Source organism: Callospermophilus lateralis, chromosome 5 (assembly GCF_048772815.1).
Source record: "Callospermophilus lateralis isolate mCalLat2 chromosome 5, mCalLat2.hap1, whole genome shotgun sequence".
NCBI lineage: Eukaryota > Metazoa > Chordata > Mammalia > Rodentia > Sciuridae > Callospermophilus > Callospermophilus lateralis.
This window is the reverse complement of record NC_135309.1, coordinates 147,826,722-148,115,079: the sequence shown is the minus strand read 5'-3', so window position 1 is coordinate 148,115,079 and position 288,358 is coordinate 147,826,722. Positions and strand designations below refer to the sequence as shown.

The 288,358-nt window shown below is 40.8% G+C and overlaps 2 protein-coding genes across 5 annotated transcripts; one reads left to right on the top strand and one right to left on the bottom strand.

Moving 5' to 3' along the window:
• Window positions 1–15,041: 15,041 nt before the first annotated feature.
• Window positions 15,042–88,951, top strand: Lifr (LIF receptor subunit alpha). Of its 3 annotated transcripts, XM_076857394.2 has the most exons (21): window positions 15,462–15,759; window positions 40,707–40,742; window positions 41,892–42,048; window positions 43,908–44,022; window positions 45,922–46,061; window positions 52,861–53,024; window positions 57,122–57,296; window positions 59,015–59,269; window positions 62,124–62,253; window positions 62,606–62,775; window positions 67,629–67,774; window positions 68,926–69,088; window positions 69,397–69,467; window positions 70,765–70,978; window positions 73,170–73,349; window positions 74,770–74,871; window positions 75,463–75,630; window positions 78,394–78,555; window positions 79,396–79,489; window positions 81,401–81,479; window positions 81,895–88,951. In XM_076857394.2, the coding sequence occupies exons 3-21, from the start codon at window positions 41,910–41,912 to the stop codon at window positions 82,516–82,518; spliced, it is 3,291 nt and encodes a 1,096-aa protein (XP_076713509.2). In that variant the 5' UTR covers window positions 15,462–15,759; window positions 40,707–40,742; window positions 41,892–41,909; the 3' UTR covers window positions 82,519–88,951. The 3 variants fall into 3 exon arrangements, with proteins under 3 accessions (XP_076965604.1, XP_076713509.2, XP_076713508.2); XM_077109489.1 differs by lacking the exons at window positions 15,462–15,759; window positions 40,707–40,742 and adding an exon at window positions 15,042–15,061; XM_076857393.2 differs by lacking the exon at window positions 40,707–40,742.
• Window positions 88,952–98,299: 9,348 nt separating this feature from the next.
• Window positions 98,300–272,136, bottom strand: Egflam (EGF like, fibronectin type III and laminin G domains). 2 transcript variants are annotated; one of them, XM_076857391.2, is made up of 24 exons: window positions 272,118–272,136; window positions 271,397–271,707; window positions 210,863–210,972; window positions 209,388–209,471; window positions 206,563–206,589; window positions 197,008–197,125; window positions 195,822–195,957; window positions 176,869–177,035; window positions 144,808–144,923; window positions 143,917–144,226; window positions 143,161–143,261; window positions 141,990–142,090; window positions 139,957–140,101; window positions 136,337–136,526; window positions 132,842–132,967; window positions 131,479–131,722; window positions 127,438–127,549; window positions 123,027–123,143; window positions 120,635–120,815; window positions 112,860–112,938; window positions 109,927–110,070; window positions 103,267–103,350; window positions 100,066–100,169; window positions 98,300–99,290 (listed from the first exon to the last, which is right to left on the bottom strand). In XM_076857391.2, the coding sequence occupies exons 2-24, from the start codon at window positions 271,491–271,493 to the stop codon at window positions 99,136–99,138; spliced, it is 3,048 nt and encodes a 1,015-aa protein (XP_076713506.2). In that variant the 5' UTR covers window positions 271,494–271,707; window positions 272,118–272,136; the 3' UTR covers window positions 98,300–99,135. The 2 variants fall into 2 exon arrangements, with proteins under 2 accessions (XP_076713506.2, XP_076713507.2); XM_076857392.2 differs by lacking the exon at window positions 206,563–206,589.
• Between the last annotated feature and the right edge of the window lie 16,222 nt (window positions 272,137–288,358).

Below are 288,358 nucleotides of genomic sequence, written 5' to 3'. Positions count from 1 at the left end.
GACAGGAACCACTATTTGACCCAGCTATCCCCTTCCTTGGTTTATATCCAAAGGTCTTAAAATATGCATACTACAGTGATGCAGCCACACACACAGTGATGCTGCCATAAAAAGTGAGCTGTTTATAGCAGCTCAATTCACAATAGCTAAACTATGGAACCAACCTAGGTGTCCTTTAACAGATTAATGGATAAAGAAAATGTGGTATATACACATAATGGAATATTTATTACTCAGTCTTAAAGAAGAATGAAATTATGGCATTTACTGGTAAGTGAATGGAGCTGGAGAATATCATGCTAAGAGAAATAAGCCAACCCCCCAAAAGCAAAGGCCAAATATTTTCTCTGATATGCAGATGCTAATTCACAATAAAGGGGGGAGGGCTAAGAAAGAATGGAGGTACTTTGGATTAGGGTTAGGGTTAGGAATGAAGGAAGGGGAAGGGGTATGATGGTAGGAAAAATAGTAGAATGAGTTGGACATTAATACCCTATGTGCATATATGACTACACAACTGATGTGATCCTCATCATGTACAATCAGAAGAATGAGAAGTTATACTCTTTTAATATATGATGTATCAAAATGCATTCTACTTTCATATAGAACTAATTACAAAAACAAAAAATTTACAAAAAAAGTTAGTAGAGAAATAATGTGGATCGATATGATAGGGAGATATATAGGCAGGTTCAAGAATCAAAGAGAAAGTCCAGAGCTCTGAATAGAAAAGACTGCAGCTATGAGGATACATAAAAAGAATGGCAGAAGCTAAGGAAAAGTATGATGTATACAGACAGAACTATGGCATGCAGCAGTGTGGCATAGAAAAAGGTGTTTGTTAAGAGTCAGAAAGACCTGATTTTGAATCTTGCTCTATTGTGAGTAGGGAGTGCTACAGGTCAAAGCCTTATCTTTCCATTGCAGAAAATAGAAAATGCTAAGCAGATGAAATTCATCTATTCAACAACTAAGGATTGGATTCCTACCTGTGTATAGAGCATTGGAGATTTGGTGGTGAACACGAAAGGAGGGCCTTGTTCTCCTTGATTTGACTGCAAAGGAGCACAGGAAACATTGATCACTTGATTACAATTATGGTAAGTGCAATGAAGGAGTCTAATCAATCTGGGGATCTGGGAGGCTTCTCTGAGGCCAAGTAGACAGGAGCCAGGCCAAGTGGGGGGGGAAGTGTTTGAGGAATTCAGGCAGATGTAACAAACAGCTGGAGGGAAGCCTGAGGGGAGAAGGAGCTTGGAATGTATGAGGAAAAGAAGCAGTGAGTGTGCCTAAAACAGTGTGCAAAGGGGAGCAAGAGGAGGGGTCAGATGGCAGCAGCAGGCCAGGCCTTTAAATAATGACCTTGGCTTTAATTGTTTTTTAAGCATTTTTAATTGGAGGTATGGAGAGTCTTGAGAATGAAGTGGGACTGGCGACAAAATCAGGTGAGTGCGGAAATAGAGGTTGTGCATTTGCATTTCAAAATTCATCCACACATTCTTTAACGTTCATGCATCATGGAAAAAGAGACTAGACTACCAAGTGAATCTGGTAACATCTGAAATCCATTTGGATGTCAATAACTATTGAATGGATGGAGGCATCCATAGTGACTTACAAGGTTAACACAACTGCAAAAAAAAATTCTGTTTAGCATTATTTGATTCTCCTGGCTCTATTAAGTTAGTTCTTTAAGTAGATTTCTATTCCAGGAATAGTAGCTAATATTTGTTGAGTGCTTATTATGCATTAAATTCTATTCTAAGCCATATGCAACAGGTATATTCTCTCATTAGATCTCATCACAACAATCCAGGAAGATCATCCAATATTACTGATGGGGAAATAGACACTAAGAAGCACAGATCCATTGGCCTAAGATCACCCAGTTAGTAAGCAGAGTCAGGATTTGCACTCAGGCACTGATTCCAGCTCAAAAGCTGTCAAATGACTATTTATAGCTTCCCAAAAGAAGCCACAGACAAGCAACACAAACATCCAGTTAATTTGATTACTCCACTTTTAAATTAATAAATTGGCATCATGCCTAACACATTAATCTTTTATGAGTTGATTTTATGACTCCATTGGGTTCCATTTCCCTCTAGTAAACCAATACAGCTGAGTTTCCAAACCTACAAGTCCAGATGTGGATGAAGACTTAGACTACAGAAGAGTGACAGGAGTAGAGATTAGGAGGGTAGCAGGGGCCAAATCTTGCTGGTCTTATGGACCAGGTGCGTATTTTTTTGTTTCTTAGTGCAGAGTGAAGGGATATGAATCCTTTCCAGACCTTCCTGGAGAGTGACGTTGAGGGTATTTTAATGATTTTCAAGTAAAGATATGATTCTTATCCAGATGACTGTGAGTCATTTTTCTCAATAACAATATAAAAAGATAAAATGAGCTTACACCATAGCAGGAAAAAAATGTATTAGAAAAAAGCAATACCTGTTTGATGGTGAACTTGACCTTGGGTCTGAAAGCCCTTGTGGGCAATGCCCTGCAAACCAAAGGGTCCACAAGCAAGTTAGTCTGACCTTGACCAAATGCTTTCTCTCTCTCTGAGATTCATGATATATATATTAGTGTATTAAAGGTTGAAGAAAGGAAGCTCAGTAAATCTCTTTAATTTTGTTTAACCCCATATTTTCTGAATTCATTTGACCACAATTTGTTTTTCCTCTAAGACTTATCAATTTCTCATGAAAACAATAAAACAAACTGCATTAAAACTGTGTGGTAATAACATGGTACTGTGTAAAAGTCGTTGTAATGGCATCATGTTTATTTAGTCCTAGAGTTTGTAGAACTCAATCTGTAGGCAAAAGAAAAGGGGACTAGAACATATTATTTGTTTATTTTTAGAGAACCATTCTCACATAATGGCAATTGGTTGCATATATGGTAACTTGGCTCTGAAGTGGATCACTGGCTTCGTGACTAACAATATTTTAGCTTTTTTAAATTGATTTTTTAAAAAAATAAATGACAGCAGAATGCATTACAATTCTTATTACACATATACAGCACAATATTTTAGCTTTTGAAGACCAATTCTTTGTCTAAGCCTATGGTCTGACTGGCTTGAACTTAGACTACCCAGTTGACACAGGGCACAGATGTGGGCCTGTCACAGAACACTAGGGTTTATTCATTTTAAGTTTCCAATGTTGAGGTCAGTTTTGGTAAAGGATACTTCACAAATATCTTTTGAGTAAATTAATGAATATACAACTGAATGAGTAATTATGATAATTATTTGTCCTCAAAAGGAAAGGTAATTAGGAGACCAGTAAGTATTGTGCAAAATCTAGGCTAGAATTTAAATGGAACAATAAGTCTTAGAAAGAAACAAGATTTCTTTTTTTGTTCTGTGGGGATTTAGCAAATTAGCTCTATTTTTGTCTGAGTTTTACATACTGAAGAAAATATCATCTTTTGGCAAAACTGGGCAATGTTGTTGAGTAATTTTGTCCCTTAAGATTTGAACAAGTTTGTGTGAATTAGGCAAATCACTTAATCTCTTTGTTTTCTTGTCTCCTGAACTAAGTAATCTCTAAGGTCGATTTTACTTTTTAAAATGGGGTCCATTCATTTACAAATATGATGCTTTGTGCTTTCTCTTTAATTTCTACATTGGAAAAGTGCATAATCTTCATTATAAAACCAGGTCTGAATCCAGATTGAAAGGGCCACAGGAAAGCACAGAATTCCAGAACATTTTGCAAGAATGTCCTCACTCATTAAAGGAATGCTCTTAAGAGGAAAACAAGATCTCTGTGTACAGATTTCCCTACAGAGCAGCTGTGAAAGGCCCCTTGATTGAGGATGTGAATCTCAGCAAGAGCAGCACTCTCCTCTGGGGTAGTTTTGGGCCACCACGTGGACTGGTGACACATGGGGGTCCTTTAATTATCTCTTGGCATCATCATGAGCCAACACTTAGCGTGTACTTACAAAGGAGCATTTAGAGCACTGTCGTAAACTCTCTTCTACTACTTCATTAAATCCAAACCATAGCCATATGAACTGTTTCTTCTTATCATCATCTTTCTAAAGATGGACGCATGGAAGCACAACATGTTCAATTTGCTCAGGGTCATGGACCCGTTAAATGCTGGATCCACATCAAAATCAAAGTGCTTGGGTCCAGAATCCTTCCTCTTAACCATTCTGCTATATTCTGCCACCTCAGAGTATCCATCTAGACAGTGACAAAAGCTGAGACAGGGCAAGGCACCCAGCATACTGTGAGGCTGCTATGACAAGGGTGATTATTGAGGGAGATAAAATAAAAAGGGGCTGATTGCTCTTCTTACCCAGATATCAAAACTGCAACTCAATGTAAGCAAAGTAAAATGAGTACTAGAATAGAGTGGTTCTGGGGAAAGAGGAAGATAGTATTTGGAGCAGCTTATAAGGCTAATATTTTAATAGATATAGTAGGAGGAAAGCATTTCCAGTTAAAGAAACAGTGTGAATTTTAAGGTATGCCAGATAAACTCATCGGCCCAGATTGTAAGACATGCTGTGGGTTGATGACATTTGGCTGTGAGAAAGTTCTGAAGGCCATACTAAGGAGTCTAATGTTATTCTGCAAGCAATAAGGAGCTATGTGAATTTACTTTGGAGTATGACTTTGGAGATAGCATCGTGGACTGGAGTCTAAGCAGGAAGAAGTAGAAATTCAACCAGGGTAATTTCAATGACAAATGTAAAAAGGAGTGGAGTGGTAGATGTTGTGATATGGTGCCCAGACCTCTCCTTCAGAAATCAAGTTCTTATTATTCTTATTATTCATAGTCACTGGGAACATTGTTAACAGAGAGCCCTCAGCTGTCAATCCCTTCACCTACAGGCACGCCCTCTTTCTGGGAGGGTGCCATACAATGATTGATCATTGTTGGGGTTTTGAAGGGCTCTACTCCTCACTACAGTTCAGGACAAATCATTCCAGCCCCCACATTGTAGTTGGGCTCTTTTCTCTGCCCAATCCTGCTTCCTTCCTTTCCTCTTATGGGCTGCTTTTTTTCAAGAGCACTCTCTAAGCAATCTCTTCCATACTAACTGCTTACAATCTGCATCCTGGGAAATTCAACCTGCCTTTGATGGTTATAAGATGCTCAGTGGAAGAAAAACACACAGGTGGACTTCTGGACAGAAATGTAGCAAGTGAAGGAAAAGAACACATCAAAGATGATACCTAACCAGGGTAGCTAGAAGGATGGTTGTCTAAGACAGCATCTCTTCCTTGGACAAGCTGTAGCAGATCCTTTAATGACTTACCTGCTTTTCTTCTTGATCCTTACAATCTATTCTACACATATAGGCCAGAAGGATTCATGTTTCAACCCACCACCCCATCACGAACAGAAGGAAATCAAAAGTTCTCATCACGCCTACAACATTCCACCTAATGCAGCCCCCATTCCTCTTCCAATTCCCCTTACTTTCTATGCTCCAGTCATCCTGTCCTCATTGAAATTCTAGAACTTGCTGACCATGTGCCTGTCGATCCCCCAGATATTCCCTTGGCTCCTTCTCTCCTTCCATTTGAGCAGCTCTCTCTGATCAAAAACACCTCAGGGAGGCCTTAACCAACTCTCCCATCCAGAATGGCAGTCCCCATCATTCTCAATTCCTTGAACCACGTATTTTTTCCCCCAAAGCTCTTATTTTAGGTTGACATTGACCTGTTATTTCTCTATGTGTTTATGTGTTGTCTGTTTCTCCTTCTAGAACGGAAACTTCCTGAGGACAAGAGCTCTGTCTTCACCCTTCTATATCTCTGATCAAACACAAAACACACAAGTTAATAAAAATCAGGAACAATGGAGTATGTCTTCAGCAGAATATATGTTTTCAATTTTGAGCCTATTGAGTCTGAACAACCTTTATAGCAGTCACAGGGGATTTTAGACAGTTACCAATTCATATTTCTTGGTAAAGACAGAAAAGAGGGTGTTCTTTTGAGTGTCTACTACCCATAGACTATATGGGGAGAATCAAGTGAACAGCAGTTCCCAGGTTGGTTTAGGAAAGATTAGTCTCCTGGAAAAAAGAGTAGAATGATCATATTTTTACAGTGAAACAAAAACCAATTCAAACAAGTTTAATAAATGAAAACTTAATAAATAATCAAAGAAATAAAGGATAAAAAGGGGTGAAAAGGGTTTGATTGGCCCATGTAATTGGAAAATCCAGAGGTTCAGCCTTGAACTAGGTATTCAAACTCTGATCCCAGAGTTTGTTCTTCATCTCTCAGCTCTGCTCTTCCTGTCTCTGAGGTGAGTGCATTCTTAGCCAGGATCTTTCCAAAGGGACTACATAGCAAGTAGGTCACCAGAAATTGGTTACAATTCCTTTTACTTAACAAACTCAGTGAAAGATAGTGCCTCTTCTTTTGGACACCATTCTTTTGGACCAAGGGACAAATGGGCCCAGAGGGATAAATGGTCTGATTTACTTCCTTTGGGTCATATCTGATGAGCTGGTGTACCAAAGTTTACAAGAAGCAGAATGTATCTCTTTTTCCAATTCCACATTCCAAGATTTTACCTCAGTGGCTTAAAAATAATCACAGTAGAATTTACACTACAGAAATTGGCAAATACTATATCAAGAATATTTTCCTTTGGAGAATTGTTAAACATCAGCACAATACCAGTCATAAGACCATTTCCAAAGAGAGGAAAGGAGAAACAGACCCATCAAAGTTTACCGACTAAGAATGGGGTAGGGGTGGCTCTCTAGAACAGTCAAGACATTGTTACTAAAATGAGGGATATTGACTGTTGAGAAGTGGCTTCCCATATATTATGTTATGCTATTCTTCTATAGCATCATATTATGTTATAATTGAAGCTCTATGGTGTGCTCAGGGTTCTAAAGTTATTTGGTTCATTTGATTCCATGTTACCTAATTTTCTTTAATAGTGAACCCTTTTTTAAAAATATATATTTTTTTAAGTTGTCAATGGATCTTTATTTATTTGTATGCAGTGCTGAGAATCGAATCCTGTGCTTCACATGCTCAACAAGCGCTCCACCACTGAGCTACAACCCCAGCCAGATTAATTTTCCATTGCCTTTGGAAAATAGTGAATAAAGTATAAGGATAAAAAAGAAGGAAACTGAGGACAAACTGTCATTGTACAGATCTATTGCTGAGTTAGTGGTTGGGGCAGTAGATTATTTAAGCACTCTGCTCCCTTGATTATTATAATATATATAATTATATACATTATTATAATATATCAAATCTACTGACACACTTCTGTAATCCCAGCAATTGGGGAGGCTGAGGCAGAAAGATCACAAGTTCAAGGTCAGCCTCAGAACTTAATGAGATCCTGTCTCAAAAATAAAAAATAAGAATTAAAATAGTTGGTGATATCTCTCAATAGTAGAGTGCCCTGAGTTCAGTCCCCAGTACCAAAACAAACAAACAAACAAAAACCAACTAAACTAAAAATACATAAAATGAAGAAAATACTGACTTTTCAAGCAACCTGATGAGTCTGAAAATTTTATTTTAACTTTGAGTCACTAAAAAAGGCTTAAAAATCAAAGGAACAATAAATTTCCTAAATCTTTTAGTATAAATATCATGCTAATTTCTAATATTTTTATGAGCTCTAATTAACCTTGGGTCATTGAGAAATCAAATATTTAGGGTTTAAGCATTTAGGTCTATAACTTCATCTAGTGCTAATAGAAACAAAAAAAAATGAAAGAAAGTGATGGGAAACATTAATTTTAAAGAAGCTTCTTACTTTTTTTTTTCCTGGAAACTCGGGGATAATAAGTATATTTGGATGATGTTTTAAGCATCTTATGATGTAACCTTTATGAGATCAGGAGCTTTGTCTGTCTTGCTCACTGTCATATCCTCAGCATTGGTATGTAGTCAGCATTAAGTTTGTTGAACACCAAATTAAATATATATATATATATATATATGTGTGTGTGTGTGTGTGTGTGTGTGTGTGTGTGTGTGTGTGTATAATAATGACAAAGGCACATTTTTATCCTAGATTCTGCTTCCTCATACTCATTTCTTGCCATTAGGGAGCATATAAAGGTAATGCCTGCTTGGTGGACCTTTCTTCATGTAGGAACTGAACTTCCCTTCACAGAAAGCCATTTGGGGCTGTCCATCCTTTTTATCTCTCTCCTTCCCTTTTTGTCTTAAGTTAGGATTACATTTCCACCACTTGAAGAAAAGGAATCATGGGACTGAGGCACTGGGTTTGATCCTTAGCATCACATAATATAAACAAATAAAATAAAGGCATTCTGTCCATCTATAACTACAAAAAACATTTATGAAAGAAAGAAAAGGAATCTTTATTGAATAATCCTCACTGATATTGACTATAGCAAAAACCATATCCTAATACTAACACTAACGTGATTTGTTCTTCAACAGAAAAAAAAAAAAAAAGAATGTATTCCCTGAAGATGAACAAAAAACATTGAATATTCAGGGCTTAATAACTGAAAATAATTCTAGTTTAATTCTAACAAACTCCTCTGCTACTCAAGTGCTCTGTGTGAGTGAAATAATGATGTCATAAGGCATAAAAAAAAAAAGGACAATCTCTACATCCAGTAGAAGTCACTGTGAATGCACCTGGCTGTTGGGGATTTGGAATACAAAGACACTTAAAAAAATTATAACTTTCTATTTTATTTGTTTATCCGTATGTGGTACTGAGGATCTAACCCAGTGCCTCACACATGCTAGACAAGCACTCTACTGCTGAGCCACAACCCCAGCCCATAGAGACACTTTTAAGGTGAAAAACGGAGAAGCCCACCAGAAGTGAATAGAGCTGTGAGAATTCATGGGGTTTAATGCAGAGGACAAAATGGGCCAGGGGAGGGAGTGCCCTAGAGAGAAACAACACTGAACTCAGATGTTTAAACACCATCAGGAACTACAGGTCATCCACCTAGGTGAGCAAGAAAATCTGACCCAGGAACAGAGAAGAGTTAGATTCATTCCAACAGAGACAAAGGAGAGGAGCAACTGGACTAAGGGTTATTAGAAAATAAGTCAGAGCACGTCCTTTGGGCTGGGAAGACCTTTGCTTGGCACAGTCAAAACCCAACTATGTCAAAGCCTCATCTGCAGAGGAAATCACATGTGGGTGAGAGTCTGGTGAAGCTCCTGAATGAGAAATGACAAGGGAGGGTTTAGTGGCCAGTGCTAACAATCAGGTGTTGGGAATGTCAGAGTCTGGGGGCCAGATGGTGGTGGAGGTACAAATGGCACTGTTGTTGCAGGCTGTATGGCCTCTAGCAAGTTACTTAACCCCCTGCCTACTTTGAAAATGGAGATGAGGACCCCTCCTAAACTCCCAGGATGGTGGGGGGTGTGGGATGAGTTGGAATATAGTACCTGGCATGCTGTAAATGCTTAATAAATGTGCATTGTTATTAATCTAGTGACTAAGTATTCTGAGCTGTACTTTTAGCCGATATCTTCTAAATTGTTTCAAATTATAATGATTTTTGAACTAGATTGGTATGTACCAAGCTTTGTTATCTTAAACTTCATTAATAAGAGAGACTAGACTTTATAACAAAAAGAAAGGGCGCAGCCCCAGAACTATTCCTGTTAAGAACCAATTAATATTTAATCTTCCAACCTGGGGGCCACCTGAACAACTATGTTTCTCTTTCCTGGAGTTAAGAATAAATCCAGTGAGGTTAGACTAATTGGTGTAGTCCAGGTTGGGCCTACTGAGGTGGGTAGGGAGGGATACTATGCTCAGTCAGGTTTTGATAGGATGGCACTTTGATTTAGGTCATGTCAACATCTTTATCAGGGATACAAGCATAAAGCTCTGTGATTGCATGTCACAGAAAAGAAATTCTGAGCTGCAGACTTTTCCTTTGAGAGTGGTGTCCTCAGTTACCTTAAGTTCCAGAGGGGAAACCAACAGCAGAATATCCCTGTTTACCAGAGCTGTCATAGTGATGGCCACTTTTGTTTTCCGATAGGAGACTCAGGTTGTGTACCAGATTAGTACTCAAAGCTAGCCCTGGGGACATTACTGTTATTTAAATTAATAATGCAACTCATTATTTTCAGCTATCCAATGTTTCAGAGGCCTTGAATCATGCCTTTTGGCTAATGTGTGACTGCTGAAAATTCTTCACAGTCAGAAATGGGAAAGAAAACCTCACTCTCTTTCCGTTTTGGGTTTTTTGGTTTTGTACAAAATATCGAAGGCTGTGGATTAAGTGCATTAGTTAGAATAATACATTCAAGGATTTAAGGAATTTGGGTCCGATTTCGAACCACTCCACTACCTCTCCCAGGACCTCAACTCAATCCCTTAATCTTTTGGCTTCTTGCTCCATCTGCACAAGATGCCTCTGGCAATGCACTGAGTGCAGTAGCTGTAGGAATAAATTAAATAATGGGCTTAATATTACCACAGAGAATGGAGCAAATGGCTCGTTTGTGGGATCCATTAGCTCAATGGAGAATATTAGCACAGAATTCTGGGTCTCGATGGATGTAAGAAACAAGGTAGCATCTGTTTTAATTCTATACTTTACCCTAAATGCCAAGACAGAAGAGAGTGCTTGGTAAGTCAAAAGGAGGAGGAAGGATGTAAAGGGTTGAAAGACTTCAGCTAGGAGGTGACTGTAGATGGAGACACAGGCAGAAAGACAGGGTAGGGGAGGCCAGCCAGGAAACCAGGTTAGGGAGTGGGAGGAACAGCTGAAATGCAGATTCCCATCAGACAACAGAGGACAGCAGGAGGTACAGAGCCAGGGAAGGGGGCGAAGTTCACTCCAGAAGGGTAGTTTGCTGAGGCTGTCCCTCCTTCCTCTCTCCAAGGAAGGGGATTTCTCCATGTTTCTGGTGTTCCCCATCTCTAACCTTATGACCCAGGGACTTAGCTTTAACAGCTTGAGGCATTTTTACCTCCCAGAAGTCTAAGGAAATTGAACATCATTCTTGAAGATGATAGTTCTCCAGACCCAGGGAGTTAATTGAATGTTAGTCTGTTGGGGGGAAAGTGCTCAGTGTTCCTCAAATCAAATGATTAAGTGAAGTCATAGAGGACTGGGTTGATGGCACATGATATTTTGCAGGTTCACCAGCAATGCCTATTCACTATTGATAACCCTTTAAGGACAACTACGAAATCGGACCCAAACTACAACCCCTGCTCCCAAATAGGCTCACACACTTGCTTCGAAAGATTTAGGAGCAGGAATAGATATCAACATAATATTTATGGTCTACCATGTGTCAGACACATGCATTTTTCCAGAAGGGGCTTGAGGTGTGGTCTACAACAAAAGACACTTCCAAGAAGGGAGAAAGAAAACTATAGCAGAATTGACACAGTGAAGTTGGCACTTTTAACATCTTTTTAGAGAAGGAAACTGGGGAAACCAAAATTTGATATTACATCCGCTGCTTTACTTCAAATGCTAGTATAAAGCAAAATTAACTGTCAAGAGTCTCACTATTCACTTTTGATAATACATTTCAAAGCTATTCACCAGAAGAAGAAAAAAATTAACTTCGCTTGTTGTCAAAAGAATACCCAACCTTTTATATAGAGTCCCTCTTAATTGAGACTTTGGGATATGACTCATATATTAAGGACCTTTATGACAAATTCTTCTTGGAGCCTAGGACAGGAAAGAATTTCTCCTAAATGAAACTGTCTGATTCCTTGACAATTCCCACTTGACAAGGGGATTTATGAAAATCTTCATTTCCCCTATTTCACTGCTATGAGGAAGTTTGGAGCTAAGTTTTGTCTCAAAAACTATTGTTTGTTTTAGCCAGTTTTTTCAACATTTTTAAAAAATTGTCTTTTATTATAAACCATCTTAAGTTCTTTTTGGAAGAAGGCACAGTAAAAACAAACAAAAGGCAAACAAAACGTGATCCTGCTGGGGCCATGCTTGAGATGTAATAAGTTATCAAAATATTTTACATAACACCCCTGAAATCATTTTATCTGAAAGAGAATATTCTAAACAAAAATCTGGGCAGATACTTTCTTTCATGGTGTTTATCACATTTCTTCATGTCCCTTAAATAGCTTCATTCCAAACCACTTTGAGTAAAGAACATCAAATCTAGAGAAAATTAGCTGATTGCTCTCATATGTCTTTTTGTTAGAGTGATCTAATTAAGGTTTTGAATCTTGTCCAAAACTGTGCTCTAAAATAAACCAATTTAAATTTACATTTATCAGCCAGGCTTAAGATGAAGAACAGTTTCACTCATTTCAACTATTCACTAGTGAATAACTATCCTTAATTTGTAGATTCTTACTGGTTCCAAAATTTCTTCCAGGAATACAACCTTGTCCAGTTGATTGACAAGCACTGTATATCTTAGATCATTCTTCATGAGAAGGCTGTTGAAGGGCCAGGATGTTGGTAATTTATTAACAAAATCTCTATGGCCTCAAGTTTGCAGCTTTTGTGGGTGACTGATCTTTGCAAAGAAAAAAAGTCTTTTATTTATTTCCAGAATTTTCACTATAGGTATGATTATGATTTCTGTCTCACACTATTTTAAATTTAGAAATTTCAAATAAAATCTTATTACAAAAGGAGGAGGAGGAGAAACAATGAACAAAACAGAAAAGTAGGGAAAATAGCCAATATCTGGGAAGAAGAGCACACATCTTGGATACAAAATAATTAGTTAAGAAGCCAATTCTGCTTATCCAGCAAGTACTTACAGTTCAACATTTTGCTGCTTCATTCCCTTTCAATTCTAGCCTGTTATATAACCTTCACTTTTACTTCTAATTATGTGATTTTTTTCTCTATTTCATTAATTTATTCGACAAACATTATGGAGACCTGCTGTCTCAGGCTCTTTGTATTCCACAATATAAGCATCAAACAGAACAAATGCTTATTCTGGTACTTATTCTGCAAACAGTAAATACTACATAAAACTTTTTTTTACAACTGCTCTATGACAATGTGAATTCAGAATGTGTCAATACATGGTATTTGAAATTGAGCTGAAATTCCCCTAAGAATCTATACTGGTTAATTTGCAATTTTATTCAATAGATAAGAAACATTTACCCTTGACAGGATAGACAACATAATCCTATCAAATGCCCTAACTGGTTTATGGTCTGGTCATAATTCAAATATTACTAAAATATATTTTAAAGCCTTTGCTTAATGGGAAATAAAATCCATTATTTTATGAAGATACAAGAGCCATTACTTCTCATGAAATAGTGCATATATCACAACTCTTCAAACCATTCCTCGGTTTGGATAGTATGGTGTTCCTAAGAAGCTGTGACCAATTTCTATGTTTCTTACCTGTAAAATGGGTATACACTGAAGAAAGGTTTTCTATGAAACTCATAAAAGATAAGTTTCCAGGCATCTTTTCTAGGCTTCTATCTAAATCTTGAGTAATATATTCATACGGTTGTGTGCTTTTGAACATTTTAACCACTAACTGCTGAGACTGAGGTTTCTCTCCAGTGGGACTTCCCCTCTGTCATTTTCTGTTGGTTGGTGCTGGAGCAGTTTAGCATGCTATTATTTGTTCTTTTTCTTTGAGAAGACCACCCAGAAGGCACAATTTTCAAGCCTCACAAAACCTGCATCAGCTCCTAGATGTGAAAACAGTACCTATTTCACAGGTATATTATTAAGATTAAAATAATAAATATATATATAGAGAGAGAACAAGGCCACAGAAGTCAGCATTTTGAGTAATGTGAAAAATCATGATGCAGGCCTGTTGCATGGGATGACTTTTTTTCCTTGGAAAGGGATTTTCCAACCCCAGGAAAAAGGGACTGCATCATTCTTTTCTTGGGCCCTAGACACATTTTGAGTCCTTTCCTCCATTAAAAAAAAACAAATTATATTTTAAGTTTGCATCTGTACAAGTATGTTAATATGTATTACATCACTTTCTTAAATCTAAATAACTTTTTCTTTTTATTTCAAAAGAGAATATTTTTGTGTGTTACTAAAAGGGCTATATACAGGCTTTAGGTACTATGTTTAATGGCAAAAAAAGTTATGAGGTTCTCCAATATGAATAATGGTAAATTTCCCAAACCATGAAAGACTCAAGAATTGGGGTAAATAAAAAGCAATGTTGTACAACTTAAATGGGATTTCAAATACACATTATTGAAAGCATGTTTTCCAAACAAGGTCTTAAGGATAACAGGAAGCATTTCACTTTAGACGTTCAAAATATGCACATGGGAAGAGTTGGCCTCTGAGACACCTGCAGAGATCATATTTTGCTGTGAAACATATTTTCATCTAGGGAGTCTACTCCTTCAATCAATGTATTTTCAGGTGTTTTGCTGCCCATTTTAGAATTACATTATCAACAAGGAAATTTATTTTAGGAAAAAAGCTTCATTTTTATAATTTACAAATTGCTTTGAAATTTCATCCAAAAACCTCTGAAAACCACGTTGGCTTTGGTGCTGGTGCATCAAATAACTCACAGATGAAACAAACAAGCCGCTTCCTACTGAAGGTGTGTCCGCACTGCGCCTCTGCGTGCCAGGGCTCTATCTGGCACATTTCTGAACTTTGCAAAATTAATTGTGTTGAAGAGAACACCATCAAACGCGTCCGGCGTAGAGCGTAAACATCTTCAAACCAAGATTCTGCGCCACCAAACGCGCTCCAGCTAATTTCATTTGGTGCATTACTCTGGAAGAACACCGAGGCCAAGTGAAACTGCGGAAATAGGAACAATGCATGGAGGAAAAATCTCACCCATTAAGAGATCCGTTTCTTCTCCGCACAAATAAATAAGCCCACCACGCCTTGGAGGCACGACTAAATGGCTCCAGGATATTCTCAGTGCCCCCACGGGCCCTCACGGCCTAAGGGAACCCGGCTCCAAGGAGAAGGTGACCTGAGCAGCTACTACTCGGCCTTGGGGGCAGTTTAGGTTACTTGTAAAATCTGTAATCTAAGCAGTAGTCCCTCTGCTGTACCCGCGCACGGGCGGCTAAAGTACGGCTCCACGGTTTTTCCTCAATACAAGGTTTGTAGTGCATGCCGACAGCGTTTTGGGGGCTGCTGTCTTTCCCGCAGGGCCGCCGCAGCTCTGCTGGCCTTTGGTCAGGATTTGCACCAGCTCTGCGGCTCTGCACTCCCCGGCTGTTCCGTGACCTTGCGAGGTTGGCCTCACGACCTGAGCCTCTGGAAAGGTACCACCCTCGGCGCCGAGGCCCTGCGCGCCCGCGCTGCTCCGACTCCGGGGGCACTCGCGGGCCAGCACCGGGCGCGCGCGTCACGGCCGGGGGATGGTGGCGGGGGCGCGCGGGCGGTTTCCGGCGGGGGCGCGGGCGGCGGGGAGGGGCCGGGGGCGGGGCCGGGGCCGCAGCGCCCCCAGCCGAGCGGCGTGCAGGCGCCGCCCCCGCGCGCCGCAGTCCGAGCTGAAGCCTCTCGGCCGTGGCGGTGGCGGTGGCAGTGGCGGTGGCTGTTACCGTTGCCTCCTGGAGGCTCTGGCTGCGGCGGCGGCTCCAGGATTCGAAGAGGGCGCGGGCCGCTTTCGCCCTTGGCTGCTTGGAGCAGCCCAGCTCTGAGATAGGGAGGCGAGACGGCGGCGGCGCTGGGTAGTGCCCGGCCCCCTCCTTCGCAGCTCCAGCCCCCGGGCGGCTGCGGACTCCGGGTTGCCCCGGGGCGGCGGCCGCGGAGCAGACGGCGGGGGATGGCGAGATAGCTGCGCGGGAGCGGCGGGTGAGTGCCGGGGCCGGGGGGCGTCGCGCGGGGCGCGGGAGTGGGAGCTGCGGAGCCAGAAGCCGATTCCCGTGGGCGCGTCGCCCGAGCGCCGGTCCCCGGGCTGGGTGGAGAGCCGTAGTCCAGGCGGCTCGGGTCCCGGGGTCTAGAACCGTCCAGGGCGAGTGACCTGCAGGAAGGCGCTGCGGGGCCCAGGGTCACACTCGAGTCCCTGCGGAGACCGGCTCCCCCGGCTCAAACTTCTGCCCCACCAAGGACAGTAAGTTCTGAGGCCAGAGGTTACCTGGGGGATGGGAAGGAGCTTTGATTTTTTTTTTTTTCTTTTGGGGATGTGATCTGCCAAATGATATTTAGTGCTCCTGTACCTCGACACCTCGTTAAAATAGTTTCTTCTCCTTTCTGTATTTATAGTGCATTCGACTTAACCTATTTTTTTTATGTGCTTATATCAGAAGTCTCAGTACTCATTAAATCCAAAGTTAAAGTGTTGACGTTCAAGTTGGGCTTAACGAAAGATGTCATTTCTGATGTGTCGTCAGAAGGCACAAAGCTGGAATCATGAATTCAGACCCACAGAAAACTGCACATCAGGGGTGGTCAACTTAGTCGAGGGCTTGAATAATGTGATTTTGGTTCCCACTTTCAGCTATCAAAAATATGAGGTCTTTAATTTGCAATCGGGTATCTTTGTGCTCCTTTTCTATGTGTGTTTAATACAGTTAGATATTGGTATAATGTGTATTGTTATTGAGTGAGGTAGATATGGAAATGACTTCTTTGCGTTTCTTTTTATGTAGTCTTTTAAGATAGTGTTTCAACAGAAGTTCCAGTTTAAAGTTTGCCTTCCAATTTGTCTTCAGTTTCTTATTTAATTCCAAAAAGTATTTGCTTAGAGTCAAATTAATGTGCTTAATTAATATCATCCAGTTGGAGATTCAAAATTGGTGCCAAAATTAAATTCAAAGCAAACTTCCCTTCCCCACAAGTGAAAAATAAAGCGTTTTTTGGGGGCAAATGATGCTTGCCCCTCCCCTTAAGTGATGATACTGCCACAAATCTGAAATCATATTTCGCTAATATCAGAAGGTTCCTTGTCTAAACCTGGCAGAGGAAAGGAAACCTAAGTATAGTCTATGCTTTTAAAAATCTGAGAATGTCCTCCTACTTGTTTCTTATGCTGACTTTCTGTTTTATAGACAGGTGGAAACTGTTTATTTGGAGGCTTCATTAGGTAATTACAAACCAATTTAAATATTATGTAAGTTTTCAAGGTGAACTGAGCAGCTATTTCCTCTCCAAGAATTGAATTGAGGTGTATTTGCTTTGTAATAGGTAAGATCACAAGTGCACCTCTAATTAGTGCAGACTGTCTTTTCTTCTGGGAAATGAGAATAGGCAGTGTGCTGTTGAAGGAGCAAAACTTTTGTGATTTTTGCAAACTTTTGCTTCTGAATGGTCATCCTGATGAATATGTTGGTAATAGTATAAATTGCTATATTAAAATTTATCATATTTGTTAAATAGACAATGCATGCACATTGGAGAAATTCAATAATCTTAAAATAATACAGAGTAAACAGTATACCTCTTTCCCACCATCTCCCGGTTGTCCTTCCCAGGAACCAGGGTTACTGGCTCCTTGGGTCTTTCTTTCCAGACACAGCCTAATGTTCTCATAAACATCTTGTATGTGTATTTATTTTTGTCTTTGTACAAATGAGGACACATTGAATATTCATTTCTGCACCAGCTCCTTTCCCCCTAGTGCTAAATCATGGCAGTCTCTATCAGTACCTAAGGGAGCCGTCTCATCCTTTCACAGCTGCTGAATAAGCCATTAAGTATGAACCATAATTTATTTACCCTCTTCTTTATTGACAAATATGTGTGTGTATATTGTTTCTAATATTCTGCTGTAAAGTTATTGTAAAGCATTAGTTTTTGAGGTTTTTAAGTGGATTTCCGTTACTCCCAAGACCCAAAGGCAGTAGTAACTTGCTTCTTTACATCACATACCAGGACATAAATGCTCTGTCTTTCCCCATTGTACACCATTTTTTAAAAAAAAGGTATAGATGGGCAGAATACCTTTATTTTATTTTATTTTTATGTGGTGCTGAGGATCCAACCTAGTGCCTTACATATGCTAGGCAAGTGCTCTGCCACTTAGTTACAGCCCCAACTCACACCATTTGTTTTTATACCTCTGAAGTGATCTGTAAGGATCTTTAGCATATTTGCTACGAAGCGTGAGCCATGATGGTCATTCCCCTAATAACAGCTTAGTTCTTTGAATAAAAGGAAGGAACAAATATATAATTTTAAGAACAAACTGTAAAGAAAAATTCTTACCAATTTAAATATTTTTGAACAGATAGAGAAGGCTCATAGTTCTGATTAAATTTAGAAGATGAGGACAGTTTTGTGTTTCATAGAGTTAGTTTGCCATTTGGCAATAAAAATCCCACCCTTCTGTAGATGATTACCAATATCCATATGTTAATGTTGTTAATAAAATGGTTACAAACTTTATAGTTTGGGGTGGGCTATTAGTAACTCCTGAGGAGAAGGATACTTTAAAAATATTTGGCTTTGTTCTTGTTCTTAAAATAAAAATCGAGGTCTCAGAGTGCTTTGAAAACAATGAATTGTAGAAGTAATGCTAATACTAAAAATTAGCCTAATGCATTATAAAGTTTGGCACTTGTCAATATGAGCTTTAGTATTTTCATTATGCATTTATTTATTTATGTTTTGAGGGTTATAAGCTATGATCTTTTGAAAAACTGATTTCTTTAAAAAACTGACCCAGTCTTTTAACATTTAAGGTGTTTTTTTCCTTTGTTATTTGGTTCCTGTCATTGTGCTTATGCTGTCTATATTTGTTCTTCTTAAGTAAATATTTATCAGACATCTGTTAATATTCCAGGCACCTTTCTAGGGACTAAGATATAGTGGTGTGTGGGGCAGACAGACCTGACTGTGAGGTCACATCTGAGTTGGGAAGATGGACAAAAGGCAAAGGAACAATAAAGGAGATAATGTCAGAAAGTGATAAGTACTGGGAAATTAATCAGATAGGGCTGCTGTGGTGGAGGGGCAGGGTGGAGACTGGTGGCTTAGATTCAGTGGTAGAGAATCTTCTTTAGGGTGGAAAGGTTCAAGCTGAAAATTGGTTGAGGAGGAAGAAGCTGGAAGAAGGGTGGCTCAGGCAAATGGAATAGCAATGGCAAGGGCCCTTCATGCTTGAGAGACAGAGGGTCACTGCTGTAGGGAAGCTTCCAGGAGTGTGCTGGGATGGGTGCGCCATGTATCGCGTAGGTCAAGAAATGTCTACACGAGTGGAAGAGAAATGAAGATGGTGGAGTTGCTCCATGGGCTAGGTACTCCAGAGGGGTTGGCACAGATCTGCAGTGTGAGGCACCACCTTATTCACAGAGTGGGCTGTGGCTGATAGTTAAAAAATAAATAATTGATCTAAGAAATAATCTTGCCTGATGTTGATCAAAGTACTTAGATTCCAGAGTCTTTTATGTGAGTTTTCCAGCATGGCCCTGGCCCTTAACTTTACTAAATCTGCTCCACTGTTAACATACTCATATTGTTGCTTTAAGTCAGTTGCATGCCATTGTTCTATAAAATTTAAGTATGAAACCTTTAAAACACACTTTTCCAATAAATTACAGTGATTCCTGAGAAATTTAGCATTTTATTTTTATTTCTGTGGAATAGCCATTTACTTAAGTGTAAAATTTTTAAAGATTCCTTTTTAGCATATTGAATGCTTCAGTTCTTTAGGACAGAGGACAGACTAATGAGTGAATAGAACATACATACTTATGCAGGTACTTTTGTTCTCACAGGAGGAATGTGTATGTGCTCTATTTTAGGAAATATCAGGAACTTATGGTATTTCCTCTTCCCAACTTCTGTTTGTTGTTCTAAATATATGTTCCTTTATATTAATTGAAAGCCTGGGAAATGAGTTTTATGCCAAGCAATTGTTGTAGGTGTCAAATAAGAATATCATGACTGACTGTGAGCTCCTGTGAATATTAGGAGTTTAAATTTGTTAATTTTAGAATAAGAGCTTATAAATGTGTTAATTTTGTATTCTACTCGGTTGATAGCTGCACATAGTAAGTTGTTTCCAGGTAGGATAATTTTATCTAATCATGTCTTCCAACTTTTTCTATCAGTTCTGTGAAAATTCTGTGTAAAGCATAGATTTTTTTTTAAACTCTTCAATCTTAAGCCAAGTAGCCTTTGTCCTTTGTCCTGACACTTGGAGTAAAAGCTCTTCAGGCGAACAGCCGAAGCACAGCACTGTTGTGTTGAATTTAGAGGCTTAGAAACATGAGTTAAAGTGCTTCTACCAACTCTTTTATATTTCCTCTTATGAATTGTAGAGATTCAGGAATTCCAAATTTGTTTTATATTGCCTAAAATGATACACACACATTCTTCTAGTAATATGTTGCTGCTGATGTTGTTCAAATGAGCAAAGCTCATTTTTATTAGCTACTGTTTTATGGTTTGATGTGGGAAGTGGAGGAAGAACTTCTGGTGGGTGATTTTTTCATGTACTTTGCACAGAGGTGATAAAATCTTAGCTGCTACTTATTCTTCTGGCTGATGAGGCACACACAGAGAGCACACACATGGAATTGACATGTGTGCCTAGATTTGAGAACTCTTAACATATTGTAAGTGGCAGTCTCCTGAAGGGCCACTAGGAGGCAATATCATTTCCTGAAGGTGTGTATGGCATGGGTGCTTTGAGATACGGAGACCCTTGCTATGCCTTTCTCTAACCACTCCCCAGAGCTGCTTCTCTAAGGAGTCCCTGAATCCCAGGACAATTGAAATGGTGGTAGCAGGAATGTCTGGTGGAAAATAACCTGTGGTGACAGAAGCAGTGCTTCCCATTTCTAATATTAGAAATGCCAACAGGGCTGTGACTTGTGGACATTCTGTGTGTGCTTGTTAAGTTGGGGGTGGGAGTAAGCTGGAGTGAGGTGAGAGTGGCCACCAGGACTTCAGTGCTACAGCCCCTGGAGGCAGCCACTGTAAACTGAGGCATAAGGACTGGGTGCTAGATGTTTGCATGCAGCAGGCTTGGAGATCATGGGCCTGCCATGCTTTATGTCTTTGTGTTTGTAGTACAGTACAAAATGAAGGAGGTGAGGGGCAGGGGCTGTGGCTAGTGGTAAAGCTCTTGCCTGGCATGTGTGAGGCACTGGGTTCAATTCTCAGCACCACATAGAAATAAATAAAATAAATGTCTATCAACAACTATAAAAAAAAAAAAAAAGAAAAGAAAAAAAATGAAGGAGGTGAGAATATTTGAGAAACCTCTCCAAAGAAACAAAGTTGGAAGCATCAGTTATCTAAACTGGACCTTTATTCTGTTTATTTCTTGAAGGTGCCTGGCTCATCAGAGTTCATGTAAAATTGTTTTTTGGGAGAACCTTATTCTGATTTTATGGAAGAAAACAAAACTCAGATAATAGAAAAGTTAAGCATTCAAATTAACCCAAGGAAAGTATAGAATATGAGAAGCCAGAGGAAGACAGAACATCTAGTTGACTTCTTAAGTTCACAGATAAAGAAACAGACCAAGAGGCATCAAATATGCCCGTAAACCTAGTAGTTGCTGACTAGCATCATAACCATGGTTTGCTGAATCTTAACTGCAGGGTTCTAAGTGCCCCTCTAGATCAACGCCATTGAGGGTTCACTACTATTTCCCTAGCATTTGGACAGTGCCCAACACACAGCAGGAACCAGATTTTGTTGAATAAATGAATATCTAAAATAATTTTGAGAATTTCAGGTTGTCACATTAACTGTGAGATAATGCTTGTAAAACTTGAAAGACTATAGAATTTCATGTTAAAAAAAAGTAGGGTGTGTTGCTATTAAAACCAAACCTTTTAAGCATAATATTAGCCAGGTAGGCAAACATAGGTTTCACTTATTAGCTTGGCACCTTTTGAAGTATCATTTCACTAGATTGTTCTAGTTAAGTCTGCTGGTGCCTTGTAATTAAATATTTATGTCCTCCATTTGAAAATGTATAAACTATAAAATCAAACCCTGGATGCCTGAATTGTTTGCTGTTTTCTTAGATGTGCTTTATCAATGGTTTCACTATTTTTAAAATTGATGTCCATATAGGGATGTGGTTGTTTAAAAACAAATCCAGCTGACCCTGGAGGGGGTATGGAAATTGTCACTTTCAAATGCTGCTGGTGGGTGTTTCAATTGTAACTTTCCAGGAGGGCAATTTTGTGTTACTCATCAAAAGCCTCAAAAATGTGCCCTGTCCCTTAGTCAGGCATTTCCACCACTAGGAATTTAAACTAAGGGGGGCGGGGGAACCATGTGTGCAGGGAACAGCATATCATGGTGGTTCTTGCCTGCATAGTGTGTATACAACATACTTCTAATGGGAGCTTTTTCTTTCCCACAGTGATTCTTAACTTGTGGGGATATATCAAAATCTAGAGGGATGCTCTTTAAGTTTGGAAAACACTTGCCTCCAGATGCTGGTGGCCTCCACAAAAATGCATATAACAAAATCCTCTCTGATTTGCAAAAATGATTTTTTGTAACTTTGTTATAATCTAGAAGCAACTAAATTGCTCCATAATAGGGAGATCCATTAAGTGAATTGTGGTGTACAAGGGTAATGGAATACTCTTTGTTCATTAATAGTGATGCAGGGAGTATTTAGTGATGTGGAAAGATACTCAGAGTTTGCAAACTGGAAAAGCAGATTGCAAATCAGCAAGTTAAGTTGATCTAACCTTTTTGTAGTTGTTTTTTACATATGATGTAGAAAAATTCCAGGAAAATTACATGCCAAATGTTTGGTGAGGTTATTTCTCTGTGTTAAAATTATAGCTGGCTGTTAATTCTTTGTACTTTCCTTAATGTCCAGTAGATCAAGCACACCATGAAGTAAAAGGACTAGGATCGGATCCCATTTCCCATTTGCTGTTTGAACTTGGGCAACTTCTCGGTTTCCTTCTCTGTAACATGGGAATGATGGTCCCAGCTCCCGGAATCTGTAAGGTAGTTAAGTGTTTGAAAAATGCTGCCTATTTTCACTGGCTTGATATGATAACTAAAACCTGTATTATATTCCTAGTAATATAGGATTTATAAGCAGAATGATTTTTTTTCAAGTTATATCAAACCATCATGAAAAGCATTTTAGGGCATTCTGGCAGAATATTTCATTGCTTCAGGCTACTTGGAACTATTTTGTTGTTATTTATTTTAAAAATGAAATGTTTTGGGGTTGCAGATATATTTGGTTGTGAGTTGAATATATTATTTTCTTCCTGAGTGGTCTTGAATAACCCTGTGTAAGTGCTTGAAGGTCGAAGTTCGATTTTCCTTTCCTTTTATGGGAACAACAGGTGATTTACTCAGTCACTATTGAATGTCTTTGCTTTTCCAGGCACTGGGTAGGCATGCCTCTGCCCTTTGAGTGACATATGGGAAATGACCAGTACAGTTCAGATCCAGGAGGCCCAGTCAATAAATGGTAGTTGCCACAGTTAACAACCAAGTAATCCTCATTTCCTCTCTTGAAATTGTAAACAAAATCTTGTTCTGATGTTACTTTTCAGTGAACACAAACACTGCCTCCTACTTATTGAACCAATCATATGAGCAACAGCTAGATTATTTCATCTTGTTGACATTTACGGATGATTTAGTGATGACTTACATTAAACATGTGTGAGAATGTCCTAGGTTAATAGTCTTAAAATTGCTACTATATCTTCTGTGAAGGACAGTCTTTCCTGACCTTAGGTAAGACTTCATGCCTTTTTTTAGATTATTTTATGTTAAATTAGTGAGAATGGGTTCCTCCTAATAAATCTGTGATGCATAGAATTCACAGATAGACTACTGAAGAAATCCCAGCACATGATCTTACTGAGAGACAAGGGCAGTAAAGCAGATATTAAAATTATGTTTGCATTTGCCAAGATATAAAACTACATTAGTTCTGCAATTCTATGTTCAGGCAAATTTTTTAAAGTTGGAAACAATTGTAAATGGCATATACTTTGTACATTTGTAATATGTACATATGCAACTTTAATGATTAAAAAGTAAAACCTTAATAATCATGAAAGATACGTTGTGGAACATTTGTGACAAATACACTTTGCACTTTAGTTCCTCATCCAGTAAATAAAAGAAGGTGGAAAAGTCATGGAAGGTTAAGTCCCACCATAGGTTGGGGCCACCAGCAAGGTCAACATTCGATTCTTTTTTTATGTCACATTTTCTGTCCATGTCATCACTTTCCATGGCCCATTTACTCCCCTTCCCCCGACTGGAACCAGCAGTTAGTTGTCTTTTGGGGGGGATGGGTCACTGTCATGAAGAAGCACTGTTTCTTCCCAGTGAGCTGCACTGAGTATGCCATGGTAGGTGAGAGCAGCTGTGAGACATGGCGACAGGGACCTGTGGGCTGCACAGGACTTAGCCAGCTCACCCTTTCCCCAAGGCCAGCCTCAGTCAAATTACAGATGACTCTGCTTTGGAATTTTTCAGCTCACTTAAGAGTAGTCAAAGCTGTGACTGCTGCTCTCATGCATGCCATGGGCTTGCTGCTGGGATGAAAAACTCAGATGCTTACAGGGGCAGAGGAGGTCATGTAAAGTGCTGAAGTGGGTCTGACCTGCCTTCTGTCTTATGCTTTTGACAGAAGCCATCAAAAATATTTCACTTTTTTTTTGGTAACTTTTCAACAAGATAGATAACAGATGCACTCTAGATGGTAAATGGAAATGGAAACTTATCTCTGTTTGGGGACTGCCATAGTTTGGAGGTTGAACGTCCCCCAAAGGCCCATGTGTGACAGGCTTAGTCACTAAGGTGGTAGAACCCTTAAGAGGGGCCTAGTGAGAGGTCTTTAGGTCACTGAGGATGTGCCTTGAAGGGGGCTGTGGGATCTGGAGCGCTCGTGCACTCGCGCCCGCCCGCCCGCCCTCCCTCCCTCTCTCTCTCTCTGTCTCTCTCTCTCTCTCTTTTCCTGGCCATGAGGTGAGTGGTTTTGCCTCTTTTTGTGGGCCCATGATAATTTGCTACCTTGCCACGGCCCAGAATAAAGGGGTAAAATGATGAGAGACTGGAACTTCCAAAACTGTGAGCCACCAGAAGACTTTTCTCTTTATAAGTTGGTTATCTCAAGGAATTTGTTATAGTAAATTGAAAGCTGACTAACACAAGGCCCAGTAAGGAAAGGTGAGAGAAGTGGACAGCTCTAGGGCAGTGCAATAATAGTTGGTTGCTGCCATGTGGGATGTGGGACAGATATTTGTAGAGCTTCTAGATTTTGAATTTTAACTCTTCAGTTTTGGAATAGGCAGATAATTCAACTTTTTTTTTTTGTTTTGTTTTTTTAAAACATGTTTCAAGTAGAACATATTTCAAGTGAAACATCTAAATGCATGGGTCTCAAAATTATGAGTTTTAAACTATGATAACATTTCCTTGCCCATATTCTCCCTCATATTTTTTTCATGGCCAAGGAAGGTCACACTGGATAATCAATTTTGTTCTCCATTTTGTCATTTAACATTTTATGAAATGTTTTCCCATTTCATAAAATGTTAAATGACAAAATTCTTTAGCATGTCTATGTAATATTGATGTGTATGTAATATTCCATTCATGAATGAACCATAATTTGATCATTTACATTGTTTTCAACTTTTTAAATTTGTAATTATAAAACCACAGTTTTTGGAAGTCTTTGGGCATAAAGCTCCCCCCCTTCGATATATTAGCTTTTCATCAGTATAATGAAATACCTGACACAGGCTACTTACGAAGAAGAGGTTTATTTAACTTACAGTTCTGAATGTTTGGGTTCATAGTGTTGGCACAGGCTCCGTTCTGGTGAGGTCCCCCTCTTTCTCTGTCATTTTCACACCTGGGGCCTCCATCCCTGGCTCTCCCCGTGGCAGTCCTACTTCTCATTGAGTCCGAGTGCGCACTCACTTCCTTAGAAAGGCCTCTCCCCATCACCCCAGGAAGGAGGACTGTCCCCTGCCCGCCTCCCCTGAGTCCCACAGTACCTCCCACACAGTCCTCACAAATTATAGTGGAGATGTGTGTATGTGGAAGAGCTTTTATCACCAAACAGGCTTGGAGAGACAGATTGGGATCCCACAGTTCCTTTAGAGGTCATGCTCCCAGTGACCCAGTGACCTTCCTGTAGGCAAACCTGATTGTTACAGGTTCCACCTACTGGTACCACCACCTTGGGGACCCAGTCTCCCCTCCCAGTGGACCTTTGGGAAGCACAAGTAAACCATATCCAAACTATAACATCCCAATAAGTTTCAGATTTTTACCTTAAAATTGGTTTCCTGAGTCATAAAATTAAATAGATAGTTTGTATCATTTTGTTCCATGTTTATTTGAGTAAGTGGAAACAAAATATTGGTTTGTTTTATTAGCTGTTATTTGTTGCTTTGTGAATTATTTGTTTTCATACTGGCTTATTATATTTTTAAAAGTAGAAATGTTGTTTTAAAAATTATAAAGGTAAAAATGCTAATTTTATAAAAATTAAGAGAGTTCATAGAATATTAGTAAAAATTTTTAAGAATTTAGTTTTAGCACTCAGGTAACTCCATATAACTTTTTTTTAAATTCTTTTAGATTATTTTTGTGCATATGTATATCTATCTGTAATATAAATACCTTTAAATATATGAAACCATAAGTTCAGTTACATACATAGTTTGTATAACATGATTTAAAACCATGAAGATGAGCATATTGTATGATACATAATTCTGCATTATATTCCATTTATAAATACATCCATTATTCAACTTATTCAACAAGTGTTTCCTGCACACTCTTTGTGTGCCAGGCAGGTTTTCTAATTGCTGGGGGCTACGGTGCCAACTGAGGAAGGGGGTCTTTGCTTACCTGCTGGCTGGGGAGGATGGATGGCACACAAGGAATCACATGCAGAGCTGCCTGCAGACACTAGGAGCGCCCTGAAGGGCGCTGTGGCAAAGGGTGAGGACTGTGTGGGAGGTACTGTGGGACTCAGGGGAGGCGGGCAGGGGACAGTCCTCCTTCCTGGAGTGATAGGGAGAGGCCTTTCTGAGGAAGTGAGTGCGCACTTGGACTCAATGAGAAGTAGGACTGCCATGGGGAGAGCCAGGGATGGAGGCCCCAGGTGTGAAAATGACAAGTACAGATGCCCTGGGGCCAGGGGGTGACCAGGCCTGGTGTGTGAGGAATGGAGGGGGCTGCAGTGGCCAGAAGGCTGGGAGGGAAGGAGAGAGGCCATGCAGAAAGGAAGGCAGGGCCTGCCTTGTTCAGGGAGAGGGTGGAGAACAGGTTCAGTGTACTGTAAATCAAGAATATGTTTGGGTATAATAAAGTGAGACTTGTGGTGAGATATTCTATGTACATCTGAGAGAAGGCTGGCAGAAAGTTGTATGTTCTCTCCATGTCTGGGGAGAATTTGGGATAAACTTCAATTTCAGTACCTGTAGATTTTATTTAAATTAACATGGTTGTTTGAGAAATTATCAAGAGTACAGGAAGATGTGGGCTAGAATGCATATGGAGGTATCATTTTCTCAAGCCCAAAGTGATAGACATGCAGGTTATTTCTTTTCATTTATGTTGAGGATTGTATTTCATGAACATCTTTGTGCTCTTGTCTGTTATCTCCTGAGAAATATTTCCTAGAAATGGCTTATAAATTGCATGTGAAATTCTTGGCTCTGAACCTAGCACATAGGGAGCTCGTTAAACGTTAGCAGTCTTGGTTATCATCATCATTATTGTTGTTACTGTGTCACAGACTTTTGATTAGCAAGACATCATAATGTAATGACTTAAGAATTTAGACCCTGGAGTCTCAATTGCAAGCCTGGGTGCAAATTCTATTTTTGCTTCTACCAGCCATGGACAAGTCACATAATTCCTGTTTCCTCATGTGTGATAGTGAAAGACAACAGTCCTCTTGAAGAGCAATCAGCCCCCCATGAAGCAGGTGGTGGTGTCACTTTACACAAATGCAGATTGGATTTCTGGACATCCACAGTCTCCTGAGCTTTGTTCTTATTACCCTTTTCCAGTTTGTAGTGGAAATAGGGTTTCCCATGGTTTTCATGGCCATTGCCCATTGATCTTTTTTAGTATGTGAATCGCATATTTTTATTTCTATTGAAGGTATCCATCTTGCTTTAGCACCTTTTTTTGCGGCGGGGGGGATTTGCTTATTTCTATGTACTAAGTACATTGACACTTTCTCTCAAGGGCAGAGATCTTCATTGTGCTCTCTTTGGTGAGAAAGATGGTTATGCATGGCATTTAACAGTAGAAGGATATACATCAGACTACAAGGATACTATAGCAAGTTGTTTCAGGAGGGATGCGCTAAGCTTTTTGTTTTTTTGTTTTTTTCCAGCAGTACAGATGGAATCCAGGGATGCTCTACCACATAACTTTGTTCCCAGCCCTTTTTATTTTCGGGACAGGGTCTTGTTAAGTTGCCGAGACTGACCTGGAATTTGCAGTACTCCTGCCTCAGCCTCCTGAGGGAGCTGAGATTATAGGTGAATCCCATTGTGCAAGGCTGTGAGTGAGCTTTGAAGAGCAAGTTAATATGTTGATATTTATGAAAGGGACAAAGAAGAATGAAATGGGAAGGACATAAGGGTAGAGGAATGACCTCAAGGTGACAGATCCTGGCTTGTAGGTGAGACTCAAACCCAGGGACAGTTGGGGGAGGTGGGAGGAGATGGGATGAGCATTTAGACTGGCATGAAACAGTGAAGAACTTTATGACATATTCAAGTTGGGACCTTTTTCTGAAGGCCAAGGAGAGTTGTGGAAGATTTTGGATGTGTGAATTTGACATTTTTGCGGTGGGAACGTTTGGCATCCCAAGTCCAACTGGGAGCATTGCAGTAAGTTCAGGCTGAGGTAAGAGGGCCAGCCAGGCTTGAGTCTGGAAGCTTGTCTTCTGTCCCTAGTAAAGTCCAGGCAGTGGCACAGACAGTGGCTATGACCAAAAGTGCCCTTCATGCTCATTTCACTGTCCTTTCTGTGAAGTTTTTTGATTAAATTTGAATAGTGGGAAAGCATTCAGTGTATTTAAAGCTCTCAAACACAGATTCATTGCCCTTATCTTCAAGTCACTAAAAGTTCAAATGGTCCTAAGTGTGGGTGGTGGTGTAAATAGGGAGTAGCTTGTCCTCTTGGAGAGATGGGATGAGAATACTTGGAGTAAGATTTATATTAAAGCAAGAATATATAAAGATCTGGGCCATAGTGAACCAACAGTGATGATTGTATTTCACATTCATCTTAATGTTAGATTATCTATTATTTTTTTCAGACTAAAAAACGAATCCTCCAATTTAATACACCTAGAAGACAGGATTTTAGATACTGTTTAATCTGATAAAGTGAGGAGACAAAATGAGTTGTCTCTCTTCTTATTTGGTGACCACGTGACAATTCTGGCCCATTTTATCAACCTCTTTTGATTATTTCCTACATGTTCCTGCTGTACTATCTCCTCCAGTCTGTATTTATCCATTTTCTGTTACCATTGTCATCATTTTATTTTGTCCCAGCCCTCTTATTTTGGACCCTATAATTACCTCTGCTAAATTTATTTTATTGAGTTAATTTATTGGATTAATTTGCTAAGGTTGTCGTTATTACATGTGGCATATTTGCTGTTTCGCACATTTACTTTTCATCCACAGATTTGATGAATATGAATTCTTTATCTTCATCTAGGACATTAATGAAAATGTTAAGAACAGCAGAGCTGTGTCACATCTATCTCTGTCACTTTTGTCCTGTTGATGTCATAATTCACACCGTCTTTGAGTAAGGTTGACCAGAGCAGCCCTTTCATTCTGTTTATACAACCTGAATTTCTTCATCTTGTTTATAAGCATCTTTCAAGTGTTAGAGAAGCTCTCATTCCAGCCAGGACACATGTCTGTTTCTGACCCTTGCTTCCCCAGCTCAGTACCTTGTCAAAGGAAGAGGAAAGTGGCTGACCAGGGCTGGCCTGTGGCCCTCTTCTGGGATCCCTTTCTTTCTTTCTTTCTTTTTTAATATCTTTATTTATTTTTATGTGGAGCTGAGGATCGAACCCAGTGCCTCACATGTGAGAGGCAGACGCTCTACCACTGAGCTATAGCCCCAGGATCCCTTTCTTAATACCTTCTATAATCTTATCCAGGCCTCTGGGCTGTAGAACCTGCTCTCTTCAAAGAATGCGCCTCTCTCAGATAGTTTTGACAAATATTGATAATTTCAGGTTCTCTTGTTTTTCCTTCTCTGTTCATTCTTATGAGGAAAACTCAGTTGAGCCAAAGGTGAGGTATGGTGCTGCCATGTGCTCAGAAGTTGTCGACCTTGGTCTGAAGTTAAGTGTGTTGTTTTCCTGCTGCTCCTGCTGCTCCCATTACTCCCCCTCTTCCCCTCCCCCCTTCTTTTTGAGAAGCTTTGGTAATCTAAAATAATGGTTAGTCCAAGGAGAGGAATAGCTGGGTCAAATGGTGGTTCCATTCCTAGTTTTCCAAGGAATCTCCATACTGCTTTCCATATTGGCTGTACCAGTTTGCAGTCCCACCAGCAATATGAGTGTACCTTTTTCCCCACATCCTCACCAACAGTTGTTGTTTGTCTTCATAACAGCTGCCATTCTGACTGGAGTGATATGATATCTTAGAGTAGTTTTTATTTGCATTTCTCTGATTGCTAGAGATGATGAGCATTTTTTCATATATTTATTGATTTATTGTTATCCTCTTCTGAGAAATGTCTATTCAGATCCTTGGCCCATTTGTTGATTGAGTTATTTGTTTTTTTGGTGTTTAGCTTTTTGAGTTCTTTATACCCTAGAGATTAGTGCTCTCTCTGATGTGGGAGGGGTAAAAATTTGTTCCCAGGATGTAGGCTCTCTGTTCACCTCACAGATTGTTTCTTTTGCTGAGAGAAAAACGGCATACTACAGGGGCACAGCCACATCAATGTTTATAGCAGCACAGTTCACAATAGCTAAACTGTGGAGTCAACCTAGATGCCCTTCAGTGGATGAATGGATTAAAAAAAATGTGGCGTATATACACAATGGAATTTTACTCAACTTTAAAAAAGAACAATATCATGGCATTTGCAGGTATATGGATGGCATTGGAGAAAATAATGCTAAGTGAAGTTAGCCAATCCCAAAAAACAAATGCCAAATGTGTTTTCTGATATAAGGAGGTTGTCTCATAGTGGATAGAAAGGAAGAGCATGGGAGGATTATATTAATTCTAGATAGGGAAGAGGGATGGGAGGGAAAGGGACAGGCCAGGGGATCAGCAAGGATGGTGGAATGTGATGGACATCATTATACAAAGTACATGTATGAAGACTGGAATTGGGTGTCAATGTACTTTATATACAGAGATATGAAAAATTGTGGTATATATGTGTATTAAGAATAGTAATGCAAAAAAGTACATGTATAAAGGCATAACTTTATATACAGAGATATGAAAAATTGTGCTGTAAATGTGTAATAAGAATTGTAATGCATTCCATTGCTGTCGTGTATTTAAAAAAAATAAAATCAATAAAAGATTAAAAAAATAAAATAATGGTTAGGATTTTGAGGTCTGGGATTAAATAATACCATAAAAAAAAAATCATTCTTTTGGGATGGGAAAGTTTTCAGATTTTGACCCCAAAGAATGTTAAAATGTTCAAGCATGTTTTGGTCAACATCTGTGCACTGAAATATAAATTTAAAACAATTTATATTTTAAGCAGCAATCTGAGTGTTTTGTTAATTCCAGTACATTTTGAGGCAGGTTGTTAACTGGCACCTTAAGAACTGTATTTGGCCTGCAGATGTGTTTTGTTTGGCTTGCTTAATTTTTTTTCTGTTGGAATTGGTTCCCAGCATTTAAAAATAAGGAGATTGTATATATAAAAAAGAAAAACAACAAAACCTTCCTTCTATATGGAGTCTTACTGGGAGGGGAAAAATTTTGGAAACATCCCCAGTGCCTGAAGGTGAGAGGGTTCCTACCAAGTGACAGAAACTCTGTCTCCCTATTCAATCTAGCTCTGTGTAGTCAGACTTAAAAAAAAAAAAAAAAAAAAAAAAAAGCAGCAGCCTAGGTTTTTTTAAGCATATGATAGCTCCATGACTACCTGACCCTGTTCCTGCATGGTGTAAAATAGACAGGGAGCTAGCTACAGGCTGCCTGTCATGTGGCCACTTGCACTTGCACTCACTTCATCTGGCTGGCTCTGGAGGATCTTTGAATTTGCACCTGCTGAGTTAAGAGCTTACCCCATTAAAAGCATGCTTAGAGTTGGAAGGAGAACAGTAAGACAGCAGTTATTTTTCATTTTGTTCCCTAAACATAGACCTCTGATCTTTGTCATGATTTGAGTGTTGGAAGTGCTTAATAAAGCTAGAGGTATGTCCCCTAGTAACATCACCCTTGGACAGGGTTGGGGAGAGCACATTTCTGATCATTCTATAGCTGCCAGTTCCTTGAGGTAACACACAAGGTGTCCTAAAAATAAAACTGCCATCAGTTTTTTCATGGCAATGGCATGTAAAGTAGGGAAAGCAGACCTTGGGGCGTAGTGGTGAAATTAAAGAGCCAGGACCTGAGATGTTAAGTGATTTATCTGACTGAGGTCCTGTACCTGCCGCCTCATCAGTGGTGGAATAGGTCCTGAAGCACAGAACTCCTGGCTGCGGTTCAGTGGGCTTTCTGTTCTGCCTTTGATAGTTTGGTGCTGTGGTTTAGAGCTGGGATTTGTAGGCAGAAGCAGGGAGATCTGACCCAGCGGGGTCACCTCTTTGTCCTTAGTTCATTATTTTAAAAAGAAAGCGAATAGCGATACTGACCTCATAATACTGTTATGGAAATTAAATCCAATATCACATTTAAAGAACTTAGAAAAGCACTGGCTAGGGGCACTCGCCCAGCACTGGGTTTGAGCCTCAGTACCGCATAAAAATAAATAAAATAAAGGTAGAAAAAAAAAAGAATAACACTGGCTGAGTGCTGGACCCAACCAGATGCGTTGATCACCACCCTGAGAGCCAAGAGGCAGAGATGCCCCCAGAAAGGAGGAGGGATACAGCGGAAGTTTGATTTTGGACAACTGTCTGAGCTATTGATCCAGCAACCTCCTGCTTTTTGGCCTGGAGCTTGATAAAAGATAAGGGTCAGAGATACAGATACTGTGTGAAGCCAAGCAGCTCACTGTGGAAGGTAGATATGTGCAGCCCTAGCGGGAGGTGTGGGGTGAATCAAGCACTAATTGGAGGTACTTATGCCAGAAATGATTTGGGACTCGAGACAGAGGAGTGGGAATGGGAATAGAACAGGGGAGAATCAGAGCATGTTTGGAAAGTGCCGTTGGCTAGTCGGTGGGCATGGTGAGAAAAGAGGCATCAAGGATGACCCAGGCCTTTGTGACCCAAAGACAGTACTGCCATGAGCCAAGTCTGGGGCACAGGAGAGCAGCTTTGGAGGGGAAAGTGAGTTTACTGTTGTATTGGAGTTTTTAAGAATTGGAAATATCCAAGTAGATACATATCATCAGAATATTTTGTCCTTCCTGAAGGGAACCTGCCTTGAATGGATTTGTGTAGATAGTAAGAACTTGCCCAGTAAGTGGTTAGTCGATAACTGGGGAGAAGCAATTCCAGGAGCACAGATTTGGAAGTCATTGAAGTCTGAGTGGTGGTTAAAGGCACCAGAGTAGGTCAAATTGTTCAGTGAGAGAATGAAGGGTGAAAAGAGCCGTGGGCTAGGGAGTCCCACTGAGCAGCTGGGAGGAAATGATAGCCTCCTGGCTTCTGGAATCAGGGAGGAAAGGGGTGGATTGTTTAATATATTTGGTTGAGATAAACCCTAACCATTTGGGAGAGGAGGGGAGAGCTGAGTTCCTGATTCATGCCACATGCTGAAATTCATTTTATGTGGATTAAAGCTTAAAATGCTAAAAGCCTTAAACGTAACATGGGTGACAGTTAAGTTTAAGACCTTTGGTCAGAAACTGTTGAGGACAAAATCGAGAAATCTGATTTAATGAAAAGTGGACAAAAGCCTTTTAGGAAAGTAGGAATGCAACTGGGAAATGGGTTTGTCAGATAAATAGTTAATATGCATATTATGATATTTCTTCCTTATCAAAAAGTAATGAAGAGTTAACGTCCAATTAGAAAAATAGGCAAAAGAGAGAATACACAGTTTTCAAATAAGGAATAGCAAGTTACAAATAAGCATGTGAAGTAAATAAAATGTAGTTCATAATAGCTAGTAGGGATTTTTTAGAAAAAGACAGTCCTTGGTGTTAGTGAGAGGGTAGAGAAACAAATACATGTTTAGCATCCCTAATAAAAACTCCAGAATGCTTAAAAACTTGAAACTTTTGGGGTGTTAACATAATGCCACAAGTGGAAAACTCCACACCTGACCTCTTGTGGTGATTTGCAGGTGCATAGAATTATCTTCATGCTATGCGTGTAAGGTGAATATGAAAACATAAGTGAATTTCACGTTTAGACCTAGGTTTCATCCCCAAGATATTTTATTATGTACATACAAATGTTTCAAAATGCAAAAAAATCCAAAATCTGAAACATGCATTGTTAGATAAGGAACATTCAGCTTGTCCTGAAAAACGGAGATGCTTCTGATTATTTTTGAAGATAACCTCCTTCCTTCCTTCCTTCCTTCCTTCCTTCCTTCCCTCCCTCCCTCCCTCCCTCCCTCCCTCCCACAGATTTATTTAGGAAAGCAGATACATATTCAGGGGAGAATGTGGACCATCTCCTCTGGTCCACATTCTCCCCTGAATATGTATCTGCTTTCTTGCATATTAAAGATCTCTTGGAGGAATGTTCTTCAAGTTGTTTAACAATAAAGTATTTCATTCTTGTAGTATAAGAAACAGGTTCATTCATTGGATAGACATGTATTAATATTTGTGAGGCCATTACCTGTTAGCCATGCTTACAGCCTGGTTGAGGTGAAAGATGAGTAAACAAATACTGCTTTTAAGAGTCATAGAGTATCCAGCAAGTCCTGAAGGTTATGAAAAACTGGAAGTGTGGGAGTCACTGCAGGGGACAGTCTGTAGGGACCATCTTTGGGGGGAGGCACGGAAACCTAAGGGAGTGTGGAGATGTGCTGTAGTATGGAGGAGGACTAAGGGGGCCATTTGAAGGTCTTTATGTACAACATGTGTTTTGATCAGTTTTTTCAGTGCTGTGATCAAAAGACCTGACAAGAACTGTTTTATTGGCTGAAAAGTTTATTTGCCACTCAAGGTTTTCAGGGGGCTTAGTCTACAAATGGCTGACTGTTACTCTGGGCCTGAGGTAAGGCAAAACATCATAGCAAAAGGGTCTAGAGCAGGAAGGTAGCTTAGGACATGGTAATCAGAAGAAAGCAGAGAGATAGATGAGCTCCCTCTGCTTACGAGATATGAAATATATACCCCAAAGGCATGCAGCCCCCCCAATGACCCACCCCCCTGTCTGTCTATAATTATCACCCAGTTAATCCATTCAAATGGATCAATACATTGACAAGGTTAAGGCTCATAACTCAATCATTTAACCTCTTAACTTTCTTGCATTGTCTCATACATGAGCTTTTGAGGGATATCACAGATCCAGACCATAATAACATGGAACTGGAGCTTCAGGTCAAAGCCTTGGGAAGCCTTCAAGGAATTTTGAGCACAGTGATGATGTATTCAGTATGTTTTGACACTCTGAGGTCCATGCTGGACAGGCTCTTTAATTAACATAGAAGTCCTTATTGCAATGAAGATTAGCAAAACTGACATGTAAAACAAAAATTCTGGAAGACTGCGTATGGAAAAAAGTTCCTAGGAAATGCAGAGATAATAAAAGAAAAAAAATTAATAAACACATTCAATTTGAATCATAGACCAAAAAGTTATTTTGAGGAATGGATATCCTGTAGTATCCATAGTGATAGATACATTTTCATGACATGGCAAGAGTTAAATTTCCATATTACTCTCCTGCTTGCAGAGTGCAGATTACAGTCTGATACAGTGGAGTGAATCCCTCAGCAGCTGAGCTGTCCTCCACCTCAGGCTCCCAAACATTCTCAGTGCATGTGCCACAGTGGTTCACAAACAAGTTTTTAAATTAATTAATCAGTCTATTTATTGATTTATTTATTTGTTTTTGATACTGGGGAATGAACCCAGAGGTGCTTAACCACTGGGCCACATCCCTCAGCCTTTTTAATATTTTATTTAGAGACAGGGTCTCACTAAGTTGCTGACTTTGAACTTGCGATCTTCCTGCCTCAATCTCCTGAGTCGTTGGGATTACAGGCTGTGCTACCTCATTAATAGTTTTCAGTGCCCCCAATCCAAAGAATTATTAACACCTCATCTTATGAAGCAGTTAGGTCTAAACAACTTAATATGTTTTTATGACCTAGTACTTTAGTAGTAATTTGAAAAGTAATGCAAATCAACTTAAATGGAAAAATAATATTTTTATTTTATTCTTTAAAAGCTTCAATTACTGGCAATGTGTGAACCTACTGAGTTCTGCATAGTTTCTTAAACTTTGGAAACAAATTGGACACCACCACTTCTTTTTCATTTCTATTTTGATTTTTAGGTGGTCCTTGTATTTTTTCCTGAGCAATCAACAACTTCTCTCCATTTTACCAAAGGTATATCATCTTTGTAAAGAATATAACATGACCAAATATTGAAACTGAATCTCCCTTGAGCCAAAGGTTCTCACAGTATTGGACACATGTTGCTTTGTTGCCTTCCAGAATTTAAAAATATCTTGTGATAGCCCTGTTAGTTTGCTTTGGCACCTGGAGGTGCCTCAATGCACAGTTTAGGAATCACAGATCTAACTTGTGTCCTGAGTATTGGCAACACCCGGATTACCGTGCAGCCTAACAATGAAAGTATACCACGTGGGTGATGATCATTTTGCCAGTGGGCCAGAGATGGTGCACACCCTGTGAAAGAGATGTGATTGTGGAAACAGAAGGGGCATCCCTCCTTCTGGGGATTCTTGGAGGTGATGATGAGCTCTTCATACCTCCTGGCTGGACAAGGGTACAGAAGGGGTGCAGAAAGAATTAGGCAGAGGGAAAACAGGAGCCAGCTGGGGAGTCATGGAGGGCCCAGCAGCTTGGAAAACTGTTCATTCTGCTGTGACCTGGAGGGAGATCCTGACTGGGTGCAGAGCCTCTTTCCCAGGTTCAAACTCTAGTTTCATGGCTACATTCTCATTCTCTCTCCTCTCTGTGGGTCTCCTTTCTTTCCTCTCTGTTTTCTACCTCAGTTGGATGAATCAAGTCCTCCAGAAACTTCCAGAGAAAAAGTACATGAAAGGCGTATCTTTGAAATCTGGCATGTCTTTGTAATGTGTTTTTTTCTTCTCAGTTAATAAAACTCAAGTATAGTATTCAAGCGTGAAAATAGTTTTCACTTGTATTAGGAATGTGTTCCTTTTTGCTTTCAGTGCTAAGAAGCCTGACATGCCCCCCCCACCCCCAGCCCCGAGAATATTTACAGAACACACACCCAGTGTTCCAGGCACCATGTCACAGTTGGCTCTGGAGATAGCGTTGTCACTCTCCCTGTGTTCGAGCGGAGGGTTTGTCCATGCTCACATGGCGAATCCAGAGTCCTGCTTCAGTGAACTATTCTGATACCGTTCTTATTGGGAGCCCTTTTGTATGACTCTCCCTCCCCAAAAATGTTTAAGATTTTCTTTTATACAGTTATTTTGACGCTCAGTAATGTACCTTGGTTTCACCTTTTCAGATTTGTTGTGCTGTGTAGGTAGTAGACTCTTTGAGGATTAGATTTTTACAGTTGACTATATATATATATATATATTGACAATTTGTATACCTCTTTGATTTCATAATGTCTCTTCATTAATCTTGAAACACCACTTCCTTCAAGCTTCCCTGTTTCTAAACAACCAGTTACGTCTCTTTGCAAAGCCTGATCTCAGTCCAGTGTTCCCAGGTGAACACCCCGACCATCAGAGTTCCTGAACACAGCTGTTGTGTTCCTGCAGAGCCACCTTCAAGGGGGTACCCCTAGGAGTTTAGGATCCTGTGGAGAGAAATGGGCTTAGGAGAATGTTGTGGGTCAGAGTTTTTAAAACAAATTTTCCTCACAGGAAACAAAAGCAAGGGGTGCTGAGAAGAATGTGAGAACAGTGTGGGTACTGTCTACCTGTAGTCATTCCCTAGCCCAAGTAGCTCTCAGCATCTCCTGCTTGGCTTTGTTTTGCCTTAGTGCGGGACAGAGGCTCTTTCTGGCGCTCCAGCTCTGTGTTCAGTGTCTTTTGTGCATTAGTGACAAGGACGTAATCTCACTGTGCTGTGAAAAGGATGAGGTGTGGAGATGGAAGACCTCTGGCTGAGCAGGTGCTTCCCAAGGCCCCTCACCCTAATCTCCTCCAGGGCAGGTGCATGCCATCAGGATGTGGGAACACAATCCGGCAGACTTCCTTCTCCCTCCACTGAACTGTCTGAGCCCCACCCCCACCAGAGAGAGAGACAGTGAGAGAGAGAGAAACCGAAATACAGAAATAGACTAAACAAAATATACTGGGGCTATAATTTCTGGCTTTAGTTTTACTTGTCTCTGCTCAATTTTCTTAATTTTCCTCAGGAGAAATGTCCAAAATCCAGGTGTACTGAAACGCGAGTGCTCGGAGCTAAGGGAAAAGCATGGTTGGGTATGTGATGCACACACCACCCTCATGGGAGGGACACGTAGCTGAGGGGTCACACGTTGACAGGATGGGACCTCTTCCCCCCGGGGCCAGCCTTGGGTTCTGCCGGGCTGTCCTGATGCCCCGAGGTGGAGGTCGGCTTGCATGTGAAGAAACAAAAACCCCCATGTCGCAGTTGTATAAGTGGGTTCTGCGTGATCACTTTCTTAAACAGAAGAGTTTACTGGCAATTTTTTTCATCCTTTGAAATAATCACATTCATAGGAAGCAATCTAGTGGCCCTCAGGCAGGCACAGTCTGAAGGTGTATTTTGTTGGCCTTTAGAAATGAATTGGCTGCTACATTTTAAGAATTTCAGCATTTTCTGGAAAGTCTCCGATCTTCTTGCAGTAAAAAATGAGAAGATTTGGCAGAATAAGGCCTGTGGTTACTGCCTTAGACTCAGGTAGGCTGAGGTCTGTCCTGCCTGTTTTGACCCTAGGCATTTGCGTTGACATCTGTTCGCTGTCAAAGGAAAGCTATCTTAATTTTGAAAGTTAGGATTCTGTACAGATTTGTTCTCTAAGGAATAAGGCATTAGTGGGAGTAAAAGTAAATTCTGATTGTGTTTCTATCAGAAGTAAGCTGTTTCACCAGCATTTTTTTAATTTATTTTTTAGATATTGGTGTACACAGTGTCTTTATTTTATTTCTGTGTGGTGCTGAGGATCGAACCCAATACCTAACGCATGCCAGGCGAGCACTCTACCTCTAAGCCACAACCCCAGCCCAAGCATAATTTTTCTTTTTCTTTTTTTCTCCCTGAAAGTACATTAGAAGATTTTGTTCATATATTGTTCTGACCCTCAAATAAGTCCATTTGCAAGTTTACCTTGGTAGGTAAGCCAGATCTATCATAAGCATAATACTATTTTCCCCCAATTACTTGCTCAAAATTTTGTAAGTCAATGTTCTCATAAAAGAAAGTCTTCTTTATTACCCTGCCTATTCTAAGTTGAGCAGATTTTGGTGACATTGCCATTGGTACCTCTGTTGCTGAGCACCCCATCCTAATGCTGCTCCCAGACTTCCTGGGAGGCTCCTTGTGGGTGGCCACTGCTGGCTAGCCAGTCGCCATTTGCAAGCTTGTAGCCTACCAGCGGGAGTGGAATATTACATCTTAACTTTGGGAAGTCTCCTATGTGGATCCTGAGTAGAGCTTGCCTCTGTGCCTCAGGCTCAGGCCCAGAGGGATTAAGTGATTTACCCTCAGTCATTCTGCTAATTAGTAATGGAGCCAAGATTAGAGTCCAAGCCTGGCAGCACCTGGTCCTGAGTGCTTCCTCACTGCCTCTCTCTGCCCCCTCATGCCACTTCTTCCTGGCATTGCAATAGGGCAGGCATCTCTTTCCAGAATAACTGTAAATTTGTAGTAAGGTTTTGTTTCATTTCAAGATAATGTTTAACCTGTCAGTGAGCATAGTTCATGATTACTTTAGTCAGGGTTTGAGTTTCAGGGGTTGTTTGTACTCCTTTAGTAAGTTATTCATGTACAGCCGTGTAGTTATATAACTTGAGCAAATTGGTGTTTTAGACATTCCATGAATATATTTTCATTCTAATAAGTAAGCTTGGTGGCACTGGACTTGACTAGGAAGATTTTCATTCACAGAAAATAACTAGACATTTTCAGAATGTGTGCTTGTATGTCATAATTACTTAAACTGTTTGGGATTCATTTCCTAGCTTTTTGATAGTACTTAACTATAGGCACAAAGGGAACATCCATTTACTTTCACTAAGGAGTATGTTTTTGAAGTTCTCTCATGGGGTTCCACTTATTTAGATGTTAGATCTGATTTCCTTTATCAAGTCTTTGTTTCTCATTTCCCTTCTCAAAATTTTTATTTATGTTCACCATTTTTTTCTTGACAATTTGTTCAGTAAAACATTTGTTTGATGTTTTTCATCTTGTATTTAAACTTTTTTGAATAAAAGCCAATGTATTTGAGAGTGATTTTTATGTCTGACTGTTCCTTTTTCATCACATGCTCTTCTTGTTTTTATGGCTATGCCATGTTTGCTCTGAGTGTACTGTTTAGAGGTTTTGTTCTCCTTGTTTTTCTTTTTCCCCCAGTACTGGAGATTGAACCCAGGGCTGCATAAGTGCTAGGTAAGTGCTTCACCACTGAACTACATCCTGAATACTTATTTATTTAATTTCAAGGTACTATCATGATAAATTGCTCAAGCTGCCCTCAAATTTGCAGTCCTCCTCTTTCAATCTCATGATTAATGGGTTACAGGAGCATGCTGCTACACCCAGCTTGATTTTCTTTATTCTTCTAAGTTTTCCTATTTTCTGCATTAACTCTCTTTCTTCTGGGAGTAATTTTTATTTTCCTTTTGGTTATTCTGTTTTTCCTGAGTTTCTTTTTAGTATTTTAGACTTTGCATCTATGTTTTGTCATCTTTGGTTTTCTGTGTTATGAGATTAAGCAATATTAGGTCAGACAGAAGTTTTCAGTACATTGGGAGTACTTGTGAGCAGACAGGTTTCACTCTAGAAAGGCGTGGGAACAGCTTTCCTCTGGGGAATTCCTAGATGTTCCATATGGAAAGCACCTAGTCTGTGTTCACTGTCCTGGGGGCTGGGGGAATTAAGTTTTTCGATTTCTGTAAACGGATCTTTGAATCTTTATGTTCCAACCTCATATCTCACTGCCCTCATCTTTATGCACCCAGGGCGGATTTAAATGGCACTATCCAGCTGACCCTTGTTGTTTAGCCACCAAATCTATTAGCCATCCTTGCTTTTTATCTTTTCTCTATGCCTCACACAATATGCAAAGTAACATACAACTCTGACCTTGTAAATGGCATGATTCCAAGTGTTCTACACATATTTAATTACTCAGTCCTCATAACAAACTTAGAAAATAGTTGTCATTCCCACTTTGCAAGTGAGGAAACTGAGGCATAGAGGTTAGCATCACACAATCAGTGAATCTGTGTATCATTTGAAATTGTCAAAACTTCAATTTTAAGAACTGCTTTTCTCCATTTTAAAACTGTTGGAGTTGAGAGTTGATATACATGTGCTGAGTTATAATCTTGAACAGGATGCGCATCATTTGGAAGTTGACCCTATGGTGTGTGCCTGAAGCAACAGCTGTATACCCAGCTGATGTTTCCTGGGGCCAGGGCAGCCCGAGTCTCCTCTGCTGTCAAGTGCAGTCAGTGCCATTTGCAGCTTGTATGTACTATGTGAGGTGTTTCGGAACAACCTGAACAACCTTTCGAAATCCCTCTCCTAATCCAGGGCTAGATTGCATGGACCATGGATATTTACTTCAGTTGGAGACATCTGTCCCAGGAGGTGGACAATAGAAGAATGAGGATGACTTCAAGTTTCCAATGGCTCTTATCAACATTTATTCTTTTATATCTAATGAATGAAGTAAATAGCCAGAAAAAGGGTAAGTAAACTAGACCTTTAGAGAATGAACAAACTGCATTTTTATTTAAATTTTGGCCATGAAGCAGTCTTGTTTCTTTGTCGATCCCTTAGGTTTTTAGTGGCTGAAATCCATTTTTTTTTTGTAATTTTTTCGATGTACTTTTAGTTTATTTTTAAAAAGGCCCTGAAGGATAAATCAAAATATTCTTTTTTCATTTAAAAAAATGACAATATAATTTAGATGCAATAATATTCATTCTTTTAGGACACAGTTCTTTGAGTTTTGACAGTGTGTGCAGTGATTACCTACTGGCTCCATCAAGACAGGCACAGGCCCAGCACCCAGGAACATCCCCGGGTGCCTCTGCTGTCAGCCCCTCCTGGTCCCACCCTGCCAACTCTGCTCTGTCTTCTCTCTCTAATTTTACTTTTTAAAGAATGTTATAAAATGAAATCTAAGTACATTTAATATGTTATTGGTATCCTATTGAAGTATATTAAAAGTGTTAATGTAGCTGGGCCTGGTGGCACATGCTTATAATCCCAGTAACTTAAGGGGTTGAGGCAGGAGGATCACATGTTCAAGGCCAGCCTCAGCACCTTGGGCCTAAGCAACTTAGTGAGACCCTTCTCAAAAAAAGAAGAAGAAGAAGAAGAAGAAGAAGAAGAAGAAGAAGAAGAAGAAGAAGAAGAAGAATGAAGAAGAAGAAGAAGAAGAAGAAGAAGAAGAAGAAGAAGAAGAAGAATGTTTATATAGGTATTACCCAGCATGTTTGTATGAAGAACATTATTATCCTACTGCCTCATAGCTTCATTTTTATATTATTCCCATAATTAAATAGAGGTCTTTTCCCTAAGGTCATTGATAGAATAACTGTATTATGATGATTACTGTGTATTTCTAAAGTGAGCACTTCTAATATGTTTTTTGTTTTATATAGCTTTATAATTTATTTTATAGTGACTGTCATGCCAAGTACATATAAAAACAAGAAAAAAAATTATGAGAGAACTCTGTAGTCAGGGGTGGAATACCATTTTTTACTGTGGAGTCCTCCCACACACACCCTTCCCCCTTCTTCCCTTTTCCTCTCTCTCTCTCTCTCTCATGTACCTTCTTCCTTTCTTTTCATTTTTCTATGGGGTGACCTTTATCATCATTTAATGTTCACGTATTCCATGATGTAATGTCATTGTATAGATGTGAGTAGGTGCTATTAGGATTGTAATCTTCTGAGTTATTTTTCAGTTGTTTAATTAAACCTGTACAAAAAAAGATTTTTCAGAGGCTCATATGAGTTCATTACTGTTTAAAATTAACATTCTTTCCCACCATCTGAAGATTGGTTATGGGGTTCCTGGAGAGGATGGCCATCTGGTACCAGTGAAGTAGCTGGGTCCGGGTGTTTAGGTGCTGCATCTGTGGACTTGGGAGCCACGTCGTTTTTACCAAGATTTTATTCTATTTTTTGCAGTGTGGTTTTTGGACATTGAAGGAGTACTAGAATGCCCCCAGTCCACCTCTTGGTCCCAGCATTGAATCTACACTGTATTCAGTTGCTTCCTCAATTTCTCATAGTTTCCTGGAAGTAGAATTTTTGATATTGATCTAACCCCCAAATTGTCTAGAAGTTGGTCCACTTGTATTATCTTTTAGCGCTCCCTTTTTTTTTTTTTTTTTTAACACCAAAGCTTCAAAAGAAACCTGAAACCTGTGCCCATCCACGTCTGCAGGGTTGTCCCTTACAGAGAACATGTGCCTTCTGCAAACCCATTTGCTTGAGTTTAAAATTGACAGTAACTCAGTATAGCTGCGTTATTAAGCATGTTCTGTGTTGTTTGTGCCCATGTGCATGTGTCGTTTTTCTCCTTCTCCAGGGCCACTTCGTGATTTGAAGTGTGTAACTAACGATTTGCAAGAGTGGGACTGTTCTTGGAAAGCACCCCTTGGAGCCGGACATGGTACTGTTTATGAAGTTTGTATTGAGGACAGGTAATGGAAATACTTAGATTGATTTATAAGTACAACTTACTGGTTCTTCATCTTTAATTTTAGAACATACAAGTTTCATTCTAGGTATTTTTAAATGATATTTAAATGAAGTTTCTTAAAAATTTTGAATCTGATGTTGATAAAGATAGAAACAAACCCTTTTAGCCAAAAGTTGTATTCTTTTCTTAACTCAATAGCAATTATGGAGCATATTTGCCGTGTGATGATCTGCTATGGGAAGTCTTACTAGTCTACCCCAAACCAGTGTCTAGCTATACAGGTTTAAGTTTGTGCCTAATAGAAAATGTCAGTCATAGTGGCTCAATACACTAGCAGTTACTGTTGTGAAAAATGCGTACAGTGTAGAACTGGCATAGTTGTTTGTGGCCATTGAAACTCAATCCCTCTTTGCTATGCCACTTTGCTGTCTGGTTTATGGAACTCACGGTTCAAGGTGATGCTTTAGGAGGAACCTGTGTCTTATTCCAAGAAGCATGCAAGAATAAGGAGCATATGTTCCTTGAAGAGACTTACAACAAGTCCCACAGAGTACCTCTGCCTACATCTCATTGGCCAGAACCCAGTCAGATGGCTAAGTTCTCCAGGAGGCTAGAAGGTAGCTCTCCTAGCTGAATGGCAGCATCCCAGTAAACACTGGGTATGGGTTACTAAGGAAAAGGGAGAGGTGGACCATGGGAAGTGGATGCAGGCTCTGTCATACCATATTACCCTCTTAAGTAATGTTAGAGTGGATGAGCTCTTGTGCTTGGAATGAGGCCCGTGGGGTACCCACACAATCCCAGCAGGATTCTGAGTTGTTAACAGTGCCAAAGGAGTTCCAACAAGCCTTCTCTAGACTCACTTTGCTAATGAGTGGTTCTCCTATAAATGGTTGTAAATGTGTATTTAAATACAATCAAGGTTTTCCCCCTTTTGTGTATATTTGTTGAGCATTATGCTAAGCTTTGGAGTAAGTCACCAATCAAAATGAGCTAAATTATGTTGCAGATACAACTTGCAATTCTTAATTCCTCAGGAAAATACAGAGTTATTATTTTCTGCTGTGTTTTATTTCTACTGGGTATGGGCTGGGATATCTACCCTGAGATTCTTTCTAAGGACCCCAGATTGGTGATGGGGGAGCAGAGGGGACAAGGCCTGACTTTTAAAGCTTTCTTCTAGAAATGACAGATATGAATCTCACCAGGCTTCTCTGGCCAAATAAAACCACATGGCCAAGCCTTACTGCAGAGAGCCAGAGAAGACAGTCCCGTGAGTCCAGGAGAGGGAGATCCTGAATAGTTTAGTAAATAGCATGCTGAGAGGTTCAGTTCTGGCTCCCTGTGAGCTCACAGTAAACAGATAGTGACTACTGTGTGGGTTCTGTGCCAACGGAAGTTACCTGAGGATGTGAAGGTCATGGAAGGGGGGACCAAGGAATATCGAGGGCACTGAAAGCATTTTGAAGGCAGCACTGATGAGGAAGTCTTGTTCAAAACAACCCAGAAGCCAGGCCTGAGGAGTGGGCAGCTGAGGTTGGGAGTTTTACTTCATTCGTTGACCTCTGTTGCGCTCAGTCTTCGAAGGTGGTACTGGCTGGTCTGGTCTCAAGGGCTAGGTGCTTAAGAGGGTAGAGCTTGCAGTAGGTGAGGCCACAGGGGGTGGGTCAGGGTGAGATTTGGAAGAAGTCATCTGTGCTTATTCACTGCACTTTCTGGTGCAGCCTGGTTATTTTTCCTGATAAAATTGCTATTAATCCCTCATTTTTCAGTATTAAAATGTGGCACAATCAAGTATATTTGAACACCAAAGAACATAAGGTGTTTTTCACTGTTTTTTTTTTTTTTTGAAAATGGAACTACTAATTAAATCTAATTAAAAATGTTTCTTTTATTGCAGGCCCCGTTCTTGTTATCGATTAGAGAAAACAAACATTAGAATCTCAGCTCTTTCACCTGGTGATCATGAAATAAAAATAAATTCTCTACATGATCTGCAAAGTTCTATGAGCAAATTCATATTAAATGAGAAAAATGTTTGTAAGTATTTGAAAAGGAAATTGATTTTAAAGTAGAATGGGACCCTTGTTGGTACTGTGGTGCTTTGTCATTGACAGACACTTTTCGGTTCTGTGAATTTCATTTCTTAGGCTAATACTTTGACTTGTGCAGCAACCTTGCTGAGAATCAGAGCACAGCTGGGATCAGGAAGAAAGCGTACTTATCCTCTAGTCCAGCAGAGTAGACCCCAGAACTGAAGGTCTTTCCCTCAGTGCAGTACCTTTTCCTTGGCTTCCTTTGCTCTCGATTCCTATACATCCCCTGGCATGTCTCAAACACCCCTTGCTCTAGACTCATCTTAGACCATCCCACAGGAGACTCCATTCCTTTCTTTGCATATCCTTGGGCAGGCTGTGCTTCTTTGTGGTGTTTTTCTCAGTTCAGTTAATATTCCATTGTGTAATTAGGTATTTACCATGTGTCTCCTCTGTAAGGAAATAGGGTCCATGAGGATAGGAACTTTGTCTTCTATACCAAGACTGCTGTCTGGAAGCAGGCATTTGTTACAAGCTTATTGATTTAGTGTCTAGGATGTATGCTACCAGCAGATTGGTACTAGGATCAGGAATGCTGGATTAAAGACATCCCCTTCTGCAAAATAAATTCAGGCTGAGAGAGATGGACAGTTTGCTGTGCAGCAGACTTTAAAATCCTGAGTATTCCTGTCTCTTAATGGGGGAAAGTGGGTTTGGCAGGTCCTGACCACTGTGGTGGAACAGCAGCATCATGAGCAGCATCATGATATTCCAAGGAGTCTTTTAATGGTACTGTGATGAGTCTTGTAAGGTTGACTGATGTTGAAGGGAGAAAGAAACAGTTTGGTGATTCGTCTAGTATTGTGGAATGGATGTATGTATGGAATGATCTATGTCAGAGAGTGCATAGGTTTTGAAAGAATAAGAACAAATATGCTGTCCAAGTATTTAAGAGTCTTTCCTGTTTTCTGGTTGAAGTGTTGTCCATGTAAAGTGCCATTTAAGCCATCCCTTAAGGTAAGAGAGATGAATCATGTATTATTTTCTTTCAACAGTTGGGAATATTTTCAGTAGGTCAGCCATGACCCCAATACCCAAAGAAACACTCTTAACACTTAAATACATTTTCTGTGCGTGTACATGTAACAGGTTTGTATTGATTTATAGTCTGCTTAACATAGACATGTAATAGAGTTCCAAGTTATTTCTGTAAACCCATGTTGTTGTTAATGCCTGCATAGTGTTCCATCAGATGGACATGCCATAATTACTTAAAGAGCTCTGTTATCAATATTGATTTTTGTTTCCGGTTTATTAGTGTTATTACTAATGTTTTTTTAAAATATTATTTTTAGTGATGAACACAACATCTTTGTTTATTTTTATATGGTGCTGAGGATTGAACCCAGTGCCTCACGCATACTAGTCGAGTGCTCTACCATGAGTTTCAGTGAACATCTTTTGTGTATGTTTGTGAATTTGTCTGATTTACTAGGATCAGGAATGCTGGATTAAAGATATCCCCTTTTGTAAGACTCTTGATAGTCTTTGTCAGATTGTTCCAAAAACATTATACCTCTTTGCATTCCCACAAACTTAGCAGTATGCCTGTTTCCCCACATCCTTAGCAGGACTGGGTAGTATTCACCTCATTTATTTTTGCCAATCTAATCTAATGACCCCAAATTATATCACTGTTGTTTCTTCGATTCTGTGATTAATTAAAAAAGAATTTGTCAATTATATTATTTTCTGAACTGTCAGTTACAACTTTTCCATAGCATTTGTCACCATTTTCCTCACTAGTTCACAGAGCTCTCTCTGTATTACTTGTTAATTGCCATATTTGCTGCAGATTTTTTTCTGATTTAAAAAATGTTTTAAATATGATGTTTTTCATACCACAAGTTTTCCTTTTTAATATGGTAGGATTGTTTGCTATTTGGGGGTTTTGGGTTTTGCTGACATGTTTGATTTAAATCTTTCATCCATCCGAAATTATTTTGTAGTCAAGTATGAGGAACCTGTCTACTCTAGATTTTTTAAAAATCCCTAGGATTTTAAACATTTAAATAATCCAGATTGTGGTTATTTCAGAAGTAACCAAAGTCCTCATCTTGGAAGCCTCTTGATGGTGGTAGTGGTAATTAGAAAAGGTTAAAAAAGTAAATCAAGACAGATTATAGGTGACATAGTCGATGGGTAGTTCATTGTTTCTTACATATCATGTAATTTATTAGTGGCATTTTAATAAATAATAATAATTTAATAAATAATAATAATAATAATGGGCCCAATGATAGTTAGAATAATGGTATTGGGATAAGAAAATTTAAAAGCAAATTAGACAAACATAAGCTGAAGAAGTAGATGCGTGTCTTGGTCTGTTTGGCCTGATGTAACAACATACCTTAGACCAGACAATGTGTGAACATCAGAAATTTCTTTATAGATCTGGCTTCTGGGATGTTCAAGATCAAGGTATTTGCAGATTTGGTGTCTGGTGAGGACATGTTCCTCATAGATGGCGTGGGAAGGGGTGAACAAGCTCCCTTGGCCTTTCTTATAAGGGTAGAGATCCTCTTTGCAAAGGCAGAGCCCTTGTGACTTTCACTTCCCAGAGGCCCCTCCTCATAGCACCTTTCCCCTTGGGGGTTAAGTTTCAAGAGTTTGGAGGGGAGTTCAGACCACAGCTGTGCATCAGCAAAGCATTGAGCACCTGTTGAATGTGAGAGAAACTCTGAAATGGTCATGTAGCTGGTCATTAGAGGATCTAGATTATTTGCTGCTAAATAAAAGCATGAGAAATTAAGTTTTCTCCAGGTGTGAAGATGGCTTCAAAAGTTTGCTTACTAAGCAAGCAAGGTTTTATGCACACTCATATACATAGAGTAAGTTTTGTATTTCCCATGGGAAAAGATAAAAAAGACTTTGTAAGACTTCTGGTGTCTCTTTTCTTAAAATAATCTGAAAATTTGGGTCACTCTGAGCAGGATAAATGTGGATCCTAAAAAAAAAAAAAAAAAAAAAAAAAATCTAGGAAGACTCTTGTCTCCTGATGTTCTAAGGAAGACAGACCATGTAAGTTGTAAGTAAGCTGTTCTAGCTTTTAACAATAAATAAGACTTTCATTGAATTTCTTTCTATATAAAAGTTCTGAGTTTCTGGAAAACAAGTTAAAATTGTCATCAAATGCCTATTTTAGCTCTACAGAAATGCAGATGACAATTCATTGTGAGCTTAGGGGAAACTTCCATGTCTGCTATGAAAAAAGGAAAGGAATAGTGGGATTTAAAATTCTTCCATTTGTAATCATAGCTGTTACCATTTTTAGCTTGAAATATTGGATATGACTTGTGTTTTGAAGCCTCCCTTACTCTACTAAAGTGTAAGTTATCTGGACTTTTTAGGGAGGGGAGCATTTTTTAAATAATTTTTTTTTAAGCTGTAGACAGACAAAATATCTTTATTTATTTATTTATTTATTTTTATGTGGTGCTGAGGATCAAACCCAATACCTCACACGTGAGGCAAGTGCTCTTTTACCACTAAGCTACAACCCCAGCCCGGAGGGAAGCATTTTAATGGATTAGCCTTGCCTCAGCTAAATAATAATCGCATGTTTCATACTATTTAAGTCACTGCATTGTGACGTCTCTAGCCTCTGGAAGAAGAGTTGCGCTCCTGCAAGCCTCTTGTTCTCTGGTCATGCTGGCACCTGAACTTTCCCTCATCTGGCACTAAGTTAAACTTCTTGCTTCTCCCTGTACACTTTTTCTTTTTCACAGACACCTTCCCACTTCAAGCTTCTCCTACAAAGCACCCCCTTTAGACTTTAAAGTCACATGTTGTAGGTCCTGTAGAGCCATACACATTTAATGCAGATCCAGTGTAGAGCACCCTGTAATGCAAAACTTAATAAACTTATTTTTAAGTTCCAGGACTGATTAATTTATAATGATTTGTATATTTAGTATTCACCACACTGAGCTACCCTAACCACGTACTCTCCTGCAGTTTGGCACTTGAAGTGACTATTTATTGGCCCTTGAACTTCACTAAAGTGAGGTAAGAAAGGACACACCTCTGGGTTTCTTCCAATGTACCTTCATCTTACTGTCGTTTAAGGAAGAAACGTGCAAGAGAACCTAAGACTCTCTGCTGCTCACATCTGACAGCCTGCATTTCATGGCACAGGACACACTCATATCTTGTTTTCCACTGATCCAGAAGTTTCCATAATTACGCATTCCTTAAGAGTAGGAAAATGTGAAGATTTTCCAGATGCATTACTCTTTCTACTATCTCTTTTCAGCACACGATGCACACCCCAGTTCCTGAGCACACTGTCTCTTTACCTTCTGCAATTGAGCAGAGAGCTTGTGGCTCTTTGCTCTGGTCCTCTAGTGTGAACTTTTATTTGTCCTACCTGTGTCTTTTCGGCTCAGTGATCCTGGATTTTCTCTGGTTTCCTTTGCTTCTAGATCATCTCCTCTGTGTTCTTGTGGGTGTGTCTGGTTCCTTGAAGGTATAATTGTCTATCGGCAGCCCCTATGTTGAGCTCTGGTTGTTACATGTTCTGTGTATTTGTGTTCTGAGTCTACTCTTCTCACCCCAGCGTTTGCAGAGCTCTCTGCCCATGCCTCTTCTTCCTAGACACTTTGTCAGCCATAGCTGTTCTTCTGTGTTTCTTCACAATAGTTTCTGATTCCTTTTTTCTTTCTTGGAACCTTGAGTGAAATCTTGATTATTTCTCTTTCTTATTAGAGCGAATCTTCATTTCTATGATCCAAGCATTTATTTGAAGTGCCCAACAGATTTTTTTCCTTTTGTTTCCATATTTGTCACTGTAACCAATAGATCTATTACTCTAGCCAGATTTCTCCAATGGCCTCCTCATGGACTACCATATCACTCTTGTCTCAGGCCCTGGCAGAATATGGCATATCATTGCTAAAGCACCAACCTTTCTTCTATTTGGCCAACCCACGCCCTGCGCTTCTGCACTGTAACCCATTGCCTGCTTATCTCAGTGCCTTGGTCATTGTGCCAGCCTTCCTGCTATTGAGTGATATCCATGACTGGGAATGGCTCATCAAATTCTGTGAGCATCCCCTACACGATGGACTCTGACCCTGGAAGATGAGTGAGAAGACAGCGAGAAAACACGCAGAGAGCTTTCTCAAAGTGAGCTCCGTATATTTTGTCTCTTCTTAGGCCCTATCTACTGCCATACAAAGGAAGGACTTTTTAAATATATATACTTTTTTATTTATTCCTTTTAGATATACATGTTAGTAGAGTATATTTTGACATATTATACATTCACAGAGTATAACTTATTCTAATTAGGATCCCATTCTTGTGGTTGTACATGATGTGGAGTTACACTGGTCATATTTTCATATAAAAACACAGGAAAGTTATGTCTGATTCATTTTCTGTCTTTCCTATTCCCATCTCTTCTCCCTTTCCTTCATTCCCCTTAGTCTAATCTAATGAACTCTTCTCTCCCTGTCCACCTTACATGTGTTAGTATCCACATATCAGAGAATATTCAGTCTTTGGTTTTGGGGGATTGGCATATTTCACTTAGCATGGTAGTCTCCAGTTTCATCCCTGATAAATGCCATCCTTTCTTTCTTCTTTAAGGCTGAGAAATATTCCATTGTGTATGTACATCACATTTCTTGATCTATTTATCTGTTGAAGGGCATCTAGGCTATTGTGAATTTAGCTGCCATAAACATTGGCTGCTTTACTGTAGTATGCTGATTTTAAGACCTTTGGGTATAAACTGAGGAGTGTGATAGCTGGGGTCAAATTGTGGTTCCATTCCAAGTTTCCTGAGGAGTCTCCATACTGCTTTCCAGAGTGGTTGCATTCCCATCAGCAATGTATGAGTGAACCTTTTCCCCACATCCTCACCGACATTTATTGTTGCTTGTATTCTTGATAATTGCCATTTTGACTGGAGTGAGATGGAATCTTTGTGTAGTTTTAATTTGCATTTCTCTAATTACTAGAGATGTGGAACATTTTCTCATACATCTTTTGACCATTTGTATTTCTTCTGTGAAGTGCCTGTTCTTTTGCCCCATTTGTTTATTGGGTTATTTGCTTTTTGTAAGGTGGGGAGGGAGAGAAGAGTTCATTAGATTAGACTAAGGGGAATGAAGGAAAGGGAGAAGATATGGGAATAGGAAAGACAGTAGATGAATCAGTCATAACTTTCCTGTGTTCTTATATGAAAATATGACCAGTGTAACTCCACAGTTTTTTGAGTTCTTTGTATATCTTAGAGGTTGATGCTTTAGCTGAAGTGCAAGTAGCAAAGTTTTTCTCCCATTTCATAGGCTCTGTCTTCACGTTCCTGATTGTTGACTTCTGTTGCCTACTTGTAGGTCCCAGACCAGATGGCATTGGAGTATTGGGGAAACCTGTTGCTGTCTGGATTAGAAAATATATTATGGATTTGAAACAACAGCTGATGTTTTTCTCAAGTTTGCCTGATTGATCATTGGCAGCTGCCTATACAAATGTATACATTTATCTGTTCCCTTTGTTGAGTAATAGATTTGAGAGTTTCATTCCTTTTTTTTTTTTTAAATGGTGCTGGACATGGAATCCAGAGTCTTCCTCATGAAAGACAGGCACTCTACCACTGACCTCCACAAATTTTTAATTCTTGATTACTTTTTATTTAGGAGAATATAATTAAAAATTGTTGATTAATTGAAGTATAATATTAAAAATCATTGGTTATTTATTCAGTTTTCTCTTCTGTTTCCCTTTTTTTAAAGCCTTAGTTCCAGACACTCCCGAGATCTTGAGTTTGTCTGCTGATTTTTCAACATCTACGTTACACCTCATGTGGAATGACAAGGGCTCTGTTTTTCCATATCACTCGAATGTCATCTGGGAAATTAAAATTCTACGTAAAGAGAGTATGGAGCTTGTAAAATTAGTAAGTTTAAACAAAAATAGTTTTTTTCTTATCATGTTAAGGAAATGGAATGATTTTTTAAAGCATTTTTAAGGTGGTATCAATTCATTGGTGGTACCAGTGGTTTTTTTACATTATTAAGGAAGTAGAGCAGATTTATTTCAGCATTTGTTAAAAACCATATTCTGTGATTCAGAAATCACTTGTATTACCAGTATAAAAAATTCAGGAAATTAAGGGAAGAATATTACCTTGATCAAGTATGATGCTTCCACTTGAACACAATAAACAGTATCTTCATGTGCTCCTTCCTGTCTAGCTGCTTTAATATACTGTCTTTATGTAATCAAAAGGATAGTATGCTTGTAATTCAGTCTATTTTTTATCTTTATGGAATAAAGATGAATGTTTTGAACATATCTGGCCATAATAATTGGTGAAAAATAAATCAATCTGAATTTACCAAAACTTGAAATTATATATTTAGGACATGCTTTTTTTCTATTTTTAATCCTGTTTATGAATGTTTTTTAATGATTTACAATTAATTGGCTCTTAACCTAAGAGGCAATAAGAATAGTTATGAAGAGTGTGACAGGTGGTATGTGGATACTTGAATAAGAGGGAAGCTCTTTGAAGTGTGAGTGAAATCAAACATAAATGAAGGAACTATTCTGTTCTAAATCGGTGCAACTCATTACCACAAGACACACAACAAGTTGGCCTTAATAAGGAAGCATAGTTTCCCTAATTTAGGGAGAAATGTTTGCATGAGAAAATAATAGCAAAGGCCAGAATATGAGGAAAGAAAAAATTAATTTAAAATAGTGAAGTAAAAGAGGAAAAATACCCAGGTAGTTCCATAGTAAATATGTGACATTTTTATTTATAATAATGTGTTACTGATATCATTATTTAAGTCAGAATTCTACCACAAAAAATAGCATCATAATGTGCCCCAAAATGAATGCTGTTATTTAAAAAAATATTTTTAATTACAAATGGATACAATACCTGTATTTTATTTATTATTATTATTTATTTTATGTGGTGCTGAGGATTGAACCCAGCACCTCACACATGCTAGGCAAGCGCTCTCTACCACTTAGCCACAACCACACTCCAAATGTTGTCATTTTGTAATAGTTTAAAAATCAAGAATCCTGGGCATTAGTGTTTCATTGAAGGCACTTAAACTACCTGTCGCCTCTGTGCACAGCCAGGAAGCCTGCCACAGAGGACCGGGACAGGCTGGAGGGATGCCTGACAGCCAGTAGAAACTATTTCTACTTTTTATTTAATTGGTTTTATTTTTTAAATACACGACAGCGTAATGCATTACAATTCTTATTACACATATAGAGCACAATTTTTCGTATCTTTGTATATAAAGTATGTTCACGCCAATTCATGTCTTTATACGTGTACTTTTTAAAATTTCTACTTTTTTAACTGATTCGTTTATTATTTTTCTCCAGGTAACATGCTTATGTTGATATTTCTTATTCTTTTTATTTATTTGTTGTTTTTGTTTTAGTATTGAGCAATGTTTTATTAACTCCCACAAGGAAGATGAGAATTCAGTCCTCTCACCTTCCACCTCAGTTACATTCTCACATTCTGTCTCTTCTCTGCCTCTCTCTCTTTATCTCCCTCCCCTCAGTTTGCCAACTTCTTCCAATATAGTTCTGTTGTAATTTTTGTTAGAATAATATTTATTTTGTTATGGTTATACAAACACAATTTGCAGTCTCTCTCTCTTTTTTTTTAAATAGAACTTGTCTTTTTTTTTTTTTTTAGTTGTGTTTCTTAGATTAATTAATTCAATCATCAATTCTCTCCAGGTTGTGTAAATCTTGAAACTTTTAAATATGCCAGGGATTTTTGTCAGTTTATGTTTGTGCATAAATCTGTCTGAGCATCTCTAACTGGATTTCCAGTGTTTTTCACCTAAGGGCTCACGTAGACACTGTTGATGTATAGCACAGAGTATAACTGAGGCTGGTGGCCAGAGGTGTCACAGGGCCTCCAGCAGCCTCAGCTCCTATAGGCAACACTAGGTCTGAAGTGATACCCGTAATGCATGGTATCTCTCAGCTCATTCGTTAGAAAGCTATGAGGCAAGGGTCTCCAACACCATCTGGATTGTTCTTCATACCTTTTTCTTGTTATGGATCCTCTTTTCCCTTCATTTCCTGTCTGTCTCTTATTTTTGCATATTGGTAAAAGCATATATTTTAGTATCTATTTGCTGTTGTAGATACTTCCTGTTGTCTGTAATAACTAGCTTGCAGATATAATTTATCTTCTTAATTTAGCTTTCAAAAAACTTAAAAAGTCTGTCCATTACTATTATTGAGAAGATGCAGGACAGTTAGAACTTTCATATATTACTATCAAGAGTTTAAAATGATACCAGATAGAAACATTGGTATTTCTGAAATGTGTTTAGTCTGCATTCATGTGTGATTGATAGTTTTTCTAAGTATAGAATTATAGGTTGAATAATTTTGTCAAGATTTTGGAGGCATTGTTCCCTTGTTTCTTCTTAAGGATGTGTCTTCATTAATTATGATTTACACTCCTTGGGCCCCTTTTAGTCTAATCTGTCAACTTGGGAGCTTTTCTTGTTTTATTGCTTTGATTTCTTTTTCTTTGGTTTCTCCTTTTTTATCTTGGAACTTACATTTTTAGAAATTGGACCTTCCAGGCTGACTTAATTGTCTTACTTTCCTGTTTTCCATCTGCCTTTTGCTTCATTTTCTGAAAAACTTTTCCTAAACTTTTTCTTGCAACACTGCTATTAAATTTCTAATAATGCATTTTTCATTTGTAAGAGATGGCTTTTGTCAAAGAATCTGATCTTCCTGCCCGCAGTGAATTCTGTTTTTATTTCATGGGTAGAGTATCTTTTCTTATCTCTGAGGATGTAAGTGATTTGATTTTTTCTTTGCCCATACTGTTTGTTCAGGTTACTATTTCTCTTTGTTTTGATTTTTAACTTTCATATTAGAATTGTTTGTATTTTGATAGGCACCCTGGTTGCTGCTCATATTTATGTGAAGACTCAAAAAACAAACCAAACCATTTGGGGGGGAGAGTCCTGGGAATTGAACCTAGAGGCACTTAACCACTGAGCCACATATCCAGCTCTTTTTATTTTTTGAGAAGGCATCTTGATAAGTTGCTTAGGGCCTCACAAAGTTGCTGAGGCTGGGCTTAAACTTGCAGTCCTCCTACATCAGCCTCCCAAATCACTAGGATTAAGGTGTGTGCTGCCACAACTGCTCAAAAAAAATTTTTGTTTGGAACTTTGCTTTGCTTAGAGCGGACTCACTGACAATTTGGGTAATAGGGTGAGCTATCTTGATGGCAAACTCCTACTATTATTTTAGCTATTTTATCTTAATCTGTTCATATACCCACACAGATTTGTTTAGACTTCTGCCTGGTGAGTCTTCATCTGGCTGTCAGTGTCCTGGGAACTGAATAGGGACAATGGGGCACAGTTTAGCAGTCCCATTTTTGGTATGGCATTCCCCAATCTCAAGTCTTCCAAGATCCCTCAGTCAAGAAGTATTCTATTCTACTTTTCCAGAACATAAATCTCTCTTCTGCTGCCAGAGTGAACAAAGGTAGTCCTCCTTGAGACTTAATATTTAGCTCTCTTAGGTCTTCTAAGTCAGTTGCCATTATCTATCTGCTTTCCAGCTTCCAAAATTTTAGGGTGTTACTACATTTTCTTTTCTTGTGTGTGTGTGTCTGTGTCATTGTACATCTATTGCTTTTTTAAAAAAAATCTGTTTTCTCTTATTTTAGAAATATTTCAAGTGGTAAAACAAAGGAAAATCTACTTTTAACTGGAATTCCTAATATTCTTCCAGTAGATCTTTAGTTAAATGAATAATGATTATTCATTAACAATAACAGTAACAATAATGATTATTGTTACTCATATTTTCCTTTTATGCCTTACAGAAAACTGAGAGTTTTATAAAAAGACCACTTACTTTCTTATTAGATGGTTATTATATACAATCGATGGTGTTGTTCTGATCCTAAGGAAAGCAGAACATATCAGTCCTTGGCAGTACAGTTTTGCTTGTATTTCTGTCCAGGTAACATACAACACAACTCTAAGTGGTAAAGATGTCATTCGTCACTGGAGCTGGACCTCGGACATGCCTTTGGAGTGTGCTACTCATCATGTGGGAATTAGATGCTACATTGACTATCCTCTTTTCTCTGGTCGCAAAGAATGGAGTGACTGGAGCCCAGTGAAGAACATCTCTTGTAAGTTCGTATTTGAAAATTTGTTTCAAATGCATTAGATTTCTCAAGGGTAAGGTTTAGTTTACGAATTCAGTTCTTTGAACCCCAGTGGCTTCAGGAGGTTCATTTGGGGAGCTTCCAATCCTGACATCCCAGGAGATCTGGATTGGAAAAGTCTGAGATAGATTCCATGAATCTACTTTAAAATTATTAGGAAATTCTTTTAAAGTGATCAGATAAATATTAATATTTGAAAGTCACCAACATAGGCATTAAAGAATAAAAATTGTATGTTGGTGGAAATGAGATCAAAGTCTATATTTTTAAGAAATGGTTCCCAATCTTTGGTCCATAGAACAGATGCATGCAGGCTGCTAGTTATTGTAGGGAACAAGGGAAACTGCAAGCATACCAAAAATCATCTGTACATCAAATTCATGCATAGGTTGAATGTCATTAAGATAGAACAGGGCCAGAAATTTTATTAACAGTAAAATAAAGTCCTGAAGAGAGGTGGTAATCATTGTGGGTAGACCATTCTAGTGACAATATGGAGAAATGAATCAGAGCCAGGAAAGTAAGTAAATAAGGAGAAATTGGGGCAGTTGAACAAAAGACAATGAAAATGTAATCTGGGACATTGGGGTTTAGAAAAGAAAAGGGGAAAAGGTGTGAAAACACTGAAGAGGCAAAATTAGTTTGGGGCAGCTGAAGGGCTCACGGTACCATTCACTGACACAGAAAATGTATAAACAAATTAGTTGGGAAAGAAAAATTTGTTTTTAATATGTTGAGCTTGAGGCACTGAAGCATCTGGGTATCAGGGCCTCGCAGGCAATTGGAAAGATAAGTTCAACATCCAGATGGGTTGGTGCAGCTGGGGAGGCCTGTTGGGGAATCATCAGCATATATGTGATGTGAAATTAAGATGATTTAGGGAAAGATAATGGAGACCAGGGACACATCCTTTAGAGTTCCTGTGTCTGGGACAGAGGAAGGCCAGTAGCCAGAGGATTAAGAAAAGCACAGTAGCCCAGAAAAGTACATTGTTAAGGAGCCTAAGAAGAGGGAATTTGAGAAGGAAAACTTTAGACAGCATACCAGGTACCCTGAAAGTTGAAGGAAAAAGATGACTGAGACCATTGGATTGAACAGTGAGGCCACTGAGCCATCTATTAGAACTGTGGGGTAGAAGCCAGACTATGTAGAGTGAGAAAGGAGAATAGACTGGCTACTTGAGGGAGTGGTATGGCTTTAACCTACAGAGCTGGAATTAAAGAAAAAATAATTTTAGGATGTGGAATACTTGATTATGTTCAGGCTGATGGAAAGGAAGAAATCTGCCCTAAATACAGAGTAATTTCAAAGGAATAGAGTTAGTGATTTGGGAGGGGGGTGTGCATTTATGGTGTATGTATATAAACCCAATGAATCTGAACTTTTAATTTAATTAAACATTAACCTGTGACTTAGACATTGGCCTTGGTCCACTTCGTCTGCAACCACTGTCCTTTCATAAGTGAAGAAAACCACAGTTTTATTCTATCCTTGTATCTGTCTTGCTCCTTTGAAACCTGCATGATAGAATTTATATTTTGGCCAGCATTATTCCAGAATACCTAACAAATATGATCTGCATATAGTGGGCTATTTAAAAAATCATCTTGGGAAAAATTTTAATATAGAGACTATATATAAAAAGTATATCTAAAATATTTAATTCCTTTTGTTTATTCTAGGGATTCCTGATTCTCAGACCAAGGTTTTCCCCCAAGACAAAGTGATACTTGTAGGCTCAGACATAACATTTTGTTGTGTCAGTCAAGAGAAAGTCTTATTAGCACAGATTGGTCATAAAAACTGTCCCCTTATCCGTCTCGATGGAGGAAATGTTGCAATTGAGATCCATAATATTTCTGCTTCTGCAAATAGTGGAACAAATGTGGTTTTCACGACAGAAGACAACATGTTTGGAACAGTTGTTTTTGCAGGATGTAAGTATATAGTATTAAAGAGAGACTTTCTATTAACTTGTTTTTGTCCTCTGGGAGGCCTTAATTCCTTTTGTACAAGATGATTCTGTTTTGCTCTTACTTCTTTGTTCTTTAATATTAACAATTAACAAAATCCCTAGAATTCTTGCCTGTTTTAAAGCATTTCCTAAGTTTGTTTCCTATAGAACTATTTATATATAACATGTAGGTTTTGCAATAAGATGTGAAATAACTAACTGCTAATGTTTAATTTCTTAGCAGCTTTGTTGATTCAGGGTTCCTCAGTATATAGTAGTTCTTAATCCTACATTGCTTAGGAATTATGTAAGTTAATTTTCCACCAATTCAAGTCTAACCCTTTTAAGTACATAAATTTTAAAACTAGGATTTGACACAAAATCTTATAATAACAGAACATATGTTCTCTTTTTATTTTTATTTATTTGGTATTTTTGCAAGCTGGGGATTAAATCCAATCCCTATTCATTGTTAGGAAAACACTTTACCACTGAGCTACATTCTCAATTCTTCTCTAATTTTTAAATAACATGTTTGAGGAGAACAGAGTGGCCATCGGATAGGATCGCCATGTTGTGTCCTGTCATTCAGAGGCACCGTTAGTGACATGCTTGCTCCTACAATCTAAAATTCTATATTTCTAGAAGTTGTGGTGGTGGACTATCCTACCTAAGTGGCTTGGGTTGTGTGTTCGGAATTTTTAGTTTTGACTTTAGGGATTTTTCTGCTTCCTCCCTGTGGCATCACCTCCAGAAGCAATTCCTTTTTTTTCCCTGCATTTGGAATAATCAGTCCTTGAGTTTCATGTAAGGTCTCATGAATAAAGTTGTGAAATGGATCGAACAGATTTTATGATGATTCTTTAGACTGCTTAGTGATATTTCTTTTACTCGTTTATGAATTTTGTGACAAATCACATTCGGATGCTGATGTAGAGTCCCAAGGGAACAGCAAGATTAGGTGCATTTTTCAATTCATGGTGAGCCTTACTCTCTTTTTATCTTCCCAGTAGTACATTTTGAAATTCCAGGGAAACTGAGGTTCTATCCAGTTATAATTTTTATAAAATTATGCTTTCTTTTCCAAGGGAACTTTAGGAATTACTTGCAACATTTCTCACAAATGATCTTGGTGTCTAGGATGAAAACCTTTGATAAATGCAGTGAAATTGCTTGATAAGAGATAACAAAAAGTGAGCCGTACACTTAGAAGTATGAATGAAAGGTTGAAACTTTAAAAAGATGAGAATATGTACTTTTTCCACTTTCCACTGGTGTTATTTCAGACAGTGTTTTAATCTTTTACCTTAATAAGCCCTTTTAGTTCATAATTTAACCTTCATTTATAACATCTGATGGTTGAAATATTGTTTGGTATTTGCCAGCTCAGAGCCAGTTGTAGCATTTCCCTCTGGGGTAGCCCTGCAAAACCTATCAGAACAGGTTTTGTTGTAAATTAGGGATCAAGATTTAGTTATTTTCTTTCCCCTATGGATTGCCTTTTAACCCAAATTTATTAAAAAGAATTTTATAATCATCTTGATAAAGTCCCCATGAACACACATAGACAATCAAAAACTGCTAGAATTTTTATTGGAATTACATTAAATATACAGATTAATTCAGGAGAATTTTAATTTTTACAACATTGAGTTTTCTAAATCATGAACATGGTATCTCTATATTTGTTGATTTATCTTAATGACATTAAATCCTATATCTTTTGCTAAATTTATTTCTATATGCTTGATGTATTCTACTAGAAGTAGCTTTGTTTTTAAGTTTTCATTTTATGTTTGCTGGTATATAAAAATACTTTTACCTAACTGCATTTGATTCTTTTATAAATTTACTCCTTCTGTCTTTCCTTCTGTTTCTTTTTAGTTACATTATTTGAATTTTTAGTATTTCAACTTAATATGTATACTAAATACTAGAATAGCATTTTAAATACATTCTAGATTTTTGGTGTGTGATTAAGTTGTTGAAAGTTTGACCTTACACTTAAAACAACTTTTGAATAGACGGTCAGTATTCAATTGTTAAACTTTCAATAAGCACTCATTAGTCCTCTTAATGTTAAAATGTCATCAAAGGACTTTATTCTTATCTCTATGAAAAATATGTAAATTTTTCTAATTTAGGTTAATAAACTAAAAAACTTTTAAAATTTTGTTTTTTAAAAAAATAAAATTATTTTACAGAATATTTTTAACAATAGGTAGTGTTTTTTAAAAACACTTTCACCTGAAGTGACAATAGGAAATATCAGTTTCTGTCTGTTTGGTGAAACACAATTATAGAAATATCCATTTCTGTAATACCTAATGTCAGACTATAGCATTTTTATTTATCACTGTAACATTCTCACAAAACAAACAAAACTGCCTTTTTTCCTTTTCTAGTCCTGCCCCAGCAAAACCAGGAGAACAATTTTTATAACATGACTTAGGGTGACTTTTAATGTACTTAGTACTTCTTTTCAGTTCACAATATACAGATGATAAATGATGATAATTTAATTTTTCCTAACTTGTTGGATACATATTTCTTTGAGAATTTTGGTAAGCTCTGAAATAGGATTTAAGGAAAAAAGTGATGATTTTGTTGAGAATTTCTGAATGAAGAGGCACTTTTTGGTTTACCTTAATCCATCACTTCTCATGTTACAGCAGGATGAAGATTCCTGTATTGTTCAGTTGTAAAATGAAAATAGTAAATTATTTATTTTTTAAGGAAATAGTGTGCACTATGTCATTAACATATTATAGAACATTACATTTTCATCAAAAAATATATGTAATTGTATGTAATACTTTTTTTCCTCTTTCTGTTAGATCCACCTGATAGTCCCCAAAATCTGAACTGTGAGACACATGATTTAAAAGAGATTATATGTAGCTGGAATCCAGGAAGACCGACAGCGTTGGTGGGCCCTCGAAATACCAGTTACACTTTATTTGAAAGGTAATGGTAGGATGTCATCTGGTGGATGTGACATAGGGAAGTGTTCTGTTTTATTCCTGTTGTGAGCAAGATATGAAACTGAATATGCCATATAAAATTGTATGTACTGTAAAAACTGTAGCATAACCACATATAGATTCAATGTCATGTCTCTTAAAGTCTAGATGGAAGGACCCCCAGATGTGATCAGTTTTTTCCTGGGTTATTTGGCCAATTATTTCCTATAATATACACAGCTTCTCTGAGTGTATAATATATCCTTAATTAGAAAAATAAACTTTATGTAAAGAATAATTATTAGAAACTTGCTTATTCATTTTTTCCTGCAATATTTATCTCTTTTAATTTATAGTTTTTCAGGAAAATATGTTAAATTTAAAAGAGTTGAAGCACTTACAAATGAAAACTATCAGTTACTCTTCCAAATGCTTCCAAATCAAGAAATATATAATTTTACTCTGAATGCTCGCAATCCTCTGGGGCGATCGGCATCTTCAATATTAGTTAACATAACTGAAAGAGGTAAGCTATGGCATCAACCAGTGTCTTAAAAATAATTAAGAAGTAGTGAAGTGCCTTGGTGTTAACAAAAATGCTTCTAGGGATTACCAATTATTTAGAGTTCCTCAATTTTACAATTTTATATTTTAAGAGCTTTAAAATTAATAATTTCTCACTTTACACGTAATTAACTTTAAATATAAATTTGAATTAGTCATTTTAAATAAAACCTAGTTTTGTCTAAGAGTTCTTGATTTATGAAAAGTTGTTTGCCCAATTTTTAAAAACTTTTATTTTAAAATAATTTTTGGCTCACAGGTTGTTGCAAAATTAATGAGTTAGAACCTTCCGAAACTTTCTCCTGACTTTCCCTAGTGGTGGCATATTACATAACCAGTACAATATCAAAATTAGGAATTCAACACAGGTATAATACTCTTACGTAGACCACCGAACTAGACTACTCACCTTGTGCAGTTTTTATGTTATTTATTTATCTGTGTGTGGGGGGGGTGGGGGAATCTGTGGCAGTTTATCCCTGTAAAGCTTCAGGTAACCACCATCCCAGTGAAGATTCAGAACTGCTCTGACACTACAAAGACCTTTCATGTACACACACAAACACTTGGCATCCCTGTCCTTTACAACAGCTGACTGTTCTTTATCTCAGTTTTGTCATTTTGAGAGTGTTATAAAAGTGAAATAATACAGAGTGTAACCTTTTGAAGTTGGCTTTTTTTTTTTTTTTACTAAGGATTAGAGTTAAATCCTGGAGATTCATCCACATAGTTTTGTTATCAATAGTGATGATTTCTGAATTTTTACCATCCCTATGAATAGATAGCTTAAAATAGACATAAATTATTGATGTTGGCATTCATTCCTGAGGTCACTCCATGTGCATTAGCTCCATGCCAGGTATATAATCTGCTGAGCAGGGCACAGAGACCTTCTTTTAGGGACTTACAGTCAGGGGAGAAAGGACTTCAATCAAGTGCATTATCAGATAGCTTGGATGGTGACGGGGACGATCCTGTTGCCTTATTTGCAAATATGAGTCAGATTTATTCATTATTTCTTCCTGTCACTTTTATTTCCTGATTCCTTCCATGATTGAAAGGCTACATTTTGGAGTTGAATGGTAGTGTTTGTATTTGTTTGCCTTTTGTCATTGCAACCTTATATCCCACATAATTCTTTCCCACCACTCTTGTTGGCCTATATGTGATCATCACCATGATGTGTGAGGTTCTCACTGTGCCTTCATTTCTGCCAAAACCCCATCCTGAAAGGTTTTCTACATCTCTTCTGCCGGTTTTACTCAAACACTCCATGTGAAGCTCACCTTATATCCTACCTTCTCTGTAAGACTTCTCCTTCTGTTGTACATTTAAATCCCTGTGGCTCCTGACTTTTGTACCATGCATCTAGGGCCTACCATTTTTGCTCTTGTCAGTTTTTGTTTGTTTGTTTGTTTATCATCCTCCCATGATGTACATTAGAAATTCCTTAAAGGTAGAGACTGACCTTACCAGCTTTTAGTATCCTCAACACCAGCTGAAGAACCTTGAGTGTGCTTGGTGATTAAAAAAACGTTGATAATAATGTCAGCAGCAGAAGTGAAATTTAAGCAGAAAAAGTGAAAATTATGCAGAAGTGAAATTTATTATAATTTCAAGCCATGAAATTGAAGATGCTGTCAAAAGCCTACCAAAAAAGAAAAGCTCACAGGACCAAATGGATTCTCAGCCAAGTGCTACCAGACCTTCAAAGAAGAATGAACACCAATCCTTTTCAAATTATTACAAGAAATAGAAAAGGAGGGAACCCTTCTAAACTCATTCTATGAAGTTAGTATCACCCTAACACCCAAACCAAAGACATAGCAAGGAAAGAAAACTTCAGACCAATATCCCTAATAAACATAGATGCAAAAATTCTTAAGAAAAATCTGGCAAACCACATACAAAAACATATTAAAAAGATAGTGTACCATGACCAAGTCGGTTTCATTCCGGGGGTGCAAAATTGGTTCAGCATATGGAAGTCAATAAATGTAATTCATCACGTCAATAGATTTAAAGACAAGAATCATGATTATCTCAATAGATGCAGAAAAAGCACCTGACAAAATACAACACTCCTTTATGTTCAAAACATCAAAAAACAAAACAACAGCAAAAAAACAGGGATAGTAGGAATATACCTCAACATTCTAAAAACTATATATGCTAAACTAAAGGCCTCTAAAAACTGGAACAAGTTAGGGATGCCCTCTTTCACCACTTCCATTCAACATAGTCCTTGAAATCCTTACCAGAACAATTGGGAGGGAAAAAAAGGATTCAAATGGGAAAAGAAGAACTCAAACTCTCCCTATTTGCTGGTGACATTAATCTATATATAGAAGACCTAAAAAAAACTCCACCAGAAAACTTCTAGAACTCATAAATGAATTTATCAATGTAGCAGAATACAAAATCAACACCCCATAAAACAGTAGCATTCCTATACGTCAATCATGAATCCACTGAAAGAAAAATTAGTAAAACTATTCCATTCACAACAGCCTTAAAAAAAATACTTGGGAATCAATCTAACAAAAGAGGTGAAAGACCTCTACAATGGAAACTACAGAACACTAAAGAAAGAAATTGAAGAAGACCTTAGAAGATGAAACCATCTCCCATGTTCTTGGTTAGGCAGAATTTATATAATCAAAATGGGTATACTACCAAAAGTGTTATACAGATTTAATAACAACTCCTATAAAAATTCCAATAACATTCTTCATAGAAATAGAAAAAGCAGTCATGAAATTCATTTGGAAAAACACAAGAGTTCTAGAATAGCCAAAGCAGTCCTTAGTGAGAAAAGGGAATTAGGAGGTATCACAGTACGTGACCTTAAATTATATTACAGAACTACATTAACAATGCAGCATGGTATTGGCACAAAAACAGACATGTAGAGCAGAGATTCAGAATAGAAGACACAGAGACAAACCCACATAAATACAGTTATCCTAAACAAACGATAAATAAGCAGGAGAAAAGATAGTCTTATCAACAGATGGTGCTGGGAAAACCGGAACTCATATGTAGCAGAATGAAATCGAACCCCTATCTCTCACCCTGTACAAAACTCAACTCAAGGTGAATCAAGGACCTAGGCCTTAGACCAGAGTCCTGTGCCTAATAGAAGAAAATGTAGGTCCAGCTCTCCATCATATCAGCTTAGAAACTGACTTCCTCAACAAGACTGCTAAAGCACAAGAAGGAAAATCAAGGATCAATAAATGGGATGGTATCAAACTCAAAAGCTTCTTCATAGCAAAGCAAACAATCAAGAAATTGAAGAGAGCCTTCAAAATGGGAGGAAATCTTTACCATCTGTAATCATATAGAGCATTGATCTCCAGGATATATAAAGAACTCACAAAAACTGAACACTAAAACAAACAAACAAACATAAAAACAAAATGTCCCAGTCAATGAATGGGCAAAAGAACTGAACAGACACTTCACAGAAAAAGAAATACAAATGGTCAAAAAATATATGAAAAAATGTTCCACGTCTGTAACAATTAGATAAATGCAAATTTAAACTATACCAAGATTCCATCTCACTCCAGTCAGAATGTCAATTACCAAAAACACAAGTAACAATAAATGTTGGTGAGGATGTGGGGAACAAAGTTTCACTCATACACTGTTGGTGGGAATACAAATTGGTGCAACCACTCTGGAAAGCAGTATGGAGATTCCTCAGGAAACTTTGAATGGAACCACTCCTTGACCCAGTTAGCACACTTCTCGGTTTATACCCAAAGGTTTTAAAATCAGCATACTATAGTGAAACTGCCACATCAGTGTTTATAGCAGCTCAATTCACAATAGCCTAGGTGCTCTTCAACAGATGAATAGATAAAGAAAATGTGGTGTATATACACAATGGAATATTTCTCAGCCTTAAAGAAGAATGAAATGATGGCATTTGTCAGTAAATGGATGGGACTAGAGACTACCATGCTAAGTGAAATATGCCAATCCCCAAAAACCAAAGGCCGAATGTTTTCTGATATGTGGATACTGACACATGTAAGGTGGGAAGGGAAAGAAGAATAGAAATTCATTAGATTAGACAGGGGAATGAAGGGAAGGGAAAAGAATAGGAGAGACAGTAGAATGAATCAGACATAACTTTCCAGTGTACATGTATGAATATATGACCAGTGAAACTCCTCATCATGTACAACTGCAAGAATGGGATCCTGATTAGAATAAGTTATACTCTGTGTATGTGTAATATGTCAGAATATGCTTTACTGTCATTTATGTATAAAAAGAACAAATTTTTAAAAATAAGGAAAATAATATGCACAATCAGGCTGATGTAAACACTACCATTTCTCCTTTCCAAATGTGTGCATTCTAGAAATGGTAAAATAAGTTACTGGACCTCAGGAATTTATTTCGTTGTAAATTGTATGGAACATATTATTTGGAATTTTTTTTTTTGCATGATTGTTTTCACTTTTATTCTATTTTCTTTTAAACTTACCCCCGTCCCCATACTGGGCTTTGATCTCTTAAACTTTTTAGATGATATGTGAGCTAACTCAAGTCAGACTTCTTTTGAGAAAAAAGAAAAAAACAAAAAATCCACTTTTTAAAAGCTAACATTTTTTTTTCTTCTTCAAAAAAGAAAGTTAGTTTGTGGATCCCACAGATGCCGCGTAGAATATTGTTCTTCAGCACTAATGATACCTCCTGGATTTTTGTTTTCTTTGGTTCTTGTTTGCATATTTGGAGATAGTGGTGATACTTTCTTTAAGCAAATGTTTAAGGGAGTATTAAAATTTCTGTTTACAGTTTCTCCCCATACTCCTACTTCATTCAAAGTGAAGGATATTAATTCAACAGCTGTTACACTTTTTTGGCATTTACCAGGCAACTTTGCAAAGATTAATCTGTTATGTGAAATTGAAATTAATAAAGCTAATTCAGCACAAGACTTGGTAAGTAAGATTTGTCTCCAAACATCCCTTTTGGTTATTCTGGGTAAAACACTTAGTATTTAAAGAAAAGTAAGTAAATTGATATGTGCAAGCACTCAGATTACAGTTATTTTCTAAGAACCAAGAAAGACATTACATATCAGTATATTATTAATACTCTATTTAGTTTACAAAAGCAATTATAATGCTGGGTATTATAGAATGGCAAGTTTAGCTTTACTACTCAGAATGCTCCCAGGTAGCACCTGCCATGTAGCTGGTGCTCAACGAGTTTGTGAGTGAATCAATAGTTTTTGTTGTAGACTTTAGTTTCGGTTAATGAACTAATTGGCACCAAGAATAAAAGTGATTTTTTTAAATTGAAAAGTGCAACAATGGGACCAAATCATAATTGGTAATTATAAGTCAAAACATGACTTTTCAGTACATGTTAAGTATTTAGGTTGACTTTTCTATCTTGTAATTTGGGTTAAATTTAAAATGACTAATGTTATACTTAAATATTCACTGGTTTCTAGAAATTCTGTCAAAAGGACAAAATGTATTCTGAAAATCTTCCTTGTAATTAGTGCAGAGGCTTTCTTGAGGCGTGCAGATTCCAAAATTTGTTTAGAACTACTTCATTTAAATTTTACTGGTTTAGTTTAAATAAGTTGTTGCAGGACTATTTATAGGATGGCTGGTGCCATAATAGAGGTCCTAAGTGACACAGAAACAGAGATGCATAAAAGTCAATGTCTGCTTCCAGGAAGCTTTCAAATACCTTCTGAATGATACTATTTAATCCTCAGGATCACCTCAGACTAGTGATTGCATGGTCACTAGTCATTGACTCATTATCACAACTTGCATCTGCTACACAACTTAATTAACCATTATAGCTTAGATCCAGTATTCAGATTTAAAAGACACCACAATATTTTATTGCTACAGTGTAGCATAATTTCATTGACTTGACATTTCATGAGAATTAATGCTATAGTAGATTAACTCTATTTGGTATTATAATTGCAAACTGTTATGGCCTTTTTGAGTCAATATAGGTTATAAATATAGGAGGTTTCTTACAAAAAAATCTGTGTATATGAGTACATAGATGCATTCATACACACATGGCATATACATGTACCTGTTTATTTGTTTTCAAAAAGCGGAATGTCACAATCAAAGGAGTAGAAAATTCAAGTTATCTGGTTGCTGTGGACAAATTAAATCCATATACTATATATACCTTTCGGATTCGTTGTTCTGCTGAAACTTTCTGGAAATGGAGCAAATGGAGCAATGAGAAAAAACATTTGACCACAGAAGCCAGTAAGTTAATGAAGAGGCTTGTGACTGCTTATGATTTGGGGGAGATGGGAAGATGTGAGAGAGGCACCCAGGGACCACTCACAGACAACCTTAAGGGTGATTTGAACCTCCGAGGCCTTGTGTTTTATAGAAGTTGAGAATTTAGGTCTTCTGTTTCTTTTTCTAAGTAGATGCTACTGAACTGCCTCACATTATATTGAAATTTCCAAATATCTTACAAAGAAATGCAAGCACCACCGCCTCAGTTATATCATCCACTGATGTACACAAGGCCTCTTCAAATACTAAATTTTAAATCTTCTTCCTAGTTCCTTCAAAGGGACCAGATACTTGGAGAGAATGGAGTTCTGATGGAAAAAACCTAATAATCTACTGGAAGGTAAATATCTAATTTAAATAGCCTTATTATGCTCGCATGTGTAACTTGCATATGATACTTTGGCTGTCAAGGGGCCAAGACTTCCAAGATTGGCTAAGTTGGCAGCATTGCTGAGATCTAACCTGGCTCCTGAGACTCCCGGGCTCCTCATTCACTCCTAATTCACCAGGATCCTTGTATTGAGGATCCTCTGTCTCCGTTCTGAGCTCTCTTGACTCTCATTTTATGAGGTCTGTAAAGAACCTAAGAATTTCTCCTTTGTTTTAGTCAGAAACTTATAGCCATAAACCATAGAGTCCCAAGTGTGGGTTACATTTTTGTTTTATGAGCAGTGGATCCCAAACAGTGCCATATAAATTTGTGCAGTTGTTTCAGAAGCAGTTTGAACAGTTGAAGTGAAGTTTGAAGTTCATTTCTTTTTTAAGTCAACTTTTGGGAATCCATGTTGAAGAATTAATGAAATATGAAAAAGGAAAAAAATATGGTACAAAGACATTCAATAAAATGTTATTTGTGAAAAAGTGGGAACAACTTAAATTCCATTTGTTTAAGAAATATTCAGATATTCTGGTGAAAATGTTACATGAAATATAAAGCCATTAAAATGTGTGTAATTATTAATATAGACAAGAAAAATGAAAAAAGTATAAAATTGTGTAGTATGATTAGAATCATATTTAAGGGAACTTCTTTTCAGTTCATATGGCAGACTTGAAATTAAGATAAGTTACACCATTTAATAACATCATCACAAGTCATGCTGGGGTCATTAATTAAAAAAATAACAATAAATAAAACTCTACACCTAGAAAAATACCTTAAAAGAGAGATTAAAATACAAGAGTATCCAAAAGGTGGGAATGTAGGAGATTTTTTTCTTTGCATTTTTTATGTATTTTCCAGTTTTCTGTAGTGAACATGAACTAGTTTAAAATGAGAAAACAGTGCATAATACCACAATTTTTAATGTTTTTTATAGAACAATGCCTCTGACACTTTAAAATTTTCCTTCTGAAATTGTGAAGATAAATACAGTTTTGTATTTACTCAATTTTTGAATTTCTGGGAGCTTGTAATACTTAGAGTAGGGATGGATGGCTTTTGCTTCAGTATCACTTTTTCTGATATAGCCGGCTCTTAGTGGACTGGAAACCTGTTTCATGGTCGTGACCACTTTGTCTTTTCTAATGTGACTCTGTTATGTGATCACATCATCCACTTTAGACTTGACGACCTTGCCTCATTGCAGCTGCTTTTTGCAAGTATTTACTAACAATTTATTTTTCTGTTTTCTTAGCCTTTACCCATTAATGAAGCTAATGGAAAAATACTTTCCTATAATGTATCATGTTCATCAAATGAAGAAACACAATCCCTTTCTGAGATCCCTGATCCTCAACACAAAGCAGAAATACAACTTGATAAAAATGACTACATCATCAGTGTGGTGGCAAAAAATTCAGTTGGTTCATCTCCACCTTCTAAAATCCCTAGTATGGAAATCCCAAATGGTAAGTACTTAAGACAACTTGGTAAACAGGAAAATAAAGTAAAAAATGTTTATGTTACTTGCTCCTATGTAATGTCAATAGTCTTCTCATATGCTTTGCTGCTTTGCTTTGCTGATATAATATATATACACACACACACATATATCATGTATGGAGGAACAAGCAGATTAATGTCTAATATTCATTGAGAGCAGTCATTAGTATTGACTTGAAGCATTGTACACTTATAAAATTATTACAGTTTCCACTTTATCACATAATGTTAAGAATTATGGTTATAGATAGTACTCTCATTAAGAAATAATTTTAACTTTGTATTCAAACACTGTTTTCAAATCTCTCTCCAAGATGACAGGAGCCTATTCTGTCAGCCAGGCTGTTTTACAAACTATCAGGCAGAAGAAGAATATTCGTTTTAATTGGTAATTTTGTTGATAAGAAAGTCTTCCTAAAGTCTAAATTAGATCTTTAATACAGGCTTTGGGGAAAGACAAAAAAAAAAAAAAAAAACCAACAACTGTAGTGAAATTTAAAAATTATAAGTGTCTTCCTTTAAATTTTACTGTACTCCTCCTTAGCTTCTACCTGGACAGCTTTTTGAGTCACGGTTTTAAATTACCATTCCACCTCTTTTTCCAGTGAACCTCTTCCAACTGATTTTCTGTCCCCCTTCTGCTGTGCTGCCCCATGTGGGAGCACCTTTTTCTAGTACCCACTCCTAGAGGAAGGACAGCAGGGTCCAGTCAGGGTCCGCCCAGTGTCGTTCCAACACTGGCTCCTTTCTTAGCCGGTAGGAGGAAGGAGGAAGGACTAGGGAAAGCACAGCACATTTCAGAGACATAAAACTGAGCTGGCCTGAGCTAACAGGACGGGCTGCAGAGGGTCTCAGGGAGTGGTGTGGCATATACCAGGAGGTTAGGTCAGGACAGGCTGGCTACTGCCTCGCCGCCCCCACAGGGGAGCTCTGTGAACCTGCCTGAGAAGATAACCTGCTGATTTTGATCTTTTGTCTCACCCTTACCACCAGAGGCCACAGCTGTGTTGTCCCGTAACTCAGAAGCTCTAATCCTACCTGTTCCATGTGTCTTTAGAAAGAGAGTTCACAGGGCTAACTGGTCTGGTCATCAGCCCCCAGAGAATGCCACAGCCCCTGAGCCCCCATTGCTCCCAAGGGCCCCTTCCAGACTCAGCCACCTCAGGGCAGGTTCAGTTGTGCCTTTGAATCACACTGGGCCAAAAACCTGGTGTCTGTCCAAAGCCGTCTATATTCTAAGCCAGTTTGTTGCCTTATGTTCAGCAGTGGCTCCTTTATGAATGTAAATACGTTCGAAGATTTTCTTTGTGTTTTTTTTTCCCCCCACTAAATCCTTAAATCAGTTCAGAAATCACTTTTTTTCTCCTGTTACTGTGGGAAACTTCCCTCTCCCTTCGATTACATTGCCCTGCACCCCCCTGTCCCATCCCTCATCTAGGCACAGATTTGGCAGAAGTCTAAACCAGGGCACCCACAGGGCCCCTAGTGCTATCCCTTGGGTCCCTGCCTCTGCCATGCATGCCTCAGTCTTCCAGGGGTCGCTGTGGAGGCTGGCCCACTGCCCAGCCACTGTCCCTTCCACATCTTCACCACACCAGTACATTCCTCCTCCCCACCCTGCTCCTGGTCAGCCAGAGTGCCCTCAGCCCAGCTCTGGGATCAAAGCTTCCTGGAAAGGAGGACGAGGGGCTTGGCCACCCACTCTTTTCATGATGGGTCCGTTCTGCATACTGTGCTGGGGCTGCTCTCTGGGAATCACATTGCATTCAGAGAGGTTGATTAGAATGGGGGTGCCCCCTGGTGTCCTTTACCAGCCTCCTGCCTCTCTTCCTCATCTTGAGTGGCCACGGCGCTTCCCCTCCAGTGCTCATCCCCATCAGCCCCCTTCTTCTGACTCTGGGTCTTCCCACCCCAATACATCCCTGCTTAATTGTTGGTGCTTTTTAACCTTTTCCAGCTGCAATACTAATCTTTGTGTACAGGTAAGTGCTGTAAATGTTAAATAAATAGAATGAAGCATCACTTCTAATCTTTATGCTTAACATTTATCTAGCGTGAGCACTGTTTTGTAATCTTGTGTACACTGAAGTTTATTTTCATGAGGTATGCTTTACAATCTTGTTTTTAATGCCAGTAAAATATCATTCTTTGTTGAAGATGATCTCAAAGTAGAGCAGGCTGTTGGAATAGGAAAGAAGATTCTCCTCACCTGGCATCATGACCCCAATATGACTTGTGACTATGTTATTAAATGGTGTAACTCATCTCGGTCAGATCCCTGCCTTATGGACTGGAAAAAGATTCCTTCAAACAGCACTGAGACCATAATAGAATCTGGTAAGATGAATTAGTGTCTCTCAAAGTTCTTAAAAATATTTTTCAATACAGAAGCAATACAGGAGACCAGGGCCAGTGCAGCCAGCATTTTCCTTTTACCAGTGGGAAGATGGGAACTGGTTTAGCTCTACTGGAATGTGGTTTGTGGCGATATGGATGGATGTGAGAGGATTCTAACTCTGTGATCTAGTAATTACTTGTCTTGGAATTTATTCTAAGAAATAATTAGAGAACAACTCATTTGTATCTAACAGTGTTCTCTACCACAGTATTTGTAATTATGAAAAATTGAAAACAACCCAAATAGCAGACAGTGTCTTTGGAGGTTGGTCCCCCTGCCCAGCCTCCGTAGGACATCAGGGGGACAGTTTAACCCCCACTCAGTAAATATTGGTGACCACAGGCTTAACCTGCCTTGTCCTTTGGAACTGGAGTCCCTTCCTCATGGTCACGCCTGAGTGGCTGGTGAGCAGTGTGGTACTTTCCCTGGGGATATGGAGCACGTAGCTTGTCACCAGTGATGCTCCCTGGCCATCCCCTCCCCTGGCTGTCCCTCGAATGTTGGCAGTGCACATGAGAGCAAGTGGTGTGCAGGTCACTTTTCTCCTGGGAGTGCATTCTGTGGCTTCAGGGTTCTCACTGTCAGCTGTATGGTTTTAGAGGTTGATCATCTCACTTTTGAGTCTGTAGACCACTGGTGTTCTGTGAGCACATGATTAAAGAATTAACTTATTAAGTATGTTAGAATAATTGTGTCCCGAACATTGAATGCAATTCTTACTCTACCATTTCTCCCCAAGCACTGTCTTCCCTAATGAGCCCTAATTGTTCCTCAAGACTCTGTTCAAACATCACTTCAGTGGCTTTTTCTGATCCTGGACTCCTTTGGTCTCTCACTTAAGGTCACACAGCATAGTATCTACAGTACAGAGCAACACACTTTATTATGGTTACCCTGTTCTGTGTCTTCCCACCACTACCACCTTCTCCCACCAGGGACTTTGTTTTGTCACTTTCATGCTGCTCACATTATGCACATTGCATTGGGATCCAGGCAGCATTTTAAATGTGATTTTAGGGTTGAAATTGAGATACCTCCCTGTATGTGTGTGGAGTTAACTCACCTGGGGACACTTAACGACAGTGTTGCAAAGAGGAACAGGCCTGGTTCCGTTTAACACCAAAGCTTCAAGGTAGAGTGGAGCTCATAGATTCTACTTCTTGGAGCACTGGTCGTCTTCAACCCAGAAATAACATCATGTAGGGAAAGGAGGGATTTATGGAAGGATGAGCACCTTGAGTGGGTTACTGACATGATCCTGGAATGAGTCTTAGGTTCTATGTTCTATATCTAAAATAGATATTCCTGGTAATTGTATGTGTGTATTTATGATACTTCACTAATCTGTTCATTCTATAGATCAGTTTCGACCTGGTATAAGATACAATTTTTTCCTGTATGGGTGCAGAAATCAAGGATATCAATTATTACGTTCTATAACTGGATACATAGAAGAATTGGGTAAGTGGGTAAGGATTTTTTTAGAGTTCAGGTAACATGAAAAATTACAACTCAGATGAGATTGAATTCCAAAAACAGATTGAATTAAGGTATTCAAGAAAGGAAAAATAATTCTTATGGTAAATTCAAAATTATTTATTTGGTTACTTGTTTTTTAATGTTTATATTTCACAATTTTATTATTGTCATTGAGAAAATTAAATGTTAGCTTGGATGTCAAAAATATTTTATTTCCATTTATATAAGTTTAAAAACTGTTAACTATCCAGGACTATCAATGAAGAAGGAAAATAAAATTTAATTATATTTGAGTATTCACTTAAATATTTTGTACAAATTGTTTCCCTAGGTATGTGTTTTGTGCAGAAGTTGCATTATAAGTTCTACCTTAGTTCCTATAAACCTAGTAGATAAATTTTGTGTTACTGTCACTGAAGGTTTATGGTTAAATAGAAAACACAGTTCTAATTTCCAAGTTTAGCTGGTTTTGAGGCCAGAAATCTCATGAACTATTACAGTCTTACTCCATATTGGCAAACTTTCCTTCAGCAACTGACTTCGTTGTTGTTTTTTTTTTTTTTTTTTTTACAGCTCCAATTGTTGCACCAAATTTTACAGTTGAAGATACATCTGCAGATTCCATATTAGTAAAATGGGAAGATATTCCTGTGGAAGAGCTTAGAGGCTTTTTAAGAGGGTATTTATTTTACTTTGAGAAAGGAGAAAGAGACACGTCTAAGAGGGGGAGTGTGGAATCAGGTAAGTAAATCCCTAGCATGACTGTAGTGTTTATCAGAAGTTGCCATTACCCACAAAGGAAAGAAAAGAAATGGGAAGAGAGAGCTACTTTGGTTTATCAAAACTGTCTGAAAAATAGGGAAATGAAAATGAAGTCATTTTATGGCTATGAGAGTTTCAAGACTTTAATATGCATAAATGGCATGTGTGGTCTTTTAGAAATCATTTAGGTCATTTACTCTGAAGTCTGTTAAAAGTCCCATAAGGACAGAGAGTTTATTAGCCTTGCATGATCCATAACATAGCATCTTATGAAACTTACTTAAGAGAAAAACCCAGGAATCCAGAGGCTTCAGAGCCCCACTGTAATCTGACAGGGAGCCATCAGCATGGTCAGCCTCATCCTTAGCCCAGCCATAATGTGCTAAGAAACTTAAAATTGGTTTGAGTGGAGTTGTGAGTAGCCTTTCAGTTTTAAAAAGTACCATCAGTCCTGGTCAGTTGGCAAGTGTCCAGCAAGAGTTCTCAAATTTATAAGTACTGAAATGTTTGTACAGATTGCTGGCTTTTTCCTGAGCTGTATTTCTATCGGGAGGCAGCCGTTTCTTATCCACCGATGCACAGCACAAGAGGATCGTCTTCTCAGTCTGAGAGCTTTTACTTCCATTAGGACCTCTCCTCAGAAGGAAACCCTTTTAATTATTTAAAGCCTGTCTGACAAGTAGAGAACAGCAGTGCTGCCCCAGGATGCTGACTGGCCATTGTCGGAGTCATTTCCGAGAGCTGCTGCAGTAATGTGCGCCCTCCCAGGTTGCTGACTTCTGCGATTCCTGACCCTTCAGGGTGCCCATGGACAAGGAAACCCTAACTAGGAGATTCTACAAATATCCAGAGCTGAATATAATTTTCCTCAAATGCTTATAAATTTTATACTTGACCAAGTTGAAACTAGCATCTGGATTTCCAGGTAGACATGGTGGGTTGTCACTTGAGTTAGAGAATAGAAGTCACAAAGCCAGAAGGAACAAGAGAATGCAGATGGCGAGACAACAGCCAAAAGGAGGATTCAGAAATGTTGGGGTGGGCACAGGCAGATGAATTAGATGAGCAGAGGATGCTAAATCTAAATTTAAATTAGTGGGCCACTATCATGGAGAAGCAATGCACTTGACCCTGCAGGACCAGGTGTTGGAAGCAAATAGGCCAAATCTGAGATGAATGGAAAGTTGATTGAAGGAAGTGTCCCAGAACTGCAGGACTGGGCTTATACACAAATAAAAGGGTATAACAAGTACATAGGAAGATAGCTAGGAATAGATGTATGCCAAGGTATATTGTAGTGAACCTCAGGTGCCTAATGCAGTCCTAAAAACAATCAGAGAAAATTGGGTTCCTTATAAGGGACCAGGGCTAAGACTCCAGAGTTCCCACACACAGATACTATGAGATTCCACAGTGGTGTCCTCAAAATATTGAGTGAAAATCATTTTCAATCATAGCTGTCTACTCTGCCAGTCTTCCCACCAATATGGGAGTAGATTGGGGACATTTCTGGACAAGAAATGCTGCAAGTGTGTACTTCCCCCATGCTACCTCACTCAGGAAACTGCTAAAAGAGTGTATTGCATTGGGAAGAGTGGGGAGTCCCAGGAAGCTGTAGAGGAGAGAAGGACAGGGAAGCCCAGAAGTCTTCAAGTCTAGAGCAGGAGCCAGGGAGGTGGCAGGGGAGATGTGAAACTAGAATTTTGTTAGACCACGTAGAAAATTGTATTGAGTATTCATTGGCGTACATGGGAAGAATTAGGAATTGGTACGTAGAAAATCAAACAAATTGAGGGGAGAAAGGCAGTAAGAAAGTAAGAAAACAGAAATGGAACTTTGTACCAAACGCTTTTTTATTTTTAGCAGTAACACATATTCATGAGATCATAATAATATCAACATTGAAATCACCAAATGTTGCAAAGTTTCTGTATGAATGATATGGTTGGGGAGATAGCAGTAGTTGAAAAGAGCTAAATCTTCATCTGTCTTTTTGGATGTGATATTGTCTAAAATTTAAAAGCTAGCAATCTAAGGTTATTTTAAAATATGAAGGTAAAAGAAACCCAAACATTTTGAAATGGTTATAGGTGGTGAGGGAAGGGGTCAGTAGGGAACTGACACATTTTGTTGTTAGCCATTTACTATTTAATTTTTTAAACTATCATCTTGCATTATTTTGGATGCTATTTTTAAAAATAGAATAAGTTTAAACAGTTATTCAAACTTCTTTTGAAATAATACAAAGACTTCCTCCTAGTCTCTTATTTTAAAATTCCCATAACACGGATCTTTTTTCAAAGTGGTTTGAAGTCATCTCAATTGATTTGCACTCCTTCCCTGTCCAGCCTCTGCTTCTGACTCACAGGCAGCATCAGCCCCGGTGGGTTTGGGTTGTGTGGTTTTCATAGTCTTAGTAATGGACAGGAAGTGACTTGTATTGATTGCCAGACGTACACCAGCCATTGTTCTAAAGGGTGTGTTTGAAACTTTACACAGTCCTGTGAGCAAGTCGTGATGTTCTGTTTTCAGAGTCAGAGACCCTCAAATTCAGAGTAGTTTGAACACAGTCCTGACTGGCAGAGGTGGAATTCGAATGTGGCTCGAGCTGGCTCCTGATCCTTGGCTGGGGGTAGCCAGCAGGCAGATTCACTTAAAGAGTGACTGGTGTGACTGGCATGTATAATCATGTATTAAAGATCGTGTAGAGATGAGTTAGAATGTTCTTCATTTTAAAAACAGGTCGTTCCGACATAAAGGTTAAGAATATTACTGACATATCCCAGAAGACACTGAGAATTGCTGATCTTCAGGGTAAAACAAGTTATCATCTGGTGTTGCGAGCCTATACAGATGGTGGCATGGGCCCAGAGAAGAGCATGTTTGTGGTGACAAAGGAAAATTGTAAGTCAAGTACTGACCTTGAAATGTCTTCCATGCTTCAGTGCATAGTGTTTCTAGCAATTTTTAGTCTGAAAAAAATTCTTTTCTCTCCTTTTAAAAAATAATTTTACTTTTTATTGCATTTTTACACTAGGATAAAAGGTTATAGGATAACCTCTCATTTATTCCTGTCAGTTATTTGAAGCTATTTCCAAATGGGTACCTAAGAAATTAATGAATTAGGGATACATCCAAAGTCTAAAAGTCCGAGTTCATATTGAATTTGTATAATTGTCAACCTGTTTAAATTTAACTGTCTGTAATTTTTAATACATCTAAGTGAAATAATAAGCTTTAAAAATGTTTGTACATCATATACCGTAGGCTTAGGCTCTACCTCTGAGAAGAGGATTAGAGTTCATGTTCAGCTCTTAAGTGAAGAGCTGTGAGGAGGCTGTGGTTCACCAAAGCGGTGCTTCTCAGCAGGGGGAGACTTTGCCCTGGAGGAGGCACTTCTTAGTGTCTGCGAGGTTTCTGATTGGAGACTTGCGGTGGGAGGGGTGTGATAAAGCTTCCTGCAGTACCCAGGACAGTCCTCACCACATCCCCCTCCAACCACAGGAATACCTGGCCCCCATCTTAGTAGTGTCAGGATTGAGAAGTTCTGTTCCAAAGAATTAAAAATTATAATAATACTTGGAAGATTTAAAGGTGATATTTTTAATAGTTTTTCAGAGTCCCTGGAGCCATTAAGTTTTTTTTTCTTTTCAAATAATTCTAACATAAGTATCTTCTAATCAAGTTTATTGTACACTTGATGCTAAAATGGTGATTTTTATTGTTTGCAACATTCTCTTTCAGCTGTGGGATTGATTATTGCCATTCTCATCCCTGTGGCAGTGGCTGTCCTTGTTGGTGTAGTAACAAGCATCCTTTGCTATCGGAAACGAGAATGGTAATGGCACCTGCTTTTACTCTGTTTTGTTTTTCGGGGATTGATTATTCATTTGTATTACAAAATAAGTACATCTTTATAGTTGTATGAGTTAGTAGTAGTGTATATTTTGTTTAGTCAGATTTAATGTGGACTTTAATTAATAAGCAAGAACATGACATTCTATTTAAAAGTTTTAAAGTTAATAGAGTAAAAGTATAAATTTTCCCCTATTCTTACTTATAATTTAAGGTAATGGCAATTGTGCTAGAATAAATTAAAATATATATGTACATATATATGTACACACAAATATATACATATATGTACACAAATATATATCAGACATAAGTATTACAACAGGCATCTTCAGGATAAAATGAGATTTAATGATTAAGGTCTCACTTGTCCTGGTAACCTATTTAGAAAATCTGGTCATCGTGGTCCCTCACTCCTTTGTGCACCAGGCATGGCTCCCCTTCCATGTGAAGGGGGAGATAGTGATGAGCAAAACAGACCTGGTCCTTACAGAGCTCTCCCGTAATGAGGAAAAGGGACAGTGAGCCACGAGTGTTCAGTGACCATGTGCTTGCAAAGTGTGGGTGGGTACTAGGAAGGGGGGGAACAGGGAGCCACAGGGAGACTGCTCCCAGGAGAGTCTGGGAGGTGAAAAGAACATTCCAGACAAAGAGAATGGCTTCTACGAATCCTGAAATTGTGAGTGAACTGACGAGAGCTGAGGTGAGGAGGGGTGAGGTGGGCAGAGGCTCAGAGGAGATATGGCACATACTTGGTTAACTGGCAGGAGCTGTCCTGGGTGTGGGTCAGATGGCTGTAAGCTGCATTCATACAGAGAAAAGTCCTCACTTTCTAAAACAATTATCAGTTCTGACGAAGAAGAGAATGTATTCTAGCAATTCTGGCTTCTAAATCAAAATAATTATAGTTATAGAACTGTAGCCCAATTTTGATAGCCATATTCTTGTTACCAAAAATCACATTTTAAAAATAGTTATTGTAACACTAAAAAATAAAAAAGAGACAAAGTAAGAAGGATGGTTAGAAGTTAGAACATTTCAGACTCACATTAACAGTTCTTTTTCTTGCAGGAATTTCAATAAAGTTCTTGTTAATTGCTTTAACTCTAAAATCTAATATGACACTGAGCAAATCTCTCTCTCTTTTTTCTTTTTTTTGCATTCAGTTTTTACCCACAACTAATAGGCTTTCTCTTTCTTGGCATGACAGTTGACGTACTTGGGACACATGGTTTTACCTGCCTGCTCCTGTTGTTAAGCACCATGGTAAAGCAGTAATGCAGCACCATAGTTGTGCCTGCATAGTCCTGTGGTGAGCAGGAGAGACCTGTGCAGACCTGTTCCCCAAGTGATCGATCCTGCTTAAGCCAGTTTGCAGTCTGAAAATTATGGTTGTATGGACAATGTCTGTATTTTACTTTGGATATAATGGCACAGTCACCATTTTAATAATTTGCTTTCCATTTTCATGATAAGATACTATAGTTCTAGGAATAAAATTATTATTTATACTTTTCAATTTGGAACCTGGTATAGAAAACTGTAGTGAATGATCACATGTTTTTATCTCAGGTTTTCATTAAAATATTGATATGAAATGTCAAAATAAGCCAAGCCAGGTGTGGCAGCACATGCTTGTAATCCCAGCTACTTGGGGGACTAATGCAAGAGGATCACAAGTTTGAGGCTGGCCTCAGCAACTTAGTGTGACCCTGTATCAAAAATAAAATACAGAGCTGGAGATGAAGCTCAGTAGTAGAGCTCTTGCCTAGTGTATACAAAGCCCTGGGTTCATTTTCCAGCATCACGAAAAATAAATAAGCCTTATGACTTATTTGTTATATGATTCATACTTTTTACTTATTAAATATATTTAATTATTCTTTATTTAAAGGATTAAAGAAACCTTCTACCCTGATATCCCAAACCCGGAAAATTGTAAAGCATTGCAATTTCAAAAGAGTGTCTGTGAGGTAATCTTTTATTTTCTTAAATTTGTCTTTGAAATATTGGCTTTCTTTCATCTTTTGTGAAAAGTTTGTAACCTGCAGATGTAAAAAGTATGGAGAAAATAGCATTTTTTAACGTGTGTTTCTAAAATTATTAGTCTCGTACTGTTTATACTGTGCCCTTTTTTTCCACTACTATTAATAGCAATGGGAAATACTAATGTGGACAAAACAGTGACTTTGCTCTGTTTGCGCACTACAGAGTATCAGAGGCAATGTTTATAAGCAGATGTGAAAAAATAAATATGCCCTTTTTGTAGGAGAAGCATTGCAGTAGCATTTAGAGCTGTTCTTTTTTTTTTTTTTAAGAGAGAGAGAGAATTTTTTTAATATTTATTTTAGAGCTGTTCTTAATCACTGTTTGAAAATTTATTTCTAGGGAAGCAGTGCTCTTAAAACATTGGAAATGAATCCTTGTACTCCAAATAATGTTGAGGTTCTGGAGACTCGATCAACAGTTCCTAAAATAGAAGATACAGAAATCATTTCTCCAGTAGCCGAGCGTCCTGATGATAGCTCTGATGTGGAACCTGAAAACCATGTGGTCGTGTCCTACTGTCCTCCCATCATCGAGGAGGAGCTGCCAAACCTGGCAGTGGATGAAGCTGGAGGGACCGCGCAAGTCGTTTACATTGACGTTCAGTCCATGTACCAGCCTCAGGCCAAACCAGAGGAGGAACAAGACACTGACCCTGTGGTGGGGGCAGGCTATAAGCCCCAAATGCGCCTCCCCATTAACTCTGCTGCAGAGGCCACAGCTGCAGGAGATGGGGTGGATAAGACTGCAGGCTATCGGCCTCAGGCAAATGTAAACACTTGGAACTTAGTCTCCCCAGACTCCCCTCGATCCACAGACAGTAACAGTGAAATCGTCTCTTTTGGAAGTCCATGCTCCATCAACTCCCGACAATTTTTGATTCCCCCTAAAGATGAAGACTCTCCTAAATCTAATGGAGGGGGGTGGTCCTTTACAAACTTTTTTCAGAACAAACCAAATGATTAGCAGTGTCACCCTGTCACTTCAGTCTGCCATCTCGATAAGCTCTTACTGCCTGCGTTGCCTCAGCAGCGCTGGGCGTTCTCGGAGGGACCTGTGAAGCATTGGAGCCAAGTGAACTTCACCACGTGCAGGTTATACTAGGAGTGTGCATGTGCTTTTGATGCCGTCCAAAAGCCAAAGTACGTGACTCAGAATCCTCAACCCACAACACTCAAGATTCAGAGCTATTGGTGTTTGAGCCAAAGAATTTCCCCTTTAAGAGGCATTTATTTCCAGGCAAATGCTATAAGCAGAACAAATCCCACAGCACCTGTTTTCTGTTGTTAATGGTTTTCTTGTATGTATGCTTGTGGAATTACAAGGGGGATTTGCAGGCATGGGAGAAAAATGTCATAGTCACATATTTGCCTGACATTTACTCCATTTTAGAGGGCAACCAAGCACAGAATTTTAAACTTTTAAGATGATTCTCCTCTATCCACAGCATTTACAAAAGTTAATATAATTTTTAAAGTAGCATCAGCTATTTAGTGTTCTGTTTGATAAAGAGTGCTGATTTCTGTGCCTACTGTATAATGGTTATCAAACAGTTGTCTCAGGGGTGCAAACTTGGAAAACAAGTGTGACACACTGACCAGCCTGAATCAGAATCACGTTTCCTTGCTTTGGTAGGTTTTTCAAACCTTTCCATTGTTTTTTTAGCTTTCATGCTAGCTTCCGTTACTGCAGTTGGTTACCCTGATATTTGAAACTTAAATTTCTAGGCCTATAGATCCAAGTGGGTTTTTTTTAAATCCATTTTATTTTGTGATACAGTGTCAGCTTTATATGAGTAAATTAAATATTATTCATAAGCATATAATTCCAATGATTTACTATGTGAGATGACTACTAAGCAATATCTAGCGGCATTACTGGCCATGTAGCTCTGATTGGCTTTGGTTCCCCCCTGAAAAGACCATGCCCTTGAGCCCAGTCATCAGGCAGTGGTGTTCTTTGGCGCTTCCCAGCAGGTTTTCCTCCCCCTCATCTGTCAGATCTCTCCCCCTGCTCATAAGCAGTTATCAGCCCAGACTATCAGATCTAGTCCTGAAGTGGTTAAGTTTAAAACTAAAATGAGAATGCTTCTTTCAGGAACAGTAAAGGGCTACGTCATGTGGAAGGTCATAAAGTCCATTTGAATCAGTGCACGTACCTACAGCACAGGTGCAGTGGTTGCTTGGAGAACCTTGCAGAGGTGCATCTTGAGCTCAGGTGTGCTCTGCCCATCCTGATTCCTTATCAGGGATGTTCTGGAGTGTGTGTGTTCCTAGCAAAGCAGAGTGCAAAACGAAAAAGCCCGTTGTGTGTTTTCCCTGTCCTCTGGTTGTCTATGTATTTTGTCATTTGATAGTTAATGCAGAAGTACTTGAAGATTTGAAACATCGAATTTAGTTAAGATAGGCTTGTTTTGTATCATCTGAAGTTCTGCAATGTATACCCAAATAATGGAGCAATTATTATTAGTTTTAGCTCTTACTGTATCTTTTTTGAAACCATGTTGTAGAGAAAGAACACAGGGTGACAAGGGACAAAATCTATTTAGGTACTCAGTTTATGAATCCTTCTTTTAACTTCTAGAATTAAACTAAATTCTGAGCTTCTTGATATGTGGAATGAAATATAATTATACACATGCCTAGTGTATTACAACTATATAATAGCTCATATAAATTTTTAATAATGAAAAATATACCAAACCAGAGCCATCCCTAAAGAGTTTCCTCGTCTTCCTCTGTATCCTCTTTAGCTCCTTCCTGTAACTCCTGCCTCTTCCAAGCCCCTTCAGAGCTTGGCATCACCCTGCTCCATTTGCCCTCAACTCGTGCTGGGTCCCTATGGAAACTTGCCAAGTCCTGTGTTCCATCTCTGTAGGACAAGACAAGGACTGGCTGAGGTGAAGGCTTGTCGGTCTCAACCACACTAACCTGAGAACACAAAAAGGTCAGGGGAGATGGGACCTGTCCTGAAGAGGTGTGCCTTCCATCTGCACCCTTTCTGATCTGTCTCGCCTCACTTGTGTGGCAGATGGCAAATACCATTAGGGCTCTTGAGTCCAGGACTTCACTGTATGAAGAAGGTTCAGAGTGCTGTTCGCCTCTCCCCGCCTTTGGAGTTCTATACCCTGGGATCCACAGGGTAAAGAGAAGCAGAGGAACGTGCTCGCAGCCTGGGCGGGCTGCCTGTAGCTTGCTCTGAGCTTGGCAGTTTGTTATTGCCCATTCTTGCCACAACTCTGGTGTGGGAGGAGCCTCAGCACTGGGGTGGGGGTTGGGAAGAAGACACCTACTGTCACCTATCCAGTGTTAGAGACACTGGTAAATCTGCACACACATATGTATTAAAACTATACAGTCAGTTCTGGGACCGTGTGTGTGTGCAGGGTGCTCTAATAGTGGTCCTGCTCTGTCTAGATTAGTTACTTCTCCCTTGGGGAGCAGATTAAGACCTAGTTAGGGGAAGGCTACATGTGGTTCTTCCAGCTCTTCCTAACTGGGGAAAAAGGCAGCAGGAAGGCCCTCTGTCCTAGCAAAAGCCCCATCATCTGTTAGAAAATTCTAAATATCTAAACTAAAATCATGTTCCATTACATCGGTGGACTAGAACTGCATATAGGGCACATTGTCAGCTGTTTTATAAGCCAACTTCAAGCATCCCTTGTGAGAGGTGGAGATTCTAGGGGTCATTATAACTCTTGTTTCTTTCATGAGTGGCCATTTGAAATAATATTTAATGTAAAAATATTCTTGGATACTAAACTAGGCCTTTGACCTGGATAGACTATTTGAGTGATATATTGTATGGAGTAGTTCACGTGTGCTGTCATCAGCTTGCTGCACCTGTACAGCCCTGGACCTGGGATCGGGGCCCCTGAATGTCTGCATACTTGAGTTGTGTGTTTCTGGGCTGTGTGATAGAGATGCTTTGTTCCTGCAGCTGGAAACAGAAGCAGCCATTCATTGAAAAGTTTAAGGGAGGAAATCTCAGCCTCATTTTCCACACCAGCATTACTTTCACGGCTCATGGATCTGAAGGATTGCATTTAGAACATGTAGTACTGTTGCCCTCGGAAACTGTGGCAAAAAGTCACATTCTCAAAACTTCATGCAAGTTGTATTCTTGTCGGAAATCAGTCCTGCAATTTCTTAATCGCCTTCACACTGTCCGTATTTAAAGCTACAGTCCTTTCTGTAAATGAATAATTAAGTGGAATTTGGTGAAGGAAACTAGAGACTTGTTTTCTTCCAAAGAGAATTGGAAATCAGTTTTATGGGTATTTTGAAATTAAAGTACCCTTTAACTTGTCATTATTCAAAAAGTGTTATCTCAAAAGTTTTCTACTGCTCAGGCACATATTCTGATAAAACCTTTTTGTTTGTTTACACTAAGATAATTTTTGCTGTTTTCCTGTTTTGGACTTTGTTAAAATTTGTATGCTTTTTATAACATGCCTTTTTAATTTCAGTTTTTAAAATTGGGCCTCTTAGGTGTAAAACATGGGAAGAATCATTAGCCACCAAGAATAGGCACACAGCAAAAATTCAGTGACTCACTTTTTGTTGACTGAACCCTATCCCTGAGTGTTGCAAATTCAACAGAGTTCTGCTAGAGTGGTATATATCAGAATTTAGCTGTGTGAATCTAAAACTGTTGGCTCAAAGATTTAATCTACTGTAAAAGCATGAGCATACTTTGAAAACTTTAAAAGACTCATGCATCATACATGTTACTAGATAGCTTATTCATAATTTTAGCTCTTCAAGGTTTGTTTTTATTTAAAGGGTACAGAGTTTGGGACATGTTTGTACCAACTCAGCATGTGTCCTGGCCAGCAACACTGTACATGAGAGCTTAGATGATTAATATATGAACTCATTTTCTTGATAAAATATTTCTTCAGAACATTTCTTTTAAACTAAGATTTTCTGCCAAAATAAAGTTTTGTAGTATCACACATATCTGATCTTTTGTATCTTGCAGAAAATTTTTTTACAGAGGAAAATGACTTGTGGCCAAACTTTCAGGATACTTGTCTTTTAGGCATAGCTTAAATTAATTGACAATCTCTTGGTTTGAATTTGGTTTATTTATATCTTCATGGATTGTATGTCAGCCCTGTTAATAATATTTAAGCCTCCTGTTTTGCCAAGGTGGTTAGATTTTTATTTCTTTCCAGTTAAGTTCTTTTGTCTTAACCATTACATGATTGTGTTCGTGCTAATTATTTTTAATGCCAGATTAGGTGATAAAGAACATTATTCAATTAATTGGCTTACATTTTCAGGGGGTATTGTATATGGTAGTTTCAAGGTATGTGATTTCGTCTAGAATATATCCACATGCTTATAATTATGGTTTCAGTTCATGACAGGATTCTCTTTTACCTCTGAGTAGTATTTGTTTCTCCCTGAATTGGGAATGTTAATATTTTGAATTATAAGTGTCCAAATTATGAACAGAATTTACCTAAGCCAGACAAATTCTCTGCTACATTTGTATAATTTAAAAAAATCTTTTATGAGGAAACCCTCTGAATGTTTTTATTCGTAAGTGTCTAGCTGAAAACCATGGAAACAGTAAATCAAAAAGCACTTATTTGTAAGTAAACCGGCAACTGCTGGAACATTAATCTGATATAAAGCAGTAATAACCTATATTACTTGTGAGTTTCTGGACCCGAATACCTTAAAAACCAAAAGATGTGAATGAGAAAATAAATGTCTAATTGATAAGGAAATTATTTTTATTCCATTTACATGTGTCTCCTAAGATGGTTTTCACAATAGCCAGTCAAACTTAAAAATAAACAAAAATTAACAACATAGATTTTTTTTTAATGCTACACTTAAGTCTAAAGTACTTTGTATATCTTATGGAATGGCTCACTTAAGTTTGCTGTGTTTCTTTATACATTTAAAATGTCCTTTTCTATAGAGTTCTTCCCATTTAAATGGATATCTTTCAACTTCTGAACTTTTTTTCCTGAGCATTCCAGTGGTGCATTTTAGAAGAACACAAACTTTCTAGGTGGAAATACAGTTTTCCTTAAATCACAAACAAGTTAGCTGTTAGGTTTAACATTATTTGTATTAGTGTTTTTGCAGTTGATCATAGAAAAGAGTTCTGAATAATGGTTTTTCTAAGATTTTTTTCAAATGTCTTCCTCAAGTTTGATCCAGTTACTTTCTCACATATTTTTAAACATATCATAAGCAATGGTTCCTTCAACTTATTTTTTTCTTCCAATATAATACTTAGGAAAAATATTAATTACATTTTAAATAGTAGAAGACACACAAAAAGAAATCCTTTTAAGTTCATTGTTGCCGAGGGTAGGTATTTTGTGGTTTCCTGGAATTTGTTATATCCTGTTGTTTTCTTCAAAAGGAGCATAACTTTTTCTTAAATACATTTCAATTCATAATTGCTTGGAAAAGATTGTCCTGTATAGAAAGATAGACATCCTAATTTGGAGACAGTACTACCTTAAATGCTTGCTCAAAGGTAAAAATAAGTCATTTAAAAATACTCCATGTACCTTGTAAGAATGTTTGTTTTACCATTTCTTCTCCCGTCAACTGGCCATAAGTCAACATCCTTATTTCACTAGGAAGTTACTTTACAACACTAGGAAATTTTTTACTTTCAAAACTGCATTATAGTGAATTACTGTTTACAAAATACACATACTGTGAACAGATACAAGTTATCTTTTATAAGGTTTGTAGAATGAGTGTTTTTTTTTTAAAGGTGGTGTTATGTTACATATTTTTAGTTTTTTATAAATACTAGTAACTGTTTACTAACTTCTGTTTGGTCAGGTGTGTGTAAATGTAGCTGAAGGAAGATAGAAACTGCATCTCCAAAACTGTTCCCTTTTTAATTTCTTAAACGTTACCATTAGGACATTTTTTTTTAAAACACAAATAATTAATTGTGATGTGCTGTACCTAAAATCATGTGTAATCATATAAGGAAACATTTAAATGTACGTATACAGGAAATAAACTATAGATCAAAGTATATCTGAATGATTCACTCGGAATGGGAATTCTTTAGTATGAAATAAAACAATTCCACTTAACAGAGATGACAGCTGAAGTATTCCTTGCCTTGTGGAAATGTGAATATTATGTTCTGATAGAATGGGAAATTTGGACATTTTGTATCATCATATAATTTCAGAATTTAGTTTCCATATCTTTTGGAAAACATGATTATAGTAAGAACTTAGAATATAAATGAACTATTACTAAGATGCCATAAATATAAAACTAGTACGCTCGGCTGTTAACTCTAAAGATGTTACTTATGTCTGTTTTTAAAACATGCATGTATTTAACAATTTTATCATAGTATTGTCATGGAAAAAATAAATATATTTTCTTACATCTTACCCTGACAGATTTGGATATTATTGGTTTGGGGTTTTTGTTTGTTTCCTCGTGTTTTAAGCACTTAGGAAAAGTGACCTTTGCTTTTTTGTATTTTTTGTGTTATGTCCCATAAGAATTAACAGTGGTTTTGAAGTAATCATGTAGAGCTACAGCTGTATTTTTTAATATTCAAAGCCACTGCTTTGGTATTGGTATGACCTTCCATCTGTTACCATTTAGTCAGTATTCTATTTACCAGAGAAGTTAGCATAACAATAACCAAGTACTGGTAACCCAGCATTAGCCAATATGTCATACATACAGGCCCTTAAAAGTATGATTTTTAATTTTTTTTCTCCAAAGATAGCCTAAACAATTGTGGAGATTCTGGGAAGAGGTCACAATTTCACTTCAACTTACTGAGTTTGGAAACACAGTAATTGATTTAGCAAAACCTCGGTAATTTTAAAATATAAAATGATCTTAAATGGAAGTTCATAAAGGGAGAAATGAAGCCCTTCTTCATTTGCAGCTCAGCCTTACCAAGACCAACAACTAAAACATGAATGAGCCTGAGTTTAACCTGCAGAAATGGCAGACAAGTTATAAATTAATTGTGAAACACATGGTAGTGTTTAAATGCCAGAAAAACTCCTACATGTGCTCTGTTCTATGGGGAGTTCTCGGTGTATAACTTGTTTTCCAGGTGGTGGATTTTTGAGCCAAAATGTATAGCACCGTCAACCCCAAGAACATTGAGAAGGCCAAAAAGAGAAGTATGATGTGATTATTAAGAAAAGAAAAAACAAATCGAATTTTTTTTTAAATATGCAGTATTCAGCATCACATTAAAATGTTAGCAATAGAAGAATTCATTCTGAAGGGCCTGTTAATTTACTCCATTCATCTTTCCCTAGAGTGGACAAGAGTAAAACTGATTTTTAAATATTTAGTCTCCAAGATCTAGGAAGTTTGAGGTAGCAAGAGATGTCTTGAACTGATTTGGGAGTAAGTTAGGATTAAATTTGGGATTAAATTTAATTTTTATCCCTGGATGATTAATCTCTTGATTATGGAGACAAGAAAAGCATTTCAATATTATGCTGCCAAGTGGAAATAATGTTAAATTGAGTGCAATCCCAAGTGGGCCTCTTATACTTATGTCTCTAAATACTTGAATGGTGAGAAAGAATGTCAAGTTCCAGCTCAAATTTAAATCACATCTCTCCTCTTGCCCTTGTGGGAGCCAGTTTCTCTCTTCCTATCTCCAGAGGCACTGGCACCCCTCACCCACGTCTTTTCTGAGTTGATGTATCCAGAGGAAGTAGTATGGAGAGCAGATGGGCCCCCTGGTCCCAAATCACTCATTTGACAGTGCAGAAAAAACATCCCCTTCAGAAACAACCTAGAGGCCAAGTTTTTCGGTATCCAAAGTTGCTTCCTCTGCTAACAGATGCCAGGTATCACATTCTTCCCGCTCCTGAAAGTCAGGTGGGTTCTGATTTCACCATCACATGGGCCACCTTGGGAGGGACTCTACCTGTTTCTCCGCCCTCATCTCTGGAACACTGTTCTTAGTGCCTACCTTTGCCAGAGAGTTGGCGGGGGGGGGGGGGGTGGATTACAGACAGTGCACAGTGCTCCCCACTGGACAGATACCTGATTGTGACATTTATGTCCATCCTGTGAAACCTCAGGAACACCACAGACCTTCAGATCAGCACCATAAAGGTGTAAATACCTGCAAACCAATTTAGACATACCTTAGATTCTATGGTTCCATTGCAAAGGAGTGGCATAGCACACAGCAAAAGGCCTATTAGGTGACCCCTGGCATCTGTCCCCACAGGGCTGAAGGCTGGAGTCTACATTCCTCACTTAGGTCTCAGCTGAGCATGGCTGGCTCAGAGAAGCCTTTTCCAGTGCCCTCATGGTCTCAGGCCTTTAGCAGCCTTCTATCTCCCCACAGCACCATGCACCATTCTGAAGCTTTATTTAGAAATTAGAATTGAAGGGTATCTGTCACAAACATTCATGGAGTTTGACACAATATCTGCCGTGTGTCAGGTGCTTAAAATTTTTTTTTAATGTGTTTTGAAAAAAGATAAGTGATCTAACATTTTCTGGTTATTAGAAAAATTGTAAGAAATACTCTCCAACTATGGAAAGATGGGGGCAGGGTAGGAAGAGTCCTCAATTAAACTTCTGTCCTTGGAACAGAGTGAAGGAGCCCTGTAGCAACTTAGGGCAGATCTGAGCCATTGTGTCTTGATAGCAGGTGTTCAAGTATGTACTGACAGTTACCTTTTCTCTTCTGAAGGAAATTTGCCTTCATCCTTTTATCTCTCAGACAACAGCCAATGGGGGAGACAATGCAATCAAAGAGTGACATCAGGTCGGAGCACATTTATATACTGTTCACAGTCGCAACCCTGTCCCATCTCCTCTTCAGCTGGAATTTACTTTCATTCTGTAAGGGTCAAGTTCTCTGTGTACTTCCAACTTAATGGGGACAACTTGCATGACCAAGTGATCCACCTCTGTCCCAGCCTCTCTTCTCTCAATTTTATAGCTGTTCCTCCTGGAGTCAGTCTTCAGAATGCCCCACATCTCCAACATCAGCTTTGTGGTTAGGTAAGCCCTGATTCTTTCCTTGAACACAACTGCTGTAGACTCCTGCTCCACCCAGAAGTAAAGCATATCTCTTCTCTATATAGAAAAACTCTTCCCTTGGCCCAAGGATCTGGGCCCATGGTGGGCCTCTCTAAACTTATAGTCAGACCTTACGAAGTTAGGAGAGAGCCCTCTGTGCCAGCTCCCAGTGAGGACTCTGCCTGGCCTGGCTGGTCACATGTCCATCCTTAGCCAATCCTGTGGCCAGGCTGAGGTCCTATTCCAAGGCTATTTTAATAAGAATTGGTGAAAGACCAGTCCCCCAAAAGAAAGGAGTGATATCCTGAGTGGATAAAATGAGGCATATTGTGCATATATATAAGAGAATAATAGTTGTATATTCTAATTTGGAACTTGATTCTTCAATATATTTTTTTTAATCTTTACATTATCAATGAATTATTTTTATGGCACTATTCTATGAACGTAAAAAATTCCAGAGCAACTGAATTACTTTAAGTCTGTATTCTGGACTTTTTTTTTTTTTTTTTTTTTCATATTGCTCAGATTTTTAACCAAACAGTAGATAACTTTGAAAATCGGGAAAAAGTGTTTGGCCAGAGTGTGGTCAGAATGAAGGAACCACCCCTTGAATTCCATTCTGGGTCCCTTTGGCACATTGTGATAGCTCTCAAGGCAACCTTCCTGTGCCATAAAATATGGTCTTTTGCAACTAACTAATGAAGATTTGGATAAAGAGCAGAATTTTGCATACTTGGTGTTTCCTCTAAGATGAGGTGACCAACAGGAGCTGGGAGCAAAGGTTGCCCAAGGTCCATGCTCAGTGGCCATTGGAAAAGGCAGCTGCCTGACTCAGTTTCCGCAGTCCCTAGGGCACCCCACCAGCAACTATATTCCTTCTTAGGTCCTTAGTCATTGTCAAAGGTCCTTGGACTCAAGGTAACTAAAATTTTCAGGAACTATAAATAGGAATTTTAAAATAGTTTTATGCTCTGTGAGTGTAGAATTCCCCTACCCTATAAGTCTTTGACTCATCAGTCAGGGAAGTAGCAGACTGCGGCACATCCTTTAGTTGGGATCGCATATAGACACAAGGTGAATTTCAGGAAAAATATTTGGTTGCCAGTGAAGAATTACTTGGAAGTGGGAGAGACTGAAAGGAGAACTGTTAAGAGTTGAGGCAGGCAGGATTCTAAGAAGGCCCCAGAAGTCTTGCTCACTGATGTGATGGGCTCTTGTGAGTACGGTGGGACATCCTCCCACAATTAGGTTACTCTCAGTGGATTCAGAGCTAACAAAAAGGGAGCCCATCGTGGGTCTGGCTGGCTGAATCAGGTGAGCTCTTACAAAAAGGATTGGATCCCTCCTAAAGCGAAAGTCTCCACCTGGTTTTAAAGGAGTGAGTGGCCAGTGAGCTTGAAGAGGGTGCTCAGCCTGACACCTTGATCGGAGGAACAGCCTTCTCCCTGCTTGATATTCCCACCAGCTCCTTGGCCAGGGGCTGCTTTGTGAATCACAGGTCCTCAGTAAATGTGAGGCAAATGTGGATGAGTGTCTGGGGAGGGGTAATGCAACGCTCCCGAGGACACAGACTCATTTTCCTCCCAAACAAACCCAAAGCCTTCAAGCACACACCATGGTACCAGTTTTTCAGGCCAGCTACAGTCAGTCATGTCACAGCAGATAAGACCCCTAGTTCTGGGCAAATGGCCTTATCGCCCCAGCCCCGTTGAGAAGCTGGAATGGACGATCACTCAGGCTGCTGCTTCTTTGAGGTCATGTGAGTGTGGCCGGGACAAGCAGCGGGCGTTATCCATGTTCCACTCTGACAGTGACCCCACTTCATACCTCCCTCCCTCAGCTACCCTTTGACCCCAAGTTCAGGCAGAACACGGAATGTCCACTGCTGTGGTGGTGGGTAGGGCTGAGGTCACCAGCGGGGCCTAGTGACCCCGCACTTTGCTCCCCCAGGGCTCTCTCCATCTGATAGTTCACTTTTTCTGCCTTCACTCTCCTTTGGCCAGTTTCCTAACAGAGCTTCCCTTAGCTCACCCCTTGGCCTGGCGCCTCTTAGTTTGGTTATTAAATGAGTTTAATTGGCAAATTCCTTGACTATCCCTGGCCTTCCTGCTCAGAGACATTCCAGTAGAAGTCCTCTCATGGCCAAGTCAAAGCCACAGCCCCCTCAGGACTAGGCTGTTGAAGGAAGCCATAGCCTTTGGTTGGGCCCCTGTTTAGAGGTGGACGGCAAGGACATGGGGGAAGGCCACAGCACATGTCGGGAAATTCCCATACCTTGGTACGCTATTTGGATCTTCAGCAAAGCACAGAGACAAGATCAACAAACGGTAAAGCAGAGAGTTCCTCCCGGATGCTAAGACGTGATGTTCTTCTCACATCTTTCCAGGAAAGGCCAAGTGGTCCTGGGAGCCACACACTTTCTAGGACCAAGCTGTCTCAGCAAGGACATGCAGGGAAACACGGAGAGTCAGGGGACGTTCCCCTGCTGCCTGCCCCACTCTTTTAGCTCCTGGTTTGGCCAGGCAGGAGTGGGCCCAGGGGAAGCACACTGCCATCCAGAAATAATTTGCTACAACTCCCCTGAGCTAAGGAGGTTGTTTGTGGAGATGAAGGAAATGCAGAAAAGGGAAAGGATTCGATCCAGGCCCAACCTCCTCTGGCGGGGCCTGAATCCCACTCTGATCCAATAGCTCTAGTATCTGCTTTCAGATTCGCTGAACTCGGGAGCCTTGGGAAGAAGTCTCTCTCGTTGAAGCTGTGTTAAGACACTGGCAAGCAGCTCCTGGGAACTGGCCTTTGCACGGATCCCCCTCACCCATGTGAACACACGGCCCAGGACTGCTAGTCTGAGGAAGCCCCCTCAATGCCAGTTAATAATCCTGGCATCCTGGAGCAGCTCACACCAGACTGAAGGGCAGGCAGGGTAAGGAGAGAAGAGTTCCCTAGTGCAGTATCATGGTTTCATCTTCACGGTGGATGAATGGGCAAGTCATCTAGTGCTTTTGGACAGCTTCTCTCTCCCCAAGTCAAACCGGCCCTGCCCATCTGCTTTGACCATCACAGAAGGAGGACTGTTAAAATCAAGTATGTGAACATTCTTTGAACGTGAGGTTGAGGTGCAATTAATTACTCAGAGGGCCTATCCCAGAAGCCAGTCAGACTGTGGAATCGGATTAGTCATTTTACTGGCCCCAATGGGGCCACCTGCGAGCTGGAACTTCCTAAGGACAGCCTGTTAACTTTCACAGAAGCCCACCAGCTAGATGCTTCCACAGACTTGGTACTTTGTGGCCTCCTGATGGCCGAGGCAGGCCCACTTTTATTTCCTTCTTTGTTCAGTGTGTGCTGTGTGCACCTGACTATGATGCAGGTGAACAAGCCACAGTCTCCATGCTGAGAAATAACTGTGGCTCAGTGGTAGAGCACTTTCCCCGCATGCAGGGAACCTTTACCTTCCTGAGGCAGCTACTGTGCTGAGTTCCTAGGCTGAGCAGAGGCTGGAAGAGGCAGAGAGGGACAGGAAGCAGCTGAGGCTTTGACAAGGCTGATGCCTTGCCTTTCTCTTGGCACTGGAATTTCAGTCTTAGTTGAGGTCCCTGCAGGCTGCCCTTGGGCGATTCCCCTCCTGGAAGAATGGCCTTCTAGGGTTGGGGGGCTAGTTGTCAGAGCCTTGTGAGGGGCTAGGGGCCCCTCCTCCTCCCTATTCTTTTTCCTTTGGGAACTTGCAGTGCTAAAAACAAGCTTTCTGAGAACCATATTTTTCTGGGTTAAAGGTGAAAAATGCCGCGTTTCCTCCAAGTGGAACGCACTCAGCCTGCCAGCTCTGGGCACATTTCCGAGATCCTTCCTCCCACTCAGGGAGGAGACAGCTCCCTGTGAGGCGGGAGGGGAGGCAGTGGGAGGCGGAGGAGAGGGGCAGAGGGATGTCGGAAGCAAAGTGCTAGTTATTGTGCAGCCCAGGCAGGGAGTGAGTGGAAAGCAGCAGGCCTGTTTGTGTTGGAGCAGGCCCGGAGCTTGGGACTGGACTGGGTCAGAAAAATAAAGGCAAATAAGACGGCCAGAGAGCAGGGCAGCCATTCAGAGAGGTGGTCCAGGGCCAGACAAGCTTCTGGGCAGTGTGGGGACCCAGAAGACCCCACGGAGCTTCCTGAGGGAGACCTCCCAGGGGTCCTGGAGGAGACAGATAGGATTGCGAAAGTCCATTTGTATAATAGGAAAAGCAAGATCACTACCTTCCCTTGTTCACCCCTAAGGCCTTGCTCAGAACCTGTGGGAAGTTCTGGGGAATTTCCTCAGATCCTGATTGTAGACAGAAGTTTTTCAGGAACCCATGTCTCACAATATCTTTCCTCTGCAGGACAGGGATAGAATGAAACTCCGAGCTCCCTGGAGGCTCCCCAAAAGAACCCAGCCAGCCTTCTCCAACCCGCCGCTCACCACAGCAGCCACCCAAAAGCCAAAGCAGAGATCCGGGGTCCCTGCTGGTCCCTCCTCAGGGCAACAGTCGACTGTCAAGTGTCAGCAACAGGTGGAGGACAGATGGATAAGGGAGACAGTCAAGTAGATAGGGTACGGGAGAGGCAAATGCATACTTCTATGAAACCTGCTCTGGCCAGTCACTGAATACTTCATAAACCTTGTCCCCAGCTCCAAAGGTCCCTGCAGAAGAGCTGAACTTGGGGTGGCCACTTCATGTCTACCATACCCCTCATTTCAACAGCATTGCTTGTTGTGGAGGACTGGCCCTGTTAATGGTCTGCATTTTTTCACCCCTCTTTGAACTCACTCAGTTTTCCAGGTGACTAAGTAGGTCCTCCCACTGTGGCGAGGTGTCACTGTGCCGCCACGGAGGTGGAGTCTATTTCTTCCATCTTTTGAACCTACAGACTTTGACCAATTGGATGTGGCGGAAGCATCACGTGGGCATGCTGCATTTACTGTAAAAGGCCTAAGGCCTTTACTCGGGCCCTCTGGTCCTCCTTCACCATCATGAGAAGGGGACACTCATGCTAACCCGCTGGTCACAGAAGGAGAATGAGAGACACATGGAACAGACTCAAGTTACCTTACCACCCCAGCGGGGGTCACCTTAAGTGAACAACCCCCACACATGGGATTGCATCCAGCTGAGACCAGGAGTCTGGGCTTAGTCAACCCAGAGCCACCAAGCGGCTCACTCAGGGTGAGTAGGCAATAAACACGTATTGCTGTATGCCACGGAGGTTTTGTGGTTGCTATGCACCATTACTGTGGCAAAAGACAACAGAGACGCTTAGAGAGCTGGGACATTCACAAGCCAAGCAGAATCCTTCCCAGCTCTCTTGCCCCCAGAACTGAGGGCCTACTTCAGTTTGAGGTTAAAATCTTTATCTTCACCGCCACCTCTGATATAAACTGATCCCACATTTTCTGGATTTGTCCACAGAGAGGATGGACAAGCCTTGTTTCAAGCTTGGGATACACTGTCTCTGACCCTGTATTCCTACCCTGGCCCCCTACTGTCTTCTTGGGTCCCTCTACTCTGATGCTCTCTCACCTACGGGATCCCTATTGCCTTAATCCTAAACCGTGTCAGCGCCTCCCCTCAGCTCCAGCTGCTTCCCACCCAGAGAGAAAGTGCTTCCTAGTCCTCTTCAGTTTCCACACACACCCCACACCTTCATCCCTGGGCCACTGCCTTTTACTCTGGATAACTCTTGCATGGAACAAGAGCTCATCTGCAAGGCAACCCTCTGACTTCAGCTCAGCTGGCTATTTTGCTAAAGATTTTTTTTTTTTTTTTCCCCTCCTGCTGGAGTCAATCCATTGAAAATGTGCTGTAAGGCAACTCCATTATATCCTGGGAAGCACTGGCCCCAGCATTCTCCAAGGAAAAAGTGCTGAGATGATGGTGATCGGAGGTGGCAGGGCATACTTCCCACCAGGTGCCTTATCTCCCCATCCTACTCACAAGGATAATCATTATTGTTACTGTTGTCATCATTTACCCATCGAAGGATAGGTAGGGATCCTGGTCTTGGAAGGTTCTCAAAGACAGGAGGCAGAAGGCGAAGTGCAAGGTGAACCTCTCTAGGGTATCTATTCATCTTTTAGGATTTTTCATGTGCCTAAAACTGTGCTTTTTGCACAAAGCTCAAACTTTTTGCTGAATGAATGCTGCACAAACAAGCGTGGGGTCATGCCTGGGACTAATTATAGGCTCTTGCATCAGATCTCCCTCCTCTTTGGGGATGCATTCATCTCACCTTTCCCTTAGCAAACTTTGCACGGGGATCTGCCAGTGAGCCAGCTGCACGTGGAGTCACATGTGTGCACAGCAGAGGGACACAGCTGACAGTGCAGAAAGAAGCTTCGTTTCTCTGGTTCTTGTCCAGAAGCTTGGCTCATGCTAAGGGCACATCCCCCACTCCCTGTACAGCTTGGAAGCACTGTCTGCCTTAATGTCCACTTGTGAATGTGACCTCTGTGAATCAGTACCATCTCCATGAATGAATGAATGAATGAATGAGTTCTGGTCTTCTTCATCCCCTTTATTCAAGTTTACTAAAGATATTCCCTTTTCTTGAAACAGAATGACAATGACCCACCTTGGTAACACATATTCCTTTTAATCTGCTTATTTTGGAAAGCTTCATATTCATCTCCTAGAACCAACATGTACCAAAAAAGAATGGTCAGCTCCCCACCCCCCCGACTTGCCCACCCAAGTCACCTCTCCCACTCCACTGATACCACAAATGACCCCAAGTCTCCTTTGGGAGAAAATTTTTAGGAAAGTGTGCAAGAATTAGGGTATACTACCAGTATCCCCTAAGGTATACCGAATAGACAGTCTGCAGCTATAAAAATAGACACATACAAAAGTACAGCTACAAAATCATGGAGCCCATTTTCTTAGATTGATATTATAAAAAGTAGGGATTTCACATTAAAGGTACACTTGGGGGGAGGGGCCGCATTATGACCAGGATTTCTATGTTTAATCTTCCCCACCCTTTATTTTCATGGAACAGCGAGAGCACTTTGGGCCAGCCACCAGGGAGTGGAAGGGATTAGGGCCAAGGTGGGAAATTCAAAGTTCAAGGTCACACAGTCATTCTGCTGTGAGTAAGTGTCATGAGCCAGGGAAGGACAAGTATTTTAATACTGCTCTGTGGGCTCATGGGAGCGCTCTCTCTCTCTCTCTCTCTCTCTCTCTCTCTCCCCTCTTCTAAGCACTATGAATCACAACACATTCGTTCAGTTACAGCAGACAGGCTCTGGAATTTGCACTGATGTGTGATCTCTGGCAGACTCCACACATTCAATGGACAAAGTCCGTTGCTTCCGACACACAGTGCTCCATTGGGTTTGGCCCACAGAGTGTCAGCGGGGTAGGCCACCCAGGGCCTCCTGTCTTGGTGCTCAGTTTCCCATCAGGGTGTACTTTCCCCTTGATGAGAGGAAACACACCTGGTCCCGGGCCTCTGTGTGTGGCATCGGGCAGGGTCTCAGGGCCCCTGGGACTCTCAAGATAGAGGCTCTGTCCCCTGGGCAAGGCCAGCTGGTGTTACTTGGCTCCACAAGTGTTGATGTTTTTCCCATCTGCAGCATCTTCCACGAGGGAAATGTGGTAATCGGTGGACAGCGTGAAATGAGAGATGCAGCCCACGAGGCCTCTCATGTACTGCCGGTTAGTGTGCAGAGCGATCTCCTTCATTCCACCTGCCAGGAAGCCACAAGGAAAAAAAGAGTATGTAAAAGAGGACAAGTCAGCTATGCAATTTGGGGCTTCCCTGTGGTGCACCTGAGGGTCCACTGACATCGCTTGGTTGATAGGAGAGACTGTCCAGTGTAGCACATCTATTTTATCATTGTCCTTGAAGGAACAGGCTCACTTGGATCAATTTCATACACAGCAAAAGGGTACAAATACACAACTCACAGTGTGATTTCTGGCTCAAATGAAACCAAATTAGTAGCTAGTGAATTTTGACATGTTGTATAATGTCGACAAAATGCTGTGTCATTGGAGGTGATAGCATCTTAAACCAAAACACTGACGTTGAATGCTTTCAATGAAGTTCACTTTGAAAATATTTAAAGATATCTTTTCCCTTTTGTGTGTTCTGTATTAGCGGATTATAAGCCATTTATAGATATGCTACTCATTCTATTTTGAGGTGGACCAGAAAGATCCTACTTCCTCAGAGAGAATTCCTAGAGCTATATTTAGCAGGTTCCTGTTCTATAAACAAGAAAAGCATGGTTTTCCTGGTGGATCTGTCCAAAGCACAGAGCATCTGAGTAAGTCCCTTCCTGTCCCCTAGGCCATGAGTCATAAGTTCAGAAAATGGAAGAATGGAATATCAGGACAGCTTCCTGATTTCCAGATATTTCACTGACCAATCCCTGGCACAACAAACAGAGAACTTGCAAAAAAAAAAAAAAAAAAAAAAAGCCCTGACCTGATCTAGATTTGGCCATGAAGGTCACTTACCCACATACAGAGGTCCGTTGATGTTGAGTTGTCTCATCATGCCAGGTGACTTGCCTGTTCTGGCTCCGTAGTCATCCACGGTAATCTTTCCTGATTGGCCATCCCTGCAAAGGAATGTAAAACAAAACAGAATGCTAGTTTTGGAGCTAATTCAATCATTTCAATATGAGGGTATCAAAGCACTACCACATGCCAGGGCTGCCAAAACCCAAAGTGGTGGCTTCTGCAGCACTAGGGGTGGGCACTAGCCCAGGCCCCCTTCTTGACAGCCACTCTTCTGGCACTGAATTGAGGGAGCTTTCCCCTGTGTGCCTGCTCTCTACAGACCATGCACGGATCCCCACTTTGGAAGTGCATTTCTGGACTCTCATATATACCTTCATGCTGTGATAGGCAATGTCCCCAGTGGCTTGCCTTGTCTGCTCTGCCTTTGAATTTTTTCATCATTCTAAAATATTGCATTTTTTTTTTTTTGCTTACTGTATTTCATTAATTCTAAGATTTTTTTCATTCTTCTATTTTTAAAATGAAGATAATGTCTCTTTCTATTACAGCCCTATCATTATACATAGTAGTTGGGTTCATTTTGACAAAATCTTATGTGCATGGAGCTTGATTCACTCCATTTCAGTCCCTGTTCCCCGACCGTCCCCTCTTCCCCTCCTTTTTTCCCTTCCCCTATTCTCCTTCCTCTACTCTACTGATCTTCCCTTTGCTCACTTATTTATTTTGGATTGGTACTTTCTGCACATAAGTAAAGGTGAAATTCCCTGTGGTGTATTTACATATGCACATCATGTGATTTGGTTACATTTATTCTGTGTTTTCTCCCTTTTCCTGCCCCTTTTGGTTTCCTTCTTCTACTCCACTGACCTTCCCTAAAGGTATTGTCTTCTAATCAGTGGCATGTTTGAAAAACAAGTGATCTTGCCTTCCAGTATCATATCCAATGTCCTTGTTCATGGTGTATGTTACGTATTGTCTGTTGCCTCCCAGTCGAATCCAAGACCAGGGCAAGGACATCAGTTTTACTCAGTGTTGTATTTCATGCGTCTTGAATGGTATATGGCTTGTAACAGTAGACGAATGCATAAATGAATTTATGGAGCTCCAACATCCTCATCTGAAATGGGAATAACCATGCTCATCTTCTAAAGCTCTTATGGGGATCAGATGTCGTGCATGACAAGTACAGAGCATGGTACCTGATACATATCTTGCTTTACAAAGGCTGGTAAAGGCATGTGTTGCTATTATCAACATCATCATCACATAATAATTCTTATCCATAAAGAGAAGACCATAGAATTTAGACTGCTATGAATATTAACTATGATAAAACATAGGGTGTAAAGTATCTGGCCACTGAAGATGTCTATTAATTGAGAAGTTTTCTCTCTTCTGCTGGGAGTAATGCTTGCCAGACCAGGATTACCCAGAGCAAGACAGTGTAAAAGTAGAGTCCCTCTTAGGGATCTCCTCTCTGTTGATTCTCCCATCTCTGACTTTGGAGCCTATAACAGAGAATTAAGATGTCCACCCACCCTTCTTGCCATGGTTTATATGCTTGGCTTTGAACCAGTTCCCACTTAGATCTGTTATACCATCTCTTCTCGGCTGTCTGATCATAACTCGTGATATCTGCTTGAATCCTCCCACCCATACAGTTCCTGGACTCAGCTCTTTTTGTTCCGTCCTCACTGCAACCTAAGACGCACTAGGAATGGTATCAAGACGCCAATAGGAAGTCCTACAGCTGCAGAGCCAGCCGCATGGTGCCTCTCTGCCACTCTGACATCTGAAGTTATCTGGAGGAACATTCCCCTGCCTGGTCCCTTCCAAGTCCGAAATCCTAGTTGTGGTAGGCTGCCTGATCTAGGCTCTGCCCACAGCAGCTGTATAGTCTTAGGAAAGTCACTTAACATCAGTTTCCCCAGATGATGTTAAAGAAGGACCTGGTGTCCCCGCCACTGTGTATCTTGATACACATAATCAAACCACAACAATTGTGAATGTTTTAATATCCTTCTGTAACATGTATTCTACCAACCATCTCTACCCAAGGAAATTGAGAGCAGGGTGCTTTGATCCCTGATGTCCCCAGAGAAGGAATTGTAGGGACTGAGGGCAGTTGGAGTTAAGAACTGACACATTTCAAATTCCTTTGGATGCCTCTGTGCAAGTCCTTATAAAGATGGTACCGAGAGAGAGAAATGAGGAACTCAGAAGGCACATGGTTTAGAGTACTTTGGAGTTAGATTTGACTTTGTGTATTTTGACTTCTATTCTAGAACAAATTTGAGATGCATTCCTGTTTGTATTCATCATGGGAAAACATTTATGTTTTCAACAAGACAGAGTTGGGGTTTCATCAACATCACTACACATCTATCTCGAGTGGTTTCTACTTGGCAGCAGGTAAGCACAGCTCTGATTCTGTATCCTCACACCTCTGCTATGGTATCAAAGTCAGGCACAGTGGTCAGAGCAAGGCTATTCCCATCCAGCCTATATGGAAGCTAAGCAGGAAATTGACCTTGCTGAGCCCTGTATTTCTCAGGCCTCACCTTTGACTTCACCCATAGACTTCCCCAGACAGGATTCATCTTCTGGGTCCTTCATCTAACACACAGTACTGACACTACCAGTACTGACCCACTATTTGGCTCCTGAAAATGTACTGTTAGGAATATGGAATGTAAGGAATAAAACTAAAACTGTAAAGAAAAGCAAAAGAATGGCTCACCTAAAGAAAATCAGAAGTTGGGATAATGACTCCTACATGGGGCCCTGTGAACCACATTGGATTATAAGGGTCTAATAACGTAAATCAAAGAGAACAGTAGGAATGCCAATAGGAAGGCCTACAGCTGCAGAGCCGGCCGCCTGGTGCCACTCTGCCACTCTGACCTATGTGATAAGATGGGGACCTTCTTTGAAGTCCTGGAATCTCATGGCACTATATTTTGAGGCCCTCCCCAGTTTAATCATCAGAGAGTTTTTTTTTTCTCCAGAAAGTCACCATTCCTTACCGAAGTGGGGTTTGACCTCTGGCCTGTCAGTGTCAGTGGGGGGCACAGCTGGGACTTGGTGGATGCCAGGCAAGGCTGGGGAACAGGACAGTGGGACTGAAGGAGAACTGGCCTCCACCTCCCAGTATGGCCCAGTCGAACTCTGCCTCTCACGGGGCCAGGTGCTCACCTGACAGCCTTGACCCGGTGCCACCGGCCATCACTGAAGGAGCCGTTCACCATGATGGACGCCACACCACTGCCCAGGTTGTAGCTAGGGTGTCGGAGAAGAGCAAGACAGAGAACAGAGTAAAACCCTGAAGCACAGACACACACCCATTCACAGAGGACTCTCCTTGCAAAGTGTTCTTGGGAAGGCAGAATGCAGTTTCCTTAACACAACACAAGGTGTTCGATTTTCAGGTCACCCATAAATGAATTCAGGGAGCCATGCATTTGGTTTTTAATTTCCAATTGTGATAAAATGCCTAGAACACAACATTTACTATCTTAACCAGTTTTTAGTATATAACTGAGTAACGTTACAGCTTTGTACAACTAATCTCCAGGACTCTTCTCATTTTACAAAATAAACACTGCACCTGTTAAATAATAACTCCCCCTTCTTCCCTCCCTCCAGCCCCTGACAGCTCCCCTCCTACTCTCTGTCTGGATTTGACTATTCTACATACCTCATGTAAGTGGACCATGACGTGCTTGTCTTTTGGGGCTGGCTTACTTTGCTTGGCCTAACATCCTCAAGGCTGTTTTTTTTTCTTTTCAAGCTCATGGGTTGGAAGCATCAGTACTGTAATTATATGCTCAGCATATACTATCGGGGATAATGAAAAGGACTTTTATCATTTGTAATATGATATACTAGATTGAATAGTGTTCCCCCCAAACTTTTAGGTTCTATTCAGATCCTCAGAACATGACCTTATTTGAAAACAGGGCAGAGACTGGAAAAACACAGACAGCTACAAGCTAAGTAACAGCAAGGATCGCCAGCACCCTCAGAACCTCAGGGCAGGGAACGGGTTCTTCCAGGCCCTCCAGGAAGAACCAGCCCTGGCAACACATTGCATTTTTAATCTGCAGAACGGTGAGGGGGGGATTTTTATTATTTTAAGCCACAAAACTTGTGGTAATTTGTTACATCAGCCCTAGGAAACTAACACAAGTGTTTCATTTGTTTTTGTTTTTTTGAAACAGAACATTGACAAGTAGCTGTGCCCTAAAGAGGTTAAGGGAATTTGCCTAAAATTGCAAAGCTAATGACGAGAACTTGAACTTGGTGTATTATCTGCCCCATTCCCCATTTTACTCTGATATCAGGTCTGCCTGGTACCTTCCAATTTTTTATTTCAGGTTCCAGATGCCTTGATACCCTAAAGGTATCAGAAGATGTGAACATGTTGTTTACCAGAGAGAAAAACCCCTCCTAATCCAATGTTCATTCAATTATTCTAATTTAATTCAATTCAACAAATATTTAGTGAGGTTTGGGCATTGGGCCAACGGCCTGGACCTCACTTGATAATATCATAAACCCTATGTGATCAGGCTTCTGATGTTCTCCCGGGGGCAGCTTGTCCCTCATCTCATGAGAGCAGGTGTCTCTCCTTCACCCCATACCCAAGAAACAGGACCGCGGGGAAGAAAACCAGGGCACTCACACCCTCATTCTGAGAGCCGTGCAAGAGCAGAGGGCTCTGGGCTTTCCCCAGAGAAAGTGCCACGTAGGTCATTCTTTCATAACAGAGGCTCAAAGAAGTCACACAGCCAGTTGGCATCTAACCAAGAATAGACCTCACAATGACTTGACCAACCATGGGACAAAGCTGCCACCCCGACCCTGACACACCCACTGTTTTCTAATGAAATTGCCCACATTGTGTCTCCTTGTACACAGCAGCCTGGGGGTGGATTTTTCAGATTTCATTAAGTGGAGGCCAAATGCTTATTGAAGAAATGTATGACTCTGAAGCCAATTTAGGAGCTGGTTGGCAGACATTTAGCTGGATACTACATGTGGCTCTTCTATCTGAGGTGGCCGAGCATGGACCCTGTGTTCCAATGACCTGCCTGCATCCCCAGACTTGCTATTTTATTTTTAGTCGGTGATCTTGGGCAATCTGCATCCTCTTTCTGAGTCTAAATTTCCTCATGTGTAAACTGCAGGTAAGAATACCTTCCCTGAAGGATTGCAGGGTATGTTAAGTAAGATAGCCTTATGGTTTGGATGCGAGATGTTCCCCAAAAGCTCACGGGTGAGACAAGGCAAGAAAGTTCAGGGGATAAATGATTGCACTGTGAAAGTCTTAACCCAATCAGTGAATGAATCCCTGATGGGACTAACTGAGGGGAAACTGGAGGCAGGTGGGATGTGGCTGGAGGACGTGGTTAACTGGGGGCGTGGCTGTGGGGTATATATTTTGTATCTGGAGCATGGAGTCTGCTCTCTCTACTTCTTGATCATCACGATGTGAGCTGTTTCCCTCTGCCACACACTCCACCGTGATGTTCAGCCTCATCTGGAGCCCCAAGAAACGGAGCCAGCCTTCTCTGGAGCAAGCCCTCTGAAACCATAAGCCCTCAAATAAACTTTTCTTCCTCTACAATTGTTCTGGTCAGATCTTTCAGTCACAGCAGTGAAAAAGTTGACTAAAACAGACAGTAGGAACAAACAGACAATCCGAGCACCCCCCAGACACCTGAAGCACTTAGTGTGCTTGAATATGGGGATCACAATGCACCTCGAGGAACCAGCGGGAAAGAGAAAGTTGCCACCAATAGTTAAATTCGTCAAGGTTCTGGAGGAGTGGCCATGTGTGAGTGAATCCCAGGCTATAAACACATTAGGAACAACCAGATCTCAGAATCCAGGGTCTGGTCTGGGGAGGCTGCACTGGAATGTGCTTATGGGCCAGTGAAAGACACCTTTGCAGTTGTATCAGGTCCCACCTGGACCAGGGTGGGCTTTTTCCCCTTCTCCAGCCGGATGGCTTTCCTGTTCATGCAGAGGACAGAATGTGCTTAAGGGGGGGAAGTCAAGGTGGAGCCCAACAGATGACTGCAGTCATGGGGGTAACTCTGTTGGCCTCTCCATGGCCTGACCTTCCAAGCCCCCACCCTGTGTGATTTCAGATCCTCTAAGTAACGCCTGCTTGCCCAGACACACATACCTACCTTGAAATAGTTTCCCCTTTTGTACAATGATAAATGGCTAAGAAAAGTGGTTACCTTGGCTGGAGGAGAGATGAGGAAACCTTTTTTTGGGTGGGAGAAGTGTTCTATATCTTCTTCTGGGTGGTGGGGAAACAGCATTCACGTATTTTAAAATTGACTCAGCTGTACATCTAACATGTGTGCCCTGCACGTGAGTTAGACCTTGGTACCAAAGGGGAACAATGAAACAATGCTTGTCTGATTGCTCTGCCAACGCCTTGTAAGGGGCTTCCAGGATGAGTGGTCCACTCGACACGAAGTTGCGGTAAAGGCTGCAGGGCTGGGCCCCAAGGTGGGCACCAGGAGGTGCCATCAGGGAGGCCATCTGGAAACCACTTGGCCACCTCCATGCTTTCAGGGGATGACATTGTTAACCATGTCCCTTTAAGCCGTGGCACAGGGCACCTGGCTAATGTCAGATCCCTCACCTTTCTCTGCTGCGTAAAAATGTTACAGGGTCAAAATTAGAGGGAAAGAATGTCAGGAAGCGTGACATTCAGAATGTCAGTCAAGTGACGTTCGTAAACCCTCCCAGGATGCTTTATGTTCCACATATAATCACAAAGCAAAATGAAACAAAGCAAAAATAAAACAGAAAACCACACTCATTTTAGCTAAAACCTTTGATTTCCTTTTTTTTATGTTCAACCTTGACCAAAACTACGAGTGATTTTTTTTTAGAGTTCCATCGTTCTTGTCTGTTCTCTGGCAGAAGGGCTTTGAGTCCTAAATTAGCAAAAGGAACCTGCATTTAGGTGAAGGAAGAAAGTCTAGAAAGTTAAGAGGCAATTTCATCATCTTCTTCTGTTTGCTCTGGACCTGGTTCAAACACTGAAACCTCAAGAATGGTTTGTCCACCCTGTAAAGAAGTTCACTCTCTGGGCTCCACTGATGTAAGGTCCTCAAGGCCAAGGCAGCTCTATTGTTAACAATAACTATAATAGTAATACTAACCAAATTTAATGAAGCAATTATATCAATGCTAACTTCCTTGCCCATGTTATCTTTCTGAGGCAGGGGGCTTCCAGAGCCCAGAAAACACTTAGCTAACCATAGTAATTATTAATTATCATTATCTCTAGTACCTAGTTGTTCTAGACCTCACATTAAGTCCTTTACAGGAATGAATTCGTTTAATCCTCCATCTAATCATGTACAGATGAGGGGACAGAAACTCAAGAGAGGTTAGGTAACTTGCATGAGATCACACAGCCATGGGTTTCGGGCATGTCTGATTCCAAAGTCACTTCAGGTCCTGCTTCTCAGGCTGTGGTACCTGGAGTCACTTGGAGTGCTTGTTTCCAGTGAGAACCCAGTGCCTATCCACACCTGTTTCATCAGAATCCCAGGAAGCTGGCACCGCAATCTATCTTTGAAACCAGCTGCTGAGTGCCCCTCTGCATGCTGGCATTTTCAAGCCACCAGCCTACACCATAATTGCTCTCTGACCCAGCCCAGCACTTCCATTGGTCTGTACTGAGTGGGAGAGTGGCTGGTAGCCGTCCAGAAGAAGGTGATTCAGTTGGGCAGCAATGGCGTGGCTGTGGGCCCAGCACTGATAGCGACCTCAACCCAGGCTCCCTGGTGTATCTTACAGAGGATACAATCAGGTCTCCGGGATTAAAGAAAAACATGGGGACCATTTTCAACAACCTGAGAAAGAAATGGTAACTTCAGAACCATGAGGATGGAGAGCAGCTTTTGGAAGGCCTGGGGGAGGGCCAGGGAGAGGGCCAGGGGAGGGTGAGAGGGAGGGGCAAGGGGGGGCATTTCCTTTCCAGGGCTGGGAAGGGAGCCCGTGGGACCTGGGGGGCGCCTCGGAGCTTCTCCAGTTTCCCTGTGGGGCTGGAGTGGGTGATGAATAGACTTTGGCTGGCAGTGCAGGGGGGGAACTGGGCTGTCCCACCCACAGCTCAGCTACTGTTTCGGTTCTCTTTTCTGGGCACAATCAAGTACTTGAGGCCTTGACGAGGTTAACCACAGGAAAACCACAAGAAAATGGCTTCAAGGCAGCCAGCCTGGATCCCGGGTGTGAAGAGCTTGGTTATCTGACCTCTGGGCCAACTAGGGGTGGGCTGGGAGGGGCAGTGGTGTGCTGGCAGCTGGAGACGGTGACAAGCTGCTCCTCACCTGCCCCTGCCAGACTCCAGCTTCAGCCACATGGGGCTACTGAAAGTCCCCACGATCATAGGACGGAATCCCCTCAGCATGCTCTGCTATTTAAGGGCAAGTGAGATGTTGGAGAAGTGACAATTCCTCTCAAATGCCTTTTCTTCAAATTGGAAAGATTTATGTTATCCTCCTCTGGCTCTCAGTAATCCCAGCACAGGGCAGACAAAAGCCCCAGCGTTAAATCTTCATTATCTCGGTGTTTGGCTCTCTTTCCTTTGTCTGTTTCAATTCCATTGCTTTCATACCATTTCGTGATCACTTGGGCTCATCACCTTGGGTGGAGGTGATTCAGGTAGGAAAAGCCCAAGAAATGTCTGTCCGTCGGGCAGAGGATCTAAAGAGAGCAGACACTGTCACACCTGGATGGCATCAGAATTACCTGGGGAGGTTACAACATGGCTCACGGGGCCCTGGGCCTAGAGTGCTTGGGCTTAGTACACCTATGATAGGGCCTGAGGACTTGCATTTCTAAGAAAGTTCCAGGTGATGCAGATGCTGCTGGCCCAGGGACTACACTTGGAAAACCACAGGTATAAATGAGCCATTTCTAACCTCAAGTAAGGAAGTATCATTACAATCTCCAGAGCAGCTTTTTCACATTTCACAAGACAAGCAGACCCTGTCCCACAGAAGCTTGGCTTCCATTCATTGTAGTAGGGAGATACTGTCCAAGGAATTCTTTATGGCATAAGTACCCATTTGACACATCTGAGAGCAATCTAAATTCACTAAAAATAGGTAAGAACTCTTGGGGCTGCCTTATGCGTATCAAGAAGTGCTTGCAAAGATGCCAGTGTTGAGTTCATCTACTGCAGCAGGAATCTGTGGTTCGTTCTTCTTGCAGCAGGAGACTGGAAAGCAGGAATTGTTCCCTTAGCTAAGGGGAAGCAGCATGGAACTTAAAGCCAGGACTCTTGGAGTTTAGATTTTCACATCTTCCTGAGCTGTTAAGTGTTAAGCTGAGGACTCACTACTATGCTTGGCAGTATCAAAATCCTCTTTTCACTCCTTCCTAATTTGCAAGTGGGGAGCCTACAGCAGTAACTCACTTAGAAGGGGTCACAGAATTGTCCTGCAGAGAGCCATATAGTAAATATTTTAGGCTGTACGATACCTTCCTACTGAAACTACTCAAATATGCCATCATCACACAAATATATACATATAAAATATGCATGCATATGTATGAAAGCATTCCAATAAAACTTTATTTTCAAAAATGAGTAGTGGGCCAAATTTGTCTGGCAAGTTATAATTTGCAGTCTACCACCTGAAAACATGGATGCTGAAAAGAAAAATCAGAGACCTCAAACAAACCTGGAGCTTTAGGCCACAGCCCATTGCAGCAGCCTGTATTTTAGCTCCCTTTGGAATTGTTGTAGGCATGATCCGTCCAGTCTGAGAAAGATCACAAGGTGCTGCTGAAGGCAGCCAGAGAGACGGTTACCTGAACACCAGGGCTCCATCCCGAAGGCCCAGGGAAATGAAGTCACTGTTGGGTCTCATGGGGCTGTCTCCCCTCCACATTAACAGGCCATCCTTGACAGTTGACTTAAACCTTATGAATGCATTGGATCTTGATCCTGACACCCTGAAGGAAGTACACAAACAAGTTCGTGAAATTAACCACCAAATGTGTTTCAGAGTGGTCCCAGTTTGTCCCGCCAGCCTGGAACAGCCAGGTGTGAGGACCATCTGGCATTGCTAGCCTGTACTTCCAGGAAATTAGAAAGAGCATCCCCCAGGAGTCACACCAGCAGGCAGCAGTGTCTCCCCCACAGGTTTGGGGGGCACTTGTGGAGCCACAGATTAGCAAGATAATGGCCAGCACCAAAGTCTCAGGCTGCACCCTGTACACACTTCAGTGTCCCCTTTCGCTGTCCTATTTCTCAAGGGCCCTTGGGAAACTGCTACCCTCTCCCTAACAGAAAGTTGCCAAGAGACTCAAGAGTCACCTGCTCTGGGCTTTGGTCACAGCTGTGGGAAGATTGTCTCTGGCAGTGAGTGTTCTTGGGTGCAGATCTGGACAGTGATTGGATGAAGGTAAGGTCTTAGACAGGGAAGGGGGCTTGATGGACTAATGGTCTGGAGGGGGTGTTGTTATAGTCCTGTGGAGAGGAACAGGAAGCTATGAGGACAGAATGGACTCCAGGCTCTATAGTCAGGGCTGGGAATTGGGTCACATGATTGTGTGCCGTTAGCAGAACTTTGGAAGAACTAACTCAGAAACTCATTTTGACTAAAGTGGTAAGAATAAGCCTGGGATCCTAGAATCAAAGTTGTTGAGACAGGAGTAATATTGAGACAGGATTTAATATTGCTATTAATATGTCATGGCACAACTGGAAAAGCTTTTTCTTTTACACCCACCCCTCTGTCTGACTCTGAAGCTGTGGGTGCTTTCAATAGTGAACAGTGGAAAGGACTTTTGTCGAGGCTTCCCAGAGCCTGGTCTGGACAGGAAGAGACCAGGTGTGCCTTCCCTATGGCCTCAGAGTGGTGATGGGGAAGTGTGGTCCACCAGGCCAGGTGCGAAACAGTACAACCAAAGCCCGTTCCCTAGGAATCTGCTACTCCACAATTTTTATTCAAGGTTCCTTCCCTCCCTGACTTGCTTTTGGAATACTGATATAATCAAATCCAGACATTCAAATTTATCTTGTCAGTGATTGGTTTTGGAGGAGGCATGTGACTTGCTATTGTCCAATAAAATAGAGAAAATTTTCCAGGAGGATTTTAAGAAAGAAACTTCTCTTTAATAAGAGTCACATGAGAATAAAGAAAGAAAATCTTTTTTACTTCCACTGGCTGTTGCCATATTTTATAACCATCTTATGGGCATCCTAGGGGTAGCTGGGGGATATGCTGAGGATAAGGAGGCAGGCAGATGATGAGATCTGAGTCTTAGATGATACAGTTGATCCTCTGAGTTAATCAACCCAGGATCCAAAGTCCAAACCCCTTGTTATATGAAATAATAAATACTTTTCATGTTGAAGACCTTGTAGGCTGAGTTTTCTGTTACTTGACATAAAAAGCATCTAACTGAGACAGACCCTGGACTTCTGCCTGCAGCCTCACACACCTGCACATGAACTTCCCCACACGTGTGCACACACCGTCAGAGTTGCTCTGGCATGGGGCCTCCCCGTCTCCTCCTCACCAAATCTCTACTTTCCCTGACTGCATGGTGGTCTCGCTCTAAGCACTGGAAGCTGAAGCTGTAGGCCCCTTTCACACTGTCTCTGGTTCCTGAGGACTGAGGACCTTTCTTTAGAAGAAGAGCGATGAAGAAGGAAGAGGATCTCTCTTGGCTGGGAATACATTTTACCTAAGTCCCCGTGCCAAGGCAACACAGATATACACAGGCTGGGATTAGAGAAAGGCAGCGATGTCTGTCTGGAGTGCACTGAGTTCCTGTGGACAGCCAATGTCCCAGAAAAATTTCTCTTCACTACTTTTGTTCCTTGAAAAGCCACCAAGCTCTGCCCTAAGAGCAAAGCTTAAAGATTTGCCTTTGTCTGCTAAGACGCAGTCAACCTGAGGAGAAAGGAAAATTCCAGAGTGATTGAGCTGGGGTGGTAAGGCAGATGGCACACTACACATGACCAAGGACCAGTGGAGGGAAAAGAGAGAGAAGGAGGAAACGGAAGGTGCCAAAGACAAGCTTGATGGACAGAGGGTTTGCTGGGTGCAGGCTGTGACCCTTGCCACAGCACAGACTGTTGCCATCCAAGAGCTATGGTAACTTCAGTACAGTGCCGGGGGCTCCTGCCACCGGAGATGACAAGCTGCAACAGTGACTGGGGCATCTCCTCATGCCATGCCATTGCGTCTACATGAAGACAGCAGAGGAGTCCCCACCGAACCAGTCAGAACCTGAAGAAGACATCAGACCTTTATGGATGAAGAGGCAGAGTAGGTGCTAACCTAGTGGGAACTGGGCTTTGCTGTGTGTGTGGTTGGGGGAGCAGTTGACCCCTTCTGCAGCTGGGCACAGAGAGAGCCTCAGATGTGGCCACACAACAGCACAGAGCCCAGGGCTCCGCCAGGGAATCACACTCAGAGCCTGGCTTCATGAGCACCACACTCTGCTTCTCAAACCAAAAGCACTGGAAACCCCGGGGGGGTTGCAGAGGGGAGAGGTCACATTATTCTTTCTAGACCCTTTGACCAGAAAAGGTTGGGATTGTGTAACTGTGTTGTTTGGAAGACCGATGTTCTCAAGTTTAGTTTGTTTCGTTCTAGTTTCCATGTTTATTTTATTTGTCTTTTTGCCCCAAGACCACGGCCTTCTTTGGGAATTATCTTCTAACATGAAAGATAAGGAAAAAATCTTGGGAAAGATATTGAGAAATCCATGCTATCAAAGCCTGTTACCTCTTGAGGATATCTTGATTGTCATATGTCAGGTAACTGCGGCCAATAAACTGCGGGATCTCGATGGCTTCTGTGATGGCTGGGACAGAACAGAAAACAAGTTATGTAGCATGCCTCTCTCACTCATACACGTGACAGGAACATACCAAGAAAGCCAGACCCTGAAATGTCACATTGAACAACTTCCTCCTGGCTGCACACACACTTGCATGTTTAGGGCAGACCAGTCGGAGCTGGCGTCTCCCCATTTTCTTCTCCCTGAAGGCTGGCAGTCACTGTCACTGGCCTCAGCACTACTGAGAAGGTCTTGCAATGTGCTGAAACTTGAAGTGCTCCCAGTGATTCTTGGAATCCAAAGAGTAGGGCTTGGGCCATGTGGGGAGCAGCTGGGGATAACCCCAGATCATCGCCAAGCGAGGCCAAGAAAACAATCCCCTAAACAAGGCCCACAAGGATTTATTTAATGTGAATCTATCTAAACCCCTTTAGCTATGACCTTGAGAGGTCGATGGGGGAAATGCAGTGTGAGACTTTGACTCTTAGTTTATATCACGTTCCAAGTGTGATATTGCAGCCTTCAACTTGATCTCACGAATGTGGGGGAAGGGCGGGCTGATTATTCCCATCTTACAGAAGAAGGAAACAAGACACGGAAAGCATCAGGGATTTGCCCAAGATCATCCAGTAATGCACCATGAATGGCTAGCTCCCCTTAATTCTGGTTCCTGGCCTCTCCTTCCTTTACAATCTTTTGAATTTCCTTCCTCCCAATTTCTCATCACTTTGTTTTCCTGAGGAATCTCCCTTTACACACACCAAAGGAGCAGGACAAGCCGCCATGTTGCTGTCACAAATTGGGATGAGGTGAGGGGATTTCTGCAAGAGAGATAACAGCAATATCTCTTTTCCTCTTTAGAAAGATACAGAAACAATATTTTAAAGAAATTAAAGTGCAATAAATCTCATATTTAAAAAATGTGCTTGCACTTGGACTCCATTTGTGCACCATGAATTGAAATGCATTCTGCTGTCTTGTACAACTAAGTAGAACAAATAAAAAAAGGAAAAAGAAAAAGAAAAAGAAAAAAAAATGTGCAAAATGAGAGACTAACCAGCTTACAAAACAATTACAGCTTCATAAAACAAAAGCATTTCACACAAAGTAGACACTGCCCTGAGGATTCCACCCCTGGGAGAGAAAGGTCTGAAGGTCTGATATTATGACTTTTTTGGAGATATGAATGATGGGAGAGTTTCAACTTAACTTTTAGAGAGAAAGAGAAAGAAACAAGGAGGGTGGGAGAGAGAGAGAAAAAAAAAAAAACAGGAGAAGAGAAATCTGCAGACATTGGGCCTTCAGGTATGAGTTCCTGTGTTGGCAGGTTACCATGACAAGTTCCCAAGATCTTTTCATAAAGGGGAAAAAAGTAAAGAATAAAAGGAAAGAAGGAAAAGGAAGAAAGGAAGAGGAGAGAAAACACAAAAAGAAAAGAAAGAGAAATAAAATTTTCAAAGAGAACCTGTGAGGTAACTACCCAAGCAATTTCTTGGGGAAGGAACTTAGCAGAAAAATGAGGGGGGAGCGTGGCCCCGAGGAGAAAGCCAGAGAAAAAGAAAATGCCAGGAAAGAGGAGGAAGAGGAGAGAAAGAAAGGAGACGCAGGTGGACAGGCCGCCACTAGGCAAGGAAAGGAGGGGAAGCCGAGAAAGAGGGAGGGAGCCCCAGGGACGCAGGAGAGGAGAAGATGGGAGGACAGGAAGGGGCTCCAGTGTGCACAGCTGGAGGAGGAGGGAGGGGGCTCTTGGCGGGTCAGCAGCCCCTCATCCCAGGGAACTGAGAAGGGAGGAGACAGCATCCAGGCTGATTGACAGAGAGTCCTTCACACTAAACATAACCAAGGAGCCCCACTGGGTTTGGCTCACCCCCAGGGCGAGAGATACAGCCAGGGTCCATCCTGCGGTTGTTGGCTGTGTCTGTGGGCCTGTGGCCAACAGTCGTCCTTCCCCTGGATTCTTTGAAATGGTCAGGACATGCTTGTCACACAGCAGTTCTGCATAGGGCCTCAGGAGGGGTCCGTCTATGGGAGCCAGGTCAGCTGCCTGCTAACTCAGGCGCTTGCTGAGGTCCAGCTGGGAGATAAGTGTGTTCCCAGGGTCTGCGCTCTTGCAGGGAAGATTCCCACCACCCTGGTTGGTGTGTCCAAGACCCCACCCCCGCCCTCCACACCATGCACCCAGGTTCCCCTCACACGTGGGTGGTTGGCCTACACTGTGCCACGCCTGGCCAGAGCCTGACCTGGCAGGGGCCCACAGCACTTACTGTACTTACTATTGAGGCAGTAATTCCCACACTCTGCCCAGTGTCAGCATGAAAAGAACAGGGAGAATCAGAGCACACATTTATTATATAAAATCTCGACTACACATTGCTCTCACAGAGGGCTGGAAACCAGCTTTGCTCCTTCCCCCACAAAGTCCTCCCAAGGGTCCAGAATGGAATGTGAATGCGGGCCCCAGCAGAAACTGTGGAAATTCTCTCCTGGGCATGATGGGTACCAGCACATCCACTTCCCTTCCTCCACTGCAGCTTAAATGGGGAGTGTGGGGCACCACACCAAGAAGTTTATGGCAAGCTGTCTGACACTTCTGGGGCTCCCTCATCTTCAACCAGCAATCTACTTTTCTTCTAGTAAGAAATAGCTCCTTATTAGAGCTTATTCCTTGCCGATGGCTTTTACTCTATTTGGCTCTAGGTTGCATGTGACAAAGGCATGATGAGCCAGTCTGCAGCCTCTTTTCTCCCCTAGTGGAAAACATTACCCTAACCCCCTCCGGTTCCCCTTTGCAAGATTCCAGAGACCTGTTTTTTTGTTTGTTTTGTTTTGGTGATTAAAAATGAGTAAAGTCATCCTGCAAAAATGACACCATTGAATGCAGCATTAAGTGCCACCAGGTTCACCAGTGTGCATGAAGAAACAATAATTCCATCCAAAAATGTCAAAGTGAGACGTGACCATCCAGCCCTTTCTGGCCCCTTGGGGTTTTTATATAGATTACTGTAAACATGATTACACTTTAATCTCACATCTTTACTTTTTTTGTTTTTTGCATTCTTTTCTTTGTGGCTATGGTCTTACTGATGTATTAGTCAAAAGGTGTTGCTGTTATGCCCTGGCATTTATTCCTTTAAGCATGTGCCATTTAGACACACACAAAAAAACCACGCCATTGAGTAGTGGCTTCCAAGCCAAAATTCCCACAGCTCAAACAAAGTAAATTCCCCATTTAAGGAACTTAGAATTCCCAGTATACTATATGGAGTTGAAGGGACAGCTGGCTCTGTTATACACCCACAGGCCCTAGGAGGAAAGGCCACTGCTGGTATCCTGGTCTAGCTTCCCCACATCCAGGATGACCCTCGGCAACATTCCTGGTGGACACATGGCCAACCTGATGCACACTTTCAGGATGGGCAGCTTACTAATCCATAGGGCAGCACACTCCCTTCTTGGACAGAATTCCTTATTAGGTTGAGCAACTCTAATCCAAAAATCTGTTCTAAAGTGCTGCAAAGCTTTGAAGTCTGACATGACACCACAAGCAGAAAATTCCACATCTGAGATCACCTGAGGGGCCACAATCAAAATGCAAGGGCACTAATAATACTGCATAAAATTGCCTTCAGCTTCTGAATATAAGGTGCATGTGAAACATAAATGAATTTCACACTTAGACTTGGGTTCCATCCCAAGGTATCTTTTCATATATATGCAAATATTCTAAAATCTGAAAAAAAAATCAAAAATTGGAAACACTTTGAGTCTCTGCTAATTTGGATAAGGGACAGTCCTTGTATTAAGTGGATTCTGTAGCCACAAAGTAAACAAAAAGACAAACTCTTTTCCTATATTATTAGCCCTTCAGTTAACTAAAGATCAGCATCTAGTCTCAACACACAAAATCTTCCATTGTTTAATGAAACACTATATGAAGAAAATAAATTCTTATACACTGGGACCAATAAAAGAGCTCAAAATCAGCCTCAGAAACATGATGTGAAACTAGTAAGTGTAGCATAAACTGTCCTAAACGTTGCATGAATGATACAGCAGCATCAATCAGGCAGGATCAGACTTTGAGGACTGTGCGTTCCTGAGGAATGTATGCCTGAAGCCAAGGCTTCACTTCTGCTCTTGCAGCTATAGTGGGCTGAGCAGCCCACCTGCTACAGAGAAACATCACCATCTAGTGGCCGGCAGGATACTGCACCATCTGAGTTGAAGCTGTCTCAGTAATAAAAGGAAGAAAGGAAGTACAGGGGCTCAGAAGTTCTTTCCAGGTGACCTGGATGCCTTGGGCAGGGCAAAACCCAGGAAGAATAGCTATGTCCTGTATCCCCCTTCTGGACATTCAGAACAGAGCAGAGGCTCTGAGAAGTACTGCAGTAGACAGAGCTCTTTGATTTTCTATCCAGATTACCCAAACTAATTTAACCACAGACCCCCTGCTCCCATTTTATGCATGTGAAAATATGTGTGTGAGAGGGTGTGGGTGTGAGCAGATATGTGGATGCACAAAACCGTCACTAATTCCTCAGAACTTAATTTCCTTTCCATGTACTTTGTGAAAATCTGTTTCAAGTTATTAGCAACTTACTTAGAAGATCTCTGAGGGACTGGGAACCAAGATGTATAATTTTTGATGAGATGAGAAAGGAGGAAAGAAGGGTTCAAGGATGGGAGTAGAGTTTGGGGGCGGGAATCCTTGCTGACACTCTTCTGTGAGATGAGAAGGAGGTCCAGGGATTGGGGTAGAGGCAGGGAGCTGAAGTTCAAGGTGGGAGATGATGCCTACAAGTGAGATTACCCCAAACGGAAAGTGGGGAGGGCTCCCAAGTCAAGCCTAGGGTTCTACTGGTACCTGACTCTAAGGCTAGGAGTTTGACTCCTTCTCTCCTGGTGAGTTCCAGAGTTGGGAAAGGTTGGATTTTGTGTAGTTGCTGATGCTGGAGAGAAACTAAGAGAGACTTCTGAGGAACTTCTCAGGAGCTGGGCAGGAGCTGATGCCCACCTCTTTGTTCTGCCCCGATCTGTCAGGAACACAGTGGGATCTCTGAATCATCATGGTGATCTGTGGGCTGCACCAACTCTGGAATTTGTTTGTTTGGTCCCATCCTTCTGTGCTGCCCAGAAGTGAGAACAAGTCGGATCTCCCACTACAGTTCTGATGAGTCCAGAGAGGACTAGCCTCGCTGAGAAGAAAGGAGCACCTTCCTCATGGAGAAACCTCCAACAGGGACTGGGTGAGGCCTGGCACTGGGAGCTGCTACAACTTTTTGCTCCACGTTTTTTTGTTTTTTGTTTTTGTTTTTTTTAAACTGGTTTGACTTCCAAGGAGAATACTAGGAATAGACTGTTGCTTTTAAAGCACGATTTGATTTCCAGGCAGAAAACCTCCCTCAGCTATTAAATGTATGAGGATCACTTTGCTGAACAAGACAGAATTCTAACAAATAAAGATGGCTTCTAACTGATCTTGGTCTTTTTCAAGCTATGAACACACTTTCAGCGTGTTCTCTTCTTCTTCTTTTCTTAACAAAGTTGAAATTCTATCAGTGTCAATGTTGATGAGAATTTTATTTCAGTCACATATTTGAGTGTAACTTCAAATACCTAATTCTCTATAAGATGTAGTTTTTTTTTTGTTGTTTGTTTGTTTTTTTGGAGGTGCTGGGGATTGAACCCAGGGTCTTGTGCATGTAAGACAAGCACTCTACCAACTGAGCTATATCCCAGCCCTTACTATCCCCTTACTTCTATTTCTATGGATCTCTCTTCCCTTTCTTTCCAATCCTTACAAGGGAGGAGATGCCAGTATTTCAGCAGTCTGCAGGATAACTGCCCATAGCTGTGTGCCTGCTGGGGCTTGGGAAGGCTGGCCCAGAGCCCCTTTAGTTCTCCCAAGTCATTATAATCAGGGAGGAAATTATGGGATTCTGGCCATACCTCCATCTATATGAGCCTTCCTGGTATTTGCATCATATTTGCCAGATACAGTATCTTGATTTCATAGCTGAAGGAAATATTGATACAAAATGCATGGCAGATGGGTTTGTTTGGATTTTAAGCTTGGTTCTAGCCTACATTGCAGGAAAAGAGGTCTGGATGCCCTCCAGTGTCCTCTGCCTCTGTTCACTCCCCCCAATTTTGCCAGGAGCCCAGGTCCTCATTGAGATCTATCCCATTGCTGTGGTGAGATCTGTTTGTTATTGGACTTGAACCCAGGTCCAGTGGGAGCACTTTGTATCTGTTATGGCCAACATTCTACAGCAGGAAACAAGCACTAACAAGATTGCAAATGATATCTTAATTCCCAAAGCTAAGTTTTCATTTACATCTAGACTTTATATTTTATCTGTCAGTATTAGAAGCAAGCTTGGAATGCCTATAGTAAGATTGAAGAATAAGGGAATTTAAACACTGAAGTGTGAAATCAAAACCCAGTTTTCTGAATGAATAGGCCACTCTGGAGCTAAATCTCCACAAGTGTAACCTATTAGCTTAGCAACGATTTGCTTGTTAGAATTGCAATTGGGATAATTCACAAGTGGATCATTTCCTCTTCTTTATTAAGAGATATATTGTATGATTTACTATGCAGATTTCAGAACTCATTTAAATATAAGACATTCACTAAGTCTTCTAATAGGCCTGTTATCTTTCATACTTTTCCAAGACTGCTGCAAAACAACTTCTCCTACCCTATTATATACCAAAACTTCTACCTGTAACTTAAAGTTTACCTCTAAGCACTAGTTTTGATCAAAACAGGGAGCCTGGAAACAAATAGGAAAGAGAGAAAGAACGCATTCCTTTAGAGGCCACAGCCTTCTTTCTTTCAGATCTCTTTGCCTTTTGTTTTTAAACTAGTTCCTGGGCAGGTGAGGCCATATTGACATTTAGAACAAGAGGGTCCACACAGCCCCACCTGATGGACATATGTGGGCAGGACTATTCTATACACAGGACCATGGCCTCTGCTTCCCTTAAGCAGGAACTCATGGCCTGTGACTCTACCTAGCTATCAGACAAGGGCAAGATGAAAACAGAATAGCTCACAGCACCTGCTGAAAGATTTTCTGCTTCTTACCTACAGTGATAATAATAATTGCTGGTGCTGGTTGAGAACTTAGCAAGCACTCTTTCAAATACTCTAAATGCATTTAGTGTACACAATGATCCTCAGTAAATACTATTGCTATGACCATTCCCATATTACAATTCAGAAAACTGAGGCACAGAGTGGTTTGGTAGCATGGAAAACAGCACTCTACAGAAGGACCTGCATACTTAGCAACTAATGTGGCATTAGGTATTTGGGCAAGATTTCTCTTCACAGCACTCACCTATAGGAGTCAAAATATTTAGTTAAAATATTTACCAGACCATAATGCATAGGTTCTGGGATTGGGTCAGATGCATGAGTCCTGAAACCCCTATTATATTGATTGTGAGACCATGAGGGGATTCTCAAAGAAGGACCGAGAGAGGTGGCTAGGGAAGCTATTTGCCTACTGTTACAGAAGTACTTCAGCATTTAATTCATATTACATAATTGTAGTAGTTTATACATGATTGGCCATTGATAACTTATTATAGCCACTGATCAAAAAAACCACTATGATTGTACCAACTTCTTTTAAGAATGGTGATTCCCAACATTCTGTCCGTGGCCTCCACTCCCTTCAGGCAGCTGTGCCTGAGACCCTGGGTGTACCTTTCTGGCAGTGCAGGCCCTCGAAGCCCAAGGGGCAGTCGCACTCATAGCCATCCTTCCTGGGCCGGCAGCTGCCCCCATGGGCACAGGGGGCCCCCACGCAGGGGTGGACTGCATTCTCCACATTCACACCAGACGTGAAGTCATGCTTCACATGGATGGTTCGGTCATTCAGGATGATCTTGAGGGAGAGAAATGTAAAGAAAGTCAGAAATTGGGAAAACATCTTTATGGTCTTCTGGAGTTTCCCGTGGCATGAAAACCCAAGCTAAACATAGGGAAGTTTAGGAAAAAAAGTCAAAAGAGCCCAGTTACTGCTTTAAGAGACTTATAAGAGATGCAGGAGCTGAAGGAGATCTGTTTAGTACTTGGGAAGATCTACAGAGGAAAGTGTGACTCTGATCCTAGAATACCACCTGAGAACGCAAAGTCCAGGTCCTCAGCCAGGCTGCAAGTAGAATCTCCTGGAGGCTTTAAAGCACTTCCACTGCCCAGACCCACCCAGATCAGCTGAACCAGTCTCTGAAGGTGGGACCCAGTCACTAGTGCCTTTTAAAAGTTTCCAAGAATAACTGTGGAAGTAGCAGCTATGGCTAAGAGATGCTGCTACAAAGTGGAGTAAGGAGAAGATAAAACCAAGGTGCAGGAGGCAGGAATCCAGGGGAGCCATTGCTGCTGGTGGAACCCAGAAAACTTCCTGGTGTACTTCCACCTGCTTTGGTTAACATCCTGTACTGTGTCCCCTAAAACGCCATCAACGCGGGGCCTCCCTGACTGCTATGTGTGTATTTACAGAGTTCCTCCACACCTTCTTCCCTACAATGTGGCTGTAACCAAATTGATGGACTGGAGGGAGGGGTTCCCAGTTTCCGTAGCAGCAAATAAGTAGACCCAACTTTTTCAGCCCCTGACCCAGGATGTGTATTTACTTTGAGTTGTTGCTGACTTTGCAGATCTCAAGAGACAAAGAGCCCTCACTGCCTGGAGAAGTTACAAGAGGTGAGCAATTGCACTTCTGGCCAAGGATCCATGTGTCTGAGGCTTGCTTCACCCCTGGAGAGCACTGAAAGAGAAAACTTCTCCCCAGTGCCGAGTTTTATAAGCAGCTAGGGAAGAGCTAGAAACAATCTCCCCTCTGCCTGCTGCAAGTTTGAAGGCCTATGGAACTGAGCAGTGTGTCCTCAAGACAAGCCAGAACTGGCACTGTGCCCTGTTGGATATGGCACAGCCAATGACTCCGTCAGAAGGAGGGAAGGGCAGTCCCTCCTAGAAAGTGAGGAGGGAACAGTCGTGTGTGTAGTGTGAAGCAGAGTCAAGCCTGGGAAGGGCGGGCAGAGAGGACAATGCTTCCTGTCGTCTCAGCCTGTGTCCTAAGTGGCAATATCAAGCATGATTAAACAGGGCCAGTCCCACTCAGGGGGCGATGATGACCTGAACTGAGGTGTCTCTGACATCATGGTTCAGCAACAAAGGGAAGCACATCAGAGCCAGAAGTGTTGTCATGGGCCCCTTTCCTAGGTTCAACACTGAGGTTCAGGATGAGAAGGACACAGGCCCAAGGGGCACTTCAGTGCCGGGATGTGCAAACATGATAGAACCTTCTTTCACTGTGCCTCTTTCATTTTAGCCTCTCTCATACTTCATCTCAGGTCCAGCAACGGCCCACCCAGCACCTTGATTGCTAAAGGAAAGGAGGATGGAGCTGACACCCCCAGAGAGGAGATGCTCTGCTCAGATCCTTTCCTAAGCGTGTGGTGGTCCTGCAGGTCTGGGCTGGTGAGTCAACCTGCGTGTCTACTGCAGACAGAGCATGCCCTCATATTGGAGGGATCATAACAGCCCCAAGAAAAGGAGTAGGAGACAGAAATGAGTGCCGTCAATATCTTTGACCAACTTATTCTATTCTACATTTTTTTAAGTGAATCTTCTAGGAAAGGACTCTTTTCATGTTCTTCAGAGCTTGGTTACGTGACTGATGAGCAACAACTGCTCCAGTGTAGGGGTGGGTGAGGCAAAGGCCAGAGAGATTCTTTGTTTGGCTGAGGAGCTGGCTGAGCAAATTGCAAAGTAATGATCAGAGCAGCCTGAGCCAAGAGCTGCTATCCCTTCCCCTCACCTCCTTCCCTATTGTAGAAATATCTGTGGTGACCTGATGCCAGCTGCCTCCCCTAGTAGTCCCATAATATTTTGGTAGATTTCCTACAAAAATTTATCTTCCCTGAGTGGCATTCATGAAATGTCTGCTGGACACAGACTTGGGAACAAGTGTTACAAGAACGTGGGTTTGGAAACTATGCTGCGAACATTTTTTTTAAAAAAAAACCTTTAAAAGTTTAAAAACCTCAAAACTTCTTTATTGTGTAAAGTCAAAGTGTGAAAGCAGAGTCTGTACCTTCTGGATACTCCCACTGAATGGTTTGAGGACGCCTGAGTTCTTCTTCACATCATCATAATTGGGGACTCCACCAATAAAAATGTCCGTGTTGCACTTAATCTGCGTGAAGCCTCCCTGCCAAGAGATCAGAGTGACAAATCACAACAGAACTTTAGAATAGCTGTCCGAGACCAGCAAATGTGCCTTTGGTTCCCTGTTGGGGATCCAAATGGTGGAGATGGCCCCTAGACCTGTCATAACCATCTGTGCTTGACTTTCCCATTGTTCCTGAACATGGACTTGGATGATGGAAAATTTCTTAACATCTCTGGGACTCAGTGTCACCAAAACAGGAATCATATCACCTCCCTCCTAGGTGTTCCACGGCGAGCATATTCTGTGCTCCTCCAGCAATACCTCCCTGTTGGAAGATCACCTCCAAATAGCCCAGCTCAGGTTGGGCTGTGTTGCTTGTTTTAGCAATAAACATGAGCAGAAGAGAAATGAATCCCTGGGGAGAGTCTTTGGAGTCACAGGCTGGTTCACCACACGCTTCTCCCTCCCTGTTCCTCCAGCCAGGGTCTCAGATGAAAGCTAAAGTGGATTACTGTGATGGGTGACGTGAGCAAGAACTGTCCTAAGCTGTTGATATGTTTTGGGGTTGCCTGTGACTGACCATAACCCTGTTCAGTACATCCTGGAGGCTGAGATACTGTTTAGTTAGCACTTTTCCCAGAGTTGGATGCACATCAGCATTCCAGATCGTGGCTGTTGGTTAACTCAGTAAGGGTAACTCAGAAGCCCTCATCAACAAGAGAAAGAGAGGCTGGGCACAGGACAGATGGTTGTTCCTCAAGACCAAATGCAAAGGCCAGAGAGATTCTTTGTTTTCTCAATTCTCAGGGAACTTCCCAATATCAGTCCCCCAAAGTCTTCCTTTGTTTCTTGCTGGACTAGGTTACAAGCTGTATGCAATAGTTAATGTTGGAGCTCATTCCAACAGGAGCCATGAGCAAACTTGAACTGTTATAACACACAGCAATAAATAAAGATCTGAGGACAAACAAGTTATTAGGTAACATAAGTTATTATTTCCTTTGATTTATGGTAAAAAAATGCAAATAGTAGTATGATTCCATCATTTATTTAATAAATGTTATTAGGTACCTACTAGGTCCCAGGTATTATGTTAAGTTCTGGACAAACAAGAGCAAATAAGAAAGACACAGTACCTGTGCTGCAGGGGTTATACTGGTTGGAAGACTGACAAGCCCATGGGCAGATGGGTTCAGCACAGGTAAAGAATGTCTAGGTTCCTGTGGGTGCACCTGAGGGGTAGGGATGGCTCTGACCTACCCTAGACATAAGGAATAGGCAGGATGGTCAGGTAAGAGAACTGGAGAAACTGGAAGGAGTCAGGACTTGGAGGGTATAGAAGTATATAAGGAAAGGACAAGTCAGATCATGCAGAGCCTTAGAGACCATGTTAGGGGTTTACCCTTCACTCAAAAGGCAATGAGTTTTAAAAAGAAGAAGGGGGGGTTACGGGGGGAGAGGTATGTTTTAGGAAGGTTACTGGTCAGAGGGAGGAAAATGGATTTGAGGTCATGTCATGGGTGGAGATGAGGAGACAGAGATCATAGAGGAGGTTGCTCATTTCTCTCTGGGAGGGTTCTAGGTCCATTCAGGTAGCCCAGGGAAATCTTGATTAGATTAATAGACTAAATTTTCTTTGATCCATAACCTTGAGACAACTCCATGGGTCCTTATTTAACTGGAGGGTCATTAAAGAAGCCAAAGGGTTTTCAGGAAGTCTTGTGGCCCAGCACAGTACAGAACCAGGCAGGAACTGTTGCCACAAACCCAGGTGTTTCTCTCCCTTGTCTTTGCTCTTACCCCAGAGTTAAAATAAGAGTAAGGTAAAAGGAGCAAGGTTGTAGGACCCACCAGGTTTCTGAAAAGATGGAATTTTTTTCAGAAAATATGGAATTCTCACTGTGTCCACTGCATGGAGACGGGCCTCAGGGACTAAGAATCCATTCCTTTTGGAAGCTGTTATGGATTGGATGTGGGGTATCCCCCTAAAGCTCATGTGTGAGACCACTCAAGAGGGTTCAGAGGAGAAATGATTGGGTTGTAAGAGTCTTAACCCAATCAGTGAATTAATCCCCTGATTGGGATTAACTGAGTGGTAACTGAGGTGGTAGGGTGTGGCTGGAGGAGGCCGGAATTGGGGTGCAGCTTTGGGGTATATATTTGTATCTGGCAAGTGGAGATCTCTCTCTCTCTCTCTCTCTCTCTCTCTCTCTCTCTCTCTCTGCTTCCTGATCATCATGTGAGCTGCTTCCCTCCACCATACTCTCCTCCATGGATGTCCTGCCTTACCTCAAGCCCTGGGGAATGGAGCTGGCTCTCTGTGGATTGAGACCTATAAAACTGTGAGCCTTAAATATAACTTTGCCTCCTCTAAAATTGTGTTGGTCGGGTCTTTAAGTCACAGTGGTGAAAAAGCTGACTAAAACATCAACTGAGTGTCCTCCCTAGTCACCCTGCTGTTGAGGCAGGGCTACAGCTGCCACACCTACAGGACCAGGAGAGAAGCCAGCAGACCCACCAGAGGGAGGCCAGCTGAGTCAGGTGCTCCCGGCCTGGACCTGGCTGCTGCATGGTGGCGACCACACACCCTCACCACCTCACCACCTCACTGCCTGCAGCTGGAGCAGAGGGCCTTGTAGGTGACTAAGGTCAGCCATTGGTCTTTCCATGCCTGGCTGAGAAACTTCGGGGGAACTTTCCTCAAGTGCACAGGCCATAGGCATACCTCCCCGCGTGTTTACGTTGCTCCAGGTGGGCACAGGCTCCAATCCGCTCTGTCCGCCCACAGGCAGTTCAAAAAAGCCAAGAGGGAGAGTGGACTCTAGGGTATTGGTTCAATTCTCATTCACTCGTGTGGTGATAACATTAACTCTTAAGTGTGGTGTTTTTGATGTTACCATTGGGTCGTCTCTGGGATCCTAAAAGCAAATACCATGAGCTGAAGAGCTCCTTGTTTACAATCAGAGGTCATAACCCTACTGTTTCCAAAACTTCCATCCTGAGCTTTCATTCCTGTTTTACAGATGACTGTAAGGACGTGATACAGTTCTTCCTTCCTCCCTCCCTTTATTTAAAATTTATATGTCCAAGCCAATAGCCAGTCGGGTCTATACTGCTAGAATGTTCTGGATTGTACCAGACGTGACTCCAATTCTCCTTTCAGAATTCTATTTCCTTCATCCGTCTTCCCTCCTCTTTTCCTCCCGCTTCCCTTCCACAAATATATATGGGACAATTTCTAGGTGTGTCTACCTCTTCAAGCAGACCCAGTTTGGAATTCTTCTCATCTTAAGGGGGTTCTTGGTTCAGGCCCCCCTAGTGCTGCAGTCTCTAAGGCTGGCTTCTGGACATATATATCTATCTTTGTCTTTTCTGCCAAATACCTCTTTTCCCAACAAAGGTCTTTTTTCCTTCTTTTTCTATCAAGACATTTGCTTGTCAGGATACCAAAATTTGTTAGTGCCTCCTTAAATCTTACTTGGCCCAGAATGGAGACTGTTGAGAAACCAACTGTTCTCTCTGTTTTTCGGGGGCTCTAATTTTTTTGTGTGAAGAATTCTAGTGATTTAAGCAAATTTATTTTATTGCCTCTATCATGTTTTTTTCTCCCTGGACATGACCTAGAAATGAAATCATGGAGGAAAGTCACAAACTCCAGGAAATATTCTGTCCTTGAATTCTTTAATAGTACGTTAATACAGTCATAATAATCATCATAATTAATAATAAGTAAAGCTACACACCGCTGCCCAGGTACTGTTGTGCTTTGTATTGATAATTCTTACATTTCTCATACCCACTCTATGAAGTAGTCACGGTCATCGTCATTATGGTCACTGTGTGAATATAATAGTGAGATGAGACAAATCAACTGGGAGGTCAAGTAGCCAACATGACCTTATGCCATCAGTAAGTAAGGAAGTTAGATTTTGAATGCCAACATTATGGTTTGACAGTCTGTTTTTATAAGACAAATCTTTCCTGTACCACTGACCCTACCTCACAGACTGGGTTCTGATGGACTCCACTGATTCTGCCCATAAGGACAGGGTAGTAATGGGGGTAAAGGGGAGAGAAGGCAACTTTTTCAGTGCTCACCTTTTTAAGTATTAATTCGCGTATCCATACAGCAAAACTATGAAGCCTGTACTATTATTATGCCCATTTACAGTTAAGGAATAAAAAAAGTAATTGTCCAGAGGAGGGCTGGGATTCCCATCCAGGCACTGGAATCTGTGTGCTTAAACACCACACAGTGCTGCTTTTCCACCGTGTTCAGTAGAAAACTGTAACCCGGTTTTCACTCTCAGAAGGGAGAAAGGGTTGTTCTTACCACTGCCATTCCCTCGACTGTCTTCTGCTTATCCACCTGTAAGATGCCATTCTTCGCTGTGCGAGATACACGAAGCTCGTGCCATTGGCCCAGGGTGACAGCGTCTTCACTCCTGTGGAAGGGACATGTACGTTAACTTTATTTATCAACTTGGCTGAGCGAAGGGAATACCCAGGTAGCTGGTAAGATGTTATTTTGGGGTGAGTCTGTGAGGGCATTTGGGGAAGAGATTAGCATTTGAGTTGGCAGACTGTGTAAAGAAGATGGCCCACCAGTGTGGCTGGGCATCATCCATCTGCTGTGGGCCTGAATAGAAGGAAAAAATGGAAGAAAGGTGAATCTCCTCTCTAAGGAACCTGGGACATCCATCCTCTCCTGCCCTTGGACATTGGCACTCTCAGTTCTTAGGTCTTCAGACATGGACCTTGAGCCTCCTGGTTCTTGGACCTTCAGACTCAAACTGGGGCTTCCACCAGGGTCTTCCCTGGTTCTCTGGCCTGGAGGCTTGGGCAGAACCGCATCACCGGTTTTTCTGAGCCTTCAGCTTACAGATGGCAGACCATAGGACTTTTCTGCTTCCATCACCATGTGAGTCAATGTTTCTAGATAAAACTCTTTCTGTGTATCTATATTTAACCTATAGGTTCTTTTTTGATGATAATCTTGACTAATATGGATGGAAACTAAGCCTGAGTTAGCATATTATGGATAATTTTCCTCAATCTAGTTAGTGAAAAAACTAATACAAACCTTAGTAAACTCAAACCATTCAGCAAAAGGAAAACAATGTCTACTTAGTAACAAAGCAGTCAGACTAACATTTATTGAATGCCTTCATGGGAGGAGAATTGCTTTTATAATTTTATTTCTTCCTTAAAAAAGACTGAAATGTGGGCACAGTAGATCTGGCTTCCTGGATGAAAGGTGACATGAAGGTAAAATATTATAATAATTGTGCACAATCTTTGAAGAAGAGAAAAATTATATAGGTATGGTGCAAAAACCAGATTCCTTGGTATATGGATGCCTGCAATATTTTTTGAAATGCATATAAAGCAAGGATGGAATGGATGGATAGATATGGTAAATCAAGTGTGGCAAAACATTAATTATAGACTACAGGTGTTAGATATTAGGATATTTACAACTCTTTAAACTTATTTTAACTTTTCATAATGAAATTTGGGGGAGATATTATGATTTGAATATGTCCCCTCAAGTCCATATATGCTGGGAACTTATCCTCAACGTCTCAATGTTAATAGTGTTGAGAGGTGGGATCCTTTAAAAGGCGATTAGGTCAAGAGGACTCTACTTTCATCAGTGGATTAAGACCAATATCACTGGAGTGAGTTAGTTACTGTGGGGATGAGTTCCTAGTAAAAGGATAGATTCAGATCCCTTCCTCTTCTACCCTCTCTTATATGTGTACTCTCTTCCCCATCTACATTCTGCCATGGGATGACACAGTAAAAGTCCCCTGCCAGCATGCAGCCCCTTGACCTTGAATTTTCCAGCCTCCAGAACTGTGAGAAATAAATCTCTGTTCCTTATAAATTACCCTGTCTCAGGTATTTTGTTATAGCAGCACAAAGTGGACTAAGACAAGGGAAAATAGATTCTATGTTCTCTGATGTTTTGAAAAGGATTACAATTACTTTAAAATTCAATTACTAAATTGGGGTGGAAGAGCTTGAAGCTTAAATGATATTTAGAGGTGTTTTATGTGTTACTTTTTTATAGTGAGGTGTGCAGAAAGAGTATCGTTATTGCATTTGTATTTCTAGTTCCTGGCCCTCACTGAACCTCCCAATTATTTTTTGGTCCTGGATCATCTTTAGAAAACCACAAGGAATACCGATGGGCACAATTATTGAAGGGTCACCACCCCTTCATTTGATTCTTCAGCTCAGGCAAATGCTTTTGTGATTTGTCCTTAGCAATTAGAATTTAATCACCTTGGTTAAATCAATATGCAATAAAGAAACAAGAGGCTCCTTTAAAGTGGTCTACTTCCATAATAACTAACAGCACTCCTGTCATGTTCTTGTCCTGCCGAGGTCAGTGGCTGTCAATAAGCTTCCTCCCTCCACACAGTATATTGATCAAGCCATCAAGAGCTCATTCCGATTGTCTTTATTTTTGAATCAAGTTCATAATGATTTTGACCATCTTGTCCTTTTCCTGAAGTCAAAATGGTTTGGCCAATTCTACAACTTCCTGCAGTTCAGCCCTTCACTGAATTTTCTTAATGAAGGGGGAAGTCTTCAAAATGATTTTCAAAATAAATAGCTTCCAGAGAGGCACCTGAAATACCAGCTGTGATCACTGTTGTCAGGTCCCAGTGGGCAGAGGAGGGGACCAGGGTCAGGTAGCAGTTTGTTTCTTGGAGACTCTTGCCTCGTTTTCAATATCTAATACTCAAGAATTCTCTTTCCAATCACCTTTCCTGACAGGTGGGAAAATAAGTTACATTTAAAAAACATTAGAATTACAACGTGTCAAAAACAGACACAGAGTGAGGCAAGAGAGAAATTCTGGACCACGGCTAGAGCTGCCCCCAGAGAGAGGCAGGAAGACAGGGTAGACTGTCTAGAGGAGGCTGATGAGTCCTGTCCTCCCCAAGCTCTTTCTCATCATTCCTTACCTAGAAGAAGCCATTTAAAGTGCAAGGTGATATCAAGGTGTTCTCCTTTCTAAATTTGACATATAGTTCTAAGTGAATTGCTCCGGCTGTTTTGCATAATCATATGTAAATGGAATCAATTAAATACCCACCAAAGTTGTGCTAAGATATAGGATGTTTTTGCTTAACCAGAGATACAAAAATGTTTTGACCATTCCCCAAGGTGGAAGGTGTCACCGATGTGTGGGAATTCAGCCACAAGGACAAAAGTCAACCGTCTTTTCAAATAATTGTTGGAACTTAATGCAGAGAGCATTTCCCATCAGCTATGAAAAATGATCAGCAGTTAAGGGCAATGCATGGTGGTAACATCTCACCCACACACTCTCTAAAGAGGACAGGCTAGAAATATGAATACAACCAGCAATTTCCCTTAAAACAACAACAACAACAACAGAATAACTGATAATCTGTTGTGGGGTGCCATTAAGTACACCCTAGTGAGTTTCAAAAGAGAAGAATCAGACAAATGTAGGAACAAGAAGAATGTCTGCATTAGATCAGTGGCCCTCAGACTTGAAGGTTAAAACTACCATGAAAGAAACACAATGAGCAGAGGAAGACAGAAAGCAGTAGGAAAAGCATCAACACCTGCAAAACACAGGCTCCAAAGGATTCAAAATGATACTGACCTCTTGTACAGGAACCATCGATCTGCCACGGAATTTAATAGCACAAATTAGATAACAGGAGGAAAGTGTTGCCTAGTCAGAGCAATCTTGCAAATATCAGCCAACACTTTAGAGGCACCCATGTACTGTCATGCTGCTAAAAAGCGCCCATCACACACCCTTCTGGAACTTTCTGGTCTTTGCTATGTTGATGATTTATTGTCAGGTTCCTTCATAGAGAGAACAGTAAGTAAGAGACTTGCTAAATATCTGATTACCACCAAAAAAAAAAAAAAAGAAAAAAGCTCAAGAGGAAATTTAAAAATTAAAATGAAATCATGAAGGACATTTTTATGGTTAAATATTTGTGAATACATTTTTTACTAGTCAACATGTGTTGGTTGAGCCCTTCCACTTGACATTACAGAATGTCAGGTGCTGATTGGTTACAATTCACCGTGCTCCTGCAGAAGGCAGAGCATGACGGCAGGTGGAAATGGAGGCAGTTTACCTTCCATGGGGGAAAAGCCCATTTTTAACAGTTTGGAGCAGAGAATCGTTACTTGTTGGGTCGTTATTTGGGAAAGGAAACTTGCAGGCAGGAGGGAAGCCTGTCATCTTTAAGAAGCAGGAGAGGTTTCCAAAGAGAACAGTGTAGGGAAGACAGTGTAGGGAGGAGGACAGGCTGGTAGAAGGCAATTTGGTCTTTGGTGGGGGGAGGCTGCAGATGGTGCCAGATCTCACCTCAGAACACCAGTCCCAGAGCCGCAGTCAAAACGGAACTCCACGTGGCCGCCTGCCATCGTGATGGACAGGAAGTCCTTGCTGTTGGTGTCATAACTGTACAGGAGAACACCGTCCCCGGCGTCCGGCCGAAACATGATCTCAAACTCAGTGAAGGAGAGGTAATGCTGGGGCTCCAGGGGCCAGGGCGTGGCAGCGAAGGATCTCAGAGACTCTCTGAACTGAGGGATGGTCAAGGTGAAAGCTGAAGGAACAAGCACCGTGTTAGGAATCCCTGTGTCCTGCACTTCCCTGCTGCCTACAGGTGGACAGGTAGGGTGACTAGATTCTGACCATTCCATTCTGGAATGGGGTTGACAATATCAAATGGCATCCCAGGTCTGGCCCCTAACACTTCCCTCCATCCTTCCTGCTGTCTCTTCTCACATGTTGACTGGATGCAGGAATCAATGGAGGACTCGGAGAGCCAAGGAGAGCCACTGGGTAGAAGAGACCTGGGTCCCTGAGTGACTGTGTGGAGCAGAGCCAACAGCACCAGCACTGACCTGCAGTGACTTGGGATTGAGCAAGAATAACTACTGAAGTAGGGGATGGTGTGCAACAGCACTGGCACATTCTGACTCACACGTACCCTTTTAGTGGTATGGATTTGAGATTATGTTTTTTGTGTTTTTTTTTTTTTTTTAACTTTCCCAGTGTGATATCTTAGGTCCAAACCTGAATCACTCACAGAGGAATCTGACTTCCTTTAGTGATCTTAGCTCTAGCCTTGTTTTAAGTTTGGAATTCTGGACATATTAAAGCATCCTCAAGCCTGTATGCTTTCCCAAGTCTTAGATTTTCAGTTATTATTTTCATGTGCCACTCTGCACCTGTGTTTGCATGCCTGTGTTACATGTATAGATATGTGTGTGTACAGAAATATGTAGACACAGATTTATTACACACAATATTACAAGGTGGAATAACTCAGTGGAACCATAAAAAGAAGAAAAATAAGAGCACGTTTGTCTCATCGTATCATTAATTTCTGTGTATGCCTTCCCAAACTTTTCTCTGAAACTGTCAGATGTTTAAAAAAAAGCATAAGCTTTAAATACTTTTAATTCAGTGTGGTACAAACCACACAAATGCAGGCTTTCTAAAAGGTATGAGGAGCCCACCCAAGCTTAGCATCTCAAAGTGAATGTATCTTTGGTTGGTTTGGAACTCTGGCACTCTGACTTATTTTCATCCCTCCCAACAAAGTAATCTTGATCCCATAAAAATATATGGGGCTTTGCTAAAAGTGCACTGATGAAAGATCATATCCATGCAAATTAACATGCAGATAGAAACTGCCATCAACTTGCTTCTTTCTCACCATCTTCACAGTGTCGACCTTTGAACCCAAGGGGACAGAGGCAAATGTAGGAGTCGGCTTTGATTGCTGTGCAGGTGCCACCATTGATGCACGAGGCCTCATCACATATTCCACTGCTGCACTCCCCTAAATGTAGAAGAGAAGGAAAAAGCCAATCCACCAGGCCAGCCATGCAACTACCGTGCAACCACACAGACAGACATTCATGGCCCTGAAAAATTATACCCTGGTCCCCACTCCGGTTGGTCTGCACCCCTGCACAGCTGCACACTGGCTTGCAGCATAAGTGGAAACTTCTCTTCTTTTTTATATGATTTTGCCTTGTCCTTTCTAAAGAGCCTCAGGAACTTTTAAAGACATGATGGACACAATAAATCAAATAATATATCATTGGGCAATTTTAGGACCACCCATGGGAATGACTGAATTTTTCCTGCTTTAATCCATCTCTCTGTTGTTCCCGCAAGAGTGGATTTCAATCCTTCTGATGGCAACAGAGTGTTTATGTTAAAAGCATTCTAATTTGTGTGACCCCAATTAGCTTAAGTGCAGCTGCCTTGTTGGTTCAAAGTTGAGACAAGCAGGATAAGCGCTGGAGGAGTTCAGCAGCCATGCCTAAGCTTATTAACTTGTCTGGGCTGTGGACTTCTCTGTCTGGGACAGGGAGGGGGAGGGGAGGGCTCCACGGTGCCGAGTGGAATCCCTGTTTCTATTTCCAAAGTTACAGTTGTATGAAGGACAGCAAGGTGCCCTCCAGCAAAGACTGCTGAGGGGTCAGCGTCAGATGGGCCCATTCTCCCTACCGGCCACCTCAGAGAGCTGCATAGAGGACTCCTTTGTTATTTTCAAGATTATGAGATGAAGGGAAACAAATGGACATTTTCTGGCTGCTTTCCTTCTGCTTCTCTGGTCCTCCAATTCTTTCTTTAGACACAGGGACCACAACCCGGCCCAGTGGTATGGATTTGAGATTATGTTAAACCTGAACTACATAGGGTAGAGCAAAACACCTTCTGCCGGGCTGAAGCAGAGGGGGAAGTTTGTGATTGGGCCTAAGGAGTCGAGATGTGGCGCTTGCCCTCCCCAGTCTCCAACATGGCACCTGTGTGGGCTGGAGGCTGCCCCTCTGTGAGACAAGGGATCCTCCGTGTCCTGATTGTGTCATCTCAGTAGGACAAGTGTCACGGTGCTTTCCTGATCAGCCGCCTGCTTTCATTGGTCCAGTTTTGTCTTTTCATAGACTCACTGGGAGCAGGGTGGTGCTCCTAGCATGTACCTAGGAGAGGCTTCAGAGGCTGCTAACGGGATTCAGTTAAAGTCCTTTAGAGGGAGCACCACCCAGGCTGGGCTGGGCTGGACTCTGTGAATTCTAGCTGTTGGACACTGGGAATTCTGGTAGAAGTGACTGTGGCCTCTCTTCAGCCACAAACCTGAGAACATGGCACCCAGCATTCGGTGTCCACAGAGACTCCAGTGTTGGTCGTAAGGAGCCAAACTCTCACAGGTCCCTGTGCATCACCTATTTCTGTGGAGTGCAATTCTTTCTCAGAGGAGGCCTATTTCCAGAGGAAAAGTGGTGTCCTCAGATCCTTTCAGAGACACATGGAAGAAATTACTTGACATGATTGCATGTGAAAACCAGCCAGGGTATTTACTTGATGAAAGCAGAGTTTCAGCAAGATCATGCAGGCAATGGCATGCAAGGTCAAGGTGACTGATGGGGGGGCGGGGAGGAAAGAAATCCCATGGGGCGGTAAGCAAGGATAGAACAGGGAGAGAACAGAGGAAATACCCCCAAAGAAACAATTCATTCTAGAAACTGAAAGAGGAAGGAGACTTCAGCAGTATCTCAAGGTGTGTAGCTTGGAGACAAGAATAACCATGCCGAGAGTGAGGAGATGGGGGCTATGAAGTGAGGAAGCAGAGGAGGAGTTTGCTTGGGCTCCATTTTAAGCACAAGAAGACTGTGGGAATGTCTTCTGTGGGAGTCCAGAGTCAAAGAAAGGAGACAGGTTCCCTGGGTTCCCAGTCCAGGGTCACTGTGGCACGGATCTGACTGAGTAAGTAGAATAAAGCAGAGAGGCTAATGGTGCAGGGCGTCTGTGAACTTAGATGGGGAAAATATTACCTCCTCATTGCTCTGAACAGAATTGAGTGTCTTTCTCAACCATTATTTTGAATTCTTTTAACTCCCATTTTTTTTGGTGCTGGAGATTAGGTCGGGCTGTGCATGCTAAGCACATTCTCTACCACTGAGCTCCCTGCCCAGCCCTTCCTTGAACTATTAATTCGGGGATGAACTCCAAGTTCATTGCCAGTTTAGTGATCTCCCAGGTATTGTTACCTTGCATTTGTTGCAAATATCTCAAAATACATCTGCTGGTGGCTACTTTGAAATCATGTAGTCATTTCACTCACTAGAGACCCTCTCTCTACCCAGTCCCTAAAAATCTCCCTGTTACACACGATTATTGCACTATCACTTCTCTTTTGTAACACTTTCCCCAATTGTCATTTTACTTTGATTCGCGGGATTATTTGATTGATGAGGTCTCTCCTCATGGCAGCTGAATGACAGCCCAGCTGGGACCTGTCTGTCTCGTTCATCACTTCATCTCTAGCACTCAGCATTGAGACGAGCACTAAACATGTGCTCAAATAAGTATTCATTGAGTGAAAGAATGAGTAAGAGTTGATGAGACAGAGTGAGACTCACGGCTGTCACCAATAGGCGCTGTGTTGTATCTTCCTCAAAGTTCATAGGTTGACACCCTCATTCCCAATGTGGCTGCCCTTGGAAATAAGGCCTTTCAGGAGGTAATTAATGTTACATGAGATCTTGGGAGGGGGGGCTCAGGTCCAATCTGACTATTGTCCTTAGAAGAAGAGGAAATTTGGATGCAGAGACCCAGGGGCACACACACAGAGGAAGACCACGTGAGGCTCTTGAGAGTGCAGCCAGCCAGCCCAGAGCTCAACAAAGAGCCCCAGCGGAAGCAGAGCCTGCCTGCACTTTGACCTTGGACTTCCAGCCTCCAGAACAGGAGGAAAGGAACTGCTGATATTTAGGCCGTGCGATCTGTGACACTGTGTTACTGCAGCCTTGGGAACCAAGACAGAAAATGTGTGGCGTGGTGGTCAAAAATGAGAATTTGACCTTCTTCCTGTAGAACAGAGGACACAGAAAATCTCTACTTATACGATTGTGTTGGCTTTTACCCTGGACAGGGAAAGTTGGGGCGAGAAGGCTGATGGGTTTGCTCTGCCCAGTGCGCCCACACTGCACTTCAAGCAGAGGTTAAGATGGCAGCAGGGTACGTCCCAAGGTTTGCTTCACCCTATTGATACCAGAGTCAAGGTCAACATGTTCACAGGGCACCAGTTTTCGCTGTTCTCCCCCCTGAAGTTCTGCAGCCCTTCTGGCTGCTCACCTTCCTGGCCCAAACAAGAAAGGTAACCCCACAAACCCTCCCAACCCACTGGGCAGTCACTTACCCACATCAGCCCCACTAAGGGCTTTCCCCAGCGGCCAAGGCCTCATATCCATTCTCTTCCCATTAACCGAAAGTGACTGCACACAGCCTTGAAAGCCTCTGTTTGTTCCCGTTGCTCTGACCAACCAGTAAGCGCTGGGAGCCCCACCAAGATATAGAGGGGTCCGGAAGGTAATTTTACTGTACTGGCCCTTTAAGAAAAATAAGAAGGATCTCACCAAACAAACTCAAAAGCCAAGACACAGCAGAATTTGGTAAAGAAGGCTGTTAAGATGCAAGTTACAGTCCCAGGGTTCTCTTTCACAAGCATTTGTCTTTAAGACATGGCCCTATTGAGAAATGAACCCCACAGTTACCATGTGGAACTCAGGGAGCTCCCAGGGGGCTGTGCTTCCTGCAGGGAGGATGTTGGAATGCCCAGAAAGGAAGGGAAGGGAGGTCGGAGCCCACACCAACCCAGCAGGCCCTGGACCATGCCAGGCATCCAAAAACAACCTTTCTCTTTCCAATCCTGACACCAATTTACTGTGTACCTTGGACAGGTCATAGGGCTATACTGTCCCCCAAAGGTGGCCATACTAATTTTGGGTATATGTGGGCCAATACCTACCCTTTCTCTCACCAAACCGCCTTTATACTATGTACAGCAGAAAACACCACAGGGGAGTAATTGCCAAACAGATTGTGTTGCAAGATATTTTTCAGTTGGCCTATGGATGCAACTTGTTTTTCAAAATGTCATTACAGCGAGGCAGGGAAATTTCCAATCTTAGACCGAACCACAATCCAGATAGCAGGTTTGGAGGTTACAAAATATAGAGCTGAACATTAGTAGGAGAAAATTAAGGTACCGTGTTCTTTGTTTTTGTTAGGAAAGAAATATCTCCTTCATTTGAATGAAAGGATAAACACAGGATCTGGGGAAAGGCATGCGGCCACAACTTAATAAACACACGAGTCTGAATCCTTTTAACTCTGTTTCCAGCAAGTAGTAATGTAATCATTGTTTTTCTCTTTTGTAATGCACAGATAAGAATCATCTGTTAATAGGGGACTGAGCAGGACAGTAGTTGCAGTGGGGTTGGAGGATTAATTAAGTTGTTTGCCAGCTGCTGGACACAGTGCTTTCATTAGATGAATTAAACACTTTCTTGGCTTATCTTATCAAGATCTTCAGAGTTTTCTTCTTCCTGATCCCATCCTCACCCTTTGGGTCTTATCCCCTGATCCAGGATGGAAACAGGTGAACTGACAGCTCGTTCTCTTTCTAGAGCGTTAAGTGCATCAGAGGGGGTGGGTGTCTCCTTGGAGGAGCCCTTCACAAAGTCTCTCAGGCAGCTGTCTTTAAGCCTTTACCTCTCATGAGGTTAATTTTGGGTCCCTGGAGATTGCTTTGCCTGCAGAAATGAAAACCATCTGGAGTTTGCATTACCCCAGAACCACCCTTGACAGTTTGAGACAATTCTGAGGTATAGTCTATACTCCAGAGCTCCACTGGGGGACCAGGTCGGAGCCACACACTGAAGAACTGTGTCTGAGATCTGGCCCTTGCTGACTTCTTCCTCTTCCCTGTTCGTCTTCTCTTCTCCCTTACCACTCTCCCTGAGGAGCATTTTCTTAATATATCACTTGTATGGGATTCCTCATCTCAGGCTTGCTTCTAGGGAAGCAAACTTAAAATAGAATTGCTGTCTCCCCAGACAGTTTATTAAATATTCCACATCTGTGGTCCTGCTTATGGACTTGCTCAGCAAGTCCCAGTAGGGTAGAGGCAAACTTTGCCCTGAGTGCCCACAAAAAACTACCTGATGTTTTGCAATTAATTCTTATATTTATTAAAATTGTAGTTTTTAGGAGACTGGAAAAAATGTGAAAACGTAAATCATTTGAACTCACATTAGTCATTGGATTCCTTGTACATCTCTATCAAAGGTTTAGATAACTCGCTTTTTGAATACCTGTCCCCCCAAGGGCAGGAAAACATCCCCTGAGACAGTCTATATCACCTCTGCACATCTTTGTATGATTAGGTGAAGTTAAAAATGGTCTTCCCAAGGCATTTCTCATTCTGTTTCAGGCTTAGGGGTCAACTGAATAAAACCTCCTTCCCCAAGACTCTTTTTTTCATTCTGCAATGAAAAGCAACGTGCTCTCATCTTCTCATATCTAAACAAATACTCCTTCCATCAACCATTAAAAGGATTTTAAGTCATCTTCCTATGTGGGTGACTGGCCCTTGATTGTGCTCCTATTTTTCTGTGGCTCTCTTAGAATGTCATTACAGAAACAAATGTAATCCTTTTAGAGGATTAGAGTCACCATTACAGTCACTGGAAACTATTATATAGTCACTAGAACAGAAAAAAGACTGCTACCACCTTTTTTTTTTTCAACATTCTATGCCTCTATTAATGCAGCCTATATTTCCTTATCTTGTTTTTACTGCTCTGTTTTTTATCATCACTGAATTTCCTTGCTTTAAACTATGGGAGATTTTTACATGCATTGCATGTATTTTAACTTCCTATCTTCTTGTTAGTATTTTGTGTCCAAGTTTGAAGTCTTTTTAGTTCTATCAAATTTCATTTATCAAGTTTGTCTTATTATTCTGGCATTGATGTGACTTTGTGGTTCATTTATCTGTTCCCCCTTTTTTTTTCAAACACAATATCTTTATTTATTTTTTATGTGGTGCTGAGGATCGAACCCAGTACCTCACATGTGCAAGGTAGGTGCTCTACCACTGAGCCACAGCCCCAGTCCCTGCCTGCCCTTTTATTCTCCAGGAATATGGGTATAAATGGTGTCCTTGTACTCACATTCATTACATTTGGATTTTTGTTCCTTTGGAAACTTTGGGTCCAAATTTATGACTTTTTTTTTTTTTTTTTTTTGCCTTTAGAATCATGAAGACATGACCCTTTATATAACATACCTTGCCAGAACAGAGTAGTGAAGAGCCCAGGAGGGGAGGAAGCTTAGACATATACACAATGGTTTCCTTGCTCCATTTGCCCTAAGAGAACACAGATACCTGCCTGTTTATAATTGCAGGTTCCGTGTCTTGGCAGGTTGCTAACCTGAGCTCTTTACCCTAAACACAGTCTTCAAATTACTCAGAGCATAACAAATATATGAATTCCTAGGTGATTTGCTAAGTAACCCAACAGTTAAATTATTTCCCCACTTCCGACAATGATGATCTCCACAAAGGTGGTGAATTCATTATTCCTGCATCTTGAACCAAGGGAATCTTTGCAGCTATTTTCTAAAGTCACAGGACTCTGACCCTCCTCCCTCAAAAGGAAGCTTTGAGTCTAACATTGATGAGGGACTGTTCTTCCAACAGGGGCTTTCCTTGTCTTTCATGTCCCTGTGATGTCCTTGTGGATGCAGAACATGTTCCTGGGCACACTGCACCCAGCAGCAATGATGCCTGTTCAAGTCTCCCTGCAGTGCTTGTGGCCTAAAAGCTCACCTGGAGCAGAGCAGGAGCTTGGCAAAGCCGTGGTGTGGGTCCCTTTGCATCCTGCTGACTGACCCTGCCTCAGCTCTCTGCAGGGAGCCCCTCTCCAGATGCCAAGGGTGAGTGGTAGTGGGTCGGCACGGTGTGAGCCTTACCTGGGACTGGCCTGTCATGGGGGTGCCATTGTTCAGCTGCAGCAGCCCATTCAGCCCATCTCTGTAGAGCACCACTGTGTGCCAGGCCCCCAGTTTGATTTTAGTCTCACTTACAATGATAGCGACCCCTGTTCCACAATTAAACCTGTTAGGAGAAAAGGGAAGGAAGATTCTTTGAACAATTGGCTCACCGTGTTTCCAGACTCTATGGGCATACCTTCCAGGACATCAGCTCCTTCCAGAGTGGATCTGTTCAGAGCTATGCCTACAGATATCAGCAGCTGTGTAAACCTGAGCCTGGATAAGCAAGATGCCTCTTCCCTGGAGGCTCCATCTATTTCTCCTTAACCTGTCCACAGAGCCTTTGGACATAGTGTCTTCTTCGCTGGATCATCTCTGCAGCTCAGAAAATGAGAGGCAGCCAAAGCCCTCCCTTCTCTTTTTCAGATACTGCCAGATGTGGAAAGTGAGTTTGAGGTGCATAGAATTAGAATGTGAGCCACTCTGCTTCCAGACATTTCTCTGTGGACTTTCCCCACCTCTCAAATGACAGGCAGAGTGATATTAATAAAACATAAAAATCCAAGTCTTCACACTCATTTTGGCAAGCCGGCCAGCCCTGCCATCTGTGGGCAGCTGTACCCACATACAGGTGAGGTTTCTATAGGAGCCTCCAGCTCTGGGGCCAGGTGTGGGGCAGAGGAGGAGCATGCTTAGGTGGATGCATTATTTTCTTTTCCCAATCTCCCTATGGTTCAGGGCTGTCTGATCATCACCTGAGAGGCAGAACTTTGGTCCTCTCTGGTTAACTTCTAAACAGCCACCATGCCACTTGCATATGGATCCTGAGAGTGCTTCCCTGGGAGAAGGTGTGATGGGCATCGTCCTTATTAGGATGTGCACAGTTCGCAGCCCTCTTTTCCTATCCTCCCATTTTTCTCATGACCTCAGTGGAATGGAATGGTGTCCACAGGCTTCAAAGAGGGGGATGTCAGAATCACTCAGTGTGCACTGCAGAGCTTAAGAGCTGCTTCCAGCCCGGAACTGCCAGAGCTATTGTGCATCTCTCCCAACCTCCAGGTGCTAGAGCCCCATAAGGTTAGAACTACTGCCCAATCCTGGCAGCTGCCATAAAACTTCCAGAAATCAAATCACTTAGCAAAGAATGAAGGTCCATTTTCTAGTTCAATTGGGATGTTTAAAAGTTTTTCTACATGAAAATTACTTTTTGTGCTGAAATAATATAAAGAGACCATAACTTCTGATGCATCTCAAGTGCTTGCTGAGGAGATGGGGTTGTGGGGTGGGGGGAGTGCTCCAGGCACCTGTACAGGTAAACTCACTCAATCCACTGAGGTCCTGGAGACATGCAAGCTCAGAGAGGTGATGTCAGGCGCTGCAGGTGAGGCAGCAGGGAAACAGAGCCATTGGGACCTCAGCCAAGCACCACAGAGAATGACAAGGAGAAGCCCCCTGGTCACTCACAAATAGGTACTGGGTATACCCCTCACTTCTCCCTGAAAATGTCCTGGGAAGGCCACCCATGTACTAGGGTGGCTTCTAAAAGTGTGCTGGGAAGAATGACCAGGGCATAGGAGGCAACCCACTGGGTTCACCACAGCCCTGAGGGAAAGAGGACGTGGCTTGAGCCTCTGTGAACCCTCTGGAGGCTGTGGGCTCCTCTCTGCTCTCTGTGGCCATCAGCCCTGTAGCCCCAAGGGTGCCAGAAGGAGCTCCCAGCCTTCTTCCCATCAGGTCCACTGGAGCCCCAGCACAGAAGGCTGACCTCCGGCTTCCTGCTGCATCAGAGCTGGGTGCATCAGAGCTGTCTGCTGCTGGGTGAATGTGGCGGCAGGTTCCAAACCCCAGGTTTTCAAAGGCACCCTGAAGTCCTGACCCTCGGTGTTGGGGAAACAGGTGGGCACTCCTCTTCTACACGAGTCCATCCTCTCTATGTTTTACTTACTCTATAAACTTGTCATATAATGTAAGGAGAATTTTAAAAAACTGGTAGGGATTTGGGCAAGAGTTACCTGAACTGCAGGGAGCGTCGGATGATAGCCAGGGACATGAAGTCGCCCCTTCCATATTCGTTCTCCCCGCAGTAGAGCAGCAAGCCGTCCTCTGCCTCCGCCTGTTGTTACACAAAGAAAAGCCACATGAGCAGTGATGGCCTCCTCCTCCAGGGGGCGCCATCTGGACGCACTCATGAATATGCAAGCTGGGCATTCTGCACGGTAGGTACCCTGTCTACAAGGTGCCCAGCACGTGGGCTCCAGTTCACTCCCAGGCCCAGTGGCGATGTAAGCAGTGTGTAGAAATGGCAGGGAGGTGAGAGGAAGGTCCCCACCGCCCCCCACCGGCTCTTGCCTTGGCTCTGTGGACCTGTCTGCGGAACCTCCAGAAGACATGTGCACATGTGCACACATGTGAGCACATCACTAGCGCTCACCAGTTTCTGTCACCAAAGAGCATTCTACTTTTTTCTTTACTCTTTTTACTAGTCTTCATTCCTTCCTGGGAGACATGCACATTTGGTTTTTACTACCAGGAGACCAGGATGGGGGGGGGGGGAATTCATCTGATTGGCCTGCTGGTTGTCTTAGATGAGGATACTGTGGCGGGTACTTCAAGGGGGGCTTGTTCCAGATCTTCAAACCTCTTTGCTTCTTCAAAGGTAGTAAAAAGAATCACTTAAGCTGAACTAACTGACTGAGTTCTGATCTGCAGCTGATTCAGACCAGAGAGCCTCTGTCGGGTTCTCCAGATGTGCTGTGGGAGGGGCTGGTGGCAGTACAGTCTTCTGTAGGTTCAGTGACAGCCATTGCAATGAAGACAGACACTGGGGTCCCTTTAAGGAGGATTTGGGAATACAGCATGCAGTGTTGCTTCTGAAGTCCTGACTGGGAGGAGACATGACGATGGACAGCTATGCTGGGACCCCAGCATCCTCTCTGGGAACCTTCGTGCCTGTCTTGATCGGTGGTTCAGTAACACACTACCCCCACCCCCTTACTCCACTTTGGCTTCGGGCTGTAACTGTCCCGAATGCGCCCATTGCTCCTATTATATCTGGTTAGAGGACAGGCTCTGTGTCAGGTTGATCTTGGACGCCTCCCCCTGCTTCCCCAGCCTGTTCCCCATCTCCCTTTTGATGCTCTAAGGTGCCAAATAAGCATGCAGCAGACGACTCACGCCCCTTACCCTAAATTCAAGAGTAATCTGAAATGCCTGATAGGAGTTCTTCAGAGGCTCAAAGGTTACATAGGAGTGGCCAAAGAACTGAGGATACTGAATAAGAATATCTGAAAAGCAAAAAGACAATATGAAAGGATGGTGTTGCCTCATTTCTTCAAAAGCAAAAATCAATATACAACCCTGCCTGGCTACCATCAAGTGGAAACCTTTGCTGATCTGTTCAACTTAGCTTATGTCTTCCTTTCTCTGCTTTTTACACCTACTGTTCTCACTCTTGGGGACTTGGAACTTTGAAAGTGTTGGGAAGTTATTGGATTTGGGGGATTGGTATTTGCTTCCCTAAAAAGAAATGGAAGGCTTTCAGACCACTGCCAGTCACTTTCCAGATACACATTTGTGTAATGTAAAATTGGCCCAACTATGGTCCTTGTCACCCTCATGCCCGTGTTCTTCTGGCAAAGCAGCTTTCTTGGTAGAGATGAGTCAATTCTAGAGCCCACCTCTCCAAGGTGCTACTGAAATGACTTAATGGTGGCTGTTCCAAAAGGACTACCCATCTGACACACAGGAGATGGACTCTACGATTAGAAGCAGTGGAAGTTGCTTCACAAGTTGCCTTGCTCAGCTAATTTATTGACCAATATGAGGAGCAAAGGGCCTGTCCTACAAATGAAATAGAAGGAGACATGTTTGGATCACAGTGCTCACATCTGGCTCTCCATGGGGCCCAACCACTGCCACATTTTCCCCCGGAGCACCTACCATCTGAGCAGCTCTCGCCACCTTTGCCCAGATTGCAATGGCATCGTGAGCCCCCCCAGGTGTAGTCATTGACACAAAAGCTGTCAGCAGGGCAGAGGATCTCATCACAAGACTTCTCGAAGAGCCTCGACATCATGGTTACACCCTTCTTCCCCTTCCCTTCTGCTGGAGTGGGCTGGAGAGCCACGGTAGTTGTGGGGAAAGATGCTGAGGTAGTGGGGGCAGGTCTGGAAATGGACTCGGGGTCGGACAGAGAAGTTTCCACCAATACTTTCTTATTCCCTCCTTTGGTAGCAGGAAGTGGTTTCACCTAAAACCAGAGAAGAAAAAAATTCAGCATAAAGACTGAGCATGGTAATTAGACTGCTTTACTGTGGAGGTTGCTGAATTCTTAAAAGTATGGTCGCTATTAGTACTTTCCCCAAACCCCGAGATGGAGATGGGGCAGAAGCACTGACCCCAATTTATGGATGAAGAACTTGACATGGAGATTTTAAGTACCTTTTATTACTCAGAAAATCAGTGGTAATGCTGAGATTATGTGAGTTGTTCTTACTACATTATTACAAAGATGCACTATTTGTTAAGGAATTATTATTTCCTTAAAATAACTGATTTTATAAAATTTCATTGGTGGGAAATCTAACTAGGTTTTTGCCAGATTGTGGGATCAGCAGGCAGCGCTGTCTCAAGAACTTCAGCATGGCTGGATCTTCTCTACTACTAATTTATGCTCTCCTTGAGCCTCAGAGTCAGAGGAAATAAACATATGTTAAAAGCAAATGAGTCAATTTAAGTTTGAAGTAAAATGTTTATGCTCCACTGGCTACATTGCCTTGTTCAGCAAGAAAGCTAAAGTCTGTGGGTTTGCAGAGCAGAGAGGACTGTTACCTCCTCAAAGGAAATGTCCAGATCTAGGTCGTCTTCAAATCCATCATCATCCTCTCCAGCACCCATGTCTGTGATATAACGAGGTCCATAACGGCCACTTCCTGCTTCCTCAGGGCCTTCACAAAGAGAAGCAGCACATCTTGTGTCAACCTGAACCTTTGCACTATTATCTATCCTAACTATGTAGATCAGGATCCAAGGAATTCAAGGCAATAGATAGAGGAGGCATCAATGACAGAGGAATGCAAAAATGCTTCCCCTTATAAGTGATTCAGGAAACGCCGATTAATATCAGAAAAAAAGCCGTTTTGAACTGACAAGCTGACAAAAATTTGAGTGGGGTAGTAAAAATATTACCAAGAATGGGATCCACGGGGACTCATGTTAGATGTGTAAACGGGTACAACCATTTCGCAAAACACTTAGAAATAGTTAATGTTAAGTCAAAAAATGTTCATGCCTTTTCACCCACCAATCCCACAACAACTTACACAGCCTACAGAATTCTTGCATCTCTCTGCTCTACAGGTATGTGCAACACAATATCACAGCATCAGAATTTATAACAGCAGGACTGGGGATGTGGCTCAGTGGTAGAGCACTTGCCTAGCAAGCATGAAGCTCTGGGTTCAATCCCAGCACCACCCAAAAAAAAAAAAAAAAGTAATAGTAAAAATTATCCCCAAATTGCTATTTAGAAGAAAAAAACAACAACATTTCAATGTCCACTAACAGAGAATGGATAGATTAATTACAGTCTACTTATGGAATGGAGTACTGTATAGCAAAGGATGTGGGGGAAAAAAAGGCATTTAATGCACCAACAGGGCTTAATCTTACATGATTTCATGCAAAAAAAAAAAAAAAAAAGCAAGTCACAAAAGAACACATCCAATTTGATGCTATATATGCTAAAGTCACCAACAAGTAAAACTTTATGTATTATTTGGGGATACATATGTGTGTAATTTAAACTCTTAAGAAACTAACTAAACTCTTAAGAACTAACCCACGGAGATTGCAAGAGGGATATGAACAAGGAGGGACAGGCAGGGGCTGCAGGGGGTGCTGTGCAGTACTCTGTTTAAGACAGGCGCTGGACGCACAAGTGTTGGTGGTATTTTATATACATCTTCTATATGTATATGCCTTCAATATTTGAAGTATTCCATTAAAAGTTCTTTAAAACAAAGAAGGGAAATTATAATAAATACTCTCACATCCAGCAAAAAAAGAGGCCTTGTGTGCATCCTGAAAGACAACCACTTCCATGGCTCTTAGCAGGACAATGGGATCTTTCATCACAGGAAGGTGGCTCAAATGGATTCTTAGGGGCAGAACAAGCCATTGTCTCCCAAGGGATGGGCAGATGATGTTTTTGTTCAGCTGTCATTCATGGAATGCACTGATCCACCAAGCTCTGGAGTTGGGCTGCACATAGGCAGCTCTCCACTAGGGGTAAAGGCCTTTCCAATGCTGCAGCAGAGACCCTCCATTTGGGGTTTGGGTGAGCAGGAGGCCTCGCTGTGAACTGAGCATGCCAGGTAGCAGCCTCTGGGAGAGTCAAAACTTTGGCAAGAGAGATTGACTACGGCAGGTTGCTGATGCCTACTAGCTGTTAGAGAGGTCTAGTGTTGATATGACTGGAAAAAAAAATGGTGATTTTATAAAAAAGGGAATATGACATTAAAAACAACTGAACTTAATAAAGCATTCCAGAAAATTATTTTTCTCCTTGTCTTAATATGTTTGGGCTGCTAAAACAAAAACACCTAAGCTGGGTGGTGTATATATATATAACCAGTATTTACTTCTCACAGTTTTGGAGGCTGGAAAGCCCAAGATCAAGGCACCAGTAGATCCAGTGTCTGAAGGACAGTTCTCACATGGCGGAAGAGGAAAACAAGAGTCCCCAGGCCTCTTGTGTGAGGGCACTAATCCCATTCACAAGGGCCTCCTCCTCAGCCAAATCACTTCCCAGAGACCTCAACTCCAAATATCATCACATTGGGAGTTAAAAATTTAGGGGACTTTCAGTCTATAGCACATTTCTAAGCAAAACAGCAAGCAGATTGAAAAAGGAACTTAAGGAAAAGACAGAATGTCTTTTCTGTTAGGGGTCATGGTGCTAACCAGGTGTCTCCTGGACAAAAAGGGAGAAGCATGGTCAGCTGATGATTTGGTGCCAGGGTGGAATGAGCTGTTCTTGTTGTTCAGGAACATCTTGGTGGAGGTGGGAAAACACAGGGGAGATGATGTTCTCATACCCTCCCCAGTAATTCCCCGTTTTATTTAAAATATCCCATCTGTCAGCTGAAAATTGAAGTTTTTCGATGCCAGATTCATACCTGGATGTGTGTCCTCTCAGCCACCTGCATGCAGCACAGCTGTGCACCAGATGTCTTTACCCAAAAAGCAAGAAACCCCTTGAGAAGAGCTTCCTCCTCTCTCTCCTCATCTTGGAATCATTTTTACCTTTCTCCTGGTCTCTCTCATTTTCTACATCTCTGTCTTCTCTCTCTCTTCCTCGTTCTCCATTTCTGTCTCTCATATATTCAAGAGTTCTTGGATTTCAGAGGAAAGAATCCACTCGGTAGTGGAACACATACATAAAGAAACTGGCTTTTTTCAGCAGTAGGTTGGTCTCTCTATCTCCTGGATGTACTCTTGGCCCTGTGCACAATCCTGACATTCTCCTACAGGTTTTCATCAGGGTCAAGATTCTCTTCATCTTCATCTTCTGGTATGCTATCTGAGAAAACTCCCTACTACCTATGAGATAGGTTCTAGGGTCTTTGGTCAAGAATTCGAGGATCTCCATGATAACAACTCCTCTTTTCGGCTCCCTCTTTCCCCATCATCTTTTTAATTGAAACCTACTGTATTTCCCTCCTTACCAGGTACATTAGGAACTTAACATAGCACATTTCTAAATTTTTCAATAATCTTTCAAGGTAAATATGATTTTTCCCATTTTGTACATAACTAAAGCTAAGGGAGACTAAGTAACTTGCTTTACATCGAAGACTTTGAAACTGGCCCAGGCGACCTCAAAGCCAAGGTCTGTCTGACTCCTTAACTCTCAGTTGCCCACAGAAGACACTGTGCAGGTTGTAAAAGACCTGGATTGAAATTTAGCATACATTGATCATTTTCAGTGTGCTGGAAGATTTTCATATACTGTTTCTGTGAATCCTCACAAAATCCTTTTACATTGGTATTGTTACTGCCATATTTACAATGTGGAGATACAAACTTAGGAAAAGATTAAATAAATCAGTAAAGGCACACAGATAGCAAACAACAGGGTTAAAATTTATCCTTGTTTTATCTTTTTACTATATTATGCTACTTAGGATCTGACTCCAAAGTGTGTTTCTGGCTTCTTTTTCTTCTCTTTGAAAGCCATATTGTGGTCCAACTGGTCTGCAGTTGCCTCCTGAGTACATCTTCTGTTTCTCTACCCCAACATGGTGGTTAATGCTTTCTCCACATTGCCATCTAGTCCCCCTCCCATCTCCTTAGATAGACCCTGCCCATTCTTCCAGTTAGCCTGCATTCTATGGAGACAGAGTTGAAAATGTGTCATTGAAAAATCAAAATCAAGTGACATTTAAAAAAGAGAACATCACAGTCTTCCGAGGAAAAAGGTGGCTTTAAAAAATATGAAGCCATCAAGACCTGTAGGCCATCCCTTCATCTTCTCCTGGATGGAGCTGCCCACCCATGGGTGTATGCCCCCAATTGTGAGCTTGGAAACAGCTTCCATAGCTTGATGAAACAAACCATGTTTGGGGATATAAATGCCATGTTAGGATGGCATTTACTCTTCCTGGACGCTTGGGTTTAGGATACTGCTCTTATATTTACCAACCTAATAGGAACCCTGTGAGAACAAGGACCATATTTTAGACCTCTTTATATCCATAGCTCCCAATGTCTCATAAGAATCCAGCCTAATAGTCATTTTCTGTTTTTAATAAGAAGATAATGAACACAAAAAGGACCGGAGACAGCATGAACTTGAAGAAACCTGGAATTCGAGCTCACTGTCCTTTCTTCCTGATGGTGGTGGGTGATGGCCTCACTACCCTGGGTCTCAAATCCACAGCTTAGAGGAAGTTTTTACCAGTGCTATGTTTTTTGTTTTTTTTTTTTTAAGTGAGCACAGAAGGTACAGTCTAATCTAGTGATAAGAATTCTCCCAGTAGCCTGAGGTTATTGTAATTAAAGTGCATAACTTTATCTCTTTCTACTTGGCACTTTGTTAATTAGGAAAAGAGAACATTAAAAAGGAGACATTTATTAGAATTAGAGTAGTCAACCACAGACTGAATGCTAAACAAATTCAGAGGTTATTCTGCTGTAAGAAAAACTGATAAACAAAACGGATTCTTTTAGGAGACAAAAGGATGACTTTTATTTTATGAAGACAGAATAGATTTCATAGAAATTGTGAATTTCTCTGATGCATCAACTTGTTAATAGTTGGAAACGTTTCTGGTCATAGAATACAAATAGTTAGGAGAGGGACACAAACGGTCTGTGATCTTGATTAAGTCACTTAATCTCCCTGGATCTCGTGTTGTCCGTAAAAATAAGGAACAAGATTAGATTTCATGACCCATGAGACGCTTTCTGGCATTCACGTTCTGTTGCTCTAGAATCCGTGATATTGACTTAGACACGTTGCAGGCATCTGTCACATCAGGCAAAGTTTGAAAAAATAAACATTTTACTTATGTGGATGAAAAAGAAAAAAAAACCAAGCTGGTTCGGTGAGAAAAATCACATGCTCGGGGACTGTAGCTTTGTGTTTAACACTCTGAGGCTCCTGGAAATGTAATCTACCCTTATCCGATTCCATATTCATTCAGCAGTGCTGGGTTGGTCCTTCTCTCAGCAGCTCTTGGCATCATGAGGGTGGGACCCTTATTTCCCTCTGCTGAAGTTCCCATCGTGAAGACAGAGTTTCCCTAAGTCCTCTTGGGTTCCTGTCCAACCGCTTTCCCTCCCTATCCAAGTGGAGACAGTAATCAAGCTGCTGTGTGGAAGCATTTGGCCCACAGTTCTGAGCCAAGGGAGGCAATTCTATCAAAGGATTTAGAGGAGGGAAGAGGAATTTGGGACAAATTTGTTCCCTCTCGCCTTCCCTCTCCAACTCAACCAGAGGAAAGCTGTGACCTGGGTAGGGGGGCTCCTGTGCAAGTCCACACTCAGTGTCCTGTCCCAGAGTCTGGGATGGGCAGAAAGAAGTCCGCAAACCCACTGTGGCTCTTAGGATAAACTATGTCTTCTGACTCAGCCTTTATCACAAATAATGATGGCATCCGATTCTGTCTAATTGTGCTTTCTTATTTCTTAATGCATTCTGAAAGCGGGAAAAGAGGAAAAGTCCTGCTGACTCTGTTTCCTCAAGGTCCAAACACCCACCAGTATCAAGAATGCTTGGAGAGCTGGGTGTAGTGGCACACGCCTGTAATCCCAGAGGTGGCTCAGGAGGCTGAGGCAGGAGGATCGAGAGTTCAAAGCCAGCCTCAGGAAAAGCAAGGCACTAAGCAACTTGGTGTCTCTAAATACAAAATAAGGCTAAGGATGTGGCTCTGTGACCGAGTGACCCTGAGTTCAATCCCTGGTACCAAAAAAAAAAAAAAAAAAAAAGAATGGTTGGAGAGGAAGGGTTCCCCATTAGACAGTAAATCTTGGACAGAAACTGGGTCTCGTTGGTTAGATAGAATATTGACAGATAAGAACTGTGGCCTGGGTCCTCTCAAAGACCCTGTGTGACTGAATCTATCAGCTAGTCTCATCTCACACCAGTGTAGTCTTTCTCACCCTGCTCCATTCTTCCTACAAATTGTTGGAGACATCAGATTTTCTTCTATCTCAGGACCTTTTCATTTACTGGTCCCTATATTTGGAAATCTTATCCTGTCCCTTTGTTTTTTAAAATTCTTTAATATCTCTGCTCAAAACATTTTCTTCCCTTTACTCCAGATAAGGATGAGTTCCCTCTCGAATGTTTTCACTGTTCTTTCCTTTATAGCATTGACTCTGCAATTGCCTGTTTATTTGCATGATGATTTCATAAGTGAGACTTTCCCACTAGATTGTAAAATCCTTAAGAAAATTAATACTGTCCATTTGGTACCATTACTACCTCACTCACTCCTGGCACACTGTAGGAACTTTTAAAAGTGAACTTGTGGAACAGTTGAAACGTAATCTGCAAATCTGACAGCAGCTTCATCCAGGTTCTAAAAACCAAAGTCCAGCCACGGGAGGAACCACACAGAGAGCTTGAAGGCCGTTAATTATCCTTTCCAGGATGTTAAGGAAATCATTCTGCAGAGTTTTCCTGGAAAATAATCCATACTCAGAGCCCTTCCTGGAGTTGATGTTCCAAGTGTCCCTTTTGCATTAAGCTGCTTTGGCTTGGGCTGTCTGCTTTATGTGAAGCCAGGATTGCTCTGTGGCCAGAAATATGATGAAATAGATCTATGTGCTAGCATGAAACAACCATATCCAGAATGACCATTTTAAAGAGGCTTGGTATGGAAAGCTCTGCTGCATGCTGGGAGGTAGGCAGATATGCCAGCACCAACCCCTTCACCTGCTTCTGTTGCAGAGAATAGGGAAGGTGCGTACTAGATTTCTGGGCCTCCTCTGCATCAAGGTTGAGGGAGGAGTCAAGAGGGTTTGGGTCACTAAGATGCAAGTAAAAGTCTGCTAGAACTCCTCTTCCCTCTACATTTTCTTGGGCAGTGAAGGTGGTTATGAAAGCTGAAATAATTCACTGCTAACTGAAACAGATGGTGACTGAACAACTCAATTAGATCCTCTCTGTCTCAGCTGGAAATATGGCAACTGGGTGCCTGTGGAGTGGGTAAGTCACATGAGCCCCGCTGTGCTCCTGAGGACCACAGGGTGGGGTTTCTATTTCTGCATGAGGAAGGCCTGCACAACACCTGCCTCAGCAGCCCAGGGCCCAGAGAGACTACAAAGAAGCTTCATGGTTTCCCTTGTTCTTGTTTTTTTTTCCAACCAATTTTCCTGAATCATTCCCTCTCAATATGAAAAAAGATAATTAATCCAAGGGTATGTTTCTATGGTAGAGGTGGGGTTGCTGGAAGAGAGCAGCTCTGAGTACTACCATAGGAAGGGCTCTTCCTTTCTGCTCACATGCTTTGCAAAACTGTAATATGGCCATTGACCAAGAATGGCACTCCAGGCACCAAGTGACTTCCAGAGCCCTCACCTTAAAGCTCCTCGGATTTCTTTATTTGTATGTATGCACATGCAGAGGAAGTGCTAATGGTGCATAAACCCTGTGGGGCGCTGTCTTTTAAAGAACATCAACCAGTCAACCAAGCATAGTGTCTTTCTCTGCAAGGCTCCCTGCTCCTCTAATGGCTGTGGAAGGTTAAGCAGGTGGCCAGAAACCAAGGTGTGATGCACCTGCTTCTCTGCTGCCTGCCGAATGGCAGGGACTCAGGCACTGCATAATGGTAAACGTGGCTGTGAGCACAGAAGAAAAGACTATGGCTATATCTTCATTGTGGTGTGCTGAAAATATCAGGCTTGCAGTCTTTGTAACTTTTGAGAGCAATGGAAAATAATTCACTCTCAATTTTCTCTGGCAATATCTCAGGACTGGAGGTGGGGTAGGCAGTGTAAAATTTTGACAGGCAATTAAAGCATTTCTAAATGGCTCCCATTGAGATCCAGCATTATGAATACAGGACACACTCATTATGTCTATTAAAGAAGTGAGTGAGTGAAGGAATATTCTTCATAAGAGCCAAAGCTTCCTGCAGGTGCTCTGCATACTCTAAAAGTAAAGTAATTGTTCAAGGTCCCTAGTTGTAATCTGGTAGATACCCTAAGTATCTATTCAGTCTTTTTTTTTTTTTAAGAAGTCAATGGACCTTTATTTTATTTATTTGTATGCAGTGCTGAGACTCGAACCCAGTGCCTCACACATGCTAGGCAAGCGCTCTACCACTGACCCACAACCCCAGCCCACAGTCATTTTTACTAGGAGTTTGGTAGTGACTGTAAACTAATTATTAATGGCAGAAAGCAATTGCCCATAGCATCAGGAGCATACGGTTTTAAAAATTATCTCCCCTCCTCCTTCTGGGATCATTTGGCAGTATATATCAAGTGTTCGAGTTATTTGATTTTATAATTCTACTAATAGGATTTTATCCTAAGAAAAGTCAGGTATAAGAATGTTCATTATCATTTCAACAATTTTAAATGAAATTTAATGGCATGTGATGGGTTCATGCAATGATTTTATGTTTGGAAAAAATGGAAACTATTGGTGACCTTCACACAATTGGTGGGGGTAGAAGCAGATTCGAATGGGTGGAAGAATAAAGAGTTTAAAAAAAAACAGTTACTGTGAATGCAAACAGTTTTAGTTTGAATGTCAAGTGTCCCTCAAATGCCCATATGTGAAAAGCTTGGTCCCCAGCCTCTGGGACTATTGGGAGGAGGTGGAACCCTTAACAGGTTGGGCCTAGTGGGAGGGAGTTATGTCACTTGGGGCATGGCCTTAAAGGGAATACTCAGACCCTAGACTTTCTCTCTCTCTCTTTCTCTCTTCTCCTTCCCTGTTGCTTCCAAACAGCCTCCTCTGCTTCCTCTGCTTCTGCCATGATGTATTGAACTGTTGCAGGCCCAAAGCAATGTGACCAAGTAACTATGGATTGAAACCTCTTAACCACGTTCCAAAACAAACCTTTCCTCCTTTAAGTTTGTTATCTCCGGTATTTGTCATAGTAACGGCCAGCTGACTAACACACCAAAAAATAATAGACCATAATTAGAGCTTGAAGAAAAGCAACGAAATGGGAAGGTAGGGGATGGGTTGTGGGGAAGGAAACTTTTCTGTGAGTAGGGTTTGTATGCTGAAGGGATTGATCATGTAGAAAAGCAGATGGATCATGTAGGAGGGAGAGCGATAATTAATACAAAGTTGACATCTGCAGCGTGACCTCCAGGGGGCTCACTGTGAGTGTGGGTTCAGTTCACACCCTGCATTTGGGAACCAGAGACTATAGCAGGAAGACTGTGATGATAAAGAAAGGGAGACTCAGCTTCTGGGGGCTCACAATCCAGCGGGGAGGGAGACACGCACCTGCAAGAGGATGGCTGCTGTGCTCTGAGTGAGCACTAGTGTCGCTGTGGATTCCCTGTGGTCCTTAAGATGGCCTCACATGGGCCCCCACTGTGGTTCAGTTCCCTTTAGGTATTCTGATGGGCAAACTCTTCAAACTAGACACTCTTTTACCCTCCCATCCCTTGGTCCTTTGATACCAATGTTAAGAAAAAATAATAACCAAAACAAAGTTCTCTATTCAATTAAATGATTGCTCTCCATGCCAAGAGTAAAACAAAGGCAAGATCACAAAGCCTGAGAGTTTACTAGTAAAGGGCCTTCAAAGGTTTATGGAAGAAAATGCTTCAAGAAGAAGGCAAGAATAAGACGCAGAGGCGTGGGCAAGGAGACTGTAATGTATGGATAGATTTCCCAAGCCCGACTGCTCTAAAAGGTCTGAATAAGTCACGGTGACCAGAAGACCAGACAAGAACACCTTGGGGGCTGGGGAGTTTATTTTGGGTCATGTTTTCAGATGTTCAGCCCGTCTCAGTCAATTCCAGCCCCAGAGCCTGAAGTCAGGCAGGACATCATGGCAGAAGGGAACAGAGGAGGAAAGCAGCTCAGCTCCTGGCAGCCTGGAGGAGGAGAGGCAGAGGGGAAGGGCCCACAGGGAAGATGAACCGCGCCAGGGCACGCATGCCTCCGCGGACCCACCTGTTCCAGTCACCTGCCCATCTCCAGTTACTACCCCGTCAGTCCATTCAGACCAGGTTAGACTGATCAGGAGGCAGCTCTAATCATCTCACCTCTGAACGTTCCTGCAGTGACACAGGAGCTTTTGGGGATGTCCAAACCACAACACAAGGCAGAAGAAAATAGTGACAAGCTACGAGTAAGAGAAGGTGAATGGAACCAAATTAAAGCTGGTAAGGTCCTTTTGTTGTTTGAAAGATTGGAAACAGATGTTGAGTATCTTTTAACTGTTAAAATTTGGAAGTTATCAGTTTATAGATAGTAAATAAAAGAATTTACAATTTCATCCCAAGAGAGAAGAAAGAAGGACTAAAACAGTATAGCAAATCCTAGAGAAAACAGGGAAAGAACAGGTTTAAAAAAATCCTCCCAGTCCAATAAAAAAAAAAATGGATAAGGTAGAGTAAATAGTGCAAAATAAGATCAAAGAAAAAAATTAAACACGTTGATATTTATAATAATGGTAAATGGAATAAATATCATTTAAGACCATGCTTATCAGATTGGATTTTTAAAATTTGAGCAATGTGATGCTAAAACCCTAAAGTTCCTAAAACACAGGACAGAAAGATCAAAAGTAGAAGAATGTTAAAGACATTCCAGGCAAAAGAAAAGAGAAAGCTTCGTTTCTATGTTAGTATTGAACAACATCAACCTTAAGGGAGAAAAGAAAAGCATCATTAGTGATAAGGATGATTATTAAAAACTGATTAAAAGAAACACCAGGAATATTCTAAATAAATGATTCCAAACTTTAACTAATATTACAACTTTACATAAATATCAAGAAAAAAAAGGGAGAGGTGAAGGAGATTCTATGGGAAATTTTAAAGTATCTCTCTTAGTAATTGATAGACCAAGCTGACCAAAAAAAAAAAAAAAAAAAAAAAAGAAAAGAAAGAAAGAAAGAAAAAAATAGTAAGGATATGTAAGATTTAAACAATACCTTAAAAATTATTTAAAAATTTTAACTGGACTTTTAAATACAACAGACTTGGGAATAGATCTAATGAAAGCTACGAAGAAAGGATCTTTATGGAAAAAATTATTATGTCGCTCTAAAAGACTCCAAATGAGCTATAACCTGGTCATAGACTGGATGATTCTATTTCACTAAGATGTCAGTTCCTCTAAAATTAACTTAAAAATTCAATATGATTCTGATTTTTAAAATCCCAACAAGACTTTTTATGGAATTCAAAAACTGATTAAAAGGTTTCAATTGAGGAGTCAAAGATCAAGAAAAGAAGAGGCAATTTTGGAAGAACAGGCAGTCTGGAATTACCTACCAGATATCCTGGCTTCAATAAGCTGTAGAGGTTAAGACATTGTGCTACTGAAGTAGGGATAAAGAAACTGGCAAACTAGAGAAGCCAGAAACAGGTCCAGAAATGTATGGAGATCTAATATACCAGAAAGATATCATTACGAATCAATGGGGGGAAAGATAAAGGACTCAATAATTAGTGCTGGGGAAACTAGTCAACTATTTGGAAAAAATATTAAATTAGGTTCTCCATCCTGAGTAAGTCCTAGATTAAGATCCTAAATATAAAAAAACTAAGCCTTTAGAAACAAAACAAAATATATATTGTCTCATGATCTAAAGAAAGAAATAGTAATGAAAAAAGCCAAAACCATACAAACATACAAAACCCAGAAAGCATAAATCATAAAGGAGAAAAATTGAGATGCTTGACTACTTTGAATTAAAATACTTCTGTTCAATAATGGGCACTACAACTGAATTGAAAGAAGTAGCAGACTAGCAGAAGATGTTTGCAACACATAGGTTGTTGATTCAGGATTAGTATCTCAGTAATATACTACACATACAATTAATATATGGGTGTATATCAATAAAATTGGAAAAGCCATATAGTCAACTCATAGGAAATTTTAAAAATGGGGAAGGTAGCACAGCATGATAGCGCACACCTGTAATCCCAGCAATTTGGGTGGCTGAGGCAGAAAAATTGCAAGTTTGAAGCCAGCCTGGGCAATTTAGTGAGACTCTGCCTAACAATAAAAATTAAAAGGGCTGAGGATGCAGTGATAGAGAACCCTAGGGTTCAATTCCCAGTGCCAAAAAAAGAAAAGAAAGAAATGGGAAAGGCAAATCAAAACAAGAGTGATGCATTATTCCATTTTCACTTGACTGATCACATTTAGCAGTCTGATAATACCGAGTGTTAACAAGCATATAGAACAGGAACTGTGAGCACACTGCCAGGGCGGGTAGAGGCTGCTGCAAACACTCTGCAGAATGAGTTTTTGACAGGTAGCGCAGCTGAAGATGTGTAATCATCACAACCTGGCAATTCCTGTTCTGAGCACATGCTCAAGAGAAGCTCTGTACACAACCCCAAGGAAACACAAGACTGTTCACTGCAATATTGTTGCCCATGGCAAAAATCTGGAACATCATCAATGTCCAACGTCAAGATAACTCATTAATAAACTGTGATAAGTTCACATGGTAGAACACTAAAGCTCTGAAGGGGCATCAACTTTATCATGCAACTTAAAAGTAAAAAAAAAAAATAAGTTTATGGATAAATTTTACTGCAAAGAATATGTGGCCTGTCAAACATTTATCACAAAGGCTAAAACATTCAAACCACAGAGTTTACCAATAAATATGTGCATATTAGGACAAGGATTGATACTTGTACCAACAGTAGATACCAAATACAAGCTCCTCTCAGGAAGGAGAAAGTGAATGGAGCTATGAGATACCCTGGAGGCCATCCCATCTCTGTAATGTTTTATTTCTGAAACACTGAAGAAAATACAGCAGAGTTAAAATTCAGCAAAGTTGGGTCACGGTACACAGGTCTTCCTGGTATTTTCAGTATGCTTAAAAGAATTTACAATGCAAAGAAATCAGTGTAACAAAGCCTGAATTTTATTAGGAGATAAGTATTCCCACCTCAGGTAATAAGGAACATAATCCATAGTTCAGAAACATGAATTGGGTATGAATTCTAAGTTCCCCCAGAATGCTGAGAAAAAAACGTCAATGATGTAAAATATTTGAGAGAAAATGATGGAGAACCGGGTCCAAACTAAGGAATTATAATCATGTCTTTGACAGTCCCCAGAATAATGGAAACAAATGTGAATGAAAAATATAAAAACACACCTATGTTCTAGGGTTCAGTAGCACAGTAGGATGATCACAGGTAACATCAATGTATTATATTTTATATAAAAGAGAGAAGGTCAAAAATTCCTAGCAGAAAGAAATGATGCTTATCTGGACTTGATCAATTGTGTACATATACCAAATCATCACCCTCTATTCCATGAAAATATATGTTATTATATGTCAAATAAATAAATTAATTAGAAGATATACACTCTAAAGATAAAGAAATAGAACATCAAACCTTTTCTGAACTGGGGGAGGGGAATGCTACAGACAGAAGGAATTGTTTTAACAAAAATGAGGAGGTCTACACCTAGATAAGATTGACATTTCTACTCTATAAACCAAACATTTAGAATTTAAGATGGTGATTCCTGAATAGAAGATGAGTTGAGCAAGTCAAGAAATATTTGGTTGAAACCCATTATTTAGGAAGTGGTTTATCTAGATGGTGTTTGACTTAGTATAACAAATGAGGAAGGTGAAGGATGGCCGACCTTTTAGAGACAGTGTATGAACCCAAAAGAATCAGATACTATAGATTTATCATTTTAAATTGTGGTCTAAATAAAAACAATTTCTGGTTTCAACAGCACAATGTGCAGTAGGTGGTGGTTTCTAAAAAATACACAAAGAACGTGCTGAATAATCCCAAGGAACACGTTAATCATCAAAACTTGCCATTTTCTAATACTTTTCTTCTGCCAAGTTCAATAACCCTTTCAGAAACACCATCAATCAATGATGATTCAAACTGACACCCTTAATTTTTTACGAGGGTCAGTAAAATCTAGGCATGCAAAAAGTATATCTTTGTTTACAATAAAACCACTGTGAAACTCACTGTTTGGTATCATACTTGATATTCCTTAAGTTTCAGTTCATTTAGTAATTTCTTCTCATAATTCTATCCAGAAAAAAATTATTTTCAGTGAAAAACTTGTTTGTGTCCTTTGGTAGAACATTCAGAGTTCTGTAAGATCTCGATTTCTTTGCTTATTGGAGACTCAGAGTTTAGAGACATCCAGGGCTTATGTGACTGTCTCTAGTTTTATATATTTATTTCTACTTGGCTTGTTATCATCTTATCTTACTTCTTTTTAATTAAGGTATGTGTGTGTATAAAAATTTCTTCAAATCATTTTGCACATGGATTAAATATCAGCAATTTAAAAATACAGCCATCCCTGGGTATGCAGTGGGGATGGGTTCCAGATGTTGAATTTTGATATCCATGGGTGCTTGAGTCCCTTACATAGAATGGTGTCATGTTGCATATAACCTACAAACATCCTCTTGTATGTGTCTGTTTTACTTATGCTATCTAATAAGTATAAATGCTACATAAATAGAAGTTAGACTGTGTCTTTTAGCAAATAATGGGAAGAAAAGATCTGTAACTTTTCTTTCCCAAAATATTTTCTATCTATGGTTGTTCAAATCCACAGATGAAGGATGTATGGATCCAGAGCAACAACTAACTATATATTCAAATGCATTGAGTAAACTTGCATTCTAAAAGCTGGCATGGCTCTGATAGACAAGAATCTTCATTGCAGGTGGAACAGATGAGTGGCATCTATGGCAGGGAGCATCCCATCCACAACCTTCCATAAAGAAAACCACTCTGACTTTGTCCATATTGTCATGAACTGGAGACCATCTCACGTCAGGGAAAGAAGCCTGGCTTAAGTCCTCACCGTGATCCACAATCATACGCAATAGAAAATCGAAAATCCCAAAGGTAGTCTGTGACAGGAGCAAGCTGGCCTCTCTCTGGGTCATGAGATTAATTTGTGCCCAAGAAACCTTTTCAAAAGAAATAGAAACAAGAGTAATCTGTTCTCATTTTCAAATAACTCTTGGCATATTGATTAAGGCCAGCCTGTGGGAGAGGAGGATCTAGAGTTGCCACTAAGGGTCTGTGAGCAGTGAAGCATCACAAAACCACCCTCCATCAGAGAGAAAATCATGAACTGCTAAGAGGAGAATTCACTGTCTGAATAATAAACAGAATCACGTGGTGGGTTCGCCACAGGTTGCTTTCTGGTGGGAGAGTTTCTGCAGTGGTTTGCAACTAGCAGCTTGAGAAAACACAGCTTGCTGGAACTTACTGAATGGGAAAAGATGAGGAGATGGACATGCATGAGGACTTCTGGAGACTGCTGGTCCAACTAATCTAGCATCTGCTGGTGGGGAGGGCTCCTGTTATGAAATCAGGGGCAATGAAGCTAGAGGGGTTGGCTGGGGCAGGATGGCGGAAGACTCTGAGCATCAGACTAAAGAGGTGTCCTTTACCCTGTGGGCAAGGAAGAGTCAGAGAGCAACAGTCTGCAGGTGTGGCTTCACTCTAGCCTAAGAGCAGAGCACAGGCTGGGCTTCTGCCTTCTCCCTGCACCCCCTCCATGTGCTGGTAGCTGGCAATGCCTGTGCGTGCTCTCTACACCCTCCTCAACCCAAAACCCTCTACCTGGATCCTCCTCTTTCTATTCCTTTGGGGGAAATCCCACTCAACTTTTACTGGTCATCTCCAATGTTGCCTCATGATAAAACCTTTGCAGACCTGTCCCCCAGTTCCCTGACCCACAAAACCAGCCACGTGCCTCCTCTGTGCCGAAGAACACCTGGTCTATATTCACACGGTGTTAGTACAGGTAGTCATACAGGTGCTTAGGCACTGGATGTCATCATGAACCCTGGGGGCAAGCATTGCTTCAGTTCTCTTCAAAAGCCTTTAGCAAAAGTAACAATATGAGACATCAATGGCTGAAATGGCTGATCCTTACGGCAACTTATGTAACTAACACTCCCTTACTCTGTGCCTTTCAGAGCTAATATATGATTTATTAAAAAAAAAAAAAAGACTACAATTTCCTTAGATACTTGATTCAGGATTATTTAAGGTATGGATTGGAAACACATGAGCATATCAAAAAATAATTCAGTGAGCATAACCCGATTTCGAAAAGTGGAACCACACAGTGTGAAAACATGAAGTTCTGCATTTGGCAATGGCAGGGACTGTTCTGCCAGACATGTGCCCATTCACACAAACCCTTCTTCGTGTCTGTGCGCACTGGGACGCGGTAGACATGTTATACATTTACGGTGAGTTGCAATCCAAAAAGTTTGGCAAATCCTTCCCGTTGGTTTGTTGTTTCTGGTGTCAGTTAATTTTCCAGTCTGACTGCCATTTTATTGTGAGCAGAGGACAGGTTTCCTAATGTTATTTCTGTACCTTGTCCACCTCAGCACTGTTGACATTTTGGGTTGGCCAGTTCTTTGATGTGGGGGCCTGTCCAGCGAGGTGTAGCATGTTCAGCAGCATCTCTGGCCCCTGGTACTAGACTCCAGGAACACCTTCCCTCCAGCTATGATAACCAGCTGTGGGGGGAGAGGGGTACTGAGGATTGAACTCAGGGGCACTCAACCACTGGGCCACATCCCCAGCCCCATTTTGTATTATATTTAGAGACAGGGTCTCACTGGGTTGCTTAGCACCTCTCCATTGCTAAGGCTGGCTTTGAACTCGCGATCCTCCTGTCTCAGCCTTCTGAGCCCGGACACCACCTAGACATTTCCAAGTGCACCCTGGTGGGGGGTGGATCCCACCCCCAGACCTGGCTGAGTATTGCTCTCTTATTGTGCCCAAAATAACGTGGGGCATTCATGCAGCCTTTAAGGCACATATGTGACAGACCTGAGCCAAAGACTCTGTGGGAACGCACTACGACAGAATGATCTAGAATACTGGACCCCAAAGTTCTTAACCTCTCTCCAGCTTATCACCAGCTTTCTGTGGACCACTGTGCAACGCCCCCAGGCTGCCTGCAGTCTGACCGCAGGCTTGTCCCTGATGTGGCCTGTGGTGTGCAGCAGGACCCAGCAGGTGCTCCGTATCAGAAAGTGTTCTTTGACATAGGAGAAAGGAAAAGGAATCCCGTACTTCTGGCTGAAAGAAGTAGCATTTTGCCAGCAAAGAAGCATCTCAGGGAAGTTATATAGAAAGTTCCCCTCAGGACCATGAAGTCAGAATCAGGTTGCTCTAAAGAGGAGCCAGAAGGCAATAAGTGAGAAGTCAAGGTGGGTGGTGAGACGTGGCGTGGCCCTAGCCGGGGAGGCCTGGCCACGCAGGCAGAGAGCGGGGTTCTGCATCAGAGAGGAGGGCACGGCAGGGAGAGTTGGCCTAAGAGTGCCACAGATCTAACACTCATGGTGACTCTGGGACCCCAGAGTTGGTCCTGTCATGGGGGATATCTCAGTTCCTGACCTGAACCAGGGCAAGTTTGGCTCGGTCCTTAAGCTACCTGCTGGTCCCCAAATCTCCAATTTTGGCTGGACTCTGTACATTTTCATGTCTGTTTTCCCTGAAGCAGTATAAAATCACCTCCCAAGTGAGCTCCTTCTTTGTCACTGATTTCTATACCTTGTCACAGTGATCCTATTTAAAACAGAGGCCATTTCATGTCATTTGGCTGTTCACAGCTTCAAAATATTTCCCCTTAATCTAATACAACAAAATCCCAAGTCCTCACCAGGACCTGCAAGTTTTGCATGCTGCGTCCCCTGGCTAACTTTCTGACCTCATTTTCCATCATTCTCCTTCCCACTTACTATGTTCCTGCCACATGAGCCTTCTTTCTCTTTCTAAAATATACCAAGCCTGCTCCCACCCCAGGACCTTTGCACTTGCTCGTCTCTCACATGGAAGGATTCGGCTCAACACTCTTTTTAAGAGAAACCTTGCTGGATAGCCTGTACCAAAGAGCAGCTCCCTCCATCCTCCGTATCCTATTGACCCCTCGCTGTTCCCCTTATCCTCACCGTTACAGACATCACATTACCTATGTAACATAATGTGGCATGTTGATTTTATTATTTACTTCCTGGCTGATGTAGATCTCCCCACAGGTGTGCTCCGTGAGAGTGGGGACATTGGCTGCCTTGTTTACTGCTAACACCCCAGTACCCAGAAATTGTTGGGCATAAACCAGCATTAAATACGCATCTCTGTGTGAATGAGTGCTTCAACAAGTAAGATAACACTGTAGGCTCAGAACTAGATTCCTTTCTTTATTGGGTATTACCAGAACAGTTTTCGTATGAAAACGATTTGAACCACTGTTGATGTTCAAGGAAGAAAGGGGAGGGGCTGACTGAACTCGAATGGTTTGTAGCTTTCTCGTCTCTTATCTTCATTGTTCTAGTTCTTTATGAATTTGAAGGCCCTTAATTTTATATTAAATAAGTTCATCGTGTCAATTCTATGTATCATTAGGACACAAAATTTTTTATAAGATGTCACCAAGGCCTCAAATCACTGAAGAAGTGTCTTTTTTTTTCTTGTAAATGTTTCCTTTGGTTTCAAAAACTAAAATACAAAATTAGTTGACCTCTCCTATTTAGGCTGGGACTAGTTAACCCCGAAAGGAGTCCACCATCTAGAACATGATGGAGCTTCTCCATCTTGTACTCCAGACAGATGCTGGTGGCTCTTCCTGCTCTGAACATCTGTGAGCTGTCGCCATCTGCTGGGTGATGTGCAAACGACCACCATCTGCTGGATGCCGGTACTTCCCCAAGAACTGCTTCGGGTCCTTCCCTAGAATTCGAGAATCTCAGAATGTTCTGTGGGCTTTGGGAACGCCTTTATGACCATGTGATCAAAACCTCTGATGGGAGAAGTGTTTCACTGGAGATGCAGTTACCTCTTTAAATGTGGTAGATGGTAGGGGAGAAGGTCAGTGTCCCAAGACCAGCCTGACTTTCTATAGCACTGGGAAAGGAAGCTGAGACCACTAGCTTTTTTCTTTTGGTAAAAGGTGCATGCAAACATTATGTGTCAGTAAGAGATTTTTCAATGCAGCTTGGGCTAATGTTACATTAGTGAACCAGCAGGTGAAAGACTTGGGGTCCAAGTGTCATTCCTATTTACTGAATGGCTGCCTATGTGAATCCATCCAACTATAAACATACAGGAGAAGAAATGCGTTGATCCAATCTACTTCAAAGGGCAAATGTGAACTTGGACAAACTAAAAGATAAACAAGGGCACTATCAAGAGGTCCAACTTTGCTACACCTGGAAGGTAATATAAATGTCCATTGGGGAGAAATTAAAGAAGAATTTAATTTCTTAAATTAAGAAAGTGGTAGAACTTCACCCTGTCTTTATTAAAATTAATGATACAGGACTATATTTATATTTAAACTTTTATACAATATAGGTACTAAGCATATGTACTATGACCTTATCATAGGACTAAAAAAAAGAGAGAGAGAGAGAGAAAGAGAAGCAATTGGAAGACATAATATACTAAAATGTTCATTATAGTAATATTTAGATAATTTTTATTTTGATTCTTAATTTTTTTTATGTGATGTGACTTTTTTTCTAGTAATGAGCATGTGGAGCATAATAAACTTTTTCTATTTTAGACAACAAAAATGCCTCCTTTGGCCTTGGGTTATTGTAATGGTTTCCTTAGTTTCCCTGCCTTTGCCCCTACCTTCTAGTGAGAATGATTTTATTAAAACCTAAGTAAGGTCAAGTCCTCCCAACCCTCCCCAACTCCCTGTGAGCAGCTGCCAAGCCCAGCGCTTCCAATGGCCCCAAGGCCTAATCAGCCTCCCCCACTGTACCCACCAGCCCCCACCTCCTTCCACCTCCTCCCACACAGCCCCCTTCTCCAGCCACACTGGTCTTCTTCCTCTTCCCTGAAACCCCCTGGAGCCTGATTTTTGAGAAGAAAGGAATTCCTCCAACTTTGAGAATCAAGTGTGGAAAGGCAACACCAAACTGGGCTATGGCCAAGACCGGCCAGCCAGTGACCATGAGAAGGCAGCTGAGTCCTTCCGGGCCTCTGTTTCCTCCTGCGTAAAACAAGAGGAGCAGGTGGCAAAGATTTCCTCCCATTCTGCAGACTCTCTCTTCATGTTCTTGATTGTTTTCTTTGCTGCGAAGAAGCTTTTAGGGAAACAGCATGGAGATGCCTCAGAAAACTTGGAATGGAACCCCCATTTGACCCAGTTATCCCACTCCTTGGTTTACACTCAAAGAACTTAAAATCAGCATACTATAGTGACACAGCACATCAATTTTTATAGCAGTTCAATTCACAATAGCTAAGCTATGGAACAACCTAGGTGCCCTTCATCAGATGAATGGATAAAGCAATGTGGTATATATCCGTAATGGAATATCATTCAGCCGTAAAGAAGAATGAAATTATGGTATTTGCAGTAAATAGATGGAATTGGAGACTATCTTGCTAAGTGAAATAAGCCAATCCCCCAAAAACAAAGGCCAAATGTTCTCTTTGATATGTGGATGCTAACCCATAATAAGGTAGGAAAATAGAAGTTCATTAGATTAGACAAAAGGGAATGGGGGAAGGAAGAGGGATGGGAATAGGAAAGACAGTGGAATGAATCAGATATAACTTTCCTATGCTCATATATGAATACATGACTAGTGTCACTCCACATCATGTACAACCACAAAAATGGGAAGTTATACTTCGTGTATGTATAATATGTCAAAATGCACTGTACTGTCATGTATATCTAAAAAGAACAAATAAAATTTTAAAAACCAAGGAGAGCCCTCCTTTCTAGCCCTGCAAGTTCATTGTGATGCCTCCTTTTTGCATACATTCAAGGAAACATGCTAAACACACAAAGATAGAAAAGATGTACTCTAAATTTATAAGAATGAAAGACAAAAATATCTGTATTTTTGAGATCCATACAATAGAATAAAATTCTTGTATTCTAGAAGCTGATACCATTCCTGTCATAGTGGGTTCCTTCCCTCTGCTCTCCCAGGCCCAGCCTCCGCCCCTCTCCACTCTGCCCTGGGCCCTGGAGCTAATCTGCTGGCTTTCAGTTGTGTTCTGCCTATCGAAGTGTCTGCAGGAGAGACGAGGAGGGAGGACAGAGTATTGATTCCCCCCAATTCTACCCACGACATTATCCTGGGACAAGCTCATACGGTACATCCTAGGGCCACAGCTCTGGCTGGATGGACCTCCCTGTTGTCCAGATGCTGGTCATCGCTCCCCCTAGGATTCTTTACATCTGCCCAAACTTTTGCAAACAATCCCTTCCTTAAACTTGCTTCACATCACCCAATGGCATGTGCCTCTATTTCCTGCTTAGAAGCCTAAGGACACTTAAAGTTATTAGAAAAGTCACCTTTGTTTTGCAGTTGCGACTTGCCTTATGTATTCGTACCCATAGATTTCACAGTCGGTTGTATAATCAGAAGAGCTCCACTGCCCCTCTAGCACTCTGTGCCCCTCCTACACGAGTGTCATAACATGTTAAGCAGAGCCCATACACCTCTTTGTGCTAAATCACATTTGTGTCCCTACTCACTCACTGGAGACTCTGAGGGATTCAGAAATTTAGATGCTGAGAAATAATGATCCCACTGGACAACTGTGTAATAGCAAGAAATGTTTCAAAGGAAAGAACAGAACAGATTGGCCATGAAATGAGTATACAGGAAAGAGACCAAACTAAATAGTAAACAGAAGAAAACAAGGAAAAATACTGAGTGCATTTGTGTGTGTGTGTGTGTGTGTGTGTGTGCACCTCAATGTATTAATGTTCAAAAATCCATTGAATGGAATAAATAATATATGTGTGTACGTTGTGTGGCCACAAAATGTCAGTCAACTGATTGAACTGATGCTAAAGGTTGAAACCGGAGCATGGAGAATTCCTTTATTCGGCATATTATCTTTTATCATTTGCTGGAGTCCCTCTCCTCTAGCTAGGGAGGTTAAATATAGGTGTGCTGATTAAACGTAAATGTATGGTAATGTAACATGTACAAAGGCCTCCGAAGAGCAATTAATAGGTAGCAGGTATTTAAAGAGCAAAGTGAATCATTTCCTTTAGAGCCGATAAAGTTGTGCAAATGAATGTTACTCAGATTTACATGCATCAAGGCATTAGCAAATCAATAGAGCGATTACTGCAGAGGACACCCTGAATGTAAAATCACATTTGCAGTTATGTTTATGCACAAATGCACACTTAAAATGCAGGTTTGTCTAGGCAATGAACGAAACAAATGATTTGTTCCTCCTCCTGTTCCCTTTTTCCCTCTTACTCTAAAGATTTACAAATCCTTGCAGCTCACCAATTTATAGGGTTATCCCAAGCTCCTGGAGTAAAGCCCAGCAGAGTAACCTCATCCAGGCTTTTCTTTATCTTTCTCTGTAGAGAGCAGCACAAACCTGTTCCAATGCAGCTGGGTTGCAGGCTCTCCAGGTTTTATTTAAGAATATTCATGCAAAAATTAAATCACAGAGATTTCTATCAAGGGAACAAGTTCATTATTATGACTCCTTCCAAGCTGGACAAAACTGCTACTAAAGAGGGGACTCCCCAAATCTCCTGGAGACACTGAAAATCAGGGTGGGGGATAAATCCCCGCAGTATGGTACAAAGAGGTCAGCCCAAAGACTAAATGCAACCTACTTCCTGTTCTTGTATAGGGAGTAATGCGAGTTTTCAGATTTTTAGGTGGTTGAGGAAAAAAAATTAAATAATTTGTGGGGGGGTGATACATGAACATTATATGAAATTCAGGCTTCCATGTTCATAAACAAAGTTTTATTGGAATATAGTCATGTACATTAGTCTGTTTATTCTGCGGTTATTTTCCTGCTACAACAGCAGAGTTAGCCTAAAGACTCTAAAATATTTACTATCTTGCCCTTTAGAGAAAAATCTACTGACCCCTGTCCAAATAGATGATTAACTTTTGGGAGATTAAAATCCAACCAACACACAATAACTAAAGGCACAATACTGCAACTCTGTTGGATTTTTCTTTTCTTTGGGCCTGAATCTCAGTGAGATATGAGAGTTTGTTGTAAGAGATAAGAGAATCAGCTCATTGTTAGAGGAGCATATTGTGCTTTGACTGACATCTGGTATCTGGTGTCTAAACAACGCACTGAAAGAGTTGGGGAAACCGCCAGCCCTGTATGTGCCATTTACTTCCAACTGAGGGTGCTTCCAGAACAGCTCTCCTTATCTTCCTAAAGTCTGATCCTCCCAAAAGAACTGTCATGAAGCCTCTCCCTGGGAATCTCATCAGCAAGGGAAGATTAAATTCCTCTGGGAGAGGTGGCTGCAGGTTGACACCATGGGATCCTCACAGTCACAGCTATCATCTATTCTTCCAAAGAGCCATTCTTCTGTTCCAAAATGACTCACTCTTCTCTAAATTGTCTACGCTCTCTGTCTCCTCCCCTCTAAGAGGGTATGTAAGCCTGGAGATCTAACATGAGTTTTTTGGGGTATTCACGTTTTTCCTGTGATGCTCCTGTGCGGGTACTAAATTTGTGGACCTTTTCATAGACTCAATTACGGCATCCTCAGGGGAAGACGGAAAGTCCCCACACACAGCCAAAACCCATCCTAATGATTCCCTTTGGTCTAACGCATGTGGCTTTTTCTATTCCTCTATTTCGGTCAGTGAAGTTTTGCTCTTGAACTCATGTTTCTGAATTCTGGCGTGCTAACATCTTCAAGTCCCAAGAACAGAGCTCCGGGCATGGAGAAAAAGCCACAGACCTGCTAGTGGCCGCCCATGACAGTGACACCATCCTTGGTCATTATGCATGGGAGAAACACCCACTAAGTTCTCCTGCATTTTGAAGAGCAAGCAGATGTCATTACCTCTGTTCCACATGCATGTCCTCAAAGAAATCCTGACCTACCCCAGGCATGACGGTACTCATTTCTAGACAGGAGAAAACTGAGATCCAGAGAAAGTGACTTTCCAGGTCCTTCCCACCAGACCTGCCTGCCAGATGCTGCTCTAAAGGTGCAGATGTTTGGCGGGGGAAGGGGCATGAAGAGCTCTAGGCAAGAACTTTTCACAGGCAGTGACTAAAAGAGGCAGCAGGCTGTCTGGGAGGTTTTGGTGGAGAGTGTGATAAATCATGGGGTTTGGAGCACTTCCCGATTGCTTCCCTCCAGTCCTTACAACCTCCTGTCCCCCCTGCTTCCTCTTCGCTCACTGCTGCAGACAATTTAGGGGTTCTTTACCAAGCAGAAACCCTCACCTGCTCCTGGGGATACAGGAAATCTACTCTGGGGCTACACTTGTGACAACCTGTACCTGGGAACCCCAGCATCCTGAAGCTGGTCTCAGCGGAGACAGTCAATTAAAAGCAAAGGCCCAAATCTCAGAGTAGAACTGGGCAGAAGCCAGACCCACCCATGGACACTTGTGTGACACAGGATACACCCAGAAAACCAAAGGCAGCTTCCAGGGTAATCCTGAGTGAGCAGGAAGGTAGAGAAGGTAGACCGCCTGAGAAGCAGGAAGGTGAGGCGGGGTGTGCGGGTGCCCCGAACACCTCGCCATCCACTGTGGCAGAAATTTCACTTCAGTTAATTAGTGCGGGTCTGTCTCAGCTCAGTGGAAGAGGGTTGAAACTATCCCGATCCTCATCGCCACCCCATCACAGCGGATCTTACCCTTTGATCACTCCACTTCCTTTCAAAGGCCCCATTTTTCCATCCTTATTGCTGAGACAGGGACAAAGGACAGGTGGTCCGTGTAGATAATAAATGATGAGAAAGATGAGGGCTGATTATCAAAGGCAAGGGAATGGGTTGCCAATATCCCTGATAGCACCTCCCCACTCCCCATTGCTAACACCTCTGGAGATCCTCACTGTCCAGCCAGACGATTACCACCTGGGCTGCTCCTTCCTTGTCCTCAGGCACATGTGCAGGGTAGAACGAGAGGGTGGGAGGGGGACAGGAAATCTAGGATCTAGAGACAAGACAACCCCCTCCCCTGGATACCCAGTTCTAGGCTCCCTGCTCTCGGGAGAAGACCATCTCTGTCTCTTTCTTAAATAACACTTGGTTCCTACCCTTGCCTGGATGTTTCTTGAGTGTTTAATCTTCAACACTGGGAGAATCCATCATGATTTCCAAGACCAGTATCACTGCTTTGAATTTAGATTCACTAGGTTGGCCTCCTCCCTTCCTCCTTTCTCTCCTCCTCCCCTCTTTTACATTACTTACTTTCTCCTTCTATCACACGGCAGTTCCGGGGGTTTGCCTCTGCCTATGAACCTTGCCAATGGAAAGCCCACTTCCAGCCTGTGTGGGTGTCTAGATCTACTTCACCTCCGACTTCTCCATGAACGTCTCAGGCTGCAGCAGCTACTCAGCCTCCTGTTCCATCACATTCACTCACCCCTGTACTCCACAACTTGGTATGGGGTGTTGGGAACACGGTATTAGACAGGTCACTCCAGCTCCAGGAGGGAGCTTGTCCGAGAGTGGAGTTGCACGTAATAAAATGCATGAAATAGTTCCAGGCAGTGAAAGTGCTATGTAAAGAATGAAGCCGGTCATGGAGCTGTGAGAGTAGCAACTTGTTTCAGAGAGAGGCATGTGTGGGAGGGGGCGGTCACGGTGTCGGAAAGATCTGGAGAAGAGAGTTCCTTTAAGGCCTCTGCTGGGAACACAAGGAACTCCACTGTTCTACTGAGGACGCACTGAGGGTACCCAACCCACTGCAGTGAGCGCGGCATTGATTCTTCCTCTGTGTTCATCATGATCCCTAGAAATTAAACCAACTGGGGTGAAGGGAAGCTTATGCAGTCCTACAATTGATCACACATGGAAGTGGTTTTTAATCAAATCCCCCTTACCTTTGAGGGTAAAAAAAAAAAAAAAAAAAAAGTCATGTGACATTTTTACTTCTGCATTTCTGTTATTTAATGTCCTCTGCTACCTGCCCCTAGGCTTCCTGGCTGAGATGAGCTTGGATCTCTATGAATGACAACGGATGGATGGATGGATGTCCTTCAAAGCCCCCACTTCTGCACACTGATGGCTTAATTTAAAATCCAAGGCTTTTATCATGTTGCTGGTGTTTCTTTTTTTGTAGGAAAACATACAGCAGATGGGGGCATGGAATGACAGAAGATGATTTTGGCCTTTTTCGGTACTTTCTTAAAAACAAGATAGGTGCTGAATTGTGTGGAGAGTCTCCAAAAAGAGGATGGAAGTCAATACAGGGTAGTGTTATGACTCAGGGTTTCCTAAAGATCCTATTTCTCACTAGCGCACGGGACATTGAAGACTTGAGGGTTTTCTTCCAGTTTGACTTGTGATTTTGTGGAGCTGAGGTAAGACATGGGCCTCGCACACACCTTTCAACACTCCAGTTGACACCAACGTCACCCTTCTCCCCACTGTGGCTTAGTTAAGGAAGACACTGGGCCTCGACCTTCGTGAACCATCTGCAAACTAAGCCTCCCAACTGCCCCGTTGGGCAGTGAGGTTGCCAACAGAGTCTGGCCCTACAGGTTCAGTGGGAAGTCAACATGCGTAGCCAGGTAGCCAGGAGAAAGCGTTATGTTTCCCCTGTTCATTCTGGGCCTGACAGTACCCTCTTTTGTAAGGATCTAAGGGCCACAGACTCTTGGGTCTCCCTGAACTTCCTATTCTGAAGTTGCTGTTCAGGAAGAAAAGTAGGCATCAGAGTCAACCAACATTCACGTAGGCAAGGAGGACAGGGATTAGTAGAAATACTGGCCTCAGGAATGCACTTAGGATGGTGTCAAAATATTTAACTGGCATGTCTTGGGTACAGCCATTGAGAAGAGTTGCAGACTGTAACCTAACAATGATGGGCCTATGCAGATGGGTTGATGCACATTTTTCTCACACTACTATATGCATAATATGTCTTGCAAAGGAAAGAAAATGTAAATCACTCTCAGATATTCTGTTCCATGCTGTTGCGGCCTCTTTAGCCCCTGTCTTTCATATGACTGTGGACCTTTACCATTCCCATGAGACTTTGCATCAGAAGAATAATAACCTTCTTAGCTTGAATCACACTTAAGGAAATAGCTGTGGAGTCAGCCAAACCCAATTTCAGATCCTGCCTTTCTAATGATCACTCTTGACAAAACACATAACTTCCCAGAGACTCAATTTTCTTTAATCTGTAAAAAGGGGATGCTATTCCTCTAGCACAGGGTTTTTGTGAGATTTAAATGGATTTGGGGGTAAAGTGCTGAGCACAATGTTTGGTTCATGGTTGCCTGTGCCAGCAACAGTACCCATGCTTCAAATTTATGATAATTCAGATAAGGCTATTGGATAATTAGGTAATTTCATATATGGAGAAAGTATGTTTTGGATGCAAAAATAATAGTCTAAAATCAACATCAAAGTAATAAATATGAATACGTGTCAGAATAAAGGATTTTCTAAAATAGTAGAAGTAATCAGAAGAAAAACCACAAAGGAAATACCAACTCCAGCACATTCTTATGCATTCATTAAACCAGTCATTTAATAAATTATATTCCTGTTATTCTGATTTGAATCCATAGGTACTTTAAAGCAGCAAAATCATATTTATTTAAGAATGTTTCCTAATTGAAAGTTTTCAATAAATTTGCTTCATTTGTCTATCTCCCCTGCACACAATTACTTTGAAATTATAAAATTTTACTTCACATAAGAGACCAATTATAATAAAACGTTACTTATTTGTAAATCACTTTCACATTTCATATTCTACTTAATCAATCCACAAAAATGGGATCCAGCAATGGGGAAGTAATAAACAGAAACTCCAGGATCAGAACAGCATTTCAGTTAAAAAGAAAAAAAAATACAAGGAATGAATGCCCCTACTACCAGTCCCTCCCTGTTTCCAGTATCCACACCCACATCCACACCCACATGCAAGGTCAAGGCTCGCATGAGAGGGTACAGCTCATCTTTCTTCTTCTTTTGTAACTCCATGGATAAGGGAATACTGAGGGAGAGATGGAAAGAGGTGAGACTGACCAGTTCACAAAGCCAGAGCAGAGAGCTCAACATCTATGACAAGGATGGGGAGGGTGGGAGGGTAAATCAGATGTCCTCCAAAATCTTCTATGTTAATTCAGGAATGTTCAGAGGTGATGTGATGGGATTATCAGAGCTGTGACCTAATTAGTCCATCCTAGTGGACTAAGTGGGTGATAACTAGACAGGTGGGGCATGGGTGGAGGAGGTGGGTCATTGAGGGCATGCTGGACATGGAGCTACAAGGCTCGTTTGCAAAACTGGTTTTGGTTTCACTGTTTTTTTGGTTCCATCTTTTCCTTCTATGTCCCTAATACTTCCTTTTGGAATGGGGATGTTTACAATTATATGTTGGTAATTTGCTTTTGATACTCACAGCCAGGACTTTGCCTTGAGTCTCAGATGAGACTTTGGACTTTGACTTTTGGGCAACACTGGAACTGTTAAGACTATGGGGCAACTTCTACAACTAATAAATGAATTCAGCAAAGTAGCGGGATATAAAATCAACACCCATAAATCAAATGCATTTCTGTACATCAGTGACACATCCTCTGAAAGAGAAATTAAGAAAACTACCCCATTTACAATAGCCTCAAAAATAAAAATAAAATACTTGGGAATCAATCTAACAAAAGAGGTGAAATACCTCCACAATGAAAACTACAGAACACTAAATAAAGAAATTAAAGAAAACCTTAGGAAATAGAAAGATCTACCTTGTTCTTGGATAGGCAGGATTAATACTGTCCAAATGACCGTACTACCAGAAACACTATACAGATTTAATGCAATTCCAATCAAAATCCCAAAGTCATTCCTCATAGAAATAGAAAAATCAATCATAAAATTTATCTGGAAAAATAAGATACCCAGAATAGCCAAAGCAAGTCTTAGAAGAACGAAGCAGGTGGTATCACAATACCAGACCTTATACTATACTACAGAGCAATAGTAACAAAAATGGCATGGTATTGGCACCAAAACAGACATATAGACCAACAGTACAGAATAGAGGACAAAGAGACAAACTCACATAAATACAGTTACCTCATTCTAGACCAAGGTGCAAAAGCATATATTGGGGAAAGAATAGCCTCTTTGACAAACGGTGCTGGGAAAACTGGAAATCCATATGCAGTGAAATGAAATTAAGCCCCTATCTCTCACCATGCACAAAACTCAACTCAAAGTGGATCAAGGACCTAGGAATTAGATCAGAGACCCTGCACCTAACAGAAGAAAAAGTAGGCCTAAATCTTCATCATGTTGGATTAGGCCCTGACTTTCTTAACAAGACTCCTAAAGCACAAGAAATAAAATCAAGAATGGGATTGGATTCAAACTGAAAAGCTTCTCATGGCAAAAGGAACAATCAGTGAGGTGAAGAGAGAGCCTATAGAATGAGAAAAAAATTTTAACCACACACGCATCGGGGAGAGCACTAATCTCCAGGATACATAAAGAATTCAAAAAACTTAACACCAAAAAAAATTACCCAATCAATAAATAGGCTAAGGAACTGAACAGACACTTCTCAGAAGAAGATATACAATTGATCAACAAATATATGAAAAAATGTTCAACATCTCTAGAAATTAGAGAAATATAAATCAAAACTACTCTAGGATTTCATCTCACTCCAGTCAGAATAGCTGCTAAAATGAAGACAAACAACAATAAGTGTTGGCGAGGATGTGGGGGAAAAGGTATACTCATACACTGCTGGTGGGACTGCAAATTGGTACAACTAATCTGGAAAGCAGTATGGAGATTCCTTGGAAAACTTAGAATGGAACCACCATTTAACACAGCTATCCCACTCCTTGGTTTACACCCAAAGGACTTAAAAACAGCCTACTACAGTGACACAGCCACATCAATGTTTATAGCAGCACAATTCACAATTGCTAAATTGTGGAACCCACCTAGATGCCCTTCAATAGATGAATGGATAAAGAAACTGTGGTGTATATACATAGTGGAATACTACTTAGTATTAAAAGAGAATAAAATCATGGCATTTGCAGATAAATGAATGGAATTGGAAAATATCATGCTAAGTGAAGTAAGCCTATCCCCCCAAAAAAACCACAAAAGCAGAATGTTTTTCCTGATAATTGGATGCTGATTCATAATTGGGGTGCAGGAGGAGTATGGGAGGAATGGAGGAACTCTGGATAGGGCAAAGGGGAGCTAGGAGAAGGAGGGGGCAGGGGTAGGAAAGACAGTGAAATGAGATGGACACCATTACCCTAGGTACATGAATGAAGACACAAATGGTGTGATTCTACTTTGTGTAAAATCAGAGAAATGAAAAACTGTGCTCCATTTGTGTACTATGAATCAAAATACATTCTGTTGTCCTGTATAACAAATTAGACCAAATAAATAAATGAGTAAATTTTTAAAAAGACTATAGTCCTCTTGGAGATGATGTCTATGCATTTTACATTGGGAGATGAACATGTACTTTTGGAGGCCAGGGGCAGAATGTCATGGTTTGGATATGAGGTATCTCCCCAAAGCTCCTGTATTAATGCAAGAATATTTAGAGAAGAAACATTTGGATTTTGAGAGGTGTTACCTAATCAGTCCATCCTAGTTTAATGGACTGAGTGGTAACAGTAGGTAGGTGGGACATGGCTGGAGGTGGCAGATCACTGAAGGCATGTCCTGGAAGAGTTCATCTCCTGTAAACACCCCCCCTTTCTTGCCATGTGCTGGGGAACTTTCCTTCACTATGCCCTTCCACCATGATGTTCTGCCTCACTTTGGGCCCATTCCAATGCAGTTAGCTGACCAGGGACTGAACCTCTGAAACTTGTGAGCCAAAAGAAACCTTTCCTCTTCTAAGTTGCCCTTGTCAGATAGTTTGTTTACAGCAACAAAAAGCTGACTAACGTAGTTGGGCACAGCTCAGAGTGCCAATTCAAATTGTAATAGGAAAAGACAAACTAAGGTTTTCAAAATACAGTCAGCCCCTAATTCCTATGACCCTGATTTTTGGCCATACATCACAAAATTCAGTCAAAGATGATAGAATAGATCTCATCTAGCAAAAATCTAAGAAGGCAGGCCATTGAAGCAGAGCGGTCAACATTTCTTCTAGAAAGAAGCTGCTTCATTCATCCCATGGCATATGTCTAGGGAGTTTCAGTTTCTAAATCCTGAAGAAGAGGGGGACAATTGTCAACTGATTGTACTTATACAGAGTGTATATGTGTGTGTGTGTTTTGGAAGTGTGAGTTCATCATATACCCACACAACTCAACCTAGCATTCAAGCTTATAAGGTCGGGGTTGTTTTCAGAAGGGCCTTGGAAGTCATCTGTGTGGGTGTTTTGTAAGGACAGGAAGGAGCTTATTCCAAGCCACTCATCAATAACTACAGGGTTTTGTGTGGGACAGTGGAAAGCCAACTACCAGTGCAGAGAGGGAGACTTCTTTTCCAAGAGTACCTTTCTTGGGTAAAGAGGACCTGGAGTAATAACAGGGCTCTTGGAACAAAAAAGTGCCAGCCAGAATTTTAGTTCTGAAGTCTCCCCACAGCCTATGGGCTGGGCTTGGCAAGGTGGGAGTATGGTTCTTGACGTCACCTGGCAAGAACTCCAGAACAGATAGAATCTGACTTTTAAGAAGATCCTCAGTTGACTTGATAAACACTGGCCCAAGCTTCCTCCAGGTCCCCAGAGAGGTACCATGAGAACCTACGCCATCAATGAAGCGCCAGGGTGACATGCTATCACTCCAATAACTTCAGTGATACCCCTGAACATCATTCAGAGAGGTCAACCTTGATTTGCAGGTGAACACTAATCCTGAGGCATCTGAGGGCTTTAGATTTTCCCACTATGGTTCTAAGATGAACTCATGTTCTCAAAAGATGAGAAGGGGGCAGGAAGACTGCTCACCGTTTTGTCCTATTCTTTAGTTGTCAAAGAAAACTGACCTCAAACTCCCCAAGGATGATGCAAAAATAAATCTCCTCTGACCTGATGGTCATAGAATTAGTCTGTGACTTCAATCTCCAAAGGGTTGGAAGCTCTAGGAGGAAGCCTGAGGCCAGCCCAACCCAGGCTGTCCTTCTTCAGGACACCAAGAAGCCCCCAGCTAGTGAGTCCTCAAAGGCAACTCTAGCAGCAGTGCAGCTACACATGGTACCTGGAGGGCCACGGTACTCACCAAGGGTTCGGATGGTGTCACTGGGCCAGCTGCGTGGGCTGGGGCCATGGGGATTCACGGCCCTCACGGCAAACTGGTAGTTGGTATCTGGATCAAGGCCCTTGATGACCATGGAGTCCATCTGGATCTGCTCTTCGATTAAGGTCCAATTGTTGTCAAAATCTGGCCTTTTTTTAATTAAAAGGAAGAAGAAGAAAGAAATTGTTTAGAAATACCATAAGGAAGGGGAGCTGGCTGGTGTGTAAAATGACAGCATTTGAACTCCGGAAGTGACACTCATAAACATGAGTTAACATATCTTATCTGAAAGGGGTCCTGATTTTAAATCATGGGTCATCAACTGGAAGTTCCTGCCAATAAAAGCAAGGACATCATATTTAGGGCCAAGAATCAGCACTGTGTAGAGACCAGCCGCTTGTGCTTGACAGTCTTGACTGCAGGGAAAAGACCCCCACACAGGAGAGTTCATTTTCAAGGACTCTGCTTTCCAGATGTTTCATAAACAAGCCTTCCCTTGGCAGCCCCATCCCCAGAGGTCAGGAGAGGGCAGATTCCATTTATTCACAATCTGTTCACAAATAAACAAATATGAAGTTTATAGGGTGACCGCACAAATTGCTCTGGGAAAACCCAAGACAAATCTGTTCATGGACATTCTTACTCTGAACAATTTATACATCTGTGCCCCCTCGTGGAACGTTCACATGTCCTTGTGAGTGTCCCACAGAGAAGGCCCATCTCCATCTCAGCTCCTGTCTGGTAGGCAACATGCAGAGGGTGAGAGTATATGCTCTGGAGTCAAACAGAGCCACGTTCAAACCCCAGCTCTGTTACTTAACCAGCTGAGACTTCTTTAAGACTCCATTTCTCCTATAAAGTGGGGAATGATGAAGGTACCTACCTAAGAGGACCGTGGTAGACATGAAATGAAATACACACCGTCAGTGTGGTGCTTGACATCACACTGTAAACACTCAGCCTGTGCCAGCCATCCTCTAAGGGACTTGCCTACTTACAGAGCTGGTAACACACAGCTGCCTGCTTACTCTGGCCTTGGATGTGGTCACATGGTACCACTAACCCACGTGGCCAGTCAGCACTTGAAATGTGGCTAGGCTGAATTGAGATGCATGCTAAGTACAAAATGTACAACAGATTTTATTTATTTAGGTATTGGGGATTGAACCCAGGGGTGTTTTATCACTGAGCTACATCCCCAGGCCTTTTTTGTTTATTTTGAGACAGGGTCTCACTAAGTTGCTTAGGGCCTCACTAAGTTGCTGAGGCTGACCTTGAACTTGCAATCCATCTGCCTCAGCCTCCCAAGCTTCTGGGATTTTAGGCACGTGCACTGTGCTGGTTTGTATAATAGATTTTAATGAAAAATTAAAAAAGAATGTGAAATATCTCATTGATAACTTTTCATAATGGACACATGATTAAATGACACAATGGGTTAAAATAGTTTATTAAGATTAATTTCATTTGTTTTTTGTTATCTTTTTCAATGGCCCAATAAGAAAATATAAATTTTCATATAGATTTATACTGCATCTCAGTTGGACAGCTGTGCTCTGTATGAATGTCCCTTCTGAAGGGGAGAAAGAAGAGGGTTGTGGGTGATAAGAACAGCAAGATAAAAGCTGGGAAGATCAGTGTGTGAAGGGGGTCAGTGAGAATGAATGGCCTAACTGGAGGGTTTGTGTCAATAGCTGATAAGAGCTATTTCTTTGAAGTGCTTTCAAAGTACCGAGCACTCTTCTAATATTCATTTACTCCCCCCAGCTGCCCTATGCAGCAGATACGAAGAGTGAGCACTCTACCCATTTGCTGTTGTTGTCTTAAATACAGAGGAGGAAACCAAGGCACTGAACAGGTAAGTAACTGGCTCAAGGTCATATGCTGAGAAATGGTGGGGCTGGCTTGGTTCCTGAGATGAAGTTAGATTGAGAAGATCCTTGGCATTAGATAAAAACTGCAGTGATGGTGGGTAAGGGCTACTCTCCCTCCTTCCACTTGTTCCCTGGCAACGTCCCTTTAGGATGTCCTACCACTAAACACTTCTGCTCACATGTATTTAGAGGAAGGCAGGAAGCAAAAAAAGGTTGACATTGTCCTTGATGAACAACTTACCAGGCAAGGAAATTGAGACTCATTATGCTAAAAAGAAATGTCTGAATGAACCCCAGATTTCCCTTTTTCCTTCCCACGAGTTTTCATTGGTGCATTATAGTTATATAAGAATATAATTTGGCCAATATCATTCCCCAGTATTTTCCCTTTTCCTTCCCCAATCCCTTTCATCCGTTCTACTGATCTCCCTTTGATTTTCATGAGATCCGTACCCCAACCCCCGACACACACACACTTTTCTTTTCCTTTTTTCCTCTCTAGCTTCTGCATATGAGAGAAAACACATGACCCTTGACCTTCTGAGTTGGGCTTATTTTGCTTGACCTAAAAGTCTCAAGTTCCATCCATTTTCCTGCAAATGCCATAGTTCCATTTTTATGGCCAAATAAAACTCCATTGTGCACATATACCATATTTTCTTTATTTATTCATCCATTGATGGGCACCTACACTGGTTCCGTAGTTTGGCTACTATGAATTGTGCTACTATAAACATGGGCATGCATGCTGGCTTTAATTCTTTAGGATAAACACCCAGGAGTGGGATAGCTGGGTCTTATGGTATGAAGCACAGATTTCTTTAATATGTGTCTGCCTAGTATTTCACTGATAGGAATCACTCAAAGCCCCATCACCAGATGCTTCCTCAGGCTCACTATGCTGAGGAGAGGTTTGCAGGGCTGGACCTCTTAAGAATTTTCATGCTTAGAAAAGCAAATTTCACAGAGCACAGGGCATGCCCCCTGGAGAAAGAGGGCTGACTTCTTCTTCCCTTTACTCTTTCCCTAAAGATGGGCTTCTCATGTAAACTAATTTTATCATCAAAGAGAAAACCGCAGTGAGTCAAAGGAAACACATTTATAGACTCAAATTAGAACAAAATCACTTCACAGAGGAACACCACAGGGGATACCTAAAAGAGAGTCCAAAAAGATGAGCTCTTTAGATAAAATTCTCCTGCCATCCTTTGCAAAGCTTTCCTTGTGATAGTTATAGAGAAAATAACTCAGATCTGTCCTCAGAGTATGCTGTTGTTTACCCAGCACTACCTGTAAACACCTATGGCATCCTCATGTAAAAGTGATAGCAAAAGAAAGAACACAAAGATTACTTTGTATTTGTTGTTCATTTAATGTAGGGAGAGAAAAATCTATGTTGGATGAATAAGAGATTGAAATCATTAACATTTAATTTCATTTTATAGAGTGAGAGGAAGGCTCATGCAGATTAAATACCAGTGGAAACCTTTAACATTTTGCCTGGGATGTTGTCATGTTTTCCATTTGAATGTTTTTAGAGTCTCTGGAGGTATAAAAGGGCAGAGGTGAGTTGAGAAAGAGATTACCAGGCAAAAGTATTGTCTTAAATCATCCTCAACAATAGTTTTATCTTCTCTGACTCAAGAAAATCATTTTACCCTAACTGCAAAAGTTTCCAACCAAATCACTATAGCAACACTTTCCCTAACAATGAAAAGGCCAGACAAGGAGGAAGTTGACAGAGAGGTGCTGCCATCCCAGGTAAAGATGGACGGTTGCTAGCAGGACTTGCATTTCAAGCACTTGTTCAAGAAGTGGGGTAGGGTGGGATATGGCATCCCACACTTCAGGAGAGCAATGGCCTGCCTTTGGAGGTGGATGGACAGGGGAGACTGGGTAGGGCATCTATTGTGTGGTTAGCAGTGGCTGCTCAATGCCCAATTACTCAATTCCTAATCAAGCCACTCACTGGTTCATTTTGGCAGGAAGACGCACTTATCACTGGCCACTTCAGAATCCATCCTGACTATCAGGACTAGGTGGAATCTTCCAGATCCTTTGGTCCAAGTGTCTGAGGATTTGCAGAAATTATATGCAAGGTTTTAACTGTGAGCACTTTCTTCATTTTTCTAAGGAGGACTCCTTAGCTTTTATCAGATTTTCAAAGATAATCAGGGTTCCCCAAATTTTAAGAGCCAATGGTCTAGTGTTCATTCTACCCATATGGATACAAAAGGGAAATTATTTACCCAAAGTCACAGAACCACTGAGTGGAATATTTTTCTGTTTCATTCCTTTTCTTTTTCTTAAGTTTTGTTTTGGTTTTGACTACTTTGCCCATTGCCAATCTCAGATTTAGTAAACAATTATTTTTCTTTGAACTATCAGATTCAGCAAGTGGCTGCCTTGAACTAGTCAGCTGGCAAATGATTAATGATCGTCAAGCATGCTTCCATCATAGAAGTTATATTCTAAGGGATGCTCCTAGAATGTATAAACACAGTCCAGGCTAAGGGAGTTAACAATCCGATTGGGGAAATAATACATCTAAGGATCAGTGCAGGAATAAAACGTCTAAGAACCACTAGGAAGCAGTGCAATACAGCACTTTTCAAGAACTGAAATGCTGAGGAAAGTGTATATTGGTCCATAACTTGAACTTAAGTTCAAGTTTGAATGTATTTGGTTTTGGATAACTGAGAAGGAGTTGAGAATCCTTGGGTGGAGAAGAGACCAGAGCGACACCAGCTGCATATGACACAAATACACTAAGCATTAACCACATGTAAATTATCAAGTGGGATAACCAAAGAGAGAAAATAATATGGGTGCTGCTATGAAAGACCATTTAATCCATACCAAAAATGGGTTTGGCATATAAAAACATTAGCCATTAATAGGTAAATAAGTAAGGCACTTCTTTTATTTTTTAAGAGAGAGAAAGAGAATTTCTTTAAATATTTACTTTTCAGTTTTCAGTAGACACATCATCTTTATTTTATTTTTATGTGGTGCTGAGGATCCAACCCAGTGCCCGGTGCATGCCAGACAAGCGCCTTACCATTTGAGCCACATCCCCAGCCCCAAGGCACTTCTTTACATACACACATGATCAAGGCTTTCCTTATTAACATCTACTAATCAAATTCCCAAGTTGACCAGTGATCCTCATTTATTCTCACCAGTTGAGCAACTGGCTCATCAATAGTCAACTAAAAAGACACTTCTTAAAAGAAGAAATACAAACGATCAACAAATACATGAAAAAAATGTTCAACATCACTAGCAATTAGAGAAATGCAAATTAAAACCACACTGAGATTTCATCTCATTCCTGTCAGAATGGTAATTATCAAGAATACGAGTAACAATAAGTGTTGGTAAGGATGTGGAGGGGGAAAGGTACACTCATACATTGTTGATTAGACTGCAAATTAGTGTAACCACTCTGGAAAGCAAAAAACTAGGATTGAAACTACCACATGACCCAGCTATCCACTCCTTGTTATATATCCAGAAGATTTAAAATCAGCATAGGACAGTGATATCAATGTTTATAGCAGCACAATTCACAATAGCCAAGCTATGGAACCAACCTAGATGCCCATCAACAGATAAATGGATAAAGAAAATTATATATATATATATATACATGCAACAGAGTATTACTCTGTCATAAAAAAGAATGACTTTATGACATTTGCTGGTAAATGGATGGAACTGGAGACTATCATGCTAAGTAAAATAAGCCAATCCCCCAAAATCAAAGGTTTAATGTTTTCTCTGATATGTGGAAGCTAATCCAAAATAAGGAGGCAGGGATTAAAAAATAGAAGAAAGGCCAATGGAGTAGGTGAAGGGAAGGGAGGTGCAATGGGAAAGGGAAAGACAGTGGAATGAATCTGACCTAAATTACCTACGTACACATATGAGTATACCACAGTAAGTCTCACCATGATGTATGTCCATAAGACACTAATTTTTAAAAGAAAACTATAAATAAATAGCAGAAAGATCAGTAGAGGAGAGGGAAAAGGGGGAGGGAGGAAGGAAGGGAAGGGGAAGACTGAGGACTGAATTAAAACAAGTTAGATTCCATGTTCTTACAATTATGTCAGAATGAATCCTACTTATGCATAATAAAAAGAACCAATAAAAAAGAAATTAGTATAGTCTTAAAGCAAAAGAAAAGTCAACTGTGTTTATTCCCATACCTACTTATGCCCTTTTTGTTGTTAAAATTATTATTTTAATTTGATACTATATAAATCAGTGAAATGTGAGCACAAAAATGAATGATAGCTATATTAAGTGTCTGAAAGGCTTGATAAGCTGAACCACTAAAAAATGCCTTTAAACTAGGTAAAAGCTAGACAATTGTAAAAGATTGGGGGAAAGATCATAAGATTCCATAAGGATTTTTGCACTCGGCTTTGTAAGTGATTACATTTTTGGTTCACCTGAAGAAGTGTAAGTGAGACTTTCCAGGTGTGGTTTGTGCAAGAATATCAGGGGGGGCACTCTACTCAGTGGGCTCACATTCAAAGAAAAGTCCTTAGCCTTCCATTAGGAGAGTGACAAATTGATGTTCACACATAGAATTTATCTTAAAAGAGTGTTCAGTTATTAGGTATCATTTTTTAAATGTGAGTTTTGATTTTAACTGGCAAAAAAAAATAACTCTCACTGATAATCCTAGCAATATCAGATGAGGACTTCTGAGATAAGTAAGTGGGTGAAGATAAAGATATATACTTATTATGCCCAAGACATGGGAGTTTGTGTGCAAGCTCCCCCTGTGGTCATTCTTCAAGGTCCTTTAAAGGATGGAATCACGTCCAAAACCCCACAACGCTGCATTCCAAAGCACCTTAAGAGACCTTACTAAAAGTCTTATGAGAAATGGAGAAAGGCTAATTATACTTTCTAGATATAATAGATGCTGCTACACTGAATAAATATTGAAAAATGTGTAATGACTACTGTTTGACTGGGTTTCTAAATTAGTAGCCTGCATGGACTACCCCCAGGTCTCAGAGAGGCTCAATGGCTAAACAGGCAAATGAGAATGAGGGAAGGATTGGCCCAAGAACAATGCAAGTGGTTAAGAAGAGAAACTGGATAGGAAAAACAAACAAAGCAAAACAATACAAAAGCCCTCCAGGCAGTAAAGAAGGCTCAGTTCTGCTCCCTCACCTTTAAGGGGAAGACTGATGGAAAACTTAAGAACATAAAAGAATAATCTTAGTGGTCTAAACTCAGAAGAAGAGTCACAATCAGTTGTATTTAAAACAATCAAAAGAATTGGGGGGAATAGTCGTCTGGGAAGCATGCCTTCCTGAAATAAGAGGTGTCACAGAGTAAAAATTTAAAATTTTCTCCGTATATAGAAACACCAGGGTAAAGTCAGCCCTGATGAAGTTTAGTAGGATATTTATAAAACCTTATGCTAGTTTTTAAAAGTCGATCCCATAGGTCTAAGGCACAGAAAACCTGATGTGGCAAAAATCTCCAGTGGGAGGGGCATAAATCTGAACTTTAAAAGTGGCCACTGTCTCACTGTGTACCAGCTGCTGTTGGAAAGCCCCATCCCATAGCTGGGCACAGGAGTTTTCTCTGTTAAGCAGATACGCTAGAGATGTGTGGAGATGAGCTGGATCCATCTTTTCTTTTTTATCAGATCCTTTAAGTTATACATAATATTAGGGTTCATTTTGGCAAAATTATAAAAGCATCGCAGATGATTTGCTCTAATTCAGTCCCCAGTACTTCCCCTTCCCTCCTCCCTCCTCCAGTTCCCTTCTCTCCACTGTAGATCCAACTTCTTTTGAGGAAGAGTTCCCAAGGTGTCCCAGTGGAGAAGACTTAGTGAGCACAGGGTAGTGTCTTTAGATAGGAGACAGACTGTGTGACAAATGAGGATGGGGTGGACACCCGCTTTTCCATATTGGACTAGGAACTTAGTAGTTCCTTACAGATAAGGTGATGGCAGCCCATACATGGGAAAATTCTTGATGGTAGTTAGGAATGGTCAACAATGAAGGCAGCTGCCTTGGGAGGATGAGCTGTGCATCAAAGCTGGTACTGGGGGATCCTGCTATCGGGCCCCCTCTGCCCCTACATGAGTTCTGTTTCTATTCTTCATGCTCGAATAAATCCTTCACCAAAAGGAAGAAAAGAAAAAAAAAAAAAAACAGAGGTTGTCAGCCATCGATCAGGGATCAGGGAGGATGAAGGACTACAGGAAGTCCAGAGCAGTGCAAGAGGTTAGAGTTAGTTCAGTGTCTCTGACTTTGATCCACATGGGTTGATGTTTTTCCATGTTTTTGCAGGATCCTCAGAAAGACATACAATGCACATGTGACCCAGTGAACATCACACACACACACACACACACACACACACACACACACAAGTTTTACAAATTCTTGTTTTTCCTTGTATGATGCCCTCTGATATTTTCTTTTCAGTCCCATTCTATTTCACTTCTGAAAAACAATTGGCCAGGATCCCCTTTACCTTTCATTTAATGAATTATCACCCACAGCTTAAGGAACCCTTGTTCTTCACGCTGGAGTGAAAAGTGAAGCCCAAACATGTTACAGACACTAACTAAGAAACTGGGCTTGAAGCAGTTAAATCCTACTTGGAAAATACTATTGAGATTGGAATTTGTAGGAGAAGGAAAAAAACTGTCCTCCAGGGGATATAGCAGGACATGCAGAAGGGTTGTGACAGTGGAGGTCACACTGCTGGCTTGAGAGGGGTGGACCAACAGCTTAATTATAGTACAACCAGATATGTGTGGCCTCTTTCAGCATCAAACCTATCATTCCACAATTAAATGGCTTCTGAAGGACCTAGGATTCTCTCCTAAGTATTTTATCTTATATTATTCCTTTCTAAGCATCATCTCATGAACAGAATTAATAAGACTGTCCTGTGAGCTAACCCATGCCTTGAACCTGATTCTACTATTACATTGATTATATCATCTGCTAATGTCATTTTGTATTTCTGTCCTCCGGACTAGGCTCTGAGCTCATTAAGCATTTAGACTTTGTCTTATTCACCTATCTGTTCCCTGAGATGATTGCATGATCTTCCAAAATTACAGATACCTATAATTCCTTTCTTGCTCAAAGCTTTTCATAGCTCCTAATATCCTTTGGGATATACACAAGATCTTTATGATGCCTTCCTTAGTCTGACCCTTGCTACCCATTTCTCACCACAAACAGCTCCAGGCTATTCCAAGAACACTTCTTTCTTGCCTCCAAGCCATTGCTTACTTGGCTTCCTCTAACAGATACCTTTTAGGATGCTTCCTCCCTTCTCCTCGGCTGGATTATCTCTGATGTGTCCCTCTTAGCTACCATAAGAAGCCTTCAAATATGTACACCTGTATGTGTCATATACAATTTTTTTTTAGATTAAAAACAGATTCAGATATCAAATGTGTTCCCCCAGGCCCTTGCCCCCAGCCCTGCCTGCTACACTCACTATGCTGGCCTGGGCTCACCTGCAATCCCCTGTAGACAGTCCAAAGGCTGGGGCTATAGCTTATTCATGCTTGAATCTCTTGTATGTGATTTTCACATATAAGATACTCAACACATACAAGTTTGTATGAAAATATGCTCATAGTAGATATCTAATAAATGCTGGTTGAACTAATTCAGATATCTTCAGAACTCAATCTTAGAAATAACGTGATGCCCTACAGCAAGGGTTGGCAGATTTCAGCCAGCTGCCATTGTTTGTCACATTTTATTGGAACACAAGCACACACAATTTTTGTTTAGGTATTGTCTATGGAAGCCTTTCTGCTACAATTGCAGAGTATTTGAGATAGTTCATACAGGTGACGAGTACAAAATATTTACTTATCTCATCCTCGGAGAAAAAGTTTGCCAACTCCTGACCTAAAACAACAGTCTTTAACCTTCATGTGCCACTGCGACAGCCTGATGAAGTCTATGAATGTTTTCCTATGCATAAAATAAAAATGTTTATATGCATAAAATAAAAAATAAGATCACAAGGAAACTAATTATACTGAACACAATTATAAAAATATAAAAATTATGATATAGTCATATATATGCTTATTCATGAACACATTAAATAATAAAATCCAGCAATGAATTTAAATCACTGTGATAATTTCAAGGTAGTGATAAACATAACTGGTACTTTGACACATGCACAGCAATTGTAATGGGAGAAGAAAAGACCTATCATTCTAATGGTGACAAAAATCACAGGCAGTGCTAATACCACTGTGGTTTGTTGTCTGCATTGATTCATGAAGAAAATGCTAAGTTTCAGTTGCTGAAACTAAGAATAATTATTTTTCAGCTAAGTGCAGGAACCCCTTGAATTCCATCCAGGGAGCCTTTGGGGATCTACAGACTGCAGATTAAGCACTCTGCTTTAAGAGAAGAGACATGATCCCATAGATTATCCAGGGCAAACAGGACAGGGGTGAGAGAGACTCTCACGCTAGGAGCCTACAATTGTCTGTCGATTTTACAGACTGGTTTTATGCAGGATTTGCTCTACACAGAAATGAATTGCAGAGAAGTACAAAACCACTAAGTAGTCACATAAAAAAAAAATCTATTATTTGACCTTCAGCTTTCAGCCTCTTTCTTTATTTATGTGTTGGTTTAACCCAACCAAATGACAAACAGATGGATAGAACAGGATAATAATAAACTCAACTGGCAATTTGTCCCAGGTAGAGCAATAGGAAAACACACTTTTCATTTACAGTTTATAAATGGCTCCCAAAGCTGCTGCACAAGAATTCAATTTGTGTCAACTTCCTTCAATCTGAGCAAGAATTATATTAAGAATGCTCATAGTAGGAGGGATTGAAGCTTTAGAGAATCAATTTGTAGAACTGTAGGTCAAACTTCTGCAAAAAAGCATTCAGGAGACCCCTTCCATGAGAATTTGAGCAAAGCAACTTGATGGCTACTAGAATTTCTGGGACCAGCCACCAGTCAGTAAGTCTCTTCTGAGACTTAAGGTTTGAAATTAAAGGTAAGAAAAGGGAATTCTTGTCTTCATGAAGCACCACTTGTTAACATGGAACCTCAATTGACTTTCAATCAAGCCTGTTCTTGCTTATTTCTAATTCTGTTGATGGTGGGAAGGAAGACTGATACCTAAACTGCATAACTTCCTAAACACTTGCTTGAAAAGAAAGCAGGAACATTTTCCACATTCCCTCATTTTCTCCAAATTAACTAACTGCATTTAGGACTAGGGATGTAGCTCAGTGACAGAGTACACCTGCTTAGCATACATGAAGCACTGGGTTCCATCACTGGCATTGTGATTGTGTGTGTGTGTATGTGTGTGTGTGTGTGTGTGTGTGTGTGTGTGTGTGAGGGAGAGAGAGAGAGAGAGAGAGAGAGAGAGAGAGAGAGAGAGAGAGAGAATAATTCTTTAAATATTTTTAATCCTAACTTTTGGGAGCAAGAAAATCAATGCAGGGCTATGTTACTCTTATATATTGCAGTCACTTGCCTAATTATTGCTGTACATTGTAGTAAATTCTATGAAGAAAGTTGTCAGTTCGCTTATTTTTGAAGAGCTCTGAAACAAGTTTGCATTCCATGCGAAATAAAATTACAGTGGGAACTTTCAAGTTAGTCATATATATTTAGGTTATTTGAACATTTGCCACACACTGATATCCTTTTTATGATGAGAAAACAATAACAATAAAGAATTTTCAGTGGGGTTGGGTATGACAGTGACCATCGGTAAGGTGTGTATGTGCAGATGTGCATGTGTTGGGTATTATCTGGCTTCTATTTCTGCAGTTGGTGAGAGAGGATGTTGGTTACTATTGTGGTCTCTGACATCAGTGATAAAGGATTCATTTAACCACTTGTGACTAATGCTTTTTCAATTATTTACTTAAAAACCTATAGCTGCCAGTGCAGCAATACATTTCCATGTGACTCAGGGTAGAAAAAACCAACATTAAAAAATCCTCCATGAGCCACTCTTCTAGGTGCTTTGCAAACATCTTTTCATTATCATGTCCTTTCTGAGGTGGCCACTGTCAGCATCTGTATTTTACCAATGAGGAAAGTCAGAGGGTGAAGCAGCTCACTCAAGGTTCCAGCTAGCTGTTGGTATTCTCTGCATGCAATCCCACAAATGCCTGGAAACAAATGTTTGCCAGAATTCATTTGACATGTGATAAATTTGCTGAGTGCCAGGTGCTGTATTCTATAAAGGGGAACAAGTCTGAGGCTACCCTCATGTTCCAGTAGGAAGACAGAGCTTGAACAAGTAATTAACTACAGATGTACTGAGCGTGCATGCAAATGCTGTAGGTATGCCCAACCTAATCTAGGAGTGGAAGAAGGTAATCAAGCAAGGCTTCCTGGAGGGATTCTTATGAAGGAGTCTTGACAGAATGAACCAAAGCTAACTAAGGAAAGAGGTTAGAAGAGCTATCCTTGCACAGGGCCTAAGCATAAAGACTACAGTCAGGGACAAACATGCCTATAAGGGAAAGCAGAAATGATACATCATGAAAGCCTTAACAGGGATGGTCTGCATGGATAGAACACTCTGTGCATTACCACACAACCAGTGTTGTAAGCATCTGCGAGGAAAGTAAATTATTTTTTTCTATTCTGCTGTCTGAGGCATAGAAAAGTTAAATAAGCCACTAAAAGAGCAGACAGATTAAAATGGTGAGGGCATGTGTGTCAAAGCACCACTCTATACTGCCTCACCTATGTCACTATGATAGATCATCAGAGTCACGGGATTTTAGATGTCACAAAGTTCAGTCTTATTTTACACTCAAGGAAAGTGAGGATTGAAATCAAGTAACTTTGCCAGGATTGGAGTTCAGTTTTGCGATCTCTCTTGCAATTCCACATTTGAACAAATGTACACCTGAGTGGTGATAGCATTGAGACTCCTTTCAGATCTTTTGACCTTGACCACAAGACAGATCATATTGGATTTCTCTTAAAATTATTCAAGGGACATCCACAACCCTTTCAGTTTCATTCCGAATCCCAAGCTAACAGCCTTTGCAGGGTTGTTTCCTCTGAGGTAACTAATTGAATTTGTTACTTGCAGATTAAAAAAGAAGTTTATGATGGCATAGAAAGGTGAATGATTTTGACAAAACTATAAATTTGTGATAATCACCCAGATTGTATGACCTTGAGATTTTCAGGTGAAATCAATATGTAGGCATTGCAATCAGCCAAGAAACAGACCTACATGAAAGTAAAGTTTGCAAGTCTTATTAGGAAAGGCAATTGCAAGGCAATTATTTAGGCAGAAAGATGTGAAAAGGAGAAGAGGGTAAACATTACTCCTTCTCATTTATTAGTAGAACTTTCTTGGGTGAGATTTAAAGATCAACATTTCTTATCTCGTTTTCCCAAAACATACACAGAAATATTTTTAAGTTTCACATGTACCCAAATAAGCTAGCAATGAACTTTTAATTGAAAACAGTCATTGAAAGTTTTAGTCTGCTCTTTCCAGTAGTTGACAGTGCAAAGCTCTGGAGCATTTTTAACCAGTCATGTGCCACTTACAGAAAAAAATTGTAGCTAAGTCAAATGAAAACTATTTCTCACCTCTAATTGCCCTGATTGATAGCATATGTGGGGCACAGCACCCTAACTGGAGCATCAGTGACGAGGAACATTTTTCCAGGCCCTTTGCTTTCATTGCCACCATAGTATATATATATATATATATATTTTGCTTATGAGAAAGGCACTTACCCTGGGGAAATTCTTAAGCAGAAGAAAGCAGATTTCTCAGATATTTATAGTCAAAATATTTTGAAACATAGGTAGCTATATTTATGCTTGGTTCTTATTTTAATAAACATGGGACTCTGTTGCCCACAAAGAAATTTTCAGTATCACGTGAGTAAAGAAATATTCTCCTTCTCTTCAAATGCATGACTTTTCTGTTTGAAAAAAGCAGTTGAATGTTTTAAAAACATTGCAAAATATGTTACAGCCTGCAGCCTTGCTTACAATTTGCCTGTTCATATCTTTTTTCTACCGTTCAAAAAACTAAAAATTTGCAGTTAACGGGGAATCTAATGAATCATTCCCATTCCAATTTTGAGGGAGACTGTGGAGATTGTGCCCTTTTAAAAGTGTTCATCCTGCCTGAGCCAGAGACCATGATACTCTCTGATGCAGTTGCTGAGAACATAACTCCTGGGTGTTCACGCCAGAGGTGTCCTGTCTTGGGGGAGGTAGAAGCTGGGTGAGGAGCAAAAACTTGGTTAGTCCTAGGGCCATGATTCAAGAGATCATCATAAATGAAGTCTACCTGAAATGCCATAATAACTAGCAAATAAAAAGCTGAACCCCCAGATTATGATCTAGTGTTATTTCTCAGGTTCATCTTTTATTAGTCAGTTAAGTATTTTTAAAACTTTTGTTAGAATATCCTGTAGCAATACCTTTAATATTGCTTATCCCCATTGAATGGCAAGTAAGAAGAGCAAACTGATGGATAAGTGCCACCAAGCCAGAGAGAAGACTGACGCCTGATTTTCCAGTGACTAAACTTAGGTAGAACTTCCCATTAGGATGTTGAAATCAGAGGATAACCTCTGAGGATAAGCCAGTTTCTACAATTTCCTAGACTTGGTTTGCAAAAGGCCTGCATCTTAAGTGCAACAAGGAATTTTTGACTCACACAGAGATCTGTTACATGTGCTTCTGTACACAGGAGATATACAGGCAAAGGAATTCATCATGAAACATGACATGTACTTTTCTCGGGAAAAAAAGAATAACTGAAGACCCCCCCAAAAGACTTTTATGCTTTTGTAGTCCATTTGAACTGGTATTAAAAAAAAATTCAATCAGAGATGGTGGCATATCTCGGTGGGTAGAGCACTTGTCTAGCATATATGAGGACTTGGGTTTTATCCTCAGCCTGATTGAAAAAAAAAAAAGAAGGAAAGAAAATAAAAATATAGTAGTCAGTCTTGTATATCAGTTGATTCCAAGTCAATGAATTCAACTAATGAGGATCTATAATATTTGGGGAAAGATATTTATACTGAACATGTATGGAATTTTTCCATGTCACCAGTCCCTAAACAATGTAGTACAACAGCTTTTTACTAAGCACTTATATTGTATTATGTACATATCTCCTTGGATATCAATAGATGACTGTACCATGAACATAGTAACTTATAGCTAACAGATACGTCTTCTAGTTCTGGAGGCTGAGAAGTTCAAGAACGTGGGCTAGCAGATTCATTTTCTGGTGGGGCCTGCATTCTGGTTCATAGCTGGCAATTTTTCAGTGTCTCACATGGTGGAAATAGTAGGGAGCTCTCTCAGGCCCCTGGATGAGTGCACTAATCCCATTCCTCAGGGCTCTGCTCTTGTGTTCTAATCACCCACAAAGGCCCTGCCTCTGAAAGCACCAGCACTCAGACCATGGCACATACCAACAGCAGTTTCTGATTGAGCGCCTAGGAAAGCTCCCTCCAAACACACATCCTCAGGCGCTTACCTGTATGGGATAATCCCTGAGATGTTTACAAATGGATTTATTTTGCAGCCCAACATTAAATGCTGCAACAAGCTGTGAAGTCTTCTTTCGGAAACAACAGCAGACAGAGATTGAAGGGGCTTCCAGCTCCCTCCTCCAGCCAGGCTCTGAGCAGGCTGAGTCCCTGCTTTGGTCTCTGAAGGAGGGTCACAGACACCAAGACACTCAGGGGCTTCATTAAATAGAACACTGGGCTGAGGTCTGGAAAATTCAGTTCTACTGTTAATTCTGTCCCCTACCAGCTATTTCACTATAACAAAGAAAATTAAGCAATCAATCTTAGTTTTCTCTTTTGTAAAAGGGAAATGAGAGTTTGATAGGAAGGAAACAGACAGGTATAGAGTGTCTACAGTATAAAAACTTTACAAAGACTATGAGTAATAACTACAAAAGAGTTGAATTTGCCTGATATTGCAGATGAGAAAATGGGGGTCCTGAGATAAAATAACTTGACTGAAGTGATGTGTGCTGGAAAAAAAAATAGAAACAGAATTCCTAGTACAGGAGCTATAACCAGGACCGGGTTTTCTCCATCTGGAATACTGAAGAATCCAAGAATTCCAAATTTGGAGTTAGCTTCCAGAACACTGTGAAGGTATTTTGTTAAGGCAAACAGATGTCAAAGAATTAACAGTTTGTAAGAATGACCTAAAAATATGGACAAGAGTTTGAGCCTTGAGCCCCTCAGATGCTAGGAATAGTTTTGAATGTTCAAATGTATTTTTGTTGGAGGGAACTGTAATTATTAAGTACAGATGTATAACACTCCCACACGCCTTACACTCTTGCAGGTTTGTAATGCCTCCAATCTCTTTCTCATATGTGACTTCACTTGATCCTCCTGTTACACACTATAGACAGGAAGAAGGTATTGCCCATGTTTTGCAGATAAGAGTTCGAGTTGATGCCCATGGGTCCCTTATCACTCCCCACACCCCATTTCTGATTTCAGCAGCAGTTGGGATGTGAACAGTTTTGTGAGATCTCAGACTCACCTCCAACAGCCCGTGTCCACCCTCAAGCACCTGCTGGCCTAAGTCACTCCTCCTTGTATCCCAACATCCTGTTCGGTGATTCACATCCCAACATGGCCTACAAGTATGGAAAGGCTGTACCTCCTGGTGTAACCCTCAAACAACAGAAGCCAGTGGGCAAATGTTGCTTGTCTTTTTATGGCAAATCTGAGAGGAATTCTCCAGAGAGATCTCAGTGCAATGAAGACCCAGTGAAGGCCTCACTACCTGGAACAATGACTTTAGTAATAAGCCCTTATCTGTCCTCTTTTGCTGTCTCTTTCTCCCCATTCTATCATTTTTGATTCCAAATTAACTATTTGCAACTACATTCTTGCCTCACCCTTTCTTCTGAGGGCACCACAAACAAAGAGGCTTTGAGGCTCAGGAGGGAAAGTGACTTCCCCAGGGCCATGTGTCTGGAGAGTGGAGGATCACAACACTTTCTCCCAGTTCTTCTGGTTCTGAAGCCAAAGACTCTTTGATCTACTCTCCAGGTGTACAAGCAAGGTTAGGTAACTGCCATTTCTACCTTGTATCAATATAGCAGACATAGAGCAAGTTTTAAAATAGATGTCTGAGTGAAAAATTAATACTAAGTGATAGTTATCATCTTTATTGGGGTTACTCAGATGAACTGCCAGGCTATGATTAAAACACTTAGCATTTTTCTAAATTTTAATGGATTACAATTTGTTCTGTTGGTGTTGTCTAATTTACTTGTGTAACTAAATTATAAATGTTAGGTTTTGCTCCAAGTTTTATAGATGAAAAACTTCCAATGTTGCATATTTAACTAGTATTGGAAACCAGATTAGAATCTTCCCTGTTCTAGGCATATTCTTGGCTTTGATTGCCAAATTAGATCAAAAGCAGAATTGTGGATTGTCCTCAAGGAACATCCCTGGTTTGGGCTTTGCAACGAACATCTTTCTTTCTTTCCTTCCTTACTGACTTTCTTTCTTTTACTAATTCCTAGTGTTATTTGCCCCAATTCCAGAAACTGCACCACAATTTCCTTTGAGGATTCAACCCTCTTGAATTCTCAATCAATAAACTTTAGGTTTATGCCATATTTACAGTAAAACCAGTGTTTGGTCAATCTGTGGATTCTGTCCATCCTGACCACAGTGGTTGGCTCAGAGAATGGAAAGGGACCTAAGGCTTACCGATTAGAATGAACATCAGGATTTTGCTGGTGCATGGATAAATAGCCACTTTCTTTCCAGTGGTGAACTAAGCTAGTTTTGTGTGTCTGGTGGCTTTCTTGCCACCTATTGGAAAAGCCTGCCTGAAAACAAATCAATAAAGCAGAGAGATGGACACAGACTGGTGAGGTGACACAACTCTAGCGTCCCCTGATTTTATATCTGCCACTGGACTTTATAGTCAGGAGGAGCCAGTACATTACTGTTCCATCTTCTCCTTTCAAGTGTCTGCCACTTAAAATTCATCAAGTTCTGCTGAAACAAGCTCCATATTCAAGCATTCAAGAGACTTGGTATAGCACTTCTCTGAAAAAAAGAAAACACAACCTCTGTTTTCCACTACCAAGAAATGGGCTAGGAGGTCAAGAAAAGGAAGCATAGCTAATCAGATCATGGCAGGATCCTTCCTCCCAGCTTCAGAGAGCTTTAGGAATGAGGTGCTGCACCAGTTTCTTTATGAATCCATAAAGCAGCAGGCCTCCTGTGAGCTCCATCATCTTTAATGCAAAGAACGCAAACTTCACACACGTTGTTTTCAGACCCATTGATCAGCCACTGCTTCAATTCAAAATCAAACTGCAACCAGAGTTCAGAAGAAAGACCCTAGACTGTTAATTCTTCCTTCCTTTCTCTCTTTCTCTCTTTCTTCAATACAATTACATAGCTGCACTGAGAATGTTTCTACAACTAAAGATCTTTTAATTCTAACTTTTAATCACTCATCTGCCCTCTAACAAGCTGAATAAAAATCACTGCAGAAGTAGACTATAGGGGAAAAAAACACAAATGCTGAAATCAAACCAAGAAACTTGCCCCACGGCAATATGGGTGCAGAGGAAATCACGCATTGTATTTGTTTCTGAAGAGTTTTCCCTCTCCCCTGAGAAAAGTCATCATCAAATATTTACTTCAAAGATATGTTTCAAAACCAGAAGGGCAAGTTTCAAGCTTGAGATGTAGGCAGGCTAGCTGGTAATGGTGCCCTGAGAGTTTTCAGAGCTCAGAACCGTGTCCGACTGAGGAAGGGAAATAGAGAAGAGATGGGGGAGTGGGGACAGGTTTACCAGATGACCCATCACCAGAGCGGTGTGGACATAGGCACTCGTCAGAATGTAAGCATGGCCTTCCAAGCCTGTGTGCTCTCACAATGTCCATGTAGTGAAGACTTACAGATGACCACCCTGCCTGGTACCCTTACATCATTCTCAGAACAGCTGAGGTCTAGAAATGCCACACAAACTTACCTGATGAATTCCACGGAATAGTACTGAATAGGGGAGCGTCCTTCACTCTGTCCAGGCTTCCAAGATAGGGCCACCTCCGAATCAGAAACCACAAGGGCACGTGGCTGCTGGGGTGCCGCTGGAGGCCGGCAGGAATCTAGGCAGGACAACAAACATGTGGCTGATTGTATCAGCTCTAGAGAGGCTGGATACATTTTTTAAAAAATGTGCTTCCCAGGACCAAAACATCTCTGGTCACAACAACCTCAAAATCCAAAACAAACACACACTGACAAATCACAACTGTGCTCAGCACATAAGGTCTGAGTCATGAGAGCTGGTCTTCCTTTCTCTTCCCAGCACATCTGGATAGAAAGCTGACCATATTAGGTTCTGCTGACCCTAGGACATGCATGGCCTGTACTTCCACCTCCTGGTGGCCTTATGTCTCTGTTTGCATGTTGGAGATGATATTTATCTTCAGGGAAAACTCAATGCTTACCATTACTGCAAATTACTTTCCAATTCATGTGTGTGTGTTGTGTGTGTGTGTTTCCTCTGCTGATAAGAAGATACAAAGCAATGGAAGGGCATTTGGGAAATGCCTTCCTCTTGTGTAAAGGTGATCCTCCCATCCAGGTCATGGTGGTGTCCAGCTTTTCATACCTCTCATGTGTTGCCTGGGTCCAGAAGAGTTTTCCCACCTTCCTACGTAAGCACTTCTGTAACTCTGCTAGGGAAGCATTGGTGCCACCTGCTACCATTTCCTTCTCCCTACCAAGAGCACCTTATGAGCAGTGACTGCAATCAACCTGCTTTTGTACCCCAGCATCCACCTTAGTGCCACCTTAGTGACCATTGTTTGGATTCTCTTTGCCTATACATAAATCTCTCTCACTCCCCTTCCTCTCCTCCTTATTTCCTATCAGCCCATCAGTTCTCCATTTAGCCATCATCTTTCCAGGGATCCCTCCCCTCATCCCTGTGTTGTTCTCACAGCCTGTGAGGACACACTCATTAGATAGCATCTTGACTCACCCCACTGAGTTCCAAGAGGTCTGTGCTGGTGTTTGGGGCACTGCTGAATTCCCAGAGCCCATCAGAGTGCCTGGCACACAGAGGGTCCCTATTGGATTTGCTGAATGAAGGCACAAATGACTAGCAGCCCACCACTTTGCTGTTATGAATGAATTTGAACCTGCTTTACCTTGGGACAAAGTGGTAACGTGCTGAGGCGGGCTGAGCCGCCCTTTTCCAGTCTGGCTGTAAGCTGCTACGCTCACTCGATATTCAGTTCCTGGTTTCAAATCTCCAATCACTTCTTCCTGTCAATAATCAAACAAGAAAGGTGCCAAAGGTCAGAATTCCTTTTGGGCAAAACCTATAGTTTCCACAAGGTTTACATCTTGAGGTTCCTGTGAAAATGCTTAGAACTTTGCTTTGTCTAAAATTGGCCTAGTTTTAAAATTTGCTAAAAGGGAAACACCATAACATTCCCAAGACTGAAGGGTTACTTTTATGGAATCTATACACTGTACTACTACCAGGGCTCATTGACATCATCAAATGTTGCTGTCAATATTCAAACTCTTTGATCAGACTAGAGGCTGCTGGAATGATCTTTTCCAGGGTTGGATTCCCCCAGTTCTTTCTTTTTAGATTGCAGATGCTTAGGGTTCAGTCTCATAGCAGGTGATGCTGCTGCTGTATGTCCAGGGACCCTCCATTGAGAAACATTAGTATTAAGGATGGATGGATGTGTGAACTTACCCTGTGTCCCCAAGCCTATAGTGCTAAAGAGTAGGTGGGAGCCTGGGCCTCCTCAGTGAGAAGCACAAAGCACACTATAGTGGAAAAAGAGCCAGCCTGGAGTCAACCAACCTGCCCTTGAACCCTGATTCACCCACTTATTACTAGCTGTGGCCTTGAAATCAAATCCCATGAGCTTCAGCTTCTTCCTCAGTAAAACAGATATGACGTACAACTAACTATCTTACATGGTCATCATGAAACAATGTATGTCCAGGAGCTGGTACGGAGAATGTACTCAAGAAACAGATAACAATGACTATTGTCTTAGGTGTGTGGGGACCAGGCTCCTCTCTGTTCACCTGGGTTGCTCATCTACTCTGAGACTCAAGCCCCCCCCTTGACATCTTCCCTGACCATCCAGGCCTGGAGATCCCACCATGTTAAATGCTCTGCCACTAATTTATAATATATATATAAAATATATAATGTGTATATATATATACACACACACATATATACATACATATATATGTGTGTGCGTGTGTGTGTATGTATGTATATATATATATATATATATATATATATAGAGAGAGAGAGAGAGAGAGAGAGAGAGAGAGAGAGAGAGAGGGAGGAGAGAGCATTCCTAGAATTCCTAGAATTTTTCTCATGGTATCAAACTTTAGATGATAGGTCACAGTCCAAACACATGTGCACTAAAATTTGCATACGATTACCTTCAGGCTATGATCAGAAAGTACATATGAACATAAGTAAATTTCATGTTTAGACTTGGGTCCCATTCCCAAGATATCTCACTATGTATATGCAAACATTACAAAAGAAAAGAAAGAAAAAAGAAGGAAGGAAGAAAGGAAGAAAGGAAGGAAGGAAGGAAGGAAGGGAGGGAGGGAGGGAGGAAGAAAGGGAGGGAGGAAAGGAGGGAGGGAGAGAGGAAGAAAGGAAGGAAGGAAGAAAGAAAGGAAGGGAGGGAGGGAGGGAGGGAGGAAGGAAACCTGAAACACTTCTGGTCCCGAGCACCTTAGGTAAGAGACCTGTATGACAGATTGTTACTGTTTCTCCTATGAGATTGTATGCCATTGAGAGCAGGTAACATATTTCTTCAAAATGTCTTTTGCAGGTAATGAAACATTCATTGTTGCAAAAGAAAGTTAAGAAAATTCATAAAAAGTGTTTTGAAAGCATTCAATGGATAATTGTCAAAATTTAATACAGTAGTTCTTAAACCCTGACTACACATTAGAATCATCAGAAGATCTGAAAATGTAAATAATTACAGATTTGAAAACATAAATAAAAACTGATGCCTGGGCTCCGCTACATTCTGCTTAAATCAAAATCTCTGGGGACAAGGTTCAGGCATCTGCTTACAGCTCTCCAGGTGAGTCTAATGGGCATCCAGGTTTGTGAACCACTGGTCTAGAAGGTAGCTCACCTCCTGAGCTCTGGACCTATCTGCTTCCTCCCCTCTATTTGTCACGTATCTCCAATGTCTCCTGCATCTCCCTGATTTTTCCGTATTTGCTCAAATCACTCCCATCTTAAAAATAATCATCCCTACCTACCACACATGCACCCCTAGTTTCTCCCCTCAGAGACATCTTTTGGAAGATGTCTCCACTTCCTTACCTCTCGGTCATTCCTCCACTTACTCCCATCTGACCTCTCTCCTCCACAAACCTATTGAGATGTTCCTACCAAAGCCTCCACAACAATTCTTTAACAAATCCAATGCAACATCATCTTTTGACTTTCTGCTGCTTTCCATACTGTTGCCTGCTCTAGCTTCTGAAATCTCTTGCCTTCCTTGTAAACCATGGTTCCACTCCTCCTTGGTCTCCTACTTCTTTTGTTGTTGCTTTCTAGGATCTTCTATCCTTCTTTCCCCTCTCTCTACTGTCCTTTGGAGAGCTGGTCTTTCCCAGGAGCTCATTCCTTACCATCTTCTCTTCCCCTCGGTATACTTGTGGGCAAACTCTTCTCCTACACCCTGAGTTTCTGGTACCACCTTTGTGGTGGCACCTCTAACGTCTACACCTCCTGCTCTGCCTCTTGACCTCCAGGCAAGCATTTGTGATTGTCTCTTGACCAACTCTACTGGACGACTACCAAGCAACTCAAGTTCCACGCAACCAAAGCTCACCCCCGCATTCCTCCCCCTACTAGCAAAGGTATCACAAAACATTGCTTCATGTGTGGTGTTCTATGCCACTTTACCCAAGTGAGAAATCTGTGATACTGCCTTCTCTTTGTTCATTCATCCTTCCAAACCACCATCCATCCAATCAGTTGCCAATTCAGTTGCTGCCACCTTTTTTTTTGGTATCACTTGAATCTGTTTATGTCATTTCATTCTTAAAGTCATTTAATTCCAAATCCTCAACATTAAGACAATGGGCCCTGTTTCTCCTTGCCACCAAAGTGCCTGTACTCCAGTTTAGACCCCACACTCTGCTAAAGTTATATTTATAAATCTTAAATCCCATCATAACTCTTTCTACTTTAAACACCCTTAGAATAGTGTTATTTGTGTCCCTCTGTGTATCCTTCTAACATCCTTCCATGCCACCTCCTTTTCTTGTATTCTACATTCTAGTCATACTTAAGAACTTGGCAGGACTCAAATTTATGCCATTCAATCGCTTGCCTCTGGGCCTTTGAACCTGCTGCTCCCTCTACATGAAGTGTCCTTCTGCCTACTCCTGCCTGGCTCACCCTGCTCATCCTTCATGACTCAATTCAGCTGAGACATTACCTCATATCTCTAACCCCAGCCCCAGTCTGGTTAGGTGCCCCTCCTCTGTGCCTCCTGGGTGTCCTTGGTGGACTTCAATCTTCACACCACTCACCTTACATTGTAACTGTCTGTTAATTTGTCACCTTCTCCCCACCCACTGGAGGGTAGAAGGCCAGTTCTTATTCCTCTGGCATCCCAGAGCTTAGCATAGTATTATCAGACCCACAGCAAATGCTCATGCAATGCTTTTTGATGAATGAATAAATGAACTGAAGTGAAATAAAAGAAAGAAACCAAGAGCCAAAATGTCCCATATAAACAGATTACCTCATCCAGAAACCAGCTTCAAGCACTGACCCATCTTGTCAAGAGCATCAGTATCGGCTGTGGTTTGAATGTGACCCCACAGTGCATATGCTGGAAGCTCCGTCCTCATGCAACAGTGTTGAGAGACGGGTCTAATAGAAGGTGTTTCGGTCTTGAGGGCAGAGCCCTCACAAATGGATGGCCCTGCAGAGTGGGCTAGCTATGGAGGGAGAGGATTAGCTATTGAGAAAGTGGGCTTGTTGTAAAGGTGCCTTTGCCGACTTTCTCTCATTCTCTCTTGTCCTTCCATCTTCCACTGTGTTGTGATGCAGCAAGAAGCCCTCACCAGATGCCAGCAGGGGTCAGTGCCATGACCTTGGACTTCCCAGCCTTCAGTTTCATGAACCAATGAACTTCTTTTCTTTATAAATCACCCAGTCTATGATATTCTGTTATAGCAACATAAAGCAGACTAAGATAATACCCTTGCCCTTAGCCCTGGAGTAACTAACTCCAAAGACAGGCACGATTTCCTGTGGTCTACCTCTACCACAACTTTTAGACCATTCTCATTTTCCATTTTCTCTTCAGTGCCCTCATAGAGGCCCCTTGACTCCCCGAGTCATTTCTACAGAATCCTGGAGAGCAGCTGTCTCCAACCTGCATCTCTCTCCCTCCTGCTCATCTTCTCTCCATGGAGCTGCACAAGGGGTCTTTGGCTCCCCTCCTGTTCTACTCCTGGCATCTGTGCATTCTGGCTCCACCTCTGTCCTTGGGATTATGTCAAGTTGAATGGTCTGAAGGGAGCAGGTGAATCCAAGAACCTGTTCTTATTTTCTCCCAAATGCCACTCCAGGTTCATCTCAAGCAGCAAAACACACTCTCAAACCAACTCAATGCTCTGGTGGGTTTTTGCTTTAGAATCCTCTCTTTATTCAAATATTCCTATTTGCTGATGACATATGTTAGAAGACCCAAAAAACTCCACCAGAGAACTTCTAGAACTCATAGATGCTTTCAGCAAAGCAGCAGGATATAAATTAACAACCATAAATCAATCCTATTCCTATACAAACATGATGAATCAATTGAAAGAGAAATTAGAAAACCTGTCCCATTCACAATGGCCCCAAAGAAAATAAAACATTTGGGAATCAATCTAACAAAAAAGAGGTGAAAGACCTGTACAATGAAAACTTCAGAATACTAAAGAAAGAAATTGAAGAAGACGTTAGGAGATAGGAAGATATCCCATGTTTTTGGATAGGCAGAATTAATATTGTCAAAATAGCCATAGTACCAAAAGCGCTATACAGATTTAATGCAATTCCCAATAAAATTCCAATTACATTCTTCATAGAAATAGAAAAAACAGTCATGAAATTCATTTGGAAAAACAAGAGGTCTAGAATAGCCAAAGCAACCCTTAGTGAGAAAAGTGAAGCAGGAGGCATCACAATACCAGACATTAAATTATACTACAGAACTATAGTAACAAAAACAGCATGGTGCTGCCACTAAACAGACATGAAGACCAATGGTATAGAATAGAAGACACAGAGACAAATCCACATAAATGCAGTTATCTCACTAGAAAAAGGCTCCATAAATATACATTGGAGAAAAAATAGCCTCTTCAATAAATGGTGCTGGGGAAACTGGACCCTTATTAATAAAATGAAATTAGACCCCTTTCTCTCACTATGCACAAAACTCAACTCAAAGTGGATCAAGGACCTACACATTAGACCAGCGACCCTGTGCCTACTAGAAGAAAAAGTAGGCCCAGATCTCCACTGTGTTGGCTTAGAAACTGATTTCCTTCTTCCTAAAGTGCAAGAAATAAAACCAAGAATCAATAAATGGAATCAAACTAAAAAGCTTCTTCACAGCCAAGGAAACAATCAAGAACATGAAGAGAGAGCCTACAAAACGGGAGAAAATCTTTGCCACCTGTACCTCAGATGGAACATTGATCTCCAGGATATACAAAGAACTCAAAAAATTTAACATAGCTTGTTAGCTATCCTTAACTACCTTTGAGGGGTGATTTTTCTGCCCTTGGTGTTTTCACACACATGGCCTTATTTAAATCTTCCTCAGTCCTTTGAAGCTGGTGGCACTCTTATTTTTACTTGCAGAAGTGGAAAAATAAAGCTCTGAAAAATTCACAATTTACTGAAGGATATTGGTGTAATAACTTACAGAATGGGGATTCTCACCCTGCTCAGCTTGACTCCATGGCACAAGGCCTAACTGGATAATACCATATGAAAAACACTAAATAACGTTACTTATCATAAACACTGAAGACTAGATTATGATTACTTTATAAATGTGGAGTTAATGTACAATAAATGTAAATGTTACCATTGAAAAAAAGGAAAATTATATTTTTAGTTGTTCCACATATAGATTTAAAACACCTGAACTGTTCCTACCATGTGGAAGGTCTGTGCTGCTCTTAGCCAGGTGAGAGGTTTTGGGTGAGCCTCCCCGGAGCCAACTGTTCCCAGTCTGTCTTTTCCTGTTTATATGCCAGCAAGTTGGCAGCAGAGTGCAAGGGTGAAGAGTATAGAGGAGTTGGGGCCATGAGTTGGGTCCAAGTGATTTAACTGTCATCACTTTAAGATCTCTCCTCCCAAGGGGAGCCCCTCGTTATATTGCAACTTAAGATAACCTTTGAAATTTTTAGACGAATACCACACAATTCCACAAACCTTCACATTTCTGTCCTTGAATGTCTTGCAACTATAGCTTCAGACTTGCATCAAACTGTAGAAGATGCGGAATGTGCTCTTTTTCAAATTAAAAAAAAACGGTGTTTTATTGCCTTGTAGAAGTTTGAGAACAACTCCTGATGTTTATGTCTTTTGATTGCCCTGGACCAGAGACCAGATGAATTCAACTGTCTCTCCTGGCACATTCCTCCACTTCTTCTTCTTCTTCTTTTTTTTTTTTTTGAAAATTGGGTACTTTGCTGAAAAATAACCGTGCTCTGTGTTTATCTACACATTTCTGAAATTCAGAACCCAACTTGCCTCTGTTGTCTTTCCAACACCCCTTGTAGGTATTGTTTAATCAGTGAATTTGCTTCTGGGGAAGACAATCGAGGCAAGACATTTCACTGAGCCCAGGGAGGAAGCTCAAGCAACTTTGAAGCAGGTGAGCGATTCCCAGGGATTCTGGCCTTCAGCACAGGTTGCCATAACAACAAGTTTTCATCTCATAATTGGTTTAATTGTACTAGCTGAAATTCATGTAGCCTTTTGAAATTCATAAGATTTTGGCACATCATTGCCTCTTTTAATCCTAACGAGGGCCCTAAGAGGTCAGTCCCGTACTCCCCAATTCACAAATGAAGAAACCAGATCCAGAGAGTTTATAAAACTGCCCTTAGGGGCAACAGTGAGTCTACTTTACATCCTAAGACATACCACAACTTCATCTGTTTCCTATTGCCCGACGTCAAGATATAGTGTATTTAACTCTCAGGCTGGCCTGCTTTTCCAAAGTTCAAGTTCAACTGTCTTTTCCCTCTAGTCACAGTCTGACCTGGATGACTGGTCATCCTCTAGTATTCATTACTCTTGACTTGAAATTCTTATATTTTGGTTTGGATGTGGCCACTTGGAGACTCCCTGTGTTCCTTTCTTCCAGGTGTTGCCATGTGACTAGATTCTGACCAATATTTTGGAAGTGAAAATGCTGAGGTCAATTTCTGAATTATCCCTTAAAAGGAAGAGGCACGTATTCCTTTTCCTCTTTTTATCACTAGAATGTAGATGTGACCGTGAGCCATTTGGGACCTTGGGGACAAGGTCACAAGGAGTTGGCAAAACAATGGGATGGAAAGAGCCTTAGTCTCTGGCACAGGGAAGCCACCAGAGGAGCCCTAATAATATCCAAAGGGTCCCAGGAGGGAAACGCAAGGCATATCCTCTTAAAATTACTATTACGTTGAGTTTGAGGACTGCTAGACTTGTATCCTCACTACCCAATCTGGGTAGTCACGTAGAAATCCCCCAAAACATGTGACTATTCCTTACCAAATACCTTTCACTCTGCGTTGATGAAACCACATTGAGAGGCTCTGAACTTGTCTCTTACCCTGAGTTTGGACCTCAATGTTATGTACTTACATGCTACTATTTTCTTCTATAGCTGAAAACCTAGATCATTTGGCTTCATAAATGAAGCAAAGGTTGTCCTACCCACTAGTCCAATGAGCACAGCTGAGAGGAGTCAGGAAGTAGTAGAAACTGAACTAGAAGCCAGGAGATCCAGGTTCTGCTGGGCGGCAATGGGAATGCCATTTATCCTCTCTGGGGAAATGGTTCAACATCAAAATTGTTCAATTCTTCTTATGTAAGCTTCATTGATAAATAGTAAACATGAATTCAACTTCACAGTAACACTACAAGTCAAGGTTTTCTTAGAGGCTGTTGAGAATACTTAGCATCACTCAATGGAAGACACCAGAGAAATAGAAAAGTGACATCTTCCTGGAGTCCTTTCTCCAGCAGCTCTAAGGAAGCCTATGCAGAGCAGAGAGGAGGAAGGACTTGCAGGGATTTCTGTTTTCTCAAGTGCCTACAGGAAATCAGAGAGCATTTTCCAGGGCTTTGCTGCAGGGGAAGTATTAGATTTAAGGGCTGGAAAATTTTCCCTCTGTCCTGAGAACTGCAGGAAGTTAGCATCCCTGGTGCTTGTCCACTAAAATGCCCACAAACATTCCATACCACCCCCCACACACATTTGCAAAATATCTCCAGACAGGAACCATTGCTAATCCATCCTGCCATTTTATAGTCTCAAAAAGAGATTCAGAGGAGCTCAGTGACCTTGGACAAGGTCACTCTTGCTCTAACGACAAAGCAGGGACTAGATGCAATGTCTTCTGATTCCTGGTTAAGTTTTCTCTCTCTAACCTTGGATAGACCCAAACAGAATCACTGTTCTGGGTCAACAAGACCAACAGGTAACAGAGCAGAGGGATGCCTCCACCTTGGATGAACGAGACAATGTACTTAGATGCCAGGAGAAAACAGAAGAACTTTCGATTTCTATTCTATCTCCTCCTTTAAAAAATTCTGTGGGTTTTAAAAATGTACATAATATATTAGTACAGTGGTATATGTATAATTTATAAATACATAAATATACATACATTGATGCATGTTCAAATATTTTTTTAACTGATGGTATGCATGATCAAAAAGTGTGGAAACCACCAATCTCAACATCCTTTCCTGTTTCTAACTCTAAAATATTATGAAATGATCTGATTTGTTTTACTGTTTTGTTTTCCAGGATGACATCTATAGGCTATTCTTCTAAGATAAAAGATACAGTGGGTGTGAAATACTAACCAAATTGGAAGCCTCTAGAAAGCAGATTATCCAACAATGCATCAGAATTCCACATTAAAAACCAAGTTATTTCGCTCAATTTATCATTTTAATCAGATCCACCATTTGTCAATCCAATCCCCTATTTGGCATTTAATCTGGAAAAATCAAATCAACCATTTTTAGATGCTGGGTCCTGCCTTATGGAAAAGACAATCTGGATTTGTCGGAGTAAAGAAAGGAGAGGTTAAGGGAAGGAAGGGTGCCTCTAGGGTGCGGATCACTAGTTTTAACATTTTCTCTCTTTTTCAATCAGTTTCACCTAGGCTCGAAACAGAGCTTAAATTACTTCAACCTTTAAAGATGCTTCTCTTAACCTTAGTCTGCCATGTGAGGTGAAGCAGCACACACAAGGATAAAAGCAGTTCCTCTCTAAAAGATTAAAAATACACCTAGTGCACTCAGAAGTTCCTGCTTGCCCAAGAGGCACACTCTCCACTGCCTTAATCAGAGTGAGGGGGTTGCAGCAAAATTCAACATTTTAATGAAATTCCCACCAAATTCTGCACTGGGGCAGGATTTCCTAAAACATACTTACAAAAATTGCCGGTTGATCAGGTTGTACCTGGAGAACAACAACAAAGGGGGGGGGGGAAGAGTGAGAAAACACTATCAGGACTGAAATGAACCCACAGCACCTGCCCCTTCTCTCTAGCTATAGCCAGGTAGCAAACACGCACCCACGCAATGTGAATTTTATCAAGCACTTACCTAGTTCTTATTCTATGCCTGGTACCATGCTGAGGGATTTGCATCCATCACCTCTTTTAACACAACATCTGTATTCTAAGGATGGTAGGATATAGTACAGAGGTTCCCGAACCTTCTGTGTTCATGGCACACTTAGTTTCTAACATACCATTTTTATAGCATCTCTAGACCAAAAGAAATGCCCCTAACAATTCCATTTGTTAAGTAGTTATAGCCAAACAACTTGTTAGTACAGTAGTTCACACAGACGTTGCTGTTTTCCTTGAAAATTTTAAATATTACAATGATCTTGTAAGCTTGCTACAGAGCCCCAGGGCTCCCTGAAGCACAGCTTGGGAACCACAGATCCACCACCTGTGGCACAGATACTATCAAAGTCCCTATTTTGTTGATGGGAAATGGGCCCAGAAAGGTTACCCAGCTGGTTGGATGTAATATGGGAATCTGAAAGCATACAGAAACCCAGAGCCACTCTGCTGTCAGACTGTCCTCTCTCCTTGACTTACTGTACTACATCCAGTTACCACCTCCTCTCTCCATGCTGTATACACTGAAACTCCCCCCACCCCAACCAAACACACATACAGACAAGCATATGCACACACGCACACTCATTCCTGGGCTTCAAATCATTCCCTCCCATTGGGATGCCCCTCCCTCACGCCTGCTTTTCTAGAAAGTTTCTTGCTTCTATTTCCAGCCCTAAGTTAACTCTGGACTGCTTGGTCCTACACTCATCTTTTCTTCTTCAGGAAGGAAAAGACTGTAAGTGCCATGTTAGTGACAGTTGATATGTCTTACGTTGTTCTCTAATTGCATTATTGGTATGAATGTGGTTTTTCCAATAAGACTAAATGTTTGCCCCAAAATAGGGATGGTGAATTATCTCATGCTAGACATGTAGAAACCACTGTGCCAGTTTGTTGAAATCAGCAAGATGATAAATGCTAGAATTTCACAGCATATGCTAATGACTGGATGTAAATAACAGAGAATTATTTAACATAAATGTCATCAGGAATGGTAACTAACATCTGTAAGGCCTTTTTACACTTTAGGAAAGACTTTTTGCATACATGATTTTATTTGTTTTTTGCAACAGTCTGTATTATCTCCTTTCATGGGAGAAAGTGGAAGCTTAGGCAGGTTAAGTGGCTTTGGCCAAATTTGCAACATGTAAGTAGAAAAAGCAGATCTGGAAACCCATTGTATTGATTTCCTTCCTGACCCTATTTTCTCACTTCCCTGCAGTCTCCTTCACAGAGATGTCAATTTTCAGCCCAGATCCCATATGATAGACAGGCTTTCAATTTCAGAAGTACTGTCCCAACTTCATGGCATCCTTAGCCCTGCACTCTCAATACCTCCACTGAGATGCTGTGACCCCGCAGGACATAAGGCTGGGCTGGCTATGGACACTTCCAGGGAAAATGCTGACCCTTTGGTTGAGGTCAGTGGGTCTGTGGAAAGTTCCAGAGCTGTCAAGAGGACAGGGAACCTCAAGTTTGTGGTTTCCTAGACAACCCAATCTCCCCTGTTATGGTAGTGTGAACCACAAAGGCTGTCAGCTTCTGAGGCTAACAAGGACTGCTTAACAAAAGTCTAGATCAAGATTAAAAGCATGCCATAAAAATAGAAGCAAGCTGGAAGTGTGCATCCATTCTTTATGGGTCACTAGCTAGTTCTGGAGTTCAGAAATATCAGCCTTGGGTTTACAGTAGATGCTATTTCTTACTAATATATGACTTGAGGACATTGTTTCACCTCTCTGAGTCTCAGCATTCCTGTTAGTAAGATGAGATCATAGGATAGTCATGAAGATTAAATGGAAAAACAAATGTAAAGCATGAGGGGATAGAGCCTGGTGGGTGACAGACACTAAATAAGTAATAGCCACTTATCAAAGATGACAAATAGTTTTCAAACTGGGCTGCACCTAGCAGGCACTTATTATATAGGACAAACCCTGCCTCAGCTGCCTCCACCACCATTAGAAAGGTATTACGGGCACTGGTGTAACTCCTTGTAGAGCCCCTCAAAGACTCCAGCTGAGAGGTTATAGTAGCAGAATAAGGAAGGAAGAAAGTGAAAGGAAAGAAACCAGAAGATGCCTAAGACAAGACGTTACCCAGAGGGACCTTAAAGGGAAACAAAAGAAACAGAGGAAGAGCTGACAATTGGTGCTGAGCTTGACAAGGAAAATAAACAAGACCATTTGTAGATACATTTCAAATTACATCATTTTCTTCTGCATTGTGTCTCCAGGAAGTTGAGAAGATACAAACGTGTTATATTTATTTCTAGAGCTTTGTTGAAATTGCAACAAAATAAAAATCAAAATTGAACTTGATGAAGAAAACAGGGGGGAAAAATAGCCATAAGGTCACTGTTTCCTCTCATGACAAAATGGGGTTGAGTCCTGCATTTGCACCAGGATTCTTTTATCAAATGCCTGCCTTTCTGGAAAGACAGATGGCAGTTTTCAGAAGCAATGTACACAAAGACGTTTGGAAATTCTAAAGGACTGTGCAGACATTCGTTATGATTATTACATGGATGGCAGCTCACGTACTAACTTAGAAATCTTTCTGAATCTCCCCCCAATGACAAGGCCCAGGTGTTCTGAGGGGCTGCCAGCATGGACATACTCACAGCAACTGGGGTATCCTGGCTGAGAGGCACATTGTGCGACCGCTCCTGCAGGGACTTATCTGCATCGACTTCAGAGTAAAAGACCTTGAAAAGACATAGACACCTGGTAAGAACAGAGTCCCTACTTCTCCAAGATCAAAGGTTTGAATTGCTCACAAAGGAAGCAGGTTCTGAGGTGCATCAGGCCACCCCACTAGTTCCTAGTTCTGTGGGAATGAACATCAGACATACCTGGTGTGGTTACAAATCCAGAAGCCTGCAGAGGCCGGGAGGAAGACAAGGTATCTGTGAAGGGGAGTGGGGGCTGGACCCCGCTCCTCTCCTACTTCCCCAAACCATGACCCTATCAGGTAATCTTGCATCTTCCCATATTTAATATGCCATGAGTTCAGAAATATGTCTCTCTAAGAAGACCAGAGGACGAGGTCATGATGAATACTTGCTGATGGTGAACTGGAGTCTGTAGGGACTGGTCAGACTTGAGGGCTTTCATCCCATCTCAAATGGGTCCTTCATCTCCAGTGGGCTTGGTGTCCCACAGGAATATGGGACCAGTGTGTCCAACTGTCTGGATGTCTCAGAGATTTAAGAACTCCACATATTTATCTGAAATACCCTGACTTCTAAAAGTTGGTTTATTTTTAATAACACTACTTAACAAAAACATTTTGGAGAACCGAAATCTGCCCAATTTTCAGCCTCTAATTGTAGGGTACCTTCTATGTTCCCTCCTCCACTTTGCCTGTCCATATCTTTAATTCAGTTCATACATTTGTTTGTACTTATTGATCACATTCCACAGTGACTCCCTGTGATTTCTCAGGTTTCTGTATTATTCTCCCAATGATATTAGGCAATTGGATAGCAGAAACCATATCTTCTACTTGCTTTATATTTTTCCATTGCTGCACAGAGAAAGAACTGGATAGATCCTGATTAATGCAGAGGTCATTCTCAGGGGTCTTAGAAATGCCCTTGAAATATTTCTTATAGTTTCACCAGAAGAGAATGAGGCAGTTATTAATATGAGAGGACTGGTAGTAAGGAGGCCATAGACAGGTTGAACACCCTTAATCCACAAATCTGAAATCTGAAATGCTTCAAAATCTGAAATGCTTCAAAATCTGAAAATTTTTGTGCCTGATGTGACATCAAAAGTAGATAATTTCACATCTTACTTCATGTGATGGATCACAGTCAAAATGCAAGTCCACTAAAAATATTACCTTCAGACTATGTGCATAAGGTGTATGTTAAACAAATGAATTGTGTATTCAGACTTGGGTCCCATCCCCATAACATCTTATTATGTATATGTAAATATTCCAAAATATGAAAAGAGTCAGAAATCCAAAACACTTCTGACCCCAATCATTTTTAATAAGGCATACTCAACCTGTTCAGGAGGTACAAAGATAGGGAGCATGTACAGTCACCCCAACATGCTCACTGCAGAAATCCCCACATGTACTCACGGTGTATCCAGTGACTGGGCTTCCAGGATGCCGTGGCATTTTCCACTGGATGCTGAAAGCTGTGCAGTTCAGGGCACCCAGCTTGATGTCAAGAGGAGGCCCCACCTTGCCTGCCCCCAAACAAAGAAATTATGTTAAAAGATCTATGCATCTTACCATCAGCATATTTATACAAGATTTAAGAGTGTGTACTCACAAAAAAAGAACATGCTCAAAGACGGCTCCACGGGCTAGAAATGCAGTCATCCCTCTGATGTGCCACCCCTGTCTCAGTTGACCTCACCAAATTTTTGCTATCCCCTCCCAACCTGTCACTGGTAGAGAAATCAGCCCCACTATTGACCTTGGTTTATTCCATAAGTTCTAATAGTAAAGGGCCAGAAAGCAAGATTTTGTTTGTTGTAGACCAGACATACATGACTTGACTCTAGGCATTTGAAATGGTTTCAAGAAAGACAAAGAATTTTTATTTACCCATTATATATTATAATATATAATATATATAATAATTATAATATATAATTATAATTGAACCAATGAAGAACCAAAAAGATCACTGAAGATTAAATTCCTGAGTAGTGAAAGTTGTAGGTGTCGGGGGCAGGAGAGAGCTGTCTCTGGTTCTGCATTAGTCTGCTTATATAGCTAGTATTTTATTATAATGAAACATTTTAAAAATATGCTTAAGTATAAAATAAGATTTACACTTTTTTAAACATTTTACTGTCTACTTGTCTTAAACAATTTTATAATTATAAACTCTAAAGCAACATGCAAATTGTCATAATTTAGAAAATGCAAAAAGATCATATCATTCTGAGATGAGTCCTATTGGCATTTTGGTATGTCTCCTTTGGATTACATACAACATTTTAAAAAGTTGTTTGATTCTCTGTGTGTTTTTTATTGCTTTGAATTGTTGTAACTATAATGTAGTAATTATGTACATATACATATATGCTCATTGTTTTAAATTTTATTTCACTTAATTTACAGTCATTAAAATCATTATGTTTAATGTCCATAAATGCTTCCCTGCAATGCAAGTGCCATAATTAAGAGAACTTGGCATTCTGCTGTTGTCAAATAATATATCTCTCATGTTTTGCCATTTAAAATAATGTCCACGAGGGCAGGAACCAGGTCAGCCTTGATCAGTATACAGAGACTAGTAAGCAATAGGGCTCAATGAACATTCCTTAAATGAGTGAATGTTCTGCACTGCGATTTTCCACTTACTAATGTCTTGATGTGCTTTCTTTTTATTGACAACATACAATTCTCCTGCATATCAATTAGGATACTTTGCAATTCTCAGAGATCCAATATATCTATTTATTGCACTAGGGCCAATTTGTTACCAGGGATGCTCACCAATGTTTTTTCTTTATTACACTGGAGTGTTTTTATTACTCAAATTTATTTTAATGATTCAATAAAGCAGAGGAAATTTCTCAATTAACCCCACATATTATGTGGTATTAACTTGATATTGCATACATTTTATAAAAGTCTCCAGATATACCTCAGATTTTTCTTATTATTTACTGAATAACTAAGTAATCAGTTGTCTCACCAACATTTTTAATAAATCAAACCCAAAGTCCTCTGGTAGACCAAGTAACAGAGGCTCAATTCTGTCACTTAGTAGAAACTGTGAGACTAGGAGACAGCTCTCTCCTGCACCCACTCCCCGACCACACACCTACAACTTTCACTACTTCAGTGAGCTTTCTGCCTTAGTTCAAGATTTAAAGTCCCATGAGATTGGCTAAACTCAGGCCTTGTGCTTCCTCTTGGCTCAACCAAGGGTCTGGAGAGGAAGGATCAGTCCTTTCTGGTTTCCTAACTAGAAAATGACTTCCTAGGGGAATCCTGGGCGATGCTCTTTTGCTATCCTATCCACAGAAAAGACGACACCCAAAAGGAGGATAAGACCATAGGGAGAGAGTCATGGAAGGTCCTACGTCCCCAAATTCTCTTATATAGAGCATGCATGTACGTTTAGAATATTTGCATATACCTTTTTGCACACATGTTCAAATATTTCTGAGATAAATACCTATGAAAACATAATGAGATACATATATCTCAATTTTTACTAACCACTGATATTGCTCTCCCAAAAAGATTGAATAAATTTTTAAGTATGTTCTGTCATTCAATGGGGGTAAATTCTTAAAGCAAAATTTCTGTGTCTAAGACAGTTTCTTAACCTTGGCACTACTGACATTTTTTAAGTATACTCAAAGGACTTAAAAACAGCATACTACAGGGACACAGTTTAATGTTTATAGCAGCACAATTCACAACTAGCTAAACTGTGGAACCAACCTAGATGCCCTTCAGTAGATGAATGGATAAAAAAAATGTGGCATATATACACAATGGAATATTACTCAGAAATAAAAGAGAATAAAATCATGGCATTTGCAGGTAAATGGATGGCGTTGAAGAAGAAAATGCTAAGTAAGCCAATTCCCCCCACCCCCGAAAAAATGCCAAATGTTTTCTCTGATATAAGGAGGCTGATTCATAGTGGGGTAGGGAGGGGGAGCATGGGAGGAATAGACAAACTCTAGATAGGACAGAGGGGTGGAAGGGGAAGGGAGGGGGCAGGGAGTTAGAAATGATGGTGGAATGTGATGGACATCATTATCCAAAGTACAGGTATGAAGACACAAATTGGTGTGAATATACTTTATGTACAACCAGAGATATGAAAAATTGTGCTGTATATGTGTAATAAGAATTGTAATGCATTTTACTGTCATTTATTTTTAAAAAATCAATTTAAAATATTTTTAGTTATAGATGGACAAAATAACTTTATTATTTATCTATTTTTATGTGGTGCTGAGGATTGAACCCAGTGCCTCACACGTGCTAGGTAAGTGCTCTACCACTAAGCCACAACCCCAGTCCCACTATTGACAGTTGGATGGTTTATGTAGGGTATGTATGATTGCATCAAAGGGTGTTTGACAGCGTCCCTGGTCTCTCCCCAACCCAGCCGTGAAAACCATGATATCCCAACATTGTCAAATGACCCTGGGTTGGGGCACAAAACTGACCTCCCCCACCTATTGACAACTGCTGATTTAAGAGAATGAATATATTAGAGAATTTTAATAAATATAATCAAACTTACATCTAGAAAATGAACTAATTTGGAAGCTTATGTTATTGTATGGGGAAACCTCATATAAATAATACAGGTAATAAAGTGAGTAACCCCCTTACAATTTTCAGCTCTTTAAAACACACTGTCAAGAGAATAAAATGACAAGCCACATATTGGAAAGAATATTCACAAAAGACTTATCTAATAAAGAATTCTTAGTAAAATATACAAATGCTGTGGGCTGCATGTTTGTGTCCTCCCAAAATTCTTATGTTGAATATAATCCCCATTGTGACAGCACTGGGAGATGGGCCTTTTCAGGGGGATTAGGTCATAAGGAGGAGCCCTTGTGAATGGGATTAATGTGCTTATAAAAATGAGTCCTCACACTGTGTCCCTTCCTCTTTTCCTATGAAAACACAGCAAATGGACCAAGGAGTAGGTCTTTACCAGATAGTGACTCTGTCAGTCCCTTGTTCTTGTACTTTGTATATTCCAGAACTATAAGACACAAATTTCTGTTGTTCGTAAGTCACCCAGTTCATGGTATTTTGTTATAACAACTGAACAAACTAAGACAGCAAAGAACTCCTACAACTCAAAATAAGAAAACAACCCAATTAAAAGCTGGACCAAAAAACCTTATCAAAGAAGTTCTGCAGATGGCAAATAAGCATTCAAATAATCAAATGTCATCCGGGAAATGTAAATAAAAACAATGAGATATCACTGAGTATTTATTCAAATGGTCAAAATCCAGAACACTGACAACACCAAATACTGGCAAGTAGGTGAAGTTACAGGAACTCTCATTCGCTGCTGGTGGGAATGCTAAATGGTACCATCAGTTTGCAAGACAATTTGGTGTTTTTGTTTTTTTTTTAAATAAAACTAATCATATTCTTGTATTATCCAGCATTGGCACTCCTTGGTACATAAAGAAGTCAAAAACTTATCTTTACACAAAACTCTGCAAAATGGACGTTTATTGTGTTTCTATTCATATATGTTAACACTTGGAAGTAACCAAGATATACTTTGGTAACCAAAATTCACCTTTAGTAAGTGAGTGGATAAATAAACTATGGTACATGCAGACGATGGACTATTATTCAGCACTTAAAAGAAATTAAGCCATGAAAAGACATGGAGAAGACTTAAATGCATATTACTAACTGAAAGAAATCAATCTGAAAAAGGCTACATATTGTGTGATTCTAACTATATGACGTTCTGGAAAAGGCAAAACAATAAAGACAGTAAGAAGATCAGAGGTTTCAACAGATTAGGGATTGTAAAGAAGGAAGGATAAAAAGTGAAGCTCAGAGGAATTTTATGGCAATAAAACTATTTTACTCTAATGATGGATACAAGTCCTGTACATTTGTTCCACCCATAGTGTATACAACACCAAATATGAAATCTCTAACTACTGACTTTAGGTGAAGTTCATAATTAAATTATAACAAAAGTGCCACTCTGATGGGGGATGTTCATAATGGGGACATCTGTGCATGTGTGGAGGTAGGAGTATATGGAAAATCTCTGTGCCTTCCTCTCAATTTTGCTATGAAACTAAAAGTGCTCTAAAATAGGAAGTCTTACAAAACTTGGAAAATCTGATTTTGAAAGTTGAATATTTTCATATGAATTTGCCTCCTTTTCTTCCTCTGTTCATGTGTTTTGCACTTTTTCAATTGGGTTGTTAATTTTTTCTCGTTGGTTTATAGGAACCCTTTCCACGTTGAAGATCTGAAACTTTCTCCTCGTTTTTTTTCCAGGTAGCTTTATGCTTCGATCTGACTGCATAACTACCCACTGCTGGTCAGCTTTGTTATTGAGTTAAGAGCTCTGTGCTAACGTAACCACAAAGATAACTGAAAAGTGGGAAGAAAGACAGTGGAAATAAATTATCAGTCCCTCACAGAAACATAAAATAACTAGCAAGCACAGCCATATCCCTAGTCCTAGGAAGAGCACTTGCTCCCCTTGCTCTGGGAACAGTTGCACCAGATGGTTGGGTGCCCCTGAAGGCAGGCTTTTTAAGTCAATACGGGGGTGGGGAAGCCAGTTATCTTCAGCTCTGTGTACCTGCAACGGTTCTCTACAGAAAAAACACTCCAAGTATTGTAAGCAAAATGGTAGTTGTGCAAGTTGGCATAAAAGCTAGAGGAAAGGAAGCAAGGAGCCTCCATTGGGTCTATTTTAAGGGGAGAGGAGATTTGCTCTACAGGAGCAATCGAGAACCAGGAGGCCCCCAACTTCACCCTCCCCGTTGCCATCACAGCTGCCACAGCTGTCTCTAGACACCCAGGCCAGTGAAGGACTCTGGGAGGGACCTAATTTACATTCAGAATATTGACCACAGGGAAGTCTGAGAAATGTAGTTTAGATTTCTTCTGCCTTTGCAGAATGGTAATAGCACCTAGAAAAAGGGTTAAATGGATGTCGAACAAGTCAACCCATAGTATCTACAATATCTTGGTCCCATGAAACATGAACTCCAAAACGCTGTCCCTTTTACTTTCATGTTCTCCAGAAAGTATGTAAATCAAACCCTGCTGGAACATCGTTAGATCTGACTCCTATTTCATTGGTATTTTCACTAGTTTATTTTCTTCTTTATGCACCTAAAATACGAGTTGAGCTCCCTGTAGGTAGGTACCAGGCACTGGGTCAGTCAGTGAGGTCACATTGAGGATGAAGAGAGATGTGGGGCTAAAACAAGTTAGCAGGACATGACAACTGGGTATGAGAAACACTACAGCTGGAAGATAGATACAGAGCACTTTCATGACACCCAGTGTGTCTTCATACTGTTACTGGAGTCCTAGGTCAGAGGCCTGACTCTGGGGATCCAACAAATCACGTCCAGCCACTTAACCCAAAAACCAAACAGAAAGGTAATGGTAAAAAGCATGAAAGGAATTTTAATCAGTGTAGCCACTGGAAAGACAAGGGGACCTGTGTCTTTAGCCCTGACAATGGCTTTGAGGTTTCACAGATTGGGGAATGAAGGCAAGGGTTGAGGGTTTCTATAGCTGGAGGCTTTTCACAGCTGCCACCACAACTAAACAAGGTCATCGGTGGTCTCTCATCTTAGGATTGGTCAGGTGGGACCTCATCCCTGATAAGAAAGTTGCTGTTTCCTGGGGGTTGGGAGGTAGCTTTGACTCATCACAAGATGATTATCAGATCAGACCTTGTTCCTGGAATCTAATGTGACCTGGAGTAAAGGAGATGGATGCAAAATGTAGGCAGAGATGTCAAATCTTTTTAAAAAATTTTTATTTTACATTATATATATTATTTGTTAATTATTTTGTTAATTATACACGACCGTAGAATGCATTTTGAGATGTCAAGTCTTTAGTCTTGCTTTAGCCAGCTCTCAGCCATTGGCAAGGGAAAATGAAGAGCCTTAGTCCTTGTTACAATCCCGGCTCTACCTGACACAGAACTAGGCATGAGGCAGACAGCGCGGGGATGGGAAAGTGTCCCATGCAGAGAAAGCAGCCTCTACTTTTCCCAAACAAGCTGGGGGAAAAGCCAGAAGTGAGAAGGAGTGTGCCACCTAATCAGCTGGGAACACACAAAAGGGGGCTTCCTCCTGCCTGTGGAGGAAGTGGACCTAACCACAGCTGGTGAGTGAGAGCTGGACAGGTCAGATGTTTGGACCAAATACCCAAGTATTCTAGAGGAATCTGTTAAATATGGGAAACCAAATTATAACTGAATTTTAAAGCTGGACTATTTTCTTTATGGAGGAAACTTTATAAGCTTAAAAGAGGTTAAAAAATAAAAGTAATGGATTCTAAATCATAAAACTTTCATTACCCACTTCAAAAATTACAGAAGGAAAATTCAAAACAATAGATTGAGGGGTAAATAATTGTAGCAAAATGACAGGCCAAGGGATATCTTGATTGTAAAACTCATACATATTGATAAAAACATATGCAGACCCTAATAAATAAAATATGAAGGACAACTCACAAAAGAAGAGAGATAGCAAGTCAACACACATGGGGAAATATTCAAATGTGTGAGCTATCAAATAAACATAATTTTTAAAAATTGAAATGTTGTTTTCACCTATTAAATTAAGCCAAAATATTTAAGTGAGAGTAACTAATGCTGACAAGTGTACATAAATGTGCTGCTCTCAAAAAAAATCACTTATGGCAGTGCAAATGAGTATTCAGGCATTTTGAAAGATAATTTGGCAATGTGCAATGATATCGAGAGCCATAAATCTGTTCTATCCGTTGGCTCCCAGAAGCGTGATTACTTTGCCTGAAGAAAGAATCTTAAGAGAAGGCTGCACCGTGAAGTTGTCCTTCAGAGTATCACTTATGACACATGGAAACCATGAACAGTCTAAATATTTAGAAACAGGACAACAGCCAGGTCATGCAGGTGGTACGTCACCTGCATGGACTCGTGTGCAAACATTCAAAATGTGATTTAACTAAACACATATGGTGTCTTGGGTCCTGGAGCTGAAATAGGACATTGGCAGGGAAACCAGTAAAATCCAAGTAGTCTGATTTAGTCGATAGTGTTGTACTCTTACTGCTCAGCACCCTCACTAACAGTCTGGATTTGACAAATGTACTGGGGTTACGTGAGAAGTTAACTAGAGGGGAAACTGGGTGAAAGCAGTATAGGAATTCTCTCCACGACCTTTGCAATTCTTCTATAAATCTAAATTTATTTCAAAATAAAAAGCATATTTAGATAATAAGGCCTAGATCACACTGTAACAAAATTATGGAGTGGTGGTAAACAAACAAACAAATACCAAATTGCCAATGATGCAGCTATTACAGTTACATAATATATTCATTTGAAAAAATCATTTGAAGACCAGAGAAAAAGGCTAATTGCCACATTAAGGAAACTAAAATTAAGTATGATTTCCTCCCTATTTCCTCCTACTTGACAAGCTTTCCAGAATGTTATTATATTGTTTTTCACAATTTAAAAATTTTCTTTTCAAAAATATTTTTACATCCAAAAGACCAAAAGTTGCACAGGAACAGATATACCTGCATCTGTGCTTTCTATAGGAAATCCACAAAATAACACTTCATGAAGTTTGCACCACTCAGATTAGCACAAACCATGCTATTTTGTGTTTGCAGTGTTTTTCCTCCAAAGATATAACAGTTTGCAATTACTGAAGCAGATCTATTAGTTCTCAACTACAAAAATAATGTATCTGCATAAAATGATGTATGATAATACAAATCAACTATTTCAGCAAACTGAGGGATACCCAGGAAAGAGAATATTAGTGAGCAATAACCTAATAATATGATAATAATAGGTAATAAATCTAAACAAGGGGGTGAAAGACCTCCACAGTAAAAACTACAGAACACTGAGGAAAAAATTAAAGAAGACCTTAGAAAATGGAAAGCCTCCCATGTTCTTGAATAGGCAGAATTACTATTGTCAAATGGCCAAAAGTAATATATTCAATACAATTCCCATCACAATACCAACGACATAGAACTAGAAAAAAAAAACATTCCTAAAACTCACATGGCACAATAGCCAAGCAATACTGAGCAAGAAGAGGGATTCTGGGGGCATTATAACACCAGATCCCAAATTATACTACAGAGATGTAGTGACAAAACGGCATGGTGTTGCCATCAAAACAGGTGTAAAGAACCAATGGAGTAGAATAGAAGACACAGAGACAAACCCACACAGTTACAGTTATCTGATAGACAAAGGTGCCCAAACCATAGACTTTTCAACAAATGCTGCTGGGAAAACTGGATATCCATACGTAGAAGAATGAAACTAGACCCCTACCTCTCAGCCTGCACAAAAGTCACTCAGCATGGATCAAAACCCTAGGAATTAGACCACAAATTTTGCAACCACTAGAAAAAAAACATACTTAAAGTATCTCTGCTGATGACATGATCCTATATGTAGAAGACCAAAAAACTCCACCAAAGGCTCTGGAGCTGATATACAAATTCAGCAAAGTAGCAGAATACAAGATTGACAGCTCTTCTGTAGTCTGGTAATGTAAAAAATCAGGAAAATGTTCAGATCTTTTTTAAAAATCATAAAGTTAAATTAAATACAGTTAAAACTCCGTGCTCCATGTCTACCCCCTTTCTTCCTCTTCTCCAGAGGTATCAACCATTCTGATGATTCTAGGTCTTCTCCTCATGTAAGTTCACACTTTTATTTTACTGAAAACAATCTGACTATCCATTAGCGAAGGAATGGATATCCTGTGACTTGTCCATACAATGAACCAGTATCTTTACCACCTGAGCATTTATTCTTTGAAGAGAGATGCCTTTGTGAATTTTAATGCACTTCTCAAACATTAGTCAGTTTCAGTTTCTCCCTCCCTGCTGGCCTAGAAATCTTCTTTGGTTTTTAAATCTGTTTCTGCATGGGGTGGACCCCTGTGCATTTTGGTTTCAAAAAGTTTATTGCTGCCACCTTCTGCCTGTTCCCTTTGCTCTGCTGGTTAACAGCTCTTCCCCAGCTTACAGGCATCTTGGTGGGGACTGAAGAGACCAGTAGCAAAGACGTCTGCTCAATCTTCCATGTTTGCCCCAAGTCAGTCGATTCTAATAGCCATATGAAATAGAGGACAGCGACCTTCTCTCTTACAGATGCAGAAACTGGGTTTATGGATTTAAGATCTTATATCAAGGAGACAGAAGGAGGCAGAGACAGTAAGGAACGAGGTAGAGAATTCTTTCTCTCCCCACCTGTTCAGGCTGATGTTCTTGGAAATTCTGCCTGGTCTCTCCTTCTGAGCTCCCATTCACCCTCTTTCCTTGCAGTCACTGCTACATGCTTGCTGTGGCTCCCCAATCTCTTTTTCCAGCCAGCACCTGCTTCCGAGGGGCAGGCCTCTAAACCCAAACTGCCAAGTGGACCCAGATGTCAGATGAGCCTTCAAACCCAACTTGTCAGACCTGACTTCATCATCTTCCTTTTCAACCCACGCTCTTCTAGGAATCCTGGCAAATGACATAGTCATCCACCACAACTTTCAGAAACCTGGAAGCCACCCTTGGTGTCAAAGTGGTCGAACTGTATCCATCCTCTTTGTGCAAGCCTCAGCATCCAACCCTGTGCCTGGAGTAGCACTGTCCAGAGTTGTGCATGCAGGGTCACCTCTTTCACATCCCCAGATCCTGAGGGATTTAGTTTTCTTCTTTTTGGAGAATGTGTTTTAGTAAATGAGATTCCCCCCCTGCCCCCATCTTGTAAAGCATTTGAATACAGGGCCAAGGCTGGGGCCATGGGCTTAAGGAATTCTGAATTGATGTGTAGTTGGAGAAGGAAAAAACCCAAACTTTTCAAACAACATTTGCATTTTTAGTCCAGAAATGTTCTCTTTGTGTGTTTATTTGGCATGTCCTTGAGAGTGGGGCAGATCTCCAGTGGGGCCTCTCTGAAGCAGTGTTTGCTGAGCAAGCACATTGCTTATATGTAGACTGTAGGATGACCAGGGTATCACGGGGGGGAAGGCTACAGGCAGGAGTAAGTCAGCCAGTGAAACTCCCAGGTTTGAGGCAAATTCAAGAAAGGGAAGGGTGGTGGGCACAGAAAGTCCACAGGAATAATCAGGCCAAGTTAAGACACATGTCCTGGCATCAGCATAGAGACCTTGGGGTGTGGTCCCAACCAGGATGTGTGGATCACAGTGATTCTCTAACTCTTCTCCAGCTACCTGAAACTTTGCGCACATCTCTTTAATCTCTAAATCATCAGTGTAAAGTCAAATCTTTGCATAGGGCAAGTAAAGACCAAATTGCACTCTCCAAACACTTTAAATGAAGCAAAAAAAAAAAAAAAAACAAAGTTTTAATAATAGTTAAAACTCTGAAGTCTTCTGGTCTCTTATCTATTATATTAAAACAAACTACTGCCTCCTCAATATTAAAAAAAAAATAACAGTAGTAGGCCACTTAGGTTTAGAACAAATAAGATTTAAGCAGTTATATACAAAAATAGCATTCATATCTCTCCAACAATGGTTACAAATGACAAGAAAATATTATGTAAGAGAAAACAAGTTTTGAAGAACTGAGCCTTTAAACTAGTATAATGCATTTACAAAGTATACCCTGAAGCTGAGTTCTTATAAGCTAAACGCTGTGCATCTGAAGAGATAACTAAATAAAAGTGTGTTTCTTTGCCATGAGGGAGCTATACTCTGGAGCTTTCTTCTTTGCAGACATTTAAAACTGTATTAGCCCTTTTTTGCATTAGAAATTTCTGAATAATTAGGTCAATTTCTTATGGTAATTTTATTTCACAAAATACTTCAACTTCCTGAGCAAAATTCATCTCTGATTCAATTAGTCTTGAAATCCAATTCATAAAAACACTTCAAAATGCAAATAAAAATATTGTCTATGACAGAAATACATTGTTAGCTTTTCAGTTATTTGATTTTCATGGAATGAACCAAGTTATATTCACTGATGCAATGGAAAGTGCCTAGACCAACTAAAAATAGAAAATTCTTAAATAAGAAAACAAAAAAACATTTCTCTCTTTTTGCTCTAATATCACCATTACTAAAGTAGTATTGTGAATATGTAACCAAAACACTGCACCCACAAAGCCACTTACAAGGTGGTGCCTTTCAGGCAGCAGTGAAAATGTGGGTTCCAGAGACAGAACAAGGTTTGTTGAAGTTAACCTGGGATTAAAGAAATTTTCAGACACCGAGACGCAGTGGGTAATGTCTTATTTGGTTGGCTTCTCTTTGAGGCAGTTGCTATTCACATCACAAACACACTTCCCTCTGAATTCCGCCATTCCAAGGTGTAACTCTAGAATACAACCTGCCATTGCAGAGCAGGAGTGGACAGAGCCGGGATGTGGACTGAGATGGTGGTACGTGTGCATGTGAGCATCTGTCAGGCAGCACAGGGTGCGGCATGGGGCGGTGCAGGACTCAGGGGGCAGGTCTCTATACTGCTTCTTTAAGTGCTAATTCAGGGAGTCTGAGAAATCAAAATTAGAACCCAGTCTTTCAAGTCATAATGAAAGGATATTGAATATTTATCCGGGTAGAAAGAGAGGAAATATTGTATATAATAGTTTGTTTGCTTGCTTGTTTACAAAATTTACATTTTTATACAAATGATATGTAGGCTGTTGTACTCCACACACAAGCACTAGGGGCAAGTCTACCTCTGGGTGTTGCATGATGGTGCTTCATAAATTGAGCTCAGCTGGTTGTGAGGATTCATGCAGAGGATTCCCGCTACCCAGCTGGTGACTTCTGGCAGAGGAAAACCCAGGCTGGGAGCATCTTGCAGCAATGCTTGTTAAGCAGCAGCCAGCCAGCCCCAGAGAACACAGGTGTCAGAGGTGGAGAGATGGGGGAGAGGGAGGTAGCACCATACAGTGGGCAACTACTAGGATGACAAGCAGAAGACCAACTTCTAGGCCCAGCTCTGCCCTAGCTCCACTTACGTTGGAGAAGGTTAATGCCATGACAGCTGTCATATGCCTATTTGGGGAAGAGCTTGCACAGCATGATCTGTTGCTTTCATCCACTCCAACTGGCTTCTCACCTCATCATCCAAGAAAGCAAGCAGGAATGCTGGAAATCTCTACTCACCAACCTCCTGCTACCACACACGTGCACACATACACATGCACATGCATGTACCCACTGTTATGGTTTGGATATGAGGTGTCCTCTAAGACGTGTATGTTGAAGGTTTGATCTCCAATACAGCAATGTTCAGAGGTGGAGTTTGAGGGTAGTGATTGGACCATAGAGTCTCTGACCTTGTCAGAGGATTAATCCATAACGAATTAATCCATTGATAGTTGAATGGACGACCGGCAGCAGCAGAAATTGTGGAAGTTAAAACCTGGTTGAAGGAAGTGGGTCACTGGGGTTACACCCTGGAAGGACAGTTCTTGTACCTGGCCCCCTCTCTAGCTCTCTCTGCATCCCAGCTGCCATGAGCTGGGCAGCTTTCCTCTGCCATGCCCTTCTGTCATCACGTTCTGCCTCACCTGAGCCCAAAGCAGTGGAGCTTGTTGAGTGTGGACTGAAACCTCCGAACTTGTGAACCAAAATAACCTTTTTCTCCTTTAAGTTATTTATGTCAGGTACTTTGATCCCAGCATCAAAAAGCCAACTCACATACACATAAGTAAACATACATTCATACTGACAACACATACAGCCTTGCCCTCCACTTTCACTCAGTTAACAACTGGAGTGGACGAACGACTGTGGACTATGAACCTCAGCAGAGTCATCCAAACAAGAGTACAGTGTGGAAGCTGGAGGGAGACTGGAATTCATCTAAACCAGTGGTTTTCAAACTTTAGGGAGAATCAGAATCACTTGTATTAAAGAAAGACTTGTAATAATAGACTTTGGGTCCCTCTCCGAGTTCCTGAGGAAGTCAGAAATGGAATTCCAAATTTGCATTTCTTACATATTCTCTGGAGGTGCTGCTGCGCCTGGCTCCTGAGCCACTGATTTGCTCTAAACTCTGCCTTAATAATGGAAAATTATAACTCAGAGAAGCTAAATGTCTTGTGTGAGGTCACAGTAATTAGTGATAAGCTCCAACCAAGGCCTTGATTTATTGAGACCCTCACCATGTGCTTTCACCATCCGATATGAAAAGCTACAGTGGCTTTTCATTCTACCCTGGCCCTCTTCTCCAGATGCACTGACCCCCCGTCCTTTGGGCTGCTTCCACATATGCCACAACCCTGGCAGCAGATCCGGACTAAGGAGATTGCCACTATAGAGTATTGCAAAATTTCTCAGTGTCTGGGTCAAGGACAGTTACATGAAATTTGACAAAACTCCCCAGATGGTGCTGATGTGTGCCTGCTCCAGACTGAGTAGTCAGTCCCATTCTTCCAGGTGATCTCGTCCATTCCTATAGCATCCCCAGGCACCTACCAAATGAATCTTTTCAAGTATGTTTCACATACCTAATTGGTCATCTCAGCCTTGAAGGTTCACAAATATCCCAAACACCAAATAGAACCATCATCTTCTCCCTTCAAATATCCTGCTCCTACATCCCCTGAAATCCAGACACCTGGAAGCACCATTAAGTTCTCCTTTTTATGTTCCAGATTGACTCTCCAGGCCACTTGCAAGAGCCCATAGAACATAAGATCCATAAGAAAAGGGACTTTTGCATCACATCTTTATCCTGAGTTTTTGCAATAGTCTCTGGAACATAGTTGGCATTCCATAAATATTTGCTACCTGGTTGATTAAATGGCTGACTGAAAAACTCTGTCCTCTTTCTTGTACTACTGTCCTGACCTTACCCAGCTTCTTTATCAATCTGACCTGATGTCCCTGAATTAAACACAAACTTGAATTTGCTCTTCCAGGTGCTCATATTGTCATAGGCTATTAGGTGCAAATATGGGTCCTTCCTCCTCCACCAGACCTGTCTAGAGACCTGCTTAGATGGGGACTCAGGTTTAGTTCATTCCCAGTCTGAGGGTCTAGAGAATCCCTTGCAATAGAGACACTGGGAATTGAGGATCTGTGAAAAGGAATAGGACCACCTTTCCAAAGAAAGTTTAGAATTGGCACTGGGAAAGGGCCAAGGTGATGTGCATCCCTAATACAGATTCTCACCATCCCATGGACCTTAGGCCAGGACCATGGTCTTTGTAAGGACAAGGGATCATGTGCTTACAAACACCTACTATCAAGTTCTCTCCTACAGCCTCAGGGAACACTGCCTACTCTCACAGAAGGCAGCCCTCTCTACAACATTCCAGCTCCCTACTAGATGAGGAGTCTTTTTGAGTTACTGTGACCACAATGAAGATCATTGCAGAAGAGGAGAGATTTGTCATTAAAACACAGGAGCTTCTTGCTGCAGGCCAAATCCATGAATGGGTGCCAGCCTGTGGTGAGGAAGCTTTGAAACAGGATACTTGCGTAACCTCAGAGTATCTCACCAAAAACATCGATAAAGTACTATGGTGGTTTTCACATGACCACAAATTCTTTGATATTCTTCTCTAAGGGAGATGGAGCATGCTTCAGCCCATTCAGACTTCCATAACAAAATACCATAAACTCTGTAATTTAAATTCAATACTGTGTTTCCCATAGCTCTGGAGGATAGAATGTCCAACATCAAGGCACTGATAACTCATATCTGGTGATACCAGATTTCTGGTTCATGATGGCACCTTCTCACTGTATCTTCATAGGGTAGAAGAGGAGACTCGGATCTCTTCAGACCCTTATAATGACATTAATACAATTTATGAGGAATCCACTCCCATGAGCTAATCACCTCCCAAAGACTCCACCTTAGAATACCATCAGATTTGGATTTAGGTTTTAGGTGTCAACATATACATTTGGAGGAGATAAACAGTCCACAATAGAGTGGAGTGTAGGGTGTATTTAGTTATTCTCTTCTAAAAACAAGTATGAACAAGGAGAAATAGCAACTTTATAGTGGAGAAATCTGGCAGATGTCACTTTAACCAACTGATGAAGGTTGCCATCACCAGATATAAGCATGTTGACATCACGTGTTTTCTAATATGATGACATGAGAAGAGCACTTCTCACTTCTGTGTTATTCCTGTCAAAAATTCACAGTGCCAGACTAATCAGGAGAAAATTGAGTGACACTCTATAAAATAATTGACCCACATGTTTCAACAGCATCAAGGGGCATAAAAAAGAAATGACTGAGCATCTGCCACCAGTTGAATGAGACTAGAAAGATGTGGCCACAAAAGGCAACATGGTGCCTTTGGATTGGATTCTGCAGTAGAAAGCTGGTAGAAGTTGAATGAGAACTGTGTTTTAGTTAATAGTATTAAAGTCATGTTAATTTCTTAGTTTCAGTACCTGTATCACTTATCAAATTAAGTTCATATTAGAGGAAGCTGAATGATGGATAGATGAGAAGGCTACACTATTATCAAAACTCTTGCATGGATCTAAAATTACTCTAAAATAAAATGAATGAATTAAAAAATGAGGGTCCTTCCTTTAGTCATCATAATCACAGCAGGAGTCCCTCTTCTCTCAGAAGGTTCTTTTCATTGGGCAAGGCTCTCACCTCCCAGAGCAGGAATACTCTATGCCTGGAAAATTGACAACAGGAAGCTGATACCTTCCCCAAGTGCCTGCTTGCAGTAACTGAACAGCCACGCTAACGCATTAGTAAAAGCAGATCTCCTTCTTTCTCCAACTTAGGATCAGGTTTCTCTCCTGTTTCCTCCTGCCAACACTGACTTCTGGTAGCATCTGGCAGCGCATCTGGTGAGGGGGTGTGTGGTCTACACTTGCCTTGGGAAGCATCTTCTCCCTTTCCTTTGTGCTGGGCCAGAATTCATCCCCTGCCATTTTCCTGATGGCAACAAGAAACATCTGACCAAGCCGTCACCTGTAGTTCCTTCCTGGCAAAGTTACTAGGTTAGTAGAACATGAAGCTTAATCATTAATAAACCACATAAGCTTATATGTCGTTACAAAGAGCTTAAAACTTCTTGCCTTTCAGGGACACAGATCCCCAGGCAAAGCATATGGTGTGGTGAGAGGATGTAACCTTTCCCAAGCTCCCACGCCTCCCTCACTCTCTCTCCATCCTACCTCTTCCCAGGCACTTTCATCCTCAACAGCTCTTAGATACACAAGTAAGGCCACATAGCTACACACGACATTATGTATGCTATTTTTCATTCTTTCAAGCTAGGTGTCAGTGTAGCCATTTTTCAAATGAGGAAGCTGAGGATAGACATTAAGGGACATGTTCCAGATTATAAAAGGTGCAGGAGTCAAGATTTTACCAAGGCCAATCTGCCTCCAAAATGCATGTTTGCAGCTACTTCCAAGATCCCAATAACGGGTAATGCACCTTCTTCTCTCCAAACTTCCTTAGAAAGATCTTCAAAGGTGACATAAGAAAACAAAGAAATTTTATTTCCTCAGTTTCAGGGTTGAGGAACAGACTATCCTGACAAAGTTATTTATTCTCCTAAAAAGGAACAGGGGGAGCCACTGAATTGGACCTCATATGTCAATGGCATTTGGGGTGGGGGGCATGTAAGAGTGGGGGCCGTGGAAGGAAGTGGGACTCAATGGAATCGGGACTAAAATATGGAGAAGATGCTGCACCTTTGACAAAAATGCCAACCTCACAAAAATGTGAAGATAAAGATTAATAATAGCTTAAATGCATTCATTATTCATTACTTATCAGTTACTGTTTTAAAAAGCTCTTCTGGATTCAATCCCCAGTACCAAACAACAACAAAAAGTGATTGAGACAGACCATGAACCAAGATGGCTCCAGACCCTGGGCATGGAGCAGGCATGAAGCTTAGGGTTTGAATGTGATGAGAGATGGAGAGTAGGTAGACATGGAGACCAGTTAGGCATAAAGACTCAGGCTCAAAAAAAAAAAAAAAAGTCAAATATCATATGTCAGAAATCCTAAAGAAACAACTTGATGTTGCTCTAAGTTCTGAAAGTGAAGTTCAGACCAAATTTATTCAACCAACCAACCAAAGAACAGTGCCTCCTCAGGCAATTCTAGCAATAAAAATGAACAAAAAATAGCAAACAACCACTTTAAGGATCAAATTCTGCTTAGGCATTTTATACATATTTTTACAACTATCTTAACAAGAACCCTATTTTACAGATGTGAAAATTGAGACTGAAAGAGATGAAATAACTTTCCCCAGTCACACATTCCATGGATGACAACTAGAAATGTAGGTTGGATGGACTCAGAAAAACCAACCTATCAATCACTAGGATCCATAGTCCTTCTTATTGGCAAAGACATCAACTTCCTCTAATGTTCTAGTTTCAGATCATCTGTGCCAGATCTACCTAGTTGGGAATTAGGATGATTAACTGAGAAACTATAACAAGAACAACTCACACATAAACTTTTAAAACACACTTGACATTCATGGAAAGAATGGTGCTATCACCTATGTAAGAATAAGTCACAGAAACATGGATCATGCCTATCAGGACTTATGCTCTCAATGACGAGAAAGGATCAGCATAACTGAAACAATAAGATATGAAGAGTTTTCTATTTTCCAATACAAGTAGATCATGTCTAGGTAGCAGAGAAGAGGGGAACCACAAAGACTGGAATCACTAGCCACTATAAAATCTGATTTAGAAAATCAGTACTCACTAAATGAGATTTGAGATAGAGGTAGTCAACTTAAAGAGATGTATTTGAATGTAATTGAATAAAATATAAGGTTAAATCATTGTTATGAACCCCCATAACAATGTGTGTCCTGGTGGTTATCAATTTTGATTAGTCAATGCTCATGATATACCAACCGTTAAATTTTTATTTTGACTTGTCTTCTGCTATCAGTCAGGATAGGCTAGGCTGTGCTACTATAACAAATACCCACTCCCCAACACTGTGGCTTTCAACAAGGATGTATTTATTGTGCATTTTACAAAATCACCAAAAGTTGGCTGCAACTCTCTTTCACATGATATCCACAGTAGGCACAGCCTAGTGAGTAGCTTCTACCTAACTCATAGGAAGCCATGAACTCATTCTTTAAGCTTCTTCCCAATAGTGACACAAGTCACTACCACTCACCTTTCAAAGAAAAGAAGTAGTCACATGGTTCTACCTGAGTTCAACAGGTCACCATTATGAATTAATAATAGCATTCTTCCAATTTTTGAAGGAAAAGTATGTCTGTGGGTGGGTAGTGAGGATTCATGTAGTATAGAAAAATTAGAGTCAGAGGCAAACAATGGTGATGTCCACCGAGGCCCTGTCCAGGGGACTCAATGACTGGGAAGCCTTCTAACGAAGACCTTCTACATCCTTCGTATCTCCTTTCAACAAACAGCAATCACTCTTTGACCTCTTCAGGACCCAAGAAGAACAAAACTAGTAGACATTTGCAAGTATCCATCATCCATATCCTCACATTCACATAAATGCTCTGGGTCTGCTGGGCTCTGTCTTGAAATAGTGGACTTAAAATACCCTTCAACTATAATTAAACCACCATGGTATTGGCATAAGAATGGACAGGCAGATCAATAGAACAGAACAGATAGCCTTGGAATGTATAAAAACTTAATTTATGATAAGAAAGGCACCTTGGATCAATGGGGAATGGAAGAATTATTCAACGGATGACACCAGGATAGTTGGTTAGCAAATTAGAAGAGAAAATCAATTTCCAGCTTTAATTCATACTTCACACCAACATAACTTTAACTCCAGATGGATTAAAGAATTAGAGAAATAAACATTTGTAAAGCTATAAAACAAAAAGTTTCTCCCCGTGCATAGTTACTCTTCAGTTTTCATTGATGGAAGAAATTATACACAAAATAAACAAATTATAAGAACATTTTTAAAAATTTTTTCTTCTTGTCAAACAACAACCAGTTGAAATACTGTCTGGGGACAAATATTTACAGACAGACAAAAGACTAATATCATCTCACATATAAAGATCTCATACAAAATCAACAGCAACGTTTTATGGTCCACAGAGAAAAACGGACAAAGAACTTAAACAGACAAGTTACCAGAGAAAATAAAATTTAAACACACATGCACATAGAAATATTCAAAACACATGAGTAATTAAAGAAGTGCAATTTATTGCAACCCCGAGGGTCACTGCCTACCTATAAATTGAAACAAGTTTTTAACAATGATAAAAAACCAGTCTGGAAGAAGGAGTGCTTTACACATTTTGATTAGTGGTTTAACTTGGTATAACTCTCCTAGAAAGTAATTGTGCAATGTTAGGATGTTCTTAAGTGTACATTCATATGCCCTAGTATTTGTAATTCTCATGAAACATGCTGAAGAAATAATTTCAGATACGAAAAAAAAGTTTTACGCATAAGCATGTTCACCTCAACACATTTATAATACTGAAAAATTAAAACAGCATAAATTCAGGCAAGAATGTTTAAGTGAATCATGGTAACATACATGTACTTGGAATGATGCTCATTCAGAGTTCAAGGTAAGACATGGAAATGATTCTGTTATGACATACATAAACAAAGCCCCCTATGAAGTGAATGTACATGGAATACAGTTACACAAAGCAAAATCCTGAGGGGAAAATCAGCAAAATTTCACTTTGGTTGCCTTGAAGTGAGTAATTTTTCTTTCCTCGTTTCTATTTTTTTTTTAAATTTTCCTTTAATTAGCATATGCTGTTCTTATGAGGGAAAGATCTTAATAACTGATAATAACTAAATGCTGAGAATGTCCAGTGTCATGCTGGGCCCTTTACAAGATCAAGTCACAAATACCTACAATTAAAGGCGGAAGAACAAGACCCAACATGTACTGGATGCCAGATGCATTCTGCTTGATCCCATGTATCAACCCTGTCATCAGGCACTGTCATTACTCTTTACAGGTAAGAACCAAGGCTGAGAGAGCAAGGGACTTTCAATCACATGCTGGTGAGGATGTGATGGAGTCAGGATTTGAACAAACAAAGACTGAGCCCAACGCCGGCACTGTGACCTCACTACACAGATTACTGCATTTAATCATTGCAACAACCCCCTAAGTATATTACCAATCTCATTACCATTTAGCAGATGAGGCTGTGAGATGTTAAGTGACCAAAGTTACTGGGCCATCTAGAATGGAGCCTTAAGAGAACTCAGGCCCTCTCCCCTTCCTAACCACTGGGTTAAATGGCTTTGTTAAATATACAGTACACATAGTTACTGTACTTTTCTCATTTTCCCTCTGTTGCCCCCTTTCCTTAGTTCAGCGAGTGTGGGAACATATATTCGGTAGTTCAGTGTGTTGACTTTTCATACACTTTTGTACTCATTCTTTCCTTCTGCTTCTCTCTTTCTTTCTTTCTTTCTTTCTTTCTTTCTTTCTTTTTTTGCATTCCTTTCTCAGCATTAGCAAATCTAAGTTAGTGATTTGATAAAGTTCTCAATAGGAGAGGCATTGTAAGGGATTTTCGATGTTTTGGAATTATCTTTATTTCCATTCTTGCTGCGATTCCTGCCAAAAAAACAGAAATAAAACAAAACAAAATATGGTTTGTCCATCAATAGATGAATCAAAAAATAAAATGTGATATATATATTTAATGATATATATATGAAATATATGATCAGATGTAGTGATATACAGTGTCATAGATATGTAATTTATATAATGATTATACATACGAAACTCTTCAGCCTTCAAAAAGGAGATCCTGCCATTTGAAACAACACAGATGAACCCAGAGGATATTATGCTAAGTAAAGCACGCCAGGAACACCAAGATAAATAAATACCACATGATATCACTCATGTGGAATCTAAAAACTCTTTATCCCACAGGAGCAGAAAGTTGAAGGATGGCTACCAGGGGCCGGGAATTGGGAGAGATGGGTAAATAAATTTGGGCCAAAAGATACATTTCAGTCAGGAGGAATAAGTTCAAGAGATCTACTGGACAACAGAATAACCAAAGTTAAAATGTCTACTTAAATTTGCTAAAAGAGTAAGTTTTAAGTATTCTCACCACCACTGAACAATAAATATGTGAAGTAATGTGGATATTAGTTGGTTTGATTCAGCCATTCTACAACGTAAACATTTTCAACAAACACATCATGTTTTACTCCCCAAATAGATACACTTTTTTTCCAATTAAAAAAAAAATGCAGAGAGATGGCTGCTACATGCAAAATGTGACCAACTCATGGTTACAAGTGGGAGAGAGAGACGCCAGGGTTAGCAGGGGCCAGGGGGTAGGAAGAGACCGTGGAAGGGGTATGCTGACCCTTGCTCTGCCACCACAGGAGAGTCTCCCCAGGGCTGGCCACATCCCAAGGCTTTTGGTCATCATCGGTGGGGGGCTGTCCTTAGATGATCATTCTCCCAAAGCTCTCACACTTGAACAGCCTTTGTGAGAAAGAGCTTGTTTTCGAAATTCCTTCGACAGTGACAGGTTCAGACAAAATGCCTGGGGACTGAAATCCTACAGAAGGTCCCAGTCCCTAAGGCTGCAACCTTGTGTGTGTTTGGAAACTGTCGGCAAATTCAAGACAGAAGAGTAGATGATAACACCAGGATGCTCATGCTAAGGCGTTAGGGAAAAGTTGGTCCACTTCTTTGTCTTTTTAATAGTTTAATACACAGAGAGCTTTCTTGAGAAGAAGGAGAAAGAACAAAGAAGGCAGGGAAACAGGAAAATAACTAGAGAATAATGGGAACGGATACTTTGGGCCCTTACGGTCACCCAGGTCTCAGTGATTTAACTCAGAAGGTGAATACATGTAACTCATTTAATCCTCGCACTAATCCCAGGCAGCAGCGTTGTTATCGTGTTCATTTTGCAGACAAGAAACTAAGATACCAAATGGGAGCAACCAAGTGACAGTGCTGGGAGTTCGACTCTGATTAGTCAACTCCAGAGCCCATGGCTCTTAACCACTTGGGACAAAACAGTGGCTTGCAATAAGTAAACGGAGGGAAGGAGAGATGACACCATTTGAGAATTTGGAGAAACAGAAACCAGAAAAGCAAGTGTGAGAGTTCATCTGAATCTGTTTAACCACTTTAAGAGATTAGCACTGACTCTGTTCTAGGGAAGCGACATCATCTGGTGCCAATGCTTGGCATGCTCCTTAGGTGCTTGGCAGACACTGAGGCTCTAAAGGTAACAGCAACTTGTAATCCCCCACAAGGGTCTATTTGATCCTCTCCATCAAGGCCAATGATGGCTGCAAGACTGAAATCTTACAGAAGGTCCCAGTCCCTCTGACTGCAACCTTGTGTTGTGTCCTGAGAGGCATTTAGTGTCACAGTGTAAAGTGGGGCTAGTATCATATATGGAGGTATAGGCAAGATGGACTTCACCTTCTCTCCCAAAGAATTTGAATTTGAATTTGTTGTCCTGAAGCAGACTCTCTGTCCCTCTTAATGTTGTACTAGGGGAGTGAAAGGGGCCAGTAAACAAAGGAACCAAGTGTAAGGCTGTAATATAAGCATCCTCATGCCCAGAGATACTAGCTGGGCTGCAGCCTTCACTTCATGTTAGGGCTCTTAAGTCAGGGATTTAGGTCACGTGCTCTAAGTGGTTCTTTCATTTCTGCTAAACACACACAGCTGGTGGCCATGGACTTGATAGTATAGGGGAACAATGAATAAATACAGAGAGATGCGGAATATTGGGTTGGAGCAAAATCCTCCTGCCACTAACTCCCTTAATTCTTCTTCTTTACTAGTGCTAGTGATTTGCTTCAATATAATCAACATGTAGTGGGCTGGAAACAAATGAAATGTTTATATTACCATGAAAAGACATGATTTGTAGTGCTTTCCAATTTCTGTGGTGTAAATACTCCAAGTCAGATCAATTTTAAGTTACACATGTAATATCACTGAACACAAAATTGGAAAGAGATGTGCAGTAGCACATTATTGTACAGTATACCCATGGTATAACTATTATAGGTAAGCAATCTCAAGAACATAGATGATACAGAAAATATATTCAAATGATCAATGAGTGATAAGTTTTGAGCATTTGATTGGAAGTTTGTATAATTTAATTTTTAATAATGGCTATGGTTAATCTATTTCACACACAAAAAATGTCCCTGACAATTTAATAATCGGCTCTTGTGATATTGTAGGAGCTAGCTCTCACACACCACTGTGACTAATCCAGGCTTAGTCACATTATTATTAGTCACACTAGTTACCACCACATTTCAAATTCCTAGGCAGTCAGGGTCACTGCATACCCTTGCACGGTTGGGTCATGCAATATACAACCTGCCCAACCCAACACAGCAACCTCATAGGTGGTAGGCAAATCAGGGCATATCTTGGTTCTTCATTCTCCAATTCTTTGTGTATATCTCCGTAAGGTCAAGCTGATAGAAGGACACATTTAAGAACCTTCTGACCCTTAGAGTCAGCCATCATTTTCATCTTCCTTACTGCTATTAATTTTTTTTAACAACCATTTTATGTTCTGAGTTCTTAATACAACGTACTTGGCAACCATGTAAAGTGAGACTATTCTCTAGTTTGGGTGGAGGAAAACCAAGAGAGTGTGAGTGACTTGCTCAAGGCCACACAACCCGAAGAATGACAGAGCTGGGATTCCGACGCCAATGATTGCTTCTAAAATTGTTGCTCTGTCCAGGGCACCAAAGTGCATCCTGGTCCTCAGCATGTGGAGGGTCTCATGAGCAGAAGACACCAGAGCTTTACCAAAAGAAAAGAGAGAAGGTAAAGTTCTGGGTCATGGACCCATTGGTGGGCGAGGCTTCCCATTCCTGAGATGGAAGGGGAGAACAGACCAGGGGTAAGGAAGGCTGAGTTCAAGGTGGTAACCAGAGCTTTCAGGCTCTGCCACTTTGATAGAGCAAAGGCTAACCTTTTATCTTTTATTTAACAGCTGTGGGAAGCTCTGACAGGGACTCCTGGAAAAGCACACAGAGGAAGAAACCCATGTATATTCCTAAGGGAATGTCTTTCTAACAGCACTTTTTTTTTTTTTTTTTTTTCCTTCTGGGAAACGATTCCTTCCCACACAAAGTTATGGTGATGGAATAACCAGGCTTTTTCAGAAGTTGAAAGCCAACTGAGGGTCAGAACAGACCAGAGAAGCATCAAGTCAGCAGTCAAGGTCAAGGGAGATCACTCCCAGCCCTCAGACAAGACTGGGCAACAAGGCCAGTGGTCAGCAGAACTGTTGATCAAAAATACTGGAAAATTCTAGCCAGGCATGGTGGCATATGCTTGTAATCCCAGCTACTCCTCAGGCTAAGGCAGGAGGATTACAAATTCAAGTTCAAGGCCAGCCTGGGCAACTTAGCTAGACACTGTCTCAAAATTTTAAGAAGGGCAGTGGGCTGGGGATGTAGCTTAGAGGTAGAATGCTCCTGGGTTCCATCCCCAGTAATGCAAAATACATAAATACATAAATTTTTTAAAAAATAAATACTGTTGAAAAATCCTGCTAAATTCATCAGCTCTTAGGCATGTGGCCCCCTGAAGGTTAAGCAGGTTAGAACATTTTTTTTTACAGTGGACAACGACACAAAGAAAAAGATCACCGCCAAGAAGATTGCCTGCAAAGAGCAACAGAAAGAACCACAACACAACCAGGGCTTCAGGAGAAAATGGAGTTCAGAAAAGATCCATGGGTACCAGATACAGCAGATAATACAAAAATAGTAACAACCCCAAAACTTAACAACTAAAATAACCTTATTATATATTCATGATTCCTTGATCAGGGCTGGGCTCCACACAGTGACAACTGGGTTGGCCAACTGAGGCTGGGTGATCCACTTCTAAGGTGGCTCACTTACACCATGACTAGTCAAAGCTGCAGTTGGCTGGATGCTCTGTTGAGGGTGGCAACTGAGCATCTTGGTCCTTGGTTCTTACTATCTATGGGCTTATCAATTCCCCAGCATGTGGCTTCTTCTATAGTAGTTATACTAGTCTTTCCCACAACATGGTGCTATTTGGGAGTTCAGGGAGTTCCCCCAAAATGCAAAATCAAAAACTTTTGGGACTTCTCCCCAAACTGGCTCAGCATCACTTCTTCTGTCTTCTATTAACAAAAGCAAGTCAGAGCTCTCCTGGGTTCCAGGAAAGGTATATAGAAATGTGTGAACCATGCTGAGGGAGGCATGGCTCGTTCATTGGGGACCACTAATGTAACAGACAACCACAAAGGTCCTCTTTCCACTAGTCTTATCAATATCTTACACTCAGCAGTATAAGTGCAATACATATATATAAACAAAATAAAATTAGTATTACATAAAATTGAAAAGAATATAAATTTTAGCACAGTAACAACTGAAATTCAGTAAAATGGCCCTAAATGTTAAATATTTAACTTTTTACAGCTAATATGGGGGAGGAACAGAGGCTTCCCTGCAAACCCAGGGGCCAGGCCAGGCCACCAATAACCAGGACTTCAGACTAAGCCACCCAAGCATTTGATGGGGGGCGGGGGGAGAATGCCTTGCTTTAGGATAGTCATCATCAAATGATCAAATGTTGAACTTAGACGAATAACTGGTGTCTCATCATAGTGCTTATTGTGGTGATTCAAGTAAGATTTCTGTAAATTTACATACATATTCCATGGTAGAAATATCTGTCTAGGTATCTGAATAAATTTGTGTATGAGTGTGTGTGTGTGTGTGGCATTTTAGAATATTTCTGTCTTATAGTATCGGTTCTTTTTCTTGTTAGAAACATTCTGGGTTTTTTGTTGTTGTTGTTGTTGCTCTTGTTGTTTTCTTTTCTTTTTTTCTTTTTCATGGTGCTGGGGATTGAACCTAGGGCCTATACATGTGAGGCAAACACTCTACCAAATAAGCCATATCCCCAGCCCAGAGGCATTCTTTATACGCCTGGAATCCTGACTTTTGTGTTCATGTTTAAATGCTCAGGAGTTAACACTCATTGGAAACTCTCTGTGTATGAGTGGGGTCCCTTTGGCTGTGAACTGTTGCAGCTTCATGAGCTTTCGGTGTTGTTATCACCAGGTCTTTCCTCGTAGGTTGGTCAAATCCCAGGGACACCTCTGAAAGATAAATTCTGTCTGCTAAAAATAAAAGAACTGAGCAGAGAAGACTTGAATTCTCAGCATGAGGGTTTGGCCCCATCTCCTCTCTCCCAAAGCATCTTTGTCAAAATGTATCTTCCAATTATAATGTATAATGAGTGGTTTTCTGAGAATCACATTTGCCTTCATCTTATATTTCCAGTGATACTTTTAGTGTTCCTTAGGCAAATACTCAGCTGCTTTTCTTCATCACTCTTTACTGATTAAGAAATGAGACGACTATAGCAGACCTGGGAAAACAAAAGTTGGGAAATGTTTTTAATGAAGTCCTTTAAAGAGTGTATTGGTAAATCCCAAGGATGAGGGGTATATTTTCTGATCTTCCACAACTAGTGAGTGCTTTCTTCCATCCTCCATGAAACAGGAATGACAAGGCTCCCTGATCTTTCCCACAAACAGCTGTACGGATGAGTTAGTTGACACCTGCTAAACCCTGCATTTCCAAGAATCTAGAATGAGCTCACTGATGAATCTGGACCATCAGGGAGTGAGGACAGCCCCGGAGTGGTGGCAGTAGAGATTAGTCACACAGTTCTCACTCAGACACTTGCAGCCCATTCACAAGATCACCCTGGAGCTGAAATCACCAAGGCTTGCTTCATCTCTTACCAGGTGTGAGGGGGGAAAAAAGCAACTATACAGTCCGTTTTACAGTTATTTGTACAAGGGAGAAAATAACTTATTTTCTGTGTCCTGTTTTTTTTTTTTTTTTTTTTTCTTTTAGTCTCAGATACCTGAAAAACAAATCTCTCCAAGAAATAGAGTCTGAAACAAACTTCAAGAGTCTGAGAGAAGAGGTGCTTCTGAACTGTTAGGGGAAAATGAGCTCAAGGAGTGGAAGTAAAGTTAATTCCTATTTTAGAAAGGAGCAGGGTACTAATTTACTGATGCCTCACCCCATGCCAACATTGGGGTTTATAGTTATTCTTTCATTAAATTCCTGTAACGACCTTGTGAAGTGGTCATTATTATTGTTCCCATAGTTCAGTTAAAAAAAATAGAGACTCCAAGGCTGACCCAGATTCACCCAGCAGGAGAGTGGCCAAGCTGAATGGTCCCCTGACTCCTACATCTAAGCCTGGTCCAGCATTATCATCTCGGAGGAATCCTGGCTGTTGATCCAGTCTGTGTTATGAGGTCCACAAATCTAGTTGAAATCAAGCTCTTTCTAACACATGATTGAGTTGGATTTCTGGGGCTGACAAGGAGAGGAGATTGACACCAACTGTAAACCAGAGAGTGGACAATGAGTTTGCCTACCAGAAGATACTGGATGGATTCAGAGATAGCTTGTAATAAGTTCCCCCAAATCACAGAATTTAGCAAATATCAATTCCCAAATGTCTGTCTTTTCCTTCCCACTAACATATTCGTCTTTTCTTACCCTACCCCACTTCCAAGCTCCATGACCCAAGCGTTGACATTTTATTGGTTTTTCTGGGTTAACTCTAGCATTGGAAGATATCACAATGCTATTTTTAAAGGACCTGCCTGAGTCATGAATCATTTAAACTGACTGTTATTTTTTCCCTCATTAAAAAAAGTTCTTCTCACTGTATCTGTCCTAGTGACCACCACCCACATCTCTTCTCCCCTTTCCAGCATCCCCCCCAAAGAGTCACCTAGCTGCCATGCTCACCATCAACCAAACCGTCTCCCCTTCCATTTTCCCTGAAAGACCCCTCAGTCCTTGACACTAAAATGCCTTTCTTTGAAGATTCCAATGAGTGTCCTCTCCTCTACAAGCTCCGATGGCCACAGCTCTGTTCTCATCTCACTTGACCAAGTGATGGTATTTTTGAGTTGATCACTTGCTCCTGATACACACTCTCCCTTTGGTTTCTAGGACACCACATTCTCCTGGTTTCCTCCTGGGTTGACCTCACTTGCTCCAAGAATCTCCCATGAGTTCCTCCTTCTCTCTGTGTCTTCTGTGTGTTTTCAGTACCTACATTCCCTCTCTCATTCACCTTGTTCACACCTAGCTTCCCATGCCCTCGTTTTGTCCATGGTTTCTCCCCTGGACTCCAGAATCATAAATTCAGCTGCCTCCACGAGACATGGATGTCTAGCAAGTCTCTCAAATGCCAGGCATCCAACAAAAACTCCTGATGTCCCCGCCACTGCCAAACCTGCTTCACCCACACAAGGCCCTCCTCAGCTGAACTGACATCAAGTCTTTCCTTCTCGTTACTCAGGCTAAAAATCTTAGCCTCATTGTTGGTCCCTTCCTCTCTTTAACTCACATCCCACACCTAATGGGTCAGCCTGATTTTCAGTATGGAACATGAATTCAAGCACCTCTCACCACCTGGCCGAGGCAGCCCTGTGCGGAGTCATCATCTTCCCTCTCCTGGATTATGCTGATTACCTTCTAACAGGTTTCTCTGTTCCTATTTTTAACCCCCTAAATTCTATTCTCAACACAGCAGTCAGAGCATTCATTAGGAAAGAAAATCCAACCAGGTTAATCCATTTCAAAACCCTGCAGTGACTCCTCACATGGCTCAGGCCGCCTAAAGTCTCTGCTTTCCCACCTCTTATCACTCAGCTCCAGCCCCCAGGCCATCTTGATGCTCCTGGAATCTGCCAGCCATACTCCCACCTTGGCATTTGTTACGGGGACATTGGTTTCATTGGTAATTCCTTCACCCCGTTGAGTCTTTGACTTTCTCTAGGAGACCATCCTGACCACTCTATTCAAACTGGGAACCATTGTCTGTCCCTGCCTAGCACACCTCAGCCTCCTTACTTGGCAATACCTCTCACTTTCCTATAGCACTCAAGTACACGCTTATGCATTTATTTTCAGGTTGTTTATAGTCTCTTCCCTCTAGATTATAAATGCAAGATGGCAGAGATCCGTGTGGTAGAAGTTCCTTAAGGTCTTGCTTAGTCATGGAGGCTAGTCTTGAACTTATGATTCTCCTGCTCAGCCTTAGCCTCCTGAGCCACTGGGATTACAGGCACGTACCATCATGCCCAGATGTCCAGTATTGTTTTGAAAATTGGCAGTTCAGGATTGATTAGCTGATATGCGAAAAAAGTCTTCCAAAAATGGTTAATATATAATAAACATTCAAAAATCTTAGCCAAATCAATGGTAAAATCATTGTGGTATTTAGTTTTGATAATTAAATGGAAGTCTCAGCTTTCATATCCATAGGTACACAACTAGAATTATATAATAAAATCCTTAATATATATTAGAGTACTTAGTACTATCTCAAAACCCCAGCATAGGAGCTTCTAAAACTGACTTAAGGCCCAGGAATGGTTCAAAGCTAGGAGCTCGTGAAGGTGTGGGCTCACTAGGACTGAGTGAGCAAGCAGTTTGTAGAGTGACAGGGAACAGAGAAGCAAGGAGGAAAAACAGAACAGAACCAGAAGCTGCAATGTTTACATCTGTCCCAGGTAAAGAGACCTGGAAAAGAGTATGTGGGAAGTTATCTCCGCAGATTACGCCACACTGCTCAGATATGGCTGGGATCACAGTCAGTTAAAATCAAAGCCTTTAATAATGCTGATTGCTTCACAGATGGAAAACAAGAAAGCATCAAAGAGAGACTCACTGGTAGGAAAGTTCAGGGTCCAAGCTTTCGAAAAAAATCATTTCCTCCTTCTCTAAGCAGACAACAGCTTCTCTCTTATCTGTTGTCAAGCTTGGAGATATTTTCCATGTGAGTCTTCATAATCCCTTGAAGCCTGGTTTTCTCCAAGCCACTCTTCCTGGTATTCTCTACATATAGTGTGGATTTAAGTTGAATAACACTGGATCCTGCCTGAAGTGCACAGAGGGACATTGTCCTTGGGACATTAATGGGTATCAGACACCAGCTGCCAACTATCTCCCCCTTATTTATTTCTCTCCTCCTAATGACTTAGGGCCCAGGGCCTAGGGATTCCCAGAAATAGCTCTGAATCTTTGGTAAAGGTCTTTCAGAGTCCAGAAATTATTGGAACACCTCTGATGTTGTTATTTGTATAGTAAGCCCTACCTCAAACTTGCCTGACCGAAGCTGCAACAATATTATTAAATAATAATAGTAATCTTTCCTATGTATCCTTCACCCAGCTGTTCCTAATGTTAAATCTTACATTACCATACTGCAATGATAAAATTCAGGAAATTTATATTCATTCAAAAAAAAAAAAAAAAAAGTGTAATCCTGTACTGCTAATCACTCTTACTAATGAACAGCTTTTACTAGACTTTTCCCTGAGAAGTGTGATTTTAAAGACCTGGTAATTCCTGTACAGGGCAAGCTCAGAGAGTCAGGCAAGTTTGAGGTAGGACATAATGTTCTTCAAAGGTTTTTTTCCATAGCTGATGTGATTTATTGTTCATATAACCTGGTCTTAAGAAAAAATTCTGAATCTACAGGGTAGAATCAAAAGGAATAAAATATCCAACCGACAGTTTAATGCTAAAACAAACTGTCATTTGAAATTCATTGCCAAGAGATTAGATATTCTAAAAATTCTAGGGATTTCTATAGTTCTGGATAAGTAAATAATAGAAAATAATGACCTTTATTTGGTAAAAGAATAATTGTCTAATGTTTCAAAAGGATCCCTAGCCTTTATTAACTCAACATACTGTTATGCTTTATTTATCTAACATTTTATTTTGAAATAGTTTTAGACCTCAGAAAGCTGCAACAATATTATTAAAATAATAATCTTTCCTATGTATCCTTCACCCAGCTGTTCCTAATGTTAAATCTTATGATATCATATTTTTCCAGTTTTTTCAAATTTTTCCAGTTTGCTGCTAATGTCCTTTGTCCATTTCAGGATTCAATTTAGCATCTCATAGTACACTTAGTTTCTTAATTTCTTAATCTCCTCCAATCTCAAACAGTTCTTAAATCTGTCTTTCATGACTTTGATACTTTTGAAGAGTATTGGTGCTATTTTGTAGAGTGTACCTCAACTTGGCTTTGTAACTTTTTTCCTCATTAGATTGAGATTCTACATTTCAGGCAGGAATACCACAGAAGTGATGTGTTCTTCTCAGTCCATCATATCAACGGGTCTATGGTGTAAATGTGTCTCATTATAAGTGACATTAACTTTGGTCATTTGGATAAGGCATATCTACCAACATTTTACACTGCAAAGTTATTAATTTCTTTTTGAGATTAATAAATATCCTTGGGTGGGGGCTACTTTGGTACTATGAATTACCCTGCTTCTCTCAACGTTTTGCCCACATATTTAAACACTATTTATGAATCTTGCTGCCTAAGTTTTATTTCAGTATTTAGCTAGTAGTGATTTTTCTATTTTCTTCATTCTTTTGACATTTCTAAATTGGAATTCTTCTGTAAAGAAGAGACCATTTCTTTGAGGCAGATGAACCTGGATGAATAACTTCAGAGTTAAACTGGTCTCTGCTAGAATCCAAATTATTCAACTTTCTAGGCTACATGTTTAGTAAGTCAATTCTATAAGCATCATCATCAAAATTAATGCTGGCTTCCATACTTTTATAATTAGGTCAAAATGGATTCTACTGTCATGTATAAATAAAAAGAACCAATAAAAAAATTTTAAAAAAATTAATGCTTGCCTGCTGTCAAATAACTCTTTAGCTTGATTTAAAATTGTTAAGACAAAAAAAGTGAAGAGCTACTTTTTCTATATTTATGCCCAGACTTCTTCCACCAAGAGTCGGGGTAGAGACCATTCTTCTTTCTATCCTGACTCTATCAATATGCCGAAATGCCAAGGCCACTGTTCCTTCCCTCCCCTTCCCTTCTTCTCCCTCCCTCCCTTCCTCTCTCCCTTCCTTCCTATACATTGCTTCTAAAGCCATGGCCTGAAAGGTGAGTGTAACCAGGTGGCCCAAGTGCACTTTGACACTTGTCTTTACAATGTAGGTAGCACTCATCACCAATTCAAGAAGAAGACTTGCTTAGTTTTGGAATACATTCTGCTTTACATAGGCATTTTTCTACCAGAAATGGGTAAAACAGGTTTAAGGGGCTGCCTGATAATTATCACCAGGACTTTGTTTATTTCTTGATATATTTTGAGGTTGGGGGAAGGGATTAAAGGGAAAAAATTCAAAATGCAATCTCTCTATGCCAGTTTAAAATTTAAAAATTCAGTCAAATTTCTATTATTTGATCAGTTATTTTCTGACTTTTTCCAATTCATAAAATAATGGGACTCTTCTAACATAGGTTAAAGGACTGTCCTGTTCGTCACCCCCTATTCAGCAATTCTTTAGGCACATTTAAATTTTTTCAGATATGTTAAAACACTGACTTATTCACTAGATATCTTCCTTTGTCTGATTGTTACCATAAATAGACTTTCCTTTCCAATCCAAAACTGATAAAAAGTGAATTTTAAAAATCCTTGACCACTTCATTCCATGAGCTCTGTTTTGTTGTCGACAGCTAGACACTGGTTACTGGTGGGTGAGGAGGTCTAGCTGAGCTGCCATCAGTGTTTTTTTGCAAGCATTTGATGAGTAATCATACCTAAGGCATCAAAGTTTAAGAATGATTTGATTTTGAAGACAAATCAAATAGGTTTTAGGTTAAAACGTCATTAACATCATTTGCATTAAAATTCTAAACATTTTCTTGAATGGAAAGGAATAGTAAACATAATGGATAGAACTAAGACAAACCTGTAAAAGCTACAGCCTTTCTTATTTTATTAAAAAAATAGAAATATTCTGCAGGGGAGCCTTACCCCAGGAGCATCACCTTCTACGTCACTTCAGTATAGCCACTGTAAAGGGACATTGGATCTTGCATGTTTCTACATATGTGTTATTTCAACCATATGCATTTGACAATAAAGTACATTAATTATTGATCAAAAATATTTCATCTCCACACCCCAACAGGGGAGGATACTTCTCAGTCCCACTGACATTGGGTTTGACCATATTGTTTGCTTTGGTTTCATGGTAAACAGGATGTGTTATAGACTTCCCACTCACATCTTTAAGTTTAGCAATATTATTTGCTTTGATCAATGAGTTTTTAGCAGATGTGATGCATTAAGAGGCCTGAAAATATTTTAGCACACTTGAGCTTGCCTCATGTGCCTCTGTCATTGCCATGCTGAAGCTGCTGCCCTTTCAGCCTGGGTCCCAGAAGAGACATATGCAGAGCAGAACTGAACTCAGCCTTTTACCAAGAGTCAAGACCAGAAGAACCTGCAGCTTGAAGCAGCACTGCCCAGCAACATCCAACCTCCATCAGCCTGACCCCAGGGAACCTGCTGAGACATGCCTGACAATGCATGATAGTTCTTAGAAGCCAGGAGTTTCAGCATGCTTTGCTTTGTGGTGATGGTTGTTCCAAAAGAAAAGGAAAAGAAACACCAATATTAAGGACAGTTAATGAGTGAGCCCCTGATGTGGGCATGAAATGGGTGTCCTGAACCTATCCTCCTTCACACGCCTGAAGTCCCACAGGCATTGCCCATGCAGGTATCAATCCCCAGGAGTAATTTGAGTTTTTTAAGATAAATGTCTTTCCTGTGACTGGATCCCTAAAAGAAAGGCACAGGTGTAGACACCAAACCATCTACACTACACTTTATGAGAAATCAAAATTTAAAAAAAGATTTTCAACAGTAATGTTGACTCTGTGCAATTTTGTTATAATCACTGACCCTAGGAAAAAGCCCAGCAGAACCTACGATTCCCCCAGTTACAACTTAAAAAATCACAGACGTAGACAATTTTGGGAATCAGAAAAAAAGGCCACTGAAAGGAAAAAAATATGTTTTCACTTGTTTCCTGTGTGGATAACTGTTTCTGATTAAAGTATTTCAGGAATGGAAGCAGACCTTCAAGGAGGGATTCCTGGCAATGAATTCTCCACCCGGTGCCAGCACAATTATTGAACTGATGGTTGTTTGAAGACCACTTAATATTCATATGATGCATATGACTGAGTTTCATCCTTACTATAATTTGGTGAGCAATAACGGTTGTTGTCTTTATTTTACAAACATGGAAATAGAAGTTCAGCAAGGTTGAAGGTTTTGTCTGAAGTCATACAACCCAGATGAGCTGGTGCTCAAACCCGGATCTCCTGGCTCACATCACACCACAAATGAAGACAACTTAAATATAGCACGGATTAGAAGGCAAAGGGTCTTCATAGTTTGAAACATCAGATGAATTAAAAGGTTAAAAATAAAGGCTTATTAGATCAGAAATTCTCAGTCAAGAACAGCCCAAATTCTTCCAAGTGGAAATTAAAAACATGTGGAGTCAGAGGTTCAACAGCAAAAATACAAGCTGCAACCCCCAAACCCCCAAACAAATGCACAAAACAGCAAAGGAGATTTCCAACAGAGCTCTTTTACAGAAGGGCGGAGCTCTGTCATATATTTATAGTGAGAGACACAGCAGGACTTTTTGAAAAACAGTTTTTACAGTTTTCTATAGAAACTCGGACTTGCCTTATCTAGTGTGACAACTGCAGATATCCATGTGCCTCTTCATACCTTATGTCTTCTTCTTCCAACACTGCCATAGAATTTGATTTTTCCAGAAAGTTCTTCTTGTGTTTACATGTGTATACACAAGAGTCTCTTAATATGAACTTGTCTCTTTGCGGAGTGTACCTAAATTGCCCATATGTGAACATGTGATTACCATCTCTTTAGTACATCTGGGACCTTTGTGTGATTTCAACATAGAAATAATCACCAACTCATGGACTGTGGGTGCTCAGTTTGCATACAACAGAAGGTAGGGAAACACATATATGGTTAATAAATGGGAATGAGTTTAGAACCTGGAAGATGAAAGCAACTCTCAGTTTGCCTGTACTTGCAAGAGACCTATAACTGGGCAGCCAATTTGTTCAATGTTTTCCTTCTAGACTTTCTATTTAAGGAGTGGTGACAAACATTAGAAATGTGACAAAGCCAGTCTTCAAACAAGTCCTTACTCAGCCATATAAGAACAAAGGGGCAGTCAATGATATCAAAGGGCAACTCATTTAAAACAGATAAGAGAAAATGCATTTTTTATCTACTACATAATTAACTTATGAGTTTGCTGTGCAGGAAATTGTTTTGGCAAGTAATTTGATATAATTTTTTTTTAAAAAAAGGATTAGACTAAGAATACAATCCATTTCTGCCCGTGGGGGTTGGGAATGAGGAGGGCAAGCCATCTTTGTTTATAGTGAACTACCATGTGTGTCCAGAAGTCCAGCATTTCAAAATTTGGTCAGTCTTTCTAAATTGAACAGCAATATTGACAAGGAGTGGTTGAGATTCCCACGTTAGAAAACCTCAAAAGGTACAAAACCCAGACAGTGGGATGAAGCCAGAGCCATCTATTCTGCTGCTGTTCTTTGCTGTGAAGCTCCAATGCACAGCAGAAATCTGAAAGCCATTCTCTAGTAACAAGAGACTTTGGAGGAGAGGGAGACAGGTGGGATTTCCTTCTTGTGTTTCTAATGGGAATAATGATAGGTCCACATTTCCAGATATGACAGGTGCAGGGGAACCCATTACAACCTGCTGGAGACTGCCCACCCCCAAGTCAGCTCCTTCTCCTGTCCCTGTTCAGGACTGGAATCTGCAAGTGACAACACAGATGCCAGAGGTCAGTGAGCAGAGAAGCTGATGGTAGCATGGTAAGCAGAGAAATAGAAAATCACCTCCTCCCCAAATCCAGACTTGAGCGTTTCCCTGGACAAAGTCAACCAATAAGGACTGAAAATGAAACGAATGTGTGTTTGTTTTTGTGTTTGCACATTTACAGTCACATTTATCTGCCTGATTCCACCAAATAGTTGAAGCAACTGAGTAATATGGTTCCTGCCCTCAAGGCATATGCAATCTCATCCAGAGAAAGACCTATAAATGCAGCCCTGCCATGCAAAAAGAACAGGGAGAGGGCTACAAAAGCATCATCTGATTTTGGAGAAATTCAAACTAAGATAGTAATTAATCTTCACTTTCTTCATCTTTCAAATGGGGAAAATAATGCCATCTTAAATAATAAGAAATTGATAAGATAATGGGTATAAAGAACCTAGCAGGGTATCTGACATAGTAATTAAGTGCTTCACAAATAATGGCTCTTCAATACCTAGAATTCAAAGCTCTAACTATCTGTAGAGTAGTAATTACTGAAACATTTTAAGTAAAGGCATGCTTTGAGGAGACTACCATGGCTTTGCTTGAGGGACCCTATTTTTTGTAGATTCCTGGCCTTCATTGTAGGATGGAATGGTAGAACCCTCTAATGTTCCCCAAATCAATTTCTGCACTTGGTCCCACATGAGGGGTTACATGTTTCTACCATATGACTGATTCTGGCCAATGGTGAGTAGAAGTTACTGTGTCATACATTTATTGGTGTGATATTCTCCTGTTCTTCTCTTCCCCCTACACTAGGATTGGACAAAATTCTAAGTTATGAAACTTGGGTCTCTGAGTAAAGATGCTTCAGAGCTCAGTCTTTTATAGTCTAATGTACAGATATCATAAACTATCAGCAACTTTTATTTCCACTCACTCAAATTTTGTGGCTGTCTGTTATTGCAGCATAAGCTAGATCATCCTGACTAATGCATACAGGTAAGAATAAGGAAGATGGAAAGCAAGCTAGTTAGGAGTTGATTGCAATCCTGAAGTACCAAGGGTCTGAAGTAAACCTGGAAATTGAAAAGCAAGGGAGAGATATAAAAGAACAGTTTCCAAGGAAGAAGAACCTACAAGTAGAAGATAAAAGAAAAAGAAGTAAAAGCAACTCCAAGGGCTCAAACTAGAAAAACTGGAAGGAAAATGGTCCCTCCCCTGCCCTCCCCCCCCAAAAAAAAGGCAAATCACAGTAAGGGTGAAGGTCAGGAAGATGGGGGTATGAGAAGTAAATTTAAAGAACTTCTACTTCCTGTCAGCAAGAGAAGACTTCCTATTTCCCCTCCCTACTCAGGGCAGGAATTGAGGAATGAAACTGAGAAGAGCCACAAGGGGGTTCTCTGGGGCTACCTTCATAACACATGTGGGGATCATAGATCCAGCTACAGGGCTTGAATGTGGGGACCTGTCCCCAGGACCCCTGCCTTATAGAACAGTGCCTCCTCCCACCCACAACTGCTCCAGTTGAAGAAATAACACACATCTGCTCTACACAACCCAGAGGAAGGTTGCTCAACAATTTAGTTAATTTAATATTGTCTAGACAACTGAATTATGTAACTTGAAAGGGGAAAAGAAAACAAATGTACGTCATTTATTTTTTTTTCTTATAGCCCAAGAGTGTTTTACCAGAGAAAATTAGCATTTCAGCTCTCCTGAGCTTCACTGTGGAATTTAAAAATACCACTTATCTTCAAGAATTTGTAAGAACCCTGTATTTTCTCAACTTGTGAACAAAATCCTCGGGAACTCAAAACTCCACTCTCAGACCTTAAATGTGAACTATTCAATCAGACTATTTGATATTATAAAGTGTTATTAAATCATTTGGTTTTTCTAGGTAAAGTATAATTGTGAAGTGAAGGCTTTCTATCTGACCAGAAGATGAGAATAATAATATGTATAATAGATAATATCAAAGTAGAGACCCTTTCTTTTCCATAGATGTGGGGTTTTTTTTCCATTTTCAAGTTTTGAAAGTATCTTTCTCTTATAACCCCAAAGTTACAGCTATTTTACTAATTATATTGAAAGTGCTGGAAGATGTCAAGAAAATTGGGTAATACAATAAAACAGCCTTACCACATATTTAAGCCCTTTTATCTTTAACAGTTTTGTGAAATCTGCAGACCATCTAACCTGCTCAGTGAATTTTCATTTATATTAAACTACATTAATAAAGATCTATAATAAGAAATTATACTGAAAAAGCAATTCATAATGTACCTTTCAGCTTTATAATTAGTTCTATAATCTGTAATCATATGATTTAAATCTAATATAGTTAAATTACAAAATAGGCAATTTCTGTTTCTGAGAAGAACCATTATATCTTTGGAATTTTCCAAAGCATTAATGAGTTTGGAGCAATTATTGTATTTCTTATTCACTTTATTCCCAGAAATTAGCACAATACCTAGCATATGGTACTTGCTAAATAAACAAATGTTGAATGAATAAATGAATATGTAAACATGAATAAGTGATTAGCAAAATCACAGTAATTTGTCATAGCCCCCATTCAGCGCCTGAATGGTATCTACTTCCATGTCTCAACTCAGAGCACAGACTCATTTCCTTCTGATTGGTTTGGTGTCCATTTTGACTGAATGGTACCTTTGCCTTATCAGTCATTAAGAATAAGCATGCCTGCCTCCAGATAATGTCACAAATACTACTGATTTAAGTAAGAGTCAAGAGATGTAGGGTCTGGTCTTCCTGCCAACCCTGTTAACATTTCTGTTTGCATGTATACTTTTTTTTTGAACTGATTTTTTTGAACTGATTGCAAACTAGGTTCCATGCAGACACATAATAGGTATTATAAGACTTAACTCATAAAAATTTTCAAAAGGTAAATGATTTATCCCCTATTTTACATATGGAAAAAGAAAACCAAGACTCAGAAAGATCAAGGAACATGACCAAGATGGCAAGTCTAAGAGGTAAGGTTGTAAAATAGGCCTATCTAACTCCAAATCTGTTACCTAGGACTATTAATACTACTAGCAATAGTGACAACAAAAACAAAGAGTTTTGTAAAGTCTAAAGCTTTATAAAACTACAATCTATCATTATCATCCTCATCATCATCTGTCAATCTCTTGTATTTCTATCATTGTCCTCATAGGCATATCTTGTCTGAATCTGATGGACATCATTTAACTAGCCATTGAGTCCCTGACTTGACCAGAGCTCTGTAATGGGCTCTGACCAGGTTTGCCTTATTCAAACCCCTTCTTGGTCCCTTTAGATTGGACAAGACTGTCTGAGCAGGTTCACACGTTGTCCTCATTTCACAACTACAGAGTCACCATTTAGGAGTGATGTCGGCTCACACTTTTATAATCTGTGTGAAGTGCAGCAAGATGTTGCTTGTGGTAAAGTCCTCCCAATTCAGACTCTCAAGGCAATGCTATTGTTTTCTTCTGGCAATATATCCTTAGGTCATAAGTATGCTGATGTTTCAGGGTAACATACTGAGGATCGTGGAGGCTTGGTAAATGCCACTCTGGACTTCCAATGCCCTGGAAGGACCTCACTTTCAGCTGAAAATATTCCATGGCTGTCAAGAAAGCTGAGCCCACATTATATCCCCCCCAGGCTGATACCTCCTGAAATGATTTGATGAGAACCTACCATTTGTGCTGATTAGAGAAAACTGTAAAATGTGAAAGATGTGAGTGTCAGAGTATCCATCTAGACCATGTCTTCAACCCTCCCTCTGTAGAGCAACTTCAGGTCTGCAGAAAGGAGATATGGCTAGGAAGGGCACCACCTGCCCCGTCTTGGTTCAAAGCCCACCCCTGTGACTCGTAACCTCTTTATGCCTCAGTCTCTTCAAGATGGCCATGGAAAATACCTGATTCAAAAGTATGATAAAAGGAACAAAATTGTTATTATATTGAAGTGCTTGAAATACACTTGTCATGTAATAAAGCTATGTAAATGTTGAATTCTTTAAAAAAAAAAAATCCCGAGTTTACTGATCACTGTAATTTTTTCATGTGTATTCCATTAGAGAAGATGCAAGCTTTAGGGAGGGTTGGAGACTTGCTTTCTGAAGAGGGCTTCCTCGACTGGAACTCTACCAAGACAAAATTAGTTGACAATTTCATTAGGACTTGGCAGAAGCTTGTGTACATCCTACTCTGGAGAGATTACCTGAGCAAAACATGAGTGCGAACAGGAGGCAGGACATTTATTTTCAACAAACCAAACCAAACCTAAACAGTTTCGGAAATCACTGAGGGCAAAAGAAAGTCTCCTTTAGTTGCTTTCTGAATGAACCGACAACCTTCATTTCCTGATACTGGCACTGATGATGGCCAATGTGCTCAGAAGGCTTGGGATGGCTGGGGTACACACTCTGGATGGCCCATGCATTGGCTCTCACCCTCAGTTCCACCTGCAGATACATGGGGTAAAAACTCAGAGTCACCCCTATTATTCCTAATTGTTGTTGGAAACAGATGACCTTCTCTTTTGTAAATAGATTCAATAAAAGTACAACAATAAAAAACTAAGGTGACTGCTTTAGAATAACTCCATAAAAGTGATTACTAAAAACAATTGCTGCAACTCTAAAAGAAGCACAAGGCACTTTGATCATGAACTATGGCTGCAATTTATGCCTCAACTCCTACTTGTGGGCTCTCATAGAAGAAGAGGGAGAGGAGGAGGATAAAAAATTTGCCCTACACCTAAACATTACCAAATACATCTCCCATTGCCATTTTTACCTGAAAATAAAATGTAATAGAATCTGTGAAAATCATCTGTGGAACTTACTTTCTCAATTAACTAACAAATGAAAATAAGATTGGATAAGAGAGCTTTTATTTTAATTATATGAAAATAATTCCTCTTGATAACAATAAATTCCTGTTTTTCTTTATAACTAAGCTATTGTTGTTACCTTAAGATATGAGCATAATAGGGGTTCTAGGACATGGATCAAGCCTGTAAGACTTTCTATATATATTGTGGACATAGTCAGTCCTTGCGTATTAATCATTGCAGTGCTTAGTGGGTGATGTTATGTTCTCAGGATTATTTACAATTACAGCAACAAGCTAACTCTCCTAGAGTTGGTTTACTGTTCATCACACGTTTAATCATTACAACCACTCAGTCTTCACTGGTGTTTAGGAATTGGATCAGGCTGTTTGCCAGGAAACACGAGGGTTTCAACAGGAAAGAGGATATTAATGATGTCATTGACCAATGAGACTACTGAGGGAGCAAACAAAGGAAACAGCAGCTATCTGAGAACTCAGAACTAATAGAGTTCCAGCACTTTAAATCAGAAGTCATTAAACTACAGCTCATGGGCCAACTTTGGCTCCTGCCTTATTTTTGTTTATTAAAACATGACATGCATGTTTATTTACATATTACCTATTTCTGCTTTTGCTCTACAATGGCAGAGATGAGTAGCTATGACTGAGACCCAACAAATAAAAATAAATTAAATTAAATATTTACTGCTGTCCTTTCCAAAACATGTTTGCTAATCTTGCCTCTAAAGGAGCAGTGTTATGCAAGGTGATACTCTAAGAGGTATGGCTATAACTGTGTTTTTAAAAAATATTCTGGAATCTTGCCATAGTGGATTAATTCCTCAAGGTTATCCCCAACAAGGAGAGGCAGACCAAGTAATTAACCAATCCACTGTCATATTCAAATTGCCCCTTCACAGGTGCTCCACTTCAGAGTACGCTGTGGATAATATAATTCCAGAGGGTAATTTTGATAGTTTAGAAGTGTGCTTTCCATCTATACCTGACCCCCTGACTGGTACCCCTCACAAACGTGTAGTTTGGAGCTGAGAAGAAGGAACTGTGAAGGTGTTTCTGATGTGACTGGAGATCAGGGGTAACCTTTTCACCAGTCACTTGTTTCTCCATACATGACAGTGTCTTGAAAGCCTGGGCTAAAGTTTCTAAACATAAAAGCAAAGACTAAGTTCTAGAGGAAGGTAAAACCAATCAATGAAAATAGAATTTGCACATAAGCTCTCTACTATGGAGTCATAGAGGTGATAGATCTATCAGATAGAGTGTCAGACAAGAAGTCAGACAACTTGGGTCCTAGTGCAAAGTCCACCTAACTAGCAGCATGACCTTAGGCAAATGATGCATCTTCCCTAGACCATACAGTGTTGCCCCTAAAGTGCCTTCTAGTGCTAACATTATGATGCCAGCCTCAGGGGGCTCTGCTGTACTACCAGTGTCTGGCACACAGCAGATGTTATATGAATGTTGGCAAGTGTCTGGCACACAGCAGATGTTATATGAATGTTGGCAATCGATATTGTTTTGTGAAGGCAAAAACATGCTTTTAAATGTAAATATGCATTCTTCCTTATCACAACCATCAGTGACCTACAAACAAGTTATAAACTATTGGACATAACTATGAACAATGAAGACTACAATTTCTACTGACCTTTTCAGCACAAATGAATGCAATGCCTTTTTTTTTTTTTTTTTTTTTTTTAGTTGTTGGTGGGTCTCAGATCCAAAACCCAAGCAGTTCAACTGGGGAACTGGTGGTTCAATCAAAAGGCTGTATTTTCTATTTTCTAATGTGATATAGATATTTTTCCCCTGAAAATCTCAATGCAGTTTAGGACTGAGAAATGGGATCCAGGATTTGGAATTCCCCAACATCTTTTGCCTTTTTCCTACAATATACATAGCCACCCCTTACCTGAGGGGATTATATTCTAGGACTCCCAGTGGACGCCTAAAAATGTAGATAATACTAAACTATATATACAGTTTCTCTCTCTCTCTCTCTCTCTCTCTCTCTCTCTCTATATATATATATATATATATATATATATATATATATTGATTTTTCATAAACTTACATACCTATGATAAAGTTTAATTTATAAGTTAGGTATAGTAAAAGATTAATAATAATAACTAATAAGATAGAATAATTTTAATAATTTTAATTATATGCTTAACAAAACTTCCAGCATCACTACTCTTGCTCCTTGTGGCCATCATTAAGTAAAATAAGAGTTGTTGAACATAAGCACTATGACATGAGATAGGTGAACGAACAACCTGAGATAGCCACTAAGCAACAAATGGGTGGGTAGCACATATAGCATTGAAACACTGAATAATGGGATGATTTATGTTCTAGGTAGGATATAGTGGTACAGTACAAGATTTCATCACACAGGAATAGCATATAATCTAAAACTTATGAATTGTTTGTTTCTAGAATTTTCCATTTAATAATTTCAGACTGAGGTTGACCATGGGTAACTAAAGCCATGGAAAGTGAAACCACAGATAAGAGAGACCTATGGGTAACATTTGTCTACCAACATGGTAAATGGCATTCCAATTTGCATGTCCAAATAAAAATTAGTCAATCACGGGCATACAGAACTGCCAGTGCCTGCCATAACCTTTCAGGCTTCACCACATCAGAGATGGACAGCCCACTTCTAGCTGCCAGCATCTCCAACTTTTTGCCTGAGAGTTTTCTCTGAAGATAAGAAACCTGCTCTGTCTATAATAAGTCCAGCAGGCTGGAAGTACTGGGGAATTAGGATTCACCCTCCCAGCATCCCTCCCCCAATGACCAACAGGATTGGTTTAAGCACTCCAGCTCCTCAGGTAGGATAACTGAGTCATGTTCTAGATTTTCTCCTGTGAATTTGAACTTAACCACTCACATATAACTGGCTTGATTACAAAACCTCACTGACTCCCTGTCTCACTCCTCCATTCCTCTTGCTCATTTTGTTTGCACCTTCCAAATAAACTACTCTCATTCAAATCCTTGTCTCTGAGTTCTGTTTCTGGGGAATTCACTCTAAGACAATGGAGATGACCTAATAAATTCTTTTTAGCTTGACTAATAAACATGTTCAACTCTACTAATCTTATGAAATATAAGGTACAAGATTTTATAGCCAAGAGATCAGAACAGGGTCTTTAAAATAGCAGGAACATAAAAATCAGCTAAACCTAGCCACAGTGGAAGAAAGTCCCAGACTACAGTGGTCTTTCTCTTTAGTTCAAATCCCCTGGAGTTATGAGAGATTAGTTTGGGGTCATAATGACTTTCTCAAAAGATGAAGAATTGTCTTCCCTTCATTCCACATGTGTCCAGAGATGTCTGGATCCTTAGAATTTTTCTTTTGGTTAAATTATTTTTATCTAAGTGAAGAGAACAATAATTAACTTTATTCTCTTTAACATTTACAGTGTATCGAGCATAGTGACTTCACTTTTAGTTATCAATCTGCAAGTCTTATGTGTAAGCCCGTTTCAATGAGGGAAGGTGAACAGTCACATGAAAGGTTAGTTTTCTAATTTTTCACCCTTCTGGTAAATGATGGAATCCAGATTCAAATTTCTCTCAGTCTTCCTTCAAATGTCATGCTTAGTCTCCTTCCTGCACAACTTTTCAAAAGACCCAGCCACTATTGTCAGGCACAAAAGACATTGAGGCTAAGAAAATAATATGATGCATTGCTGTGGTTATGCTTTTACTAGGTTGCCAGACTTATCAACTGGACACAGAGTGTCCAGTTAAATTTGAACTTTGGATGAACAATGACTTTTTTCCACAAGCAATATTTTGGATATACCCACACTAAAATGTATTTGTTTGATTCAGTAGGTTTCATTGCAAAAGTATTTATCGTTTATCTGAATTTAAACTCAAGTGGGCATCCTGAATTTTGTCTGGTAACATCTGATATGATGCTTATTTTATATTTTTATTTAGTTTATGTGTTAATCAAAACAATATAATATATGTAACAGGAACAATTTTTAATTCTTTTTATTTTTTTACCTGGTGAGGACATTTAGCATAATATCTACCCTTTTATTGATTTTTAAGTGTAAAATACATTTTAGTTGACTATAGACACAAATTTGTACAAGAGACCTCTAGAACTTACTTATAGAATTTATATTAAGAGCTCTGGATACTTCTGTAATTATTTCTGAGCACCACATTGTCATGAGCAAGTCAGTCTCAGTATTCTCTTATCCATAGGCCAGCAGATCTGTGCTCAGAGAACAAACTCATCCTCAAAATATCAAGGTTTCTATTGCACTTCCAGTTACCCCATGAATTTACAGCAGCTTTCCCTAAGCTTAATCACACCCGATCCTCAGAGAGCTCTGAATGCAAGCTACACACAAATCAAAACCTTATGGGTACACCTAGGAGGAAAATAGTAGAAATGGGACATATATTACAAAGTAGTAGTATCAAAGGTATCAATTAGGGTCCCAGAAGGAAGAAAATTGACTTAATTTTAAAAAGATTTTCATTGAAAGGCTACTTACAGGAGTATGAACAGCTGTAACAAAGAGCTAAGGATACTGATGTGACCAGAGACCACAACAGAAAGATGCTGTAACTACACCTGAGGCTAAAAGTGAGAATGGAGAAGATGGAGTTACTGGACCAACCAGAATCAGGAGCAACAGGGGGTTGGGAGCCTGTGGTTGGAGAGAAACAAACAGCTACCAGCAAAGCAGGGAGAAATCAGGGAAGAGATACACTGGATTCTCTCCCCTGCTCTCCTCCTGGTGCTCCCCACTGACTGAACCCAAGGAGAAGGGGGATGTGGTGACATTGGAGCACGCAGCAGAGCAGAGGCTGAGTGAGCGCACAGTGAGGAGCAGGACAAAGGAGGAGGTCCACCAGGATGTGGGGCGGAGGACAACATGCTGGGACCTCACTCTCCATGGGTGAACATGTGGAGTCCTTCATTTCCTCAATACTTGGTGCGTCTTTTTCCATCACTTTATCATGAAAATATTGAAACATACAGAAAATTGGGAGAATTTTAGAGTGTTCATGTATATATTCACCACCTGAGTTCAAACATTAATATTTTACTAGACTCAATTTATCATAGATCTAACAATGACCCTTCTCTCCATATGTTGGTGAACTTATTTTTTGATGCATTTTAAAATAAATTTCAGACATCAGTATACATTTTCCTAATGCTCAGCATCAGATCATTTTTATAGTTCATTTTGATTGCTATTATAACCCAACTTATTTTAACTCTATATTTGTGCACATGTGCATCATCATGGACTTCTCTATAGATCAACAAGTCAATTGATGAATGGATCCATTGATTGTTTTCTTTCAGTTGGATTGCCCTGAGGCATTCATTTCAGTAGGCTTGTTGGTCCTTAAAAAAAAAAAAAAAAAAAAAAAAGAATGAATGAAAAAACGCTTTGCAAACACTCTTGCTTTTGGTTGCTTTCCTTCTCAGGGATTACGGAATTGATCTTCATAAGCAAGCCAGGGTCAGCACAATCAGACTGAAGAAGAATGTTGAAGAACTGGGGCACTGTTTTCCTCATGACCTTGCAGTCAGACCTCATCACAGGAGACAGTTCTCCTGCAACCTGACCTTCTCAATCATACCATTCCCACACAAGCCTCATTTGCCTTTGGTTCTAAAGACAGATGGGGGGAAAGGGAGTATTGAGCATTGGACTGTTTTAACTCCCTCCTCAGCCACTGTCTTTTGATGTCAAGTGGCACTGCCTTTGCTTCTTAACCTGCAAAGACATGATAAAAAGCTGGTCTGAGGCATGTCATATCAAGCCCCACCTGTTCCCTGGGTATGACTGGTGATGTATTTCACAGTGTGAACTCCATCAGTGTCTCCTTAAAACTCTGCCATTCCAACAGTCTTCGGCAGCATGCAGGTGGGACTTAACTTATACACTGCTGCTGACTGACCTCGGGCATTCTGTTCTCTGAATCACATTGCAACGTGGGTTTTCAAATGTCTGCATGGGTTGAGCAAAAAAGTTGGCACGTGGAAGTGACACCTTTTCTGTATTGCCCTCAAGGAAGGAAATGAATTTGGGAGCTGGGAGCAGAACCAAATTAATCACGCGAGATGAAAATGTATTTGCCCAGAATGAGGCTGCTGTTTTCCATTCCACAGCTGTTGGTGAAGGGCTGATCACAGGCAAGACAGGCACTCCATCAGGCACTGCAGGAGATGCCGAGGTGGAGAGAAGCCGTGGTGCAATTCTTGACAAAGTTAAGAATAGAGGACATGAGTCGGGTACACCATTAACGTGACATAAGGCAGAATGGGGGAAGAGAGGGGTGGCCTCTGCCTAGGAGGAGGATGAAGGCTCACAGACCAGAGGGCAACTGAGTCGAGCTTTGAAGGGTCATTGAATTTCCTTGGGAAGCGATGAGGGAAGCATATTCCAAAGGGGCAAATCAACATGTGGATAACGTTCAGCACTGAGAAAGTGAAGAAGAGGCCTGTGAAATCACAGATAATCCAGCTTGGCAGGAAAACAGCCTGTGTGTTCAGTGGAGAAGACAGGAAAGCTAGTCAGGGCCATCTTGTGACAGGACTCAGACGCTGGACTTTAAACTTTGGAAGGCTATAGGGAGTCAGAGCAGGACATGATACACAAGAGTGACCGCATCAGAACTGCATTTGGGAAAGAATATTCTGGCAGAGAATACGGTCAAAGCAAAATGGGGAGAAAGCAGACATCACAGAAATAGCCACTTTTACATTTGTTCTCTTAATGTAATAGCAAAGAAGGTAGCTAACTTTTTAAAAATATTCCAACTACAAATAACCTCATTTGTGGTAGGGAATTGTACAGTTTTTACTACTACAGTGGCTTGATATTTTTTTTTTTCCTTGATTTTGTACAAAGCCCAAAACAAACATTGGCTATTTTTATTAAACTTGAATCTGACTCCAGGGCTTTCAACAATGTCACGAACTTTGCTGTCATTATTTGGGGATATAAACTTCAACAATCTGTACTATAAAATTAAGGAAATGAAATTTTTTTTTGTTCATGTTTTGTCAGATACCTAATTTTAATTATACAGTTGTGCCAATGTCTTCAAAATTTGAAGTTATATCAAATATGAAAAAACTACCAACTCTACCACTATATAATTATAAACCGAAATCAATCTAATTAAGGTCCACTAACTTTAGAGTGCCTGTTGTATACCAAATGTTTAGGAATATTTGCAATCGTATTTAAATAAATCACACAAAGTAGATATTATGAACCTCAAGTGTCAAAAAAGTAATCTCAAGAATATAGAAATGAATTACTACATCTGGCATCAGACAACAATAAATGTTGACGCTAGAATTCAAACCTAGGGTTGCCTGTTGGAGTCTTGTTACGATTCCTCCAAGATGAAGGGATAGGTGTTCCCCATGTCGGATGTGACTAAGCCTGTCAATTACTTTCAAATAGCTGTTAAATGAATGGTTCTTCTTGAAACCTAGTGGTTTATTTATTTAACTACACCAATTAGAAACTCCCAGAATATCAAACAAATGTTTGCGAACCTAACAGAAAGCCTTGAGGTGGGAATGGTAAGCCTTGAAATATTGAAGGTCTAGCAAGTGTCACTGGCTACTCATGAAGATGACTGGGTAGTGAAGGAATGAAAGGCTTCAAAGCCAGGCTCTGTCATCTGGGGGGTCCCTGAGACCCCAGAAATGTTCTTCTCTAGGAGATATCTGGGAGGATTCAGGGGATATCCCCCAGCTTTTACAGCTGCTGCTCATTTGGAAACAGCCCCTAAGTCAACAAGTCTTTTGCAAAACCAGCACTTTCTCTGTGCATCAAACAGCCTGAAGCATGACTGAAAGCAGCCCTGGGTCATTCCACAGAGTGTCCCATGACATACAAGGAGCCTCTCCAGTTGAAGGCTGGATGAGGAGGATGTATCATTGGCAATGTCCTTCCTGACTGCAGAGGGACCCAGGCACTCTGCGATGAGTTTATCGATTAGCTCACCCATTAGCTGTAGCAACATCTCTGGGTGGACAGGAAGCAACAAGAGCCAGGGGATGGTTAGCCCAGGTTCACGTGCTGCCTAAGCCTATTTCCTTATGGAAGCTTTATGCCCTAACTTCCTGGTGGGGCAAGAATTACAAAAATCAAATGAGATCAACCAAATGTACCAAATGATTTTTGTTGGGATACATCCACAACATCTTTATTTCTCATCAGATCAGGCTGTGGTGTCTAAAATATGATTTTTATATTTTAAGAAGCATCTCTCACTGATTGAATTTTTCTACCATGTATAGAATTTTCTATAGTGTATAGTCTTTTTGTAACAGAACACAAATTGGAGGAGATTCTAAAAAATTGGATTACTTGATATGCCTTAGAAATTCACTCTATTTAATCTGCTAGGTAGTTGTGTTACTTTTTTAAAGAGTTCTACTTTTTTTTTTTTTTTTTTTGTAAAATGTAGAAAACACGTAGCAACATCTAGCATATATTAACTTAGCCACATAGACCTTTTTGGGACCCTATTGAAAATCAACCTAAGTCAATTTAACTGCTTAGTTTTTAGGTTTTTTCATTAAATTAGTTGGCCTCCAACAAATAGATATAGGGTAACTGATAAATGCTCTGTGTGTGCTTTGAATGTATCCAGTAAGGGTTCATATATTGAAATTTAATCCCCATTGTGAGGTATTAAGAAAGTGGAAACTTAAATCTGACTATGGTGTTTAGAAATGAGGCTCAGGGAAGTGATTAGGATTAGATAAGGTCATCAGGGTGCAGCCCCCATGATTGAAGACTTACAAAAAAAGGAAGAGAGCCAGGCACAGTGTTCATACCTACAATCTCAGTAACTTGGGAGGTTGAGGCAGGAGGAATTGCAAGTTTGGGACCAGCCTCAGCAACTTTGCAAAGCCGTAAGCAGTTTAGTGAGACCCTGTCACAAAAACAAATAGGGCCATACAACAATGGCTTGGTGGCAAAGGACCTCTGGTTCAATCCCCGGTTCAAAAAAAAAAAAAAAAAAAAGGCTGGGGGAGAGAAACACACACACATGCACATGCTCCTTCTCTCTGACCATGACATGCTCTGCACCCCTTGGACTCTGCTAGCACGGTCATCACCAGGTGCAGCCCTATGATCGTGGACCTAAACTGAGAGCAAAAACAATCTCTTTATCATACCCAGACTCAGGCATTTTGCTGTAGTAACAGAAAGCAGACTAATACAGATAATATTTTGCTTTTCAGCCAGGTTGTACACTACAATTAACGCAAATGTCAGGCCAAATTCTGCCACCTATACCAACATCCACAGGCAAAAGACACAAAAACTATCATAGGAGCTTCTCTTGCAAATTTGGTAACCTCTCTTCTTTGCCATTTTAGGAATTCCACAGTAGTACAGCAGAGACCACCCACCACATCTGGTTCATTTCCTTCCTTTGTACACAGCACACAGTCTTCTCCAGAACCCTTACAGTTTGGTTGGGGCCCATATGACCGTGGTCTGATGCAGTACATAAAATCTCTCATGCAAACCTCTCTCTTTATCTTGGAGAGCCATTTTTTTTATAGTTGTAGATGGACAGAATGCCTTTATTTTATTTGTTTATTTTTATGTGGTGCTAAGGATCAAACCCAGTGCCTCACACATGCTAGGCAAATGCTCTGCCACTGAACTACAGCCCCAGCCCTGGGGATCCATTTTGAAGATGATGTCTTTATAATATGGAGGTATTAAAGACAGAATAACTCAGGTCTTTACATCACCCTTTAGAGGATGGCAGCGCAGAAGAGCTGGTCAACCAGAAATAACACGCTGGACTTGGAATAAATGAAAAATAAATTTTGTGTGAAGCCACCAAAATTTGGAGTTTCTCATCATAGCACATAGTGTTAATTATCTTGATTAATGCAAACACCTGCCTATATCTATTAAGGCAGATACAGTAACATTGTAACAGCAGCATCAGCAAACCATCTAGGGGGCCAGGCAAATGACTCTACTTTTACATGGGCCTTATATCTAGCAAAATTTATGCTAATTAACAAATTAGCATAGATTTTTTGATAGTTTGTGAGTTTTTGATAACATCAGTCAAAGTATTTTTGCAGCCACCTTTGAGAATGGATTATAAGGATCTTCAAATGATAACTAAGCAGTTCTAGAGTGTGAGTTTCCACCTAGGGCACAGGTAAAGTTTCAAATATTTAACCAGTAGTATGGCACCATCACCAACATAAGAAAATAGATGTGAACTCTCATGGTAGAGTGCTGTTTTCTAGCCTGGATTACTTCAAGCATTAACTTAGCTCCCCTAGGACAGAGATTAAAGTAATTCATACTGCTATTGTTTATATTGAACTATTTAAAAAAATAAATCACAGACAATATAACAGGCAACTAATTCACAGCCGTCACCCATTTTATTTATTTCTCTGCTCACTCTAAGAATCACAAGCAAAGGATCATGGGACTATTCTTAAGTGTAAGATTAGATCAATAAAATTAGCCATCTGTCCAAGGAAGGCTTTAAACGCAGGTTATATTTAAGTATTATGTTCCCAACTGCCCAGATGTTATACCAAAGTGCCTGCTGATACGACTCCTTTTGCACAATATAAACTGTTAAATGGCTAATATAAACCTATTGCACCAAGAAAAATAAATAGCATTAACATTGGATTAAATTTGATTTGGGATTTTTGGGTTCCCTGTCAGCAAACACAAGTGTTAAAATTTAAATTGCTCAGGATTTGCAGAGTCAGAAAAAGAATGAAACATCAAGTGTCTTTAGGGGAAAACAGAAGGAAGAGACTTGGAATTGAGATCAAAGCATCAGAAAGCACATCCTTGGTTGGTCTGGTTGGTTATGGTAATAATAATTACTATGATTATTGTTAGATAATATAGGCTGGGTATCCTTTATCCAAAATGCCTAGGTGGTTCCAAATTTAAATTTTTTCAGACTTCAGAATATGTGCATATATGTACTGAAATATACTGGAAATGGAACCTAAGTCTAAACATGAAATTCATATACACTTTATACTATAATCTAAAAGTAATTTTATGCACTATTGTTTTGTAATTTGCACACAAAACCAGTTTCACACATAAGGTAAGCTATGGAATTTCCTACTTGTGGAATTATGTGAAAGCTCAAAAAGTTTTGGATTTTGGACAACTCTGGGTTTCAGATTTTCAACCTGTAATATCTTATGTAACACTTGAGCTCTTTCAAAGCACTAGTTTGAAACTTTATTTCCTTTGATTCTTAAAATAATCTAATGGAGTTATCTAAGGTAAGTGGGGACTCCCTATAGCTGAGAAAATATAAGAATAATTAAAAGGAAGTGGATTGAGCCTGGTCTATCTTTTTAGGTTACTGGTAGTAGCTCATGAATTACTCTGACCTTCTGGTCACTGAGCAAGATCTGAACTACTTCCTAGCTCTCTAGCTTCACATAAACATTTGCTGACTCCCAATCATAGATCAGTCTGGATAACTTTCTTTTTGGAACAGCTGCCCCCCTCCACCTCCATCCTGTAAAACTTTGCTCAAAACAGTTACCAGAAAAACATCGCCCATCAACCTGAAGGTTACAATTTCACAAAGGAAAACCATTCAAGGGTAATCCACATACTTTGCAGCTTCATTTTCCAAACTAACACACCCAGGCAGGTAGTCTTTCTGATTTGTAAATTAATTTATACAAAAAAAATTTGACAACTCAATACAAATTAAATCATGTGCAATCACACATTACATGTATAGAAAAGGATAAAAGTACATGTAATCATCAATGTCTGTGTTTGTTACTTAGGATACCTGCAAATATATTTATCCTGTAAGGTTTTTTATTTTTTCTTACCCAGATTAAACAATCTGAGTTTATTCAATAGTGCCTTCAAACTTCAGTCTTCTAATCCTTTTGCCTTGGTTCATGTATTTTCTTAATCTTCTGAGCAAGCCTATATGGTAGGTTCTCTCATTAACCAATTTTTATGGATGAGGAAACTGAGGCTTACTGAGCTTATATAATTTGCCCATTGCCACCAAGTAATTCATGTAAAACAGTGTCAGAAGTTGAATCCAAATTTGTTGAATATCAAAACGTGTGTTCCCACCAGAGCTTTCCTGCTCAGCCAGGAAAACCAGCCACCGGAGGCAGAAAGAACAAACTTTGTAAAGGCAAGAGATAAAGGGAGGACAGGGATTGATTTTATAAAACATGCAAGGCTTTTGTTAAGGCTGCTGTAGGTCCTCCCCCCCCCCCCCCCCCCCGCCTTGTGGAGCCATCTCTCAATGAACGTGTGGGAATGAGGGCGAGGAGAACCTGATTCCGACAAGATGTCATTCATGTACCTTAAGAAAACCACACATCCCAAATCCAGCCTCCAAAAAACCCACTGAGAGTCTAAACACAGGGTTGTCTTATCAAATTACAGATACAGGAAGCCACATGCTGTTGATAGCAGTCGCAGTATGGTGAAACAGAGACTGACTGCAGGTGCAGCAAAGACCACCTGGAGAGGAGGTGTAAGGGAAGGGAGGCACAGGTGAAGACCAAATTCTCAAAGTGTAGACTGAACCACTGGCAAGTCACCCAAAATCTCATTGTTAAAAAGCCAGATGCCTAGGGTGCACTCTAAAAATTCTTACCTATCAGGAAGGTGTCTGGCCAGGGGCCTGACACCTGTTGGAAGCCCTCTCTGGAAAGCTCGCCCTCTACTGACAAATATTTTATTTGATTTGATTTCTTTTTACCTGAGCTCCTTTTCTCCTTGTGAGATCAGGGCTTCTGCAAGGAAGCAAATATCTTCTAGCTCATTTCAAGAGGTTGAAGCCACACTTTGGATTCTCCTTCAAAAGGGAGGTCCACAATTAATAGAATCAAGGATGAGTTTGGGGATGAGTTTACAAACTGCCACGTCTCTTTCCCTTTTCCCCTTTTCTATCCCTGAAATAGCAGGTACACTTCCAATAGGCACAGCTTGGCGTGTGGTGAGCAAGACAAGAGGCAAGGCTCTTGACCAGCTCCAAAGGTTTTCTACTGCAATCAAGACAGCTTGTCATTTAGTCAGTGGGAAGAGCCACAGTCCTGCTTGCCCAGTGAGTGAGGTGGGGAAATACAAGGTATCACAGGATAGCTGCGTGAAAGCTGACGTCCATCTCAGCCTCTGGCACTTGGAACCCTGGGTTTCATCCATCTAGCTCAGAATGCTGGACCATCTTTGGGCTACAGTAACCCATGAGCAGATGGATGACTACTCCCAGAAGAATTCTAAAGTTATTAAAGCTCTGTGTAAGAAACCAAAAGGAAAACAAACAAACAAACACACACAAAAAAAAAACACCTCAGTTACTTTCTGGCCAAATCATTTTTCCTTGAGAAACAAGTACTGCCTAGTGTGAAACTACATTTATCATTGATCTTGACTTCTCTGCCCCTTCATCTCACAGAGAATCATAAGAAAAACAGAGAAAAAAGATGGAGAGAGGTGTTTTATATAGGGATTAGACATGATGTAGAAACTAATCGGAGGAAGTCAGTGGATTTTCTTTGGAAAGGGGGCTTGGCTTGGATGAGACCTGTACATGAGACAGTAACGAGTCTCATAAATTCCAGGTTGACAGAGGTGGCACTGGGAAAACCAACTTCATACTAGCTGCAGCAGAAAACCCCCATGAGTGCATGTGCTCTCCTCCATCAACCAACAAGATCTACTGCCCATGAGCTAACTCTCCTCTCTAGCCTCTTGCTTTGCCTGTTCCAAGTTTCCCTAGATCCTTATATTAATACAGTTATGTGGGTAGAGAAACACTGAGGATGTGGATTGGAAAAGATTGAAGATTCAGAATAGAAATAGAAAATAAATAGGAAGAGAAAATGATACAGCCACTTTGGAAAACAGTTTGATGTTTTCTTATGAAGTTTTACATACACCTGGTGCAATGATGTGTCTTCCTAAAAATGAGTGTGGACTCTCAGATTATCTGGGGGAAATTGTGAACTCTGAACCCTAACTTTCAAGTCTCTCACTGATCCTGGGACCTCAGGCAAACTGGACAGACAGGAGCAAAGTGGGATCCATGTGCATTCTCCAAGCCCTCTCCCTGTGCCCGCGAATTAACCAATGCCTTGAGTTTTTTTTAAATAAATAAAGCCACAGAGGTGGAACCCTGCAACCCCTGACTCCCAGCACCCTGTCCTGAGCTCTTGGCACCAGCCTCAAACTTGCCAGGGTGGGACCACCCCTAAGAACTGCACTGTCAGAACATTGTAGAGAGACAGCAAATCTATACCCTACCTACCTCATGGATATCTGAGTAGGCCTAATGACACCAACCTGTGTGCAGTCACAGAAGCCTTTTAAGCCAGAGATGCTATGCTCAGTGACAAGCAGAGTTTAGCAAATAATGTTGATGCATTCACCCACAAGAAAATTAAGCATGACTTACCTCTCAAACCTTGTGCAAAAATTAACTCAAAATGAGTCATGAACCTAAATAGAAAAACCTAAAAAACTTCTAGAATAAAACACAGGGAAACATCTTGGTTACCCTGGCTTAAGCTTCCAAAAAAAGAGTAAGAGCCATTTAAAAAGCAGTAAATTGAACTTTATCAAAATTCAAATCTTTCTGAAAGGTAACATTAAGAAAATAAAAAGACAAACCACATACTAGAAGCTGATAGTCACAAAACATGTATCTGATAAAGGACCCACATACAGAATATACAAAGAACACTCAGAATTCAATAATAAGAAAACAAACATCTAACAGTTTTTAAAAGTCAGCAAAAGATTTGAACACAGACAAGGTGCAGTGGTCCACACCCATAATCCAGCTACTTGGGAGGCTGAGGCATGAAGATTGCAAGTTTGAGGTAACACAAGGAGATCCCTTCTCAAAAAGAAAGATTACATTAAATTTATTTATTTTTTTCTTGATCGGAACAGTCATTTCACCAAAGGACACTTGGATGGCAAATGCGTGTATGAAAAAAGTATTCAATATGATTAGTCGTTAAGGAAATACAAATTAAAACTGTGATCTCAATATGCATCTATTAGAAATAGCTCAAATAAAACTAAAAAAAAAACAACTACACTAAGTGCTATTGAAGATTCAGAATAGAAATAGAAAATGAATAGGAATAGAAAATGATACAGCCACTCTGGAAAACAGTTTGATGTTTTCTTATCAAGTTTTACATAAACCTGGTGCAATGGTGCTACTCATGCTTATTTTTCCAAAAGTAATGAAAACATATTCACCCAAAGACTAGTATGTGACTTGCATATGTGTAGCAGCTTTATTAATAATAGTATGGAGCAGGTCATAACTCATTTGCTAGAGAAAAGTTAAACTGAGCAATAGAAAAGGAACAAACTACCTGCAGGCAATAACACTGATGCATCCTCAAAACATTATGCCAAGTGAAACAAGGGAAATACCACACATGACATTCTGAAGAGGCAAAACCACAGGGACAGAAATCAATCTCTGGTTTCCAGGGTCTGGGAGGGAGTAGATTTTCTAGAAAGGAACACAAGGGAATATTTTTAAGTGATAGAAATGTTCTATATATTTTTATTATGGTGGTGGTTACATTACTGTGTATGTTTGTAGGAATTCATCAAACTGTATACCTGAAAAGGATGAATTTTACCAGATGTAAATTATACCACTAGAAATCTAACACCCTCCCCCCAAAAAAGATAATAATAAAGGCAAGAGCTTCCGATCTGCTGGTGGGAATATAGATGGCTTATTGTGTGCTGGTTTCAGCAGGTGTCTGAATTTCTCCTTCCCTTCCTTCTGCCCCACAAATGCTACAGTACCCTTGCACTTACTGGTGGGACTCAGGGTAAGAGAGAAGCACTACACTAGAGACCACCAGCAGGGTGGGGTTTAGGCATTAGTCCCTGTTCAGCTTCTGATGTTACTCAAGCAAGACACTAAATGCCCCTCAGCCCACTTACAAAAAGAGGGTTTATCCACTTCATTCCAGGTCTTGGATTTGAATTTGTGTCTGAAAAGAAATGAATGGCTTTCCAACAAATGGAGTTTCTACACTATGAAGACCTGGGGGAAAGACATCATGATGATGGTATAGACTTAGAGCCTTCTGCCCTCCCAATTTTCCAAGGGCTCCCAGGTACTCTAGTGGACCCTCTAGGCCTTGTGAGCGGGACCAGCCCTAAGAACTGCACTGTCAGAACCTTGTGGAGAGACAACAGATCTATACCCTACCTACAGCATTGGAGATCTGAGCAGGCCTAATGACACCATCCTGTGTGCAGTCACAGGAGTTCAACAAGAAAAGCAAGCTGCTGGTCATCACCCTGTAGGGCTACCCTTCTGATCCTTAAGGATCAGGTTGGTAGCCAGTGGCTTCTAAAACCGCACATCATACCACATTGCATGCCTTTGGAGGCCTGGCAATGTTCCATGTGCAAATGTTTATTTAAGAGCAACTCAGTCACCCCCCCCCCAAACACACACACACACACACACACACACACACACACACACACACAAAGAGAGATAATGTCCTTGACCTGGGCTCCAGGGCACTGTACCTTGGGAGTGCCCATCTGCAGCCTGGAAGAAGACACTCTACAAAATAATCTACAAACCTCTCTGAACAGAGCTGCTCTAAATTCAGTTTCTGACCCTGAATACCAAAGCCTAAATTCCTATTCTACCACTGACTAGACTTATGGCCTTGGGTGAGATATTTAACTTCTCTCTTTTCACAATTTTCCTTCAGTAAAGCAGGGATGATAATATCCATCTCCCAGGGGTATGGGGTTGACTAAAGAAATCAGTGTATGTCACATTCTCAGAACAATGCATCGAGCACTTGATTAGTGTTAGATATTATTGTTTCATTTGACTTACTTTCAAAACTGCCTTTTCTTGTGAGTCATGGCACATGTAGAGATTTATTTACTTATGTTCAGTACCAGAAGATGTACTGTCTTGGGGTGGAGGGAAAGGGTGTTTGTACCTGCAGCTGCTATCTGCTTTTTTTCTCACCAAAGATGGGTGGGGATGGAGAATTTTCAGGTTAATGTGAATATAAGACTTCTCCAACAAAGCAACACTTATCAAAAGTAGATTTAGCAACCTGGAAAGATAGGGCAGGCTCTCCAAACAAAACAGGACTGCTCTGGAATGCTGGCACTGTGGCCACCTACCTCCAACGTACAACACATAGACCAATTTCTATGGAGGCATCAAGGTACAGAGATGCTCCCATAGGGGTACCAGCAGGGTTTACTGGTGTCTAGGGAAGATTATAAATTAGCTCATTGCTGTTCACATTACAACCAAGCAGGGCACATTCAGTTTTTAATCTGGACCAATTTTCCGGATCAAAAACTAGTCTTTCCAAGGGATGTAAATGAGCCCAGGAGGAAAATTTTCCCCTGAAGTTTATGAAGTAGCTGTCATTTTAATCTCAGCAGCTTTCCAACCTGAAAGTCACTGTGTGGATGAAATTATAAAGTAATAAGAAAATTCTTCTGGGCTGAACTTAGTCTAAACACACCTTCTACCTTGAATTTGTTTTGTATTTAATATGCCAACAATACTCAAAAGGCAGAGTTTCTACTATCAAAACCCATCTATTGCTTCAAGTAAAACCAGAGGTCAACATATTTGTGGCATGAGTATCAGAAGGAGACCCTTAATGAACAAGGTAGAAAGAAAGGAAGAAAAATAGGGTGAGCCATATGTGCAACTTATACACCGGTCTTTTGTAAAATATTTTAGAATTCTAGTTACGTGAAATGAAATCTATTCTTAAAAGAACACTGTAAACACCAGAGTTAGAAATACAACTTTGTATTGTTAAAAAATTGTGACTAGATGATTTTATGTGTACAAACCTGCAGATTTGATGGTGATGTGGTTCTCTTGTGGAGGAAAGTTAGAAAGAAGGCCTTTTTTGAAATACAAGTGTGTATATGGGCATGCAGGAAGAAAAACAATTTAATATAATACTACATTGGACTGTTGCTGTTATCTCCAAAATGAATTGCACCGTGTAGGAATGGAATAGCTCATAATTTAAGCATGGTGCAGAATATGATAATGATCCTAAGGCAGGTAGCAAAGCACAAGCCGACACAGATACACCCTGAAGACAGGACTCTCCCAGAGCTGTGAGGCAAGTCACATCGTTTCAGATAGATCCTTGTGCAGTGAAAATATTTAAGCAGCCAAACGGGAACCTTCCAGGATTATTTTCTTTGCCCTCTGCTAAATTTTCCCTGGTTTGCCTCTTTCTTACAGAAACATTTGTGAAGATAAACTGCACTTTCTTTGAGTTTTGCAGACTGCATTCAAATAAAGTTATATTGTTTTCCATTGTTCATAAGATATAATTAATCCCATAAGACAACCTCGTTTACGAAGTAAGCTAAGAAAAAACAGATTTTTTTCAGAATTCTAAAAATGGTCCTAGCAAAGAAGAATGAAAATCGTTATTCAGAAACAATGCTTAAAACTTTATTGTTTAGAATGTTCTACTGTGAATAATCTCACAACACAGGCAAAATTGAAGTAGATAAACATACATAAAGACTTTTTACCAATATAACTTGAGGAAATGCAAGCTATTGTGATTTCTCGTTCTCCCCAGTCCTTTGTGATAGCCTACAATGCATACATCTTTGTTGAAACACCAGAGCAAAGACAGGAGTTCAAAACAGGATCAAATTAACCCACTGAGAGCGCTCCTTTCTGCACAAACAGCCCCAGGGCGATAGAGGATCCAAACTGCAAAGTGCGCATCCCTACGTAGTGCGTGGGCAGGACCGGAGATGTGCAGGGGCACTCCAGGCAAACCTTCAGACACTTAACAGGAAATGGCTGGGCTCTAGGCAATATGAATTCAATAAGATGTTTAGAGACCCAGGAGGAGCTGTGTGACTCCTCTGCACAGTCGCAGTCCTCTGTAATTGACACAGCATGATCGCTACCCCAACTCTTAGGTCTCTGTGGCCAAATACAGAGCCCACCACCTCTCCTGGATCTGGAAAATAGATCATTTCTTTAAACAAACAAATATCCCTGGAACCGCCTGGGCTAGGGGGAGGGCGAGGCTCCTGTTTGCTTAGCCGCGGGCAGAGCTGAAGCCCCGATAAACTGGCGCTAGACAGGGGACAGAAAGGCTGTGCGTTGCGGGCTTTGCGTCCTCGCCAAGCGTCAGGACTGGGGTGCTCGGGGCATAGTGAATTACCTGGGCGGACTGAGTGAATTACCTGGTTTTCGGAGAGCAGCTCTAAGCGACGGAGCGCCGGGTCGGATGCTGGAAGCCAGGAGCAAGAGCCCGAGCCAGACGCCTCGGATTGAATCCATTTCTCCGCCGGCGCCTGCAAAGTTTCACCAAGTCCCAGACGCTCGGGGAAAAGGGCGTCTCCTGGGGGACGTGGGCACGCGGACCCGCGGATCCCTTGGCAGGGGTAGGAGGCGGGAGGCCAGGAACCACAGAGGAGTCCACGGGGGAGCCCAAGGAACCGGAGAGCAGCCCGGGAGGTCGGCGTGCGGGAGTGAAGCCGGCTTGAGCTGCAGGCTTGGGGAAGCAGAGGGGGGACGGTGGAGGCCGATGGGAGGGACAGACTGGCGGCCAGTGGGAGGGAAGGTCGACCCGCCCCGGGATGGAATTACAATCGAGTGGAAGTGAGACGGGCAGGCCTTGAAACAATTCACTCCTCGCCCACCTCGGGTGCAGACAGCCCGCCCCTCGCCCCCTCTAGCTACCCCCAGCTCAGCCCTTCCCCTCTGGCCACTTAGATTGGGGGTGCAGGAAGGCCGACTTCAACCACTGGAGCCACAAGGGCAAGAGTCAGAGAATGACAAGTCTAGGACCCTCTGCCGCGGTCCTGACCCCGAACGCGGGGCGCCTCCCCCTTCCCTGGCTGGACCCTCCTCCCCGGCCGCGCCCTCTAGGTCGCTTCCACCCAGTTTAGCGACTTTTCCCACCTCAAAGGTTGATCGTGCTGGTCCAGGGCACTTGAGGGAATGATTTGCAAGTGGAGAAGAGGGGGAGGAGGCGGGGCAGCAAGGTCTCGGCGTTAAGAAGATAAATGGGATTTAAGATGCGCAGATGGAGAGCTGGGGCCCGGCCTCACAGACGGAAACCCCGGGTGGAGATTAGGGCCCCGCGCAGGGGAGCAGGGTGCCCTCACAGCAGGGTTGGCAACTTGAGACCCTCCAAGGGAGGAGATAAAACTCCAGGGTAATCCTGGACAGAGACGCATGCTCAGCCCCTGGAAGGGCGCACTCGCTGGCCCGGCTGAGGTGGGTACAGCGGGGTCGTGGTCACTGATCCCGGGATCCTGGTTCCAGGCTTGGCTCCCGGGAAGGAGAAAGACCCCTTCCTCTCCTCTAGTTTTGCTGCCCCAGGACTCACTGAAGTGCGCCTTTTGCAGTTTCGCAGTACTGACCCGAGAGGGGAGTCTGGGTACACAAGTTCTATTGCATGCTTGCATTCTGACCTCCTATCAGTGAAAAGAGATCGAATAAATAAACCAAGAGGAAAAAACTACAAGGGGAAAGCGGCCCTTGCCAGTTCCTGGGGAAAGATCAAAGGCTCCAGGAAGTGCCCCGCAGAGGGAGACTGTGGTTGTAGGCAGAGAAGATGAGGTGCGGTCCCGCCCCACCCGGCAGCACAGCCAAGGCTCTACTGGTGTCCTCGCCCTTGTTAACCTGCCATTGGTACAAAGGAACTGAGGTTCTCCTCCCTACGGAGATTTCTACTCTTAGGAATGAAGTATCCCATGGCTAGAAGGCTTGCAATGAGCCTAATCTTGTTAGCAACACTAGGTTTTGTTCCCTTCTCTGCTAGCCTTTTCAGTGTGCCACAGCCCACAAATAAATTCAAAGTCCACTCCAACTTGAGTATTTGGAAGTGTTAGCTGTGACACCGAAGTTTGTCTCTTTGCATAGCATTGATGCAGGAGAGTCCAGACTAAACTGTGCTCTTCAGTTCCAAGAAGAAACTAGGCAGGGAAACTGGACAATGCAGTGACCCCAGGGCTGCCAGTGTAGAAGGTCATAGAATCCATCCTAAATTCACTGGATTCATTAGAATTATCAGACACCCCCTAGAGGTTACCTGAACCCTGCCTCTACTCTACCCAGTAATCAGCTTTCAGCATCCTTGGCAGGTCATGTCATCTCTGTTTGAATTCACCTGTGCCTAAGAATTCTTACCTACCACCAGTCAAAAGTTATTGGACAGCTCTCTTCATGAGAAAGCAATTTCTTGATATGAGACCTCATGTGGCACTTGCATATTGCAATGCAGACTCCTCCCACATTGGTTGTGTTCTTTCCCACTTAAAATGATTCTCCTTGTTGCAGAAATTGAAAGTATCAATAATCATTAATATTATGGTTAGCATTTATATAATATTTTCTGTGCACCAGACCTTGAAGTGACTTGTAATCCCCATAACAACCATACCAGGTATGGTTGTTAGTATCAACCCCATTTGAAAGATGAGCATTAAAGTTTAAGTAACTTGCCCACAGTCATCCAGCTCACAGGCAGCAAAGCTGTGACTGAATCCAGCTGGTCTGCTTCCAGAGTCAGAGACTGTTAAGAATACCAGGTGGTGAGCAGACCCAGAAAGGGGTGGGTATTTAATCCTAGGCTCTGCCTAAAGTGTGTCTTAATAAAATGAATGGGCTGGAATAAATAATCACTAAATTCCTGGTTTTGTGGGGCTGGGGTTGTGGCTCAGAGGTAGAGCACTTGCTTCACAGATGTGAGGCACTGGGTTCAAACCTCAGCACCACATAAAAATAAAATAAACAAAATGAAGGTATTGTGTTCATCTACAACTAAAAATGTGTTTTAAAATATTCCTGGTTTTGTTTTCTCTTTATTAGCTATAAAGCAGGACCATCTAATCCACTCTATTCTAAACTGTGCCTTTTAAAACAGTGGTAAAAATGGTCCATTGCAAATTTTTGCAAACTTAGGTTTCAGCCTTTTTTCACTGTTATCAGCAAAATGACATGTGTCCATGTTGTGCCTTCTATGTCCTGTGTTTCCCTTCCATCTTTGGCAGATGACCATGGGAAATTTGAGAAATACTCTTGTTTATTTCTTACATGGCTTACTTTTGACTAAATTTTTAAATTTTACTTTTGATCATCTCCAAATACCCTGGGCCCTCAGGCCACTAAGACCAGTACTTACTTCTTGAAATCTGCTTGTTACAAATCTAGGGCACATATTAGACTGAACTTACTCTCTTCGTTTACAATTCAAGTAACATCTCCCAAGGTTCCTCTCCTTTCAGTTTGACAACCAGTTTATGGCATTTGTAAATCTGACTGAAGACACTTTTCTTGACATCTTGGAGGAAAAGAACTAAAGAGGCAAAGGGACTCTGAATGTTTCATTAAAAAAAAAATTGTTCAAATTCTCTTGTGGTCTAAATCCAATTAATAAGGTCACCAGCAGAAGAGTGACCTGCTACTTTGCTCAATATCATGGAAGAGGAGTCTGACCTTAGCTCCATGGGACAGATTCGGAGGCTGTTAGAAGAAAGAAAAGGCAAACTTATTAATTCAGAATGTTTGGTAAGACCCTAAATGAGAGTGAGAAAAAGATAACAGCAAAGAATCATCTCTCGATTTAATTTACTTTTCTGAATAGATTATATGCACATAGAAAATTTGCAGTGTATATCAAGCAGGGTGCACAGTGAAAAATAAGTTTCCTTTTATGCTTTCTTTCTCAAAAGCAAACTCTGTATCATTTCTTGGGTGTCCTTCTAGAGATCCTCTGTGAACATAAAGCAAATTATTAGATACATATATTTATGAATATATATACATATATTATTGGATACATATATTTTTGACAAACAGTAGTATCTTCTACACATTACTTAATTTGAAGATCTTTCCAAATCGGCAGCTCTGCTTCCATCTTACTAGCTTCTGAGTAACATTCAATTGTGTGATGTGTAATTTATTTGTTATTTTTTCTGTTGCTTTCAATGTTATTGTTATAAACAATACATTAGTGAATGACCTTGAGTGTATAACAGTTTGCACATGTTATAAAAGACTGTAGGGTTCAATTCTAGACTAGCAGTTACTCAGTTCAAGGGTAAATGCCTTTTCAATTTAGAGAATTTGACCAAATTTCTTCCCAAGGAGGTTGTACTAATTTATATTTGTGTGTTAGCTTTCCATTGAGGTGACAATATACCTGAGGAAAACAACTTAAAAGGAGGAAGTGTTTATTTTGACTTACAGTTTCAGAGGTTTCAATTCACAGTTGACTGGCTCCCTTGTTTTGAGACCAAGTGCCCCTAGCCCCTTTAAGGTCACACTTGCAAGTACTAGTGTCCTTCCTCTGGGCCCTACTTTCTCAGGTTCTACCACTTCCCAATAGCTCCACAGGCTTTTTGGTGACCAAACCTTGAGTGTATGGGCTTTTGGAGGATCCTTTAAGATTCTACCACAAAGTCTTACCCATGCTTCCTCTCTGTTCTGCATTTTTGAAGAAAAGTGAAGAAAATTTAAACCTCCCGTCCATTTTTAATTAAAATGAACAAACATCAGTAGGCCAGCAAAAAAATGCAAAGATTTCTTCTACCCTCAGTATGAAATAACCATCAGTTGAGAATAAGTCTCATCATGTGCATGGCTCTGTGCTAAGAACAGACATAACATATAAGAGAAGATACAGCAAAAGTGTAATTGAAATGCACTTTTGTGTGGAGATAACTCAGTTTTATTGGGAGAGGAAAAGAGATGCATAGCCAACTGTTCCCTAAACAGTGTCACAGAAGCCCTAAGTAAGTGTGCAAGCAACATGAGGATCTGTTGAGAGACAAAGTCATGCATTGAACCCATATAATAATAACTATAAAACACATAGCCATCTGCTATGGGTTGAATTGTTTGTCTCTCCAAAATTTGAAGATTGAAGTTCCAGCTACCAATATGACTGTAACTGGAGGTGGGAATTTGAGGAGTTAGTTAAGGTTAAATGAAGTTCATGAGGTTAGGATCTTAATCCAATAGAATTGTGGCATTATAAGTAGAGGAAGAGAAAGGGATCTACCCACCCCCCTCCCATGTGAGGACACAGGGAGAAGGCAGCCATCTGCAAAGCAGGAAGAGAGCCCTCACCAAAACTCAACTATGCTGTATATATATATCTTTATTTTGTATTTTTTATTTTTATGTGGTGCTGAGGATCAAACCCAGTGCTTCACATATGCTAGGGGAGTGTTCTACCACTGAGTCCCAGCCCAAGCCCCAACCCTACTGTTCTTCAATATATAATAAAATACCACCCAAGCTGTGGTATTTTGTTATATCAGCCTGGGCAAACTAATACACAGTCAACCTCACTAATGTTAAATCTTGCTTATTCTACATAATAGGATTTTCTAGGAATGATATTGGAAATCACCAGGTTAAACTACCTGGTGTTCCAAAGTCTGCCTCCTTTCTTTGGTATTCATTTCTAGCAGCATTGACTGCAAATAACTTGGGGAATTATAGTGTAGTTGGGTAAACAGGTGTTTTTCCAGCCTTCCATTTTAATGTAAACTTTTTTTTTATTGTTGGTTGTTCAAAACATTACATAGTTCTTGATATATCATATTTCACACTTTGATTCAAGTGGGTTATGAACTCCCATTTTTACTCCGTTTACAAATTGCAGAATCACATCAGTTACACTTCCATTGATTTATATATTGCCATACTAGGGTTTGTTGTATTCTGCTGCCTTTCCTATCCGTTACTACCCCCCTCCCCTCCCCTCCCCTCCCCTCTTCTCTCTCTACCCACTCTACTGCAGTTCATATCTCCCCCTTGTATTATTTTTCCCTTTCCCCTCGCTACCTCTTGTATGTAATTTTGTATAACCCTGAGGGTCTCCTTCCATTTCCATGCAATTTCCCTTCTCCCTCCCTTTCCCTCCCACCTCTCGTCCCTGTTTAATGTTAATCTTCTTCTCATGCTCTTCGTCCCTACTCTGTTCTTAGTTACTCTCCTTATATCAAAGAAGACATTTGGCATTTGTTTTTTAGGGATTGGCTGGCTTCACTCAGCATAATCTGCTCTAATGCCATCCATTTCCCTCCAAATTCTATGATTTTGTCATTTCTTAATGCAGAGTAATACTCCATTGTGTATAAATGCCACATTTTTAATGTAAACTTTTTGAGGGGCATACCACGGATTGAACTCAGGGGCTTTCTACCACTGAGCCACATCCCCAGTCCTATTTTGTATTTTATTTAGAAACAGGGTCTCACTGAGTTGCTTAGCACCTCGCTTTGCATAAGGCTAGTTTTGAACTCATGATCCTCCTGCTTCAGCATCTTGAGCCCCTGGGATTACGGGTGTGTGCCACTGCACCCGGTAACGGATATCTTTTTATTAGCACTTTATAGTTACACATAGTAATTGGGTTCATCTCAACAAACTCATGCATGCATTGAATTCCATTTCAGTTCATGATCCCCCTATCCCATCCCATCCTCCCTTCCCCTCCCATTCTCTTTCCTCTTCTCTACTAGATTTCCTTTCACTCATCTACTTATGTATATTTGATTGATTCTTTCTACCTATGGATAAAGGTGAAGTTCCCTGGGGTATATTTATATATGCACATAACATGATTTTTAAAGGGTTCATTCTTCATTGCCTTCCCTTACCTATCCCTCCCCTTTGTCTCTTGGTCTCCTTCTACATTACTGATCTTCCCTTTACTGTTATGTTATTCTGCCCTTCCCTCTCCCGTTCCTTTATTTTATTCTAGCTTCCACATATCAGAGAATACATTTGATCTTCAAGTTTCTGAGTTTGACTTATTTCACTTAGCATATTATTCTCCATTTCCATCCATTTACCAGCAAATGCCATTATTTCATTATTTTTTTATGGTTGAGTAGCACTTCACTGGGGTGTGTGTGTGGGTGTGGGTGTTCACGTGCACACACACACACACACACACATATGTGTCACAATTTCTTAATTCATTCATCTATTGACAGGCATCTGGGTTGATCCATAATTAGCTATTATGAATTGTGCTGCTGTAAACATTGAGGTGGCTGTACTAATGTAATATGCTGATTTTTAAGATATTTGGGGACAACACCAAGAAGTATGATAGCTGGGTCATGTGGTGGTTCCATCCCTAGTTTCTTTGAGGAATCTCCATATTGCTTTCCAGAGTAGTTGTACTAGTCTGCAGCCATGGATAAATGTACCTTTTTCTCCACAACCTTCCAGCATTTACTATTGTTTATATCCTTGATCGTTGCCGTTCTGATGGGAGTGAGATGAAGTCTTAGTGTAATTTTGATTTACATTTCCCTGATTGCTAGAGATGTTGACTATTTTTTTCATATATTTATTGACCATTTGTGTTTCTTCTTCTGAGGAGTTTCTATTTAGTTCTGTTGCCCCTTTACTGATTGGATTATTTGTCTTTGTTTGTTGTTAAGTTTTTTGAGTTTTTTGTATATTCTGAGTTAATGTAAACCTTTTAATGGAGTGTAAAAATGAATAAATCCCAAGTGTGTGACCAATGGATTTTCACAAAGTGAACAAACTCATATAATAAGCCTTCAGATCAAAAAATAGAACAATGCCAGATCCTAAAACCTTTTCCAGTCCTCCTCTTTGTAACCCACTTCACAGCAACATAGGTAATCTTTTTCCTGATTTCTGACACCTACATTAGTCGGATCTAGTTTTGAACTTCACATAAGTGGAATCAAAAAGTAATGTTATTTTTTATGTCTATCCAGCTTACTCAACATTATGTTTGAGAAATTCCTCCAAGTTGTTTGTTCATATACAATTATTGTATAATATTCCATTTTATAAACACATGATTATTCAGTCTGTTGCTGATAATTCTTGTGTGTGTCTTTGGCAAACAGATGCATGCGTTTCTATTGTGTATGCCCTGTGAGCAGAATTACATATGTTTAGGTTTGGAAGATATTGTCGAGTAGTTTTTCAATGTGGCTGCACCAAAATACACTCCCACCACAGGACATGAGAGCTCTGGCCACTCAGAACTCTCACCAACACTTGTGTTGTTTGTCCTTCTCCTTTGAGTCTTCCTGGTGCATCTGAGTAATGTAGTGTTGTGGTTAACTAATGAAGACAAGTGCCATCTTACCTGTTTGTTTATTATTGTGTACCCTATTTTGTGTAGTACCTATTAAAGTCTTTGGCTCATTTTTTTTCTGTTGGGTTGTCTATCTCTTTTTGATTTAGAAGCCCCTTATGTATTCTGGATACAGTCAGAGAAGTTTTGTGTTATGATTATACATCAATACAGGTTGAGCAATCTCATCTGAGAATCCCAAATCCCCAATTCTACAAAATCCAAAACTTTTTGTGCAACAGCATGATGCCTCAAGTGGAAAATTACATACCATGTAACTTTGTTTAATGCATAGAATTATTTAAAATATTTGTATAAAACTACCTTTATTTATGTATATAAGAAATACATGAAATATAAATGAATTTTGTGTTTGGACTTGGGTCCCATCCCCTGGATGCCTCAATATATATATATATATTTCAAAACCTGAAATTTGAAATACTTCTGGTCCCAAGCAGTTTGGATAAGGGATACTCAACCTGTGTCAAAAATATTTTTCCCACTTTGTCTTGTATTTTAATTCTCTTAATGATGATTTTTAATGAACAGAAATCCTAATTTTAATGTAGTACAATCACTCATTTTTTTTCATTTATGGCTACCACTTTTTATGTTCTGTTTAAGAAGTATTTACTTAACCCAAGACTGGGAAGATACCAAGCTTTTTTCTAAAACTTTATTGTTTACCTTCCACATTTGGACACAAGCTCGATGTTTGCGTGTGACGTGAGGGAGAGCTCAGAGCTTTTCCAACTGGCTGCTCCCTTCAGAAGAAGGTGTGGACACCTGCATCTCCACAGGAAGAAGGTTTGGAGTTTGTTGTGTATTTTCTTCTCTGACAGCATCAGACAAGGTGATGTTCAAGTCTAAACCTGAGATACACTTCTCACTTGGAATACCCTGTATTATGTTTAAGAGGACCCAACAAGCCCAACTGTCCCCAAATGTCTCACTTATTTCCTCTTGGCTTTTGTGAAACTTGTACCATTAGAAACACACCCATAGGTTAAATGCTTGACTTGTCTGTGGCTTATAGCCCTTCTACCCCAAAAAGCACAGGAGATGAAGAGATGTTTTAAGAATTTTTATCCATGTGGTCTCTTTTAAAATGAATGTATTCTTTATGAAAAGGAAGGAAAGAAGGTCCCAATATTGTACCTATTAAACAATGACAAGAACTAATTTATTAGCTAATTTAATTGTCACCTAGAATAGCAGCTCCAGGATCTACTTCAGGTACTACGAGCTTAATTGTGATTTGGGAAGGGGAAATTGTGGTGGATGAAGTTCAGAATATGAGATATGGGTTGTTTGTAATAGCAAAACCCAGGAAGCAATATACATATCCGTCACTAGAGGAGAAACTAGGAAAACAATGGAGCACTATGCAACTATTTTAAAATAATGACTCTCAAACATCATGTGCTAAAATGGAACAAAGTGACCAAAGCAAAATTCAGAGTAAAATCCAGGTGTTAACTGAGTATGGGAAGGGGACCCGGGGGCTGGGATGAATGGGTGAATGGAGGAAATTGGTATTGCATTGTTTTTCACTGCAAATAATTTTGATCACTGGGATGTCTTTGAGTTATAAGAAATTTTGAATGAATTTTAAAAGAGCAGAGGGCTGTCTAGGTGGAATACTCGGTGGGACCAAAAGAATGATGGGGGCTAGGAAACTAAGAAAAGAGATACAGACGGAACACCTTGGGAGAAAGAGACAGTAGAAAACTTGAGGTGAGCACTTGCAGTGGGGAGGTCACAGAAAGCAGACCTTACCGATTACATGTTTCCATGGAGACCTGCCTGATTGAACACTCAAGAAAAAGAGCAAGGAGCAACCATCTTCCTGGAAGCCCAAGGAGAGTGTAATGTGCATGTGTTGAAGGTGTTAGGGACTCTCCAAGGGAATCTGACCTCTAGAGAACTGCAAACCACATCCAACACAATAAGGGAGGCCCAAAGTAGCCACATGCAACTCCATGCCTTTCTAAAAACCATCTGTTTACAGAGCTAGCATGCAATTTCAAAATACAGGACTCTTGTGTGTGTGTGTGTGAAATGACACAGCAGCAAGGAAATCTTCATGGAGTAGAGGTCAGGGAATCTGCACTCTAGTCGCAGCCCTGTCATTAATTGTCAGTGGGACTTTGGAGATTCCACTGGCCTCTTGAGACCTTAGATCTCTCTTCCATAGAGTGAAAATATGAGATAAAATGGTGTCTCAGTTTGTCCTGGGCTCACAGTCTCAGTTTCCACAAAAAGAACCCCTTTGCTTTTGCCAGATCAGACAGATGTCACTCATTAAAAATAAAAAGAAGGCTTATAAAAGATTTGTTCTCAGAAAAACTTCAAAGCTGGAAAACAGTAGTCTCTTGACCAAAAAAAAAGCAACATTTAGCACACACATACACAGCCACACAGAACACAGGACAAAAGCAATTCCTGCCTCTGAGAAGGCTGTAGGAAGCCGACTCAGAGTTTCCAGGCAGGCCATATCCAGTGCACCCAGACGGCGGAAACGGGGAGGCATGAGGAGGGTGGGTGGGAAGACCAGAGTTGGAGGTGAGTGGAGGAAGCAGAGGAATGGTGTGTTGTTCAGCAATGATGCAAATAAATGCATTTTTTTTTTATGCCAAGAGGAAAAACTGTGAGAAGAATCAAAGGACAGTTTTCCAGTCTGAGCTTGATTTTTATCTTCATTTGTGTGTTTCTTAAGGGGATAAATAAGAAGGAAGAAAGGACTAAAGGACTTGAAAGTGCAGCTGGCCTTTTGTATCCTTGGCTTTGAAAATAGTTTTTAAAATTGCAGCTGTGCCAAGCATCTACAGACTTCTTTTACCTGTCATTCTTCTCTAAACAATACAGAATAACACCTATTTGCATAGCATTTACACTGTCTTAGGTATTATAAGTAATCTAGAGACAGTTTAAAGTATGCAGGAGGATGTGCATAGATTGTGTGCGAATATTACAAGCCCCTGTTGAACACATGTGGGCTTTGGTATCTATCTGCAGGAAGTTTTGGAGCCAGTCTCCCATGGATACAAAGGGACAACTATATGGTCTGATCAGTGTCACCAAGTGGAAGGTGTCAGGGAGGTGAAAAATAGCTACACTGAGGCAGGAGTGGTTGGCACCCAGTCCAGGGGATAAAAGGTGTCAGAGGAAAAGGTTGAAGTCAGAGAACCTGGGGGCACATCAGGATGATGGTACTGGTGGGAGGAAGTAAGAATGAGGGAGTTCTACAGGAAATTCCTGAGTTACAAGAGGATGGCTTAGATTTGGGATTTAATTAATTGATAACATGAAGAATGATCAACAATTAAGGAGGAGAACGACCTTCGGCTCCCTTCCCTGAACAATGGGAACTCCTACTTGGAAGGTTGTGTCCATCATATGGGGCAACCCAGAGCCCTCTGTACACCACATGCTTGGCACCCACTGATCATCACTTTATTTCATTCCAGCACTGTCACATTTATCACAGACACAGTCTAAGTTCCACCCTCCACGCTGCACCCCTGCCGACAGAGTGGAACTCCAGAAGCACTGGTGGATTAATACTAGGACAGCAAATAAGCTTGAGGTCGAGTTAAAGTTTTGATTCTGATCTTTCCATGTGACCTGGAAATAATGGCAAATCAAAGATTGTATCTTAGGACAAAGAACAATGCCTCTCTAAAGGTAGACAGAGATTTTCTTTGGGTACAAATAATGCATGAGCCATTAAAAAATAAAATAAAAACAGAAAACACCCACAACTAGTGTGAGACACTATTCAGCCTTAGCTGCTGCTGGGAACAACTGGCTCATTCACATTTTCCTAAAGTTTTAGTACCTCTTAATTTATCCAGTATGCTTGCTTTTCATGGCCCCTGTTTTTCTCCTTCATTACTTATTAGCTGTCTTGGATGAGTCACATTGTGCCTCTGACATCAGTTTCTGGGGTTAAACTGGTAGAGCACAAGATCCTTCCTAGTGTGGCCATTCTCATGTCCATGTTTGGGCATGGCAGCCCAAGGCACATTCTCCTCAATTGTGTCCAGACCCTAAAACTTATCCCAGGGAAATGCCTTAGGGCTCTGATGTCGGCTGAAGGAATAGAACAAAGTGATCTGAGTCCAGATGATGGGATAACCTGTGAAGAAGACTCGGACAGGGAAACTCTGACTTGTATGTAGGAGGCATTCCTGAAAGGCTTGTTTTGTTTTGGTGAATAGAGAGGAATGGCTTTAATCACACTCTGGCCCCAGGCTCTTTGGGTTTCATTTAAAACACACATGTACATACAACTTAAACTACCCACTTACATTGAGGTGAAAAGCAGCCCGTAGCAATATCACAACTGCATGCATATATGTATGTGTGCCCCATGTATGAGTATAGGTCTTGGCACTCCATGTGTTCCCACTCATGTGGGTGAGCTTGGGTGCAGATGGACTTTGCCAAGCAGCAGAGAATTATATAGAAGGAAAGTAGGACAAAGAGACCCTAAAATCAAGAAAACCCATTAAGAATGGAGAAAAGCATAGACATGGAAGATGTAGAGAACAGGAACATGGTTACGTGTATTCCAAAAGGTCTACAGAGTTAGCTTACACTTTTGAGAGCATGGTTTCAAATTTTAACCACTTTGTCATTTAGCAACAGGGCAAATAGATAAATAATATCATCCGTCCAACTGGTGGCTTGTCACAGGTATACCTTTCTTTAGAAAATCTGAATTCATATGAAAGATTTATTTGGTGGATGATTGAAATTTTTTATCTTTCTTTTTAATTTTAGGAAAGTGGTTTAATTTGAAAATGGAAACTTTTCTTAAGAAAAGAGCACTCAAGCTAAACTGTTACCTTAATTTCAATTAATGTGATTCAAAGATCAACATTATCAAAATGAAATGAAAATGTAAGCTGTTTAGGTACATAAACAAGTCAGATTGGCACCTGTTATTTTGCCAGAGAAATGTTAGAGTCTGTAAACAAGTCTGCATGGTGCCTGGCAAAATGCCAGAGGGAGTGGTTTGTGAAGTAACAAAAGCGAGCCATTAAGTGTGGAGATTCCTTATTGGTTGACTGCTGTATCTATTTTATGCTAATTAGATAAGCTGTGTAAAATGTATAAATACCACTCCTGTCCTACAATAAACGGCTTCCATTCCTGCTGTATCAACGTACACAAGTTATTCGTCACCCCCCACCACCGGTTATTTTGCTGCAGCCGGACTGCGGCAGAAAGCCAGTGAAAGAAGTAGAATATATGTACCAAAATTGATATTAAAATAAAAATACAAATAATCAGATTAATGGAAGAAAAAAATTATACTTAGGAAAAAAATATACTTCATAAAGTGTTCTCCATCTTCTCTCACATTTTCTTGGAAAGTCAAAATACATGTTCTATCCATGTCTACTGCAGCCCTATCTCACAATAGACAAGAGGTAGAAATAGTTTACATGTCCCTCAGCAGATACAAGGATAAAGGATGTGGAGGATGTGTGAAGATGGATACTGAGGGCAGAAGTCCAGCCTGCTGCTGCTGCCCACTCCTTGGTTAACTCAGCTACCTTGAGTAGTCAGGATCTGGGATAGGACAAGAGATGAATTCTCCTTTGGTCAGCCCACTGCAGGTACCTGGCTCATAAGCAGTAGGCAGTGTTTAAAGTTGGTTATTCAGCCTTTCAAAAGAAAAGGAGAAGAAAATTTGGAATATGCGACGATGTTCAATGAACCTTGAAGACCTTCTGCTAAGTGAAGAAAACCAGTCACATAAGAATGAACACTGCATGGCTCCACTTATATAAGGTAGCTAGACAGAGAAGCAGAGGATAGAATGGAGGTTGCTAGCAACTGGGGAGAGGGTAAAGAGGGAGTTACTAATCAATGAGTATAAAGATTTAGTTATGCAAGTTCTAGAAATCTGCTGTACAACATTTCCCTATAGATAAAAATACTGTACTATACACTTAAAATTTATCTGTTCAGAGGGTAAAACTCATGGGTTCTCACTATACTAAAAAAAAATTTAAATTTTTTAAAAAAGAAATATTCTGAAGTTGTTTCTTGTCAGGCACCCAAAATACAACCCCTTCTTCCTTCAATGTTTGTTTAGTCTAAAGAGCAAACTTTACTAGCAGGTTATCTCTAAAGAGTACCCACTGAGACATTTAAACAACTGAGAAACAACTTTCCAAATCCCTAAAGCATCTAGAAGTCTATCTTATGTGTCAGATTCATTATTCAACCACACTCTAATATGTTTATCCAAATTTGAAGTCTAGGCTAGCAGGGAATATGAGGGAGAAGATGTGATGAGATTTTATCCTCAAGCATCTAAATTAATTAGACTTATTTATCTTGAAAAATTATTTAGTTTGCATAACAAATATAAAGGAGAATGTGTAAGCTGCAAATTTTCTAAATTGTGATATGTGGATGATACTCATTGGAATCTAAAATGTTGGAGCCTCCAATTTTATTTATTACTAAGGGTTTGTTTTGTGTCACATAATTATTAATAGTACATTAATATGACTATGGGTAGTAATTTGATTTTTCTTTTAGAATAACATTCTCTCAAGTCTCAAATTTTTTGACTATGTATTTAGAATTACTGTTGAGATGAGTAATACATTTCCAAACAACACCTCTATCTATTATAGCACTATCTAAATAAAACTAGAAATTTTAAAAAACTAAAAAGGTATCAACAGAATAATTTTTACCTAAATTTTGCAAAAAAAAATATAATAATCCAGATCTCAGCTTATTAAACAGTAATGTTACAAACAATTTTAAGAGGATTATAGAGTTGAAGAAAACCACTGGCAGATTTTGAGGCCATCAAGTCAGGACATAAGAAAATTTCTCATACATCTATCAGGCTAAGAATTAGATGGGGACCCCATTCTCTGCTGATAGAGCCCACAGTCCTGGCAACGATAGCACTTCTTATCTCCCCATACCTCCTTCACCCCACACACCCATAGGTGAGGAAGCAGCAGGAAGGGCCAAATACCTGCCGCAGGCTGGACAAAGGAGAATTCGGCCCTTGTCCTATCCTAGCTCCTTACTACTCAAGGGAGCTTAGTTTACCAAACACAGGCCGGGCAGAAAGGACCTGTGGCCCTCAGTAGCCATCTTTCCATCCTCCACTTTCATCTTGGCCCTCTACTCCTGCTTCCTCATCCTAGAATACTCCTGTGTGAATTGTCAAGCCTATGAGTTTATGATATTAGACAGTTTGCAATAAATTATTTATGCTGATAAAAAAACCTATTTCCAAGCAAAGTGTAAATGAGAGATAACAGTTTTGCCTTTCTGAGGGCATATTTGCATTTTCACAGGAAATCAAAGCAAGGAAAGAAGTAGATAGCATAAGATGCAAATGGATGGCTCTCGATCAGGAGTTCAAAGCTTGGCTGCATATTAGAATCACTTGGGGGGCACTTCATAAAACCCTGATACCTGGGCTCCATTGGCAGAGATTCTGACTTAATCAGTCAGGGATGAGGTGTTAGCACTGGGGTTTTTAAAATATCCCCATGTGATTTTAATGTGCAAAATTGGGAACCATTGTTCTGGAGTGAGTATAACATCCCAAAGCTGGAAGGGGAGTGACAGGTCGAGGGTGCTGCAGACAGGATTTCTGCACGGGGGAGGAGGCTGTTTTGGAGCATCACTTCTCAAACTGTCATATGCACATTCATCTTTTAGAATCTTGTTAAAATGAAATTTCTAGTGTGCTAAGTCTGGGTGACTCCTGAGATTCTGTATTTCTAAAAAACTCCTAGGTGGTGCCTGCTATACCACTCTGAAGGCCACATCTTGAGAGTCTATGATTCTGTGAAATGAGAGCATCACAACTTGAGTAGATATACTTTCCAGAGAGGAAACCTAGAGGCTGAACTGGCAAGACAATATCTGCCTATCCCTGACATGATGATTAAAAAAAAAAAATTCCCAATGGGTATAACTCTGTAATAGAATGTAGGAGTCAGGTTGATACCATGCCAAACAGGAATGAAGAAACATTTCAGAGTTCAAAGGAAAATTTAGGTCAAGGAACCAATGAGCCTACTGAAAGGTTTTCCTGAGTGGTAGATATTTACTTGGCATATGCTGGAAATGTAGTCAAAGAGTAAGTATAAAAAAGGACAGAGGTGTTATGATTTGGATCTGGAATGTCCCCCACAAGTGCTCATGTATGGAAAGTATGATGCCCAATACAGCAACGTTCATAGGTAAGGCTTTTAGGCAAAGGTTAGGGCTCTGACCTCATCAGTGGATGAATTCATTTGCAGGAATAATCTATTGATGGCAGGAATAATCTATTGATGGCTGATTGTACTATTGGATGGTAATTGTAGGCAGGTGGGGCATGTTTGCAGGAAGTAGGTCAGTAGGGGAATGGGGACACATGAAGACTGTATGTATCTGTCCCTGGGCCCTTCTACTTCCCTCCCCGCGACACCTCTTTCTCTGCCATGAACTCAGCTCATTTTCTCCCCCTTGACCTCTGCCATGATGCTTCTGTCTTAGAGCCTGAGGACCATGGACTGAATCCTCTGCAACCATGAGACAAAATAAATCTTTCAGCCTCTAAGTTGTTCTTATGATGTATTTTGGTTACAGTAATAATAATAATAATAATAATAAGAAGAAGAAGAAGAAGAAGAAGAAGAAACACAAGAAGAGACATTGATGTATGATACTAAATATATCAAGTGATTTCAAAAAGTCTACATTTTATATTTTAAACATTATGGAACTATGGGCAAAACATTAAAGATAAATGTAATAAATACATGTAAAGGAAAATCATGCTAACTTGAAGTTGATGTATTAGATTGGGATGATTTATTCTAAAGCAATTTTTAGAATCTTGGGAATCAATAAAATGTTTTTTCTTTTGATGTTCTTCTACATCAAATATTCTCTCTAGACAGAGTACTGGCTTTCAGAAGAGATTCTAATCCATGCTGAAACCATAATCATGCACCATCATAAAATAAAGATGAGGGTATAATTTGCAACTGGAAAAAGGAAC

Bases quoted from the DNA above. Each gene is read 5' to 3' on its own strand.
- Lifr (XM_077109489.1), top strand. From the start codon at position 41,910: ATGGATATTTACTTCAGTTGGAGACATCTGTCCCAGGAGGTGGACAAT. The intron at 67,775-68,925 runs GTAAGTAAGATT...GTTTTCAAAAAG, and splicing joins CTAATTCAGCACAAGACTTG to CGGAATGTCACAATCAAAGG. The intron at 73,350-74,769 runs GTAAGATGAATT...TTCATTCTATAG, and splicing joins TGAGACCATAATAGAATCTG to ATCAGTTTCGACCTGGTATA.
- Egflam (XM_076857391.2), bottom strand. From the start codon at position 271,493: ATGGATTCAATCCGAGGCGTCTGGCTCGGGCTCTTGCTCCTGGCTTCC. The intron at 132,968-136,336 runs GTAAGTGACTGC...TTCTACATTTAG, and splicing joins CCTTAGTGGGGCTGATGTGG to GGGAGTGCAGCAGTGGAATA. The intron at 112,939-120,634 runs GTACACCCAGGG...GTTCTGTCCCAG, and splicing joins GGGCCTGCACTGCCAGAAAG to CCATCACAGAAGCCATCGAG.